The sequence below is a fragment of the Mobula hypostoma genome, chromosome 8 (assembly GCF_963921235.1).
Source record: "Mobula hypostoma chromosome 8, sMobHyp1.1, whole genome shotgun sequence".
In the NCBI taxonomy this organism is placed as follows: Eukaryota; Metazoa; Chordata; class Chondrichthyes; order Myliobatiformes; family Myliobatidae; genus Mobula; species Mobula hypostoma.
In genome coordinates, this window is record NC_086104.1 from 90,502,086 (window position 1) to 90,786,402 (window position 284,317).

Genomic DNA, 284,317 nt, shown 5'->3' on the forward strand with positions numbered 1-284,317 from the left:
GCCTAACATTAGCTTTTATCTTTTTACCACATTGTTATAAAGGGCAAGGTAATAGTGCACTTGGAAACTATCAATGGGATTTGACAAAGTTGATGTGGATTTCAGGAAAAGAAATTGAGTTTGACAAATTAGATTATTGAGAATTCACAGAAATAGACTGATAATTTTGAGGTGGGGGGGGGAATCAGCCATGGTCATACTAAATGGCAGATCTGGCTTGAGGAGCTAGATAAATCAACATCTAAATTATTTTCTATTGTGTCTTTATGGTTAAGAGAAGCAGTCACTTCATTCAGAAGCTGTTGAATCCTTTACTGTAGAGCATTGCTGAGGACAGGTCACTGGAGATGGACATATTTCTAGACACAACAAACATCCACGATTAGAGGGAAAGAGTGGAAATTTGGTTTGGAAATATACCATCAACCATGATTGCATTGGTGATAAGCAGGCAAGTAGAGCTAGGTGGTTTATTCTGCTCCTATTTTTTTTTCTGTTTATGGCAGCTGTAATAAACAATGAATTGTAAAACCCAAGTTCTTCAGGGAAGGAGCTCTAAATCTCCTATGGTCTGGTCTACACATGACACCAAGTCAGCATCCACAGTGGTGTCCTTTCAGTGATCTTGAAAGCCTCTTACTCATAAAACAAACTTTTGCTAACAAAAAAATAATGCCATCAAAAGAATAAAAATGATCCCAGTTGGTGCAGAATCTCAAGACCCAAGGAATGGGCTGTGTCAGTGCCACCTGCATCTCAAGAACAAAGACAGATAAGTTCAAGGTCTGATCCACTTGGATGGAAAAGACTGGTGGGAGGAGAGGGTGGTTTAAAGGTAATGAAACTACAAAGCCACATGTGTGTCTGTGGCTGTATAATACACTATGAATCAAGTGCTTTGGAAACAAACACTTTCAAATTTGTCAGCTAGATTGGATATTTTAATTTTTTTTTAGAAAAACAATTTTCAGGAAAAAACATTACAATTTGGCAGAAGTACTCAGCAAATTCAACTTCATTAGCTTTTAATTTAACAGAACACTCAGAGAGACTTGATGCACATCACGGGTAACACACAAACAGCAGTAAATTTCGTGCATTTCCATCAAAAGATCAAGGAAATGAAGTACAGACCCTACAATGAAAACATATTTAAGGAAATATATTTCTCAACACATATACTTCATATTTATATATTTTCAAATATGCTGAAAAGAAATTTGTTTCATTAAAGAAATCCTGAAATGCTAATCAAGAGGATAAAGACCCTTGCACATGCACAACTCCCCTTGTTAGGAGCATTGTGCCATCATAATCAGGGGAGAGAGGACAGTCCAGGCAGCAGCCACTCTAAAAGAGGTGCTCCAGATTTCAATGAGATACTAAAAACGAAGAAAAAATATACACTGTAAACAAAAGGGAATGTAAATGACATACAAAATAAACCCCAAAAGATCTGAACATGAAAAGCATGGCTACAATGATAACACAAGTAAACATTTCTGTCTTGAAGACAACCATGCTCTTGGCAATCAACATTTTATATTGATTGCAGATTAGAATTTCATCATGAAACAAACTCCTGTGAATTTCTAATAGCCTACATTTTAAAAGCATAGTAATTTGCTGCGTTGATCTGGACTCTGTGGCTGCTGAGGTTTGTGAGGAATAGTTCTACTGTGTGGGCACTTATGACAGTGGGACTCCACCAATATCAAGTCTAGGTTTCATTATTAAATGAACAGCTGTTTCTGTGGAAGCCAGCATCTTTCTTTCTCAGCCTTCAATTTCTCTCACAAGACCCAAGTTGAATATGTGCAATGATCATGAAGAGGAAAGGCTGCAAACATCTCTCTCTCACACACACACACACAAACACACACACACACACACACACACACACACAGACACACGCACTGCATCTAAAGCAAAGTGACTGGAGGTGGTGAACTTTTAAAAATGTACAAAAACAGAAAGGGGAAACAGTTATAATCAACTTTTGCAAGTGCATTCCATTAATCTTCAAATATGGTTAATCCCAAAGTATTACATCTTATGTACTGCAACATGGAATGTGACAATACACTAATAATGTACAGTGACTGAACAGGAATCAGAACTAGTCTTTACTTAATAAAAATAAGTTCCAAATTCTGTTGGATATTCCATGTCTACAGTGGCACTAGGTATTTTTCAAAAGCAAACGTAAGATTCCACTGCAGCCTAATTTTCTGGCAACAAACAATTAGACCAATCCAACTTTCTCTCATTCCATAAACAATGTCAACATGCCCTCTCCTTCCCTTTGGTTTCAAATATAGTTTGTCAGGAAAGTAATTTGTTGTTGTCTGCAATTTATTCCCTGAAGAACAAGGGTAAAAAAATACTTCCATGGCACTCCAAACTATGCTACAGATGTTTGACTACCAAACAGTAACAATTCATATAGCAAGATCTGGTTAACTAGGCTGGGATTTAGCACAATAAATAATGTATATTTAATCTGGCACCATAATACTATAATTGAGATTTAATTTATTTTGTATAATTATTTCATGACTCTAAACCAGTGATGGTCAATTTATTTTAAAAAGTTGTTACTATAGCTCAAAGGATTTGCATTATTGACAATTGTCAATAGTAGGTGGGGCTACATAATAAAATCTAATTACAAACTGCTTTTTGAATGAGTAACTGCACAGGCAGGTTACTTATTAAAAAAAAATGAACTGCATCTATAGTCAATTAAAACAAAACCAAACCTCAAATCATTATTCATTCAACCAGTATTAGACAGAAAATGAAATCATTCATTATTGCCAGAGACAAACCAGTATCAATCAATCAGCACTAACTACGAAACAACATCACCTAAACTCACTGTATCCAGCCAGTGGACACACACCATTATCTAATTAGCATCAGACACAAATGAGAATTATCTGATCAGAGTTAGACACAAACTGCAAACTGTTATCACCAAGCTCAGTACACCGAACTAATAATGTGCAAATTAATTTCTTGAACCAGAAGTAAATCATTGTTTGGATTTTCAATGCAATACTTTGCTACACGTATTTATCCTCTTGTTTTGCATTTACTGGCATCTGGATTACATTTATAGTTTTATGGGTGAAACACTGCCAGAGACAACAGCACAAAACATTTGGCGTGTGAAATAAGACATAAAACCCAGCACTGCCCCTTGTTCCCTGCTCAGGTCAGGTCCCACACTGTGCACCAACCCACAGCTCCAGTAGAAAACATCTTCAGGTTGCAAGTTTTCAGTTTCCTCCTCAGTTTAAAGCAATGTGACCGAGGGAAAAAGTTTATCAGTTGTGCTAGGAAACAGCAATACTCAAAGATGAACCTCCTGTCCTGCAGAAATAAATGAAGAGGGAGAATCATCTATGGATAACCTCCTTCCAGCTGAAGTATTTAAATGATGTTGGATCAAGGTGTTCAAAACTGGTACCACTTCTTATCTTTGCACTTTAACATCATCTGAAAAGAAAACATAAAAAACATAACTTCAGGAACAGACTTTTGAGACTCTCAATCATCTAAGGTTAAAGGTGAGGCAAACATGTTTTCTTCTGAACATGATTTTAAACCAGCTGTAGAACCATATAATTAACAGCTTCCCCTGTGTCCTTTTTTCAGCTCTTCCCCTTCTTCACTGCATTCTGCAGCACCTTTCAAATTATTCCTTGCAGTTCTCAAGGAGAACTGTGGGCGGAAGGCAGAATATAAAATTTATGACAAAAATTGATTCCTTCTCTCAAAAGTCATTTTTTTAATGATCCCAGATGAAACACAATAACACTATTTAATGCCTCATGATGGCTCATTCTTTGGTCTCTCAATAAGTTGGAACTAAATTGTTCTGGGAATGTTCCAAAATAAGATTCAACAAAAGCAAAACATGATTACAGATAGAGGCAGTGAATAGTAGGAATTTATTTGACCTCTTCTCATGAAAGAGGTGAACCAAAACAGTAAAACTCAGTAGTAAAAACAGGAAGGAAAAGATTTGGGGTTTGAAATTGCCTTTGGAATGACTAGAATTCAATACATTGAGATGGGATTGCAAGATATTAAGAGTCATTATTACATTGCAGTATTGTTTACGAATTGGCCACTGCATTGCCAGAAAATATCTGTGATTACAAGCAGAACTTCATTGACTGTAAGTGATTAAAATGCCGTGGATCTTGAAAGGTGCTGTGTAATTAAGCCCATTTTTTAAATGGATGAATTCAGGGACGGCACAGCATGGTAAGATCAAGGTCAGTTGTTTTTATTAATGAATTTATGATTAAAAGAGATTTTACATGGAGATTTAAGTATACGGTAAAGCTCACCCTGAGAAGAAAAACAAACCTATTCTGACAAGTGATGGAGTTTCACAACACAATTCACATCATGCAAGACGAAATAGGAAAACAAAATTAGTATTTTCCTTAAGTGATGAGATAGGTCTTATGTCACCGAGTATTTAATATTCAATCAATTCACTGAGAGGATGGGGGAGAAAAAAAGGCAGCATTTCCCAGTAAAAAATAAAAAGAAAGTATTTGCATTTAGATGCACTGACCATGAGCTCAGAATGCATACAGCATGAAGACAATAAAGTACTTAAGTGTAGTATCTGCAAGTTCCCTTTGCGAACTTTGGAAAACTATGAGTCAAAAGATAACAAGAGGAGACTCTTGCCACTAATACACAGACCTTACCTCATGAGCATGTTTAGAGAAGGTATCGGCACTGTATAACAAGGCTGCCGTTCGCTCTTCTAGCTCACTCAGCTTCTGGCCTCTTTCATCAAGTGCTATCCTGGCCCGAGCCAACTCTCCCGCAACACCAGATGCTGCTCCTTTGACCCCTTCAATTCCACCAGTCCCTGGAATGTGCTGAGCCAGGCTCCTTGAGGCTTTCCCTGCTGCAGATTCACCAACTGGTGCAGGAGGGGGAGGGAGAAAAAAAACATTTAAAAGATAAATTAGATGTAATCCTGAGGTCAAATTAAGTAAATTGGTTTTGAAAATGGCAATGTCATGTTCAGAAATTATATTTTAAAATAATACAAAACATATATCTAGTATAATAATTTAGCATAGAGAGCTATTTTTTTCTACCATCTATGTTGTGGCTGTGAGTATTGGGGAATGAAATGGTTTCCATATCCAATGTTTACTACTAATATCTTGAGGCTCCAATTCAACACATGTGATCTATGTCATGTGAATGCTATTCTGGTCTAAATTCAGATCTTAGAAAATCACTCACTCAACAAGGGCAGAATTTTCGGTTGACAGACCAGCCATCCTAAGGGATATACTGACGGAGGCAATATTTTTATTTATTTTTATATTTTGTTTTAGAAATGCAGTGCAGAACAAGCTTTCTGGCCCACCAACCCGTGCCATCTAGCAACCCACAAATTTAACCCTAGCTCATAGTTCCTTTAAGCAGTATTTTTGTCAATGTATTATATCAAATTTGGTCAAAAGGGAAAGAAAAAGCTGCCAAATCAGAAGCACTCATACATATTTTATCCCATCCTATTCTCTTCATACTTTTGTCTTATCTCTCATTATTTCCTTATACCTCCATGCTAACCATTGCTTCCTCTACCAGAGGTTAAAAAACTAACAGTGGATTTAAGGGAAAATACAGCAATGTATTTATATTTCCAAAAATAATTTCATGAAGTACCATATTAATGCATAAAGCAGGAGCTCATGGGATCGACACAGCTATAAAATTAACTAACTGAAAACATTGTTGAGATAAATGGATCAATTTCAGCTTGGGAAGCCCAAATAAATGGGGTGTCCCACAGATCAGTGTTGAATCCTCAATTATTTACTATTTTTATTAATGACCAAGATGAAACAACTTGGTTCCCTGTGGTCAGTTTTATTGACAGTGGGGAAAAAAGGGCTAACACCCAGAAAGGGGTGTAGAGTCAAACAGGGATGGTGTATAAAAGTAAGAAAGCCTTGCAATGATTAAATGTGCCTTTGGAGAACTGTAGTTGGGGAGTTACACATATGCAGTGGAGACAGTACCGAGAATGGCTGCAAGAAATGAAGAGCATCTTATGGGAATGAATTAAGGAGGCTAGGTCTACAGACATTGGAGTTGAGAATCACAAGTGATATATTGAAGGATGCAAGATTCTATAAATGTTTGCAAAATAGGTGATGCGAAGGTAACTCCCTTAGTGGAGGGATTCTAGGTTCACGACAATTTAGGATATGATATCCATTTAGGGTGACCACTTCTCTAGGTCATGAACTGTTGGAACTCTCCAAGCTAGGTCAAGTTGTAGATCAAGTTGTTAGGTATATTCAAGTCTTTGGGACTACAGAGAAGTCAAAAATTATGGGAATCAGGGAAGAAGGTGGAACACAGCCCAATCTAATCAGTCATCATTGAACACCAGAGCTGGCTTAAGTGGATATACTCCTGCTTCCATTTCATATAGCCTGACATTGGACCAACTCTCCTCCTTTCTTGTCACTGCAATCCTACATGCATTCAGATATACTGTATGTTTAAATTTAAAAGTAAATTTATTATTAAAGTACATATATGTCACCATATACAACCCCGAGATTCAATTTCTTGTGGCATGCTCAATAAATCCATAATAGAATAATAACCATAATAGAATCAACGAAAGACCCGCCAACTTGGGTGTTCAACCAGAGTGCAAAAGATAACAAACTGCAAATACAAAAAGAAAGAAATAGTAACAAATAAATAGCATTAAATATCAAGAATATGAGATGAGGAGCCCTTGAAAACAAGCCCAAAGGTTGTGGGAACATTTCAATAATGGGGCAAGTAAAGTTGAGTGAAGTTATCCCCTTTGGCCTGATGGTTGAGGGGTAATGACTGATCCTGAACCTGGTGGTGTGAATTTTGAGGCTCCTGTACCTTCTTCCTCCTGATGGCAGCAGTGAGAAGAGAGTGTGTCCTGGGTGGTGGGGGTCCTTGATGATGGATGCTACTTTCCTGCGACAATGCTTCATGTACATGTGCTTAATGGTGGGAATGGCTTTACCCGTGATGGACTGGGCCATATCCACTTCTTTATGTAGGATTTTCTTTTCAAGGGCATTAGTGTTTTCATACCAGGCTGTAATGCAGCCAGTCAATATACATCTACCACACATCTATAGAACGTCTGTCAAAATTTTAGATGTCATGCTGCATCTTTGCAAACTCCTAAGCAAGTAGAGGTGTTGTAATGCTTTCTTCATAATTGTGCTTACATGCTGAGCCCAGGATAGGTTCTCTGTAATGATAACCCTGAGGAATTTAAAGCTGCTGATCTTCTCCACCTGATTCTCTGATGAGGACTGGCTCATGGACCTCTGGTTTTCTCCTCCTGGAGTCACCTTGTTTCTGCTGACATTGAGAGTGAGAGGCTGCTGTTGTGGCATCACTCGGCCAGATTCGCAGTCTCCTTCATATATGCTGATTTGTCACCTTCTATTTGGCCTATCATCAAACTTGAATATGGCATTGGAGTTGTGCTTAGCCACAAAAGTATAAGGGCAAAGCAAGTAGAGCTTTGTGGTGTATCTGCGCTGGTGGAGATTGTGGAGGCAACGTTGTTGCTGAACTGAACTGACTGGGGTTTGCAAGTGAGAAAATAGAGGATCCACTTGCACAAGGCGGTATTGAGACCAGGTCTTCAAGCTTATTGATTAGTTTTGAGGGGATGATGGTATTGAATGCCGAACTGCAGTCGATAAAGAGCATCCTGATGTGTGCACCTTTGTTGTGGATGTTGCTCTGGTAGGCAAATGGGAGTGGATCCAAGTCGCTTCTCAGGAGCTGACATGTTGCATCATGAACCTCTCTAAATATTTCATCACTGTCAATGTGTTGCTGGACAATAGTATTTAATGCAATTAACATGTTCTTCTGAGGCAGCAGTATGTGAAGTCTGCTTGAAGTAGGTGGGAAGCTCAGACTGCTGAAGTGAAAGGTTAAAGATCTTAGTGAACACTCCAGCCAGTTGACCAGCACAAATCTTTAGTACTTGGCCTGGTACCCTATCTGGGCCAGATACTTTTTGTGGGTTCACCCTTCTGAAGGCTGCTCACATGCTGGTCTCAGAAACTGAAATCACAGGATCACTGGGGGCTATGAGAGTTCGTGATGGTTCCTCCATATTTTGATGGTTACAGCTCTTCTGGAAGCGAAGCCCTGTTGTTGTTTCTGTCACTTGATTTTACTTAATAAGAAGTGATAACATTTAAGCCCTGCCACAACTGTCGAGCATCCTGTCAAGTTCAAGTTTAACTCCGAATTGACACTTCGTCCGTGAGATGGCTTTCCAGAGATCCTGTACCTGAATGAGTTTTCCTGTTCTCACAATGTCTGCATTTTCTTTCCTCCACTTAATCTCAAAAGCAGAGCCTACAGTTACAAAAACTGAAGCCATATACTCAACCGACAGAAATTGCAAAGGTAGTTCATTTTAAACACAATGCTAAGGGCACTGATCTTTTTCTACTTTTGTTTCTTTCTGTATCTCTGCTTTAAAACTTATATATTAATCAATCTGGGTACAGGCAATTGACTTACTATTTTTCCCTGCTTGAAACAAAGGAAATCACCAGAGACTTTAGACAATTCAACTGACAGTACACACTCAAGGATGAATATTTATGTGCATTATTTATTTTGTCATCATGCCATTGTACTTACAAAGTTCTTCCCTGTCCAGTGACTGGGCACCACCACCAAACAACCCTTTAAAGAACCCCCTGTTGGGAGCCTCAGGTGTTTCCACAGGAGTAAAAAGCTCTCCCAGCATTTCCTGGAAGAAAACAAAAAACAATATATATTTGGAAATACTATTTTATGCTTTTACAAGAACCAGCAGTACAGATAAAATGTTACATTTTTCTTGTTCCTTTGTTGGTGAAATGAATCTAGCACTCAGACCCGTCATAATGGCAAACTGCTTGATTCTACCAACCTAAAATGAGACTTTTTCCTTAGGTAAACTTTGAGCACTATGAGTGGAATATGTATCACTAAAGTGTTTAAATGCAATTAATGCACAAAGTTCAAATTAAAACTTTGAACATTATTACAGCGACACAAGATTTGGACCAAGTCCCCTGAAAACAAATTAACTGCCAGGCAAGACTTCAACTGAAGAGTGAACACGACTAATGCAGTGTGAGAAATGAATTGTCCCCGTTACTGTTCTGTAAGGTCTGCACTGTTCCTGATCACCATTAATGCGGTGCAAGTCTGGATTGCCATCAAACTCTGATACTAAAGTATAAGATTTAGTATGTCCCCAGATACCATTAGAACAGTACATGGTTTTCACCTTTCATAAATATAATTAGTAACCAGATAGAAACGCTAAATGCCATTAGAAGTATTTGCTTGTAATATTTGAATAATAGCCTTTAATTTCAGGCATAATCAGATTTAAAAACTTTAAAACTAGTATCCTGCCTTGATCTGATCCATCTACTTCAGATTGCTGATCCTTCTCCTGAACAAGGCAATTGACTTGAACCTTTAGCTCCACTGATCTCTCCGTAGATGCTGCCTGACTTGCTGTGTATTTTCAACATTTTGGTTTTTAAAACTTTATTGCCTTTAGCAGTTGGGGTGTGTGCTATGGGAAAGATCTATGGTATTCAATGATGCTTGTATTGGATGAAGTTCAGGCATGGACTTCTAAGTCAAAGTTGCTATGAAGAACCCATGACATTAGATAACACCATGAGACTATATGACACAGGAGTAGAATTAAGCTGTTTGGCCCGATGAGTTGACTCTACTATTTGAGCACAGCTTATTTCTCTCTCAAACCCATTCTCCTGCCTTCTCTCCATAATCTTTGATGCCCTTACTAATCAACAACCTATCAAGCTCTGCTTTAAATATATCAATAACTTGCGCCTCCACAGCTGTTTGTGGCAATGAGTTGCACAGATTCACAACCCTCTGATTAAAGCAATTCTTCCTCATTTCTGTTCAAAAGGGACACAGGGACACCCCTCTATTCTGAAACTGTGCCTTCTGGTCCTAGACTTTCCTACTATTGGAAACATTCTCCCTTTGTCCACTTTATCCAAGCCTTTCAATATTCAGCAATGAGCTCTTCCCTCATTTTTCTAAACTCCAGTGAGTACAGACCCAGAGATTTCAAACATTCCTCATACATTAACTCTTTCATTCCTGGGATTAAAATTCTTGTAGGCCTCCTCTGGACTCTCTCCAACCCCAGTACATCCTTTCTTGGATATCATCATCATCAGGTGCCATGCCCAGTTTGAGCTTTGACTGCCATGGCCCACACACTCCTGTTTTGGGTCAAGTGGATCAATTCATTGGTATTCATTTCCAGTTCTCTGGCTGCTGTCTCCATCATCACTTGTCTTTGTCTTCCTCTTGCTTTCTTCCCTTCAATCTTTCTCATAATTACCGTGCATTCTAACTCTTCTTTCCTAATCATATGTCCAATGAAGTTATGTTGCCTTTTCATGATCTCATACATTATTCCTCTTTCTGTGTTTGCTCTGTTCATGACATCCTTGTTAGATATTCGTTTTGTCCATGATATTCTTTGTATCCTCCTCAAAAACCACATCTCTGCTGCTTCAATTCGTTTCCTCATGTTACTAGATATTGTCCAACATTCTGAGCCATATAACATAACTGGATAAATGTAACATTTCAGTACTCTGAGGCAGGTTGTCATGCCTAGTTTAATATTGGTCAGTATACTCTTCATTCTCGTAAAGGTGTCTTTTGCCATCCCTATTCTTCTTTTGATGTCCATGTCACACCTGCCATCTGATGTCACCCAGCTTCCTAAGTAGCAAAAGTTCTTAACCTGTTTTATGTCTTCCCTGTTTATTCTCAGCCTGCAGATAGGATTCTCCTTCTTTTTGGATATCACCATACATTCTACCTTTTTGCAATTGATAGATAGACCCATTTTTGTACTTTCTTCAACAACTGTATCAATTAAGTTTTGTAGTTCTTCCTCCGTACTTGCAATTAACACAGTATCATCTCCATATCTGAAATTATTGATGTTTTCACCACCAACTCTGATTTCCAAGATGTCTCTTATTTTTTGTAATATTGTTTTACTGTACACATTAAATAAATCAGGGGAGAAAACATACCCTTGTCTAATGCTTCTCTTGGTTTTCGTAAACTGACTCACTTCTCCATCTATTCTTACAGCGGCAGTTTGTTCCCAGTACAGATTTCTGATTAGGCAGAGGTCTTTTGAATCTAGATCTAGAGTTTCCTGTAATATTTCAAATAACTTATTGTGCTTCACTTTATCAAATGCTTTTGTGTAGTTGATAAAACAAACAAATCTTTTTGCACTTGAATAGCTCGTTCTATTGGATATGGGGGTCCAAAACTGCTCACAATACTCCAAATATAATCTGACCAATGGCTTTTAGAGCCTCAGCATTATATCCTTCTTTTTTTCCCCCCAGGCCTGATGAAGGGCCTCAGCCCAAAACATACTTTTTTCCATACATGCTGCCTGGCCTGCTGAGTTCCTCCAGGATTTTGTGTGCGTTGCTTAACATTGCATGTTTTCTTTACTACCGACTCTACCAGCAGGTTAACCTTTATAAACTCCTGCACTGGGAGTCCAAAAGTTTTTTGTAGCTCTCATTTCTGAATTTACACCCATTTAGAAAAGTCCACCTTTATTCCTTGTACCAAAGTGCAGGACAATATACATCTCTATGCTGCATTCCATCTATCACCTCTTTGCCCATTCTCCTCATCTGTGCAAGTCCTTCTGCACACTCTCTGTTTCCTCAACATTATCTGCCCCTCCTATCTTTGTATCATCTACAAACTTGGCCCCAAATCCATCAATTCTGTCATCCATATAATGTGAAAAGAGGAGGCCCAACACCATCCCCTGTGGAATACCATTAGTCACTGGCAGCCAACCAGTAAAGGCCCAGTTTATTGCCACTATTTGCCTTCTGCTGATCGGCCAATCTTCTATCCATGGTAGTATATTTCCTGTAATATCAGAGGCTCTATCTTGTTTAGCAGCATCACGTACGGCACCTTGTCAAAGGCCTTTTGAAAGTCCAAGTAAATAAGATCAATTGAATCTATTTTGTCTACCCCTGCCTATTACTTCCTCAAAGAATTCCAACAGATTTGGCAGACAAGATTTCTCCTTATGGAAGCCAGGCTGCCTTTGGCCCATTTTATCACGTGTTTCCAAGTACCCAAAAACCTTATCCTTATTACTTCAACATTTGACATCAGCCTAACTGACTTATAACTTCTGTGTTTTGCCTCTCTCTTCTTAAAGTGTGGAGGGACACTTCAATTTTCCATTCCTCTGGGAACATTCCAGAATCTAATGATTCTTGAAAGATCATTACTAATGCATAGATAATCTCTTCAACTACTTTTTCCAGAACAATGGGGTGTAATTCATCTGGTCCAGGTGACCTATCTACTTTCAGACCTTTCAGCTTTCCAAGCACCTTTTTACCAAGAGAGACTACACTCACTTCTGCTCTCTAAACTCTTTCAAATTTCTGGCATGTTGCTGGAATCACCCACCCACAATTAACAAAAGCAGTCCTAGGATTGAAAGCACAATTTAAGAAAATATAAATGGTGGAAAAGGCTCCCATGTAAATATCTGGTAAAAGAGGAGATTAATTGACACATCCAGCTTTTCAATATTCGGTTTTGTTGAATTTCTTCACTTGTTCTCATCTGCCCATCATCGTCTACCTCCGAAAACTAGTGATATTGGCGCTTCTTTTGGATTCCAGATATTTAATCACTCAATATCTTCAGCTGCTGAACTCTGGGATTGCACCTTAATGCTCATGCAACACACACTTTAAAAGCCAGCTCTCTGTAAAGCTTTTGGTATGTGCTTTGCTTGTTCAGAAATACTCCGAGTAAGCCCTTGAGGTGCTTACTAATGGAAATTGCACATTCTTGTTGATAGCTCAGCAAAACACAAGAAAATATTGAGATTATGTTTGGTCAGTGTGTCAGTTTTGAGCAGCATTCTAAAGCTTGATCATTCGATAGGTTTATTTCAGATTTTCCAGTCTGCACAGCTAACAAGTCAAAGTCAGAGCTAAAGGAAGACAAAGCTCCGGGAACACTGCATCATCAAAAATCACGAGTGGGCACCTCCACTGCTTGCTCATGCAGGTCCATTCTTCCACAGAATAGAAAATGGGAGATCTGTGAACAACTCACTTACATACAAGACAAAGTCTGCAGATGCTGGAAATCCAAAGTAATACACATATAATGCAGGAAGAACTCAGGCCAGGCAGTATCTATGAAAAACAGTTGACATTTCAGGCTGAGACCATTCTGCATGACTAAAGAAAGAGGGAAGATGCCAGAATAAAAAGCTGAGGGGACAGGAAAGAGGCTAGCTGGAAGGTGATAAGTGAAGGCAGGTGGGTGGGAATGGTCAAGGGCTGGAGAAGAAAGAGTCTGATAGGAGAGGAGAGTGTTATTAGAAAAGGCTGATTTCTGAATTATCTTTGCCTGCACTATAATGCAGAAGTGCATCCTTTTGCTTTGTATTCTTGAGAAAGCATGGTGCTGCATGGACAAATGGTGGAAGTCCCCGAGAAAATTAATTGATTTGTGAATGTTGCTGTGTGTGTGTGTGTGTGTGTGTGTGTGTGTGTTTTTGTGTATATATCATAGAAAAACAGACTGTTTAATATGTTTCTGATCCATGTGATATAATGTCATGCACATTAAGAGATAAGAGTGAAATGAGCATCCGAACACAAGAAATTGGTGGAGTCGGCCATTTGGTCCAACGAGCCTGCTCTGCCATTCAATAAGATCTGGCCATGGACTCAGCTCCATCTACCTACTCTTCCCCATGCCCTCAATTCCTCTGCTATGCAAAATTAATTGTCTTCAGTATATTTAATGAGGTAGCCCTTACTGCTTCAGTAGTTAGAGAATTCCACAGATACACTACTCTGTGAAAAGCAGTTTCTCATCATCGCCATCCTAAATCTTCTCTCCCAAATCTTGATGCATATTTCTCATCACACTTACCAGTTGAAACAACTTTTCTGCCTATATTTTATTTATCCTTTTCATAATTTTGTATGTTTCTATAAGATCTCCCTTCATTCATCTGAATTCCAGTGAGTATAGTCCCAGGTGACTTAATCTCACCTTCTAGGTTAACCCCATCACCCCACAATTCAACCTCGTGAACCTCCTCTGCATCGCCTCCGAAGTAATTATGTCCTTCAAGTAAGGAGATCAGAACTGCATGCACTACTCCTGAAGTGGCTTCAACAGTACCCTGTACAGGTGCAGGATAACCTCCCTGCTCTCAAATTCAATCCCTCTAGCAATGATGGCCAACATTCAATTTGCCTCCTCGATAATCTGCTGCACCTGCAAGCCAAACTTTTGCAATTCACGCACAAGCTCTCTGTGAACAGCATGCTGCAATCTTTCACCTTTTAAATAATAATCTGATCCTCTATTTTTCCTTCCAAAATGGATGACCTCGCATTTATCCACATTGAACTTCATCACCCAGACCCTTGCCTACTCACTTAATCTATCTATATCTCTCTGCATCCTCTGTGCAATTTGCTTTTCCACTCAATTTAGTGTCATTAGCAAACTTAGATACACTACACTCAGCCGCTCTTCCAAATCGTTAATGTATTTAGTGAGCACTTGCAGGCCCAGCACTAATCTCTCCACTCACCACTGACTGCCAACCAGAGAAACATGCACTCATCCCAACTCACTTCCTTCTATTGGTTAACCAGTCCTTTATCCACTCTATAATACATCACCCCAACTCCATGCATCTTTTTATCTTATGGATAAGTCTTTAATGTGCCACCTTAATGCAAAATTCATTGCCACAGTCATCTTCAGAAGCCACGTCACTGAGTATATTTAAAGCAGAAGTTGATAGGTTCTTGATCAGTAAGGATACCAAAGGTTACAGGGAGAAAGCAAGAGAATAGGCTTGAGAGGGATAATAAATCAGCCGTGATGGAATGGCAGAGCAGACTGAATGGCCTAATTCTGTTCCAAGTGAATGCCTTCTGGGAATCCAAGTATATTATACTCACCTCTTCCATTCTATCCACTGCACTCATTATATTCTTTAAGAAATCTAGTAAGTTTCTCAAACAGGATCTGCCCTTCATGAATCCATGCGGGGTCTACCTTAACAACTTATAAACAGATGTCTTGCTATTTTTCCCTTAATAACAGCTTCACGCATTTTCCTGACTACAGACATTAAGCTAACTGGCCTATAGTAACCTGCCTTTTGCCTACATTGTTTATTAAACAGTGGCATGACATTTGCTATCTTTGAAACTGCCAGAGAATTCTGTGATAATAACTTGCATCATTTTTCAATACCTTGGGATACATCCCATCAGGACCAGGGGACTTGTCTACCTTTAGGCCTGCTAGTTTGCTCATCACTATGTCCTTAGTGGCAGTAATTGTATCGAAGTCCTTACCTCTAATCATATATATAACATCTCCCTTTGGTATGTTAGATATGTCCTTCACTGTGAAGACCTACACCACATAGTTGTTCAAGGCTTTGGCCATTTCCACATTATCCAATATTAATCGCCCCTTCCCATCTCTCAAGGGACCTGCATTCACTTTAGCCACCCTTTTCTACTTATGTAATTATAAAAACTTTCACAGTCTTATATTTAGTGCTAGTTTACTTTCATAATCTATCATCTCTTTCCTTATTGCTTGATTATTGATTCTTTGTTGCTTTTTAAGGTTTTCCCAACCTTCCAGTTTCCTACTACCTTTGGCTACTTTGTATGCATCAGCTTTTACTTTGATGCATTCTTTCATTTCCTTAGTTCTCCAAGGCTGTCTCTCTCCACTCTTACTGCCTTTACTTTTAACTTCTGTTGAGCACTGTGAAAAATCCAGAAAGATGGCACCAGTGAACAACAGTGACATTCTGCAGACAGCTCAAAAAACTACTAGTTACTCCTCTTCTTCGAAATACACCTCTTCTTCTGAGCTGGGATTGACTGCAACCTGTAATTTCCCTTTTAAAGATGTATTTTTGAGCCGAATAAATGACCTGGCATTCTTTGATCTCTTGGGGGATTTGGTGTGTATGCCAGCAGAGAATGAAGCTACGTCCATTGCTGGGGGTGGAGGCTATGTTGATTCTTAATGGTGGAACACTAACTCATGGTCAGTTCTGTTACTCTGTGCTGATTAAAGCATTGAGCAAGATTAAAATCAACAAGGACAAGAGCCAAAAATGAATAGGTATTCAGCACTGCATGCCTGCATTTGACCGAACTCTTCTCACTGTTGCCAGTGGGCGGAAGGTATGGGAGTCTTGGACTTGTACTGGATGGGCTTCACTTACCACAGCGCTGAACACACTCCACATCTATCGACTCACTTCTGGCGACTCTGCAGATCATGCTCCTTGTGGTTTTGTTTATTTTTATTTACTATTTGCGCGATTTGATCAACGTGCTTCAGTACTGAACTCACTTTGCAGCTGTGGCCTGCAGCCACCAGCACAATGTTGAACAGAATCCACAGCTGTGACCTGCAACCACTGGACTCCTGGGCAGGCTGCAATGGCCTCAGTAGCTCTATGGCTGTGGACTTACTTTCAGGGACGCTGTGGTTAATATTATTTATTTACTTTGCATTGTTTGCACAATTTGTTCACTTCTCCCCCCACCCCAACACAGATTGGGTGTTTGAAGCTCTTTTGTGGGTTTTTATTCAAATGGGTGTTAGAGTAAGTTTTTGGAAGCATTGTCTATGCATTATCTATAACTTTGTAAGTAGTGATTGCCTTTTGTGTTTAGCATATAAGTATCGAGCTCACATTGGGACCTTTTCAGAATGGCAGGCAGTGACAAATGGGGTACCGCAAGGCTCAGTGCTGGGACCCCAGATGTTTACAATATATATTAATGACTTAAGACGAGGGAACTAAATGCAGCATCTCCAAGTTTGTGGATGACACGAAGCTGGGCGGCAGTGTTAGCTGTGAGGAGGATGCTAAGAGGATGTAGGGTGACTTGGACAGGTTAGGTGAGTGGGCAAATTCATGGCAGATGCAATTTAATGTGAATAAATGTGAGGTTATCCACTTTGGTGGCAAGAACAGGAAAACAGATTATTATCTGAATGGTGGTCGATTAGGAAAAGGGGAGGTGCAACAAGACCTGGGTGTCATTGTACACCAGTCATTGAAAGTGGGCATGCAGGTACAGCAGGTGGTGAAAAAGGCGAATGGTATGCTGGCATTCATAGTAAGAGGATTCCAGTACAGGAGCAGGGAGATACTACTGCAGTTGTACAAGGCCTTGGTGAGACCACACCTGGAGTATTGTGTGCAGTTTTGGTCCCCTAATCTGAGGAAAGACATTCTTGCCATAGAGGCAGTACAAAGAAGGTTCACCAGATTGATTCCTGGGATGGCAGGACTTTCATATGATGAAAGACTGGATGAACTAGGCTTGTACTCTCTGGAATTTAGAAGATTGAGGGGGGGATCTGATTGAAACGTATAAAATCCTAAAAGGATTGGACAGGCTAGATGCAGGAAGATTGTTCCAGAACGAGGGGTCACAGTTTAAGGATAAAGGGGAAGCCTTTTAGGACTGAGATTAGGGAAAACCTTCTTCACACAGAGAGTGGTGAATCTGTGGAATTCTCTGCCACAGGAAACAGTTGAGGCCAGTTCATTGGCTATATTTAAGAGGGAGTTAGATATGGCCCTTGTGACTGAAGGGATCAGGGGGTATGGAGAGAAGGCAGATACAGGGTTATGAGTTGGATGATCAGCCATGATCGTACTGAATGGCGGTGCAGGCTCGAAGGGACAAATGGCCTACTCCTGCACCTATTTTCTATGTTTCTATTGGGCTAGCAGACCTTTCCATCGAAAGTGTCTCCGTCTGTATGATGTCTGTTGTACCTTCTTGTGTCAAATAAAGAAGCTGCTTTGTATCTACCAGTGACTCTGTCTGTCCAGTGATTTCATCCACGCTACAACTTTTGGTGTCAGGAGTGGGATACTTCGTGACCCATCGTGTGGCCAGTGTCCCTAGCAGTCTAAGTTGGTGAGTATTTTTCTAAAATAACACTCATACTTGGATCTGTTCGGTCGGTGGTACACGGGAAAATGAGGTATCATGAACGCGGAGAGCTGAACTGGTAGATATAAAAGTAGTGTGTGCGTGTGCATGTGTGTTTATGTAAGTGAGGAATCTTTACAAGTTAACTTGGTTAACTTGGACCACCAATTGCGAAAGGTGGTAACCGACGGTACGATTCAAGACGCCAGAGTAGGGGCGTGTATACTCGTTCCGGAAGCTGCATTTTAGTGTACGTGTTTGCAGGTGTGATGGAAAGGAATACAGCAGGCATCATGAGTTCAGGTACCAAAAAGTGGCAGATAGTGGAATACATACTCTGTGGTTTTAAATATGTACTGTTTAACTGCTACCCGTCTTTTATATTTTGCGTAGTCTGGGCATTAGTGTGGGGATATCTCAGGGAGAGGTTTTACCCAGATAGATCTACCAGAATGGCACTTATTGAGGTCAGGCAACGTCAGGTTGAGAACCCTGATGATCCAAGCCAGCCTTTGACCTTGATTACAACTATTCATAAACCCTTCACCCCGGGGAGAAACAGAGCATCTTGTCTGAGTTTCCCTCACTTAAAGTCGCCTGTGGGAATTCAGAATTCTGGCGTAAGCTCGAGGAAATGGTTGAAATTCACCAAATGCACCCTAAAGATATACATGTGTTGGTAAAAGCGAAGTGCCCGAGGAATATGTGGGACAGGATGGCCCAAGGGGTGCGGGATGGTACATGGGCAACTACCAGGAGTGCCAGTAATGAAGAAAGATATCGCTCTTTTAAAGGGTAAGTGAGGCAGCGGCTGGGGGGAGGCGAGAGTAGCTGGGGAATGATAATGGCGGTGATTCAAAAAGCTGACGAGACAGCCATGGATTATGCAGAGCGTAAATATAGAGCATATGAGGAGTATTCAAGGTTGGATAATCCAGGGGGGGACATCCCAGCCTTCCTAAAAATGCTGAAGGAAGGCCTGAGCTCAGCCCACCAGGAGGTTTTAGATTTAGGCATAACGGTAGGGTCCAACTACGATAGTTTCATGGACCAGGGAGATAGACCAAAGAAAAGGCAAGAGAAATCGTAAAGTCGGTATAGTGCATGCAGATGCTGTGATGTCCTGGAGAGTTTGTTTTGCTTGCCAGCAGCCAGGGCACCTAGCAAAGGACTGCTGGACCAGGTATAAGGCAGTGAAGGAGTTGATGTACTACAGCTGTGGCCTATCAGGACATGGCTGGAGACAGTGTCCAAAAGGGAGGGGGAAAACCCAGGTGAAGGTCATGGCAGACACCCAGCCACTCAGCCCATCAGTAACCAGTCTGTCGATCAGATCAAAGAGCTAGTAATGGTGCCTCTTAGGGCAGAAAAAGATGTGGCAGCGGGCTCCACTGCCAGCGCTGGTGACCCACGGATGTACACAATAGCATTGTTAGGGGGAACGGCAATGCAGTATGTTAGTGGACACGGGCATCGGTATCAATAACAGACTTACCCTTACCAACAACTGGACAGGCCAGTTATATCAGGGGTGTAGGAGGGAAAACAGTAAAAGCAGAAAGAAGTGAGTCACAAATACTAGAAATCGGGGGAGTGCAGCTTCCAGTGTATTTCTGGGTATGTCCAAATAATGAGGGCACGATCCTTGGAATAGATATTCTAAGGGAAGCAGGAGCTGTTATACATTCAGGAAAAGGAGAAATAATATGGACAAGTCAGGGGCAGTGAACGCACACAACCAACAGAATACACAGCCTGGCTAGCATAGGCGCAGCTGCCCCGATCATTAGAGACTGGAGCCAGGTTGGTGTCTATGGGTTACCTTGTCAGCAGTTCCCAGCAGTGTGGGCTACACATAAGCAAGATTGTGGTCAAGTAAAGATAAACCCAGTTAAAATAGAGGAGGGTCTGTATAAACCCCCTAAGCAGGACCCTATACAAACTGACACACTGACCATTGTTCAGGGTATAGTGAAGGAACAAAAACACTAGGGGATACTCGGAGAGACTGCGGCCACTCCAGAACATAAAGTTTTCCCAGCCGAGGGGACCCTGGGAAAACATCCAGATGGACTTCACAGGGCCCCTGCCAAAAAGTAGGGGGAGGAGTTAGTCTAGTAATCATGGATCACTTCACCCAGTGGGTAGAGGCTTTCCCAACAAGGGACTGCACCGCCCGCACCACTGCATGGATCCTAGTTCAGGAAATCCTCCCAAGGTGGGGAACCCCAGTTCAGGTGGATTCAGATCAGGGAGCACATTTCACAAGGAAAATGATGAAGGAAATGTGCCGACTGCTAGGGATTTGACAACGATTCCACGTACCTTACCATCCCCAGAGTTCCGGGATGGTAGAAAGGATGAACTGAACAATCAAGAATGCGTTAGCCAAAGCTATAGCTGAGACAGGAAAGACATGGGTTGATGTATTACCAGGAATCCTGATGAGATTGCGCGCAACCCCAAACCACACGTTGGATCTCAGCCCCTACGAATTATTGATGGGGCAAGCAATGCGACTCCCTTATGGGGTAATTACGGGTTGTGGGGAGCCTGGGGCTTACAGGGATAGAATGACCCAATATGTGAAAGACCTTTGTAACCAACTTAAAATGTTGAAGGACCGAGTGAAATAACAGCAGCAAATTGCTGATCAGAGAGAGAGAGAGGGGATAGTCCTTACACAGCCCGGCGACCAAGTTATGGTGAGAGTGCTGCCGGAAAAGCCAGGTTAGCCCCCAAGTGGATAGGACCACAGACGGTACTCTTAACGAATGATGCGTGTGTCTGTGTGTAGACTCGGCGAGGCAGCCAGTGGAAACACTAGGCCCAGGTTAAAGCATACGACTCACCCTCTTGTTGCTCCCACAGACAGAGCGGGGAACCAAGTGTACCCAGTAACCAAGTAATTACAGAGAACCTAAGAGAGGAACACCAGCCGGTCATGCCAGACCTGACCACAGCAGATGAAAACATACCCGGAGAAAACGCAAAGGCAGAAAACACCGAGAGCATGGCAGAAGACACTGAGAGCATGTTGGAAAGCCATGAATAGCCTGCTAAAGTGTGACGATGATGGTGCTCTGTAAAGAAGGCTGGTTGTTGAAGGTAGATGATTAATTTTATAGCATAGAATAGAAAATTATTGGGAAATAGATGGGGAGAAATTTTTAAGTTAAAGCAGAGACTGCAAGTTCCACCACTTCGATGGCATTTCAGACTGCACACGGCAGCTGGAAACAGTCACCCCCAGTCTGAGGAGCTGGGCCCTTTTTAGCAGTTGGGCAGTGGTGGACAGTTCAGAAAGGGGTGCCACCGGGGAGAGGTCCTTGCAGACGTTTACATAGAGGCCACCCCAACCCCTTCCTATACATTGATGAGACAGCCTGTAGGTGTTCCTGGAAGGAGAGTTTCAGTGACCAGAGGATAAAGGGCTGAAGACAAAGGAATGTGATTAAGCTGCAGGCAGCCTGCAGGGAAACAGCCGACAGGCACGTGAAAGGAGCTGCATTTCTAAGGACTTGGAACAGCCTCTCTGCTTAACATTTGGTAGGTAGCAATTAGGGAATGCTAGGATAGATATCGAAGTACGTAAAACTGGGTGGGGGGGGGCGGATTTTGAGACAGGGCATTTTTGTTGCCCTATTTGAGCAGGTGCTCATAAGTTGGCCTATACTGGTACAAATTTAATTTTTGTCCAGGAGGGCCAAGAGGAGGGACTATTAGAGTGAGTTTTTGGGTAGATGATTTATTTACACTTAAATAACCCTGGCCACCAATCTTCTATTTGACAAAGTATTGTGGATTGAGTTCACAACAATGCATTTCCTAAAAGCAGTGAATACCAGACGGTGCTGATGCCGTAGTTTGACCAGATGCTGTAGTTTTGAAGACAGCCTTATTCATACTTTATAAATATTAATTGTCCTCTATGTTAGCACGTAAAATACCAAATAAATGTATTGTGGATTTGACTTACACTCCTAAAGGCTGTGAGTACCAACCTAGACATGCTGGTGTTGGAAGGAAAGGATAAAGTCAGAAGGTGTGATGTTTTGTATGTAGCTTCAAAAGGAAGCATTGTCTATGCATTAACTATAACTTTGTAAGTAGTGATTGCCTTTTGTGTTTAGCATATAAATATCGAGCCCACATTGGGCTAGCAGACCTTTCCACCAAAAGCGCCTCTGTCCGTTTGATGCTTGCTGTACCTTGTTGTGTCGAATAAAGAAGCTACTTTGTATCTACCAGCGACTCTGTCTTTCTGGTGATTTCATCCATGCTACAACAATGGGTTCTATTGTGCTTCTGTTTTGTGGCTGCCTACAAGATGGATCTCAAGGTTGTATACTGTATACATACTTTGATAATAAATGTACTTTGAAAGTCTTCCACTGTTTAACTGTCACACCACGCAGCCTACATCCCCAATCTATGCAAGCCAGCTTCTCCCTCATCCCATTGTAGACTTCCTTATTTAGGCATAATGCACTGGTTGAACTGTTACACCCCCATTTGTATGAGAAATTCAATCATACTGAGATCACTCTTTCCAAGAGGATCCTCAAATACAAAAGTGTTATCTTTTTCTAATGTAAAGATCACTTTCAGTGCTTAAGCATTGTAACAAACTTTAATGATTCTTACCTGTAAATTCTCACATGTTCCTTGACTGTAGGTGATACGTTGGATCTCAGTGGGGGAAACCAAATACAGAGCTTGCCCATTATTGGTGAAACAGAAAGTACGAGCTATTCGCATATCAGTCAGTGGCAAATAATTGACATCCAGCAGTGGCCTAAGACTCGGCAAGCTTCAAAAGAAAATCAGAATATATTGTTTCAGAACATAGGAATGCTATTTCCTGCATAAGATACACAATGCAATAAACATTTACCAGGAAAAGACACCCCACAATGAGCAGTTACGTTATACAATACACACATACCTGGATAGAACTGCTGAAGTTTTATATTAATGAACTAAAGTATTGTTAGTGAGCTGTTTTTTGAAAAACACAAAAGGAAGACAGTAGAGTTCTCCTGTCTACTCGATGCAAAATCAATGCACTGGGAAATAAAACACACCTTCCTTGAAAAGGACAAATACATTTGCAGGAAGTGTTGTCAACTGGAGTACAGTATTTGATTCTGGACCCTAATTCACTAAAGTGCAACTGTGAGGCTAATTAGCAGGTGAAAAGTAACTGTAATGCAAAAGAAATGATGATGCAAATCTGAAATAAAAACATCACTGAAATAGTCAGTAAGCCAGACAATACCTGTGGAGAGAGAAACAAAGTTAATGTTTTGAGTCAGTCTTTCATTGGGACAAGGGAAGTTAGAAACTGGTCAGCCAGTCTAAATCAGGATCACTTATGACCTTGGGACAAAGTTTTGGTTCACCAAGGGATTCCAGCTGGAGTTACATCTGTGGCACTATGTGAAATCTAATTACAGGATGGTGGTAGAACAAACTGATGGTTTGGAGATTCAATAGCCAAAGATGGCATTTCAGATGCTACCTCCATTGTGGCAAGGTTGAGGAGATAACTGAGCAAATGCACAACTCTCTGAGAAGGGTGGGTGAAAAGTCAAAGGTCATGGGCTACAATTGAGAATCAGGCCTTGCATGCAGGGTACAGGAAACCAGGACGGAGATTTTGAAAAAACAGGACCTCACTAACCATGATGACTGATACAATGCGGCATTAGTCTAAATTGGCTGTGTGGAGCAAGCGGGAGGCTTTTGAGTGCTGAGCACCATCTGGCTGTGGATCTGTACAAAAGACTGGGTTGCAAGTCCACAGGAGTTGGCCAATATCCTGGTAGTGTTGTTGCAGAGTGGAGGTGAGAACCTGAAAGCAGCTTCTGAAAGGAAAGGGGCAAAAGTGGATGTAGAAGATATGGATCTAATAAATTTGTAAGGCAAGGGAAACAAAGATTGAGTAAAGGAAACAAAATTTGAAATAAAAACAAACTGCTGAAAACACATAGATTGGGTGCATTTGAGGGGAAAGAAACATTAATAACCTGTTGAAATATTCTTGAAACCTTTTGTTGAAATATGACTAAGTTGACCAAGAGGCCCAAGAGGCTGCAGACGCTAGAATCTGTAGCGATAAACAATCTGTTGCAGGAAATCAGTGGGTCAAGCAGCATCTGTGGGGCAAAAGGTATTACTGTATTGACCTCCCTCCTTAGCCATCAATCATTGACTGGCCCTCATGCCCTCATCTCAATGCTTCCCCCCCTTTATACCGGCCAACTTCCCTCGTCACTTTCAGTCCAGCAGGGTTTCAGAACACTATCCCCCCGCCTCCCCACACAGATGCCACTCAATCTGCTGAGATCCCCCCAGCTGCTGATTGTTGCTTAAAGATGAAGACTGGCAGTTCAACATTCTTCTTGGTAAAGTTTTCACAGAAGACAGGGGGGGAAAGTGGGAATGGTTGCAGCATCATGGATAATGGAAACAATTGCACCTGAAAGGAGATGTTTTGTTGAAAAGATCAAACAAAGAAGTAGTATAGGTTGAAATGAGGAACGAGGAAAGAGGTAATAGTGCTCGGAGTGTTACAAGCCCACAAGTAGTCAGAGGGAGAAAAGAGAGCTAATATTTTGGTCAGTTATTTTTGTACTTCACACTAAGGCATAACATAACGAGGTATTTCAGCTATCCTAACAATAGCTGTGACAATAACAGTGGTAAGAGGATTAGAAAACGTAAAGTTCTTGAAATGGGACTTTTGAGAACAAGTCTACAAATGAAGAAGATGGCAATGGGAAAGCATTTTAGAGGCAGACATCACAATTTGGTTTGATCTAGCATAACTAAAAAACAGAACAAAAGTAACCAAGCAGCATGGGAGTTAGCATTGCTGCCTCACAGCTCCTGGGACTAGATTTTGTCTTGACCCTGAGTGCTGTCTATGTGAAGTCTGCACATTCTCCCTGTGACCACACGTTTTCGCTAGGGACTTCAATTTTAACCCACATAGCAAAGATATACAGGCATGTTAATTGACTATGTAAATAACCCTATATGTGGATAAGTTGCAGGAACAAATCAAGGAGGTGTATGGGCATACAAGTTGCTGACATTATCAAAGGGAAGAGACAAATGGGACTGATGGGATCGTTCTGCTTAAGGGCCAAATGCGACCTTCTGTGTTACAAGTATAACTATAAATTTTGGTATTGACAATTATACAGGGTTACTCATAAAAAGTAGACTGTGGATGTAAACCAGTTTGAGCAGTGGGAAGCATCTAAGGAAAAGATGGTGATCGTCCCCATTAAGATCACTTTAGAAAACTCAATTTATCTGGTCAAAATGGATACCAGGGCACAGAAGGTGAAAAAAAGAGATTACAACAAATACCAATATAAGTAGAAGTGAAAATAGAAAGGAAACTAGGAAGGCAAAAATACTGCATAAAAATGATATTCCATAAAATATGTGAAATAAAATAACAAAGCAAAGAAGTATTATAACATTGGAATGAGACCTACAGGCAAAGGAAACTCGGTGTGTCAAGTTACAAATTACTATTCTGTACAACTTTATGGAAAAATTGTTTGACACAAATATTGAGGAAGAATGACAAGTATTACACATGATAAACATGTAGAAAGGACACATTAATAGATCAATAATCATAACAGAAATTAAGTCCCAGGTAAAAACATATCCCAGGATCTTAAAGAAAGTAAGAATGAGAATAGTGTGGTCAAGTTTGAGCTCGAGCTCAAAATCAGGTTTAACTGTCACAATGATATATACCAAGGGAATAAATGCCACAAAACCTGGCTCTTTGCTGCAGCAGTACGTACAGTACATTACGCATAGGTTAACAGGTGCTGCCATTACTCTTGGCTACAATTGTGTGGCTAACACTCTGACTACCGGAGTCATGTCAAAGGATTGGAAGATTGCAAATGTTGAAAAAGAATGAATCAAAAGTCAGTTAACCCAGCAGAGGTGCCGGGAAAATTAATGGAAACAAGAATATCAGGACACCAGGAAATCAGCAAGAATTTGTTAAGGGAATGTCATCTCTGATTAACAAAAACATTTTTACCAAGGAAGACCAATGCTGGAGTTCTATCGATTTCAACAAGGTGTTTGAATACATCTGGAAAGGAAATGCTCAAGGGATACAAGAGAAAGTGAAAATGATAGTGCATTAAAAGTGGCTTACTCCAAAAACAAAAAGCAAACACCAAAGTTCATTGCGTTTAAAAATGAATCCTAATGATTACTTGAAGAATTTTAATCAATGAGGCAATAAACAGCAAGTGGGGAGAGGTTACATTAGCACAAGTAATTAATTTAATTGGCTGGCATGACACGATTTGCCAAATCACATCCTTCGATGTAATAGGAAGAGGAGAGCCATCCGCAGTACCACCGATGCGGCAGAGAGGGCCTGAAGATGGCTGTGGCTCAAAACAGAGGAGCCATGGAGTCATAAGTAGCTAGCCATCTGGACACAAGCTGGGGTCTGATCAGCCCCGGCTGGGTCACCTGGAGGAGGTTGTATGATGTTGAAAGACCCGAAACACCTGATGATTCCAGGAACATCACTGAAGATGTGTCCAGAAGCATCAGCAGATGTACGTACACAGAAGAATTTTAATCAATGAGGCAATAAACAGCAAGTGGGGAGAGGTTACATTAGCACAAGTAATTAATTTAATTGACTGGCATGACATGATTTGCCAAATCACATCCTTCGCTGTAATATGCATTGCTATGAAAATGTTCAATTTTCTGAACAACTATTTATGCATTTCATCTATTTTAACTAGGTTTTAGACAAAATTGGCAGGGACATGAGAACTGGAGAGATAGGGCTGAGGATGGGGTAGTTGGTTTACAAATAGAGGCAGTGTGTAGTGAGAGGACAGGCTGATCATAAGGCAAAATTGCAATTAGCAGAATGAGTTGCTATGTAAAAGGGGAACAAAAATCGAAAAGGGTGAGGAATACAGGACTGAAGTTGTTATATTTGAATGCACACAGTATACAGAATAAGAGGGTTGAACTTGTAGCAGTTAGAGATTGACATGTATGATGTTGTGGGCATCACTGAACTGTGGCTGAAAGATTATAGCTGTGAGGTTAACATTGAAGGTTACACATTGTATCGAAATAACAGGCAGGCAGAGGAGTGTGGTTGCTCTGCTGGTAATAACTGAAATCAAATCTTTAGAAAGAGATGATATAGGATCAGAAGGTGTGGAATTGTTGAGGGTGGAGTTAAGAAACTGCAAGCGTAAAAAGACTCTGATGGGAGTTATATACAGAACACCAAACAGTAGCAAAGATGTGGGCTACAAATTACAATGAGAGATAGAAATGTATGTCAATAGGGCAATGTTATGATAGTCATGTGGGATTTCAATATGCAGGTAGATTGGGAAAATCAAATTGGTGCTGGATCTCAGGCAGTGGAATTTGTAGAATGCCTATGATAAGGATTTTTAGAAGAGCTTGTGATTGAGCCCACTACAGGATCAGCTATTCTGGACTGGGTGATGAACTGGAATTGATTAGAGAGCTTAAGGTAAAGGAACCCCTTATGGGCAAGTGAGCGTAATATGATATAATTTACCCGGCAATTTGAGAGGGAGAAACGACAATTAAATATATCGGTACTACAGTGGAGTAGAGAGGATTACAGAGGCATGAGAGAGGAGCTAAGTTGATTGGAAGGAGACACCAGCAGGGATGACAGCAGAGCAGCAATGGTTGAAGTGGTGGTATTCTAAAGGCAATAGTATGCAACCATGGCTGACAGAGGAAGCCAAAGCCAACACGATATAATACAGCTAAAATTAGTGGGAAGTTAGAGGATTGAGAAGATTTTAAAAACTAATAGAAGTAACAAAAATTCATAGAGAGGAAAAAAATGGAATATGAAGGTAATATTAAAGAGGATACCAAAAGTTTCTTCAGATACATAAAGAGTAAAAGAGAGGCAAGAGTAGATATCAGACCACTGGAAAATGATGTTGGAGAGGTAGCAATTGGGAATAAGGCAGACAAAGTGAGTAAGTATTTTGCAACTGTCTTCACTGTGAAAAACAATGGCAATATGCTGAAAGTTCGAGTGTGTCAGGAGCAGAAGTGAGTGAAGTTGCCATTACTAGAGAGAAGGTGCTTGGGAAACTGAAAGGTCCGAAGGTAGATAAATCACATGGACCAGATGGTCTACATCCCAGGGTTTGGAAAGAGGTGGTTGAAAAGGTTATGGAGGCATTATTATTGATCTTTCAAGAATCACTGGATTCTGGAATGGTTCTGGAGGACTGGAAAACTACAAATGTTATTCCATTCTTCAAAAGGGGAGAGGTAGAAAAGAGGAAATTATAGACCAGTTAGTCTGACCTCAGTGGTTGGGAAGGTGTTGGAGTTGATTGTTAAGGATGTGGTTTCAGGGTACTTGGAAACAAATGATAAAATAGGCCGTAATCACCATAGTTTCCTCAAAGGTAAATCTTGCCTGACAAATCTGTTGGAATTCTTTGTGGAACTAGCAAGTAGGATAGACAAAGGAGAATTGGCCGATGTGCATTTGGATTTTTTAAGAAGGCATTTGACATAATTCTGTTAACAAGAGCCTATGGTATTACAGGAAAGATATTAGCATGGATAGAACATTGGTAGGAGGCAAAGAGTGGGAATAAAGGCCATCAAACTTTACAACTCCTTCCTTGGAGGGTCAGACACCCTGAGCCAATAGGCTGGTCGTGGACTTATTTCATAATTTACTGGCATAATTTACATATTACTATTTAACTATTTACGGTTCTATTACTATTTATTATTTATGGAGCAGCTGTAATGAAAACCAATTTCCCCCGGGGTTAATAAAGTATGACTATGACTATTTTCTGGTTGGCTGCCGGTTACAAGTAGTGTTCTACAGGGGTCAGTATTTGGACTGTTTCTTTTTACATTACATGTCACTGATTTGAATGATGGAATTGATGGCTTTGTGACCAAGTTTGCAGGTGATTCAAAAGTAGGTGGAGGGGCAAGTAATGTTGAAGAAACAGGGAGGCTACTGAAAGGCTTAGACAGATCAGGAGAACGGGCAAATAAGTGGCAGATGGAATAGTGTCTGGAAGATAAAATTCAAAAACCTGAGGTGCAAAGGGACTTGGGAGTCCTCATGCAGAATTCCCTAAAGGTCAATTTGCAGATTGAGTGGGTGGTGAGAAAGGAAAATGCAATGCGAGCATTTACTTCAAGAGGACTAGAATATTTATGGTCCATGTTGTTCACATTGTACATTACATACACAAGCATGACTTAGACCAAGGGGTTTGCACTTTGTAGTAGATCCAACCTGTTTTATACTTGCACTGTCATCTATCTATTATGACATACAGTATACCAGGCCCACTACTTTACTACAAATTACCAAAGAGATAACATATACACAAATGATTACCTTTATGTACAATATACTATTTAGACATAACCTGCCTTGTGCTATATTCACTTTACCTGATGACATATGAAGAACATCCTCAGTATCCGAAGCAGACACAAGACATAGAAATAAAAGTAGGTATAAGTCATACAGCCCATCGAGCCTGTTGAACCATTCGATAACATCCTGGGCTCAGGTCCACATTGCTGCTGACTGCCCATAACCACTTAAACTCTTTTGTTGCTCATAAATCATCCATCTAAGCTCTGAATTTCTTTAACACCTCAGCCTCCACAGGTTTCTTGGATAGGTAATTCTAAACATATACAAGATAAAAATATCCCTTCTGTTCTTCAAGTCAAAGAGACTACCACAGAAATTATGCCTCCAGTTCAAAGATACTCCTACAAGGTGAAGTATCATCTCAGCTTCTTCCTTTTCGAATTCCATGAGAATCAAATGTGTTTCAATTAAAGTACTATTCATTCTTCTCAACACCAATAACTATAGGCCCAAGGGGCTTAATTTTTTTTTCGAAAACAACACCTTCTTAATGGGATTCAACCTTACTTTCTATGTATTGTTTTCAGTACAAATATACAGTGGCATGCAAAAGTTTGGGCATCCCTGGTCAAAATTTCTGTTACTGTGAATATCTAAGCGAGTAAAAGATGAACTGATTTCCAAAAGGCATAAAGTTAAAGATGACATATTTCTTTAACATCTGAAGCAAGAAAACTTCTTTATTTCCATCTTTTACAGTTTCAAAATAACAAAAAAGGAAAAGGGCCCAAAGCAAAAGTTTGGGTACCCTGCATGGCAGTACTTAATAACACCCCCTCTGGGCAAGTATCACAGCTTGTAATTGCTTTTTGTAGCCAGCTAAGAGTCTTTCAGTTCTTGTTTGGGGGATTTTCACCTATTCTTCCTTGCAAAAGCCTTCTAGTTCTGTGAGATTCTTGGGCCATCTTGCATGCACTGCTGTTTTGAGGTCTATCCACAGATTCTCGATGACGTTTAGGTCAAGGGACTGTGAGGGCCATGGCAAAACCTTCAGCTCGCGCCTCTTGAGGTAGTCCATTGTGAATTTTGAGGTGTGTTTAGGTTCATTATCCTGTTGTAGAAGCCATCCTCTTTTCAACTTCGGCTTTTTTACAGACGGTGTGATGTTCGCTTCCAGAATTTGCTGGTATTTAATTGAATTCATTCTTCCCTCTACCAGTAAATGTTCCCCATGCCACTGGCTGCAACACAGGCCCAAAGCATGATCAATCCACCCCCTGTGTTTAACAGTTGGAGAGGGGTTCTTTTCAAGAAATTCTGCACCCTTTTTCCCCCAAACATACCTTTGCTCATTGCGGCCAAAAAGTTCTATTCAGAACATTCAAAGGAACATCCAAATAAGCCTGATGCATTTTAGAAACAAGTCCTGTGGACCGATGAAGTTAAAATAGAACTTTTGGGCTGCAATGAGCAAAGGTATGTTTGGAGAAAAAAGGGTGCAGAATTTCATGAAAAGAACCCCTCTCCAACTGTCAAGCACGGGGGTGGATTGATCATGCTTTGGGCCTGTGTTGCAGCCAGTGGCACGGGGAACATTTACTGGTAGAGGGAAGAATGAATTTAATTAAATACCAGCAAATTCTGGAAGCAAACATCATACCGTCTGTAAAAAAGCCGAAGATGAAAAGAGGATGGCTTCTACAACAGGATAATGAACCTAAACACACCTCAAAATTCACAATGGACTACCTCAAGAGGCGCAAGCTGAAGGTTTTGCCATGGCCCTCACAGTCCCCTGACCTAAACATCATCGAGAAATGTGGATAGACCTCAAAAGAGCAGTGCATGCAAGATGGCCCAAGAATCTCACAGAACTAGAAGCCTTTTGCAAGGAAGAATGGGCAAAAATCCCCCAAACAAGAATTGAAAGACTCTTAGCCAGCTACAAAAAGCGTTTACAAGCTATGATACTTGCCAAAGGGGGTGTTACTAAGTACTGAACATGCAGGGTGCCCAAACTTTTGCTTCGGGCCTTTTTCCTTTTTTTTTGTATTTTGAAACTGTAAAAGATGGAAATAAAAAGTTTTCTTGCTTAAAATATTAAAGAAATATGTCATCTTTAACTTTATGCCTTCTGGAAATCAGTTCATCTTTTACTCGCTTAGCTATTCACAGTAACAGAAATTTTGACCAGGGGTGCCCAAACTTTTGCATGCCACTGTACCTTCCCTTAAAAGGAGTAAACCAGATGTCTCATCATTGCTCTGCAATAAGAGTTAACGTTTCATTTTCCTTCCTAATTACTTGCTGTATTGGCCTGTTAAATTTGTGTTTCGTATGTGAGGACACCCAGATCTCGCTGTACTGGAATATCGTGTATTCTCACTCCTTTTAAACATTATGCAGTTTTACTATTCTTTACAAAGTGGTCACTTTACATTTAGATGCTGTCTGACCTCTAAGTATCTGCAGCATTTTGTGTGCTGCTCTGGATTTCCAGCATCTGCAGAGTCTTTTGTGTTAATCTATCATTACATTTTGCCAGGTTAATCTCTCATTATATTTTGCCAGGTTATTACACTGTCTACCAAATTTTCACCCACCTAACTTATCTTTACTGAGATAACCTTGCTGAGTCCGTCCCCACTTCACCACTTTCTTTCTCACCTGTTTTATATTACCATAAAATTTGATTCCTCATCCAAATCATTGATATTGATGTCAAATGGTTGAGACTTCAGCACTGATCTGCCCCACTACTTGTCTTTTTGAAAATATTCCACTATCCTGATCCAGGATTTTTGTTAGTAAGCCACTCTGATCATGCTGATAAATTACCAAAAATTATTGAGTAGTTACCTATTAAGATACAGAAGAACGCTAGTTAGCTCATTTGGTCCATGCCAATTATCATCAGTTTCATATACCTCTCTTCTCTCCTGCAGCCCTGCAAGTTATTCTATTGCACATGCCCAACAACCCGTTTGGTTCTTTCGACACTTAACTTTACTGAAGTTCAGTGGCAGTCTAAGCTACCACTCCTTTTGGATGTAGGAGGAAACTTGACCATCTGATGGTAACCAGATACCACAGGGAGAAAAGACACCATGCCAGGTCAGGATGAACCCAGTTGCCTGGAATTATTAGGCTGAAGCATTAAACGGTACCACTGTACCCAAGTCTTTATATAACTAATAAGTTTTTCTCCTTCACAAAAACACATTGATTCCCTTTGTCTCACAACTTTCAAAATTTCCTACTCCAGCATTTCCCAATGACTGAGGCCAAACTAACTAGCCTACAGTTTTATGCTTTTGGTCTCCTTCCATTTTTGAATAGTGAGGCTAGTAGTACTGCTCCATTGGTATCTTCCCGGAGGTTAGGAAATTTTGGAAGATCTCAACAGAAGTGTCCACAACTCTTCCAAACTAAATAGATAATTTTCAATCTACTATAAACACATTTCATGTCAATATAATTTCACTGGGCCACACCCACAATACTTTAGACACATCATGTGCAACAGATACATTAACCTATGGATATTGCTTACAATTTGATCTTCAGTACTGTATACATTATTTGTGCTATATATGTACATTATCTGAACCAGATTTTACTCCACAAATATGCATTACTTGTACTAGACCCACTATAATGTTTGCATATTTCATGAATTAGATTTGTTAAACCATAAATATATTCATTAAGTTCAATGTACTCTATAAAGATTGCCTGGATGAGATTCACTATAAAATATTCATTATTAGTACTAGTACAACAAAGAGCATGTAACTAGCAGCAGATATACTTTCCAAGATGGAAATCTTTACCAGATACACTGCAATATACAGTATTATTCACTTTACCACAGTGCACTATACTGCACATTCCTTGCATATTAGCTACTCTAACCTACACCAGATGCACATAACTTGTAATAGATGGCATGTCCATAACATGCATCAGGTCTTGATGGAAAATCCTGACCAGAGAATCAATTGGACATATTTGGTTTACAGTTTTTAAAAGGGCCTTTCTTTGCTGTTAACTAGACTTTGTCATGTGACCTCAATTGCTACTTCTTTCAAAAGACATGATCTTTAAAGTGGGATGCTCACAGCTTTGAATAAAGAAAGCAGTAGAGCAATTTTGATTAGGAAAGAAAGTTGTGGGCTCTATATAGAGCTCCCTTGTAACAGAGCTGCTACTCATTTAAAATAGAGACACGAGAGTCTGCAGTTGTGGGAACCAAAAGCAAACAAGGAAATGCTTGAGTAACTCAGCAGGTCCAGCATAATGTGTGGAGAGAAATGGATAATTGACATTTTGAGGAAGGGTTCCCTTGACAGGTACTGCTTGACCCAATGAGTTCTTCAAGCACTGTTTTTTGCTACTCAACTAATGCTATATCACCATATCAGAACAATCAATAATACAATTTTTTTTGTAATTGCAATGAAGAAGTTGACTATTTCACTCATCTATTCATTCTATATTTCACAGGTTTCATCTTTTTTTTTAGCATTGTGTATCTGTTTTGAAAAAGTTCCTGAAAATATTTGGAGATTAACTTCATAATTTACAATACAGGATGCAAAGTAAAGGGTGGCAATGAACATGGATTTATTCAGTGTCTTTATCATCAATGTAATCCAAGGTCCCTTTGTTCTGACACATCCCAGGACTCCTGTGGTTCTCCATCCCCACCAGTGTTGCACCTTCTGAAGGTCAGATCAGATCACCACTCTAACACTCTCAGGCCTTTCCAGCACAACAGTGAACCTAGATTCAAGCATAAGCAAATTAAGTCCAATATTCCATTTATAGATAATATTACATTTTATGTTGCCCTTTCTCGAAGTAACATGTTGCAGACCACTTTCTCCCATGTCAGCCCCTTGCTACAATCTAAGCACATATCTCTAAATGCAAAAGGCACACCAGTGGCTCACTTCATTCAGAGTTTGAGGAGATTTGGTGTGTCACAAAGACCTTTACAAATTTCCATAGATGTACAGTGAAGAGATTCGGACTGGTTGCATCACAGCCTGGTATGGAGGCTGCAATGTGCACGATCTGAGGAGGCGGTTGACAGTTGTTGACACAGCCAGTTCCATTACAGACTTCCAGTTTAAGAAGGCGCTGTTGAACCTCAGCGACTTCTGACCGGTTGGCTAATGAAACAAGGATAGGAAATAAAGTAAGGGTCTCGGCCCGAAACGTCAACTGTACCTCTTCCTATAGATGCTGCGTGGCCTGCTGCGTTCACCAGCAACTTTGATGTATGTTGCTTGAATTTCCAGCATCTGCAGAATTCCTGTTGTTATCTGCAGATTTCCTTGTGTTTGCGATAGGAAATAAATATTTTGTTAATCACACTTTTTCTGGCAAGTGATCGTCACAAGTAATAGTCAGTAGGTTTGCTTTGGACTTGAAGGCCATTTGATGTGGCAGAACTGAGGCAAGGTGTAGTGGCAGGCTGGTCTCCGAGAGCAAGGAAGCCCTGAGGTTCGATCATATTAAATGCCATGCTGAAGGCCGATTTGAAGCAGCAAGGTCAGGGCAACAGAATGTACTGATTTGACTGAACTCCATGCTTGGACGGAGACTTAAGCACTGTGCTGAAATTGAAAGGTTGGGTACAGGCTGAATTGAGGCATTGGGATCCTGATCTTAGAATGTATCGAAGCAATTGCACCCGGTGTTTGGACGTCAATTTAGGCACTGGGCCATTTTGAAAGAGGTCAGGATGTCAGGGCCCTAGGCAAGGGATGGGCTGGTTTAGATCAATGCTTCACGACTCAGCTCTGCGCTGAACTATGGAAATCTCTTTGCTGACTTCAGTTCAGGACGCATTTTCGTCGTGGCTATCGTCGGTACGAATTTTTTTTTCTCTGCATATTATGCGTTCGTTGGTCTTTAAAAAAAATTTTTTTTTGGGCATGATGTGTTTTTCTCTCTCTCTGCACATTGAGTGTTTCGATGGTCTTTTGTTTTATATGGATTCTTTTAGGTTTCTCTGCTTTCTGGCTGCCTGTTTCGAGACGAATCTCAAGGTTGCATAACGTATACATTGATAGTACTTTAAACTTTAAATTCTCACTACATTTTCAAGTGGTATCGCTGTGGACCCTCATCACCCGGGACATGCCCTCCTTTGGTTACCATCGTCAGGGAGGAGGCACAGAAACTGGAAGACCCACACTCAATATTTTAGAAACAGCTTTTTCCCCATCCACAATTAGATTTTCATGGACACTGGTCCATGAACACAACCTCGTTATTCCCTAATCTAATAATCTAATTTTTGCACAATTTACTTTTGTAATGTAGAGTAATTTAGTGTCTTTGCACTGTACTGATGTCCCAAAACAACAAATTATACATTGAAGTCAATAATGATAAAGCTGATTTTGATAGATCCTGCCAAGTACTTTGGTGCACATTCGGGGGAAAGAAGATTAAAAATCGAAAGAGCCAATCTTGCCATAAAAGAACAGGATCATTACACTTCCCTATTAACAGAATTCTGGCAGCACTGCTATGTAAATTAAATAATATGTACTTGGGCAAACAGCACTTTGCACTTTTGTTTTTATAAAAATTAAATTATACTGATTATTCACCACGCTTTTACATGAAGAGCACTTGCTTTTCAGTGATAACCTGTTCATTCGTTCATCAATTCAGTACAATTACTGTTTGTTTTTCAAAATTTGGAACTAATACAATTCAAAGATGTAAAATAAAGACAAATGAACAAAGATCTATTTTAACCATGTAAACTGTTGGATATTAAGGAAAACTTTAAGCATCTCAATCAAACAAGCAGCATGGTCACATGGCAACCACAAAGGCCACTGCATGATCTGCAGGGGAACACCAGGCTCTGAAGATTGGCAGATGGCAGTGAAGCTACCAGACTACCAGGAGATAAAACCTGCAGAAGGAAGGCTGAGAAGAGGGCCCCCACTGGTATTGATCTATACTCTGCTGGAAATGAGAAGTGTTTGGAAGAGAGGATGCTGATGGGAAATCACATTAAGTAAATTACTCAAGTATGTTACCACCATACATATAAGGGAGAATATATTGTAAATGCAAATGGGAGGTTTTTGACCATACACAGTAGGGTATCCAATGCATGTAAAGCACAGGGTCTGCAATTTTAAAAAAATCAACTTTAAAAAACACACACACAAAATGCCGGTGGAATGTGGCAGGCCAGGCAGCATCTATAGGAAGAGGTACAGTCGACGTTTCGGGCCGGGACCCTTTGTCAGGACCGAAACATCGACTGTACCTCTTCCTATAGATGCTGCCTGGCCTGCTGCATTCCACCAGCATTTTGTGTGTGTGTTGCTTGAATTTCCAGCATCTGCAGGATTTCCTCGTGTCTGCGACTTTAAAAAATGTTCTTTTACTATTGCTTCAATATTTAGGAGGCAAACACAGAAGTTCCTGGAAAAGTAGTTTAAGAGTAAAAAGGAAAACTATAAAACACTAAAACATTGGTTTGAGAATTTATAGTGTTGAGCCAACAGCAGCAGCTGAAACTGTGAATCATCACTGCACAATGGAACAAAAGACTCCCATCCATGCTGTAATTTCTAAGAATTTACCCTTTTGTAAAAACTGGAAGCGAGAATTTGAGAATAATTTATGTCTCCTGAGACACTGGGACCATTCGTTTGTGCTCTGAGGAAATACTGCCACATTTATAAAGTACAGCTAGTAATTTTAAAATTTGTTTGCAAGCACTTTTCACTAATTGAGGTGACCGACCGATTTATAGCCTACTCCTACAAATATAACCTTTTTTTTAACATTGTTATTTCAGTAATCTTTTTAGCTTAACAAAAACACACACTACCATTTAAAGAATGTCACCTCTCACAAAACAGGGCTCCTGCATGTGATTGTGACTTGAGGAAATGGAGCAGGGCTTGAAGTCACAGCCTGCAGAGGAATAAGAGTACTGCAAAAGGCCAGAGCTGAATCGCGCTCAAATTTACACTTTTTTTAAAACCTCTCATCTCAAAATAGTAATAGCTATCAATTCTTCCCAACAAAAGAATTATTTCAGTCTGAAACTGAATGAATGCACAGAAAGAGATGAGAAATTGCTGTATCCTGGTTTTCACTGAAACGTGGTTAAACAACAACATGCCTGACTCATCGTTTCAACTTGATGGGATGACTCTGCTCCGTGCAGAATGAAACTCCTTGCTGGGGAAATCCAAAGGAGCTGGAATCTGTGTGTACATTAAAAAAGGTTGGTGCACTAACTCACCTGTAGTTAGCATGGCAATTGAAAATCTTACAATACCGGCCACGTTACCTGCTCAGGGAGTTTACTGTTGTGTAAATCACCGCTGTCTGCATTCCCCGTGTGTGGGCACCAAGACCACACTGGGAGAGCATTACAGTATCATCAGCTCTCAACACAACCAGCATCCAAATGGTCTATTCATAATTGTAGGAGATTTCAATTTATGTTTATCTGCAGAACATTTTACCCAAATTCCACCAACATGCCACTATGGCGGGGAACAAACAGACTGAATCACGTTTATACAAACAGATGAGGTACTTAATAATCCATTCCATGCCCTCATCTTGGCCTCTCTGACCACATCTCCATATTGATAATCCCAGCATATCAACCACTGCTGAAAATGGAGAAACCAGTCAAGAACAGCTCTACAACAGATGCCATAGCATCTGTCATGCACATGGCCCTGACACACTTTGAGGACCATCACTGTATGGCCTAATAAGGCAATGTCTATGCTACAGGACTGTTTTGAATGGACTAACTGGCAGATGTTCAAGGAGGCTGCCACAAACAGAAAAGATACACACCTTGAGGAGTATGTTTCATCTGTCACTGGCTAGATCAGTAAGTGTGCAGATAGTGTTGGTACCTCAAGAATGGTCATCTCATGACCCAACCAGGAACTCTGGCTGAACGCAGAGGTGTACTCCCTACTAAAAGTATGGGGCACTGTCTTCAAGTCTGGAGACAGAACAACTCTCAAAGTAGCCAGAAGAAACCTCATCTTTGGCATCAAGAGGGCAAAGGCCACTCACACACAAAAAAATTCAGCAACACCTGCCTGTTAACGAACCCCAGCATTCGCGGCTAGGCATCAAGCACATTACTGACTAAGCAAGGAACAACAGTGTTGGCTGTACCAGTGATGCCTCCCTCTCTCACGTTCTAAACAACTTTTATGCGCACTTCGAGGCTGGCAACACAATGCCAGCCACAGAAAGCTACTTCCCTCCCAGATGAGCAGCCACTGTCTGCTACAGCAACAGATGTGAGAAAGACTCTGCAGAGAGTCAACCCTATAAGGCGGCAGGGCCAGACAACATCCCAGGCCGAGTACCCAGAGTATGCACACTAGCTCACTGACATCTTCAACACTTCATTCATCCAGGCATGCTTTAAATTAGCCACCAACATCCCCGTACCAAAGAACTCTACACCTTCAGAACTACACCACTACCACCTGGTGGCAGTGACACCAATCACCATGAAGTGCTCTGAATGTCTGGTAATGGCACACATCAATAACTCCACTCCTGCCATATAGGACACTCACCAATATGTTTATCGAAAGAACAGCTCTACAACAGATGCCATAGCACCTGTCATGCACATGGCCCTGACACACTTAGAAAACAAGGGCACTTATGTCAGAATGCTGTTTCTGGATTTTAGCTTGGCATTCAACAATGTTGTCACACAGACCTTGAACGAGCTTCTGCTCCTCGGTCTAAATACACCACCATGCACCTGGGTGTTGGAGTTCCTTATCAACAGACTTCAGATAGTTAGGATGCAGAACTACTCCTCCCTCCCCATCATCCTCAACATGGGTGCCCCCAGGGCTGTGCACTGATCCCATTGCTGCACACTCTGCTCGGACATGACTGCACATCCAAATCACATTGTCAGGTTCGTTGATGACATGACAGTCGTAGAGCTCATTACCAACATAAGGAGATGGCCTATAAAGAGGACGTGAAAGAGCTCAAGGCCTGGTTCCAGGCAAATAATCTCTTCCTCAATGTCAACAAGACAGGATGGTTATTGACTTCAGTAGAACTCACACCCCTCTTTACTTCAGTGGTACAGCAGTGGAAACTGCAAACAGTTTCAAATTCCAAGGAGTCCTCTCACATCCTCTCATAGTTCCAGAACATATCCTATGCAATCAGGACAATTCACCAATTTTTCTACTTTGATGAGGCTGCAAAGAGTTGGACTATGCACATCTACACTCACACCATTCTTCAGATGTGCAGTAGAGAGCATCCTAACATGCTGCAAGTCTGCATGGAATGGAAACTGCACTGGGGCAGATAAGAAGGCACTACAGTGGACAGTCAAAACTCTGCAACGCATCACTAGCACCAGCCTACCCACCATCAATGGCATATATACAGAAAGGTGTCGGAAAAGGGCAAGTTTCATTAAAATCATGGATTGCTTGCCCCACTCCAATCAGGGAGGAGGCTACACAGCATCCATGCCAGGACCACCAGACTCAAAAACAGTTATTTTCCTCAAGCAGTGAGGCTGATCAACTCCTCCACCTACTAAATCCACCCCTGCACCATTTCCTTTCAATCACCTTATGTACAGACTCTGCTGTGCCTAGTGTCCCTTTATGGATATACAATCAATCTATGTACATAAGCTATCTTATGTATTTATATTTATTGTTTTTATCTTTATCATGTGTTTTTTTTAATGCTGCATCAGACCCAGAGTAACATTTGTTTCTTCTTTACACTTGCGCACTGGAAATGACATGAAGCAATTTTTAAGTTGAATCTTGAAAAAGCCTTTGAACGAAGCTTTCGACAGCCTACATTACCACATCATTAAAAACATCTTAGTTTATGCATTGTGGATATCACAAAGCTCCCAGATACAATCAGTTTATTAGCCCATGAGCACAGCTTCAATTACCTGAATGTCATGATATGCCCATTGGCACAGAAACATGCAAGGCAGATGCTCCCATTCAGTCCCACAATATCACCTCGAAGAACAAACGATGTTTCAGTTATGTTGTGTTTATAAACACAGTTTTGGGATGGCAGTGAGATAACCTTTGCCTGCTTTTCTGAACATATCACTGCATATTGGGTTTCACATATCTCCTGAGAGGATGATGGGGAGACAGATACAGGTCTCAGTTTCCTACATTTATCTCTCTCATCTTTCTCTTCCTGAACATTTGGTTCTTTCCAAGGTTCATGTGCTGGATGAATGAGGCTTCCTGTGGTGTCCAAGAATGCCATTCGCAAAATTGCTCCTTTTAGTCTTAAGATAGTCCCTGTATAAGATAAAATGCACTGTCAAATTGTGTTGAGTCATAAGGTCTACAAAATACATAATAGAACTGTGATGAATAATTAGTGACTAGTTACCTCTCTTCCATTGAAGATACTTAGCAAGTTACAAGACACCATCAGACATAGTAAAATAATGCAGATGCTAGAAATATTAAAATACTGGAGACAGACAGGAAGACATGGAGGAAGGGAAGGTTAACATTTCAAAATGACATTAACCTGGTCTGACACAAGGTCACTGAACTTAAATGGCATTCTCTACCCCCTCCCCACCCCACCACACAGAAAACAAAAGTCAAAACTCCTTTAAAAACATTAGAAAAGGTAATATTATGTACTCATTGGTGGCAACTCTTGGTAAACTCATTATCATTTAAGAGGACACGATTTTGTCGTGCAACTTCTCAGAATGAAGAGAATCCATAATTCCTCAAATTTTGCCAAAATTAACCTGCAGTTATTTAGTTTTTGCTCATATTGCAAGGTGGTCAATTGGGCTGGGGGTAAATACTAAACATTCCACAATTGTTGGAAAGTTGGCTTAAAGTGATTACATGATTATCAAAAAAAGTGTTAAATCTGTAAATAATAACTTTTGTTATGCAAGGGTAAAACAGATAGTTGAATTAAATTTAGTGAAAACAATTAAGTTAATAAAATACCTCTTTCATCATGTTACTAATCAATGAAAAGTTTTAGTGTAAACACGAGGAAATCTGCAGATGCTGGAATTTCAAGCACCACACATAAAAATTGCTGGTGAATGCAGCAGGCCAGGCAGCATCTCTAGGAAGAGGTACAGTTGATGTTTTGGGCCGAGACCCTTCATCAGGACTAACTGAAAGAAGAGATAGTAAGAGATTTGAAAGTGGGAGGGAGAGGGGGAGATCCAAAATGATAGGAGAAGACAGGAGGGGGAGGGATGAAGCTAAAAGTTGATTGGCCAAAGGGATATGAGAGGATCATGGGACGGAAGGCCTAGGGAGAAAGAAAGGGGGAGGGGGATTCCTAGAGAATGGGCAAGGAGTATAGTGAGAGGGGCAGAGGGAGAAAAAGAGAGCGGAAAAAAATATAATAATAATAAATAAATAACCGATGGGGCACGAAGGGGAGGTGGAGCATTAACGGAAGTTAGAGAAGTCAATGTTCATGTCATCAGGTTGGAGACTACCCAGATGGAATATAAGGTGTTGTTCCCCCATCCTGAGTGTGGCTTCATCTTGACAGTAGAGGAGGCCGTGGATAGACATATCAAAATGGGAATGGGACGTGGAATTAAAATGTGTGGCCACTGGGAGATCCTGCTTTCTCTGGTGAACAGAGCGTAGGTGTTCAGCGAAACGGTCTCCCAGCCTGCATCGGGTCTCGTCAATATATAGAAGGCCACATCGGGAGCACTGGACGCAGTATATCACCCCGGCCGACTCACAGGTGAAGTGTCGCCTCACCTGGAAAGACTGTCTGGGGCCCTGAATGGTGGTGAGGGAGGAAGTGTAAGGGGCATGTGTAGCACTTGTTCCGCTTACAAGGTTAAGTACTGGGAGGGAGATCGGTGGGAAGGGATGGGGGGGACGAATGGACAAGGGAGTTGCGCAGGGAGTGATCCCTGTGGAAAGCAGAGAGAGTGGGGGAGGGAAAGATGTGCTTAGTGGTGGGATCCCGTTGGAGGTGGCGGAAGTTACGGAGAATTATATGTTGGACCCAGAGGCTGGTGGGGTGGTAGGTGAGGACAAGGGGAACCCTATTCCTAGTGGGGTGGTGGGAGAATGGGGTGAGAGCAGAGGTGCGTGAAATGGGAGAGATGCGTTTGAGAGCAGAGTTGATGAGGAAGGGAAGCCCCTTTCTTTAAAAAAGGAAGACATCTCCTTCGTCCTGGAATGAAAAACCTCATCCTGAGAGCAGATGTGGTGGAGACGGAGGAATTGCGAGAAGGGGATGGCATTTTTGCAAGAGACAGGGTGAGAAGAGGAATAGTTTTAGTGGTTGATTTGCTGATTTATTTAGTATATTCACATACTAGAAGGCAAATTATTTTATAATAGATACAGCACTCTGTATTAAGATGGAAAGATAAATATGGAAGCATTAAAGTGTTGCTTTTATGTCATTTATTGGAAAAATTATTAGAACAAATCGACTTACGTGGCTTTGTTATGCCCAGTGAATGGCAAGTCAAAGGATCCTGACAGATATGATGTATAGTGAAGCTTATAAAGAGCATAGCATATCTGAAAACTGCAGATTTTGGGGTGCTTGGGAAGATAATACTTGGACTCTTAGAATGATTGGGAAGGGAGTGTAGTACACTGTTGTGGCCAATTGCAGATGCTGTAAGGAAGACTGAATCAAGTTTTGTCATGACTAGCATAAAGACTGAATCAACTGTTCAGGTTTGGAGAATGACCCACTATGAATGAGACTGCCACACATCTGAATCAGCAAAACCTAAAGAACTTATCAGCATGAATACTGTACTCTGTAAGGACAGCCAATTTATAACTATATCATTACTTCCTATGTTCAAATGGTGAAGGTAATACCTCCCATAAACTGTTGGATTTAGGGGCCACACCTCAAACTCAAGTTCTATTTACATGGCATTTTTAGGTCAGTAAAAGGACATTTAGTTCTTACACTATTCTTCCCACCTTCCTTTATCTCATTCAATGAACTACTTGCATTTCTAGAACATCTCAAGGTTTTTCACAACAGCAGAATAGCATTTTTATTCTCTTCTCTATATTGCACATATACTTGGAATATGATTGTCCCAATGCCCTTACCACTTGGAGACACGATGACTGGCTGGGTAAGCCTTTGTTCTCCTCCAGGTGGGAGATTCAGCACTATGACCAGTACTGTGCCAAGTGTCGTCCCAACCCACAAACATGGTGAGGTGCACGTATCTGCCTTTCGGGTATAAGTCTCAGAGAAATGAAGAGCAGTGATGGCCTCTCGGGACTCCTTGTCAATGCTGGTAACACTGGAACTACGGGAACGGCTGAAAGAGTTGTCTCTCACATCTAATTTTGAAACAGGAGAAATGCAAAGCCATTAATGATACAGAAGAAGAATAATCAGGATATTATCAGCTTAAATTATCTGGGCATCATCTGTTCATACCTGTACTTTCATAATGCAATTTTACATGTCAACCTATTTTCATTCAGTTGATTTGTTGACACAATTTTAACATATCTATTTATCCATTGAGTATCCATCTAGTAGTCTGAGAAAATGGGATGGTAGTAAATACAGACCAATCGACCATAAACGTGGCCTTTATGTTTGAAAAGATAATTTAAGCAGAAATTCTGCTCATCTTTCATGTCCCCAGCACTTCTGCATTTGACAAACACAAGAAAATCTGCGGATGCTGGAAATCCAAAGCAATATACTTGAAATGCTGGAGGAACTCAGCAGGCCAGACAGCATCTGGAAAAGAGGGAACAGTCGATGAAGGGTCTCAGCCTGAAACGTCGACTGTTTCCTCTATTCCACAGATCCAATTCCGCATTTGATACCACTTGTCTTTTCTTGGTGAATTTTGAGACACTACAGTTATTTTATAAATATGCACTTCAGCAACTTCTGGTTGGAGGGACAAAAACTATTCATCATCTTCCTTGGGAATCTAGTTTTCAGGGTTAAACAAAGTCATTTTGGTGCCTGAAGTGACATCTGCCTATGATTCAGTAGAAAGGGGTTAGAGTTTGTGTCAATGTGGAGTATTTCTCTAGTTGTAAAGTAGATGTATTAAATAACTTGATTGAGATATCCCACAATCACTTAATGTCAGTTAACAATGATCAAGGCTGGTGTTTATTGATCATCTTAATGTCTCCAAACAGAACAGACAGGTGAGATGCCATGATATACAACAGACCAGGTACAGATGTCCTTCAGGTAAGGAAATTCGACATCAGTGAACCCAATGGGTTATTCTTACAATCCATTTCTAAAACTAGTTTCAGATTTTATTCAATTACCTCAATTTTAAGTAAGGGTACCATTCAAACTCAGGTCTTTGGAGTAATAGCCCATTGATCTAGTCAATTAACCATTATGCTCAACTAGAAAGCAACCCAGACTTACAGTATTTTAAGTAAGGATAAGTTGATATATAGGTGGAAAAGGAGTAAAATAAAGATGTTGCTTTAATTAAACGTTTATGAAAAGCCTCTTCCTGAAGCTACAGGATATATTCAGAGTGTGGAATGTATATACAGAGAACTCATACTCCAAATATTGTTTTGAATGGGTTCATATTTTCCAAATGCTGATTAAGTCCTTGGTCTCTATTCTTTGACCCAAATCCAAACTCTGTCATTGGCAAAGAGTGAGGAATGTAGGTAAGTCCTACGACTATGAACAAAAAATAAGCTCCTCTCCCTCCAAAACAGTAAGAAAGATCATACTTCAGTATATATATATATGATAGTTTTTATGGATAAAAGCCCTATAGACAAAAGAATAAAAAAGCTACTGTTGGACTAGTTCTTTTCCCCCCATGATTAAGTCACTATTGTCAAATTACAAGGGATGGGTTACATCTGAACTCAAGGAGGACCAATATCCTTACAGGCAAGTTTGCTGGAGACTTTGGGGAAGGTTAAATCCAGGTTGACAGGGAGGCGGGAACCAGAGTGATACGTCAGAGGATGGAGCAATTGGCGTAAAGGTAGATAGATGCAATGTGTAGAGAGATTGTGAGAGCAACTATGAGGAAGGATAGACAGTGCGTAATTATCGTCAGCTGGATGGGTTGAAATGTGTCTGTCTCAATGCAAGAAGTATCAGGAACAAAGGTGATTAACTAAAGAGCATGTATCAGTATACGGAACTATGATATTGTGGCTATTATGCAAGGACTTGGCTGTCACAAGGGCAGGAATAGCTACAGATTGTTCTGGGGTTTAGATGTTTCAAAAGGAACAGGGAGAGAAGTAAAAGAGGTGGGGAGAGGCATTGCTGATCAGGGATAGTATCACAGCTGCTGAAAGGGAGAAAATTGTGGAGGGACTGTCCACTGAGTCAGTGTGAGTAGAAGTCAGAAATAAAGAAGGGAGCAATCACTCTATTAGAAGCATTCTATCGACACTCCATTAGCAACAGAGACACCAAGGAGCAAATCGAGTTTGGAAATGTGCAAAAAATAACAGGGCTGTTGTCATGGGGTCTTCAACTTCCTTAGTATTAATTGGCACCCCTTTAGTGCAAAAGGTTTAGATGGGCAGAATTTGTTAGGTCTGTCCAGGAAGGTTTCCTGATACAACATGTAGACAGGCCAACTAGAGACAAGACTACACTGGATCTGGTCAGGTGACAAACCTCGGTGGATAAGGATCTTAGAGACAGTGACCACAACTCTGACCTTTATCATTTCCTAAGACAAAGATCAGATCAGATGGCATGGAGAAGTATTTAATTGGGGGAGGGCAACTTATGATTCTGTTAGGCCGGAACCTAGAGGTGTACATTAAGAACAGAGGTACTCAGGGAAATGCGCTTTGAAAATATGGAGGTTGTTTAGAGAGAAACTGCATGGGGTTCTGGATAGGTTTATCCTAGTGAGGCAGGGAAAGGATGGTAGGGTGATTGAACCATGGTCAACAGGAGATGTGGAACATCTAGTCAAGAAGAAGAAAGAAACTTAAGGCTTAGGAAGCAAAACTTTTGAGAGTTATAAGGTAGCCAGGAAGAAGCTCAAGGAGGGACTTAGGAGAAATAGAAGGGGCCATGAGCTGGTCTTGGCGACTAGGATTAAGAAAAACCCAAGGCTTCCTACAGGAGAATGGCTAGAACGAGGGCAACACCAATCAGGGATAAAAGAGGAAACATGTGCCTGAAGTTGGAGGTGGAAGAGGAGATCCTTAATGAATATTCACCAACAAGGGAGAACTTGATGAATGGGACATCAGTGAGAACAGGCTAATATCCTGGAACACATAAACTCTTATCAGGCTTCCAGCTGGGTATAGTTTATACATCATATACACCAAGAAAGCACTAGATCCTTTTTCATGCTGGAGCAGGCTAATGTTAAGAGGAGGTGCTGGAACTTTTGAAATACATTAGGATACTAAGTCTCCAGTGCCGGATGGGATACATATGGAACTATGGAACATGAGGAAAAAGATTGCTGTGCCTTTGGGGATGATCTAGCATCCTCGCTACCAACAGCAGTGGTACCAGAAGATCGGAGGCAGACAAACATTATTATTTTGCTCAAGAAATGTAATCGTGATAATCCTGGGAATTATAGACTAGTGAGTCTTACATCAGTGGTGGGAAAACTTCTGGAGACAAGATTTATGAACCTTTGGAGGAGCATAGTCTGATTATGGATACTCATCATGGATTTGTCTGGAGCAGGTCATGCCTCACAAGCCCAATTTAATTCTTCAAGGAAGTAACAAAACAGATTAATGAAGGTAGAGCAGTGGACATGGTGTACATGGATTTTAGTAAGGTGTAACCAACCTCATGGAAGGCTCATTCAGAATATCAGGAAGTATGGGATCCAGGGAAACTTGACTGTGTGGATTCAGAATCGGCAAACCAATAGAAGGCAGAGGGTGACAGTAGATGGAATGTGTTCTACCTGGAGGTCGGTGACCAGTGGTGTTTTGCAGGGATCTGGTCTGGGACCCCTACTCTCGGTGATGTTTATAAATGACTTGGAAGAGGAAGAGGAAGTGGAAGGGTAGGTTTGCAAATGACATGAAGGAAGGTAGTGTTGTGAATAGTGTAGAAGGTTGTCCTAGGTTATAATAGGACACTGATAAGATGCAGAGCTGGACCTAGAAGTGAAATATGGAGATCAATCTGGAAAAGTGTGAAGTGATACACTTTCAAGCAACACACATCAAAGTTGCTGGTGAACACAGCAGGCCAGGCAGCCTCTCTAGGAAGAGGTACAGTCGACGTTTCAGGCCGAGACCCTTCGTCAGGACTAACTGAAGGAAGAGTTGGTAAGAGGTTTGAAAGTGGGAGGGGGAGGGGGAGGATCCACTTCCCCCTCGTACCCCATCTGTTATTTATTTTTATACACACATTCTTTCTCTCACTCTCCTTTTTCTCCCTCTGACTGTACCCCTTGCCCATCCTCTGGGTTCCCCCCCCTCCTTGTCTTTCTTCCCGGACCTCCTGTCCCATTATCCTCTCGTATCCCCTTTGCCAATCACCTGTCCAGCTCTTGGCTCTATCCCTCCCCCTCCTGTCTTCTCCTATCATTTTGGATCTCCCCTCCCCCTCTCAAATCTCTTACCAACTCTTCCTTCAGTTAGTCCTGACGAAGGGTCTCGGCCTGAAACGTCGACTGTACCTCTTCCTAGAGATGCTGCCTGGCCTGCTGCGTTCACCAGCAACTTTGATGTGTGTTGCTTGAATTTCCAGCATCTGCAGAATTCCTGTTGTTTGCGTTTTTAAAGTGATACACTTTAAACGGTTTAACTTAAAGGCAGAGTACAAGGTTAGTGGCACGAGTTGTAGCAGTGTTGTGGCACAGAGGGATCTTGGGGGCCCACATCTTTAAATCCCTCAAAGTTGCTGCACAAGTTGATTGGGTGACTAACAAGGCATATGATGTGTTGTTGTTCATTAGTCAGGGGATTGTGTTCAAGGGCAGCGAAGTCATGTTGCAGCTTTATAAAACTCTGGTGAGACCACAATGGGAATACTGTGCTTAGTTCTTCCTGTAATCATCACCTCATTATAGGAAGGATGTGGAAACTTTAGAGAGGGTGCAGAGGAGATTCGCATGGATGCTTCCTGAACTAAAGAGCATGTCTTATGAGGATAGATTAGCGAGCTAAGGCTTTTCTCTTTGGAGTGGAGGATAAGAGATGACTTGATAAGAGGTGTATAGGATGATAAGAGGCATTGAGTGAATAGTTCGCAATTTTTTCCCGCAAAGTTGAAATTGCTAATGTGAGAGGGCATTATTTTAAGATGATCGGAGGAAGGTATGGGGGGGCGGTGGTAGATGTCAGAATTATGTTTTTTGTTAAACAGAGAGTGGTGGGTTTGTGACCACACTTGCTGGGGTGGTGGTAGAGCCACACCATGTCAATTGGCTATTGTTAAAGTGGTTTTATATAACTATGGTAAAGATAAACAATCCCTCCACAACTTTCTCAATCTGGCTGCACCTTTGAATATTGCTGCCCACACCATTCCCATAAAATGGGTAGAACTGCAATTGAGTCAATATCATTTGCACCTCAAGGAATTGCTTGTAACCACTTCTGTTCCAACACCCTTCCCCCAAGAATCCATCCTCCTATTTACACATCATCTCTCTGGAACACTACTTGAAAACAAAGCATCAGAGTCCCTGACTAATACCTGGTGCTATTTGTGTAAAGAACTTCTCTAGTCGAAAAAACTTTTCTCGGGCTTCCAGCTAGGTACAGGTATTGATTATAATTAACTTATCGATACCAAACTCTATCATCTTCTTCAGGGGTGAAATCTTTGAAGAAGATGGCAGAGTTTGGTATCGAAACGTTGGTCATAATCGATACCTGAACCCAGCTGGAAGCCCAAGAAGAGTTTATTTGTCATATACGCCAGGGAAGCACTACATCCTTTTTAAGCCTTTAGTACTGGGAAAATCAAAGACACTTCATTAATCCCCAAACCATGGCAAATGACCAATCCTTTTCCTCTCTCTGGCTGAAACAGACTGTGCAATGTTGGGTGTCAAAATAAATTAAATTGAATACAAATCCATACCTAAGCTTAGATAATGTTACTTTTACTTCTGTAACATCACTGAATTCCTGCTTGAACTGCTCATTTATCTTTAACCGTAGACTTAACAATCCCAATTATTCCTCTTAGGCTCGACATTTTAAATATTCAAATTTATCCAAAACTCTGCATTTGGTATGCAATTTGTATAATTGCCATTTACCAATCACCTTGGGTTTCTGGCTGAGCATAGTATCAGTTTTAAAGTTCTCACCCTCAGTTTCAAATCCCTGTATATTTGTAACAGCCCCCATACAATCTCCATTATACTCCTTTGATGCCAATGCCTTAAATATTTTTATTTTTAATAGCTCCAATTTTGCTAGCTGAGCCATCAGCTCCTAAGACCCATGAGCTTTTCAATTCTATGGATCAAAGGCTATGGACTGAGTGTGAATAGATGAGATTAATATAGTCAAATATAATGGTCGGCGTTGATATAGTGGGCCAAAGGGCTTGTTTCTGCGCTGTACAACTCTACAAGTCCAATCCCCTCCCTAAATCTATGCATTTTCCTACTACTTTTTCCTTCTTTAAGTGTTGCTTAAAATCTTGTTCAATGATTAAGCTTTGGTCATTGTCAACAATATCACCTTACGAGGCTCAGTATCAAATTTTACACACCTAAAGTGCATTGTGAAATCTTATGACATTCACGCTGATAAAGTTGTAAAATTGTTCTCCATTAAGATAAACCACTAATGTAGTGATGAGGCTTGCATTAAGCTTGTTTACATGTTTAAACAATGATCAACAAATAAATCACAACATGGAGCAGTCTAAGATGAAAGAAACAAAAATAATGGCATACTCAAAAATAGACCTCCTGAAAGACAACAGTATGATGTTGCTTGACCCAAGTACTAGAATTCCAGTTTTTTTGCTGTATAATTTATTGAAAAAGATGCTTTGTTTCAAGTATGAATATCACACATAACTCTCACCAAACACTACAAATGTATAATAAATAACATTACTACCTTCAGTATATGATCTCCCCAAATATGCATGGAATAGCTGGAAATATAACTAACATTTGATGAGAAACACAAGAGACTGCAGATGTTGGCATCTCCAGCAATAATCAGTCTGCTGGAGGAACAGTGGGTTGAGCAGCCTCTGTGGGAGGAAAGGAATTGTCGATGTTTTGGTTTGTAACTTGACGCAGGGCTGGAATCCAAAATATCAACAATTCCTTTCCTTCCACAGATGCTGCTCAACCTGCAGTTCCTCCAGCAGTTTGCTTGTTGCTATAACATTTGATGAGTTGATTTTTTTTCTTATTGAAGTTGTCAAAGCTTTTAATCAAAGCCTTTGGAACTTTTAAAATTAAACATGATCCAAAATTTGAAGATCAACAATACTTTAGAGCAAATTGTCTTCATGCTTTTGAACCACGCCTTTCTGTTATTTCAGTTTCCTGCTTCCTCAGGTTTCCATCGGCTTGCTCTGTATTTGACCTTTTGAGTTATTATCCATTGATTACTTAGTGGAAATCTGTCCATTACACATCAATGATGTCTCTCCAAATGATGAGGACACCGAGGTGGCACAGAAGGAAAGGCAAAGCTCATTTTTATCGCTTCTCGGCCTTTTGGCTAAGATCAAGTGCAAAGCTGATTTTCCAAATACATACTTATAAGCTTTAGATATCCACAGTGTTTTAAAAAAAATCTACTCTTTCACTTTAAAATAAATTAAGTCAAAACCAATACATGGGTAATTCTAAGTGTAAACACAAAAGACATTTAAAATTATTCTAAAAAAGTTGAAGGGTGTGTCATTGTTAAAGCAAAATGGAATACTACAGTAAAATTAAAGGCATTGTGGAATTCTCCAAGTTAATTGTTTTTAACATAAAACGGACCAAGTGAACACCGGGTTGGTAAGGACCTATTACAGAGATGGCTTATTACTTAGAATATTGGAATAGTGAATATAACTGAGAGGAGATAGTAGCCATTGCTTTAATTAGTAACATTGTATGGGGAATCCTGGCCTCAGCTATATCCTCGAATTTGACAGGAAATGACTGTTTCTGGATTACATGCATCAAGAAACAGTTTTAAGACAGCACTAATGAATTACATACTAACAACAGCAAAAAATCTGAACATTTAACATTAGCAACTTTCAGGTGAAATTGCAACTAGTGAATCCAGGACCTGAAGTACAATTTCAGATACAGTACAACCTTGAGACGTGTAGCATGACCAAGAGAAGCCCTAATGAATTGTAGCTTTCTCAAAATCATGGCATACTGAAATTGGATGGCAGTAGAAAGTGCGTATAGAACTCGCTCCAAGGGAGTGGGCGCATGTACAAAATTCATGTGATGAATTCATCATGTTGAAGCAAACAGTCGTATCATGATTGGCCAGCACCATTTGGGCATAGCAATAATAACTAACTAAATCCAGGTTTCCATCTTTTAAAAGTGAGATAGCTTCTGGCTGCAAACAGTGGTGGAAGCCTTTCCAGAGATTGGTCAGCATTGCAGAAGATGAACTCCTCACCTTCATGACTCAGCATTATTTTGATTCCGCTGCAGCTGTGAGGTGCTACCCCTTTGATGAAACATTAAAATTAAGCCCCATTTTCCCCTTTCAGATAGGCAAAAGAGCTAAAGAATAGCACCTCTTCCATTATTTATCCCTCAACTGTTGTTTATGGCACAGGTGACCTCATTGCCACTTTAAGTCTTTCCTGTGTGCAAAATAGATATCCTGTTACCATAAAACTGTAACAGGGTTTCAAAATTATCTCATGATTTTTGCTGCACAATTTTAAAAGATGTGGGAACTAATTAAGAGCTCGGCTATCAAAGTAGCAAGATGGGCGCAAGTCACCAAGATTTACCTTCTTTCTTGATGGACAATACTACATCCTTCTACAGTTCCCATGTGATCGCTTTGATCAAAGAAATGTAGAGTGCTGTCTCCTTGATGATATGCAAAATTCCATTCCAATCACTTCATTATTTACATCCGAGCAAGAACAGGCCAGCAAATCAACCACAATGCAACACACTGCATTCTCTCTTCCCTGATATGTTCCTCTTTGTAATTTCACTAGTTTTATTAGAAACCACACTAATACCACTTCATTCAGCAAGAAATGTGCAATGATAGGTGCAGCATAACCTAGAGCCACTTTGCTTACAAGATTGATCAGATCACAAGATTCATGGAACTCCTAATGCTCTAAAAATGTTAGTTCTTCATCACCCATAATTTCTCAGAATCTGCAGTTTGCTGATAAACAAAAAAGATTAATAGAAGCCAACAAAACTATTGGTGCAGCAGATGCTGTACACTCACAAACATTAGAAACTATTTATAGCAATCGGAAGCTGGCAATATGAAGCAGGAAATCATTGAGGTGGCGCTGACAACAGACCTCTAGCAACAGTAATAACACAAGCCTCTTTTGGAGAAAGAAGGATTCACAGTGTTATATTGTGAATATAAGCATTTTTCTGTTAATTAAATTGCAAGTGATGCAATCAAGTGACATAACTGGCAGTTGAGCAACAGATGCCAACAAAGTTCAAGAAGAGCAGCAACCCTTACAAAGGGAGGGGGGGAGAACAACAGGAAAAGAATTTCCACTTTCTAAGGTCACAAAAAAAATGTGACCTCAAGGCCTTTAATTCAATTGCAGCATTTTGCTTATGAAGCCACTTGGCTCTATTTCTTGGACAGGAGGAGCCAAGAAATTTATTTGTTGTTTAATTGGCAAATTGGCTGTTTAAATGCAGATGAAATTTTAGCTCCTTAATAGTTGAAGATTCAAAACTGTACAGCCCAAGTCTTAACACACAAGGAAATGATCCTGTTCTGATGCCATGGATGAAATGGAATGCTCTGACTTTCCACCCATTCTATTTATGACCATGAGCTGTAGGGGCTCTAATCAGGATAAGATGATTAACAGGTAAAAAGTGAGAATATTACCAGTGATGCTCAGGTTTCAATCCAATTGCGGCTAGTGGAAATAAAACCCAAAGGCCAGGTTCCATAAGGAAATTAAATGCAGTAGCCTAATTGGATTTCCTACTAGATTCAAGCCTGCAGGACAAAACCTTCTGCAATTTAATGGAAAATATCAAAGTTGCACCGTAAGCACAGCAGATGTTATGAGTGTAAACTACCAAGCTGGTGTAGTGAAAGATTTGAAGCTCCTCTAATATCTCGCTTGCAGCCATTATTGCAGGGATTTTCGTTCTTCATGCACTGAGAAACTCATCAAATGAATAGCCATGAAAGCTAAGAATGTCACTGAGGAGTCTTAACATTTATTTCTCATCCTAGTTGATCTTGTGGTAATGGGCTCCATCCTGACCTACTACAGTCTACTGTGATGAAAATGCTTTCACAATAGTGTCATCAGGAATGAGAGCTCTCATTCTTCTCAGTGAATGAAGCTCTGTAGATGTGAGGTTGTTGAAATCTTGACTACTTGCTGCAACGCCTTTTGAAGATAGTAAACCTGAGCTCTATACCTTGTTTACACCACACGCTGCATCCGTAAAGCGAACAGCATTATGAAGGACACTATACACCCCTCATACAAACTCTTCTCCCTCCTTCCATCTGGCAAAAGGCACCGAAGCATTCAGGCTCTCATGACCAGACTATGTAACAGTTTCTTTCCCCCAAGCCATCAGACTCCTCAATACCCAGAGCCTGGATTGACACCAACCTACTGCCCTCTACTGTGCCTATTGTCTTATTATTTATTGTAACGTCTGTACTGTTTTGTGCACTTTATGCAGTCCTGGGTAGGTCTGTAGTCTAGTGCAGTTTTTGTAGTTCAGTGTAGTTTTTGTATTGTTTCATGTAGCACCATGGTTCTGAAAAACATTGTCTTGTTTTTACTGTGTACTGTACCAACAGTTATGGTCGAAATGACAATAAAAAGTGACTTGACTTGACTTGTTGCTTGTAAACAGTAGCCACTCATTGGATACATCTCAGAAGCAAATTATCTAGTCACTGAACAACACTAACTTTATCATATTGGGTTTTGTTTTCTGCTTTTAAAAGCTCAGTCTCAAGCAGAGTTTGGTGCTTATGGACCAGAATTTGAACACCCTGCTATAACTGTGATAATGGGAAAAGGAGTGGGGGAGGAGTTGGCAGATACACTGTTTTCTTGCTGTTCCTGTTTTTTTCTGCAAACAAAAACAATTATACATAAAACATTTCCTCACCAGGTGGTGCAAGTCTTCACACTCACCTAAATCAGGCTTCAGGTCAGTTGGCAAGCTTAGTTTTCTTGACACCTTCGCTGAAAGAAAACCCACAGAAAAATTAGATTTACAGCACTTGATGCAAACCATCACTGAAGTGTGAACCAATACTATTGATTCCCTGCTTCAAGCCCACAAATACTAACTCAGGAATAATAATAGATGCTGGGTCTTTATGAAAAATTTGTAAATTTGGCTTGAAATACAAGTAATGTTGACAAAGGTCAGCACTTAGATGAAGAAGAGAACATTAAAATTAAGACTTTCACAGATCTGAAACAGATGCAGGTCAGTCAGTACAAGGACTACATGTGAAGGGAACTTGACAAGAGTGAGAAGTTGACTAGGGATGCATCTGTAAGTTTGGATACAGAGCATGGATAAAAGCATTAGCAAGGAGCTGAAACATTTAATGGTCTTCAGAGCTTCTGATATCGAAGTTACCAAAGATTTTTTTAGCTAATCACCAAATTCTTTGTAATGAAGTAGCACCTTATGAAAGAAGCTCTTACTTCAGTGATAATAGACTACAGAAGAGATGAAATTCATTACTTGGTTAATATTATCAGAACCATCAATAGTCTGACACAGACAATGCTTAAAGTATATTTCTAAATCTTCACAGGTATTAGCAAATCAATGAATTGAATAGAATATACATGTCAAACAGAAAAATAAAATCACAAGCTTTCCTGTCACTTAATTAAAAACTACTGAAATAATATTGAAAAGCAAGAACTCCTGCTGGCAAGTTATGTTTCAAAGTGACATACAAAAAAAAGCGGGGCAAATAATCTGCCAGCCATGTGATCCTACAAGTTTGTACTATAATTATGACTGACCATATATTTGCACTGTATTTTCCCCACTTTCCCACATCTCTTGATTTTCTTAAGCAACCAAAAACACTCTCTCTCTTTAATATATTTATTGTATATTGTATAATTTGGTTAAGAGAAAATCTTTCATGACTTCAATATCACAAGCACTTAACAATTAAATGTTTCAGCTCCTTTGCTAATGCTCTTATCCATGCTTCTGTTACACTTAGACTTAGGCTACGTCCACACTAGACCGGATAAATCTGTAACTGAAGCTTTTTCTCTTCGTTTTGACCCCCCGTCCACACTGAAATGGTGTTTTTTTCCCCTGAAAACGGAGCCTTTCTAAAATGCTCTCCAGAGTGTGTAAATCTGAAAACACCGGATGGGCGGTGTAGTGTGTACGGGGTAACCGGAGCTTTTTAAAAATGCTGTCATGACGTGCCAGAACAGATGGTGGTGGCAGTGCGGCATTTCATTGTTTTCTTGAACGCAACCTCCAACACCACCACAACAATGGCGGACGGCTTCATGTGTGTATTGTTTACTTTATGGTCTATGTTAATTTCAACCTCCCACACAACCTAACAATTTCAGAACAGACGGCAATGAGACTGAAGCCAGAAGAGTTAGAAATGTACTCACCAAATACTTTGACCCATAACTTACTCAATACTGAACAAATAAGTATACTCACTTTACAAGTGCTACACATGCCCTTACACTTCCTCCCTCACCACCATTCAGGGCCCCAAACAGTCCTTCCAGGTGAGGCAACACTTCACCTGTGAGTCGACTGGGGTGATATACTGCGTCCGGTGCTCCCGATGTGTCCTTTTATAAATTGGCGAGACCCGACGCAGACTGGGAGACCGCTTTGCTGAACATCTACGCTCTGTCCGCCAGAGAAGGCAGGATCTCCCAGTGGCCACACATTTTAATTCCACATCCCATTCCCATTCTGACATGTCTATCCACGGCCTCCTCTACTGTAAAGATGAAGCCACACTCAGGTTGGAGGAACAACACCTTATATTCCGTCTGGGTAGCCTCCAACCTGATGGCATGAACATCGACTTCTCTAACTTCCGCTGGGGCCCCGCCTCCCCCTCGTATCACCTGTCCAGCTCTTGGCTCTATCCCTCCCCCTCCTGTCTTCTCCTATCATTTTGCATCTCCCCCTCCCCCTCCAACTTTCAAATCCCTTACTCACTCTTCCTTCAGTTAGTCCTGACAAAGGCTCTTGGCCTGAAACGTCGACTGCACCTCTTCCTACAGATGCTGCTTGGCCTGCTGCGTTCACCAACAACTTTGATGTGTGTTGCTTGAATTTCCAGCATCTGCAGAATTCCTGTTGTTTGCGTTATACTCACTTTACCCCGTTTTCTGTTCTTGCTTGTATGAAGGTGGTTTACCTACTTATGTAAGTACTTCTCTGACAATAGATGTGTAACAGCCTAATGTACCATTGTATGGAAATACAAGATAACACTGATACAGGCATGTTTTATACATTTAACAAGGTGCTTTATTAATGTATTATGTGCAAAAATTCAATAGATGCAATTGTCACTACTTCCAAAATGTCATTTTTAAGTAGTATCTTATGTTTGGCATAGACGTGAAAATGTTAAGGCTAAAAAAGGAAAATTGTAAGTTTCACTATTGCTCAGGTAAAAATAAAATCAATTTTGCCTGGTAACCTGTTTTATTGCACACGTTAAATACAGCAAAATAATACAGAAAAACATGGCAAAAGTACAGGCAACAAATGAGGTAACAGCAAATTTCACTTTTGCCCAGTAACAAGCCTTATTACATTTAGTTGCAGCTGTTGTCCCTTTCATCAGTGAAGAGACTATGGTTGTTGGAGATGTTTCCAGGGTGACCCCTCTGTGGGGGTGGGGAAGATGTTGGTGGGGCCACCTTGGGGTCTGTGTGTCCATACGTGTAGCTATTGTAGTGGCTGTGAGGCTGGTATTGTGGCTGTGAAAAGTACGGGGGGTGGGGGAGCAATCATATTCCTCATCATTGCAAATCCCTCTGCAACAGAGTTAGTCAGTTTTTCAATGTTCATCATCAGCTGGGTCATACTGTCCGTGAACTCCCTGTCGGTTGCCTCCATACGCTCCAGTTTTTTTTTAGTTTTAAGTCCTCCTGTGTGAGAGCCAACAGCTGTCCGTTGTTTGGCAATTTCCTTTTAAGTTTTTCTAGTCTGTAACTGGACAAACGCACACCAAGTCCTTCACGGCGAGATTCGACACCAAACATGTCGCAGCCATCATCTGTTGCTTGGTCCAAACTGTTAGAGTTGGGCATACTCGTCGAAGTGGTTGAATTCTGTAGATGCGTCCTGCGCATGCCCAGTAGGAAGAGATTCGCCCAAATACCCGTTTTAATGCAGACAAAGGTATTTTCAAAAACGCCTGGTGTGGACGCCTATTGTTTTTATGCGAAACCGGTGTTTTCAAAATTATCCGGTCTAGTGTGGACGTAGCCTTAACTTACTTTTGTAGACTTCAGGAGAGGGAAACTAGAGGTCCATAAGCTGGTGCTTGTCGAAGGATCAGAGGTGGAGAGGGTGAGTAACTTTAAATTCCTGGGTGTCACTATCTCAGGAGGCCTGTCCTGGACCCATCATATAAATGTAATTGAAAAGAAAGCATGACAGTGCCTCTACTTCCTGAGGAGTCTGCAGAGATTCGGCATGTCATCAAAAACCTTGACGAACTTCTATAGATGTACAGAAGTGTATTTACAGGCTACATTATGGCCTGGGATGGGAACACCAATGCCTTTGAGTGGAAAATCCTACAAAAGGTAGTGGATTCGGCCTAGTAAATTACAGGTAAAGCCCACCCAACGATTGAGCACATCTGTATGAAATGCTGTCTGAGGAAAGCAACATCCATCATCAAGGATCCTTACCACTCAGCCATGCTGTTTTCTCACTCCTGCCATCAGGTAGAAGGTACAAGTGTCTCACGACTTGCACCACCATCTACCTCTCAATCATTAGACTCTTGAATGAAAGAGGATAACTACACTCATCTATTAGATGCTCCCACAACCAATGCTCTCACTTTAAGGACTCTATCTTGTTATTTCATGCTCCTGTTATTTATTGCTATTTATTTATATTTGCATTTGCACACTTTTCTGTCTTCTATGCTCTTGCTTTCATTGATCCTGTTTACAATCACTATTCTATAGATTTGCTGAGTATGCCAACAGGAAAAATAATCTCAGGGTTGTATGTGGTCTCATGTATGTACTCTGATAATTAATTTTACTTCAACCTACTGACTGTGCAATCAAAGTTTTCTGATATAGAAAATTGAGTGTATAAAATTTCTCCCCCACCCTATATAGGAGCCCTTATCCTGAAATTTTGATTCATTTCCCAGCTCTTCAATTACAGAAGTCTCTCAGGAGCTTCCCTGTCAGGTACTAACAATTATCAATGCTTCAAACCTCTTCTGAAGTTGAGATCTGTTGATCTCTACCCAGTATCTGTATAGATCTTCTGATCTCTACATGTATTCCTGAATTACAAATGGTTAATTTACAAATTTTCTCCATAGCACCACTGTCTCTTTGGGGGTACAAGTGTTGAATTTATGGATCTATTTTTCACTCTAATTAAGAACATACATATAAATACACATTGCATCAAGATCCACACACATAAGAGTTGCTGGTGAACGCAGCAGGCCAGGCAGCATCTCTAGGAAGAGGTACAGTCGACGTTTCAGGCCGAGACCCTTCGTCAGGACTAACTGAAGGAAGAGTGAGTAAGGGATTTGAAAGTTGGAGGGGGAGGGGGAGATCCAAAATGATAGGAGAAGACAGGAGGGGGAGGGATAGAGCCGAGAGCTGGACAGGTGATAGGCAAAAGGGATACGAGAGGATCATGGGACAGGAGGTCCGGGAAGAAAGACAAGGGGGGCGGGGACCCAGAGGATGGGCAAGGGGTATATTCAGAGGGACAGAGGGAGAAAAAGGAGAGTGAGAGAAAGAATGTGTGTATAAAAATAAGTAACAGATGGGGTATGAGGGGGAGGTGGGGCATTAGCGGAAGTTAGAGAAATCGATGTTCATGCCATCAGGTTGGAGGCTACCCAGACGGAATATAAGGTGTTGTTCCTCCAACCTGAGTGTGGTTCATCTTTACAGCAGAGGAGGCCGTGGATAGACACGTTAGAATGGGAATGGGATGTGGAATTAAAATGTGAGGCCACTGGGAGATCCTGCTTTCTCTGGCGGACAGAGCGTAGATGTTCAGCAAAGCAGTCTCCCAGTCTGCATCAAGATAATGCATTTTGTACAGTCTTTCAATTCGTGAAATTTCACTTGATGTTTCTGGGAATACTTTGCTTTCGTTAACCGAAGAATAGCAATACGTACAAACTATATTCATTAGCTTGGACCAATGGAGTTGAGAGCAGGTGGATGTTAATATATATCAATTTAATTACAAAGTAAAAGAGAAATTCATGCCCATGTGCAATAAATGATTTAAACTCCACCATTCTCCCAAAGTTTAGAATCACATTGAAACTTTCCAATTAGACTTACTTTTGTACTCAAGAATGTTACTCAAATTTCATGCTGAGCAAATACAATGTGCAGTTCTGAGCATGCTACCAATAATTTGTGTTCAAGATGATTCAAAGTAGTTCATGCAACCCAGGCACTTGTGGCTCATTATGGATTAGCAATAAAGTGGAGAGAAAATGATAACTTACAAAGCTATTAAAAGCATTACAAATGAAACACTGTGCAGCTCCTGTGACATTCTAGTTCATTCAAATTTGTTTTACAATCACAATTCAACGACTAAATTCTTTTCACTAACAATGGTGATGGTTCACAAGTTGATACTATATAAAGCAAGTCAATATGTGAATTGAAAAGTACAAATTCATGCATTTGAAAACTTAATTTTGCAGTAAGCAGTTAGTAACAGCTGACCATTGTGTGTTATTTGCAAACCAGTTATTCTTCAGTCTGCAGTGAACTTTAATGATTCATAACATAACTAAGATGACTAATAACATTAACAGAAACAAATGGTTCAAAATCCTTTAACAGAAGGCTCTCCATATCAGCAGCATATCAGCATGGGAAGGTGGGCACTATATATATGTGTGTGTGTGTGTGCCCGTCTGCCCCAGGTAGAGATCAACAAGAACCTCGACACCCTCCCCACAGTAGATGAAGTCAGGAAGGTAGTGAAGCAACTCTCCTGTGGCAAAGCGCCAGGACCCGATGCAATCCCTGCTGAGGTATACAAAGCAGGAGGCCCTGTCATGATACAAAAGCTCCCGCAACAGCTGAAAGATGCCAGCATAGTCCACATCTACAAGGGGAAAGGCAACCGCCAGTCTTGCGACAACCACCGAGGCATCTCCCCCTTGTCCATTGCGGGGAAGATTTTGGCCCGCGTCCTGCTCAACCGCCTTCTCCAACATCTTGAGCAAGGTCTGCTCCCAGAAAGCCAGTGCGGCTTCCGTGCTGAACGTGGGACCGCGGACATGATGCGTGCCAGCTCCAGGAAAAATGCCAGGAGCAACACAGCGACCTCTTCGTGACCTTTGTCGATCTAACCAAGGCTTTCGATACGGTCAGCAGAGAAGGCCTGTGGAAGATCATGGAGAAGTTTGGCTGCCCCAGCAAGTTCATCACAATCGTCCCACAGTTCCATGACGGTATAAGTTCTGTATGACGGCGACAAATTGAAGGCCTTCCCAGTGACAAATGGCGTCAAACAAGGCTGCGTCCTTGCCCCGACTCTGTTCAGTATGGTATTCTCTGCCATGCTGACAGATGCCTTCCGTAACAACGAAGAAGGAATCCACCTCAGGTACAGGACTGACGGCAGGTTGTTCAACCTTAGGCGCCTGCAGGTAGTTACAAAGGTGCAAGAAACTGACATCAGAGACTTCTTGTTTGCTGATGACTGCGCACTCAACACCAGTACAGAGCAGGAGATGCAGCGTGAAATGGACTGCTTCTCACAAGCCTGCGACAACTTCGGTCTCACTATCAGCACCAAAAAGACCGAAGTTATGTACCAGCCTGCCCCAGGAAAGCCATACCAGGAGCCGCGCATCATGGTGAAGGGCCAGAACCTCCAAGCAGTCGACAACTTCACCTACCTGGGCAGCATACTCTCTCGTGCAGTGAACATAGACGCTGAGGTCAACAACAGGATTGCCAAAGCCAGCGCCGCCTTTGGGAGACTCCGTGAGAATGTCTGGGAGCAGACAGGACTCAGCCTTACCACCAAGCTGAAGGTCTACTGTGCAGTGGTCCTTACCACCCTCCTTTACGCCAGCGAGACCCGGACTGTCTACAGCAGACACGCCAAACAGCTCAACCACTTTCACCTGAGCTGTCTCCGCAGACTCCTCCACATCAGGTGGCAGGACAAAGTCCCCGACACGGAAATCCTGGAATGAGCTGGGCTCTGCAGCGTCTACACCCTCCTGCTGAAAGCCCAAGCCAGGTGGGCTGGACATGTGGTCAGAATGCCAGACAGCTGATTGCCTAAGCAGCTGCTGTACGGAGAACTGTGTCAGGGCAAGCACTCAGTCGGGGGGCAGAAGAAACGTTAGATAGACTGCCTCAAAGCGTCCCTCAAAGGCCTGGGTGTCGACATCAACACGTGGGAGACGCTTGCCCTCGACCGTCCAGCTTGGCACAGCAAGATCACCACAGGAGCCCGTCAGCTGAAGTCAGGCGCATCATCGAGGCGCAACGAAAGTGTGCTGTGCGCAAGGCCCGAGTAGCATCCACTGCCACGACAGCACCCACCCACTTGTGTCCCACATGTGGGCGAGCCTTCAGGGCCCAGATTGGCTTCATCAGTCACCTCCGGACCCACAGCCACCAATCTCCCATTTGACTTTGAGCCATGGTCATCTTCGACTACGAAGGACGAACAACATACATACATACACACACACACACACACATATATATATATATATATATCACTGCCTATATATATATATATAGGCAGTGGGCTGAACCTCAGCAATGGCTTTGGTCTGCCCAAATGTTCAGATGAAAGAAATATTTGACCACTGAGGTCTATCAATCAGGAAATAATGAAGGAGTCAAAGGACACAGAAATGAAGTAAAGCTAGATATAATCACTTTATGTATGAAAACCAATGCTCAATTTTCAGATAAAGTAGCCAAGAAACAGCATTTAGGTAAAATGAAGGCTTGTTCAAGGATAGATTTGAGGCTGTCAGAGATAACCATGAGGGCATAGTGGAGAGAACAATGCTAGTGCTAATGACAGGATGAACAAGATTGAAAGCTAGCAAGTATTAAACCAACCAGCTAGCCAGTCAAGAAGTTGCAAGTTGGGTGGCTTGGTCGCTATACCAAAGGTTGCAGACAGGTTAAGGAAGACAAGCAGGGACAGATCACTTGTTGCAATCTAGGATACTATTGATTTTGACTGGAGTGGATTAGGTGCCAAAGTGGAGTCAAACTGATTGGAAACAAATAGTTCAAGGTAAAATACACAGATTGAAAAGCTCAACATTTAAGAACTGTGAAAAGGGAAGAAAAGTTGGAAAGGGGCCATTAGTTTTCAAGGAAAGTTCATATCTGAATAGCTGTAGTGATTGCTTGCTTCCACTTTTGTAACCCAAATGCAAGACCCATTCTCTAAGGACCTGAACATGTAACCAAGCCTGACATTTCCAATGGTCTATTAAGGATGTGCTCCATTGACAAAGGTACTTGCTATGAGACATCTTTCTTTCTTACGAGAATGAAATTGCTTAAAACGATTGGTTGTAAAGTACTCATGGTATTCCTAATTCCATAATTAATTTCAGTTAAATCCTAAAATGCATGAACCCTAAGGTTATAGTGTCGAACTCCTAATGTGTTCATGGTCTGCACTTTAGTCAATATGAGTAACAGGGTACTGCTATGTGATTCACAGTTTGATCAGGGTCGACAGTGTCATTTGTACTTTAAGTAGCCACAGTGTGATTTTTGTCAAATTAGGAACTTCCCATGTTTTTTTGCAGTAGAGAAAAACCAGGTAGCTATACTGTCGGACTTGAAATAAGACACTTACAGTGGTATGCAAAAGTTTGGTTAAAATTTCTGTCACTGTGAATAGCTAAGCCAGTAAAAGATGACCTGATATCTAAAAGGCATGAAGTTAAAGATGACACATTTCTTTAATATTTTAAGCAAGATGACTTTTTTATTTCCATCTTTTACAGTTTCAAAATAACAAAAATGGTAAAGAGCCCGAAGCAAAAGTTTGGGCACCCAGCATGGTCAGTACTTAGTAACACCCCCTTTGGCAAGTATCACAGCTTGTAAACACAAAATAATCTGCAGATGCTGGGATCAAAGCAATACTCACAACACGCTGGAGGAACTCAGCAGGTTGGGCAGCATCCATGGAAAAGATCGGTCGAAGTTTCGGGCCGGAACCCTTCATCAGGACTGTAGAGGGAAGGGGCAGAGGCCCTATAAAGAAGGTGGGGGGAGGGTGGGAAGGAGAAGGCTGGTAGGTTCCAGGTGAAAAACCAGTAAGGGGAAAGATAAAGGGGTGGGGGAGGGGAAGCAGGGAGGTGATAGGCAGGAAAGGTGAAGAAGGAATAGGGGAAAACACAATGGGTAGTAGAAGGAGGCGGAACCATGAGGGAGGTGATAGGCAGCTGGGGGAGGGGGCAGAGTGAAATAGGGATAGAGGAAGGGAGGGGGAGGGAATTACCGGAAGTTGGAGAATTCTATGTTCATACCAAGGGGCTGGAGACTACCCAGACGGTATATGAGGTGTTGTTCCTCCAGTCTGAGTTTAGCCTCATCATGGCAGTAGAAGAGGCCATGTATGGACATATCTGAATGGGAATGGGAAGCAGAATTGAAGTGGGTGGCTACCGGGAGATCCTGTCTGTTTTGGCGGACGGAGCGGAGGTACTTGACGAAGCGGTCCCCCAATCTGCTTCTCCACCTGTCCATTCCCCCGGGGGTTATAGCTTGTGATCCTACTAGTTGCAATTTCCCTAGCCAGCAGGTACTGGCGCAGCTCGTCACTCATAAACGAGGACCCTCTGTCACTGTGGATATAGCAATGGGTATCCGAACAGAGTGAAGAGCTTGCGCAGGGCTTTTATAACTGATGTGGTAGTGGTGTCTGGGCAGGGGATGGCCGGACCCCATGGACAACAGCATAACGGACAGCTTGTAAATGCTTTCTGTAGCCAGCTAAGAGTCTTTCAATTCTTGTTTGGGGGATTTTTGCCAATTCTTCCTTGCAAAGAGGCTTCTAGTTCTGTGAGATTCTTGGGCCATCTTGCATGCACTGCTCTTTTGAGGTCTATCCACAGATTTTCGATGATCAGGGGACTGAGGGCTATGGCAAAACCTTCAGCTTGCGCCTCTTGAGGTAGTCCATTGTGGATTTTGAGGTGTGTTTAGGATCATTAACCTGTTGTAGAAGCCATCCTCTTTTCATCTTCAGCTTTTTTACAGACGGTGTGATGTTTGCTTCCAGAATTTGCTGGTATTTAATTGAATTCATTCTTCCCTCTACCAGTGAAATGTTCCCCGTGCCACTGGCTGCAACACAAGCCCAAAGCATGATCAATCCACCCCCTTGCTTAACAGTTGGAGAGGGGTTCTTTTCATGAAATTCTGCACCCTTTTTTCTCCAAACATACCTTTGCTCATTGCAGCCCAAAAGTTCTATTTTAACTTCATCTGTCCACAGGACTTGTTTCCAAAATGCATCAGGCTTGTTTAGATGTTCCTTTGCAAACTTCTGATGCTGAATTTTGTGGTGAGGATGCAGGAAAGGTTTTCTTCTGATGACTCTTCCATGAAGGTCATATTTGTGCAGGTGTCACTGTACAGTAGAACAGTGCACCACCACTCCAGAGTCTGCTAAATCTTCCTGAAGGTCTTTTGCAGTCAAACGGGGGCTTTGATTTGCCTTTCAAGCAATACTACGAGCAGTTCTCTCGGAAAGTTTTCCTGGTCTTCCAGACCTCAACTTGAACCTCCACTGTTCCTGTTAACTGCCATTTCTTAATTACATTACGAACTGAGGAAATGGCTACCTGAAAATGCTTTGCTATCTTCTTACAGCCTTCTCCTGCTTTGTGGGCATCATTTATTTTAATTTTCAGAGTGCTAGGCAGCTGCTTAGAGGAGCCCATGGCTGCTGATTGTTGGGACAAGGTTTGAGGAGTCAGGGTATTTATAAAGCTTTGAAGTTTGCATCACCTGGCCTTTCCTAACGATGATTGTGAACAAGCTAAATATGGTCTGAGACCTTGGTAAAAGTTATCTGAGAGCTCAAATCTCTTGGGGTGCCCAAACTTTTGCATGGTGCTCCTTTCCTTTTTATCACTCTAAAATTGTACAAAACAAAAATAATATACTAATCTTGCTTAAAATGTTGAAAAGAATGTTTCATCTTTAACTTTATGACTTTTGGAGATCAGTTCATCTTCTACTCACTTGACTATTCACAGTAACAGAAATTTTGATTGGGGTGCCCAAACTTTTGCATGCCACTGTACTTATTAGAGGCAATGGTTTCATCCCATATTTACTTCAAAGTATTGTACTGTTGTTTTCCATGAAATTTGCTTGCATGTCCAAAAGAGTTTCCTGGAAACCAAGTGAGATGTTCAACTTATTAAGCCTCCATGGATGGAGAAATTGGATTTGTTTTTCATGTAATCAGCTTTCTGGTATGCTGCAGGATCTTGGCAAACCTACCCCCTTCATGCTTCTGCCAGTTCTCCTCCCTGAGTCTGTTATTTTATGATTCTTCCCCCTTCCTTTTCTCCTCTACTTGCAATTTGCCTGCTTTCTCCCAGTCAATTCCTCAATTTACTTCCTCCAGGGGGAAAAACTCTCCAGGACCCTGTGAAGAAGCAGCCCTTGCCCAGGTGCAATGTGTAAGGCCTGCTTCATTCCACATGATATCCTTATCCACCGTATGGAGAGACGTTAATAACTTCGAACATATTTTTCAGTCAGGATGGTTTGTTACTTGGAAGAGTACTAGCAGCTGCTGACATTCCCATGTTCCTGTTGTTTATGAAATTTTCTGCTGCAACCATTGTAAGCAGAGACATCTTGCAGTAACCTTGGTGAGTTGCTGTACTACATTCCGTAGATGATCCACACTAATGTCATGAATCAGCAATAGCAAAGGGAGTGAATGCTTTGGATTGAGGGCTGTGCATCGAGTAAGTGGCTACTTTGATCAGGATTGCAGTTTCTTGACATTTTTTGCTGTACTCATCCAGGAAATTGATATGCTATCATACTTTTGACATTCGCAATATTGATAATGCAAAGGAGTTTCCAAGTACAGTCACTGCAGAATATTGTTTCTGACCATTCTTGTACAGAAGTATTTATGTGGCTAAAGTTGTTAGGATGTTAATTGTGGGAGGTTTGATCACAACAAAATAGCCACCACTTGTGCGGATTGAATCACACTTGCCACTGATTTTAATGTGATCCACAACTTACTGTTCCGCAGCAAGGAACTTCATTATCTGCAGTTGCAAATGGAACTGAACAAAAAGATTCACTGATTACCCAGCTTCTGTGTTTACATTGGAAGAAAAGTTGTTGATAAAGAAGTTGAATATGGTTAACATTGAGCTGCTGCCCTGGATCCTTTAAAGGAATGTTCTGAAGCTAAGAATGACTGATAGACAAGATTCTCCTTGAATTGCATTGACTTCAAATTTGCAAAAGTTTCTTAATAATACAGTCAAATGCTCCCTTGAGTCACATCATCCCTCCTCTGGTATTCAGCTACTTTGTTCATATCTACTTAAAAAGTGTAAAGAGATCTGGATGAACAGCCCTAACAAAACTGATCATCAGTGTCAAAAAAAAAAGGAAAGTACTGGAGGAACTCAACAGATTAGCATCTATGGAGGAAAATGAATAGTTGATGTTTCAGGTCAAAAGTCTTCATCTGACTTAACCACCAGAATAAAAAGGTGATGGGCAAGAACTGGCAAGCAACAGATGGATTCAGGGCAAGGAGGGGTGATTGGTTGGGGGGGGAGTGGAGAGGGTGGTAATAACTAGGAGATGGTAGGTGCAGGTATCAAAGGGCTGCGGATGGTCAACATTGATATGAAAGGACTGGCATGGAACCAAATGAGGGAGATGCGGTGGACAGATAGTGGGGTGTGTGTGGGTGATAAAGGGAAATGGGTTGAAGAGGGAAAAGAAACTGGATGTTAGGGTCGGGGTTTGCCCATCATTGATATGACCACTTAAATGCACAATTGCTCAAGGCTTCACAGGTTCAGTCAAATGTTGACACTACTAAGCTACTCTTGGAGATGCAAGAAACTGCAGGTGCTGGAATCCGGATGAACAATCTGGAGGGGAGAAAGAACTCTCTCCATCTACCTCTTTTTTTTTTGCTTACCTGCCTCCATTTCCACCATTGCTCACCTCCACTCCTTGCCCCTTCCTAACTGGCACAACCTGCAGTGGTCATGTACCACTCCCTCATCCACAAATCACCTCCAACTCCTGTTTCATCACTCCCCTTCTCCACTTCATACTGGCCATTTTACCACTCTACGCCCTGATGCAGGGGTATGACTCAAAACGTTAAAAGAGTTAAAAATTCCCATTCTTGGTGATAATCAATGAAGTTAACCTACAAAAGTAAAACCTGCATTGCTCTCTTTGATGAGACAAAACCAAGCAACATGAACAAGAATCTGGGATGCTAGCCAAAAGGTATAATTTTATAAGTATGACTGCTTGATTGCGTAGCATGTGAGACAACTCTCCAAACGGATGCAAAAGTCCATAGAAGACTTTGAATGGTTGATTGAGTTGGAGCTCACATCCAATGCCAGTAACTTGTTTAATGTCACCTTGGTAAATTGTTCCTTAAGGTTGTCGCAGCTGGGGGGGGGGTGAAAGGGGATAAGCTCCCACTACCTATTAAAAGCCCCCACTAGCATGCATCTCAAATAGCCTCTGATAACCAAGTCTAACCTCTGACCTTCACATGTGGCTTAGTTACTAGGCCCAGTGGAACCACTTCTACTGACAGAAGAAGGAATAAAGGTGGGTTACTAGCCCCTTAAAACTTGTCACTTAGTGCAGAAGGGGGTTGACGGCTGTGGTTGGCAGCTCATCTAACTCTGATCTCAAAACTCCACTGCATGCAGCTATATCCACTCATGGGGAAGGATTCAGGTGTAAACCCCAAGGAAAATTTGGAGTCCCCAAGGCAGTCCTACATTGAGTTCAACGCTGACTCCTGCAACGTCACTGGTGCCAAACTGTATTGATCTCTGCTGCTTCTTTGGATTCATCAGCTGTGTGGAGAGGGGAAGCCTGTTTTACTTGGAGTATTGCCAACAGTTTTGGGCCCCATATCTCAGAAAGGTTGTGTTGCCATTGGAGAGAGTCCAAAGGAAGTTCACAAGGATGATTCCAGGAATGAAGGGGTTAACATATGATGTGTTTGGCAGCTTTGGGCCTGTATTGACTGGAATTTAAAAGAATGCAGGGGAATCTCATTGAAACCTACCGAATGTTGAAAGGACGTTTCCTATGGTGGGGGTCTCCAGAACTAGAAGGCACAGCCTCAAAATTGAGGGGATGACTCTTTAGAACAGAGTTAAGGAGGAGTTTTTTTTAAAGCCAGAGAGTAGTAAATCTGTGGAATGCTCTGCCACAGACTGTGGTGGAGGCCAAGACTATGAGCATATTTAAGGCATAAGTTAATTGTTTCCTGATTGGTCAGAACATCAAAGGACATGGTCAGAAGGCAGGTGTATGGGGTTGAGTTGGATCCAGGATCAGCCATGTTTGAATGGTGAGCAGGCTTGATGAGCTGAATGGCCAATTCTGCTCCTATGTCTTATGGTCTTAAAGCCTACTGCATGCAGGCTGCAGATTGCACTGGCGTGGTTTGCATATCAATTGATCATAGACAGCTAGAACGCAACATCCATGGTGACCCTGATCAATGGAGGGCTCGAAGGTTAATGTCATGTGGTTTATTCTGTTTTGTTCCTACTTTGTTTTGATGTGGCAGTTTGAAGGGTCACTTCACAGGGCAGTTAAGACCCAATCACACTGTTTGATCTAGGATGTATATATTTTGGCAATTTTGGGCAGGGGCAGCACACAACTCCTCCTATAGGGCATTTGTGAAAGAGATAAAGGATTTAAGACATCTAGTAGTTTTAAAGTGTAGCTGTTAATTTCCAGACTTTACAATTCAAATACACGAGCTGCTGTGATGGAACCTGAAGTTGCCTCTCAGGATCTTTCAGTCCACACCATTCCTATTCTGCAAACTTAACCAATTTTATTTCTTATGACTGTCATTAGATCAAAAAAAAATGCTAACAAATTTTGCCAACACAGAAACAAAGCCCAGGATTGAGAAAAAAATCAGAATTTTGCAAAATAAGATCAAGGTACTGAACAGAAAAGGTAAAGAAATAGAGCAAACTAATGAAGTAAATAACAACAGAATAAAAATTTCTAAAGATGAGTAAAAAGGAAAAGATTAGCTACAAGTTATATGGGTCCTTTACAGACTGAGACGTGAAATTACAATTATTGTGTGTTTGTCTTCAAGATACAGAAATCCTTCTATAATTTGTGAAAATTAAATGGGAAGCTCAAAAGAGCTCTGAAATAAGTGGGTATGGACATGGTGGATACACTTGACCATCATCTTTACAAATTGCAGAGATTAAATCACCTACAGTTTGGAAAATTCAAAATGCAAACTAGAGAGAAAGAGAGAAAAAAAAAGAAAAATAGCGGAAACTATAGACCTGCTGATCAGTCACAGAATTCAGTATTAACAAGGTGGTGAAAGGTTCCTTGGAAAATAGCAATAAAGTTGGGTAGTCAACATGGATATACTGCATGAAAGGAAATTATATTTAATAAATCCATTAGAACTTGAGGTTGTTATGAGAGAATAGTTCTCTACCTTGAAGAGGCTGACGTCTAGCTCTCTGAGACCCCTGCATATTTTCACACTGGACCACGACTCCAGCACCATAATGGTTTCATTAATCTAACTTCTCCAGAGATTTTCCTTCCACAGCCTCCAGCCTCATCTTGCTTCTCCCTCCTCCCTAAGATCCCCAAGCAGGACAGTCTTGTGATCCCATTGTTTTGGCTTCCTTCAGGTAAACAGAACCCATTTCTTCTTGTCTCTCTTCTTAATCTCATTCAGTCTCTTGACACTATATCTGACAGATCTGTTGCAGTCCACTATTTTGAGAGATTCCAATTTCATGGCCTCAACAGCAGATTTTCACCAACCCAATCCCTTCTGGACAAGATGGTGCTGAAATCATGACTTAAATTTAGTTGTTTTATTAGGTTCATGGGGATAGTTTTGGGGGCAGAGAGGGAAGTCAGGGGAGAGGTTAAGGTTTAGGAATAAGGATGTGATGGAGTTAGAGGTCAGGCTGGAGTCTAGGCTTCTGCTCCATGCTCGAAGGCCAGCTACGTGGACGTGTAATGAAGGACAAAGGATGGTGGCCCTTCCAGGTCAGCATGTCATGGGATAATAGGTCCATGCAGAGAAGAGGCACGAGGCCCAGAGTTCGGGGCCCTGTCATTGGCAGGTCCTGAGGTCAATACTGAAGAGAGAAGCCTGAAAGTCAAAGACTGAAGTTAGCAAGTATGGTACTCAAGGCCTGACGGCTGAAGCCCTGGGTCTGGGCAGCTGTGAGTGTACTGGGGAGATCAAAGGCCCAATTTTTGCATCTGTGACTCCACTGTAGGCTGGAGGCCAGGAGGCAGCCTATCCTGGGGTTAAAGGACTGTCTGTATTTGTGAGTGTGTAGGTGGGAGGAATGGAAAAAAGGTGTCTACTTTGCTGTTATTGTTGCTGTTGATTTTGTTGTTCAGCTGAACATTGTGGGCATGCTGTGTTGGCACCAGAATGTGAGGTGATACTTGCAGGCTGCCCTCTGCACTTCCGTAGGTTGTGTTGGTTGTTAACACAAATGACACATTTCACTGTATCCTTTGATGTACATGATAAATGAATATGAATCTATACTTCCATGGCCTGAGTGTCTCTCACTTCTTCCTCAAAGAGCTGAACAGTCCTCCTCTTTCATTTGATCAAACTCATTTCTCAATTAAAGATCCAGCTACTGAGCTCAAGCTATGCCTGCTTCTTTATGGAATGATGTGCATAAGTCCTTGCTTTGATGTCCTACTTCGGCCCCTAACCTCACCAGTTGTTCCAATACATTACTGACTATATCAATGCTGCTTCCAACTCCTATCGAGAAGTCAAAGATTTCATTGCCTTTCTTGTTAATTTCACTTTTCCCTTCCCCTTCTTGACTTTTCTTTCTCTATCCCAGAGGATAGGTTAGTGACCAATAACCATTAAAAGATAACAGAGCAACCTTGACAACATTGATTTCTGTAAGCATTCCATTTTACCAGTTTCTCAGTCTCCATCTTATCTTTTCTCACAATAACATTTTCCACACATAGACCTCTAAAATACCTTCCCTCTTCCTCAAGTATGGCATCCCCTTCATTTTGGAGACATGGCTCTCAGTACGCCTTTCCCTGTTTCCACACTACTTTTTCCACCACTTCTGCAACCTCTTGCCAACCCCCTCACTGAATGCTTAACTTCTACCACTTTCATGGAATGTCTTCCTCTGACATATCTTTCCCTCCTCTTTCTGAAGAGACCATTCCTCTCAAAACTCTCCACTGCACTCTTTCATCTTTACTAACACTCCTTCCCATCTTTGCAGTACTTTCCCAAGCAATCGCAGAATACTGAACACTGGCATCTCCCATCAAAAGGACCAAAAACTCCTTTCGGAGAAGCATGGTTCTTGGCTCCTCTGCATACAATTTACTGAATGTTAACATGGAGATACAGCTGTATAATCAAAATATTTACCTAAATTGATAGAAGAACCAAGTTCATGAGAGAAGGCTTCTTGCTGTAATTATCTAAAGCTCCTGGAAAACTTTGTATAGTCTGGTTTACATGCCCAAGGATGGATGTACTTATAGCATGAAGAATGCTGCAATAATTCACCAAATTGATTCCTTGCTCAACATGGTTTGTCATATGAAGGACAATTAAGCAGATTGAGTTTAGATAGAGTGAGGAATGAGAGGTGATCTCAATGAAAAATACATAATTCTTACAGGCTAGGTGCAGAGCTGATATTTTCCCTGGCTAGGGTGTCTATAGCCAGGGGTCATAGTTTTAAAATAACAGGCCAAGCCATTAAAGACAATGACAGCAATAAAATTTCTTCATTGAAAGTATTGAACTTCTGGAATCCTGTTACTTAAGGGTTATAGAGTTAGTGCAGGAGCATGTTACTGAGATACAAGGTCAGCCTTTTCGTTACTGAATTTGAAGGAGATGGACGTGAGAGCATGGAGGAACAGCTAGTGAAACTCCTGAAATGCCTGCTTCACTGCTGCTGCTACTGTGTGGTCCAGAATCTCTGGAGGAGAAGGTCCCGAGTCCTCGGCTTTGCCTGTTGCTCGGTGAGGCTGGTCGGAGGCTCGAAGTTTTCGGACGGACTCAGAGTTCGCTGCAGTCCGGTGCTTCCAATGGTGCCGCATTGGCGAGTTAGCGGCGCTTGGAGATTCATGGCGGGGAGAGTTCCTCCCTTCTGCCGCCTACATGGGATGATGAGTCTATTGGGACTTTGAGACTTTTTTTTTACCATGCCCATGGTCTGCTCTTTATCAAATTATGGTATCGCTTTGCACTGTTGTAACTATACGTTATAATTATGTGGTTTTGTCAGTTCAGTCTTGGTTTGTACTGTGTTTTCTTGTGAGATCATTCTGGAGGAATGTTGTATCATTTTTTAATGCAAGCATTTCTAAATGACAATAAACGGAAACTGAACTGAACTGAATGGCAGAGAAGTCATTGGGTGCCAAATGGGCACTCCTGTTTCTAGTTTTGCAATAATTCTGTGCATTCTAATAGTACCAGATAAAGATTATACCTGGCTTCATCCTTCTGCATGCAAAGTCAAAGAAGACCACGAGAATATATCACAATCACAAGTCTGAGCACTCTTACCACGTACCCCGGTGCAGCTTTTGACTAAACATACAGCTGGTGGGAAGTCTTGCAAAATGCAACAAAATTTACTAACACAAGCCCCACAACCCTGAAGCAATACATTTTCTGATTTCTGCCAGAGACCTTTTCATAATGCAAGTATGTTAGGTCTAGCCACCAGGCGGAATGTATCAAAGTGTTGAAATCACACTGTTGAAATGACTAATAACTGAATCAACAAAAAAAATTAAGTCATGATTAAAGAAGAAAGCTGAATATATACTAATTTATTTGCCTCTTTGTTTGCTAATGTCATTTCCACAAGTCTTTCAATGAATCGGTACAATTATTTTATATACATCCTTGAAAAAAGCATTATCATTGCTATTAACAGAATGATTTTGATACAATGAATTACACAAGCAAATTCAGGGAGAGGAAAAGTAATTACAAACGGGTTCTCTTTTGGTCAAGTGTTTCATTTCCGCTCAATACAATTCTGATATAATACAACAGTAATCAATTAATTGTTAATTCATTAACAATCATGCATTGCACTAACAAAAGAGAAACAGCCCAAAAGCATAAAGTGTGAATTTGTAAGTCACCAAGTAAGATATTTTGATTACTTATTTGTATTCGGTTAGTACTTCAGAGAGAAAGGCATTAGTTATAGATGGAATTGTTAAATCATACCTATGTCAGATACTATGATCTTGGACAATTTTCTGCTTTTGTTTTTCACTAGAAAGGTATAATAATTTATATGTAAATAAAATAAAGAGAGTTCAAATTTGGAAAAAAACTGAATTATATTGTGCCATAATACTGTACCCCTTTCTATAAAGTTAGATAATTTCTGTTCATCTTCAGAATTGCATGAAGAGGGAGAACCTACACAGGAATACATTTACACAGAATTAAAAATGAAATGGCATTAACATTTTGTCTTTGTTAAACAGTCTAGGTTTGAATATGTATGTTGAACAATTAACTTAATTCATGCAGCTGAGTCCAGGGCATTCCAGAGAAATACAAATTCATCTCCTCAGAAATATACTTGAGTAATTCAGAAATGGGTCTCTCCCCATTTTCTCCCTGCATTATGCACAATGATTGCCAACCAATGTAAATATTTAGAATTTCAATTATTAGTGCTAGCTTTGTTCAAAACAGTCACCTGACATCAAAATATTGCCAATTATTCCACAAACCAATTTCTACTAAATGGAAATGCAAGAATTTTTCCCCCATTAGAAAGATTTTCCTTTATGTTAGTACAGTGCAGGCATACACAGGACATTGTACATTAAAAACACATGGAAACCTAAAATAAAGACAGTGTTCAAAGCACAAAGGTTACAGTAGTGCACAAGGAAACTTTAAATCTTCATGGTGACTTAAGAGTCTGCAGACACCAGATAAAAGCTTGGCCCCAACAGTGAGGATTCAATATTAAAAAATGGGTCATCATGTCATCACCCAATATCAGCACATAGTTCTTTTCTTAGAATAGACTGTTGATCCAATGGCAATTTACAGATTGAGGTCCAGCGATACAACATAGGCTGGGTATTCTGTTAAGAACGGTTATAACCAATCAAGACACAAGATACCTGTCATATGAATCTGCTTACCTGTGAATGAAATGTAACCCTTATCAATTTGTCAAACACCACCAAATATTTTTGTTAACATAAATCTCCCAATAAATCTGCTTTTTTTTCTTCCAGAAAATGCATCAGATCCAAAGAATGAAGGCTGTTGAAGCTATTCAAATCCAGTGTTGCCTACTTGAGTTGCACATCTCTAAGGTCATCTAATATTCTCAACTTTCAAGTGTATCCAGGGAATGTACGATGAACTGCCAACAGAAATGCTGGATGCAAGTTCAATTTCAACTCAGAATTTTATTCAAGCAGACCTGAACACTCTTACCACAAATCCAAATAACTGCTGATTAAAAAGTAGAAAAAGACAATAAAAGGAAAATTGTCACAGCAAAGTTTCTATTTTACAGTCTTTTCAATAAGCCTTAATAAGGCAGTGATGGGACACATGAAAGCATTAGTCAAAACTGCTGAGTCATCCAGCAGAACAATATCATAACTGCTGAAGAGAGTCACACCACTATCCCAGCCAGAAAGGTTTATGTAATTTATGTAATCAGCACTGCAGCAAGAAAAAAGGGGGAATAATTTTTAAGCATAAATTGCAACTATCCTCCACTCACTGGATTTTCCTGCGTATAAGAATCACTGTACTTACACCGGGAGATATTTTTGCAGTAATGAGTTTTGTTTGCACCTGCAGTCCACATATTCTTTTTAAACAAATTCTTACTTTGTTATTTGTTGACAAAATAGACTTTGTTTGCTTTGCTCTTTTGGGCAAGATAAAATCCTGTAGCAAGACTCACCCACTTTACAGCAACAGTAGTGTAAATAATCTTATCATCATTACCTATGCTTTTCTGACTTTCAAAATTGTCAGGCCACAAAATTAAAGTTGCTCGAAATGCTATGGATGTGCACTTGCAAGGACTTTTCTTGCATATTTTTAGCACAACCTATGCTCGCTATCTGATTGGTAAAGAAACAGTTCAAGTATTCATAGATTGTGATGCCAATCCTTTGTAAGATGCCAATTTGATGGCAGAAATGATCTAGCTAGCCTCATTTATTAACTACGCACAAAGGTCTGGCTTTTAGCAGCAGAGAAATGTGCCTATTCTCTTACACTATCTGCATTAAAGATAGGGATCCTCAAATACTTGCAGCTTATTGGTAACAAGAAGAACAAGACTTGGTGTAGATTAACTTGTCTCTGATTGCTGGATGACAAAGGAATTGAAAAGACTGGTGTGGCTGAAGTTGAAGTTTTGCCTTTTGCAAGATGCAGCTAGAAATAGGAATGATGCAAAGACTTATCAATCAATGCTTTAAGAAAACTGGATTTTCTAGAAGCTATTAACCTCCATCAATGCAAGGAAGAACATTGCTTGAGGGGTTTCTTCCTTCTCCAAGGTCTTCACAGTGATGCATCACAGAACAAGCTCAAAACTATTGTACCACCTGCAAAGTCAGCAACAGTTACTATATTCATGGCATTCATTCTTTCTAAGCTGTTCTACAGACATCAACATTTTTCAACTTGTAACACACTGAAGTCTTAGGGAAGTAATCAAGGATCACAACAAGATGGACTTCCTCCAATGCTACAGATCAATAGGCAGAACCAAGTATGGGAATCTGAGTTCTATATAGCTCCCAATGACATAAGGAGACACCTGCTAAATATTTTGATGATCACAATTTGAATATTTTCAAGATCTTAGATAAAGGAACATCGATATAACCAAAGCCAGAAAATTACTGGCATTGCAAAAGCAAGTTTGATGTTGAATGGTCTTTGATAAATGAATTGACTGGTATTGCCAAGGTCTTGACACTACCTACAAGGTACTTTAGGAGTGTGATGGCTTACCTTCCATTTACCTGATAAGCACAATTCTAACGATTCTCAAGCAGCTCAACATCAACCATGCCAAAGAAAGCTGTTTGACTAACACACTGGACAAGGCCTCCAGAACCATAATGAAAAAAACCGGGGCAACCACTCATCCTGTGAATAGCTAAGTCTTTATGTAAGCTCCTCCAACCTGTATTACTGTTTTGTTAGTGGTTACAGCCAAGAAAACCAGACCTTAATCAGGGTGCACTGTCTTAAATTGGTGCTAGCCACACACAAAAAGTATTCCATTGATATGTTCAAGGTCAGTAATATTATAATTGTTAACAGCACATCTCTGAAATTGGATCAATTAGGCTGCAGCACACATTCTCTGCCTGTTCTGATCCCTTCTCGTTTTCCAGCACTATTCAATTTAACCAAAAGCTTTATCAAGTGTAGATCAAACAAAAATGATAAAATAACTTGAATCTGAAGCAGCATTTAAACAATTTTGTTGCAAAGAATTTTGCATGATAATGGCATATTAATGAATTTGTGAAGCAGGAAGTGCATATGCCAAATTTATTGCATCTCTGAGTGATGCACTGCCTCAAATCCCCCACTTGCACAAATTTGTTATTGGCATTGTTAATAAGCAAAAACACCTACAATACAATATGCTCTGTAAATGTTTATTTTAATCACACACAGAAATGTTCACATTTCAAATCATTTTGTTATCAACTTTCAGCATTATTTGATGACACTGGCCTACAGCATTAACAATAGTGATATGATAATGCGGCTCAGCCAATGGGCTGTTGCAGCACCTCACCAGTATTTGGTCAGGTTTTGTAAGGATGTTTAAACTATCACTGGTGTCTTGATCATACAGGGCACAAATTTGAATCACAGAACCCAGTATTTCAGAAATGCACTGCTATAAAATGGTCAGACAGCTTTCGCTTTCCTTTAATGAAAAACTATCATAAATTCAATAACTTAATATGAATTAGAAAACCGATTTACCACCACATATTAATTATGCATATTTTCACACTGGAAAATGTTAAGTTACAAGATCTATAGCTCATTCTTTTACTGGACTTTATAACAGACGTTAGATTGTTATAATCATGCTCTTCACATGCACAACATATAATAAGTACCCATCTTAAATTAATCAACAATTCACCCCCACCACCCCTCCCATAACAAAATCATAAGATAGACTTACCTGATGTGGGAGACTTGCAGCGGTCATCCATAGCTGTGGAACTCTCGTTGATATCACAGAGACCTAGTAAAGACAATCAGCTTATTACTGGTGACAGTAATAACAGATAGCTTATAGCTATAAATATATAAATAACTAATATGAGTGCTTTTAATGTACAGAAAACATTCCAAATTGTTTAAAAGAGATGTATATCTCCACACAACAGAAGCCTATGTTACCATGGGAAGTATTTCAGAATCCAACAGGTTTATTATCACTGTCTTATAAGACGGGAAATTTATTTTGCAGCAGCAGTGCAATGCAAAGACAAAATAACTATAAACTACAAAATAAATAAATAGTACAAAAGAAAGGAATAATGAAGTAATGTTCATGGTTTTGTGGATCATTCAGAAATCTGATGACAGGCTTAAAGAACTCTATTTTAGTACAATGAGAATGGGGCATCTGTGGGTCCGCACACCAACACATATTAAACACATTGATTTGAGGGGGGATGAAGTGCAGAGAATATTGAAGCATGCCTATTAGATCTCTTAAATATGCCACCCAAATCTCTTGCAGCAAATGACTTGTGAATGCTGAAGTAAAACATTTTAGTTTTCCAGGTCCTGTCTGACTCACTGACAGCACTACTGGTTCTCATTTCTATCTGAAGCACAAATATATTTTCTGAGATGGCCCAAAGGAAGGTCTCCTAGACATCAGCTCCCCCATTCAATCCTAATCTTCCAAAGCACTGACTCGAACAAGTCCATCTCTGTAATATTTCCTTCACTCTCTCTGTGTGGTTAAGTTTTCCACTGCAAACACTTTCTCGAGAATGTTAATTCTTCTGAAATTTACACAGGTGACATATAAAATTTTATAGCGTGCATGCACGTCACTCATGAAGGCGCATTATGGGATTATTGGGGTGACAGTCTGGGCTATATGACCCGTGAAACTCTGAAACCTAAATTATCATTGAAAGGATATTTTGTTTCTAAAAGTCAAACATTCATTTTACTGTTCAACTTAATTGTATGTTATTAATTAAACAGAGTGAGACCACAAAATGTAGCAGTACAAAGGGATTTTGGGGTCCTCGTATAGAAAGATTAAAAAAGCAAGAAGCTTAGCAAATAATTAAGGCGGGTAACAAAACATTGGATTAACTGCAACAGTTATGCAACAAAGCAGATAAGTTTTGATGCAATTTTAAAGGCCATAGATAAGCCCACAACTGGAGGAGGAATGTGCTTTTATAAGGAGGGCCACTGGGTTGATTGTTGGGATAAAGATTTGACGGATGAAATGTTGAGTCTACTACACTCAACTAGGTAAAGAAGAATGAGAGGTGATCTTATTGAAACAACTCTATGGAATGGATGTGGAGTGGATGCTTCCCTAGAAGGGCTATCTTGAAGTAAAGGGGTATAGTTTTTGATTAAGGTATATGCCATTTCAGCCAGAGATGAGAGATTTTTTTTGTCTCAAAGAACTGAATCTTTGTAATTTTCTATCCCAAACAGCTGTCGAGGCAGATTCATTGCAATGATTGACAGCCATTTAAATTGCAAGGGAGACAAAGGGTATGGGGAGAGAATGGGAAACTAGTGTTATGCCCATGTTTGGATCAGCCATGAGCTTACTAAATGGCAAAGCACATTTTGAGTAGCCAACTGGACTACTACTCTTGTTTTGTACATTCTAATAATATGGCGATAGCACCAAACGCAAGAGATTATTTTTACCTGAAGTTATTTTCCAACATTTTCAATTACTACACTTGGCTCGGACTAGAAGGGCCGAGATGGCCTGTTTCCATGCTGTAATTGTTATATGGTTATATGGCTCAAAAATAGGATACTTAGATTCAAGAGTATGGCAGATATTGCTGGTATCTTATTACTGAGATGGTAGCAATAGGAGGTTAAGTATCACAACGAGTTTCTTGAAAACTGTTCTTTCCAGGTGTAAAACGAATATTGCCGATAAATCCTTTGATATTTGTTTCCATTAACAACAGAATTAAACATTCAACGGTTTCCAGAACAAGTGGCCAAACTAAGGTCCACTATATGACATGTCAGTCCATGGCCGCCTCTACTGCCGCAATGAAGTCACGTTCAAGTTGGAGGAGAAATACCTTGTATTCCATCTGGATAGCCTCCAACCCAATGGAATGAACATTGATTTCTTGAACTTCCAGTAATTGCCCCTTCTCCTTCACCATTCCCATTTCCCCCTCTCACCTGATCTCCTTACTTGCCCATCACCTCCCTCTGGTGCTTCCTCTTCCCTTTCTTCCACGGTCTTCAGACCTGTCCCATCAGATTCCACTTTCTCCACCCCTTTACCTCTTTCACCTATCAACCTCTTAGCTCTTCACTTCACCCCTCCCCCTCTCCTGGTTTCACCCATCACTTACCACCTTGTACTTCTTCCTCCCCACCCCCAACTTCTTGCTCTAACTTCTCAACTTTTTCTAGTCCTGATAAAGGGTCTTGGCCCAAAATGTAGACTGTTTATTCTTTTCCTAGATGCTGCCTGGCCTACTGAGTTCCTCAAGCATTTTGTGTGTGTTGCTTGGATTTCCAACATCTGCAGATTTTCTCGTCTTTGTTCAATATTTGACAAGCTTCAATGATATCCGCCTCAATTCTTCTATATTCCAGCGAGTACAGACCCAGAGCCATCAGAAATCTAAGACTTTTGCACAGTACTGTATATTATGTCTTTCAGTTACCAAATAACATTTACTACTATTCAGCTAATATAAAGCTAAGTACACTCAGACCTCACTTAATGCTGAGGATGCATTCCTCAGAGGTGGAGCTCTATGCGGGGTCATTATAACATTACATAAATGTACACGTGCGCCTGTACATCAGTGGAGCAGTAACACATTGCAGCAGCAGAGGGAAACGGGTGGTGGTTATATCTTAGAGGAGTCTTAACTGTGGGTCCTCCTCTTAACTTTGACTTCTTCAAATAGGCGTTGAGATTTGACGGCTTTTTCTTAAGTTTCCTCTCATGAAGCAGTTCCTGGTAGCAGGATATCATGTCAAGAACACCTCCCTTTGCCTTACTGCTTCGCTCCCAGTCAGGTCACTCTCAATGAACTGTTTCCTGATTTGTGTGATCGTGGTGATGCTAGTGCTGAGGAATTTTGCAGTGAGGTTTTTGCTGGTGTTTCTTCTTCTCCATTTGTGCATCAGGTTCACCCAGGATGCATTACTCAGCCGTTTCTCTAAGCTCTTCATTACTAAGGCACCCACCATGAAAATGTAGTAACTCTTTAACATTGCCATTCTCATTATGCCGTATCATTTGCAGTTTCACATCCATGCTAATGCTTTTCCTAGACATCTTAGATATACTACCCTCACTGGAAGTTGCAGGCCATTTTCTAGACATTATGGGTGAAATAAAATGGAATAAATTGGCAAGGCAGCAAGAACATTTACACATGCAGGGGAGGCAAAGCATGAACTAATACATGATTGGCTGTGAGTGGCTCAGAGAGTATGTAAAGCTGATTGAATGTATACTGTAATGGTGACCACTTTTGAGAAGTTTTGAGTGTTGTTTAGAATGAGTTTTTGTCATTAAAAAAATTTCAATAAAGGATTGAATAACTACATTACAATGAATCAGCACTATGTGGGGTCTGAGTGTACTCTTAATTCTGTTTCCCAACCACCTTCCTATCTGAACTAATATACAGAGCTGTGCAAAAGTCTAAGGCACCCTAGATATATGTGCCTACTTTTGCACAGCACTGCACATACATTATCAGACTATGTATATTATATACCTTGAGATTTGTTGTCTTCTAGGCAGCCACAAAACAAAGAAACCCAATAGAAACCATTTAAAAAAAACTGTCAAAAACTAAATGTGCAAAAAAAAGAACAAATCGTGCTAACAATAAAAAGTAAACAAAACACACTGAGAACTCCTACAACCACCACAGAGGAGGTGCTAGAATCTGAGATTGTTTCACAGCCACAAGTCTCACCTGCCATGCAGAGTGACCCCCTTGTCAGGAAAGACATTATCCCACAAGAGTAAGAAATCTTTCACAGCGATTAAATCTTTAGGCCTGAATGGGACAATTTAAAATTTAATATGCTATGGATGTCTGTATAGTAGTTGCATTAAACAGTATACTGTGCACAGTGCCTTGAAAAAGAATTCAGCCCCCACAACTATTTTCATGTTTTAGGGACTCAGTTTCTAAATTTAAAATTTATTGAGTACATTTTTTGAGCTAATCAATAAAACACTGTGCATCATGTTGAAGAAAAATTCCAAATCCTGTCAACAAATTATTAAAAATTAGAAACCAAAATTGTGAGGCTGAAGAAGTATTCATCCCCTTTGTACTTACTACACTAACTTTCCTCAGGTGAAATACTGTATATTACCTTGTTAACTCACCCAATTTGTTGATGTAAAAAATTGGAGGATCACCTGTTTTCAATGAATTCAATAAGAATAAATACACCTTCTCTCTGTAAGGTACATAAGTATAGTAGATTTTCATCAGGCCAAAGTAAAATGAAGACAAGAGCATTCAAGACAAGTCAGGGAAATGATAATAGAGAAGCACAAATCAGGGTAAGGGTATAAGACCATCTCAAAGTCACTAAATAAATCTCAGAGCTCACTGCAGTCCATTGTGAAAGATTGGAAAAAATATGAAACTACTGTGTAAGTTAGGCCGCCCCTCTAAACTTAATCGCCAGGGTAGAATAGTACTTCTTTGGAGAAGACAGTCTACTGTGATGCCAACAATCACTCTGAGTGCACTACAGAAGTTGGTGCCTGAAACTGGAGATGAAGTTCATGGCTCCACAATCTCTAGGGCCTTGTACGAAAAGGGCATTTATGGGAGAGTGGCAAGAAAAAAGCGGTGGCTAAAAGGCATATCCTTGCATGTAAAGACTTTGCAAAGTGTCATTTAGAAGATACTGAAAAGATGTGGAAGGTCTTGTGGTCTGGTGAGACTGAAGTGGAACTTTTTGGCCTCAACACTAAGCAGTATGTGTAGCATACTAAATCTAATACCGCGCATCAGTCAGGAAACACCATCTCTACTGTAAAGTATGGTGGAGGTAGCATCATGCTATAGTGATGCTTTTCAGTAGCAGGGATTGTAAATCTGGTTAGGATATATGGGAAGATGAATGCTGCTAAATACAGAGAGATTCTGGATAAGGTGCATATGGCTGGGCGATCTGGAAGACCATGTAAGGAATCTGGAGCAGCAGCTGGATGACCTTCGACTCATGAGGGAGAATGAGGCAGTCATAGATGAGAGCTACAGGGAGGTAGTCACACCTAGGCTGTCGGAAGCAGGTCATTGGGTGACAGTCAGAGGGTGGAAAGCGAAGGTGAGCAGACAGGTAGTGCAGAGCACCCGTGTAGCCATTCCCCTGAATAATAAGTTTACCGTCCTGGATACTGTTGGCGGGGACGACCGACCAGGTGTGAGCCACGGTGGCAGGGCCTCCGGCACTGTCTGACCCAGTGGTGCAGAAAGGTGGGACGGAGAAGAGGAGAGCTGTCGTCATTGGAGACTCTATAGTCAGGGAAGCAGACAGGAGATTTTGTGGACATGAGAAGGACATCCGCATGGTTTGTTGCCTCCCGGGTGCCAGGGTCCGGGATGTCTCTGACTGGGTGCACAACATCCTGGTACGAGAGGGAAAGCAACCAGAAGTCGTGATACATGTAGGGACCAATGACATAGGCAGGAAGAGGGATGAGGTCCTGAAGTGTGTTTCGGGAACTAGGCAGAAGGCTGAAGAACAGGACCTCAAGGGTGGCGTTCTCAGGATTGCTGCCAGTGCTACGTGACAGTGATGGTAAGAATTGGAGGAGATGGCAGTTGAATGCGTGGCTGAGGAGTTGGTGCAGGGAGCTGGGTTTTAGATTTTTGGATCATTGGGATCTCTTCTGGGGAAGGTGGGACCTGTACAGATTGGATGGGTTGCACCTGAACTCAAAGGGGAGCAATATCCTTGCAGGTAGGTTTGCTAGCATGGTTCCGGAGGGTTTAAACTAATTTGCAAGGGGGATGGGACCCAGAGCGATAGAGCAGTGAAAGAAGTGCATGGTGTAAAGCCAGATCTAACATAGGGAGGCTTTGAGGAAAGAGAAGCAGAATAAACGATGTAAAGACAGTAAGGTAGAGGGGCTGAAGTGTGTGTACCTCAATGCAAGAAGCATCAGGAACAAAGGTGATGAACTGAGAGCTTGGATACATACATGGAATTATGATGTAGTGGCCATTACAGAGACTTGGCTGGCACCAGGGCAGGAATGGATTCTCAATATTCCTGGATTTCAGTGCTTTAAAAGGAATAGAGAGGGCGGAAAAAGGGGAGGAGGGGTGGCATTACTGGTCAAGGATACTATTACAGCTACAGAAAGGGTGGGTAATGTAGCAGGATCCTCTTTTGAGTCAGTATGGGTGGAAGTCAGGAACAGGAAGGGCGCAGTTACTCTATTGGGGGTATTCTATAGGCCCCCTGGTAGCAGCAGAGATACAGAGGAGCAGATTGGGAGGCAGATTTTGTGAAGGTGCAAAAATAACAGGGTTGTTATCATGGGTGACTTTAACTTCCCTAATATTGATTGGCAGCTGATTAGTTCCAAGAGTTTAGATGGGGCAGAGTTTGTTAAGTGTGTCCAGGACGGATTCCTGTCACAGTATGTGGACAGGCCGACTAGGGGGAATGCCATACCAGATCTAGTGCTAGGTAATGCAGATTCAAAGATTCAAGATTCAAAAAACTTTATTGTCATCAGCTCTGCAGGGCAGAATGAGTCAGCGTTTCTCAGGGGCAGTGCAATCATAATATAACAAATGCTAAGTAATAAACATAACAATAAACAGTAGAACACAATAGCCACATGTCAGTTAAAATGAGTTATAAGTGTCCAGTGCAAGTTAAAAGTGTCCAAAGCAGAGTCAGGTGGAGCAGCTATTTAGCAGTCTGACTGCCTGTAGGAGGAAGCTGTTTAATAGCCTTGTGGTTTTAGTTTTGATGCTCCTGTAACGTTTGCCTGATGGCAAAAGAACAAACAGTTCATGGAGAGGGTGTGAGGGGTCTTTAATGATGTACCGTGTCTTCTGGAGGCATTGACTCTGAAAGAGGTCTTGGACAGAAGGTAGGGAGACCCCAATAACCTTCTCTGCTCCCCTAACCACCCTCTGCAAGGCTTTTTTTTATCGACAGCACTGCAGCTGGAGTACCAGGTTGTGATGCAAAAGGTCAGCACACTCTCAACCACGCCTCTGTAGAATGTAGTTAAAGATGTTAGTCGGGGAGTGATGCTTGTTTAAGCTTCCTCAGAAAGTGCAATCTCTGCTGGGCCCGTTTCACAATCCCAGTGGTGTTCCTGGACCAGGTGAGATTGTCCGAGATCTGCACCCCAAGGAACTTGATGTTTTCCACTCTCTCCACTGTGGAGCCGCTGATGCTGAGGGGTGTGTGCTCAGGCTGAGACCATCTGAAATCGACGATCATCTCCTTGGTTTTGGTGACATTAAGCATCAAGTTGTTATCCCTGCACCAGCTCTCTAGGTGCTTGACCTCCTCCCTGTACATAGTTTCATCATTTTTGCTGATGAGCCCCACCACTGTGGTATCATCTGCAAATTTAATGATCAAGTTCTCCTTGAATCTGGCTGCACAGTCATGTGTTAGCAGTGTAAACAGCCATGGGTTAAGCACACAGCCTTGTGGGGATCCATTGCTCAGCGTGATGGAGTCAGAGATGTTCCTGCCAACACGGACTGACTGTGGTCTCTCTGTAAAGAAATCCAGAATCTAGCGAAACATGGCAGTGCTAAGGCCAAGCAGCGACAGTTTGATGGTATTGAACGCTGAACTGAAATCAATGTACAGGATTCTGGCATAAGTGTCTTTGTTGTCCAAGTGAGAGAGAACTGTGTGCAGTGTGGTGGATATTGTGTCCTCCGTAGAGCGATTTGGACGATAAGCAAACTGTAGAGGATCCAGTGATGAGGGGAGGCTGGCTGTGATATGAGGCTTGACAAGCCGTTCAAAACATCTCATCACTATGGAGGTCAGGGCAACGGGACGGTAACCATTCAGACAGCCTACAACTGATTTCTTTGCTACAGGGATGATTGTGGAGATTTTGAAGCATCTGGGGACAATAGCTTGACTAAGGGAGATGTTGAAAATGTCTGACAGGACATGGGCTAATACATCAGCACATTCCTTGTGCACACATCCAGGGATGTTGTCGGGACCTCCCGCTTTTCGTGGGTTGACCCTGGCAAGGGTCCTCCGTGTTTGCTCTGGATCAGTGATTGGAGCCAGCTGGTCAGATGGTAAAAAGGGACTGGCTTTCCCCCTTGCTGTAGTGTTTGATGCTTCGAAGCGGGCAAAGAAATTGTTAAGCCTGTCTGGTAGAGAGATGTCGCTGTCATCAGTTTTCTGCCTGATCTTGTAGCCTGTCAGAGCTTTAATTCCCTGCCACATCCGTCTGGTGACACCTGTGTCACAGAAGTATCCATGTATTTTGCCCGCATAGGCCCTTTTCGCTTTCCTGATCCCTAGCGAATGCGCAGACCTGGCTGAGCGAAGCACACTCCTGTCTCCCGATCTGTAGGCTGTATCACAGGCCTTCAATAGTAAATGCACCTCTGTTGTCACCCATGGCTTTTTATAACCACGTGCGGTGAAGGTTTTCATCACAGTGACATCCTCTGTGCATTTGGCTATGTAGCTGATTACTGCCTCCGCATACTCCTCAATGTCTGTATGGTCGTCATAGGAGGCTGCTGTTTTGAATATGTCCCAGTCTGCCTGCAAAAAACAGTCTTGTAGTGCTGAGGCTGCTCCTTTTAGCCAGACCCATATCTCTCTTTTCTCTGCTCTCACACGTTTAAGCAGTGGTTTACATGCTGGTGTTAGCATAACAGATATGTGGTCAGAGTGGCCAAGATGGGGGTGGGAGGCTGCTTTGTATGCCTGTGGTATGTTGGTATAAACCAAGTCCAGTGTGTTGTCTCCCCTGGTTTTGAAATCCACATATTGCCGGAATTTGGGGAACACAGTCTTTAAGCTGGTGTGGTTAAAGTCCCCAGCAATCACCACAAAGCTGTCAGGATGTGTAGTCAGTAGCTCACTGATGACTTCGTGTAGCCCTTCCAGTGCTTCGTTAGCATTAGCCTTAGCATTGGCACTGGGAGCTACGTAAACAGCTGCCACAAACATGATGGTGAATTCCCTCGGCAGATAGAACGGCCGGCATTTCACAACGAGAAATTCAGCCAGTGGTGAGCAGCGTTTAGCAGCTACTGTAGTGTTCACACACCAGTCTTTGTTTATATAAACACACAGACCTCCTCCTCGGCTCTTACCGGAGCTAGCTGCCTCTCTGTCCGCACGAAACGATGTCACTCCCTCTAGCTGTATCGCCACGTTCCGTATGTTGACATGGAGCCAGGATTCCGTTAAGACATACACACAGCAGTCATTAAATTCCTTGCGTGTTTCTCTCAGCAGACGCAGCTCATCCAGCTTGTTGTCAATGGAGCGGACATTTGAGAGCAGGAGGGACGGTACCGCTGGCCTGGTGGGGTTAACTTTTAGCCGAGCATGGATGCCGGCCCTCTTACCCCTCCTCTGTCTTCTCTCACAGCGCTTTCGCTTCCTCCTCCCTCGGGAAGCAGCCGGCTTGGTAGCGGATAGTAGTCCATAGCGGCGTAAACTGTCCATGTCATACCAGAACTCGTCAGTTTTTCTGACATAGTATGCCCTGATGTTAACGAGCATATTCCGACTGTATGTTATGCGTACAGGACAAACAGAACAAATACTAGATACACTTATCACTTCCTGAGGGGCCGCTGCGTCCATGCATGCCGCCATCTTACCGGGTCAGGTCACAGATCGCTCAGTGGGTGAGCATCTGGGGGACAGTGACCACTGCTCCCTGGCCTTTAGCATTACCATGGAAAAGGATAGAATCAGAGAGGACAGGAAAATTTTTAATTGGGGAAGGGCAAATTATGAGGCTATAAGGCTAGAACTTGCGGGTGTGAATTGGGATGATGTTTTTGCAGGGAAATGTACTATGGACATGTGGTCAATGTTTAGAGATCTCTTGCAGGATGTTAGGGATAAATTTGTCCTGGTGAGGAAGATAAAGAATGGTAGGGTGAAGGAACCATGGGTGACAAGTGAGGTGGAAAATCTAGTCAGGTGGAAGAAGGCAGCATACATGAGGTTTAGGAAGCAAGGATCAGATGGGTCTATTGAGGAATATAGGGAAGCAAGAAAGGAGCTTAAGAAGGGGCTGAGGAGAGTAAGAAGGGGGCATGAGGAGATGTATCTATTCGGCGCCTTCCGAATTGCCCAGCAGAAACTCCAGCCACTGGTGTTCGGTTGTCATCCCAGCTAGTATCCCTATCCAACCAACATTGGCCAGCTCCTTTCTTATACCTCTGGTATTCCCTTTACTCCAGTGATACATTGGACTCCAGCTTCTCTCTCTCAAAATACAGAGTCAATTCTATATTATTATGATCATTGTTTCCTAAGGGTTCCTTTAAGCTCTTTCGTCAAATCCAGTTCATTACATAACACCCAATCCAGAATAGCTGATCCCCTAGTGGGCTCAACCACAAACTGCTCTAAAAAGACATCTTTTAGGCATTCTACAAATTCGCTCTCTTGGGATCCAGCTGATTTCCTCGATCTAACCTGCATATTGAAATCCCCCATCTCTATCACAACAGTACCTTTTTTTACATGCCTTTTCTATCTCCCGCTGTAATGTGCATCCCACAATCTGGTTACTATTCAGAGGCTGTATACAACTCCAATCAAGATCTATTTACCTTGCAGTTTCTTATTGCTGCCCACACAGATTCTTCAGATCCTATGCCACCTCTTTCTGAGGATTTGATTTCATTTTGTTTTAACCAACAGAGCTGCCCCATCCCCTTTGCCTACCTGCCTATCCTTTCAATACAAAGTGTATCGTTGGCTGTTAAGCTAGTAACGATGACTTTTCAGTCACGACTCAATGATGTCCACAACATCATACCTGCCAATGTCTAACAACGCTACAAGATTATCTACTTTATGCTGTATACTGCATGCTTTTGAATATAACAACTTTAGTCCTGTATTCATCACCCTTTTAATTTTGCCCCCATGTTATATTTTAACTCATCCCACTGACTGCAATTTTTCCCTACCATCTGCCTATCCTTTGCACTAATTAAACCCAGCTTAAGCTGCTAAAAATATGGATTGTGTCTGGAAATGCTGGCAGTCATGCAGGAAATAAATCTGACCAGGGAAATGGTGAGAAGTCTCACAACATGAGAAGGCATGGGATCCAAGTTTTTCAGATGCTGTACTGAAGGCCTCAAGGTGAAGGAGTTGCAATGTAGGAAAGATGCACTGAATTCATTCACATAGGGTCAGAATACTGGTAACCCATACTCAAATCTAAATGAGACAAGATAGCCATGAAGCTAGCCAAAATCCAAAGATTGTGAAATCTTTGGATCTTTCCCAACAAGAATTAGATGCAGCCTTTGAATATTTTTAAAGCACAGGTAGATAGATCATTGACAGTGAGCAGTTAGTGTGGGTAAACTGGAATGTAGAGCCAAGGTTACAATTAGATCAGATGTGTTTTTAGGAAATGGGTCAAGGGATCATGGGTCACTCCTGCTCCTACCCCGAATGTTCACACGTAGCAATTCAAGAATTCAATTAGCTTATGAATGATCACATTAACATAAAGGGGCTCACAGGAGCATCCATATCTGGGATCTTTCTGGCTGCTGACCCTGTTAATACCTCATTGAACAAGGTAATGGCATTGTGTTCAAAATGGAAGCATCCATGGTTTTAGTAGATTGTCATGACAAGCTAGTGATAAGCAAATGCATTTTCAAATTCAGAATCAGGTTTATTATCACCAGCATGTGTCATGAAATGTAACTTAGCAGAAGCTCAATGCAGTACATAAATATAGGAGAAGAAAAAAATAAATAGTAAATCAATTACAGTATACGCATACTGAATAGATTAAAAATCATGCAAAAACAGGAATAATATATTAGATTATGAGGACACGCAGTCCTCTTTTATTGTCATTTAGTAATGCATGCATTAAGAAATGATACAATATTCCTCCGGTGTGATAACACAGAAACACAGGACAGACCAAGACTGAAAAACTAACAAAAACCATATAATTATAATATATAGTTACAACAGTGCAAACAATACCATAGCTTGATGAAGAACAGGCTATGGGCACAGTAAAGAAAGTTCCAAGTCTCTTGAAAGTCCCACATCTCACGCAGATGGGAGAAGGAAGAAAACTCTCCCTGCCACGCCCGACTACAGTCCAATTCTGAGTCGTCTGAAAACTTCGAGCCTCCGACCAGCCCTCTGACACCGAGTACTGAGCACCATCTCTGCCAACCGCTTCGACCCCAGCCCCGGTCGCCAGCAGCAGGCAAACCTGGGGATTTTGGGGCCTTCCCTCTGGAGGTTCTTGATCACACAGTAGCAGCGGCAGCGAACTGGGTATTTCAGAAGTTTCTCCAGATGTTCCTGTGCTTCTCACGTCTGTCTCTATCAAATCAGAATTGTGCATGGCATCCTATTTACAAACATGATATCATTTCACCGGAGAGCTGCGCGTGCTGCGTCATGCTGCCATCTTCTCCTCCCATCTTCTTATATTAAAAAAGTGAGGTAGTGTTACTGAGTTCAACGTCCATTTAGGAATCAGATGGCAGAGGGGAAGAAGCTGTTCCTGAATCGCTGAGTGTGTGCCTTCAGGCTTCTGTACCTCCTACCTGATGGTAAGTGAGAAAAGGGCATGCTCTGGGTGCTGGGGGTCCTTAATAATGGAGGCTGTCTTTTTGAGGCACCACTCCTTGAACATGTCCTGGGTAGTTTGTAGGCTGGTACCCAAGATGGAGCTGACTAAATTTACGACCCTCTGCAGCTTCTTTTGGTCCTGTGCGGTAGGCTCCCCATACAGCCCGTGATGCAGCCCGTCAGAATGCTTTCCACAGTACACCTGTAGAAGTTTTTGAGTGATTTTGTTGACATACCAAATCTCTTTAAATTCCTGATAAAGTACAGTTGTTGTCTTGCCTTCTTTATAGCTGCATCGACATGTTGGAACCAGGTCCTCAGAGATCTTGACACCCAGGAACTTGAAACTGCTCACTCTCTCCACTTCTGATCCCTCTATGAGGATTGGTATGTGTTCCTTCGTCTTACCCTTCCTGAAGTCCACAATCAGCTCTTTCGTCTTACTGACGTCGAGTGCAAGGTTGTTGCTGAGACACCACTCTACTAGTTGGTATATCTCACTCCTGTATGCCCCCTCATCTCCATCTAAGATTCCACCAACATCAGCAAATTTATAGATGGCATTTGAGCTATGCCTAGCCACACCATCATGGGCATAGAGAGAGTAGAGCAGTGGGCTAAGCACACACCCGAGGTGTACCGGTGTTGATCGTCAGTGAGGAGGAGATATTATCACCAATCTGCAGATTGTGGTCTTCCAGTTAGGAAGTCGAAGATCCAATTGCAGAGGGAGGTACAGAGGCCCGGGTTTTGTAACTTATCAATTAGGATTGTGGGAATGATGGTGTTAAATGCTGAGCTATATTCGATGAACAACATCCTGACATAGGTGTTCATATTGTCCAAGTAGTCTAAGGCCATGCGAAGAGCCACTGAGATTGTGTCTGCTGTTGACCTATTGTGGCAATAGGTAAATTGCAATGGGTCCAGGTGCTTGCTGAGGCAGGAGTTCAGTCTACTCATGACCAACCTCATTTCATCACTGTAGATGTGAGTGCTACTGGGCGATAGTCATTAAGGTGCGTGGCCAAGTGGTTAAGGCATTGGACTAGTGATCTGAAGGTCGTGAGTTCGAGCCTCAGCTGAGGCAGTGTGTTGTGTCCTTGAGCAAGGCACTTAACCACACATTACTCCTGCATGTTTATAGCCCAGCAGCGGCAGTTGGTGCAGTATGGACAAGACAAGGCACTGGTATAATTGCTGCCTTTTTAAAGTAAGTGGGAACTTCCGCCTGTAGCAGTGAGAAGTTGAAAATGTCCTTGAATACTTCCGCCAGTTGGTTGGCACAAGTTTTCAGAGCCTTACCAGGTATTCCGTCAGGGCCTTCCGCCTTGCGAGGGTTCACCCTCTTTAAAGACAGCCTAACATCGTCTTCTGAGACAGAGATCACGGGGTCATCAGGGATCTTTACAGCTGTAATTATATTATCCCTTTCAAAGTGGGTACAGAAGGTGTTAAGTTCATCTGTTAGTGAAGCATCAGTCCATTCATGCTATTTGGTTTCACCTTGTAGGTAGTAACATCTTGCCAACCCTGCAAGAGTTGTCATACATCCGATGTCGCCTCCAACCTCATTCATAATTGTCTCTTCGCTCTTGAAATAGCCCTCTGCAAGTCATACCTGGTTTTCTGGTGCTGACCTGGGTCACCAGACTTGAATGCCACAGATCTAGCCTTCAGCAGACGACGTTCCTCCTGGTTCATCCACAGCTTTTGGCTTGGGAATGTATAGCAAGTCTTTGTAGGCACACACTCATCCACACAAGTTTTAATGAAGTCTGTAACAACTGCAGCATGCTCATCCAGGTTCGAAGATGAATCGGTCTAGATCGCCGATTCAAAGTAGCCCTGTAAGTGCCTAACCTATCAATTGTACATTAATCTCAACCAGTGCTCAATTCACAAAACTCATGTCACTCATCAACCAACAATCTCTATCACGTTCACTGACACTCGCACAACTTCAATAAATCTAGCAGGTTGCTTTCACTGTTAGCTAATCAACCATGACTGTCACACAACTTTCAATGTCACATTTCTCTTTCTCCTGCAGGACCACATGGCACTAAAACTGGAAATGTCAGGAATTAACTGGAGAAGGATTGGTCTATTGGGATGTTCTAAAATCCATGAAAAATGTGTGCAAGTTATTGCCAGGAAGGGGCTGAATCAATTAAAGAGAATGATTTCCTCACACCTAACCTTTCTCAACAATCTGAGCTGCTTTACTAGCTCCAATAAATGTTAGCATTCACTTCTTCTTTCATCACACTCATACCCATTCATCCCTCTACTATCCTCACATCTTGTGCGTTTATTTTGTGAGAATCCTGAGCAATGCTATCTGGCTTGGCAGAGGATGAACAAAAAGACATTCACAAGGAAGGAGTGCACCAAATTTTACAGATGCAGTCATTAGCTTGTATACAAAAGTTGCAGGGAATTTGGAGTAAAGGATCCAGGCTAGATATGCACCTGATAAGTCACCAAACACTTGGTCTGCAGCAAGATCAGGGACAGGGATAGCGTAGGCATGGGGCTTGAGTGAGAACCTCCAATGGGCATGCTATAGAAGAAAGGCACGATGAATTACTTGGTACACTGCAAATCCTACCAAATGTTCTTAGTTCATTGTCAGGAAAATGGGACAATCTGGCAAAAAATGAGCTTCAGTAAGTTACAGCAGTATGGAAGTGGTGGCCAATTCAATCAATTCAATGGCAAACCCAAACAATGCAGTTTAGAAGCCAAAGTCATAATTGTAGCAGCCATTCAATGCCCGAGTATCACAGTAAAACCATAAGATATAGTTGAGTTCAGACTACTGACAAGCAATATCAATGTGTTGTTATGAAAATTCAAACTTCTGCTATCCATGGAGTGGATTTTTAAAATGTAAAGGGAATTGAAAGTGATAGCAGTACAGAAATTCCAAAAGTATATGTTGCTGGAATGTGGTGGAAGGACTGCTCTGCTAGTGGCTCTGTAGAACAGAAACACATTGACCTCTCTTAAGAACATACATGCCCTCCCACACCTATCACATAGGTGGTGTCCTTCCTATCATCTGTCAGACACCTAGTCCAGACTGCCATCAGCCATCCCAAGGTAGTGCAGCAAATAGCAAAGTCACGTATGCCCAGAGCTTACGAGGCCAGCTTCAAAACTTGTCTTAAATCTTCCACAAAAGTCATCAACAACTTTCCACCAGACACAGTGCAACCATTATGATAGTACAGTCGAATGAGTTAAAACACAGAAAGAAAAGGCACTCTGGGTGCACGAGAGTGATTAGTTTACCTTTATATGCAAAATGGAATAATGTAATTTGTAAATATGTCTAGAATATTTGTTTGTGGTAAGCTTTCATTTTGCACTGTGGCCACGTGGATGGGGAGAAGATCAATGAGGTGTAGAAGGAAGAATGCGATGCCGTCAGTTATCTGAGGAACAAGCATTAATGATCTGCCTTTGTGGTGGAGGTTGTAGGGTTGGGGTGGTAGAGTGGTGAGTGGTAAACTCAGAATTGACACGAATAATTAAGGTTGGAAGCAGTCAGATCAACCTTTATTACTTCATTAATCTGTCAGCCTCTCAAGATCTTTCATGTAAGCTGCTGTAGGTTTCTGTGAAGAGATCAGTGAAGCACAGGCTACAGATTCTTCATGAGGTTGTATGACAAATGCTCATTTAACAAATTGGGTAAATATAGTATCTTTTTGAGAAACCTCCTTAAGATTCTGTGGGCATACTGTTCATGTTGCATTCAAGTCAAGTGCCTATTGGTGTACCTTAGCCACATACCAACAACCTTCAACAACTACCATCTTTTGCAATTTGAAACAAACTCTAGAAATTACCAAATACATGTGGAATCAAAACAAGAGGCAGAAGAAATCAACCAGAACTAAACTACAAAAGTCCTTTTAAATAACATCACTGTGATGGGTCTTTCAGTTGTAATATGCACATAACATGGTTTGAAGGATGGTGATGACTACAGTGGTGAGTTCCAAAATACAAGGTGTGCTAGTGGTGTAACAGCATTGCATATTGATTGATTTCATGACATCTGATCTGGATATTTCTGTCAGACATTCATTGTATTTGCACACCAATCTCACCAGTGACACTAAGTGCAAATTACGCAACTAACATGCATGGATGCTTTTTCTGGAGCTTTAAGGATACCCATTGCATCCCAAAAATGAGCAGTAATAATTCCAGTTTCTCATAGCTACTCTTCATTATTGGCTAGTTATGGGATGGACTTCCTCTGAAATATAACCTTTTCTTTACATTATGAACAGGGGACAAGATGAAACCAGTCAAAAAAAATTGGACATACAGGTCTTCATAAAAGAGGATCAGTTCAGGTAGATCATAAAGGTGAAAGTTCTCAAATCATTTAAGGAACTTATTAATGGAAAGGGGAACTGTTGTGTCTTTCTGAATGGATGACTCAAAAACTGATCAAATAGCTATACTTCTGATCATGAAAAAAGCATGATATTTATTCTTCTCCATTTCCACTCTGGGGATCTGCTCTGGTTCAACCTCCATAGAATTAAAGCAATGTCACAAGCTATAAGGCCTTTCCCCTCATTGTCAGATGCAAGATTTTCCGCAGTGCACAGTTGCCACAATGCATCCTATTAGTATTTTAAGATGCTAACTTCAGCAATAGTCTAATGATTTTGATACTCTGCTGTGCTGGACACAGTAATGATGTTTTACTGATTATAACTCATTTGATTATTGTTCTAACTGTGAGTTATTACAGATTAATGAAGTGATATCCCCATTTGGTAAATGATAATGATCAACAACCACAAACAAAACATTCGGAGGGAACATTCTGATTGCTAGCTGGCAGACCCATAGAGAGCTAACCGGCTACCTGTAGTGCACAAATGGCTGCTATGGGGGTGGGACTAGGGATGGCAGGGATCAACCATGAGGCAGAGTCCAGGTGCAATGCAGTCCATCAATGCAAACCATGTTTCTCCTCTCAAGTGAAATTTACTCTAGCAAAACTTCAGCTCTCATCTCACAAAACTGGTCACTACAAATGCCCTCATATGCAATGGGGATTGGAAAAAAAGACTTTTGAGTTCCTCCAGGCATCATGTAACCAACGATATGAATATATAGTCTTAACAACACATTCTGTGTGTTGTTATAAAAAAGGGGGTATGCAGGTTGCACTGATCTCAATGGCTTATGATATCTATAGTAACATCAGAAACAAAAGCAAGACAAATTTGTATCATCATAACTTACTTAGATATGAAGAACGAAGTCTTTTCACAGACTCAGAATATAAACTAGAAAGACCACACATGCAAGAAGTCACCGTCAGCATGCCTTAGGATGCAATGGAAAAAGAAAGAGCACAACACCAAAATAGTCTTTTAGCTGTAATAACCTGCAGAACAAAACTTAGAACATAGCAAAAGATAATGCAATCTTTACAAAGATGGGAAAATAAAATCAGACATCACTAGCTGTTTTTCACAACCTTTTTGTGACCTCAATACTATATTCATGATGTGTAAGCAAATTATATGTTACTGAAAAAGAGCAAATGACAGAAATACACTAACATGCTGACAATTGGAGGATTGCAAAGCAATTAAGATTAAAAAAGCTTTCTAGCTATATTAACAGGTCAATTTTTTAGCCATCCAATTATCAGATGCTCAAAGTTGCAGCATAATTTAAGTGTGATATCACAGAAGGTGAAAGCAACTATAAAATGAAATTAAGAACAACATGCTACAAATTTTGTAATGTTATGATTTGGTCATTTAATGGCTGCCTCAAAAGTCTTCCATGTTAGCAGTGACCAGGAATTCTTTAAAGGGAGAAGGAAATTGGATTTGGAAGTTAGAAACCAATACATCTTAAAAGATGTTAAGTAAACAGAAGGATCTTATGTCAGTTAAGAGATTACAGAACCCATTGCTCTGGTACTTCATGTTATTAGAAAAACAAATGCCCAGAGTGCATCTCAACTCCCCTTTCCCACGCCAGACTTCCCCTGCAAGGATTTTAACAGCTTTCTTCATGAAGTGAAGTGAGGCAAAGGACTATGGAGCTTTGTGCACATGGTGACAATGCTCACATCACTGCTCATCTAAAATTTATAAGTGGTGTTATCATAACATGCAGCAATACCTCAGTAACAGCATGTAGCTCTTAATGGGAATAATAGCTGGTACATGTACGAAGCACTTACCTACAAGGCTCTTAATTGACTAATTGCGTGCAAAGACCAGAGTCAAAAATGCTTTCACAGGAACAGTATTAGCAATTAGTTGTTCTTTTCTGAACAGGTGGCACATAGATACTTTTATTAATAGCATTGGACAAATGCATAATGATAATCGAGTAACTACACAAACCTATATGGGTTACTATATTAATAACGAAAGATTCAAAGGATAGAACAAAATCACATAGATTAGCACCAATCATAATAAAAGCTTGTTTGATAGGTGAAACAGAAGCAAACTGCCTGATTGGTTTATTTTTGTCCCTTTTGTCCCCTAAAGACCAAAGTAAAAGGAAATTATAATTGAGATTCCTATAAAAGTTCAAGCTATTTTAACATTTCATGCAATGTTATCCCCAGAAATTTAATGCTGCTATATAGACTTCAACAACATTTATTCTACTTCTACAATTTAACAAGGCAGTGATAAAGAATTGTAAAATTCTGAAATGGCCAGTTCTGAATATGAGATTTCTACATTACAAGTTACTGCCTCATTTAATTCTGACTTTCAAAACTACCTACAGAATTAAACTAATCCTTTCCTATTGAACAGTTAATGGATTATGAACAGAACAAATGAGTTTAGTATTACATTAAGTGTTAAGAAATATGTGCTTAAACATGGATTTCCTTTTCGTTAATCAGTGTACTGCCATTGTAACAGGAAACAAATATAAATAACAACAATATCATATTTTGACTGGGAAAACACTTTCATCCATCTCTGAATGAATCCATCATTTTCTTAAACCATTCCAAGTCTTCTGTGGACCCTTAATCCAACATCCGCACTTACAACCAAGTATACTTTATACTTCATTTACCCCTCATATTTTCCATCTTATTTCTTATGTCAGGCTCCTCCAATCTTTCAAATACCAAAGGCTAAAATTAGCTTTTTAGGTCTTCTCTGCAATGTGTATCTGGGTGACTCAAATTGAATCTGGGTATTTAAGTTCTAACCGCATACAATATATTGCAGAGTTTTGGTTTCACACAAGCCCAACTGGATATTCAATAATCAAGTGAAGCTTTTCATTATGCTAGTTGTTCCTCTACAGTGAAGTATTCATTTATAGTAAGTTTCATTTCACTTTCTGTTGCAACTTCAGTTATATCTGGCCTTGAGCTTATGGTAAGTAATGGTCGAACAACAATTGGTGCCATTATTCTGTGAAACAGACAGTAGCACTGGGATTTCCCCATATATGTAGTTTAATGCACAAATCTTTAAGTTGCTGCCAACAATTTACATTTTTAATAGGATCCATTTCTTGCAGATCTATCCCTACACCTAATTTTTTTTCCCTTTTAGTTTGCAATATCTTTCTATCTATATTGAATTTTACTTGCCACTCATTTAGCCATTACATTTTCTCTGCCTTTTTTATTAGGCCATTTCCACCACTTTCTACAATTCTTTGTGCTTAACTTATAAAAAAAAAACGAAATTAATTTATTTATTGAGTTATATTAGGTATTTATTTACAGCTCCAGGGACCATTCAGCCCATAAAGTTTATTGATTGCAGATACTGTATCAGAACCTTAGAAAATGCCACACTAAAGGTTGGGCATTTTATTTAGCTCTGGCACACTTGCATAATTATAAACACCCAGCCCTTGATCTCTTGCAGTTAAATTCCTTGTCCATTGATTTTAATTTATGAGTCTTTCCATGTGCTGTGTACAGGCCAGCTTGTTTCATCCCATTTCTAAGAACTGATAATAAAGGAGTGATTCACTGAATGCTTACTGATGATTATGTTCCTTTCAGAAGAATACCTTTCTCCCACAGCAGTAGCAAGTACAACACTTCATGCTGCCATGGAATAGATGGCCATGAACTGTACTGCCACCCACCTAATGATTTCACACAACAGACTGCATGTTCTGCATACTGTGCATATATCCACAGAGCACATTGTTTATTTCATCTCTTGCAGGAATCAAGGAAGTGAAAACATCAGTGCCTACCTCCTGAGGCCTGCCGGGTTTTGCGGGGGGACTTTGGTTGCCTCTGATAAGGATCATTCGAACCATAGAGTTCAATTGTGCCCAGGTTTAAAAGTACAGTCTTCTGAATGTAATCAACCATTGCAATACCATTACAGTTCCCAAACACCAAACTAAAAGGAAAATAAATGGCATTATTAAACAACATATTTCATCTGCTAATAAATACTCAACAACAAATCTGCATCCCACTCTGAAAACTGAGCAGTGTGTTACATGATTATGTATTTATATACCATACAGTAGGGCTAGAAAGGGCAACAAAATAAATTCTATTGCCTGAAAGAGAAAGTGATATTTCGTGGTGACAGCTGAGGACCAGGCACGATGAACATGGAATTAACTCGATTTGGAACAAATTGTTTTCTCACCTATTACCTGCACAAAACTGAGTATGTGAAACAAAAGGTTGACATGTGATTTAGATAAGCAGAAAATTTAATCGTCATTGTAATGTGTCACATCTTAATACCTTGAATTTGGGGCAATATGTTGTAGGAAATCAGAGCTTTACTCACAGTAGATGCTGGTACTCACAGTCCATATGATGAATTGACTGCTAGGCTGGTTATCTGCTGTGGAGGCTCGCCGTTTACCCAAACCAACTGAATGACTACTTCAGCCTGGTAGCCTGCCCCTTGTTTTAATGGAGTACTTCTAATTCTGGAGAAGGAAACATGTGCATTTGATTTAAACGAAACCTTTCAAGACTGAATGAGAAGCAAAGATTTATTAATATTTCCAATATTCAGTATTTTCCAGTAATTTGTAATTTTGTTTATATATGGAAAGGCACTATCTCCAAATACACAACTAAAATGAGCAGGCTTAACTTGATTCAATTATTCTTGTTTTCCTTTACGAGAGGTGATATTTCTCATTTACCTAAGGTTTTATATGCATAGATCAGCCTGTTATTTTGCAAAAGGAGTTTCTGGTATCTGCAAAAGGACTAGTGTGAAAAATCAAATTTGGTCACAAGAGCCTCCATTCCAAATCTAAGAAAACTTGTGATGCAAGAAGCCATGATCGACGAAGAGCTATTTTAACAAATACCACTAACTTCAAGGTTACAGCTCCACGCACGCATCCAAGTTCTTTTTAGGATGAGCAACAAATTCTTAAATTCAATTGAGTGAAAAATCTTTTTATCTCTCCTTTATCTTATCAATTACTTGTACGTCTATATTTTGACTTTCAGCTAAGGAAAACAGGTATTCTCTATTTTCTCTTTCTAGGTCCAACATAATTTTATACATCTCGAGTTAAGTCCCTCATCATCTTCTTTAAACACTTTATTGACCTGTCTTACCTTTAATGATTTGTAGAAACAATTCAATCCTTTCCTCTGCACCTCTTTGCACTCTCTCATTTATTGCACATTCTCTCACTTCATTGTACCTCCCAAAATGCATTACCTCACTTCTCTGCAATTAATTTCATTTGTCACTTTTCATCCCAAGTGACTTATACTTTTCTGTGGTCTAGCATTTTCCTCAACATTAATTACACAGCCAAATGTGCTTCCTGTAAATGTCTTCATCAAGCCCTCTTAAGTCTGAATCATTCTATATTATGAAAGCAAGGAGCTGAGACCCATGCCCCATGAGCACCCTCACTGGAAACAGCTTTCCAGTCACAAAAACACAATTAACCTCTACCTATGGCTTGAAGCCATCAGGACTATTTTGGATCCTAGTTTGCCATTCTCCTGGGAGCTCTTACTTTATTGACCTTATTGCCATACAGGACACTGTCAGATGCTTTGCTACAATCTGTAGAGACAACAACAAATGCACTCTCCTCAGTGAGTCCCCTTGTTACCAACTTTTAAAAAATTCCAACTTGACCCACATGACCTTCACTTAATAGTGAAGGTCACTTAATAGTGAATAGAGGGCTTTGTGGCTAAGTTTGCTGACGATACGAAGATAGGTGGAGGGGCCGGTAGTGCTGAGGAAACGGAGAGTCTGCAGGGAGACTTGGATAGATTGGAAGAATGGACAGAGAAGTGGCAAATGAAGTACAATGTTGGAAAGTGTATGGTTATGCACTTTGGCAGAAAAAATAAACGGGCAGACTATTATTTAAATGGGGAAAGAATTCAAAGTTCTGAGATGCAACGGGACTTGGGAGTCCTGGTACAGGATTCCCTTAAAGTTAACCTCCAGGTTGAGTCGGTAGTGAAGAAGGCAAATGCAATGTTGGCATTCATTTCTAGAGGAATAGAGTATAGGAGCAGGGATGTGATGTTGAGACTCTATAAGGCGCTGGTGAGACCTCACTTGGAGTACTGTGGGCAGTTTTGGTCTCCTTATTTAAGAAAGGATGTGCTGACATTGGAGAGGGTACAGAGAAGATTCACTAGAATGATTCCAGGAATGAGAGGGTTAACATATGAGGAACGTTTGTCCGCTCTTGGATTGTATTCCTTGGAGTTTAGAAGAATGAGGGGAGACCTCATAGAAACATTTCGAATGTTAAAAGGCATGGACAGAGTGGATGTGGCAAAGTTGTTTCCCATGATGGGGGAGTCTAGTACAAGAGGGCATGACTTCAGTATTGAAGGGCGCCCTTTCAGAACAGAAATGCGAAAAAATTTTTTTAGTCAGAGGGTAGTGAATCTATGGAATTTGTTGCCACGGGCAGCAGTGGAGGCCAAGTCATTGGGTGTCTTTAAGGCAGAGGTTGATAAGTATCTGAGTAGCCAGGGCATCAAAGGTTATGGTGAGAAGGCGGGGCAGTGGGACTAAATAGGATAAAATGGATCAGCTCATGATAAAATGGCGGAGCAGACTCAATGGGCCGAATGGCCTACTTCTGCTCCTTTGTCTTATGGTCTTATGGTCTAAATTTGACTGTACTAAATCAACTATACCTTTCTAAATGGAAGTTTATAGTGCCCCCACCCACTGAAATGATGCCAAATTTAAACTAACTAGCCTATAATTTGTTGCAATAGCATGAAATTACTTGGTTTATGCCTTCCTCCCTTTTTAAACAACTCACAATGGTAGCAGCCTTCCAATCCTCAGGCATTTCTCCTTTCACCAGCAAAGATTAGAAAATGATTGTTAACGGCTTTGCAAATTCCTCTCTAGGTTACATTAATAAGCTGGTTTCATCCTGGTATAATGACTTACTGCTTTCAAATATGCTGAATGCTTCAATACTTTCTCTTTTACCGCATTTACCCATCTAATATTTTACACTGTTCTGTTATGTTAGCTTTTCCCATATCTTTTGTAAGGCAATCCACGAGGTATTAAGGGCATTACACACATCCTATAACCCCTCTCCCCCCCCCCACACACATTTTCTGGTCCCTTACATTTCCTTTACATATTTTTGCAATTTGTTTTTGAGTTGACTTGCTAGGATGTTTTCCTGATTTTCTATTTCATTTCACTCCTACACTATTTCAGGCTCTCAGCAGTATTAAGCTCTGGGTAGCCGGACAAAAGCTTTCTTTCTATCCCTCGGGTTTTCATGCACAACAGTCTCTGGAGATAGAGAGAATGGTGCCAAAAGCAAAAAATATTCAGCGAGCAGTAGAAAATGCCTTGTTAATGAGAGAAGTCTGAGAAGAATAGCCAAACTGGTTCAAGTAGTTGTAACTATGAGTTACAACAGCGGGTGCAGAAGAGCATCTCTGAATGCACAACATGTCAAACCTTGAAGTGGGTGGGCTACGGAAGACCACGAACAGAAGGTGGCTAATAAAGTGGCCACTGAGTTTATATCATCCAGGGAGCAGTCCCACACAATTTTGGGGGAAACCTTTAATGCTGAACCTCTTGATTCTCCTTAAAAGCTCCCACTGCTCAGACAGATTTATCAAATATCTATTTCAAGACTACTTTTTCACTTAGTAAAACTGGTCTTCCACTAAGTTAGAATCTACAATTCTTTACCATTGTCTTTCCCATAACTCTATGAAGTCTAAATGACCTATGATCACTATCTACTACCCCACCATTGTTTCTTCCATTGATCCACCTTAATTTTCTGAAACTACATCCAGATTGCATCCCTTTTAATGGACCTACAACCTGTGGAATCTGCATACAAACTGAGGAATTCTGCTCCCTCTATGCCTTATATGTTGACTATATTCTAAGTGAGGAACTGAACTTCCAACTATTACTGTCCCAATGCTTTCACATGTGCCAAAGACTTGCCCTCAAATACTGTTGATCTTTCTTTTTAAGACAGTTTGGTCATCCATAGCATACTTTCAATTGCACTGCTCTGCTTTTGTTGTTTACTTCAACCTGGACTCCTTTGATGATTTCCTTCACACAGGAGATTGCTTCTTTAACCAATGCTGTCAGACCTTATTCTTGTCCTCTGATACGAATTGTTAAGACATTTTTTCTGGCACTGGTTTAACAACATTTAAGTAGAAGATAAAATATCATTTTTCCAAGTGTCTCCTTGCCCTTACACAACTGCCTTCCTCACTATAGTTCTTGCAATTTGGTATGTATAATTAAATACAGCCAGATTCCTTTACTGCCTATTTCTAACCTTTGCGCTGTTTTCCAAAATCTATCATTAGTTTAAAAGTACTGCAACTCTGTTTTCCTCCCTTATGAATGTACGCTTAGCTTTCTGCCCAACTGCCAAAATCAGCTAAAACCTGCACAAAAGCACCATCAAACCTACCCATGAGAACATGAGACCCAAGCCCCGTTGAGATACCACTCACTCTGGCCTATACACTCACCAGAAACTGTACTGACACTCCAAGAGTATGACGCCCTCTCTCCTGTGCCATCACTCCAGCCAAATGTTATCCACCTACATTCTGTATTTTATGGCATATGGCACCATAAGCGATCTGGAGATTACCGTCTACTTAATCTCTTTTCCATCTATTTAAAATCAACCTGCAAGTCTTCTATTGTCATTATACCTATGATATTTGTACTGTTAAGGCAAGGGCCTATGGCTGATCATTCCTCTCCAAATACTTTACTGTCTCAGTGTTACCTTGATTCTGGCACCAGGAAGGCAACATCCTTGATTTACTGCCAAGACTAGAAAAATCTCATCCGCTTCCTTATAACAAACACTATTTTCTTTTCATCTCTAACTCTCAGTAAACAGCAGTAAGGCAGTCAAAATGACAGAAATCTGATGGAACTGAAAGGCCAGATTTACCAGTGCTACAACCTTCTGATTGCAGTTGGCTGTAGTCTCCACTGGTCAAGATAGAATTCTGAACCACAAAAATGAGCAGAAAATGCTCAATTATCCATATACAGGTGGAAGGTTGTAGTCGTCAATGATATGACAAATATCTATTACATGATTTTCTAACTAACCCCCCAAACAAGACAAATATGAGATATTTTACATTTAACCTAAAACAGAGACATTTAATTTATATTTCTAAACTCACTGAGTCTATGCCAACTTAGGGAGCAAACATGCTCCTAATTACTTCCTGGTAAGCTATTCTTCCTTGCACTCTTATCAAGTCTGTGCTTTTGTGATTTTGGCACGTTGGCCTTCATAAATCAAAATATTAAGTGCAGGAATTGGGATGTTATCTTGAAGATCTATAAGATGTTGGTGATGCCTAATTTGCATTCCAGTCAATATGGCGCCTGCGTGCAATGTTTCTTCGGTCAACATCCTCACGATAGATCATGAAACCACATATTTAACTTCTCTTATGTCTTTCATCTTGGATGTGATTCTGAAACTGTTGGAGCCTGTGATTTGCTGTTTGGAGATTGTTTGGGTATTCCAGTACTCTGCAGTGTCTAAGAGGATTCCAAGAGTCAGAAGTGGTGAGCGCAAGAAGGTTGCGGGACAGGGCGCAAGCCAATGCTCGACTGCATTTCAGCAATTAAAGCTTCCATTGTTTGCTGATTAAAATGATGAGGGAGATTGAAATATCGAGGCAAATGTAGAAGTGTGGAGATCTTTTGGGTGCTTCAGTGCAATGCAGTCTCTGAGAGGACAGGGCGCAAGCTGATGTTTGGCTCCATTTCACCGATTAAAGCAATGAGGGAGATTGAAGCATCAAGGTGGGTGTGGAAAGTGAGTGCCGGTTGCTTGTCTCTTGATCGCTGAGAATTGCTCTGCCACGTTACCAGAGAGGAGAAAAACCTGCCATTGTACCTGAAGTGTGTTACCTAGGTTTTCTGTGTTTTGGATATGGACATTGACTATAAACTCCCCCCGCCCCTTCAGTCTTATAGTTTTTATAAAATATTCTGTGTCCACCCGCCTCCCCCCCCACTCCCCGATGGTTCTTGTTTTTTCTTTGAGGGGGATTTGGGAGTTGACGTGCCTGCTCCATTTTTGTTCACTTTTGTGCAAGGAGGGGGAATTTGGGGGTTGATGATCATGTTGCCTTTCTTTTCTTTCTTTGTTTCATGGCTACCCAGAAGAAGATTTCTGAGTTGTATGCTTTGAGAATAAATGAATCTTTGAGAATTATGTGCAATTCTGGTTACCTACTTACAGGAAAGACATAAATACGATTGAAAGAGTGCAAAGAAAATTTACAAGGATGATGCTAGGACTTCAGGAACAATGTTATAGGTAAAGGTTGAATAGGTTAGGATTTTATTCCTTAGAGCATAGGAAAACAAGGAGAGATTTGATACACATAACTATGAAGGATTTAGATAGGGTAAATGCTAGCAGGCTTTTTCCACTGAGGTTGGGTGAGACCGAGAACTGGAGATCATGGGTTAAGGGTGAAAGATGAATTGTTTAAGTTGAATATGAGGGGGATCTTCTTCACTCAGAGGCTGGTGAGAGTATGGAACGAGCTGCCAGCACAAGTGGTGGATGTGTGTTTGACTTCAACATTTAAGAGAAATCTGGATAGGTACCTGGATATTAGGGGTATGGAGGCTACGGGTCAGGTGCAAGTCAATGAGAGAAGGCAGATAATAGTTTGGCACAGCCTGAATGGGTTGAAGGATTTGCTTCTGTGCTGTTGTGTTCTATGATTCTAAGACTCTTCTCCCTCCAACTCCAGAATCAGATTTAATATCATTGACATAAATTGTGAAATTTGCAGTTTTGTGTTCCCAAACCATTGAGTGTGTGTTTTCAGTTCCTGTACTTATGAGAAGAGGGTATGTCACAGATGGTGAATGACCTTCATGATCGATGCTGCCTTCCTGAAGCTTCGCCTTTTGAACATGTCCTTGATGGTGGAGAGGCTTGTGCCTGTGATGGAGCTGGCTGAATGTACAACCCTCTGAAGCCATTTACGAACCTGTGCATTGGAGCCTCTGTACATACAGTGATGTAACCAGTCAGAATGCCCTCCATGGTACATTTGTAGAAATTGGCTAGAATCTTAAGTGACATGCCAAACCTCCTCAAAGTCCTATTGAAATATTGCACTGGCGTGAATTGACTGTGAGTGCATCAAAATGCTGGGCCCAAGATCAATCCTCTGAGATGATGATGCCCAGGAACTTGAAATTGCTCTCTGGCTAAGTCATCATTAAGAATTGATGTGTTTTCTTCTGACTTTCCCTTCCTGGTTTATAATCAAATCTTTGGTTCTGTTGACATTTAATGCAAGGTTGTCATTGCAACACCACTTGACTAGCAGATCTATTTAATTCCAGTATGCCTCCTTGTCGCCATCTGAGATTCGGCCCACAACATTGCTGTCTTTGGCAAGTTCACTTGAGCTGTGCCTAACCACATAGTAATGACTATCAAGGGAGTAGAGTAGTGGCTAAGCATACATTCTTGAGGCACACCTGTGTTGATTGCTAGTGAGGAAAAAATGTTGCCACCAATCCATACTGACTGTTTTCTCCTGATTAGTTAAATAGGGAGGTACAGAGGCCCAGGTTTTTAAGCTTGTTGATTAGTACTGATACCACCAGAACCTGATCATTATGATGAATTTGTCCGACTAATCTGGAAAGTAGCACAGAACATACGTAGAGGCTGCAGAACCAAATATATTCAGGGATTGACCCGTGATATCAAGCAAAGTTATGATGAGTATGTCAACTTATACGACCAAGACCCGTTTGGTCAAGACACAATTGAAATGGGGGAGTCAGTTCTGTCCCTACTGAGCCAAGAGACAACAGTGTTGGCAGGAACTGATAGAAAACACAGACGTGACCAAGAACAGTAAGAAGGCATAGGCAATAGTTCAGAAACTCAACTCAGACAATAGACCACCGGGGAACTTCCGGTAGCGCTCATGGAGTGAAGTCGCGTTCTTGACTCGCTCCATTACCTCTGAGTTTTTCTTCGTATGATCAGCTATATGTTAATTAACCATTAAGGCATCAACTTTTACAATATTTTGAAATAAATTGGGCTCTTCGATAATTGGATGCGTTTAAGGTCTCTATGTCTAAAAATGGAAAAAATGGGAAGGACGGCAAACCTCCGGTTAGACCGAAAGATTTCCCTCCGACTGAACCACCGGTGACTTTGAAAGCTATATCGGAGCTAATTCGGGAGGAAATTTCAACTAGTTTCCAGAAAATTGCCGATTCAATTGAGAAGATACAAATATCTATTACGGAACATTGGTCGGCTATATCCGATCTTCAAAAATCCACGCAACAAAGTGAGCTCAAGATGGAGAAAATCGAAGAAACAATTAATGTAATGAAGAAGAAACTCGACTTTCTGACCTTTAAAAACTCTGACTTAGAATCTAGAATGCGACGGCAGAATCTTCGAATGATTGGGGTGCGTGAAGCTGTTGAATCCGATAACCCTATGAAGTATTTTTCTCAACTTTTAAAAGATGCATTTCCTACTGTATTTCCTGACCAACCACCGTTGTTGGATCGTGTTCACAGAGTTCCATCATACTCGCCTAGGTCAGATAAACCTAGACATGTCATTTTACGTTTTCATTACTTTCAAGACAAGGAGAAACTGTTTCGTTTTGTTCGATCTGAAGGTTACATTGATTTTCTGGATCTTAAGTTCCGATTCGTGGAGGATTTCAGTAAACCAATCCAGGATCAACGGGTTCGGTACAGATCTGTGATGTCGGAACTCTACAAGATGGATTTAAAACTAGCGCTGCTTTACCCAGCACGTCTAAGGATTCGCACGTTGGATGGAGCCCTCCGTTTTTTTGAATCTCCATCGGATGCCCAGAGTTATCTGGATCAATTTTCACCTTCAACATCTTAATCGTAATTTTTTAACTATCTCCATTGATCGGAGGTTGGGAATTTGTCGGTCTTAATTTTTTTTTGCCCTATATGGGCAGAAAAGTTTATTTTTGATTATTTAATATGGTTGCTAAACTTTCTTTTTAACTGCGTCATTTCTTTTTTTTTCCCAGGGGATTCTGGGTGGTTATTTCCTCATCGTCATTTTACGTATTTCCTTTGTGGCCTTAAATTTTGTAGTTTTTTTAAAATTTATTTTGTTTTGTAGGTTTTTATAACTAGTTTATGTTAATAATCTTATTTTTTTGTTTTGTTTATTCATGGGTCTGGGGTTTATTGCATTTTTTAAATATTTTCTGGCTTTTATTCTGTTATATTATGTGTTTATTTTAATTGAGTTATCTTTTTTCCTATTCTTTTACTGTTTTATAATCAGCTGATCTTTTTTATATTTACACTTTTTTTAGGGAGCGTATACTGGAAGTCATGGGGGTAGTTTTAGTGCTTGCTTCTTTCGGGCTGGTCTGCGTTAGATTTAGCCTTGAGCCATGGGGTGGGGGGTGGGGGGTGGGGGGTGGTGGGAGGGGCTTCATGTTTTAGTTTCTTTCTTCCTGGGCTATGTACATTATTGAAGTATTGGTTGCGTTCTTCTTCCCAGTATCTCTTGTATGTTCTGTTCCCTTTCCGGGTTTGTGGGTCTAGCCTATCGTCAATCCTCTTTGTTGCGGGTTAACTTTAGGGTTTATGGAGTCTATTATTAATTTTGTCTCCTAGAATACTAATGGTCTTAATCATCCTATTAAAAGGAAAAAAGTTTTTAAAGTGTTCCGGAGACTTAAAGCACAAATTTTATTTTTACAAGAGACCCATGTGCGGAGGGGGGACAGACTACGTTTTTTAAATTCTGCAAGGGACAACAGTTTCATTCGAACTCCAATGCTAAGATTCGAGGCGTCTCTATTTTTATAGACTCCTCAGTTACTTTTATACAACATGATATTACTTCTGATCCGAATGGTAGATTTCTATTGGTTAGTGGTCTATTATTTAATAAAAAGGTAGTTTTGGTTAATGTCTATGCTCCTAATATGGATTGTCCGGAATTTTATAAATCATTATTTAATCAGTTCCCGAATTTGAATGCTCCTCTACGGACCTTACCTAATAAATCTGCAACTTTGATTAATTCATTCCTTTCTGATTCTGGGTCGACGGACATCTGGCGTTTTTTGCATCCTCAGGAAAAAGATTTTTCCTTTTTTTCACATGTTCACCATTCCTATTCAAGAATTGATTATTTCTTTATTGATTCTCGTCTTATTTCTTCAGTGATTAAATGTGATTATGACTCTATAACCATTTCGGATCATGCTCCACTTAAGCTTTCTATTAAAATTCTGGCCAATATACAAAATAATAGACAATGGCGTTTTAATTCGCTGTTGCTTCAGGACTCGGACTTTGTTAACTTTATGAATGAACAGATTGATCTTTTTTTTACAATTAACTATACGGAGGATATTTCTGTGAACATTCTTTGGGATACTTTTAAAGCTTATATTCATGGTCAGATTATCTCGTACTCTGCTGCTTTGAGGAAGAAGCTGAAGCAGGAGGAGTTGGTAATTGTGGACAAGATTAAGGAAATTGATAAGAAATATGTTATAGCTCCTTCTGAGGAGTTATATAAACAAAGAACTGAACTTCAAATGGAACACAGTTTATTACTTTCGTCCTCGATTGTAAACCAATTAAAGAAAACAAGAAGTGAATTTTATGTACACAGTGACAAAATTGGCAAACTGTTGGCTAATCAACTGAAGTCTAATTATGCTAAATCTCAAATTAATCAGATTTATAACCAAAATGACCGACTGATACTTGATCATGTGGGGATTAATCAAACCTTCTGTGATTTTTATTCTTCTTTATATCAATCAGAGTCTCCTCGAGATTCTAAATATATGAATGATTTTTTAGATAATCTAGACTTCCCTGAGATTTCGCAGGATATGTCTTCTATGTTAGATACGTCCATTACCACGGATGAGATTAAGAATGTTATTTTCTCTATGAATTTGGGGAAAGCTCCTGGCCCTGATGGGTTTACCGTAGAATTTTATAAATGTTTCGCTCCTTCATTAATCCCTTGGTTCTGTAGGGTTTTTGAGGCTTCATTAAAACTTGGTAAACTTCCTGAATCTTTCAATAGAGCGTCAATTTCTCTAATATTAAAGAAGGATAAAGATCCTGCTCAATGTGCATCTTATAGACCAATATCTTTATTAAATGCTGATTCTAAAGTTTTTTCTAAGTTATTAGCAAATAGATTAGAAAAAGTACTTCCTTCTATTATTTCGGAAGACCAAACGGGTTTTATTAAAGGTCGTTACTCTTTTTATAATATTCGCACACTGTTAGATATTGTTTATACTCCCTCACAAAATGTTCCTGAGTGTGTTATCTCTTTAGATGCTGAGAAAGCTTTTGATAGAGTAGAATGGCCTTATTTATTTAAGGTGCTTGAAATGTGTAATTTTAGTTCGAAATTTATATCCTGGATTAAACTGTTATATCATTCTCCTGTGGCCTAGGTCCGTACTAACTCTTTAAGTTCACCTTTTTTCTCTCTTCTTCGAGGTACTCGACAAGGTTGTCCTCTTAGTCCTTTATTATTTGATATTGCATTAGAACCTCTTGCAATTGCCATTCGAGAATCTCCAAATATTACTGGGATAACTCGGGGCTTAAAGTCCCATAAAATATCACTCTATGCTGATGACTTACTTTTATATATTTCTAACCCCCAAAAATCCATCCCAGCTGTTTTAGAGTTATTAGCACAATTTAGTCTCTTTTCTGGTTATAAATTAAATCTTAGTAAGAGTGAACTTTTCCCGATTAATAAACAACTTCCTTTATATCATAACTTTCCATTTAAATTGATTAATAATTATTTTTCATATCTTGGGATTAAAATTACTTGTAAATACAAAGATTTATTTAAGATTAACTTTTTACCATTAATAGATTATTCAACTTTCATCTAAATGGTTTCCTTTATATTTAACTTTCATTGGTCGTATTAATGCAGTTAAGATGTTTTTTTTGCCAAAATTTTTATATATATTTCAAGCATTACCAGTCTTTGTTCCAAAATCTCTTTTTGACAAAGTCGACTCTAAAATTTCTTCATTTATTTGGCAAAATAAAAACCCGAGACTGGGTAAAATACATTTACAGAAAGCTAAGAGAGATGGAGGTTTAGCATTACCTAATTTTAGATTTTATTTTTGGGCAATTAATATTCGACACATGAAATTCTGGTTACTTGACCAGGATATACTATCCATTCCTAAATGGGTAGCATTGGAATTACAATCTGTTCAGGGTTATACACTTGGCTCTATTTTAGGTTCCTCTCTTCCTTTTGATTTGAAACGCCTTAAACAGGTGTCTAACCCGATAGTTAAATATACCTTACGTATTTGGTTTCAATTTAGAAAGTTTTTTGATCTTAATCAATTTGGGTTAGCGATTCCTATTTTAGGTAACATATTTTTTCCTCCCTCTTTTACGGATCATGCTTTTCAAATTTGGAAGACTGACGGTATTTCACGGTTTTTGGATTTATTTTTAGATGGTTCCCTTATGTCTTTTGAACAATTATCTAATAAATATAACTTATCAAGAATACATTTTTTTAGATATCTACAAGTTAGAAATTTCCCAAGTACTATACTTTCTTCCTTTCCAATGCTTCCTCCTACATACATTTTAGATACTATAATTAACCTTAATCCATGTCAGAAAGGTGCATCGGCTATGATTTATAATATTATTATGAAACTTAGGAAAGCTCCATTTGATAAGATTAGGGTAGATTGGGAACAGGAATTGGGGTTTATCATTTCTGTGGATGACTGAGGGCAGATTTTACAATTAGTCAACACTTCCTCTATCTGTGCTAAACATTCCCTAATTCAATTTAAAGTTGTTCATAGAGCACATATGTCCAAAGATAAATTAGCGCGCTTTTATTCTTATATTAATCCTTTTTGTGATAGATGTCCGGGGCAGATAGCCTCTTTAACTCATATGTTTTGGTCTTGCCCTACTCTGGAAACTTTTTGGAGAAACATTTTTAATATTATTTCTAAGGTATTAAATATAGATATCTCTCCTCACCCTATTACTGCTATCTTTGGACTACCTAAAATTTCCAGTAATCTTTCCCCTTCAGCCCGTAGAATGATTGCATTTCTTACATTAATGGCGAAAAGATGTATCTTACGACATTGGAAGGAGCTCAATGCTCCATCTACCTTTTTTTGGTTTTCTCAGACAATATTATGCTTGAATTTGGAGAAAATTAGAAGCAATCTTTATAACTCCTCATTTAAATTTGAACAGACATGGAGATCTTTTATTCAATATTTTCATTTAATGTAATATATACCCTTCTTGTTTTTTTTACTGTTTTTAATGGAGGTCGGGATTGAGGACGTGATTTTAAGTTTTTTAACTCTGTTTGGTTCCAAGTTAGCTCATTGCTTTGCTTTGCTTTTAGTTAGTTGCACGGTGGGTTTTTTTGGGGGTTTTTTTTTCCTTTCTCTATTGATATATATATAAAAATTAGTATACTATTATGTTACCTTGGTATGTTATGTTTAAAGTACATTGTTTGTAGTTTTTTTTTGTATTAATATCTTCTGTAATTTTATTATATTCTAACAGTGTATTAGTGCCTATATGGCTTATCTTTTTGTATACTTATTCAATAAAAAGATTTAAAAAGAAAAGAAAGACAATAGACCACCACAGAGAATTGCTGCCGTCACCCAATCAGGTTACCCACCAACTGATACTTAATGGTCAACCAAATAACAAGGAATGGAGGCAAAAGAAAAAGCAAAATCAGGAGATGGAGTCAGCTCTCACAAACGGGAATAACAACTTCCCACCTCTCACCCTAGAAGGATTAAAGGATGAAGTATCACAGCTAAAATCCAACAAAGCCACTGGCATAGATGGGATTCTTAATGAATTCCTTAAACATCTTGGACCTAAAGCACTCCACTGGCTTCTGTTCCTTTTTAACTGTTGCCTAAGATCATTAAAGATACCTAAAAAGTGGAGAAGAGCCAAAGTTGTTGCTCTCCTAAAACCCAATAAAGACCCCAACATTCCTAAAAACTACAGACTGATTTCCTTGCTCTGCACCCTCTATAAACTCTATGAGAGACTCATACTGAAAAGGATATCCCCCTTAGTCGAAGATCTTCCAACACCAGACCAAGCTGGGTTCAGGTCAGGCCGCTCTTGCTGCGGTCAAGTCCTGAACTTAACCCAGTGTATTGAGGATGGCTTTGAAATTCGACAAATTACAGGGGCAGTATTCGTTGACTTAACAGCAGCATATGACACTGTAAATCACAGAGGCCTTCTATTGAAGTTATCTAAAATGTTAAAGAACGAAACCACAGTCAAAATAATAAGAACCTCCTAGAAAATTGTAGATTTTATGAAGAAATGAATGGAATTAAGAGTAGAAGGCGTCCACAAAAGAACAGACTACCACAGGGATCAGTCCTGGCACCTCTACTATTTAATGTCTACACAAACGACCAACCAACCTTCCCTAACACATGCAGGTTTATCTATGCAGATGACCTATGCATAGCAACACAAGCTAACTCCTTCCAAGAAGTTGAAGTACGACTTACAGCAGTCCTCGAAGCAATGAAGCAGTATTATGAAAAATGATCTCTGACCCAAATCCATCAAAAACTCAAGTGTGTGCATTCCACCTGAGGAATCGGGAAGCAGCTTGGAAACTCAAGATCTTCTGGTGTGGGAAGGAGCTCGAACACCATCCGACTTCAATTTACCTGGGTGTGACATTTGCCCTCATTTGCCACCCACATCCAAAAACTCCTGAGGGAAAATTGGCTCTTGCAATTCTCTCTTGAAAAAATTAGCAGGCACGAAATGGGGAGCTAATGCTCACACACTTAGATCAACTGCCCTAGCACTCTGCTATGCACCTGCAGAATACTGTGCACCTGTGTGGGGCAGACCAGCCCACGCAAAGAAAATCGACCCATTGCTTAACGAAGCCTGCCGAATAATCATGGGCACACTGAGCCCCACACTCACTAACATAATTTACAGACTTGCAGGCATTGCTCCCCCAGAGATCCGAAGACACACTACAACAAAAATTGAAAAAGGTAAACAGAACTCGGATCCATGGCACCCACTATATCATCATGTGCCAGTTTCCAACGGCCTAAAATTGAGGAAAAGCTTTGCTACAGCGGAGGAACTACCGCACAGAACATCCCCTTAAACATACAGGATTGACCTTTGGCAACAAACAGAAGCTAGAACCCCACCAAACAATACAGTGAAAGACCCCACAGAAATGATACCAGATGGGACACTGCTTGACAGACGGAAGTGGTGCACTCTCAATAGAGCGAGAGCGTGAGTTTGTAGGACAGGAGACAATATGGTGAAGTGGGGTTTAAAGACCAGTGAATCCTGTGAGTGTGGCGAAAGGGTGAAGAACATTGAATACGTTCTGTGCAACTGCCCACTCTCACCTGATTTAGCTGACACTGACCTACTCAACATCAACCAAACAACACTAGAGTGGCTGGCTCTCTGGTGTGACAAGCTATGATGAGTACTGATAATGTTGAATACTGAGCTGTAATTGGTAAACAGTGACCCAACATAGGTATTGCTGCTGTCCAGATAGTCCAAGGCCCATGGAGAGCCAGGAAAATCGCATCCAATATAGACTTCTTGTGGTACTGGGAAAATTGCAGCTGGTTCAAGTACTAGCTCATGCAGGAGGTATTCTAGCAATGACTAAATTCTCAAAGCAATTTATCACAGTAGATCGAGTGCTACTGGTGATATTCATTGAGACTGCTCACCTTACTCTTCTTGGACACTAATATGATTGATGATCTTTTGAAGCAGGTTGGAACTCCCAACTGGAGAAGGAAGAGACTGAAGATGTCCTTGAACTTTTGTGCCAGTTGGTCTACGCAAGATTTCAGTACCTTGTCAGGGACACTCTTGTAGTCTTATGCCTCTTTTCTTACTATCACTCTACTACACCAAGGAATTGGCTCATTATTATTGTCACATATATCAGGATATAGTGAAAAGTTTGCCTTGCATACTGTTTATACAGATTAGACCATTACAGACTGCAAAAACCAAAGAAAGGCAGAATAAAGTGTAACAGCTACAGAGAAAGGGCAGTGCAGATAAACAATAAGGTACAGGATCATAGTGAGGTAGATTGTAGGGTAAAGAGTCTAATTTATTGTATCAGGGAACTATTTAACAGTTTTATAACTGCAGGGTAGAAGCTGTTCTTGAGTCTGATGGTATGTGCATGCCAGGTTTCTCTACCTTCCGTCTGAATGAAGAGGGGAGATGACAGAACGTCTGGGGTGGGTGGGGTCTTTGAATAAACTGGTTGTTTTACTGAGGCAGTGATAAGTAGAGACAAAGACCACAGAGAGTGTAAGGGAATTTTTGGGGTTGACACACAGAGCAAATAGCTTCAGCAACTGACTTCAGCCACCAAATTTCAAATGTGAATATAGACTGTAGATTAAATTTAAAATGCAGCTCTGAACAATGGGTTTCTAAGAACCATGAACCACAGTTAATGGGAAGACAAGGCAATGCTGATTTAAATTCATTATTTGGGTGTCTGTAGTGTAGGTGCAAAGAGGGAAGTGTGAAGATTTGTGGATGCAATGTAAATATGGAATTGTCCTTTTATCTTTAGTATATAAAATGTCATATAGTCTTGGGTCAAGCAGGCCTTCTTTCTCCGAAAGGGGTCTCAATATGATGCCTGCTCAGTCTCATTTTGTCAAATAAAGAGATAGCCTCATGCCTATCAGTATTTCTCTCCAGTGACTTGGTTCATGTGACAACAGATAGGAGGCTGGTTTCCATGAAGTACTGAGGTGTGTCTACAACTCACTGCAATTTCTTGTGGTCACATGCAGAATAGTTGCCATTCCAATTCAATATGCATCCAGATAGGATGCATTTCATGGGGCAGCAATAAAAATTGGTAAGGGTCAATTGAGGGGACATCCAAATTTCTTTAGCCTCCTGAGGAAGTAGAGGTGCTGGTGAGTTTTCTTGGGCAGGTGGTTAAACAAGGACAGATTTTTGATGATGTTTACTTCAAGAACTTGAAGAATGCCACTGATGTATGCATATGTACTACCCTCCCTCCTGAAGTCAAGATCAGCTTTTTTTGTTTTGCTGACACGGAGGAAAAGGTTATCATGACACCATGTTATTATCTCCTTCCTGTATTCTGATCAATATTTGAGATACGACCCACTACTGTGGTATCATCTGTAAAGCTGTAGATGGAGTTAGGGCATAACCCAGCCAAAAAGTCATCAGTGTTCAAGAAGTGTAGGTAGTTCAGGATGCAATCTTGGAGCACCACTGTTGAGAATAATTACAACGAAGGTGTTGCTGCCTATCCTTACTGATAGTCATCTGTTGGTCAGTAAGTCAAGGATACAGCTGCAGAGGGAGGTGTTGGCTCCCAGGGTCTGGAGTTTGTTCATGAGTTTGCTCGGAATTATAATATTGAAGGTGGAGCTGAAGTTAATAAGCATCAGTCTAATGTAGTTGTCTTTACTGTCCAGATGCTCCAGAGGTGAGCAAATATCCAGGGAGATGGTGGCTGTCATAGACATTTTTCCAGTGGTAGGTGACTTATAGTGGGGCTGGAGTTAAAGTGTGCCATGACCAGCACCCCAAAGCATTTTATGATTATAGATTTCAAAGTCACTGTGCGGTGGTTGATTAGGCACATAACTTTGTTTTTTGTAGGTAATGGAATGATAATGGCATTTTATAAGCAGGTGGAAACCACAGCCTGAAACAGGGAGAGGTTAAAAATATCTGCAAATCATCCCTGCAGGTGATCAGCAAAAGATCTGTGGATATGGCCAAGGATACTATCTGGCCCTGAAGCTTTCTGCAGCTTCACTCTCCAGAAGACATCTTATGTCTGCAATGGTGACGGTGGCCCAGGTGCACTGTAGGCTGGTTGGAGTGGGTGGTGACATATCCTTTCCCTTCTGTTCAAAAAAACAAATACATAAAATGCATTTAACTCACTGGGAAGGGATGTGCTGTTGTCAGTGATGCTGCCTGACTTCATTTTGTAGCCTCTTATAGCATGCAAGTCTTGCCACAACTAGTCTGGGACTTGATTTCAGATTGGTACTGTCTCTTAGCATCTCTACCAGCTTTATGGAGGTCTTATCTAAACTTCTTATAAAGGTCAGAGTCATCCAATTTGAATGCTGCAGACCTAGACTTTAGTAGGGGGTAGATCTTCCAGTTCATCCATGATTCCTGGTTTGGGGACATCTGAATTATTCTCTTTGGTATATAGTCCTCAACACGTTTAGCGATTAAGTCCACGATGGTTGTGACATACTCATCCAGGCTGGCAGTTAATTAATTGAATATAGAGCAAGTCTACAGACTTAAAGCAGTTACACAGAAGCTCATCTGTTTCCTCAGACCAGCAATATATGACTTCCTGTATCGGATCCTTCCTTTTCAGCTTCTGTTTGTCTGCAAGGAGAAGCAGCACAGCTTGGTGGTCTGATTTACCAAAGTGTGGACAGGGGCTGGCTTGGGAGGCACCTTTGATAGTTGTACAGTTTGATGCTGTTTGGGGCCCTGGTGGAAACAGGAGATGTGCTGGCAGTATTTGGGGTAACACACTCTTGAAGTTGACCTGGTTGAAGTCTAAAGGGCCTCTGGAGTTGTTGACCACAGAGTATAGTTTGTTGAGTGCAGGCTTCATGTCCATCTGAGGTAGCATGTAAACTGCCGTCAGGGGATTTTTTACAGTACTCAATTAAATAACCAGAACATCTTTAATATGTGGAAGGAAACCAAAATATCCAACAGAAACCAGAGGATAAATGACCTACTCCACATGGACAACACCCATGGACATGATTGAACCTGGACTGCTGGAGCTGAGGAAGCAACCCTAACCACTGTGCCACCATAGGGACCAATTTATAATGAATACTATTTCTATTCTTTTAATCCATTATCAGAAGAAATAACATTTATTCAATAGCACTCTCTTCCTATCAGCTGTGGTAATATTTTGGCAAGTGAGAAAAGGGAATGAAGGTTCAAGATCAATTATACAGCCCCGTGCAAAACATTCCACTGCAGAACCTATGCATGCTGCACTGCTGGGGGTGTTTCCCTTGAAATAAGATGCTGGATTGAGGACCCACCTGGCCTTTCAAGAGATGAGAAAGATCTGTAGAAATTACTAAGAGAATCTCAACGTTTTTCCCTGATACTCCTCAAAAGTACTTTTAACACATAACGCAGCATTTGTTGAGAAGGAAAGCATAACTGATTCTAAAAGTGGCTTACAAATTAGCTATTCCTTTTCTCACATTACAAAAGTACTTCACAGACTGTATTAACTGATATTAAGGAAGTCTTGTAGGTCCATATATATACAGTACTTTTTACAAAAATGATACTGAAGAATAAAGTTGACTAACGTTTGAACAATACTCACTTCAGACAGGGCACATTATCGCGGAGGCCATCTGATGAGGTGCTGCTTGTGGAAGGGTGAGACTGAGAGTTTGTAGTCTGGGAATTTGACCCCGGGCATGAAATTCCCACTGATGGTGTTTGATCAGTCTCCGGTGACTCAAGATCATTAATTTCATAATGTAATCGAATTTCAAGCATCTACAGTAGAAAACACAGGAAAAAAGGTAGGGGCCTTGTTTCAGCAGTCATCTATTCATTTAAGATTTGGCATCTGACTTTGGTTTAAGCAAACTTCGTTAAGTGAATGTTTGTTCACATTATCAGACTAAAATAAAGAGGGTGAAATAGGAGCTTTTAAATGGGTTCATGAAGGACAATGCCACAGCATCAACCCTGGTGGTCACAATTTCAGAGCCTAGATTCAACAAACTTGAATGTCTAAAATCTTAAATTTGTAAGAGCTGATCAATGCCTGATAGAAAATTAGCACAGTTTTCAGTCCCATAAAATCTCTGAGGTAACTATATTTCAATGTTCTCTACTCTTTTTGACAGCCTGTTATTATTTCAGTATAATTTTCAATGTCCTTTGGCAAGTTTGCAGATGACACAAAGGTTGGTGGTGGTGTAGATAGTGTAGAGGATTGTCGAAGATTGCAGGGAGACATTGATAAGATGCAGAAGTGGGCTGAGAAGTGGCAGATGGAGTTCAACCCGGAGAAGTGTGAGGTGCTACACTTTGGAAGGACAAACTCGAAGGCAGAGTACAAAGTAAATGGCAGGATACTTGGTAGTGTGGAGGAGCAGAGGGATCTGGGGGTACATGTCCACAGATCCCTGAAAGATGCCTCACAGGTAGATAGGGTAGTTAAGAAAGCTTATGGGGTGCTAGTTTCCATAAGTCGAGGGATAGAGTATAAGAGTGGCGATGTAATGATGCAGCTCTATAAAACTCTGGTTAGGCCACACTTGGAGTACTGTGTCCAGTTCTGGTCGCCTCACTATAGGAAGAATGTGGAAGCATTGGAAAGGGTACAGAGGAGATTTACCAGGATGCTACCTGGTTTAGAAAGTATGCATTATGATCAGAGATTAAGGGAGCTAGGGCTTTACTCTTTGGAGAGAAGGAGGATGAGAGGAGACATGATAGAGGTGTACAAGATAATAAGAGGAATAGATAGAGTGGATAGCCAGCGTTTCCTCCCCAGGGCACCACTGCTCAATACAAGAGGACATGGCTTTAAAGTAAGGGGTGGAAAGTTCAGGGGGATATTAGAGGAAGGTTTTTTACTCAGAGAGTGGTTGATGCGTGGAATGCACTGCCTGAGTCAGTGGTGGAGGCAGATACACTAGTGAAATTTAAGAGACTACTAGACAGGTATATGGAGGAATTTAATGTGGGGGGTTATATGGGAGGCAGGGTTTGAGGGTTGGCATAATATTGTGGGCCGAAGGGCCTGTAATGTGCTGTACTATTCTATATTCTATGAAATTTCCAACATTATAGTTTCGATGGAGTAAATAAGCAGACGTTTTCCTGACAGGAAGGTCAGTAACTGGAGGACACATTGGCATGAAACAGGCAACAAAACAGGGAAGATATGAGGAGATCTTTCATTAGGCGGAGATGATCTAGAATGTACTATCTCAATGGGCAAGGGGAGTACTGAATGTACGATATGAATTCTCAAAGAATAGTTGGTTAAGTACTTGCCAGGGAAATAATATAGATGGGGAGAGTGGGACTAATTGTAGAGTTCTTTCAAAAAGCTGATCAAAAAGGCTGTACTATATAATTTAATGATACATTTCAAAACTTCACTATCAAGAGTATGGCTAATTATATTCGCATGCTCATTATAAATATTAACTAATATCATTGCATATGTGCAAATATAATAACTAATATCACACCTGGATAATATCTGTTGTCACTTCTTGTTTGCTGAATTTGTAAACAATTACATGAGCTGATACTCCCGCCACACACAACATTCTGCTTTCAGGACACCATGAGATTATCTGAATGGCATACGGATCTTCATCCACTATATCTGTGTATGGTTTGTCCTCCTTATTTCGAGATTTTTCAAATACTTTGGATGTCTTCATCTTGTACAAAACTTGTAACGTTACTAGCAAATAAGAAAAATGTGGAGAATATGGAGATTGAATCAAAGCTAGATTAAGTTTGTCCCAAATTAAAAATAAACTGATTAAATATTGACCATTTTATCTTTGACAGACTGTAATATAAGTAGGTAATATCACTGCTTTCTAGTTACATTATACCAAAGAACCAAACAGCAGCCCAAAGGAGGTCAAATATATTTGCCATGCCTCACTCTTGGATATGACCATGTTTGATGTCTTCTAATCCAAAAAAATTTGCAATATCCTGTGAGATAAGTTTCCTCCATAGCAGGAACTAACTGAAGCAAAAGATGATAAAGTGACAAATTAACCAATAACTTACATAAATTGAACCAATTCATGCACACTGCCAGAAAAAAAGGGAATTCTTCAGTAATCAAATTAAATGCCTTTCCATAAACTAGTTATATAAAAAAAGAATTTGTTCTTTCAGAAACGAACATCCGATAGCCACTACCCTGTTGTATAGTGATCATCCAACATCCTACGTCGTTTACCAAAGAGCTCAAAACTACACTTACTTGTCTAAACTTGGTTGAAAGTTAACAAATTTGAAGCTTATAAGCTAAGAATATTTAAACCAAAGCCTGTAAGTCCAAGGGAACCTTAACTAATAGTCTCATGCTTCTTTACAAACAAGAGAAAATCTGCAGATGCTGGAAATCCAAGCAACACACACAAATACTCAGCATGCCAGGCAGCCTCTATGGAAAAAAGTACATTTTGCTGCCTGGCTTACTCAGTTTCCCCAGCATTTTATGTGTGCTTTTCATGTTCCTTTTTGGTTTACATGATGAAAACAGTGCCCAACATATGATTACGTTGAAAGAGAAGTAATGAAAGAAGTAGATTTAATTGTTCTTTTCCTTGAGTTTTAAATTGGATAGGATGCATAAGTGAAGAATGATACAGCACAGGAAGTAGCCCTTCAGCCCGCCATGTCTGTGCTGACCAAAACAGAATTTCACAACATGGAGACAATCTGTTGCCTGTATGCACTTAACACATTATAAGTATGTAATTTAAAGTACTGGGCAGTTATCGAGGTCCAATCATCCTGTCAAAGCCCAATTTAGAGGTGGACCAATACCTCCAAGTTAAAGTTTTGATGACGATATTGAGAAACACAATAAACAATTCAATGATGAAGTATAATCACACCACTGTTCATTATTGAATTTGTTATTTCTTACAAGATATATGGCCAGTTGGCCTATGAAGTTGTGCTGGCTCTTTCAGCATACCATTGACCCATCCCCTCTCCATTTACTTCCCCATAGCTGCTACTACAGCTGTACTCAGAGGGGACACAAGGATAGAACTCAAAAATAGGAAGGGTACAATCACTCTGATGGGATTGTAATACAAAACACACAATAGCCACTAGGACATTGAGGAACAGATATGCAGGCAGATTAAGGAAAGTTTTAAAAACAATAGGGTTGTTGTAATGGGAGTCTTCCAAAAAAATCTATTCAACCCTCTTGGAATTGTTCATGTTTTATTGTTTTACAACATTGAATCATAGTGTATTTAATTTGGCTTTTTTGACCTTAGTCAACAGAAAGGCTCTTGTGGCAAAGTGAAAATAAATTTCTACAAATTGATCTAAATTTGTTACAATTATTAAACACAAAATAATTCATTGCATAACTTTCCCACCCTCTTCAAGTCGGTATTTAGTATATGCACCTTTCGCAACAGCTTTACACATCTGGACACTGCAATTTTTCCCCATTCTTCTTTACAAAACTCCTCAAGCTCTGTCAGATTGCATGGGGATTGTGAGTGAACAACCCTTTTCAAGTCCAGCCACAAATTCTCTATTGGATTGAGATCCGGACTTTGACTTGGCCACTCCAGGACATTAACTTGGTTGTTTTTAAAACCATTCCGGTGTAGCTTTGGCTTTATGCTTGGGATCATTGTCTTGCTGGAAAACAAATCTTATCCCAAGTCTCAGTTCTCTTGCAGACTGCATCAGGTTTTCCACTAGGATTTCCCTGTATTTTGCTACATTCATTTTATCATCTACATTCACAAGCCTTCCAGAGCCCGCTGCAGAGAAGCATTCCCACAGCACGATGCAGCCACCACCATGCTTCACAGTTGGGATGGTGTGCTTTTGATGATGTGCGAAGTTTGGCTTACGACAAACATAGCATTTAGTCTGATGGCCAAAAAGCTCAATTGTAGCTTCATCAGACCATAGAACCTTCTTCCAGCTGACTCAGAGTCTCCCACATGCCTTCTGGCAAACTCTAGCTGAGATTTCATGAGGGTTCACCCCCACCCCCACCCCCAAGAGTGGCTTTCTCTTTGCCGCTTTCCCATAAAGCTGCGACTGGTGAAGCACCTGGGCAACAGTTGTTGTATGCACAGTCTCTCCTATCTCAGACACTGAAGTTTATAATTCCTCCAGAACTGTCATAGGTCTCTCTGTGGCCTCCCTCACTTTTCCTCTTCTTTCATGGTTTTTGGGGACAGCCTGCTCTAGGCAAATTTATAGCTGTGCCATATTCTTTCCATTCCTTCATGATTGACTTAACCATTATCCTAGGGATATTCAGTGACTCGGACATTTTCTTGTTTCCATTTCCTGACTTGTGCTTTTCAATAGCCTTTTTGTAAAGTTGCTTGGTGTGTTCTTTTGTCTTCATGGTGCAGCTTTTGCCAGGATATTGACTCACCAGCAGTTGGACCTTCCAGATACTGGTCTATTTTTACTACAATCAATTGAAACATCTTGACTGCACACAGGTGATCGCTATTTAAGTAATTATGTGACTTTCTAAAATCAATTGGCTGCACCAGTGATGATCTTGTGTGTCATATTAAAGGTGTGTGTGGGGAGGGGGGGTGACTATTAATGCAATCAGTTACTTTGTGTTTAATTTAGATCAATTTGTAGAGAGTGGTTTTTACTTTGACACAAAAGTGTCTTTTTCTGTTGATCAGTGTCAAAAGAAGTCAAATTAAATCCACTGTGATCCAATGTTGTAAAAAAAACATGAAAACTTCTGGGTGAGGGAGGAAGAGGAGTGAATACTTTTAATAGGCACTGTAAACTGGGACCATCTTAAATTTTGATGGGACAGAATATGTTAAGTGCATCTTGGAGGATTTCTTAAATCAGTACGTAGATAGTCCAGCAAGAGGAGGTGCTGTACTGAATCTGCTGTTGGGTAATGAGCCTGGCCAGGAGTCCGACCTTTCAGTGGGTGACAAATTAGGGAACAGTGACCACAACTCATTAAGTTTTAAGATAGTTATAGATAAGTATAGACCTTGTGGGAGTGTATTAAACCGAAGTAGAGAGAGGGCTTAGAGTGAGAAGGGGGAGGAGGAGGCTGGCTGAGATGGCTTAACTGGAAGCTGGCTGTGTTTTGCTTGATGCATGAATGTGGTTTGGAACCTGTTGAGGGAAAGAGAGTGGGGAAGGAACGGAAATTGCTGGGAGGGGGTCGTGTGGGTCCGGTAATGGCAGACAAGATAAGAGGTGGGGTTGAGGGAAAGAAAGTGGAGAAGGAGAGGGATAGAGACTTGGGACCAGAGGTAGGCAGCTGGGGAGAGGTGGATTATTGTGAAGGGAGAAATAAAGGGAATGAGGAGGTAGTGAGGGGGTCGGATGAATAAAAACAGAGACAAAGGGAATAAAAGAATAAGAAATGATAGTGGAGAAAGCTCTGAAAGTGAGGAAGATGAACAAGTTCAGAGAGGAGGTGTTGTCATAATTAGGTTTAATGAGAAGGCTCAGGGACATATGAAGAAAATTAACCCATTTGTGCTAACAACAACTCTGACAAATAAGGTAGGGGAAATAGTATTTGCAAAAGTCCTTAATGATGGCAACTTATTGGTAAGATGTGCGAATGAGGAACAACTTGAGAAAGCTCTCAAGCTAAAAGAGATAGGAAAATGCAAGGTGGAATACACTGGGAGGGTGGGAGCACAAAACAGTGGTTGTAAAGGAGTGATCACGGGGATACCAATGAGTATAAATATGGAGGAGATAAAGAGGAATATCAAAGGAGGGAAAGTAACGAATGTTCAAAGACTGAAAACAACAAAGGAGGGAGTGAAATAGGAAAGTGAATCAGTATTGATTGAATTTGAAGAAGAAAGAGTGCCAAGGAAGGTGTTCCTGGGTTTCATGAGTTAACCAGTAAGGGTGTATGTGCCAAAGCCACTGAGGTGCTATAATTGTCAAAGGTTTGGACACGTGGCTAAAAACTGTAAAAGGCAAAGGAGATGTGCTAGATGTGGGGGTGATCATGAATATGGAAAGTGCGGAACAGGAGTTCAACCAAAATGCTGCAATTGTGGAGGAGCTCATAATGTTGCATATACTGGGTGTGAGGTTGTCAGACAGGAGACTAAAATTCAAGAAATAAGAGTGAAAAGAAAGATCACTTATGCAGAAGCTGTAAGAATGTCAAGAGAACAGAATAATGCTCCTAATGAACAGGGAGCAATAGAGATACGAGAGATGCAACAAAGAACAAATGACATTCATTGCAGGAGTGATTAATAGTATGGCTGAGGTAAAGTCAAAAAGTGACAAAATTCAGCTGGTGGTAAAAGCAGCAGTAAACCATTTAGGGTTAGTAGGACTGACATGGGAGGAAGTGAGGGAGAACCTCAGTAATCAGTCAAGCCAGGAAATGTCATGTGTTGGTTAATACTAATTATGGTGATTCTTTTACACTGGAATGCAAGGAGCTTACTGGCCAATAGCCAGGAATTCAAGCACTTTATTAAAGAAATGGTTGTGAAACTGGATGTAGTGTGTATTCAGGAAACTTGGTTAAAACCAACTTTAGACTTTGTGGTATATGGGTATACAATGATAAGGAAAGATAGAAATCTAGGGGGAGGAGGGGGTTGTGCTATGTTAATCAAGCAAGGTACACCATATAGGGTACTGGAAAAAGGAGATGATCAGGAATACATAGTGGTGGAAGTGTGGGAGCGAGGGGAGGGAGTGGTTATAATTAACTACTACAATCCATGTAAAAGGTTGGATTTGGACACCCTATTAAAGATACAAGGACAAAACAGACATAAAGTCGTGTGGCGTGCAGATTTCAATGCTCACAGCACAATATGGGGGGATCAGATTACAGATCCAAATGGAAAGGTAATTGAAGATTTGATGGAAGAAAGGGATTTGGTGTGTATGAATGATGGTAGCGGCACAAGGATAGATATAACAACAGGAACTGAGTCAGTGTTAGATATTACATTAGCGTCTAATACCTTGGCTGGCATTAGTAACTGGGGAGTTTGGACTGCTTCAACAGTAGGCAGTGATCACTACCCAGTTTTGTGTTCAGTGGGTGAAAGAGTTGAAGTAAGACCAGGTGGCGGAACCCCAAAGTGGGTGTTTGAAAAAGCTGATTGGGGTAAGTTCCAGAAGTTGAGTGAAGAAGGGTTGACAAAGATTGATATTTCTGGAAATGTAGATGAATTAAATAGTCAGGTGACTTCAGCAATTATCATGGCAGCAGAAGGATCTATACCTAGGAGTAAAAATAGGATGAATAGAAAACTGGTACCATGGTGGACAGAGGAATGTTGTCAGACTGTAAAAAACAGAAATAGAGCATTCAGGCTAATTAAAAGAACCCATAATATGCAGCATTTGGTTCAATATAAGAAAGCACAGGCAGTGGTGAGAAGAACTATACGTCAAGCTAAAAGGGCAAGTTGGAGGAGTTTTTGCGACAAGGTAGGAAGAACAACACTTGTGGGAGAGATATGGGGAATGATTAAGAGGATGGGAGGAGATAGAAGGGAATGGGAATATCCAGTAATGATATCTGAGGAGGAAACTGCAGTCTCCAGTAGGGATAAGGCTGAGGTCATGGCCAAGTCATTTGTACTGATACACAGTTCAGAAATTTGTCTGAAGAAGGGAGAAGAAGAAGGGAAAGAATAATGAGCCAACACCCAGGTGTGTTAAGCAGGAGGGAAGGAACAGATGATATAATTGATGATCCATTTACATTAGCAGAAATGGTGAGAGCAATAAAGAGATCGAGACCAACCTCCCCAGGGAAAGATCTGATATGCTCTGTGATGCTAAAAAATCAAGGAGAAGGAGCGCTCTTGAAGTTGCTGCATTTTTATAACAGAGTGTGGGAGGAGGGAAGATTACCAAGTGCATGGAAAGAAGCAGTAGTAATTCCAATAAGGAAGCCTGGCAAGGATCTGTCAAAACCCACTAGCTACAGACCAATTGCATTAACATCAAGTACATGTAAGATAATGGAAAGGATGATAACAGAAAGGTTATCATATGAATTTGAGAAAAGGGGAATGCTGGCAAGTTATCAGAGTGGTTTTAGAAAGGGAAGGAATTCCATGGACTCAGTGATTATGTTAGAGACTGAAATAAGGAAGGCCCAGGCAAATAGAGAGTCAGTAGTGGCAGTGTTCTTTGACATTGAAAAAGCCTATGATATGATGTGGAAGGAAGGATTATTAATTAAACTGCACAAGATGGGGGTTGGTGGGAGTGTTTTTAATTGGATTAAAGATTTTTTGTTTGGTAGAAAAATTCAAGTTCAGATTGGATCAGAATTATCAAAACAGTACATAGTGGAAAATGGCACACCTCATGGTAGTGTGATTAGCCCGTTACTTTTCATCATTATGATCAATGATGTCTTCACAAAGGTACCAGTGGATATAGGTAGGTCACTGTTTGTGGATGATGGGGCCTTGTGGAAAAGAGGCAGGAACATGGACCATATAATCAGGAAACTACAAGAAGCAATTGACGAAGTGGTGGAGTGGGGTTATGATTGGGGATGTAGATTTTCAGTAGACAAAACTCAAACTGTATTTTTTACCAGGAAAAGGGTTGAGGTAGGGAAGTTGTTAAGGATGTATGGGGTTGAATTAGAAAGGGTTGCATCATTTAAATTTCTGGAAGTTATATTTGATTCACGATTAACATGGGCAGACCATATCAGGAAAGTTGAGGAGAAATGTAAAAAAGTAATAAATGTGATGAGATGTTTGACTGGTAGGGAATGGGGAGCAAGTTGTTCAGCTTTGAAGAGAATGTATGTGACTTTAGTAAGATCTGTACTGGATTATGGAAATATAGTATATGGATCAGCAGCTAGGTCTCTTGTAAGGAAACTGGATGTGATTCAGGCTCAGGCCTTGAGAGTGTGCAGTGGGGCTTTTAAAATGTCACCAGTGTCAGCCCTACAGGTAGAAATGGGAATAATGCCTTTGGAACTAAGAAGGATGCAACTGATGGCAAAGTACTGGACTAACTTGCAGGGGCACAATGATTCTCACCCTACTAAAGGAGTGTTGCAGGAGTGCTGGGAAAATGGGAGGTTTCAGAGGGATACCTTTAGTCGGGTAGGGAATGATATTGCGAAAGAATGTGGAGTATTTGATCTGAGGATAAGTCCTTCAGTAGTTTATCCGGTTGTAGCTCCATGGAAGCTTGTATGGCCTGACATAGACTGGCATTTGTTAGAGGTAAAAAGGAAAGAAAGATATAAAACAGATTTGGTAAATGCATTTAACTGTCATGTGATGGAAAAGTATAGTGATTAAACTCACATTTATACGGATGGTGCGAAGGAACCTGAAACAGGAGTGACAGGGTTTGGGGTGGTAATACCAGCAAAATAAATTGGAATCAGCAGAAGAACATCTAATAAGTTAGGGGTGTTTACAGTGGAGATGCTGGCAGTGTTGGTTGCGTTGCAATGGGTGCAGAAAGCCAGACAAGCCAAAGCATTGATATGTTCAGATTCATCCTCAGTTCTAGCAAGTTTAAGGTCTTTTCACACAAACAGTCGGCAGATGTACTTTATGAAGTCCTTCAGTTAGTTACAAAGAATTGCAAATCAGGGATGTCAGGTAAAATTTCTATGGGTTCCAGCACATGTAGGGGTGAAGGGGAATGAGAGGGTGGATGAGTTGGCAAAGAGGGCGTTAAAGAAAGAAAATGTGGAAATGCATATTAGTATCAGTAAAGCAGAGGTTAAGTGTGTAATCTGGGAAAAAGTCAACCGAATGTGGCAAGAAAGAAGGGACAGGGAGGGGAAAAGGAGGCATTTATATCAAATACAAAAGAGTGTTGCAGTTACTAGGGTAGGTAATGGAAACAGAAGAGAGGAAATTGTGTGGACTAGGTTAAGGCTGGGGCATTGTGCATTAAACAAAACATTGAAAATGATAGGGAAACACCAGACAGGATTGTGTGAGGAATGTCAGGAAGAGGAGTCAGTAGAACATGTAGTTTTGTGTTGCAGGAAGTATGGGATACAGAGAGAGATGATGAGAAATAAATTAAGGGAGTTGGGGATGCAGGAATTCACATTAAAAGGGTTGCTGGGCATGGGTGAGAGAGCACAAGTCCGGGTATTTTTTAGCGTTTTTAAGGGGTACAGGGGTTTTTTATAGAATATGACGAATAAACAGGGATAGGATACTAGGATGGTCAAAGATGGGAGGGTGAAGTGTAGGTTTGTATATATATATATATATGTGTGTGTGTGTGTGTGTGTGCACGCGCGCAATTGGGTGAAGGGATTTAGAATGTATGTCTAGTGCACATTCTGGAGCAGAGGGTGGCGGTAATGCACCATTAAGCTGGATGCCAACCGCCGTTAAAACAAGATACAAACAGACAGAAACCGAAGTAGAGGAAATTATGAGAGCATTAGGTGTGAAGTAGGGAGAGTAAATTGGGAACAGCTGTTTTTGGGAAGGTCTGCATCCAACATGTGGAGGGTGTTTAAAGACCAACTGGATAGAATACAGGACAGGTATGATCCAGTGAGAAAGAAGGACAAGGATGGCAAGGTAAGAGAACCCCAGATCTTGAGGGTGGTGATGAATTTAGCAGGAAGCAAAAGGAAAAGTACGTAAAGCTTAGGAAATGAGAATCAAACAGAGCCCTTGAGGATTATAAAGAAGCCAGAAAAGAACTCAGAAGGTAATTAGAAAAACCAAGGGGGAGGGGAATCCATGAAAAGTCCTTGGCAAGTAGGATTAAAGAGAATTCCAAGGCAATCTTTACATACATCCAAAACAACAGGGAGAGGGTGGGACCACTCTGGCACAGTGGTGAATGCAAAGGATGTGGGTGAGGTTCTTAATGAGTACTTTCAATCAGTATTTATCCAGAAGGATGTGGAGGATAGAGGTCAGTGCCAAGAGTAGTAATATGCTAGGGCATTTTGAAGTAAAGGAGGAGGTTGTGTTGGGCTTCTTAAAGACATTCATGTGCATAAGTTCCCAGGGCTTGATGGATTGTATCCCAGGTTACTGAGAGAGGCAAGAGAAGAGATTGCTGGGGCCTTGACTAATATCCTTAAGTCCTCTCTACCCAAAGGCAAGATCCCAGAGGACAGATGATTAGTTAATGTTGTTTTATTATTCAAGACGGGAACCAGGGATAATTCTGGAAACTATAGACCAGTGATTCTCAGGGAAGTTACTGGACAGAATTTTTAGGGATAAGATTTATGAGCATTTGGAAACCCTTGGCCTAATAAGGACAGCCAACATGGCTTTGTGCGGGTCAAGTTGTATCTTACTAATTTGAGTTTTTTTGACGAGGTGACGAGGGTAATTGATACAGGTAGAGCTGTGGATACTGTCTACATGGATTTCAGTAAGGCATCTGACAAGGTTCCTCATGGGAGGCTCATCCAGAAGATTAGGATACATGGGATAAATGGTAAATTGCATGCTCAGATTTAGAACTGGTTTCCCCATAGAAGACAGGATGCCGGTCGAGGGGCTCTATTCTAATTGGAGGTCTGTGATTACTGGTGTTCAGCAGAGATCTGTTTGTGATGTATATAAATGACCTGGATGCAAATGTAAATGGGTGGGTTAATAAGTTTGCAGATGATGGTGTTGTGGCAGTGTAGAAGACTGACAAAGTATATAGCAGGATATAGATCAGTTGCAGATATGGGCAAGGAAGTGACAGATGCCGTTTAACCCGGCCAAAGGTGAAGTGTTGAACCTTGGTAGGTCAAATGTAAAGAGGTAGTACACTATTAAGGGCAAGACCCTTAACAGTGTTGATGAGCACAGGGATCTTGGTGTCCAAGTTCATAGTTCCCTGGAAGTGGCAACACAGATTGGTAGGGTGTTAATTAGGCATATTGCAAGCTTGTATTTATTAGTCAAGGAATTGAGTTCAAAAGTCAGGAAGCTATGTTACAGCTTTATCCAACTCTGTTAGGCCACATCTGGAGTACTGCATACAGTTCTGGTTGCCCATTACAGAAAAGATGTCAAGACTTTGGAGAGGGTGCAGAATAGGCTAACCAGGATGCTGCATGGATTAGAGGGCATGTGCTGTAACAGGAGGTTGGACAAATTTGGGTTGTTTTCTCAGGAGCAGCGGAGGCAGAGTGGAGATCTAGAAACACAGAAAACCTACAGCACAATACAGGCTCTTTGGCCCACAATGCTGTGCTGAACATGTAGTTACTTTAGAAATTACCTCAGGTTACCCATAGCCCTATATTTTTCTAAGCTGCATGTACCTATACAGGAGTCTCTTAAAAGACCCTATTGTATCCGCCTCAATCACCATCGCCGGCAGCCCATTCCATGCACTCACTACCCTCTGCATAAAAAAAACTTACTACCGACATCTCCTCTCTACCTGCTTCCAAGCACCTTAAAACTGTGTCCTCTCGTGTTAGCCATTTCAGCCCTGACAGAGGTTGATAAGATTATGAGGCATAGATACAGTAGACAAACCATATGTTTCCCAGGATTGAAATGTCTAATACCAGAGGGCATGCATTTAAGCTGAGGGGGCAACTTTAAAGGAGAGGTAAGGGACAAGTTTTTTATAAATATACAGGGTGGTGGGTGCCTGGAACATGGGTAGAGGCAGATACATTAGGGACTTTTCAGAGATGCTTAGATAGGCACATGAATGTGAGGGGAAAATGGAGGGAAATGGACATTGTATAAGCATAAGGGATTAGTTTAGTTGGCCATTTGATTACTAATTTATTTGGTTCAGCACAATAGTGTGGGCCGAAAGGCCTGTTTCTATACTGTACTCTTCTCTGTTTAGCTTTTAATTTAGAGGATACAGCTCTTCCGGTCCTTTGAGCTGCACCATCAGCAACCCTAAATGAATCATGGGACTATTTACAATGACCAATTAACATACTACCAGTACAACTCTAGACTATGGGAGGAAACGGGAGCACCCAAATGAAACCCACACATTTCATGGGGAGGACATATAAACACCTTACAGAGAACACACGGGCCTCAATGGAATGGAAGGAAAGGTCTCAGCCCAAAACGCCAACTGTTTACTCTTTTCTATGGATGCTGCATGGCCTGTTGAGTTCCTCCAGCATTTTGTGTGCATTCCTTACAGAGAATGCTGGGATTGAACTCTGAAGTCTGATGCCCTGAGCTGCATTAGTGTTGCACTAACTGCTACGCTGCCATGGCACCATATGTTGGAGGAATTCCTGGAGGAATATAGTAAGCTGTGTTCTATGTTCTCTAACAACGCACACAAAATACTGGAGGAGCTCCAGAAGGCCAGGCAGCATATATGGAAATGAATAAACAGTCGATGTTTTGGGCCGATAACCTTCATCAGGACTGGAAAGGGAGAAGAGGCCATAATAGGGTGGTGCAGGAAGGGAAGGAGTACAAGCTGGTAGGTGATATGTGAAACCAGGTGAGGGGAGGGTGAATAGGGTGGGAGGGGTAGAAGAAGTGAAAAGCTGGGAGGTGATAGATGGAAGAAGTAAAAGGCTGAACAAGAAGGAATCTGACAGGGGAGGACAGTGGACCAGGGAAAGAAAGGGAAGTGGAGCGTGCACCATAAAAAGGTGATGGACAGATGAGAAGAAAAGGGTCCTCTGCTATCAGAATTTTTCTCTTGAACTTAATTCCCTGACTAAGGGCAACACACCATGTCTTCTTAACATCCCTAGCGACTTGCATGGCAACTTTAAAGGGATCAGTGTGGATGTGGACCCAAAGATTCCTCTGTTCCTCCACACTGTTAAGAATCCTACAATTAACCCTGTATTCTGCCTTTAAATTCGATCCTCCAAAGTGAATCACTGCACGTTTTTCTGGGCTGTACTCCATCTGCCACTTCTCAGACCAGCTCTACATTCATCAATGCCCCATTGTCACCTATTCCTCCAGGAGTCTTCCTGCAATTTGTGGGTGTTGCTCTGGATTTCCAGCCAATGCAGAATCTCTACGTTTATGATTACTTCCCTATAACCCATTCTCTTACATACCCATCAACTCCATTTTGATTCTCCTATCTCATCGACACCAGTTCTAATTTACAGTCACCAGTTAACCTGATTTTCTTTGGGATGTGATACAAAACTGAAACACTGAGGAGAAACCCAGCGAGTCACAGGCAGAATGCTCAAATTCACATAGGCAGCACCAGAGGTCAGGATTGAACCTGCTGCACTACTTTGCCTCATTAATAACTTAGCTTATTTTAAGCCTTGAGAACATTAGAAATCTCAATTATCATGAAAACTATTAAAATAAATTTGACTGCAACCCAAGAGCCTCTTGCATAATTCAACTGCTTGCTGGAAAATTCCTAACCTATCGGTAATAATGAATTTGATTCAGAAGGTAACCCTAACTTGCCCAAATGAAGCAATGCAATGGCATTAACTTTGTAACTTTAACTTTGTAAAGCAACATCATCCTCAAACCATGATGTTCATAATTGGACAAAAATTGCAGTAGTGACTCTTGCCGAGCAGCATTATATGCATGAGAATGAAAGTTCCTCAACTTACTGGCTGAAGCATCCCAGAACTTCAGTGATCCATCTGCATGCCTAAATGACGAAGGGGCAGTGGGAAAAGACGTAAGATTTAGTATTATTTGCAATTTCAAGATTTTCGACCAAACAGAAGGCAGAAAGGCATACTTCCCTTGTATATTAAAATTCACCGTAAAATCCTGTCAGTTTTTTAAATTGTAGACACCTACCTCTCTAGGTTTCTGCACAAATGTGAAAAAATATAATTTTGAATCCAAAACAAAATAACCTCATTAAAAACGAGTCTTCAGGAAGTAGAGAGTTTAACATCAAAGTGGCCGTGTTATCTGTTCTAACACACAGAGAACTGGAGAAACTCAGGTCAGACAGCACCTATGGAGAGTAGTGGATAGTTGAAAACCCATTGCCCTTCTCTGTCCATAAGACAAAGGAGCAGAAATTGGTTATTCGGCCAGAGTCTGCTCCGCCATTTTATCATGAGCTGATCCATTCTCCCATTTAGTCCCACTCCCCCGCCTTCTCACCATAATCTTTGATGCCCTGGCTACTCAGATACCTATCAATCTCTGCCTTAAATACACTCAATGACTTGGCCTCCACTGCCACCAGTGGCAAAAAATTCCATAGATTCACCACCCTCTGGCTAAAAAAATTTCTTTGCATCTCTGTGCTGAATGGGCGCCCTTCAACCCTTAAGTCATGCCCTCTCGCACTAGACTCGCCCATCATGGGAAACAACTTTGCCACATCCACTCTGTCCATACCTTTCAACATACAAAATGTTGCAAGACTGACCCCAGTTTTAATGCCTGCCAAATTTTAACCATACCCTCTGGCCTCCCTGAAGCAGAACAGTCTATCCTTAGCAGAGGCCTCATCTTTGTACTTGTATGTGCAGCTCAATGAATTCTCTGCCTGCCATGATGCTAATCCCCTTTTCTATCACCTCTGTACCTACCATTTTCGAATCCCTCGCCGATGACCCTTTCTCACGCTTCAAACACTACTCCTCCTCCTCTTAGGACACCGCCTTTTGGCCTTTTGCCACTGGCATCAAGCCACTGTTCCCATACCTTATCACTTCTGAATAGCTCCTCTCCACAGCCTCCCCTGGGCACCTTTCATGCTATCTGTTCTGTTCCGGTGTTTTCTTGTTTTAATTTGTTCTTAAAATATGAACGTGACTGACATGTACTTCTCTTTTTCAGTTACTCTGACATGACAGTGGGTCCAATGCAAGGTCTGACAGTGCTCCCACAATACTCAATGTCAAGGATTTTAGGTTGTTGTCATCAATATATAATTCGTTATGACATGTTATGTACATAGCAACAAAGACAAAATGCTGGAGGAACTCACAGCAGGTTAGGCAGCATCTATGGAAATTAATATGTTATGTACATATATATTACAAATGGAGGTGATTAAACCAAAACTGAACGTGCCAGGGAATCAATGCTAGAGATTGCCGTTGAGTACAAAAAGAGCCAAAACAGGAATAATAATCAAAGACTTAACTCTTCAATGGTATAGACAAAGGCTAGCATTTGTTAATTTGCTCAAAAATCATTGCCCTAATCTAAGGGTTATCATAATCGGTTGGAAATAATTTTGGGACAAGGAGGAAGCTATGACAGACCTTGTCCCTTATTTGAGATTAAATTATGCTTCTCCCTCGGCATCAAATACACTCAATTATCACAAATATTTTAACCAGGTACTTTGCTTGTCAAGTTAGTGCTGAATTTATCAAACAAAATATGCCATACACTTCCTTTGAATTTTTAAACCCACTTCCATCAATCACCATACTTTCAATCCATAAACTTGGTAACAAATGGGATTCCCAAAGTCTAAAATGCAGAAAGGGGGAAGAGAAGAAAAGGGAGAACAGGATGTTACAGATTGATATTTCTTCACCAGAACTGGAAAAATGCATGAACTTGTTAAATCTTTCCTCATAGTACAAGTAAAGAAACAAAAAATTAGGAGTAGAAATTCTGTCCTTCCAGGTGAAGCAGTGATTCACTTTTACTTCCAATTTACTACATTTGGTGTTTATGGTGTGCTTGTTTACATTAAGGAAATCAGATGTAGGGTGGGTGACGTTTTTTTGCAGAACATGTCTATTCAGTCAATGATGGTAGCCTTGAGCTTCCAATCACCTTCATTTTAATTCTTTATCTCGCTAATACCATGATTTCTGACTCTGCCTCCTGCATTATTCCAATGATGCCAAATGTTAATGCAAGAGGGGCAACACCTCATCTTCTTTCAGGACATGATGCAAGCTTTGGGTGTCAATAATTAATTCAACCCTTTATAGCTAACTCACCCCCCTCCCACAGGTATTGCTGATTACTTCAGGTTTTAATCCAACTTCTCTTTTTGCCGTAATTCAATGATTACCATGCGAACTTTGGCCTGCACCCCAAAATACGTATTCACTATTTCTGCTTATTTGACTATGCGTTTTTCAGTTCTTACAAAGGCACATGGAATTCAGATTAATTTATCTATCACATATATTGAAACAAATAGTGAAATGTGTCGCTTGTGTTATCAACCAACACCTGAGGATGTGCTGGGGGAAGCCTGAAAGCATCACCATAGATTCTGGCTTCAACATAAGATGCCTATAATGATTACAGAACACCATGACAACAGCAACAAAACAAGGCCCATCTCTTAAATCTCACTGCATCCATGGCATTTGTCTTTCCGAAACTGAGCTGTTTTCTCTCAGGAATAACAACTGTTACCTCTCAGGTGTATAAAATGGATCTACACCATAGTATGTTCTTCTAGATCTTCTTGATTTACTGGTCAATAAATTTGTCCATGATTAACAGTGACACTGCTTGTCTTATCACTTCTCGAACTTTAGTTGTTATTTTGAGACATGCATTCAAACACTGAGATTGACATTTTACCTGTGATTAGGAGTATAAATGCCATCAGTTCCAAACAAAATTTGGAAGATCTACCCTTATTTTGAACCTACAAAGTCTGCTAACAGATAAACATTCATGCATCAATGGACTGTTACATTTATCTTGCTCATTTTTCATTATACAGTCTAAAAATGGTCTGCTTCTTTGTAATTTCTGGGAAATACTGGTTGAAACTCTCTGAACCAGCAACTCCAGTCATCTGACACATTTTGAATCTGGAAGCCATTAGTTTGCAAAGAAGACACCAGGACAGACAGTCATATTAGCATTGTGTGTCAGCAAAATTAGTTACAGAATTTAAAAAAATGTTTTTAGAGAATTTATCTGGGGGTAATAACCAAGCACAAAATGTGCAAAGAACTAGTTTGCGAAGGACAATCATCCACAGACTGGAGGCTTGTGGTGGGAGGCAAATTAAAGAACAGGCAGAGTGAACTGGCGAGCCTGGCAAGTGGGCAGACATTTATGTTGGGGATGCTCAGATGATTTTGTGGTCCGGCACTCTGTCAGGTCCCAAAGATATTAGACTAAAATACTTCAACCTGAACTATGAACAGTAAATATTCTTGACTACACAATAAACTCACTACCATTGAGCTAGCACGCTTTCTTTCACCCATTAGTAACAAGGCTACCTTTGTACTATATGTCTCTACAAGATTAATGGTGCTAGAAGAGGCATATAAATAATTCCTTGAATAGATTTGCATCAACTTCTATTTCTTAAATCTATCTATAAAGACCACCCACAAGTGCAAGTTTTTTTTTGAAAACAAATAAACATCATATGAAACAAAACTTAAGCTTCAAACTGAGTAAAGACTGATTCGAGACTGAATTTTGTTTACTTACCCTGTAATAATTATCTCTGGGTAGCTCTGAGTGCCCAAACCCCAATTACCTCCATTAATCGGCCACTCCTAGAAGATATAATGAAAATAAACATAGGCAGCATAATAATTTCTTGTTGGAAAAAGTCTCTTCTCACGTAGCATACGAACCAAAAACTTATGCAATCATCTAGCCCTGTTCTATTGGATAAGAAAGCTGTACTTCTAAGCAGGATCTTCAAGGTTCATACCTCTACTTCACTTTTATCTTGAAGTAGGAAACAATGAGTACTGCAGAAAGCATGGGAGGAACAACACAGTCCTCAAGTTCTCAATCATATTGAATGTAGCTTAGACTAGAACAGAACAGTGGACAGCTGTAGCTCTAAGTCATTCAGCTATTTGGTAATGTGGTACATGGTAGATTTATTCAGAAACATATGGTGTTGAAAGCAGAAAGAAAACATGTGCCAGTGATAGAGCCTGTCACTATATTAATGCATTAAAATAAGATACTGGCTCCTCTTTAAAGTTTCTTGGTGTGTATCAGTAACAATTTAAATACTATGCAAAACCACTAAAATAAAGACCAGTAAATCCATACTTTTATATTGAAATATGAAGAACTCTGAATTAGGCTGGAGCAATACTAGAAATTCAGAGATTGTCTCTTTACAAAACTGGCAGGAGCACAGAATACTTAAACATTACTTTTGCAATGGTGTGACATATAGCATACTCTAAATAGCAAGCATATTGTATGCTACATTATGCAAACTTCTGCAAAAGTGATTGAAAACACCAGTCCCTGGCTGAACAAACTTTTTGAATTGTAAAAAAAATTAAAACCTTTTTACTATATCCTTGCCGCTTCTGCTTTGCCCCTACAGAATAAAGTGCAGGAATTAGGTCAACAGGGCAGTCAGCAAAATATTCGCAGCAGGTGACAGGCGATTCATGTATATCCAAAGGGTAAGGGTTCTCAAATATAGGGTAACTGGAAGACAAAAATATCAACAGGCACTTAACCAATTTTAAAGGACAGTGTGGCAAGTTTTTCATTAAAAAGAAATGCTAAAATTACTTCGCTCCAATAATGTAGCAATAATGTAAATTTTAATAAAACTTTTCAGATGGGTTCATTTCAAATAACGAACCGTACAAAATGTGATCACTGCCAACACCTAGTTATGACAGAAGGGTGCTACTGCTTGAGATTTGTCCACAGACTGAGTTTTTCCATTTCCTTCCACTAACTAATAGTTAACAACATACTTTCTCCAACAATGTTTAACACTTTTAATGATGCCTACAAGGAGCATCAACACTTATCAAATAGACTGGTAGTCAGTTTAAAATATGCAGATCTAAACTGAAGAAAAGGCAGAAAAGTTAATCCATACTGTTGTATGAAATGTGATGTGAAACAAATTATGCCAAGGCAGAAATTTTTTTTTGTTATCTGCACATAAAAGGGTTTTCTAAATTTAGACCTACCCCGGTTCTAGACACCCCAGAGAAAATATCTTCTATCATTTCAGCACGGTATCTTGAAATTTCAATCAAATTCCCATTAACTTTTTTGTTCACCATGATTGTCCTTGGCAATTTTTTTTCTACGGAAGTGGTTTGGCATTGCCTTCTTCTGGAAAGTGTCTTTACAAGGCAGGTGACCCTAGCCATTATCAATACTCTTCAGAGATTGTCTGCCCGGCGTCAGTGATTGCACAACCAGGACTTGTGATATGCACCAGCTTATCAGATGACCACTTGCTCCAATGGCTTCACGTGACTCTGATTCGGGGGGTGGGGGGGCTAAGCAGGTGCTACACCTTGCCCAAGGGTGACCTGTAGGCTAGTGGAGGGAAGGAACACCTTACACCTCCTTTGGTAGAAAAACATCTCCACCCCACCACCTGGCATAAACTATAAGTTCCTTAAAACCTTAGTTTGTGTATCAATTTTTTTTGTAATTTACCATTGTTACTATTGAAATAAAACTTACAATATCTTCAGTACAGCCTCTATAAAGGTTGTGAAAGGTATGATTAAACCTGGCCATTGTCTAACGATATCCATAATTTGTAACCCATTGTACTCCTATCTTTTTTGAAAAGTGGTTTTCTATCCCATCATCTGTGTCAGGAGAATAATCACAGCTCAAAAACAGCTGTACATGTGACATCACAAGCTGTATTTCATCAATTTAGGCAGCCCCAAGTTATAAAAATATTTTTATTTCAATTAAACTGCTATATAAAGAGTTGAATTGCAATACTTTGGACCAGAGATATTACAACGAAAATCATCAAGTTGAATCTTACCCATTTTGTCCTAAATCTACTACTACCAAGTCTTTTTCCAGAAGAACGACAACTGCGTATGGATCCTGAAAATCTGCAGTAAAATTGAAAAACACATCAAATTAATCAGAAAATTACAATCTGATTGAAACAGTTTCCAGAATTTGGGCTTTAATCAATGTGTGAGTCCCTTTAATTATTATTAAATAGGCAAAATAGAATCTGGACATCAGCAGCAGGTAAATGTCGGTGTAACAACATTAGATAATCAGATTAGCCAGTCCTGATGAAGGTTCTCACATCGAAACATCACTTATTCCTCTCCACAGATGTTGCCTGACTTGTCAAGTTTTTCCAGCATTTTGTCTGTATTGCTCTGGAATTCCAGCTTCTGCAGAATTATGTTTACCATTAGGTAAGCATAGTCATAGTCATACTTTATTGATCCCGGGGGAAATTGGTTTCCGTTACAGTTGCACCATAAATAATAAATAGTAATAGAACCATAAATAGTTAAATAGTAAATTATGTAAATTATGCAATAAGTCCAGGACCAGCCTATCGGCTCAGGGTGTCTGACCCTCCAAGGGAGGAGTTGTAAAGTTTGATGGCCACAGGCAGGAATGACTTCCCATGACGCTCTGTGCTGCATCTCGGTGAATTGAGTCTCTGGCTGAATATACTCCTGTGCTCACCCAGTACATTATGTAGTGGATGGGAAATATTGACCAAGATGGCATGTAACTTAGACAGCATCCTCTTTTCAGACACCACCGTCAGAGAGTCCAGTTCCATCCCCACAACATCACTGGCCTTACGAATGAGTTTGTTGATTCTGTTGATGTCTGCTACCCTCAGCCTGCTGCTCCAGCACACAACAGCAAACATGATAGCACTGACTACCACAGACTCGTAGAACATCCTCAGCATCGTCTGGCAGATGATAAAGGACGTCAGTCTCCTCAGGAATTAGCGACGGCTCTGACCCTTCTTGTAGACAGCCTCAGTGTTCTTTGACCAGTCCAGTTTATTGTCAATTCGTATCCCCAGGTATTTGTAATCCTCCACCATGTCCACACTGACCCTCTGGATGGAAACAGGGGTCACCGGTACCTTAGCTCTCCTCAGGTCTACCACCAGCTCCCAAGTCTTTTTCACATTAAGCTGCAGATAATTCTGCTCACACCATGTGACAAAGTTTCCTACTGTAGCCCTGTACTCAGTCTCATCTCCCTTGCTGATGCATCCAACTACGGCAGTCATCTGAAAACTTCTGAAGATGACAAGACTCTGTCCAGTAGTTGAAGTCCGAGGTGTAAATGGTGAAGAGAAAGGGAGACAAGACAGTCCCCTGCGGAACCCCAGTGCTGCTGATCATTCTGTCGGACACAGTGTTGCAAGCACATGTACTGTGGTCTGCCAGTCAGGTAATCAAGAATCCATGACACCAGAGAAGCATCTGCCTGCATCGCTGTCAGCTTCTCCCCCAGCAGAGCAGGGCGGATGGTGTTGAATGCACTGGAGAAGTCAAAAAACATGACCCTCACAGTGCTCGCTGGCTTGTCCAGGTGGGCCTAGACACGGTTCAGCAGGTAGATGATGGCATCCTCAACTCCTAGTCGAGGCTGGTAGGCGAACTGGAGGGGATCTAAGTGTGGCCTGACCATAGGCCGGAGCAACTCCAGAACAAGTCTCTCCAAGGGTCTTCATGATATGGGAGGTCAATGCCACCAGTCTGTAGTCATTGAGGCCGCTGGGGCGCGGCGTCTTCGGCACAGGGACGAGGCAGGACGTCTTCCACAGTACAGGAACCCTCCGGAGCCTCAGGCTCAGGTTAAATACATGGCAAAGTACTCCACATAGCTGAGGGGCACAGGCTTTGAGCACCCTGGTACTGCCATCATCTGGTCCTGCAGCCTTGCTTGGGTTGAGACATTTCAGCTGTCTTCTCACCTGTTCAGCTGTGAAGCCCACCGTGGTGGTTTCATGTGGGGAAGGGGTATAGTCATGAGAGCAGGGTGGGGGACTGTGAGGAGGGGAGAGTGGAATGTGTGTTGGTTGGGGGCCGACAACAGATGGCTCATGTGGGGGATGGGCAGGGGCCACAATGTCAAATCTGTTAAAGAACAGGTTAAGTTCATTGGCCCTGTCCACACTGCCTTCAGCTCCTCTGTTGCTAGTTTGCCGGAACCCAGTGATGGTCCTCATCCCCTTCCAGACCTCTCTCATGTTGTTCTGCTGGAGTTTCCACTCAAGCTTCCTCCTGTACCTGTCTTTAGCCTCCCTGATCCTGGCTTTCAGGTCCCTCTGTATTGCCCTCAGCTCCTCCCTATTTCCATCTCTAAACGCCCTCTTTTTAGCGTTCAGGATGTCCTTTGTCACCCATGGCTTGTTCTGTGAATAACAAAGGACAGTTCTTGTCGGAACATTGCAGTCCACACAGAAGTTGACGTAATCAGTGATGCACTCTGTGAGCCCGTCAATATCCTCTCCATGTGGCTGACAGAGTGCCTGCCAGTCTGTCACCTCAAAACAACCCTGGAGTGCCTCATAAGCCTCCTCCGACCATTTTCTCACTGTCCTCGAAATTGCAGGTTTACTCTTCACCAGAGGCACGTAGCAGGGTTTTAGATGCACCAGGTTGTGATCTGACCTTCCCAGTGGGGGGAGGGGAGAGGAGCTATATGCATCCCTAACGTTAGCGTACATCAAATCCAGAGTCCTCTCCCCTCTGGTTGCACAGCTCACATACTGCGTGAAGTTGGGCAGTGTTCTAGCCATGGTAACATGGTTGAAGTCACCCAAGATGGTAATGAGGGCATTCGGGTGCTGGGTTTGTAATCTGGCTATGACGGTGTAAATGATGTTACACGCCGACGTCAGGTTGGCAGAGGGAGGGATGTATACAACAACCACAACTGCATGCGAGATTTCCTTGGCAAATAATATGGCCGGAGTCCAACAGCAAAAAGTTCAATATCTGGGCTACAAACATGTTCCTTGATCGTAATATGCCCAGGATTGCACCATCTGTTGTTTACCAGAACCGCAAGCCCCCCTCCTTTACGCTTACCGCTCTCAGTGCAATTCCGGTCAGCTCGAACAGTCTGGAAGCCCTCTATGGAAATGCTTGGATCGGGTATGTCCTCGTGCAGCCACGTCTCAGTAAAGCACATGACACTGCTCTCCCGAAATGTTCTCTGACTCCTGACAAGCGCCGTCAGTTCGTCCATTTTATTCCCCAGCAATCTCACATTTCCCATGATGAGGGAGGGGAGACACGGCTTATAACTTCTCTTCTCCATAAGCCTCTGTTGTCTCGAACAGGTCCTCTACCCTCGCCTTTTTGATCCCCCTCTGCATACTCTGTGTGTTTTCCTCCAGACTTCAGCCGATATGTCCGCTGCTCTGTTTGCTAAGCCGGCGGGCATGAGCGCAATCACTTGTTCCCTGGAATAAACAATGCGGCCATCCTGCTGCCATGCCAACGAGACGTGTCCGAATGTAACTAATTCCAGTGCTAAAAAAACAAGTAGAACTCTCTCCACTAGCATGTTAGAGAGGGTGCAGCTTCAACGTGTTACCGTGAGAAAAAATACAACAAACAACTAAGTTAAAAAGTTTAGAAGTAAGGAACTACGGAGCAACTGTAACAGGCTGCATGAACGGCGCACTGTCATGTAAAGGGGTTTGAGAATTAATGCAGCTCCCTGAAGTAAGGCATAACCCAGAGGTAGGATTGAGGTTCACAGCAAGGATTGTACCTCTTCCATTTCTATTTCTAAGATCATCCATATGTTTTCCTTGGCTCAAAGCAACAATGTGATTCATATAGTTTTATTTTAGCAGTGGCAAAATCCTTCAATAACTATCAATCCTGCTTTTGGTTAGATTTCATGGACAGCAGACATTTGACTTTTACTCTAACAAAATGAACATGCAACTACAATCCTGATTCGCTAATATGGTGCTGCAGTTATTTAATAGCTTCCTTTCTTTACATTTGTAAAATCACTGCTCATTTCATAAAGAAAGGGATTTCCAATTCTTACACAGCTCCAGCTGTTTTAAGTAAAACACTATATTAAAAGATGACTGATTTGATATTGTAGCCTTTATACAAGTTCAAGATGAAGTTTCCCTACCTGGTTGTATCTTTTGACACTTCATTGCACCAAGACCACTATGGTGGCAGAGTGGCTCTCAATGCCACAGGCCGTCCTTTTGCTTATTGAATACTATCCCTTCCTCTGAACATTTCACTTTGTTCTACAAATCTCTTATATAAAACCCTCATTTTCTATCATCACACAAATATTATGACATTTGCCATGCTGCCAGTTTATTTTCTTGAATGATTGCAAGCAGTTAAGATTGAAGCTATCTAGTTGTCTCTCTCATTTCCTTCCCTTGCTATAATTCACTGGGTTTAATTTCTTCTCCTGATTCCACTCCACCAAAGCTCCAAATACACATCTTTCTTTAGTTTCTCTTCCATCATCCTGTAAGTCTTCAACAGGCCCACTGCAGTCATGAGACACATCCTATATTCCTTCAATGTTTACATGACAATACCGAAGGAGTGCTGCAGTCAGAAGTGCAATTTTTCTAATAAGATGTTAAACTGATGGACTATCTGCTCTCTCAAGTCAACAAAAAGATCATAAAGCACTTTCATGTGGGGAATTTTAACATGAAAGTGGATTGGGAAAATCAGATCGGCACTGGATCTCAAGAGAGAGAATTTGTAGAATGTCTGCGAGATGGCTTTTTAGAACAGCTTGTTGTTGAGCCCACTAGGGGATCAGCTGTACTGGATTGGGTATTGTGTAATGAACTGGAGGTGATTAGAAAGATTGAGGTGAAGGAACCCTTAGGAGACAGTGATCATAACATGATTGAGTTCACTGTGAAATTTGAAAAAGAGAAGCCGAAATCTGATGTGTCCGTATTTCAGTGGAGTAAAGGAAACTATGGTGGCATCAGAGAGGAACTGGCCAAAGCTGACTGGAAAGGGACACTGGCGGGAAGGACGGCAGAGCAGCAGTGGCTAGAATTTATCCGAGAAGTGAGGAAGGTGCAAGTCAGGTATACTCCAAAAAAGAAGAAATTTTCGAATGGAAAAAGGATGCAACCGTGGCTGACAAGAGAAATCAAAGCCAAAGTTAAAGGAAAGGAGAGGGCATACAAGGAAGCAAAAATTAGTGGGAAGACAGAGCATTGGGAAGTTTTTAAAAGCTTACAAAAGGAAACTAAGAAGGTCATTAAGAGGGAAAAAATTAACTATGAAAGGAAGCTAGCAAATAATATCAAAGAGGATACTAAAAGCTTTTTCAAGTATATAAAGAGTAAAAGACAGGTGAGAGTGGGTATAGGACCGATAGAAAATGATGCTGCAGAAATTGTAATGGGAGATAAGGAGATGGTGGAGGAACTGAACGAGTATTTTGCATCAGTCTTCACTGAGGAAGACATCAGCAGTATACCGGACACCCAACGGTGGCAGGGAAGAGAAGTGTGCGCAGACACAATTACAACAGAGAAAGTACTCAGGAAACTGAATAGTCTAAAGGTAGATAAATCTCCTGGACCAGATGAAATGCACCCTCGTGTTCTGAAGGAAGTAGCTGTGGAGATTGCGGAGGCATTGGCGATGATCTTTCAAAAGTCAATAGGTTCTGGCATGGTTCCGGAGGACTGGAAGATTGCAAATGTCACTCCGCTATTTAAGAAGGGGGCAAGGAAGCAAAAAGGAAATTATAGACCTGTTAGCTTGACACCAGTGGTTGGGAAGTTGTCGGAGTCGATTGTCAAAGATGAGGTTACAGAGCACCTGGAAGCATATGACAAGACAGGGAGAACTCAGCATGGTTTCCTTAAAGGAAAATCCTGCCTGATAAGCCTATTACAATTTTTTGAGGAAATTACAAGTAGGTTAGCCAAGGGAGATGCAGTGGATGTTATATATTTGGATTTTCAGAAGGCCTTTGACAAGGTGCCACACATGAGGCTACTTAACAAGATAAGAGCCCATGGAATTACGGGAAAGTTACATACATGGATAGAGCATTGGCTGATTGGCAGGAAACAGAGAGTGGGAATAAAGGGATCCTATTCTGGTTGGCTGCCAGTTACCAGTGGTGTTCCCGAGGGGTCCGTCTTGGGGCCTCTTCTTTTTACGTTGTACATCAACGACTTGGATTATGGAATAGATGGCTTTGTGGCTAAGTTTGCTGATGACATGAAGACAGGTGGAGGGGGTGGTAGTGCTGAAGAAACGGAGAGTTTGCAGAGAGACTTGGATAGATTGGAAGAATGAGCAAAGAAGTAGCAAATGAAATATAATGTTGGAAAGTATATGGTTATGCACTTTGGCAGAGGAAATAAACGGGCAGACTATTTTTTGAAAGGGGAAAGAATTCAAAGTTCTGAGATGCAACGGGACTTGGGAGTCCTCGTACAGGATACCCTTAAAGTTAACCTCCAGGTTGAGTCGGTGGTGAAGAAGGCGAATGCAATGTTGGCATTCATTTCTAGAGGAATAGAGTATAGGAGCAGGGATGTGATGTTGAGGCTCTATAAGGAGCTGGTGAGACCTCACTTGGAGTACTGTGGGCAGTTTTAGTCTCCTTATTTAAGAAAGGATGTGCTGACGTTGGAGAGGTTACAGAGAAGATTCACTAGAATGATTCCGGGAATGAGAGGATTAACATATGAGGAACGTTTGTCCGCTCTTGGACTGTATTCCTTGGAGTTTGGAAGAATGAGGGGAGACCTCATAGAAACATTTCGAATGTTGAAAGGCAGGGACAGAGTGGATGTAGCAAAGTTGTTTCCCATGATGGGGGAGTCTAGTACAAGAGGGCATGACTTAAGGATTGAAGGGCGCCCATTCAGAACAGAGATGCGAAGAATTTTTTTAGCCAGAGGGTAGTGAATCTATGGAATTTGTTGCCATGGGCGGCACTGGAGGCCAAGTCATTGGGTGTATTTAAGGCAGAGATTGATAGGTATCTGAGTAGCCAGGGAATCAAAGGGTATGGTGAGAAGGCGGGGGAGTGGGACTAAATGGGAGAATGGATCAGCTCATGATAAAATGGTGGAGAAGACTCGATGGGCCGAATGGCCGACTTCTGCTCCTTTGTCTTACGGTCTTATGGTCTTAAGTGGTTATCAGTAGCATCCTGGCCAATTTTTATCCTTGAGTCAGTACCACCAAAAAATTATCTGAACATTATTAAACTACTGCTCATGTAACCAAGCTGTATATAAATTAGCTGTTTTCCCATATTACAATATTGACTTCATTGCAAAATTACTGCTCTGGCAAAATGTATTTTGGGACCTCAAACAGTTATGAATGACATAATGTAAATGCAAGTCTGTCCGTTTTTAATGACCAATTTCCCTTCCCTGCAATCATGCCAGCTAGTGATGTTAATAGCTTCCCCTGCCTGTTCAGGTTGAAATTCCAAGTTTAATTGTCATTCAACCACAGAAATGTACACAGCTAAACGAAGCATCCTTCCTCTGGGACAAAGGTGCAAAACACAGTACATATAGTCATAAAATAATATTCGCACAGGTCCCTGAGTGGTATGGCCTAAAGATTAATGGTGCAAGGTATGTTCTCCTGGAGCCATGTTTCTGCAAGAACAAGCACACAGCAGTTCCTCATCTCATGCTGAGTCAGCTGCAGACAAGCAAAGATCAGGTATATCAGTTCTATACACTGCAGCTTCAAATCTGCCTTTGGTGCCTTTCTCTTCAAGCAGGAACTTCTTGGATCATCCTTCCATTCATTGCAAACTGAAGGCCCACCTGTAATCCTGTCTTTTAACTTCTTGACATTCATACTTCATGCTCATTTTTCATAAAACTCTGATTATATCCTCCAATCTGTTTTTCCTGCTACAGTACTAAACATCAAAAGGATCTTATCAAAATCCAGCGATACTGGAAGGGTCTGTGACATCAGTATCCAATCCCTCTCTGCCTTTGTTGACTTGCCTACAGCCTCTGATATGTTACCACAATCTTGGGATGTTGCTCTAATGAATCAAATAATTGCCATTTATGTTTTTGCAGTTATCTCTGTTGTCCCCACAAAGATACATCTTCAGATTACTCCTATTTCTCTTACTTTTGCTCCCCCTAGTTGACACTATTTGTAAACATCTGGACTCTGGATTTGAAATGACGGTAGGCAGCTCAATCTCACTACCGCCCACTCTTCTCTCTAAAAATCATGACTGCCCACCTGAAATTCAGTAGCCAATGAAACCCCTTGACAAGCAACTGTGAGGCTGAATTGGATTGTTCTCAAATTTAATGTTGCATTTGACCCCAGAGCAAACTTTTGATCAAACTTTATGAATGATTCACACTCAGTAGTCCTATTTAAGGGCTTCATTTTAACACAAACATTACATAATTGACTGCTGAAGCTGAAAGTAATTTAAAATTCTAGGTGCTTTTAAAAAAATATATAACAGTTCTGAACAAAGGTACTGCTGGTGATTGCAATTTTGATATCAGATGAAAATTGAAACAGTGCATGTAATACAATGGGGTGATGACCAATACTGCCAAGGTGAGAGGTCATTCTCTTAAGGTCCTCCTTGGTCATAGTAACATCACAATATGGTACAGAATCTATCCAGCCATCAAAAGGAAAACTGGTTTGAGCAAAAATAGGCAGTTAATTTCACCAGTGTCAATTTACACCAAATGGCCTCTCAAATTCATCACTGGTCAATATTTCCACCTTAATTCAGTGACTATACGGCTACAGGTAATTTAATAATACTTTTTCATGTTCTCTTTTACTTACATTAAAACATAAGTGGAGATTGAAATGAAATGCATACCCAGCTGAAGTAAGCAAGTTTACTTTTGGGATGAGTAATGTCAGGCACACCTAGCTGGTCTAATAGAGATATTAGTCATGGCTTGAATGTAGATCTCTTGTGACTGAGTCAGAGTCAGGGGTTCAAATCACATTCCAGAGGATTGAAGAATAATGATCATGATCAAGAAGGTGCTGTTTTTCAGATAAAATGTAAAAACACAGACTTTGTTTATTGTCTCTGCTCACCTCACTGCATTGATTGCACTGTAGAGGACATAGAGTTGATTCACCAAGACACATTGTTTCAGTTATGAAAGCAATTATTTTCCTTTGAGCAGAGACAAGTGGGGGTGGGATCCTTACAGAGCTATACAAAACTTATGAGGGACTTTTGATGAAAGTAGACTGTAGGAATCTTCTGCCCCCACAACAGAGACCAGAAAGCGTAGGCTAAGGGTAGGATGTTTACAACAGATTTGGAAAAGAACTTCATAAAAAGATAGGTCTGAGAAAGAATTGGATACTAGAACACATTGCCTTGTCTTCATCATAAGGCAACAAACAAGCATTCACAATATTTAAGAAGAATGTAGATAAACAATTGAATTGCCAAAGCATAGAAGACCATGTACTGTAAAGCAGTATTACAGATAAGTACTTGATGTTCAATATGGAAATAATGGACTACTCGGCTTGCTTCTGCGCTGCATGACTCTATTAATGCAAAACTGCACTATTAAGGGATTCTCTATTTTGACCTGGCCAATATTTCTCTCTCAACTATGAAGTATCAAAATCAGCTACTTATGTTTCTCTGTGCTGCTGCAGCTACCATGGACAAAAATTTAAACACAATACCCCAAGATGTAGTGACTATACTTCAACAGTACTTGCTGCTATAGAGTATTCTGGGTTATCCTGATGTTATGAAAGGAATAAGAGAACTACATATTCTTTTACTTTTCTTCATGAACAGCTTACATCCAGAATTTGCCTCAAATGAAAGTCAGTTGCCACTTGTAAACATCTAATGCAATTTTTCCAATGAAGAGCAAATGTACTTGTGAATAATATTTATGTGAACTTCAGTGACTGCAGAACACAACTGTCATATTTGATGCAAATCAGGTTACAAGACAAAACATACCACTCGGATATGGCGTTTCACAAAGGGTAAGAAAGTCAACGATTGGGTAGTCCATTTCAAGTACAGCAGTACTTTTTCCGTGCATTACTGTCAAACATGGTCTTCTACCTACAGTGTCATAGGACAGTCCTCCAGAAAAAATGATGAAAGGGTCTCTGGAAACAAAAAAATCATAAATGTTAGTTGAAATCATGTAAATGTTTGGAATCTGATTATGTCCAAGTAGGGATACACAGCTAAATCCCAAATTAATATTTCATTTCTACAAACACCATGCTGGAAGACCATCTTTTATACAAAGCAACACATAGATCATAATTGGAATACAACAATGTATTATTCTACAGAGATAATTTTTAAATTTTAATTGGCAAAAATGAAAAATTCTTTCACTAAATAATGTTTTGGAATATACTCATTGTCTTTAATGAGTGGTTGGAAGAAACTGCATGCTTGCCACTTTTTAGGTAGAGTAGTTTAGCTGTTACTCATATGTACACAAAATAATCTATCTTCAGAGAACAAATAGTGGATTCTTAATATAAACAAACAATGTGCAACACATTATGTACTGTTGTGAGCCTTGTCAGACAGATTACAAGTCAGTGAAATTTACTGCTCCAGTGCAGCCACCTAGCATCACTTGCCAACACCAGAAGATCTGACGACTGGATGAGAGTACTGATAATGGAAGATATTTCAGCAATCAGCTTTATCACTTACAAGTATCTCAGAAAAGGGGAATATTTAAATAATAGTTGAGAGAGGAACTTATTCTGTTTAATACTCTTATTTTGAACTCAAATTGCTTAATTAGTTTGATGCAGTCTCAAGTATACATGGGCCAACTGAAATAATATCGATCTGTTTTGTACACTAATGAATACATTAAAATTTTTTTCTTCAGAGACAAGGGATATCTAAATTTCAAGAAACTGAGGTGGGGATGGAAGTGGTGCAGGTGGTCAGCATGAGGAAGTAGAAGGCAGCGGGAAAAAATTGTGCCAGAATGGAAAAGAAAGAGGTATCGAGAGGAAGTGGCAAGAATAGTGTGGATAAGAAAAAGTGGGAACGTGCTATATCTTTTTAGAATTAAAGGGAGAATGCTCACTTCTAATGCTATTAACTATTTTTTTTTGAGTTCCTCTCCATGTTTTGTGGTGCATCGGGCAGCAACCCTGCTGTTTCTTTAGCATTTGTCTGTTTTTTTCCAAGGCTGAATTGCTAGCATGATGCTCAACCCAGCACGGATGGAAAGCTTGCAAGGAGCCAGCCATATTCAAAGCCTGGACCACTCACCTTGAGTCCAGTGCAGATGCCACTACACCACCAGCTGTCTAATTAACTAATATAATGAAATACAATATGCTCTAACTCTTTGTGCTGAACAATAATCTGCAACACTGGAACAAACAAGTTTAAACTTCCAGGCCATTGATTTTATAGTTCTTTATAGTAAGGGAAATAGCTATCCAATCTTTTTCACTGTTTTTCTTCTTAGCTGCCTTCCATGTCTTGTATAAAATAGTAAACAGCACTAATGATTGTGCAGTTCACACAGCTCCAACACCCTAGAATGCAAAGAACTCATAGCGATAACATGTTGCAGCTCAGCGTACTTAGGGCTAACATGAAATTAGTCAACACATGCCTATACAAAAACTAATACAAAAATAACTGGAAGTGCTGTCAGCAGATGCCATGTCCCTAGCATGACACCAAAAATTGGTCTTGTCTGTTAATTGGAACCATGCAGCTTAATTTCCAAGCTCTGCTTTGGAAAAACGTCTGCTGAAGCATCTTTAGATTTCCCTTAGCTGGTATTGGTCAGCATGACTACATGCCTTGATTGGGAGTTTACCCAAGGCAGTATTTGTGGTAAGGTGGACAGAATATTGCCATGTAATTTATGCATTCAGGGAGTTTAAAAAAAACTGTAACCAATCAAGATAAAAACACATTTGTATATCATCTTTAATTTAAAACATCTTTTGGTCACCTAGCCGTAGGATGTCATTAAGTTAGAAAGGGAACAGAAAAGATTCATAAGGATGTTACTGGTCTGCAGGGCATTAATTATATGGAGAGAAAATATAGTTTTATCCCTTCCTGGAGTGTAGGAGTTTAGTGGTGACCTTGTAGAGGTATATACAATCATGAGGGACATAGATCAAGTGAATGGTCATGATCTTTTCCCCAGGTTAGGGAAGTCTAAAACTAGAATACATCAGTTTAAGGTGAGAGGAGATGTACTTAAATAGGGCCTGAGGGAACATTTTTTCACATAAAGGATGATGGATGTGGAATGAGCCGCCAGAGGAAGTGATACAATTACTGCATTTGACAGACAGGCACATAGATAGGAAAGGTCTGGGCCAAAGGCAGGCAGATAGGTCTAGCTCAGGTAGGTAACTACCTGAGATATTGTAGAACCCCTGTAACTTTGCTGAAAAGGCATCTTTTCAAGGAATACTCTTTTTTAAAAAAAAGTATTAGCGACAAAGATTGGTTTGCCTTTTTCATCTATTCTGAACTATTCTTTTATTCATTTTATCCACTTTCCCCATAAATTACCTAAATTCACATTTCAGTACTTTTTTTTCTAATTATAGCTGGAAAGAATTTTATTTCTAAATTCTTTAGTTATGCTTTTTGGAACGTGACCACAGTTAGGCTTTGGATTCATAAAACCCACCCACCCCTATCCCTCGTACTCCATCCGTTCTTTATTTATATACATCTTTCCCTCCCCCCCCCCCCGCTTTCCGTAGGGATCGCTCCCTACGCAACTCGCTTGTCTATTTGTCCCCCCCATCCCTCCCCACCGATCTCCCTCCTGGCACTTATCCTTGTAAGTGGAACAAGTGTTACACATGCCCTTACACTTCCTCCCTCACTACCATTAAGGGCCCCAGGCAGTCCTTCCAGGTGAGGCGACACTTCACCTGTGAGTCGGCCGGGGTGATATACTGTGTCCAGTGCTCCCGATGCGGCCTTCTGTATATTGGCGAGACACAACACAGGCTGGGAGACCGCTTTGCTGAACACCTACGCTCTGTCCACCAGAGAAAGCAGGATCTCCCGGTGGCCACACATATTAATTCCACGTCCCAGTCCCATTCGGATATGTCTATCCACGGCCTCCTCTACTGTAAAGATGAAGCCACACTCAGGTTGGAGGAACAACACCTTATATTCCGGCTGGGTAGCCTCCAGCCTGATGGTATGAACACTGACTTCTCAAACTTCCGCTAATGCCCCACCTCTCCCTCTACCTCATCCGTTCTTTATTTATATACACACATTCTTTTTCTCTCTCTTTTTCTCCCTCTATCCCCCTCACTATACCGCTTGCCCATCCTCTGGGCTTTTTCCCACCCTCCCCCTTTCTCCCTAGGCCTCCTGTCCCATGATCCTCTCATATCCCTTTTGCCAATCAACTGTCCAGCTCTTGGCTCCATCCCTCCCCCTCCTGTCTTCTCCTATCATTTTGGATCTCCCCCTCCCCCTCCAACTTTCAAATCTCTTACTAGCTCTTCTTTCAGTTAGTCCTAACGAAGGGACTCGGCCCGAAACGTTGACTGTACCTCTTCCTAGAGATGTTGCCTGGCCTGCTGCGTTCACCAGCAACTTTTATGTGTGTCACCCCATCTCAGTTTCTTTTCCCTCCATCTGCCCATCGCCCATTATTCAACCCACTGTCCCGTTTCCCCACTGACATCTTCCCATCGTACTGCCTTTATTTGACTGCTCTTCACCTTCTATCAGGTCTTTTGTCACCTTCATTTATTACCTCCCAACCTCTGTTGCTACTTCCACCCATCTGTCTCACCCCACCACCGAACTCCATTTGTGAACCAATTTCTCCTCACCAATCACATACCAGTCCTTGCCCCACTCGTCCTGCTCACCTCTTTACACTGCCCATCTCCCCTCTACTCTCAGTCCAGGTGAAAGGTTTCAACCCAAAGTGTCGACTATCCATTTCCATTAACAAGTGCTGCCTGACTCATTAAGTTCCTCCATTTTTTGTTTCCTATTCGCTACAATAATTTCCCCTACACTGCTCATAAAGTCACTGCTGGTCTGTCACAAGATTGTCTCTTCCATACCTACAGTCTATGGAATTCAGCTCAGAATTTGGAACTTCACACGTCTATTCAAAGTTGTCTCAAAATGCTCTTGAAGTAATGACACAATTTCTTATAATTCAGCATCTGACAATTGTTTTGACACACACTAATAATCATCCTGACTTGCTTGATTCTGAATTTTTGTCAACGAACCATTCCAGCAGGTGGATGTACTTAGCTATGGGTCAGTGCAGTACAGATTCAGCAGACTAATACTTGGGATGACAAGAAATCAACTAGGTTGGACTGTACTTATTGAAATTTGGAAGAAAGGGAAGTTCCCATTGAGACATACCAATAACTGAACTAACTGAATACCTGCTGTGAGGCAGATAACTTCAGATGGAGAGTATAAAACCAGGCTGCCTATGCTTACCTTACCCAAATAGATTCAATCTAGCCCAGAAATCTTTAAGAGCTAGTAAAACCCTAATCTCAAATGTAAAAGTTATGTGGAAGTTTTAGGTTTTAAATGCTTTTGAAGAACCACTGCTCTACTCTCTATATATCCATAATTATGCAGTTAGGCACAGCCTCAAATACAATTTATAAATTCGCCAATAACACAACTTTATTGGCAGAATCTCAGAGATGTGTCCTGAAGTGAGTTGGTTGAGTGGTGTCACATCGCAACAACAGTTCAACATCAGTAAGACCAAGGAACTGATTGTGGACTTCAGAAAGGGGAAAATCCAGAAAGCATACACCAGTCCTCATTTGAGGGATTAGCAGTGGAAAGGGTGAGCATCTTCCAAGTTTCCGGTGTCAACATATCTGAAGATCTATCTTGGGCCCAAAATATTGATGAAATTATGAAGAAGGCATGCCATCTACTATATTTCATTGGGAGTTTGAGAAGATTTGGTATGTCATGAAAGACTCTAGGAAGTTTCTGCAAATGTATCATGGAGAGTATTTGACAGGTTGCATTACCATTTGGCATGGTGGTGCCGATGCACAGGATCTGCAAAAGCTGCGGAGGGTCATAAACTTAGCCAGCTCCATTAGGACACTAGCATTCTGAACATCGAGGGCATCTTCAATAGATAATGCCTCAAGAAGGTGGCGTCGATCATTATTGACTCTCACCATTCAGGACATACTCTCTTCTCACTAATACCATCAGAGAAGTGACACAGGAGCTTGAAAACACATCTCAATGCTTTAGGAACAGCTTCTTCCCTTCTGCCATCAGTTTTCTGAATAGACCATGGAACCACGAACAATAGTTCACTTTTTGCTCTTGCTTTTGCACTATTACTTATCTTTTACATTTCTTTTTGTAACTTACAGCAACTTTTTATGTCCTGCACTGTACTGCTGCCATTTCACGACATACGTCAGTGATAATAAACCTGATTCTGATTCTAAACACCCACCCTTGCTTCTTTCCAGAAATCTCGACAATCACAATTGAAATCAACAGGGTCTTGGATCACGTATCACAATTTTGATAACTAATATATGTAAACCTGAAACGATCAGTTTTAGTACATTATTGCTTGCAAATCTTATAAATTTCCATTATCTGTCTGGCTGAGAAGTTAATAGTTTTCCCCATGTCAGATGGTAGAGTTTCCATCCCATTTTTGACACACTCTAAGCACCAACCATTTTCAACACCACAGTTTACTGTCAAACCATGTTTTTTTTTAAACATGCCTACATTCCTTAAAATATTTAAGTATGTTTTCCTACAGAATGTGTAGCAACATGGATTTGTAAAACTACAGTTCAGTTTCTTGGGAATGAACCTGACCCCAATTTAAGAGAATTCTCTTGATTCTGAAATTGTATCACTAAGTAATATGAAATGAATACTTGAAACAGATTAACAACAGAACTTATAATACACCAATATAAAATCAAAACATTAACAGATCCTGGAAATCTGAAAACAAAATGAAAACAAAACCATGGTGATACACTCAAAGTTAATGAAGTACATTTTAAAAACTTCATGCAGATTTCATATTTCAGGTTAATAATTTTCATCAGTTCTGATTAAAGGATAATTTGCAAAATTGCCAATCTTTCACTCTCTTAGTTTGTGCCTGCCTGATGAATATTTCGAGCTTTCATTAAGTTTCTCACAACCATTTGTTCTCAACCCCACTCCCATTTGTCACCATTTATAACGCAATCTTTGGCTGATGAATGGTTACTGATAAAAGGAGACAGCTTTACAGAGCAGGCGCCAAAGGAGCAGGCGACGCAGTAGAGGCAGACAGAGTTGGAAGGCTTTGGCTCAACGGAGTTTCAGAGATAATGGGTCGAGGCGAGATAGGTTATCTGTGTAGAATACAGACAGGAGGTATGTGTGTGAGGCCGGTGTTCTATGTTCGGTGTCAGATGTGGGAAATTCAGGAGACTCCCAGCCTCCTGGACAGCCACATCTGCGCCAGGTGCGTCAGGCTGCAGCTCCTTCGGGACCGTATGAGGGAACTGGAGATACAGCTTGATGACCTTCGCCTGGTCAGGGAGAGTGAGGAGGTGATACAGATAAGTTGGTAACAGTCATGAGAGGGAAGGCCAGGAGACAGAAGCTAGCGAGCACCCCTGTCACTGTACCCCTTGACAACAAGTACTCCTGCTTGAGTACTGCTGGGGGGGATGGCCTACCTGGGGGAAGCAACAGTGGCCATGCCTCTGGCACAGATTCTGGCCCTGTGGCTCAGAAAGGTAGGGAGAGGAAGAGGATGGCAGCAGTGATAGGGGACTCTGTAGTTAGGGGGTCAGACAGGCAATTCTGTGGAAGCAGGAAAGAAGCACGGATGGTAGTTTGCCTCCCAGGTGCCGGGGTCCGGGATGTTTCTGATCTCGTCCACGATGTCCTGAAGTGGGAAGGAGAACCACCAGAGGTCGTGGTACATATTGGTACCAAAGACATAGGCAGGAAAAGGGAGGAGGTCCTGAAAGCAGGCTACAGGGAGTTAAGAGGGAAGTTGAGAAGCAGGACCACAAAGGTTGTCATCTCAGGATTACTGCCAGTGCCACGCGACATTGAGTATAGGAATAGAGTGGATGGAGGATAAATGTGTGGCTGAGGGATTAGAGCAGGGGGCAGGGATTCAGACTTCTGGATCATTAGGATTTCTTTTGGGGCAGGAGTGACCTGTACAAAAAGGATGGGTTACACTTGAATCCCAGGGGGACCAATATCCTGGTGGGGAGGTTTGCTAAGGTTACTGGGGAGAGTTTAAACTAGGATTGCTGGGAGGTGGGAATCAAACTAAAGAGACGGAGGAAGAGGCAGTTGGCTCACAAATAGAGAAAGCTTGGAGACAGTGCAAGTGGGATGACAAGTGGGTGATAGAGAAGGGACGCGCTCAGCCCGATGGTTTGAAATATGTCTATTTTAATGCAAGGAGTATTATGAACAAAGCGGATGAACTTAAGTGCGTGGATCAGACTTGGAGCTATGATGTTGTGGCCATTACAGAGACTTGGATGGCTCAGGGGCAGGAATGGTCACTTCGAGTGCCAGGCTTTAGATGTTTCAGAAAGGTCAGGGACAGAGGCAAAAGAGGTGTTGATCAGAGATACTGTCACGGATGCTGAAAAGGAGGAAGATATGGAGGGATTGTCTACGAAGTCTCTGTGAGTGAAAGTTAGGAACTGGAAAGGGTCAATAATTCTACTGAGTGTTTTTTTTTTAAATTTAGACCATCCAATAGTAACAGGAACATAGAAGAGCAGACAGGGAGACAGGTTCTGAAAAGGTGTAATAATAACAGGGTTGTCGTGGTGGGAGACTTTAATTTCCCAAATATCAATTGGCATGTTCCTACAGCGAGGGGTTTAGATGGGGTGGAGTTTGTTAGGAATGTTCAAGGTTTCTTGACACAATATGTATATAAGCCTACAAGAGGAGAGGCTGTACTTGATCTGGTATTGGGAAATGAACCTGGTCAGGTGTCAGATCTCTCAGTGGGACAGCATTTTGGAGATGATCTCCTTTACCATAGCATTGGAGAGGGACAGGAACAGACAAGTTAGGAAAGCCTTTAACTGGAGTAAGGGGAAATATGAGGCCATCAGGCAGGAACTTGGAAGCATAAATTGGGTACAGATGTTCTTAGGGAAATGTACGGAAGAAATGTGGCAAATGTTCAGGGGATATTTGTGTGGAGTTCTGCATAGGTATATTCAATGAGACAGAGGTACTTAATGAGTATTTTGCTTCAGTATTCACTACGGAAAAAGGATCTTGGCGATTGTAGGGATGACTTACAGCGGAGTGAAAAGATATTAAGAAAGAGGGTGTGCTGGAGCAATTGGAAAGCATCATGTTGGATAAGTCACCGGGACCGGACGAGATGTACCCCAGGATACTGTGGGAGGTGAGGGAGGAGATTGTTGGGCCTCTGACGATAACCTTTGCATCATCAATGGGGACAGGAGAGGTTCCGGAGGATTGGAGGGTTGCAGATGTTGTTCCTTTATTCAAGAAAGGGAGTAGAGATAGCCCAGGAAATTATAGACCCCAGTGAGTCTTACTTCAGTGTTTGGTAAGTTGATGGAGAAGATCCTGAGAGGCAGGATGTATGAACATTTGGAGAGGCATAATATGATTAGGAATAGTCAGCATGGTTTTGTCAAAGGCAGGTCGTGCCTTACGAGTGTGATTGAATTTTTTGAGGATGTGACTAAACACATTGATGAAGGTAGAGCAGTAGATGTAGTATATATGGATTTCAGCAAGGCATCTGAAAAGGTATCCCATGCAAGGCTTATTGAGAAAGTAAGGAGGCATGGGATCCAAGGGGACATTTCTTTGTGGATCCAGAACTGGCTTGCCCACAGAAGGCAAAGAGTGGTTGTAAATGGGTCATATTCTGCATGGAGGTTGGTGACCAGTGGTGTGCCTCAGGGATCTCTTCAGGGACCCTACTCTTCATGATTTTTATAAATGACTTGGATGAAGAAGTGGAGGGATGGGTTAGTAAGTTTGCTGATGACACAAAGGTTGGAGGTGTTGTGAATAGTGTGGAGGGCTATCAGAGGTTACAGCGGGATATTGATTGGATGCAAATCTGGGCTGAGAAGTGGCAGATGGAGTTCAACCCAGTTAAGTGTGAGGTGGTTCATTTTGGCAGGTCAAATATGATGACAGAATATAGTGTTAATGGTATATTCTTGGAAGTGTGGAGGATCAGAGGTATCTTGGGGTCCGAGTCCACAGGACACTCAAAGCTGCTGCGCAGGTTGACTCTGTGGTTAAGAAAGCATACAGTGCATTGGCCTTCATCAATCGTGGGATTGAGTTTAGGAGCTGAGAGGTAATGTTGCAGCTATGGCATTTGATTGTATACTAATCTAGCAAAAAGTTCTCTTACCCCACCTCTAATTAGTTTCTGGTTGATTTGGCTTTATAGCAAGGAAACATTCAGGCCTTACATGCAAACTTGTTTCTTGTGGTTATCAAAGGATGGCAAAGAAAATGGGTAATAAGTAGTCAATGTTATTTTAACCCAGTTCTGATGAAAAGAGAGAATCTGAAACATTAATTGCTTTTCTTTCCATAGATGCTGCTCAACCTGCTACCCGTTTTGTTTTTACCACTTCATTTTCATTGTAGATTTTTGATTTTCAGTTATGATTCATCAGTGTACTTGCACAAATCCTTTTTATAATATTTTGTGCTAAACTCTATTAACTTTTTTCATCACCCTTCAACGAGTATTTCCAAGGACTGGAAGGAGGAAGATTTGGAGACTTTGCTATTATTAAAGAGGAGACTGACAAGGCTCAAAAATTGGCAGGGAAAAGAAATAAGAAAACTTTCTTGTCACCAAGGACAACTCAGCATACAAAGCACTCACAGAGCAATATTATCACATACCCAGATTTACAAGTTTTATATTCCACTTTCAGGATGGGTTTGCAGGGTTCTGGCTTCTTTCCATCTTTTGGCTGCTTTGCTGAAAGCAAAGTTTTGATATAATGGAGAGTTGATTAGTTCAGTTTGCTCCCTAAAATTAATACGCACAACAAAAACACAATAAAAGCAAAATAAAATGCCACATAACAATACAGTTAATACAAAATAATTACTTGGTAAACATTTCTTGTTGTTCCTCTCCATGCTTTGTGGCACATTAGGCAACCTTGCCTATTCCTTAGCATTTGTCTGTTTTTTTCTGAGACTGAGTTATAACTCAATGCTCAACCCCGCACGGATGGAAAATTGCAAGAAGCTGGCCAGATTCAAACCTGGGACCACCTGCCTACAAGTCTGGTGTGGATGCCACTACTCCAGCCCCTGCTGAAAACATAATTGTTGAACAGAAATTCTCTTCCTCATGTTGACTCTACATGGATGGGAAGGGTAATGGGGGATTATGGTCCAGATGCAGGCCAGAATCAAAATCAGGTTTAATATTACTGACATATGTCATGAAATTTATTCTTGAGTGGTGGCACTACAGTACAATACATAAAGAATTATAAATTACAAATAATATATAAATATTAAAATGTATTTACACATATATTTTAAATTCAGCAGAACAAAAAGAAAATAAAAATATTGAGGTAGTGTTCATGGGTTGCTTCATTGTCTGTTCAGAAAGTTGATGAGGAGGGGAAGAAGCTGTTCCTGTTTGGGTTGGTGGGATGAGGAAGAATAATAGTTTGCCATGGACTGGAGGGGCCATGGAGCTTGGAGCCCACACTCACTGATTCCTCAAAGTTGCCGTCCAAGTTGATAGGGTGGTTAAGAAGGTGTACGGCATCTTTGCCTTCAATAGTTGGGGGATTGAGTACAAGAACTGCAAGGTAATTTTGCAGATCTGTAAAACTCTGGATAGATTACATTTGTTCAGTTCAGGTCACTTCATACTGGAAGGATATGGGAACCTTGGAGGGTGCAGAAGAGATTTACCAGAATGCACCCAATGAGGAAAACCATAAATGCACAAGCAATGCAATTATAGACACAGTAAATTGGAAATTATTGGAAGACTAAGCATGAAAAAGTAACAATTAATCGATATTGTACCAGCTAAGATTATTGAATCAATATTCAAGTTGTGACACCTATTCATAGGCAATGAGGACTGGAGGCCATAAGGAAAATTTTCTTTAAGCAAACTCAAGGAAGAATCCTCCAAACGAATTAAACTAGTACACAATACGGCATTCAGGGTGCACTTACCGTGTGGTGTAATAATTTGTGCAGGTTTAATGGGGGATTTTACATTCCAAACAGTAAGGCTGCCATCTGAATGGCTACAAACAAATTGTTTTCCTTCATGATGCCAAGCCACGGAATGGATAGCCTGCACAAAAGAAATTTTGCATTAGTACTATTTATTACAATAGAATTAACAAAGAACCGGCCGGCTGGTGGCGCAATGACATCAGCGCCAGACTCTGGAACGGAGGTTCCCGGGTTCGAACCCAGTCAGAGCCGCTCCCGAGTACGCTTTCCATCTGTGCCGGATTGAGTGTTGAGATCGCAACTCAACCTTGTAAAATAAAGGGAAAAATGCTGCGAAGTATCTGCGTGGGGAGTGGCGCGCCACACAGTCTCTCTCACTCTGCGCCTTGTAAAGGCATGAAAAAGACATCATCCCGCCAACTTTGCACACGCACGGACGCACGCACGTAGACGCACACGCAAAAAAAAATTAACCAAGAAGAAATCTGAGAATCTCAAGTAACTCTGAAAATTTAACAACAGTAGTTAAGTAACGAATAATTCTGAATATCAATAACGTATTATATTCATATAACATGAATAATCTATAAATATTTTATATCCATTAATATATTAATAATAATATAGTAATAATAATAATAATAGAATGCAAGCAACACACAAAATGCTGGAGGAACTCAGCAGGCCAGGCAGCATCTATGGAAAAGAGCAGGACTGCTGGTGGATCTCGCCTGAAACATCGATTGTACTCTTTTCCATTGATGCTGTCTGGCCTGCTGAGCTCCTCCAGCATTTTGCTTGGATTTCCAACATCTGTAGATTTTCTCTTTGTGATAATAATAAAATGCTTGGATTGCTGCCCCAACGTCACCTTCCACGGCAAAGTGCCAATTTTTGTCAGTTTACACTGTTGACTTCAGATGTTTTGATATGCTAAACCATAATATAAAAGGCAAAATATTATGTACAAAGTGTGTGATAGAATATAGAACCATAGAAATATATGCCTCCGATCAACCCACTGCATCCATACTGGCCAAAATGGGGGTACATTTTTTGGCATTCTATTTTTGGCTCTCTGTCTCCGGTCTTCATGGGCTCACTCAAGCAATTTCTTAAAAGCAGAGTGCAGGATTTGGTCCACATTTGGTCAACATTTACAGTGGACCTCTCTGCCTTAATTTTAAATCCAAATGAGTCATTTTACCCAACAACCTGCACTTGGAGGAAGAGTGACTCAAAGTAAACACCTTTTTAATAGGGATATTAAATGGGACTTTTACCAAGGTGAAATGTTACAAAATTGCCAAGCGCTACAAATGGGAAAACCCTTTCACAGCACCAACAGCCAAAGGAAAACATGCACAAATAACACTGAAAAAGCTTATAGGTAGTAGTTAGGTGCGAGGACCTACTGATTTTTAATGTAAACACTGGACTCTGGCAATTTATATCCAAAATCCATTTGATCACTGTATATGGACATGACTATCTGCAAGTCCATGAACACTTCTGCAAGTGCCAAGCTTGGACCAGATCCATTTCATTACCGATTAAAATATTTTAATTAACATAACTCATTAAGGGACTTGATTTTAGGAATCCTACATGGTTATGACATTTTTCATCTTCTTTCAACCTTCCTTGAAATTTTCAACAATGCTAAAACAAAGCCAATGTGAAATCTGAAGATAAGCTTGCAATTATGGATGTCTTGTGTTCAATCAGTTTGAATTTTAAGAACACAAATTCAAAGTTTCTTGCTGTCACAATAAGACTTGTGCTTTCAGGCCCAAGAAAGTGTGGCAACAAGATATCTACACACTTGTCTGAATGGAAGATGCTTGTGAACTGGTAATTTAGATAGACCATTTGGACAAGTCATCAAATAAGGAGAGATTGTTTCTTAAGCCTGATTAACTTTTTTGTGGAAGTGACAAAACAAACTGATGAAGGTAGAGTGGTGGATGCAACGTACATGAATTTTAGTAAGGCATTTGACAAGGTTCCACAATCAGAGAGGCATGGGAACCAGGGAAATTTGGCTGGATGGATTCGGAATTGGCTTGCTGTTGGAAGACAGAGAGTTGTAGCAGATGGAATGTGTTCTGCTCTTTGTGATTTTCATAACTTAAGCTAAAAAAGTGAAGGATAGATTAGTAACTTTGCAGATAACTTTCAAAGTTTGGTGGTACTGTGCACAGTGTGTAGAATGTGTGTTGGTTACAATGGGACATTGACAGTATATAGAACTGGGCTGAGAAGTGGCAGATGGAGTTCAACCAGGAAACGTGATACACTTTGGAAGGTCAAACTTGAAGGCAGGGTACAAATTAATGGCAGAGTTCATAGCAGTATGTAGGAACAGAAGGATCTGGGAGTCCACGTCCATAGATCCCTCAAAGTTGCCCTGCAGGCTGATAAAGTAATGAAGAAGGCATATAGTGTGTCTTCATTCATCGAGGGATTGAGTTCAGGAGCTGCTATCAAACTCTGACTAGACCACAACTGGAGTAATGTGTTCAGTTCTGGTCGCCTCAGTTTATGAAGGATGTGGAAGTTTTAGAGGACGCAGTGGAATTTACCAGGATGCTGCCTGGATTAGAGAGCATGTCTTAGGAGGAAAGGAAAGGTTGAGTAAGTTCAGGTTTTTATCTTTGGAGTAAAACAGGATGAGTGGTGACTTGATAGAGGTGTACAAGATGATAAGAGGCATAGATAGAATGGATAGCTAGGTCCTTTCCCCAGGACAGTAATGGCTAATATGAGAATATATTTTTAAGGTGACTGGAGGAAAGTATATGGTGTATGTTAAGGGTAGTTTTTATTTAAAACAAAGAGAGGTAAGAGCATGCAATGCACTGTGGGTGTGGTGGTAGAAGCAAACACATTATGTACATTTAAGAGACTCTTTAAGTATCATGTGGATGAAAGAAAAATGGACAGCTATGTGTGAGGGAAGGGTTAGGGATCTTTGAGTTGATCAAAGGATCGGCACAACATCTTGGGCCAAAGGGCCTGTATTGTGCTGTGCTGTTCTATATTCAACGTCAAGTATAACTTCGCGACTTACTTGTGAAAGTAATACAAACTCCTTAAAATACTGAACAAAACTGTAAGGAACATTACAATGCTGTTCATCAGTTCTTCAAATCCAGCTACAAGTATACATTTACCTCATCATAGCTGTATCTGTACTCTCCTTTTTTTGATTTGAGGTCCCATAATACCAACGTTCCAGATTCAAAACCAATTAAAAGCTGCAGAAACAAAAAAAGTCATAAGATAACTCAAGAACAACTAAAGCTTACCTCCAGTCACCATTGGCAAGACCATAATCACAGATACAAAATTTGAACACTGACCCCCAGAAACAAAAGTGGGTAGAATGTTACATTTGTTCTTGGTTCTCCTACCTAAATTGTCATCTCTTACTTTGCTGCAACAGCAAATTGCAAAATTATAGGTGGCTAGGTACCAAGTGAAGACAGGTTCAGCTTTTTTAGCCAGGCTTGAAACTAATGAATAACCTCTTGGATGGTGGAATGGAGCTGTCAGGATAATATTGTTGTATTAAACTTGCAAATACTAGCCTTTTCACTTAACTTGTGAATTACAAGCACACAAATAATTTGGAAATGAGGAAAACTGAACTGCTGTAAACAATGAAACAAATGTAACCTCATGGCTTTAATGATAAGCATGTTGAACATGGATAATAAAACCAAGGGAAAATAAAATTAAATTCAGCAGTATGACAAGAAAAAGCAAGCATGATCTGGAATGGATAAGGGATCAAGTTAATGTAAACGTTTAATGCAAGAGGGAAGTAGAAACAAGAAGCACTCAGCTAAATAAAGTTAGATGTTAAGTACATCAAAGGCCTGATTATAGATGAGCCAAGAGTAACTTGTTAGCTTGGACAGTGTTCATAATTCAGCAGTTAAACAAACCCTGGGTGACTAGTAGCCACAATTTAAAAGGATGGTGATAACAAGCAAAACAAAACAGCCAACATTAGACTTAAAATTCAGTATGCTGGATTATTATACCTCGGGGGAAAAACAAAATCAGATGGTGACTATATAAATAACACTGAAAACAATTCACTCAGTTGTAAATAACTGCAAGAAGCAATCAGAATTATGGTTATTATTACTGTCTTACATGTGTGAAATTCGTTGTTTTGTGGCAGTGCAGAGAGAAAATTATTACAAATTACAAGATAAACAGTGCTAAAAAGGATTAATGAGGTAGTGTTCATGCACCATTCAGTAATCTAATGACGAAGGTGAAGATGATATTCCTGAATCATTGAGTATGGTTGTTCAGGCTCCTGTACCTCCCTGCTAATGGCAGTAATGAGAAGAGGGCATATCCCAGATGCTGAGGGTCCTTAAGGAATGATGCCACCTTCTTGAGGCACTGCCTCTTGTAATTCAGTTCATTAGAGCTTCTATACTAGGATGTGGTGCAACTTACATAGAAACAGAAGCTAATGAACAGGACTGAGGAAAAAACTTCCAGATTTAGCTATCAGGGAGCAAGGAAGGCAGAGAGTAGGCAGGTGGGCATTTGAACTAGTAAATGAGAAACGCTGAGGAAACTAAGCACAGCAAGAAAGCCTCCAATGATGCTTTTGCCGAAGAGAAAAGCCAGAAAATGGGAGTATAGCCATACACAACTAAATATAAGAAAATCCCTACTCTCAAAAATAGTCAAACACAGTTTATTTAATTATGGCTGAGGCATTTACAAGTTATCTCAGGACATCATGCCGAATAAAAGGATCCTCTCTGCAACTTTCACAGATACCAGTCTTCAGCGAAATTCCATTCTCACATGGCATCAAGAAACAGCTGAGAGTCTTCTTACTCACAAGGCCAATTGACCAGATAATATCCTGGCTGTAGTGTCAAGGATGTGCTCAAAACTGCTGCACCTGTTCCAGGACAGTTACAGTACTGGCAATTACCTGAATGAGGTAAAATTGCTTAAGTATCCCCTCCTTATAAAATGCAGGATAAATACGAGTGGGCTAATTATCATTCAATTAGTCTTTTCTCAATCAAAGCAATGGAAGGTGCCCTTGACAATACTATCATTAATGGTCAGTTGTATTCCAACAGGACCATTGGTTCCAGACTTACTGAAGTTAATAAATGGACCAAAGAAATGAATCTCAGCTGCAAGGTGAGAGTGACATCAAGTGACTTGACTGTGTGTGATATCAACAAGTTAATGGGAATTCAAGTCAAAAGTCTCTAATGACTTGAGTCATAACTGAGAGAAAGGAAGATAGCTGTGGTTATTATGAGTCAATCTCAGCCACAAAATATCACAAAGGAGTTCTTTATGTCAGCACCCAAGCCCCAACTATCTGCAGCTTTTTCATTATTGATATTTTGTACATGCAAAATCAGAAGTGAGGAGGTTTGCTGAATAAATGCAAGTAATGAAACCCTGATAGCATTAAGATATAGATGACAAGTAGTCATAGAAATGACAGCCACTGAGCATCTTCATCTCTACCCCACCTACCCTTGACATTTGATAGCACTGTGATTATGTGGTCTCCCACATCAATACTGTGGGTGTTACCAGTGACAAGAGACAGAGACAGCTGGATCAACTACATAAACACTGCTGCTACAGGAAAAAATCAGGAGCCCAGCTGGCAGTGACTGACACCTTGACCAAGCCATATCACCATCAACACAAGAGGGATTGAATGCACTCCATTTCCTGGGATGCTTATCGCCACAGCAACTCTAAAGGCACATATCACTCAAGCTAATGCAACCACCATTACTGGCATCTCATTCCACATCTTAAATGTTTACTCCTTCCACCAAAAAACATATCATGCCTGCAACATGAATCATTAAAAAAAAACAAAGTTACTTGACATGCCTATTCTGACAGAACTTCCTAAACCTATTACCTCTACCAGCAAGAAGAATAAGGCCAGCAGTGGTACAGAGTACTCCAACAGCTGTAGGTTCTCGAGCAAGTCAAAATAATCCTACTAGATAAACATATTGCAGTCCTTTCAACATGCCTGGTGTCATTGTGTGAATGAAATCACTGGACAGAGTTACTAGCAGATAAAAAGCAGGTTCTTTATTTGGCAAAACAAGGTAGAGCAGGCACCATATGGAGACGGTTTCGGTGGAAAGGTCTGCTGGCCCAATGTGGGGCTCGATATTTATTTGCTAAACACAAAAGACAATTCCATATTTACAAAGTATAGACAATGCTTTCTTTTGAAGCTACATACAGACTTCACACCTTCTGATTCACATCCATCCCACAAACACCAGCAGCATCTGGACTGGGATCCACAGCTTTTAGGAATGCATTGTCCAAAACTGAATCCACAATACATTATCAAGGAACCGAAGACTGGTAGCCAAAGTCATTTGCTAAATGTAAATGATCTAAACCCAAAAATCACTCTAACAGTCTCTCCTCTTGGCCCTGGACAAAAAAATAAATTTATACCAGGAAAGGCCAACCTAGGAGGATCTACTCAAATAGGGCAGCAAAAAAAGCCCTGCCTTGAAATTTACTCCCCACCCCCAATTTTGTTTGCCGATATCTACCCTAGCATTCTTTAATCGCTACCTACCAAATGTTAAGCAGAGAGGTTGCTCCAGAAAGTTGAACAAGTCTTCAGAAATGCAGCTTCTTTCCTGTGCCTGTTGGCTCTTTCCCTGCAGGCCGATTGCAGCTTAATCACATTCCTTGTCTTCACCCCTTCATTTTCTGGTCGCTGAAACTCTTTCTTTACAGGAGCACCCACAGGCCCTCTCATCGATGTACAGGAAGGGGTTTGAGTAGTCTCTATGTCAGTGTCTGCAAGGACCTCTCCCCAGTGGCACCCCCTTCTGAACTGTCTAGTTGATCACCAGCCCGACTGCAGAAAGGGCCCAGCTCCTCATTCAGACTGGGGTGACTGCCTTCAGATGCTGTGTGCAGTCTGAAATACCACTGAAGTTGTGGAACTTACTGTCTCTGCTTTAACTTAAAAATCCCTTCCCATCTATCTTCCAATATCTTTTCTATTCTATGCTATTAAACTAATCATCTACCTTCAGAAACCAGCCTTCATTACAGAGTATCATCATCATCACACTTTAGCATGCTTTTCACTGTTTTCCGTCATGCTCTCTGTCTTCTGCCTTTGTGTTTCCTTTGGACATGTTTTCATCAGCTGTGGTCAGATCTGGTATGGCCAGCTGGTGTTCCTCTCTTAGGTTTTTTGTAATTACACGGCTACTGGGTACACTTGAACCCCTGCTCTGTCTGTGGGAGCAACAAGAGGGTGAGTCATAAGCTTTAACCTGAGTTCAGTGTTTCCACTGGCTGCCTCATCGAGTCTGCACACAGACACAAGTATTATTCGTTAAGAGTACTATCTGTGGTCCTATCCACCTGGGGGCAAACTCTGGCCTTTCCGGCAGCACCCTCACCATGACTTGTTCGCCAGGCTGTGGAAGGACTATCTCCTTTCCCTCTGGCTCTCTCTGATCAGCGATTCGCTGCTGTTGTTTTGCTCGGTCCTTCAACACTTTAAGTTGGTTACAAAGGTCTTTCACGTACTGTGTCATTCTATCCCTGTATGCCCTGGGCTCCTCACTATAAGGGAGTCGCATTGTTCACCCCATCAATAATTTGTAGGGGCTGAGACCCAACATGCGGTTCGGGGTTGCATGCAATCTCATCAGGATTCCTGGTAATACATCAACCCACGTCTTTTCCATCTCAGCTACAGTTTTGCCCAAGGTGTTCTTGATTGTTCGGTTGATCCTTTCTACCATTCCTGAACTCTGGGGGTGGTAGGGTACTTGGAACTGTTGTCAAATCCCTAACAGTCAGCACATTTCCTTCATCATTTCTCCTGTGAAATGTGCTCCCTGATCTGAATCCACCTGAACTGTGGTTCCCCACCTTGGGAGGAATTCCTGAACTAAAATCCGTTCAGCGGTGCTAGCAGTGCAATCCCTTGCTGAGAAAATCTCTACCCACCCAGTGAAGTGATCCATAATTACTTGACAGTAGCTTTCCCCCTGCTTTGGGGTAGGGGCCCTGGGAAGTCCAGCTGGATATTTTCCCAGGGTCCCCTTGGCTGTTGTTGATCTGTCAGCTGTAGCTTTCTGCCCTTACCAGGATTATGCTGAGCATAAATGATGCAACGGCAGCAGAATTTCTCAACATCCCTGCCCATCCCTGACCACCACCAGTCCCTCTGAGGGCAGGCATTACTGCGAATAAAGTGGCAGAGGAACAAAAGGCAATTGAAATTGCGAGTGTACAGGAAGAAACGATGGAAGCCAGTTCAGTAAAATTATATGAAGAGGTGGAGGCAGAAGAGAAGGAGAAATGGCGAAGAAAGGAAGCACCAGATGAGAGCCGGACACATGGGGAGGAAGGAGTTGTGGCACCACCATGTATTAGGCAGATACTGCTGAAGTTATATCATGCATATTCGCTGCCCCTGACTTGTCCATATTATTTCTCCCTTTCCTGAATATATAACGGCCTCTGCTTCCCTTAGGATATCTATTCCAAGGATAGTGCCCTCATTATTTGGACATATCCAGAAATACACTGGAAGCTGAACACCCCCACCCCCTGCCAATTTCCAGTATTTGCAACTTGCTTCTTTCTGCCTTCACTGTTTTCCCTCCTACACCCCTAATATTGTTAATATTTAATATTTGTAATCCAGGGAGTGTGAAGCGTGATGATTGTACGTTCTAGTACCAATCGTTTGGCGACAATAAAGTATAATATAAATGGCCCGTCCGGTTGTTGGCAACGGTGGGTGTGTTATCGATACCGACACAGGTGTCCACTAACATATTGCATTGCCATCCCCCTAATAATGCTGTTATGTACATCTGCGGGTCAGCACTGGCAGTGGGGCCTGCCACCACATCTTCTTCTGACCTAGGAGCTGTCTTTACCAGCTCTATGATTTGACTGGCAGTCAGATTGGTCAGACTGGGCACCAGTGGGTGAGACATTGCATGTCTGCTGTAACGTTCACCTGTTTTTCTTTCCTCTTTTTTGGACACTGCCCCCAACCATGTCCCAATAGGCCGCACCTGTAGCATATCAACTCCTTTACCCTCCCACATCTATTCCAGCAGTTCCTTGCTTTATGCCCTGGTCACTGGCAACCAAAACAAACTCCCTGGTACATCACAGCAGCTGCATCCACTATAGCCACTTTACGATTTCTCTTGCACTTTCTTCGGTTTAGCTCACTGGCCCACGAAACTATCGCAGAGTAGGGTAACCCCACTGTAATGCCTTAAATCTAAAACTTCCTGGTGGGTTGAGCTCAGTCCTTCCTTCATCATTTTCAGGAAGACTTGGTCGTCCCTCCCTGGATTATCCAACCGGAAATACTCCTCATACGCTTGATATTTACATTCTGCATAATACATGGCTGTCTCAGCAGCTCTCCGAGTCCCTGCCATTATCACTCCCCAGTTACTCTTGCCTCCCTCCAGTCGCTGCCTCACTCCTCCTTTAAAGAGCAATATCTTTCTTCACTATTGGCACTCCCGGTAGTTGCCCATGTACCATTCCGCACCCCCTGGCCCATACTGTAAAACATATTCCTTGGGCACTTTGCTTTTACCAACATGTGTATATCTTTAGGATGCATCTGGTGAATTTCAACCATTTCCTCAAGCTTATGCCAGAATTCCGAATTTCCACATGCCACTTTAAGTGAGGACAACTCAGACAAAATGCTCTGTTTCTCCCCGGGGGTGAAGAGCTTATGAGTGGCCGTAATCAAGGTTAAGAGCTGGCTTGGATCATCAGGGTTCTCAACCTGACGTTGCTTGATCTCAATAGGTGCCATCCCATCAGATATATCTGGGTAAAACATCTCTCTGAAATATCTCCACATTAATTCCCACACTATGCAAAATATAATAGACAGGTGCCAGTTAAACAGCACATACTTAAAACCTCAGAGTATGTACTCTGCAATCTGCCACTTTTGAGCATTTGAACTCATGATGCCTGCTGTATTCATTTTCAACACACTCGCAAAACATATATGCTTGAAATGCAGCTCTCTGAATGAGTATACACGCCCTCACTATGGCGTCCCGAACTGTCGGTAACCACCCTTTGTAACTGGTGGCTCTGTCCCCTCAAACTAACATGCAAAGTTTCCTGTCTTACATTAACACACACACACTTTTATATCTACCAGTTCAGCTCCTCGCGTTCGTAATACCCCGTTTTCTCATGTACCACCGACCTGAAAAGATCCAAGTGTGAGTGCTATTTTTTAAAAAAATACTCACCCACTTAGACTGTTAAGATCGCTGGCCACACTATAGGTCACAAAGGCATCCCACTCCTGACACCAAATGTTGTTGCGTGAATGAAACTGCCAGAGAGAGTTACTAGTAGATACAAAGCAGCTTCTTTATTTGACAAAACAAGGTAGAACAGGTATCATATGGAGATGTTTTCAGTGGAAAGGTCTGCTGGTCCAATGTGGGGCTCAATATTTATTTGCTAAGCACAAAGGACAATTCCATATTTACAAAGTATAGACAATGCTTTCCTTTGAAGCTACATACAAACTTCACACCTTCTGATTCACATCCATCCCACAAACACCAGCAGCATCTGAACTGGGATCCACAGCTTTTAGGAATGCATTGTCCCAAACTGAATCCACAATACATTATCAAGGAACCGAAGACTGGTAGCCAAAGTCATTTGCTAAATGTAAATGACCTAAACCCAAAAATCACTCTAACACCTGGGTCTAAATTCTGGTTATACCACACTCAACTGCATTCAACTAAAGAACAAATGCTCATAACATATCCTTTAATCACCTTCCCAGAAGAAACTAAGGATGGGCAACAGTGTTGGCCTTGCAAGTAACGTTCACATTTTATGCATATTTAAAATTCTTTTGACTATTTTTGTCAATAAATTCTTCATAGTAACAACCTTTATTGTCTAGCAAATACTCTTCTTCTTACTCACATCACCCTGTATAAACCTTACGAAAATATCCAAGGACAAAAGCAAAAGCAAATGCAGAGGAGTCAAATGGCCAACATTTTGATTTGGAAATCTTTGCTTTTGCTATCTAACATTCCTAGTGAACATAAATGAACTGTATAATGTGAACCAGTGTAAACATTTCCTGCTTGGTTCTTTTAAATGGACATCCTTGCAAAACAAAAAGCATGGATAAAGACTGTCTACTCCTAAATGCATAACACAGCTCCAACACACCAATTAGATGGCATGTACAATATTTAACTTGCACTAATTGATCTTCTTACTACCTACAGTATCATGCATTTCAAGATTCAAGTTTATTTGTCACATGTACATTGCAGCAAACAGTGAAATGTGTCATTTGCATTAACTTCCATCAGACCCAAAGGTGTTCTGGGACAGCCTGCAAGTGTCACCACACATTCCAGCACCAACAATGCTTGGCATAATAACAAATAACACAACAGGCAACATAACAGCAGAACAAGTCCCATTCCCCTTTCCCATCCATGCAAATACACAGTTCTTTAACACCAGGATAGGTCTCCAGCGAAAATGACTCAGACCTGCAGAAACCTGGTTCAACTTGGCACCAATTCGCGAATACAGGGTGTCATCAGAACTCATCCCTCCTACCTGTACGGAGCTCTGACTCTGGAACCTGCCAACAACTTGCTGACCTGATGGAATCCACACCTATTCTCTGCCAATCTGACATCTGACCACATCCACATTGCTGGTCTTCAAACGCAGAGCAGAGAATTAAGCCTCCAAGCTAACCTCCAATTTCCTCACAACTCTATACTTAAATCCTAATCTAACCCCTAACTCCCCTCTCTGTCTCCAAACCATCCTTATGATTCTAAAAAAAAAACAAATTAAACAATTAAACAAATTAAAAACAACTAAATCTGAGCTGCGTCTCAATGGACATTGCACCTTGGCACCATCTTGGAAAAGATGATGCATTTTCATGTCCTTAAAAACCAATTAAAAAATGAGCATTATAGGATATAGCACAGCAGAGTTCTAGGAACAGCATCACTAGCTTAATTCTGAACACAATCAGTAGGCACTTTGTTTCAAGGCACTTCCTTATTTAAAAGCTATTTGCTCTAGATTGAAAGTTCTATTTGTCCAGCTTACACAAATTTGAGAGAGCTGGTTGTAAAAGTGCAGAAGAAAACAAACTGCAGATAAAAATAATACTGAAAACAAGTTGTAAAGAATCTTTGAAAGTGAATTTGTAGATCGTAGGATCAGTTGAGTAGTGAATCAAGAAGCCTGATGATTGAAGGGTAATAACTATTCCTGAACCTGATGGTGTGGGACCTTAGGTTTCTGTACCTCCTGCCTGATAGTAGTAATGAGGAGTGGGCATGGTCTGATGTGGGGGTCTTTGATGATGGATACTGCTTTCATGAGCAGCATGCCATCTAAATGTACTTAATGGTGACAAATTTAGTCTTTTGTGTGAGAGAACGTGTTTTACTCATTTTGCTTGACTATAATTCAGTTCACTAATTAGAGATAGGTAATAAAAGATGACCCTCAAATCCTGAAAACAAAATAAATAAAAAACAGTACTTCATTTGTTGTCAAGTGCTTTGGAACACTGAGTCATGAAAGATATTGCAGGAGAGTAGGACTTTTTCTTACATCGAATGCTATCCATCACTTGTTTAATTTGCTCCTGTCAATACAGCTTGTTGCTTCCATCAATACAATCAACATAATTTACTCTCTTCCTTAATTTAGCGCCAACTGCAAATGTAGATGTATGAATCACCAATCCTTTAACTAAGTTAGCTGATGAAATGCTGAGGCACTGGTACAGATTGCCAGGGAATACTTGTTTTCAAAGAACCAGTCAAAGCTTAGCTTTCACAGCCACTTTGTTTCCAACCTCCCAATTTTGCCATCACATGTGGGAGTACTCTCTGTAGTGCAGACATTGACCGTCATCAATCTATTACTTACCATAGTTAAACATTTTGTTCTTTTCATTCTGAAAAACAATTGCTGTTCAAAAATTAGAAACTCCTATGTTCTCTTTTAAACAAAGTAAGAATCAGCTTCACCCTAAGCGTGCTGTATAATCTGAAATAATATTCCATTACTTTGCAGAAATATTTAATCTTGAAAATTAATTTCGCAAAAGGAAAATAAGATTAGAGAATCTGACTTAATTACTGATTACCTCAGCATTCTGCTGTATTTCATTTACTCAGTTATCTACTGTTAATGTAACCTACAAGTTCTATAATTGTGATGCCCAAAAAGGGATCCAAGCAATTTAATAGCATTTTCTCATTCATTAAACATATATGCATCACTGAATAAGAGATACCATACAAGAGAAATTAGATTTATAGGACAAGCAAGATCTGCCGAGTCTAAACATCAGTTTAGTTTTGCCCCACACAGATACATCTATACACCATGCCTTTAATGACAGTGAGGTATTATGCCCCTACTCACCAAGGATCTGAGAGTTTCTTATCTGCCCTGAAAATTTGACCTGCTATGATTAAATATATGTGAATCTATAACTGAGCATTTGACTGCTTTTGCATCCTATTCAGTTTTGTATTACACAGTGTCATTATGTTTCTTCCAGTACATTATATTTTACTTATTTTTGTTATTAATCTGAGATGCCATCTTCCCTCTCAGTTTAACAGCTCATTTGAACATGACATGAATTATACTTTCTCAAGGCTAGAACTGATGAAACTGTCACGTGCAATATTGTTATTAAATGAAAAACCCTACAAGACTGTTATACTGGGAAGGTAGTGCAATAACTAACTGCTCCATTATTGGGGCAGTCCTACTAAAATAAAGCTGGCAAACAGAGTGACAAGTGCTAAGCCTAAGCAGTGATGACTGCCAAAGGTGCAAGGTATTTCATATTGACAGTTACAGTTGATAATAACAACTGAAAATAACTTCAAAGCACTTGCCAAGCTGCTGTTTAATAATGACGATTATATATAATTAGAGAAAACAAATATTAATGGGAATGATGAAGGGATTTAATTGGACTTCTCTTGTATATTGCATCTTGCTAAGGTTATTCAGTGTAACTTTTCCAGCTTCAAAAGATAGGAAAGATCAAAGAAAGAAATTGGTTTCCTGACCTGTATGTAAGATGATGCCACTTTGGGCTAGAAATTAGGACATGTGTTAAATAAAAATCTGGAAAACCAAATTCAAAACATACTTATGAACATGTACACAAAGAAAAGTTTAGATCAAAGATTGAAGAGAAATTAGGAAAAATTGCTTTTCATAATAATACTTAGGCCAGGTATTACAGACCAGGAGTTAGCCTGTAAATCAAGTCAGCAACAAGAGTTCTATAGACTACAGTTTGATTTTACGCATACAACTTGCATGCAAGTTATTCGCTACTTATTGCATTTTCGGCAGGAGTTATCCTGTTATTTTTGGGTGAAATGCTGTTTGTTGTTTCATTTTAACAAACTGCATATGTCCTACCCTACCTCTAAATCATTGGCTGGTATTCAATAAAGACTGTGCTTTTAAAAAAAATTGCTGTTGGAACACGGATGAGTTGGCACTGTATACTAGAAGAGAACGCAACAGTTGAAAAAGGAAAGGCCATAAAAAGTGAAACTTACATTGGATTACTCCACAGCTATTACAAACATGACAGATCAAGTGGGGTGTTGCATTGTAATGACTATAGTTAAGGATGTTGGGAAGAGCAGAAACAAACATTTGTTTCTGCTCTTCTGTGGTGATGCAAATCACTGCCAATGTGTAATTAATGTGTGCTATATTTTACTGTGAAAGAAATGGAAATAGGTTCCATGAGATGAACAATCTATTAAGTTACATAACATGATAAAAATGCTCTCCGTAGCCTAGATTCACATGACTGGGAATGCCAACCTAAGCACATTCACAAATTTCTGTAGAGGTAGTAAAATGATTTTCCAGTGTAGGTACAGCGAGTACAATCAACCCCTCATTATGGGGAGGAATTGTACCCCTAGAAAATGGTCCAAATTGTGATTTCCCCAATGCGAAGAAGCTTCATCAAACTCATGTATTTATTTACCATCTTCCTCCCACACAGTTTAGTTGGAGCAAACTTTATTCCATATCTCAAAATTTTGAATAGTGATTGTGAATTTTTAAAGGCAAATTTCTGATAACCAAATGGCCATAACACGGGATCATTTTTAATCAGTAGTCAGCCATTTTGTTCCTTCATTAGATTCTACATATTTTATATCTTCTGTAGCTTAACTGTACGCAGATCTGGTTGGTCAGCAACCAGATTCAACGTAACTAGGGTTAGGTTAGATCAAAACCACAAGTCTTACTGCCTGGACAAAATTATCCAAGACCAGCCCTAGGAAACAATTCCCGATGGCCAAACTTTTTAATTCCAATCCCCACTCCAATTCTGCCCCACTTCTACTGCCACTCTCGGGGTAGGGGAGCAAAACCTCATTCTGTCTGGGTAGCCTCCAACCTGATGGCATGAACATCGATTCCTCTAACTTCTGATAATATTTACCCACCACCCCACCCTCTTCTTCCATTCATTCCCCACTCTGGCTCCCCTTTTACCCCTTCTCTTCTCCCTAATTGCCTATCACCGTCCCCTGATGCCCCTCCTGTTTCCCTTTCTCCTATGTTCCACTCTTCTCTTCTATCAGACTCCTTCTTCTTCAGCCCTTTACTTTTTCCACCTATACCTCTCAGCTCCTCATTTTATACCCCCTCTCCCATCCATCTGGCTTCATCTATCACATTCCAGATTGTACTCCTTCCCCTCCTCCACCACCTTATTTTTCTCCCTTCCTTTTCAGTCCTGATGAAGGGTCTTAGCCTGAAACGTCAACTTTTCATTCCTTTCCATAGACACTGCCTGACCTGCTGAGTTCCTCCAGTATTCTGAAGGTGTTGCTCTGAATTTCCAGTATCTGTAGATTCTCTTGTATTCAGTATCTACACATTTACTTTGAAAGAACATGTTTTATCAAACAGTCAGCAGAGAAATATTGTGCAATGTGCAAACATTAACAGCACAGTTGCCCAATATTTATATTTGAGTAATCTATCACTTGAATCATTTTATGAAAGAATTTAATACGTAGCTTTACTTCAAATTCCATTATCAAAATGCTTTTGCCTTCCTCTCTGTAAAACAGCAAGGCAATACATTTTATGCATCAAGTTGCCCTGAAACAAAAATATAGTTTGGAATTCAATATATAAACAAAGAATAACTAGCACAGCAATTGTTAAGGTCATATACAGTACTTTTCACAGAAGTCTACCTAGTTGGAAGTAAAACTAAACTTCAGAGTCCTAGCACAATGCAGCACAGAAACAGACCCATTGGCCTACCTAGTCCGTGCTGAACCATTAATCGTCTAGTCCCATTTATCTGCACCTGGACCATAGCCATCCATACCCCTCCCATCCATATATCAATCCAAATTTCCCTTAAATGTTGGAATCGAGCCTGCATCCACCACTAGTGCTGGCAGCTTGTTCCACACTCACCACCCACTAAGTGAAGATCCCCTTAAAACATTTCACTTGTCGCCTTTAATCTATGACCTCTAGTTGCAGGCTCAGCCAATCTAAGAGGAAAAACACTGCTTGCATTTAACTCCATCTGCACCCCTCACAATTTTGTATACCTCTATCAAATCTTCCTTCAATCTTCTATGTTCTAGGGGAATAAGGTCCTAACTTATTCAACCTTTCCCTATAATTCTGGTCCTCAAGCCCCTGCAACATCCTTGTAAATTTTCGCTGTGCTCTTTCAAGTTTATTTACATTTTTCCTGTAGGTAGGTGTCTAAAAGTGCACAATACTCCAAAATTAGGCCTTACCAATGTCTTATACAATTTCAACAAAACATCCCAACTCCTGTACTCAATACATTGATTTATGAAGGCCAATGTGCCAAAAGCTTCTTTTACGACTATCCTACCCGTGACACCACTTTCAAGAAATTAGGGATCTGTATTCTCAGATCCCTCTGTTCTACCCTCACTGTCTTACCAATCACCATGGGTCTCGACCCAAAATGTCAACTATACTTTTTCCATAGATGCTGTCTGGCCTGCAGAGTTCCTTCAGCATTTGTGTGTGTTGCTCTTCCATACAGTACCTACCCTGGTTGGTCCTCCAAAGTGTAATACCTCACACTTGCCTGCATTAAATTCCATCTGCCATTTTCCAGACCATATTTCCAGCTAGTCCCGATCCCCACACCCCCAATCTTGGTGTTATCTGCAAATTTGCTGATCCAGTTTACCACATTAGCATCTAGACTATTGATATATAGATGATAAACATCAACAGCTCTGAACTCTGCGCACACCACTAGTCATAGACCTCCACACATCACCACCACTGTGGCTTCTCCTGCGAAGCTAATGTCAAATCCAATTTACAACCTCCCATGTCCCTTGTCAAAGGCCTTGCTAAGTCCATGTAGGCAACATCCACTGCCTTGTCTTCATCGACTTTCCTGGTAATTTCCTTGAAAAACTCTAAGATTGGTAACACACAATGTATCACACAAAAAGCCATGTTGACTCTCCCAAATTAGTCCCTGTTTATTCAAATACTTATATATTCTGTCCCTTAGAATACCTTCTAATAACTTCCAATAAGGATGTCAGGCTGACCGGCCTATAAATCCCTGGTTTATTCTTACTGAGCCTTTCTTAAACAACAGAACAACATTATCTATAAATCCCTGGCTTATTCTTACCGAGCCTTTCCTGAACAACAGAACAACATTACCTATTCTCCTGTTCCTAACCCATGGCCACCCATGTGGTAGTGGTGGTTAGGATAATAATCAATCACCTTGTCCATGATGGTGTTGAGTTTTTCTGATAATTAGAGCTGTACTTGACTGGGTAAATGGAGGATACTCTATTGTATGGAGACATAAAAGTCTGCAGATGATGAATCTGGAGCAACAAACAAAATGCAGGAGGAACTCAGCAGATCAGGCAGCATCTCTCAAGGGAAATGGACATTGTTTCAGGTCGAAACCCTTCGTATGGGCATCAGTTAACTGTGCATTTCCCTTGACCAATTCTGCATGACCCACTGAGCTTCTCTAGCAATTTGCTTGATATTCTGTTATATTTCTGATTTCTGCCTAGCAGATATAATCGAAAGACTTCAAGACAGCATGGTGAATCACTCACTGAAGAATATGCTGACCTGCTCCTACTTCTGTGAACGGACCATGACTGAAAAGAGGAAAACAGCACAGTGACTTAGGTAGAAACCAAACTGAATTTCGGTCAGCATGTCGACGGTAAGTTTTATTTGCTAGCACTATTGATAATAACTCTATTAATTGAAATAGGCAGATGAAGGGAATCCACACAACCCACAGCAGAATTCTGACTGCTAGTCAAATGTTAATCCATGGTGCAACAGGATTTCTGATCTTTTGATTTTTCTATTATTTCAAACAACCTACTGGGAAAAAAAATCAGATGAAGTCTGAGTATCAGAATAAAAGCTATTTTACATAGATGGAATCTGAAAATGGCCATTAAACAGAAGATTTTACTTAAAAAAATATTTAATTTTACTTCAAGATGACACTATGCTCTCTTATCCACCAAAGAAAAATTTAATGTGACTCTCAAAATTTCTCTGTTAAAAATTCTTCGAGTAAAAGGATTATAATTTGGTGTGCCCACTTGATATATTTTAGAAATTTAAAAAAATCACTCATCTATTGCGTGAGCAAAAGAAAATAAATGAAAAGGTGGATATCTGGAGCAGTCCAAAGCCAAACTCTAGGATGTCCTTCATGCAGCAAAATTGAGGGTTTTTTTTAAACCACATACTTGCCCTGCAACTTCATCTTCTAATATTTTAAAACCCCCAATCTGTTTCTCCCCACTTATGCCAAGGACATGAAACATGCTATCCATCTACAAGTTAAAATCACAAACACAGAAAGCTTACATTTATTGACCACTCCTCTCCATGCAAATAAGCCTATTTTCAATCTGAGGTCCTCAGAGTAAAAGAAAATAGCTGTTTGATGCTATGACAATAAGTTGTTTATTAGTCAATCAGTACTCAATTGATTTGAAGGTATCACAAAGAGTCTTCTGTTTTTCAGTGGCAGAATTATATATTGTGACACTGGGGTAAAAAGCTACCATCAACTGATTTTAAACCATGAATATGTTTTCCTATAAGAATTGAGCAACTTTGAAAAGATAGGTAACACTTTTTCCCCAGTATACCCTCTCCACAAAAATGGTGGCTATTACTTCAACTAACTTTCATTTTGTCAGACAATGTGATAAAAGGATACAGAGCCTCTACTGATCAACTTTGATCGACTGGATCTATGATTTATGTCAGTTACCAAATGGCATCACACAATTTTTATGGATTAAGGAGCAAACCTCAAGTACACACTGAATGATGAATGGCCAAGAACAACTCACTGCATGCAAGGGTTAACAATGTGATCAATGAAACAAAGCAAGTTTCGTGCAGATGTTTTCAGAAAGATCAAGATCACATTAAGATAGTTTTAGTTTGGCAACACTAATTTGATTTACGACAATTTCAACTAGCGAAAAGCCAAAATAAGATTAGACTTTTGTCAGCTCAAGTAGGTTACTTCCAGGGAATATGATGACTTTATAATTTTTGAAATCACATGGCAAAATGAATCTGTTGTATTAAAGGACAAGGTGGTATTCGATTATTTCATTGCAAACTCCACAATGAAATAGCTTGGGAGGTTAAATAGTCTTAGAATGAGTCATATAAAGTTGCTGACATTTATTCTACAGATAGGAAGATGGCAAGCTTTCATGTCCTACAAATGGAGAGAATCAACATTGTGCAAGATTAATCTAAGGGAAATAACAACAGAACTTCTGTCATATTGTGTAGTTACAACCTATGGATATTTCACAATGCTTCACCACAAATTAACTATGTTGAGTAGTCCCTGCAATAACAAAGGCAAACAACAGCCAATTTGCATGCAGCAAGGTCCCAACATGTAGCATTCATACAAAGGACCAAGAAATCAATTTTCGATGCTGATACAAGTACAAAACGTAGCCAGAAAAATTAGGATAGTTCCATGCTTTTCTTCCAGTACGGCCACATGAAAAGATAGACTGGACACTGGACAATCATTTAACCCTACATTCAAAAAGTGGGGCCTCCACAGTTGAGCACTGAGGTGGGTTTTATTCATTTTAATATGCAATTTGCAGCTTCTTCCAACTAATTTCGATAAGAATTTACGCCTTCCACACGTCCATAAGATTTATAAGCTCACAATCAATCATTTATACATTCAATTGTATAGGTATATTCAGCCCATTTTACAGGTGGCACAAAAACACTTGCAGGAACTAAGGCTCCTGTATCGCTAACTTCAAAGACAATAACTGGTGCATTAGATGCTTCCAACATAGTTTCCTCACAAGTCTACTGGCTACAGATGGCTCTGGATGCTTAAAAGCATCTCTCAGAAGCTGCCCAAAATTTTGCAAATGTTTCACTTTAGTTCAAGGTCTAGACTTACCAGTTACATACACATCTGCACGATCTGAGAACCTGGTAGCCTTAGCATTTCTGAAGGCAGCACAGGTATGGAAACACAACTGGAAAAATACGCAGTGAAGAGGCAAGTGATATCCATATCTAACATTGCAAATAAAAGGCACCTAACTGTCTCCTATATGCCACAAGCACACTGGCACATCAAATTTCTTGTCCTAAAGGTAGATATTCTTCAGTTTAGTCATTGTATTCATACTTTTCATTGCTGGAAAGAACCTGAAATTGATGCCCAATAGGAATCCCTTCTTAATTGGTACTTACTATATTTTTCCTAGCATTGTACTCTACATTTCACTAATTGTCTTTTGTGCATCACAATTTTATACTGCTCACCACCAGCATCCATGATTTCAGCTGAACAGGTCTGATTCCTGGAATTCTTTCCTTCGAACTTTCTTAAATTATTTTTGCCTCTGATATAATGAAAGCTTCCCTCTTTATATACAGCACAATGTGAAATGTGATTAATATTCCTATGAAACACCTTGGAAAATGTTAAAAAAAACTATTTCAAAAACCTAATACAAGTGTCTGTTTCAGACGAAGGTATCCTTAGGTCTTTTATACTTAGAATTATATTTAGAATTAGGAAAAAGCACAGAAGGCTTTATTGCCTCTAGTTTAACTGTTCTTTCACTGTTTTCTTGTTTCAGGAAGATTGAGCAGATTCTGAAAAGCTGATTTTCCAGAAAATACTTAAAGCTGATAACCAATTCTTTGAAATTTTAAAGCAGTTATACAAAATTTTATGTGTATGTGTTAACATAAACTGATACTTTTGCAATACTATTGCTAAAATCGTGCATCGCAAACTCTTATCACTGAATCAGATAGAAACAAAAACTGGGCCAGAAAATTCTATTTGTCAACACAATTTTATACAGCAACACAATCCATATAAAAGTAAAAATAAGTGCAAACACAGATATAGAACAAATGAAAGTATAACATTACAAAGAGGTTTCACTAGCTTTAGTCCTGGACGAAGGAGACGTTTTAACGTTTTACATTTAGAATTTAGAAGAGAGTTAATTTTAATGAAACATTTAAATTTTGGGGGTCTTGACACTGTACATGTAATTTTTCCTGGGGTGTGGGAGAAGTATTTCTACTATCCGAAGATTATCAATCTCCAGAGAGCACTAGTCGTGATATTTCAACATAAGGAAATGAACGAGCACCAGACAAGGAAGTGGTGGTGAGGCTAATCACCAGATCAGCCATTATCTTACTAAATGTTGCAGCAAGCTTGTGCAGCAATAGCATGCTTATTTTTGTTTCCTCATTTTATACATTTTTCTGAAAGTAAACTTTTAGTATTTCACTAAAAACTATAAATATCCAAAACTAAACCTTGCAGTGAACAAAGGTGATTGGATCATTTGATTGGATCAATGACAAAAGAAGTTAATGAAATAGTTCGGAACGAAAGTAATTAACACGCATAAAAAGGTACAGTTTAGATGGAATGTAGCCAAGAACAGGAGAAAACTGGTATAATGAATGTAGGATACTAGGTGAACATATGAATGATATAACACATTCAAAATCCAACCCCAACAAAAGTATTGCATATTTCTTTGCCACTGAGGCAATAATTAACCAGTTACCCTTTGAGCAAATCATATACCTTGCCTTCATCCATTGGGTTGTCACTGATGTGAACAATGAGTCCCGGGTGGGTTTTTGATGATCTGCAATTAAAACGCTTTTTGTGAAAAGGGGGAAAATGTAGTTGCATAATACTTTCAAACAGTACAGGAAAATGATTATTAGATAATAACATAGTTAAACACTATTTACAGCAACAACTGCACACAGCTTCTGAAGGTTGAAAGGAACAAAGCTATTAAATTATTCAGCTTCCAGTATTGTCCTCCTGAACAAAATGACTTTGATGCACTTACTAATCATCTCTGCCCTGCTCATCCCATAATTTTGATCGAAGTATTTTTGATATGAATATCACCATAGCTATGGACCATATAGTTGGCCCAATATGCAAACTTATATTTCACAATTATTTACAGTTAAATATTTTGTTAATTTATTCAAAAATATTCAAAGCAATGCTGGAGTCTGGGTCAAAGGCTAGTGTGACGTTATTACAACTCAGGTGTGGAGTTTGGAGTTTGGAGTTTGGAGTTCGGAGTTCAGAGTTCAGTCCCAGCGTCCTCTGCAAGGAGCCTCTCCATGTCCTTCCCGTGGAATATGTGGGTTTTCTCTGGGTGCTTCATTTTCTTCCCACAGTCCAAAAATGTAGTAGGTAGTTACTGGTTATTGTAAATTGTAACATGATTAGGTTAAGGTTAAATAGGGGTTGTCGGGGGTTGCTGGGTGACGCTGCTCAAAGGGCCTACTCCATGCCATACCCTAAACAAATAAATAAATGAATAAATGAATAATAAAAACTGAATGCAGGTCAAAAAGCAGCTGCTGGACAGCAGACCAAGAAACCAGCTGAACAATTATTTCAGTCAGCTGATCAACACAAGATAGCGGTAGACTACCCATACAGATTTTATATCAACTGCCTGTAAAGATCTTTATCAAACAAAAAACTTCTAATTTCAGAGAACTGGATTAATATAACATCTTTAATATGGCAAGGTAGAATGGCAATATAGACATAATTCAGATGAAAAACTGGGCTTCAAAAAGATCAAAGAAACCAACTCCTGGAGAAACTCAGCAAGTCAGGCAGCATCAATAGAGGGAAATGGACCATTGTCATTTTGGATCAAGACTCTTCATCTGAACTAAGATGTCTCAACCCAAGTGATTAACTGTCCATTTCCCTCTGTAGACCCTGCCCTACTGCTGAGTTCCGCCGCATATTGACACTCCCCCCCCACCCCACCCTCCAGCATCTGCTGTCCCATTTCTCTAGGCTTTAAAGATGCTATTAAAGGGATGAGAGACACATATTTAAAAGAGAGAATTCCAATTCCAAAGCATTAAGTCTGGACTGTTGGAACATTCAAGAATCAAGCCAAAGTATAAAACTATACAAGGGTTTTAGAACCGGAGGTCATTCTGGAACTGAGGCGGAACAAGTCTTTGAAGAAATTTCAGGAAGAATGAAAATTTTATAAATGTGTGATATCAGAAGGACTGGAGTTAGGGTAATACAGAAAGGTAGTGGTAACAAGTCTGCAAGACTAGAATGAGTGCATGAAAACCAAATGTTTTCTAGACAAATTGGAGTTAATAGAAAGTAGCAAATGAGCTGCCAGTTAGAAGTCCAAGCAAGCTTGTAGTGCTAACAGCAGAACTAAGGGGTTTACCCACAGCTGGAATAAAGTAAGAATGGAGCACATTTCTGCAACGGAAAAAACAAGATGGAGATGCATTCATCAAGATTGAGCCAGGACAAAGTATTATAATGTTATAGAAATGGGAATAGTCAACCTAACAACAAATAATTGTCTTAGTCACTTTTCTTGTGATTGTAAGACCATGTTGGATATTGGTGGCATGGAAGTCCAATTCATTAGTTTATTGGCAAACTATAGGGGAGCAGTGTGGCCTTGGTTGCAGCGAGGACTAGGCCTCAAGCCACTGTCACATGTTTGCAATGTCCCGGGGGTGGCATCAGAGTTGGGTGCTCCAGTGGAGTGTAGGAGGCACCATGGAGCGGCGTCATACTGGAGTCTGTGCTGACACGCAGTGTTCACTTGGCAGGAGGCTGGCTTTATTGTGTTCCAACTGCAGACTGCTGCAACATTCATGACTCAGGGACTTGGACCTTTTTTTTGTGTATATTACTGCTATGTTGTACGTGCTTGCAGTTTTATATGTGCTATGTGCCTTGTGCTGTATATGTCTGTTGGTACTGTGCTTTACACAGCTCCAGAGTAACACTGTTTTGTACTAATGAGTATTCATGTATTGTTGAATGACAATTAAACTTGAAATTGGTGAAGCAGATGTGGTCAAAGACAAAATTTAGGTTCCACTTGGCTTCAAACAATTTCTAGTAAAGTCAATGCTTCCCATACATTTTTTTTCATCCAAGATTGTTTAATGTCATTATCAGTACACAAGTGTAAAGGAAAAGTGTGAAAAATCTGAAGTCAGAGAAATGATGGCGAAGTGAAACAACGTGTCATCAGCTGGTGCAGAGCCTGCTATATTTTAAAATTATACTGTTGAGGGGAGTTGTTACCCATCCTCACAATGATGCTCCAATCTTGTATAATCCAGTCCTCTAGATAATATGGCAGGGATTATACTGGTTCTTCTGATTAGTTTCTGAACCTGCCAATGACATTTTATGCTCTTCAGATCTCCCACTGCTTTTAGCAATTCCCTCAGTTAGGAAGTACATGCTTCTATCCTTTAGGTTGACAGACATTTAATTGCCATAGCTTGAACCATTTACTCAAGCACCATTTCTTCATGGTTTAGTACTTCTATCTACATTGCTTAAACAATGTTCATCTTAGCACCATCAGCAACCTTGGCCATCTGTGTTTCTATACTATCATTAATAAACAGTGAATATTTGATGACTCAATACAGATTCTCGCAGGACCTTGGTTATGGCCTGCCAATTTGATTACCTCCCATTTACCCTATTATTTGTCTCTACTGCCTAGTCAATTTTGCAGACAAGTCAATAATTTGCTTTCAAATTCCAAAAGTTTAATTTTACTTGACAGCATTCAGGGTCTTTATCAAGTGCTTTCTTGGTCCACGAAAATACCACCGAAAATAGTTCCGTCTGCTACATCAGTCAACCAAAAAATTTAAATCAGTTTTGTTAGACATAACCCTTCTTTTACAAACAAATGCTTGTCAAAGTGTTCAAGCACTTTACCCTTAATTATGAACTATTTCCTAAAGATTTTATGCCAAATGGATTATACTGATTTTCTTCCATCATCCTTAGACAACAGAATGGCATACAAGTTTCCAACTGAAAGAGTAGTTTCCAATTCAAGTTGAGATATTGTCCTATTTACAAATACAGTGTGGTACAGGTACAATGGAAAAAACTTGAACTCCTGTCTGTAGAGGAATGGGCAACAAAAGCAGAAGATTAAGAAAAAGAAAAAAATAAGAGCATGAAAGTTAGAAAATTAATGAGGATAAAGAAAAATTTAAGTGAATGACAAAGAAACAGCCAAATGTGCTCAAAAATGAACACAGGAAAGTCTGAATTACCTGTAATATATATTTATTGAATCAATTCATAGTAAACATGACTAAACAAGCTGTATAAATATCCAGCGAAGCTGGTTTTAAATTTACTTCCATCTTGCAGCCAGAATCTTGCTAACTTCTCAAAGTTGCTTTGAGAGAAGGGAAATAGAGATGAAGTGTTAAAGATAGTTGAAATGCTGATCAGATGTGATTGAATTAAACAACTGAACAGGAATGGAAGGGTTGAAATTGTCCATTTTTGATCCCATGTCTTAAGCAGTTATGTGAACAGCCTCACAAACAGAACACTTTCCTGTGATAAATATCACTAGTACCTCTTGAAGATATTAAACTAACAAATCCACTTGCAGTGGTAAAATAAAACACAGCTGGAAATACAGTCCCTGACTATACATGTACGTGCTAATTCACTACACACTTTTGCCTCCCTCCATAGCTTAATTAGGGTGTATAAAAACTGGCCTTGGCCTTCCTGAAATAACCTCCTGAAGATTTTTGAAGTGTAGCTAACTAGAAGAAAAATCGAAACATGACAGCTAAATGAAACAATAATTTCACATGACAGGGGACCTTACCCATCCTGCCTTGCTTCAAATATTTTGGATGAGGCATCTTTTCAATCTAACAGTACTCAGAGGCTTGCATATAAAAGAAATTCACTGTTACTTGAACTAAAATAGGCTTTAAACTTTCAAATATGATAAGGAAAACTAACTGACAAAATATTTCATGATTGATACAGCAAGCTAAATTATCTGAACTGGGGTTGCGAACATAAATGGAACTTCAAGTTGTAGACAAAGATAAAGACACACATGCCTTGCTCAAGATATATAACATTTCCTGCTTGGAAATATGTTAAGAATGAAGCACTTACAATTCAATGGCTTTATTCCACATAATGACATAGCCTGAGAGTGTGAAGGACTCCACATTAACGATATGTACATTCCCTCTTTCTGTGCCGACGTATAACCATTTACTCTGGAAGGGCAGATGGCAAAATGTTATCCTGTAGAGAAGAGGAACATTGAATGAAAATCTCATTGAAATATTGTACAATATTCATACATGTAGCAATAGATATACACTAATGCCTGAAAACATTCTAAACAGAAACATGACTTTTTTTTAGGGTTGGTATTCTGGTAGTTGCAGTAGAGGAATAATACTCCACAATTTGGAAGTGTAAATTACATGAATGATCATGAAAATTTAAATAACATGTTGAGTGACCTTGAAAAGTACTGCTTTTAGAAGCCTACTTGCAAGCCAAACAGCTGGCATTAATAACTCAAAATAATTAGAGATTACTTCCATAAGATATTAAGAGTAAAGTCAATAGCGATAAACTGCGCACTTTATATTGTTAGTGGTGCATTACACTTTGATCAAATCCTCTGTAGAGTAAAATTACATAGGGCTAAAATCCCAGCCATTATGAGTGTATATTTTCTGATTATTTTACCCAATACTATAAGAAGAGTCTTTGCTGCATAGGACATAACCATTAGCAAATTTCAGTTTCTTTATGGTCTTTATCACAACCATGACCTTGTGTCACTGCAAGCATTCAGTGTACACAAGTCTCCAAATACAACACCATCATAATAATTTTGGAGAACAATATAAAGAAAATAAGTCTTCAGATAGAGAAATCACCATAGATTTCAGCAGTCAGAAGCAAACTGAATCCAGAGCAACAGCTTATTGAGGCATCTCTGATATTTAGCTAGCCAATCAGCTGTTATACATAAATCAATTATTCTTCCTAAAACATCTAGAAAATGGCAGGTGCATTTGCCATGTTAAAACAGCATAAAGGTCATGGAATCACAGAACAATACAGCACAGATACAGGACTTTCAACCTAAATTGTCCATGCTGACAATGGTGCTCACCTAGCTTGTCCCAATTTCCTACGTCTGGCTGTATCCCTCCAAGACCAAGTGCTTCTTAAATGATACTACTGTAATCACCTTAACTGCTTCTTCTTGTAGCTTATTTCACATAATCACGCTGTGCATGAAAAAAGTTGCTTGAGTCCCTTCTAAATCTTTCATCTCTCACCCTCCATCTATGCCCTCCCCCCTCTAGTTTTGGCTTGTTCACATCCATGCCTCTAGTCCTCTTTAACACTTTGTTAGGTTGCCCCTCATTCTCCTACGTTCCAAGAGGTTGACCTACCCTGGTCAACCTCTCCCCATATTTCAGGCCTTCTGGAGTCAGAGTCATAGAGCACTTCAGCAGAGAAACAGATCTTTCAGCTCATCTGATCTGTGCCAAACTGCTAGTCTGCCTAGTCCTATCGATCTGGACCACAGGCCTCCACACTACTCCTGTCCATGTACTTACCTAAACTTCTCTTAATCAAACCCATATCCACCACTTCTGCTAGCAGCTCATTCCACTCTCGCACCACTCTTTGAATAAAGTTTTCCTTCAGATTCCTCTTAAATATTTCACCTTTCACCCTTAACCCTCTAGATCTTGTCTCGCCCAACCTCAATGGAAAAAGAATGCTTGCATTAAATCAGGTTTGCTCGCTATAATTCTACATAGGAAATTCATTGGTAATGTTTCATTGAGATATCCAGGTACACACATATATATTAATAACACAAACATTGATCCTGCCTTTTTGGTACAGTCTAATTCAGCATGAGGGAAGTCTAATATTCAGAAGGCTATACAACATGACACTCATTTGATATATTTGAGTTGCATTTCCCATTAGGTGAATGGGTGGATTCATAATAATGATATTGGCTCGCTTAAAATAAAACTGTTCTATCTTCTAGTTAGTGAAATGCAGTGAAAGTTGAGTTCTTTATGAAGAAATCTGCTATTCAAATAAATGTAAAATCACACAGCAGAAATATCAGACACATTATTACTGAGTGATTGCACCTGTTTCAAGCTGTGGGCCATATCATAGAAGCTTTCATAAGAATGTTGAGTGTATTAAGGGGGACACGGACTTTTGGGCAATTTTAAGCTGCTATAATAATAGTCAATTGCACTGGTCAGAAAAGATTGATGCCTCTGTTTATATTAATGGTGAAGCACTGAACTCCAATTATTTCAAACATGGCAGGTGATACCTCTGGCTCCCATAATCTTCACATTCTTTTCATCTATTGTTCTGGAATACTGTATCTGCGGTGCAATATGAAGAAACTGAAATGAAACTTTCAAGAATGTTAACCAATGAATGTTAATTCATTCATACAAATATACAGATAAGGAGTAGGTCCTTTGGCTTCTTGAGTGTGCTCTGCCATTTAATGAGATCAACTTCACACTCCCATCCATCTTCAGTAAGCTTTCATGCCATTGTTTATCAAAACTCTTCTCCCACTTTTTAAAACATATTTAAAATTTATATTCTTCTCAAAGAATGCTAGAAACAGTCTCAAAGTCATATAACCTACGAAAAATATTGTCCTATCTTTTTCTTAAATAGATGACTACTTATTTTTGAACAGTGGCTCCAATTTTAAATTCTTCCACAGAAGAAAACATCCACTCTGTTAAGACCCCTCACGATCATATTTCAATCAAGCTCCTTTACCAAACTTCACCAAATACAAGCCTAGCAAGGCTAACTTTTTCTCATAAGATAATCCACCCATTCCAGGAAACGGTTGAGTAAATGATCTCTGAACTGCTTACAATTCATTAACTTCCTTCCCAAAATAAAACCAATAACAAACACCATTACTCTTGATGATGTGTCACCACTGCCCTATATTCAAGATTGTTTAATTTCATGAAAAGTACACAAGTGTAAAGGAGAACAAAACAGTTGTTTCTCTGAATCCGATGCATCACAAAGAAAACAAAAGATAAGGAACATAATAATATAAAAAACAATAAACACATAAACACGAGGAAATCTGCAGAAGCTGGAATTTCAAGCAACACACATAAAAGTTGCTGGTGAACGCAGCAAGCCAGGCAGCATCTCTAGGAAGAGGTACAGTCGACGTTTCGGGCTGAGACCCTTCCTCAGGACTAACTGAAAGAAGAGCTAGTAAGAGATTTGAAAGTGGGAGGGGGAGGGGGAGATCCAAAATGATAGGAGAAGACAGAGGGGGAGGGATGCAGCCAAGAGCTAGACAAGTGATTGGCAAAGGGGATATGAGAGGATCATGGGACAGGAGGCCCAGGGAGAAAGAAAGGGGGGGGGACCAGAGGATGGGCAAGGGGAGGGGGGCAGAGGGAGAAAGAGAGAGAGAAAAAGAATGTGTGTATATAAATAAATAACGGATGGGGTACGAGGGGGAGGTGGGGCATAAGCAGAAGTTTGAGAAGTCAATGTTCACGCCATCAGGTTGGAGGCTACCCAGACAGAATATAAGGTGTTGTTCCTCCAACCTGAGTGTGGCTTCATCTTTACAGTAGAGGAGGCCGTGGATAGACATATCAGAATGGGAATGGGACGTGGAACTAAAATGTGTGGCCACTGGGAGATCCTGCTTTCTCTGGAGGACAGAGCATAGGTGTTCAGCGAAACGATCTCCCAGTCTGCGTTGGGTCACGCCAATATATAGAAGGCCACATCGGGAGCACCAGACGCAGTATATCACCCCAGTTGACTCACAGGTGAAGTGTCGCCTCACCTGGAAGGACTGTCTGGGGCCCTGAATGGTGGTGAGGGGAGGAAGTGTAAGGGCATGTGTAACACTTGCTCTGCTTACAAGGATAAGTGCCAGGAGGGAGATCAGTGGGGAGGGATGGGGGGACGAATGGACAAGGGAGTCGCGTAGGGAGCAATCCCTGCGGAAAGCGGGGGGGGGGGGAGGGAAAGATGTGCTTAGTGGTGGGATCCCGTTGGAGGTGGCAGAAGTTACGAAGAACTATACGTTGGACCCGGAGGCTGGTGGGATGGTAGGTGAGGACAAGGGGAACCCTATTCCTAGTGGGGTGGCGGGAGGATGGAGTGAGAGAGATGTGCGTGAAATGGAGAAGATGCGTTTGAGAGCAGAGTTGATGGTGGAGGAAGCGAAGCCCCTTTCTTTAAAAAAGGAGGACATTTCCCTCGTCCTGGAATGAAAAGCCTCATTCTGAGAGCAGATGCGGTGGAGACGGAAGAATTGTGAGAAGGGGATGGCACTTTTGCAAGAGACAGGCTGAGAAGAGGAATAGTCCAGATAGCTGTGAGAGTCAGTAGGCTTATAGTAGACATCAGTAGATAAGCTGTCTCCAGAGATACATTCAGAAAGTTCTAGAAAGGGGAGGGAGGTGTCGGAAATGGACCAGGTAAACTTGAGGGCAGGGTGAAAGTTCAAAGCAAAGTTAATGAAGTCAACGAGCTCAGCATGCATGCAGGAAGCAGTACCAATGCAGTCGTCGATGTAGCGAAGGAAAAGTGGGGGACAGATACCAGAATAGGTTTGGAACATTGATTGTTCCACAAAGCCAACAAAAAAGCAGGCATAGCTAGGCCCCATACGGGTGCCCATGGTTACACCTTTAGTTTGGAGGAAATGGGAGGAGCCAAAGGAGAGATTATTAAGAGTAAGGACTAATTCCGCTAGACTGAGCAGAGTGGTGGTAGAGGGGAAATGGTTAGGTCTGGAAGCGGAGAGCTTTGAGACCTTCCTGGTGGGGGATGGAAGTATATAGGGACTGGACATCCAAACACATAAGATAGTATATACAGATTGACTGTATGTCCATAACGTAACATAATGAAGCCTGACGTCCCCACTTTCACATTCAATTCCTCCAGCAAAAAGGTTATATTCTGTTTATCCTTCATAACTACTTTCTTTAATCTGCATTCTTTAAATTATGCCTTTAACATTTCCACAACAATCCCCATACAGGAGAGAGATGGAAAAGAAAGGCAAGCAGTAAGCCACAATGAAAGGAACCACTGACAGGCTTAGAAAAGCTGCATAGGAAATGATATTGCACAATTGTTCAGACAGCTGAGAGCAATAAACTTGAAACCAATAGTGGAAATGCTGATCCTCACCTCTGGATATTATCACTGGAAGGATAAGGTGCAAAATGTGAAAAGAGTCGTGAGCCTCCAACATAGCCCTGGGATAGAAAGATCAATGCTTGCACAGTAGATGCCAAGGAAAAGTAAGCATGCAAAGCTACCAAGTGCATATTCACTGAAGGCTGATATCGAAGTAAGTGAAAGGAAAGATTGAAGCAGTTTGTAAGTTATGTAAATAATTTATTAAAAGCTATTTCTTTCATTTTTTGAACAGCATAAAACTTTTGAGGTTATTAGATTTTAGGCAAGCCAATCTTAGAAATTTACTCCCCAATCACTGTTACTTCACATATAGTTTTCAGTGACTCCTTTCACAATTGTTCAGCAAATACAGCAACAAAAAGTAGGGAGGACATAACTGAATGTAGTGACACCATACAACAATTACACAATCTCGTGGGGGGGAAAGAAAGAAAATTTTAAAACAGTAATTACTACCTTCATGCTGAGAAAATGCAATGCTGCTGGGTACTGCAATGAACTGGACTTACTTTCAACATTTTCTTCTTAAGGCCACTTTGCAATTAATTTCCAAGTTTACAGGCATTTTGTGCAATTAAATGCTGTTTTTTTCAATAAAAGATTTTGTGAATACTAGTAATAAGAAAGGAGTGTAGATTAAAATTTTAAGAGAGAAAAGTGGCAGTGGTATTAATGAGTATCAGATTGAATTCTACGTAACAATTCAGACAGGACATGATGTTCATGGAGAAGGTCTAGAGGAGCTTTATTATATTGGTACTGTGTATAAAGGATTTAATTTATTTGAATAGACTCCAGTAGCTGGTATTGTTCTTCATATGACAAAACGCATTTAAAATACACAAGATGTTGGATAAGAAGTAAATGGTACTCCAGTGTTTTGAGGTGTACGCAGAGGGTAGAGGGGAGAGTGGTGATCAATGGTTAGTGAACGCAGATTTTTAAACAAATGGCAGAATATGCAGTGAGATTTTATTTTAAATACAAGTTTTGATTGGAAATGGCTGCCTGAAAGGGTGGATAAGTTTATTAACTTTCAAAAGAGGAACAAAAAAACATGGAAGGAAACAAGAAAAAAAATTGTGTTAAGAGAAAAGTGGGAGTGGGATTAACATTGTTCTCATTGCTCAGGCAATAGAAAAATGTGTAAGAATTTTTGTGTAGGAGTAAAAATCACTTAAAGCAGCAGATTAAAGAGACACTGTTTACCACCATACACAGAGAAAGTGTACAGTACTGAGGCCATACATTCCTAAAAACATAAAATCTATATCCTATATTTCTGCAAATAAAGTAACCCCTTTGGTCTTTTAACAGAGCTGGGGCTAAAATCTACACAGTGAATATAACAAGCACAATGCTGGTTTCATTTTGTGGGAACCAAAATGCTTGGAAACAAGGGATAAAAACAAGGCGGTCTAAAAATGGGCTTGGACTGTATGTGCATAAACATGTGTATCATTTTAAGTTTGAGAGCCACAGACAGAAGTCAAACATAGAACTTTTGATAAAGTGGTGAAAGAAAAGACTTGTCTGAAATAAAGCAAGCTCTGGGAACAATATTCCTGCTTACAGGAAAGAAAATGGATGGTTTCTAAACTTAACCAAATAACCTACTAGAGCACAGAGGAATGATGAAACTGAAGTGGCAGAGTTAATGATTAAAATTTATTTGGCAGTGAGCCCAGCTACAGGACCAAAAAATATTTGGACTCTTGTGCCAAAGGCTTACATTCCACGACTAGCTGTGCTTTAACCAAGCAATTTGTAAAGTTAAAACTTCCAATGAGTAAAATTGCCCAGCTATATCCTGATAGCAAAAAGAAAGGACAGATTGGAGTTGGCAAAACATCACCCATTAATTAGCAAATTGATGGAAGGTGGTGTCTGTAGTGCTATCAGGCAGAACTTATTTCCCAATATCCTGCTCATTAATGCTCAGGAACACTCCACTGCAAACCACATCAAAGCTCTGTCCACTAATGGAATACAGAGCTCAATTTCAGAAAGTAGGTAATAGTGATTAGACTTGATAATGAGGCCTTCAACTAGGAAGCACCTTGAATATAATCTGAAAGCTATAGAGCACAAAAGCATAGAACCAGGCCCTTTCAACCTACCTCATCCAAGTCACCTACGACGTCTACCTTCACTGATCTCATTTCCCTAAACAAACCCCATATCCTTCTATAGCCCTCTTAGCCAACCACCTCCCAAAAAGCCATTTAAATGTTGCAATTGTACCTATCTCCCACAAAGGATCTTGCAGCTCATACTGGGCATTCACCACCCACTGGCAAATGATTTGGAGACGCATTGATTGGAGGTCTATTAAGGTCTAAAATTAAAACTGACCTGAAAACAGCCCACCAATCACAATCAATCTAGACCTACGAGTCTTCAGACTATTGTTTTTAAGACTGAGTCAAATCCATAACTGGGTCCTGTCTGGCTCAAGCCCAGCAGGGTAGTTCTAATTTAGATAAATTCAGTTCCTGGCTCTCAGTCCCGGCCTAGTATATTAACTGTTCACAGTACTTTAAAAAATGTGCAGGATTTCCGCTTCAACTATTAGGCAATAAGCAACAGGCTGCCACCACTCAAAATTCCTCAGACCTGAATTCTTCAGTCCTATGTCTCAGGGTCACTGAATCTTCACTAAGTTCAGGAACAATTATTACTCCTCAACCATCAGGCTCTTGAACTAATGGGGATAACTTCACTTACCCCATCACTAAACTGTTCCCACAACACATGGACTTTCTTTCAAGGATTCTTCATCTCATGTTCTTGATATTTATTGCTTATTTATGATTATTTATTTCTTTTTATACTTGCACGATTTGTTGTCTTTTGGACACTGGTTGTTTGTCCGCCCTTTTGAGTGCAGTCTTTATGCCCACAAGAAAATGAATCTCAAGTTTGGAAATGGTGATGTATATGTAATTTGAATAAATTTACTTTAAAATTTGAACTTTAAAAAATAGGAATTTCTTATTCATTCCATCTTGGTTTCTTAACTTTACAAACCTCAAAAAACCCAGTCTTTCCATAGAATTAAAAATATCCTTCCTTGAACGACAATTTAAAATTTCCTCCAAATCCTTTCTGGACTATCACATTCTTCCAAATGCTAAAGTGTCCTATACAAAACATGCTTGGTGAAGAGGAGAGAAAGAACTGCTTTATTTCTCTTCAGGCAGTTCATCGGTAATTCAACTCTGATCGTTAAGAAGTGGCTGATAAGGTCAATGTGGAACTGTAGGTTCTATCACCAGGGTTTCACAGGAATGCCGGGTATATGGGTAGTTTGAGAAATTGTGCACTCCTATCAATTATACTCTGCTCCCAGAAAATGGGGAAAACTCTTAATGATCCTTCTCCATTCTGAAAAGTAATGGTCAAGGATTCCCTCAAAAGTCAATTGAGGTAGTACACTTTCCCAAGCACACATTGAATCTTTTCCTCTGTGCACTTGGTGATCTCTTGTGAAATGAGTGCCCATTTGAGAAGCCTGGTATTTAGTATTCAAGCAAAATGGCCTCTGCATTCAAGCAAACTTAAAGTACTTAGGGTGTTAATGCTGGGGAGATGAGTCCAGGGGGGAAGCTGACGACATTTGTTGATTTTGTCGATCAATTTAGATAATCCTGTAGAATTAGGGGTTTCTCTCCAAACTTTTGAACTACCTAGGTGTTGGTAGTCCCTTCTTTAGAATATACATTTGGGCACAGATTACTGTACCTCAACAGACCATGCTAGCTGTAACAACCTGATCTACAAATGTTCTTTGTCCAATGGCCAGACATGATACAGATGGTGAATTTCTTCATCAATATCTGCCTTTCAGTAGTAAGTCATTTCCCAGACACAAGACAGTATCTAGGTTTTCCAGAATTGTTGTAAACCTTCTGTGTCAGAGGGTAGTGTACAGCAGCAGCTAGTAGATAAAGGATCTCTGTTTTGCTATTGTTAAGCTAAGGTATTTCAATGAACCTAGATCATATAGTACATTCACTTGGAGTTTGGCCTCTGAATGTGTGGGTCTATTGCTGCAGCCAATAACAAAGGTAGGGATAATCTTGTTTCTGGAATGGAGGTGACACAGGTCGAAAAGCTTGTTGTAAGTGAAATGCGCCATTCTGGCAAGGAAGATCAAGAGAAATGTTGAGAGAATAGCTCAGCCAGATAACGAAGACTAAACTGGCACTAGGTCTGTTATGAAATGATTAAGATTTGTTTGCACATCATGAAACAGTAGGATAGAGATGAATTTCTATGGACAGTTAAATTTGAGCAGGATGTTACACAGGTTGGTACAAAAAGCATAGGAATTCCAACCCTCGCTGTTAACTGTCTTTAGATTCACAAATGTCAGTGTTTATTGCAAACCAGCATGCTTCACTCTTTCCATTTGTGTTCAGTACCTTCTATAACACTAGTAATTCTATGCCACATCATTTTACAAAGGAATGACACTAATTTTCTTGGCAGCTATTACACCTTTGACTGAATGACAGGCATCTATTATTGAAGGCATTACTTTCGCCAGTTGAAAATGTTGATTTGCAAGTGACAATACAAGAGGCACTCATTTGCTGGTGAGATGTCATTTCACATCACTTCCATTGAAAACATATACTGAAATGATTTTAACCTTTGGAGATTGGTTTCAAGATGGCACTGCTTCTGAGAATCACACACTCAAGTTTGGGTCATTCCTCTTCCCTGCTTAGGATAAATCATAATCTTATTGCAGATTCAAGACCAATTTTTTTTTGTCTTTGCCAACTTTTTCTTTCATGATTTTCTTCATATTACTCAACATATGATTCATGTGATGTATGCTTCCCAAAACTTTTACTTGTTCCAAAATAAGATTCAACTGCAATGTTTGACTGCTGTATAAACAAATTGGATTCTTGTTTAACTTGCTTATTTGAGCTTTAACTAAATTCAGTTGAAAAACACGCACACATGAAAATCAAAATGCAAAACTCAATGTTTAGCTGTAATGGATTGGAAACTTACAATGTTTGGTTTGGGACTTAGTGAAATTCAGTTCTGCCGGGCTTTCCAAGCGAAGTATATGTTCATTCCTATGGACAAATTGCCTAGATAGCAACTACGGTCTATCATCATTGTTCACCTTACTTATTCCTAATAAATGGTTGCATGAGTTGCACATGATACTTCACCAGCAGATGGAAAGTGGGATTTTCAACATGGTTTTCTTTTAATCAATAGCAAGAACTTTCCTAGTACTCTGGTAGAATGTGGTTAGAATGGAGGCATGGACCCTTGCTCACCTCAGTCTACTCAGGAAGTGGAAGTACTGCTGTGCTTTCTTGACTAAAGCGATTGTGTTGAGGGACCAGGTGAGATTGTCTGTGATGTGCACTCCAAGAAGCTTGGTGCTTCTGATTCTCTCCATGGAGAAAGTGTGGATGTGCAGTAGGGAGTGGGCAGCCTCCACCTTCCTGAAGTCCACAATCATCTCTTTAATCTCATCTACATTGAGACTCAAGTTACTGTGTTTGCACTAGTCCACAACCCATTCTACCTCCTCTCTGTATACTGACCTATTGTGGCTGATGAGGCCAATCACTTGTGTAATCAGAAAACTTAATGATGTGTTTAGCAGTGGGCTGGGCATGTAACCTTGGGGGCTTGCTGCCAACATGGACTGTCTGAGGTCTCTCCTTCACGACTATTTATCAATAAATTTCTCAAGAATCTTTAAAGACTCTGCTTCAACTACTCTTTGAGGAAAAGAGTTCCAAAGACACAATCTTCAGAGGGACTGAAATGACTCATCTGTACTAAATGGGTGGCCACTTATTTTTAAACAGCAGTCTCTAGTTCCAGATTGTTCCCCAAGCGGCAAAATTCATACATTAGCTTTTTCTAAATCAAGCACGCAGACCTAGATATCTCCATTTCTCAAGACTTCTGCATTCTCTTACCATTTAGAAAATATGCTTTTTTCCCCCACTTGTCCTGCCAAAGTGGACAATTTCAAATCTTCAAACATCACTCTACAATTGCCATATCTTAGCCCTTTCATGAGATCTCTAAGTACTTTACAGCCTGTAATACATTTTGGTACATTGATACTATTGCAATCTAGGAAGCAATTTGCATGGTGTGAATTCCCAAAGCTAGTAAACTGGTAAGATCCAGATAATAAGTTTTAGTAATGAAATCTTAAATACATACTGGTCAGGATAAATACTGTGTATCAGTACTGTTCTTTGAAATGTCATCAGTTTTTTGTTTGAAGTCACTTGACAAGTGGCTCAATTTAACATCAAAGGTGATGCAAACCCTGCAGCCCTCCAGAGTTCTGAATTGTACCATTAAAAGATAAATTATTGATAGTTCTGTTGCTTAGCATCACCATTAATAAGGAATCAACAGATTCTAAAACAATAAAGAGTCTTGCAAACATTCAACAATTCACTTCAACTTCTAACATGAGATCAGCAATGATTGGAAGCAATACAACCATATTTTGCCACTTAATTTTGTTATTTATCAGGTTAGAAAGCACATTTTAAAAATTGTACCTTTTGGAACCTGGCTGGACAATCAGCGCAATATAAAAGGAATACAACACTCGCGGAGATTATCTGGACTATTCGGACTATTCCTCTTCTCACCCTGTCTCTTGCAAAAATGCCATCCCCTTCTTGCAATTCCTCCGTCTCCGCCACATCTGCTCTCAGGATGAGGCTTTTCATTCCAGGATGAGGGAGATGTTCTCCTTTTTTAAAGAAAGGGGCTTCCCTTCCTCCACCATCAACCCTGCTCTCAAACGCATCTCCCCCATTTCACGCACGTCTGCTCTCACTCCATCCTCCCGTCACCCCATTAGGAATAGGGTTCCCCTGGTCTTCACCTACCACCCCACCAGCCTCCGGGTCCAACATATTATTCTCCATAACTTCCACCACCTCCAACAGGATCCCACCACTAAGCACATCTTTCCCTCCCCACCTCTCTGCTTTCCGCAGGGATCGCTCCCTACGCGACTCCCTTCTCCATTCATACCCCCCGCCCCATCCCTCCCCACTGATCTCCCTCTTGGCACTTATCCTTGTAAGCAGAACAAGTGCTACACATGCCCTTACACTTCCTCACTCACCACCATTCAGGGCCCCAGACAGTCCTTCCAGGCGAGGCGACACTGATATACTGCGTCCGGTGCTCCCGATGTGGCCTTCTATATATTGGCGAGACCCGACACAGACTGGGAGATCGTTTTGCTGAACACCTACGCTCTGTCCGCCAGAGAAAGCAGGATCTCCCAGTGGCCACACATTTTAATTCCATATCCCATTCCCATTCTGATATGTCTATCCACGGCCTCCTCTACTGTAAAGATGAAGCCACACTCAGGTTGGAGGAACAACACCTTATATTCCGTCTGGGTAGCCTCCAACCTGATGGCATGACATTGACTTCTCTAACTTCCGCTAGTGCCCCACCTCCCCCTCGTACCCCATCCGTTATTTATTTATATACACACATTCTTTCTCTCTCTCTCTTTTTCTCCCTCTGTCCCTCTGACTATACCCCTTGCCCATCCTCTGGGTTTTCCCCCCCCCCTTTTCCTTCCCCCTGGGCCTCCTGTCCCATGATCCTCTCATATCCCTTTTGCCAATCACCTGTCCAGCTCTTGGCTCTATCCTTCCCCCTCCGGTCTTCGCCTATCATTTTGGATCTCCCCATCCCCCCTCCCACTTTCAAATCTCTTACTAGCTCTTCCTTCAGTTAGTCCCGACGAAGGGTCTCGGCCCGAAATGTCAACTGTACCTCTTCCTAGAGATGCTGCCTGGCCTGCTGTGTTCACCAGCAACTTTGTTGTGTGTTACTCCTGGAGATTTAATATTTTGGTAAAATATCAATTTAAACCTATGTTTTGGTTATTTAAGAAAAACAGGCATTGTGCTCACTCCATAATAAGTCTTTCAATTTAAAACACCTGGACAAATTAAGAAGTCATTTGTTATTACCAGATCCAATCATGTTCTACCATGCTTCCCTAAGAGATACATAATACACTTCAAAGCTCGCACAGCAAAGGCTCTGGGACATGGGATATTATGAAATGCTCTTTTTATCTATTCCTCTAAACTTAATTTACCCAAGAAAACTAAATGATTCAAGTGGAAAAGCAGGTTATGCAGTTTTTGTAGTTCAGGTAATAAAGAAATTTCAGGATGAGTAACTGATTACCAAATAAACCTAAGTGGGAGCAACCTTTTTTTCTGAGAAAAGCAGGAGGAAGTAGTCTCAATACTCTGGGGGGGGGGAGGAGAGAGAACAGGGTGAGGGAGTGGGTTGTATTGACCTCACCATGCACCCATTGAGAGAGAGCTGCAGCAACCGCCCCACCACATGCCCCTGGGACTGAAGGAAGGAAGAAACCACCACACCTTTGCCATTATCCTAGCAGGAGCAGGAGTATTGCATACTCAAAGACTATTGTGGCAAGCAAGTACCAGAGTTAAAATGTGAACAAGGCCTGTCATTACTTTCTACAGAGCTCGAGATTGCTCGGGCTACTAAGCATTCGGCAATGAGCAAATAAAAAGATGTTAGGTTTTAACAGAGTGGTAATTTTGGGAGTGGGACATAGAGTGGGGAACTGAGGCTTCAGTGTGAGAGGTAGGCTAAGTTGAGATTTCTGTCAAGTTTCCGTTTCTTTCTTTATTAGTAACTAGCTATAGTGAGAATGGATCCTAGGGACATGGTGTGCTCCTCTTGAAAGATGTGGGAGATTTTGGCAGACCTCCAGCCTCCCTGATTGCCTCATTTGTGTGTATCTGGGTGTAACCCCTTAGAGACAGCATTATGGAGCTGGATGATCTAAAAATCATTTGGGAGAATGATAAAATCATAGCTAGGGAGGCAGTTGCATCCAAGGAGGCAGGTAGTGAGATGATCATCAGGAGAGTGAAAGCTAATAGTCAGACAGTGTAGAGTACCCTCTGGTTGTTCCCCTCAATAACAAGTACACTGCTTGGAATATTTTTAAGGAAGATGACCTACCAGGTCTCTGGCACTGATTACGGCACTGTGGCTCAGAGGTAAGGGGGAAGAAGAGCATAGCAGTGACAAGGTAAGTTAGGGGTGCAGACAGAAGCATTGGTGGACAAGTTATGGATTCAAACGAAATACAAAACAAGTTAGAATATTAACAATGGTGCTACAGTACTATACAACTGTGTTTTAGTTTCTAACAGTTATTGATAGAAAAATTCATCCAGTGTATGCATGAATAAAATCAGCACAGACACCTAGTGTAGATAATGGACTGCCTACATAAAATGCTAACAAAGATTGCATCCTCCAAATCTTCATTTTAATTGTAATATTCAATATGATTGTTGATACCTTCAATTTCTTCGTGATTCCTAACTTGAAATTATCCCCTCTGGCTCAAGAGCCTGATGGCTGAGAGGCAGTAACAGTTCTTGAAGCTGGTGGTGTGAATCCTTTGGCTCCTATACATCCTTCCTCATGGCAGCAGTGAGAAGAGAGCACGGCCTGGGGTGGGGTTTGGATTTCTTGATGATGGATACTGCTTTCCTGTGTCAGCACTCCATGTTGACATGCTCAATCATACGGAGGGCTTTACCCATGATGGACTGGACAGTATCCACTACTTTTAGGAGGATTTTCCATGCAAGGGCATTGGTGTTTCCATACCAGGCAATTATGCAACCAGTCAATATACTCTCCACAGCACACCTATAGAAGTTTGTAAAAGTTTTAGATGTCATTTGTCATTTCAAAGACTTAGAAGTCTTTGCTAACTTCTAAGGAAGGAGAGACACTGTCGTGCTTTCTTCATAATTGCATTTACGAGCCGGGCCCAGGACAGATTCTCTGAAATGATAACCTGAAGAATTTAAAGTTGCTGACCTTCTCCACATCTGATCCCCCAAAGAGGACTGGCTCATTTGCCTCCAGTTTCTTCCTTCTGAAGTCAACAATCAGCTTTGATTTTGCTGACATCAAGTGAGAGGTGGTTGTTGTGGCACCATTTAGCCAGATTTTCAATCTCCCTTCTATATGCTGATTTATCACCACATTTGATGTGGCCAACAACAGTGCTGTCATTAGCAAACTTGAAAATGCCATTGGAGCTGTGCTTAGCCACACAGTCATAAGTGTAAAGTAGAGCAGGGGACTAAGCACACAGCCTTGCGGTGCACCAGTGCTGATAGAGATTGTGGAGGAAATGTTGTTGCCAGTCTGAACTGACTGAGGTTTGCAAGTGAGGAAATCCAGGATCCAATTGCACAAGGGAGTATTAAGGCCACGGTCTTGAAGCTTATTGATTAGTTTTGAGGGGATAATAGTATTGAATGCCGAGCTGTAGTTGATTAAAAAAAAAAATCCTGTTTTATGCATCTTGGCTGTCCAGATGTTCCAGCATTGAGTGAAAAGCTAATAAAATGGGCATATGCTGTGGCCCTGTTTTGGAGTGGATCCAAGTCAATTCTCAGGCAGGAGTTGGTATGTTTCATCACAGTGGATGTAGGTGCTACTGGACATAGTCATTGAGGCAGGTCACCACACTCTTCTTGGGCATCGGTATAATTGAAGCCTGCTTGAAGCAGGTGGTTAAAGATCTCAGTGAACACTCCAGCCAGCTGATCAGAATAAGTTTTTATTACTTGGCCAAGTACCCCACACAGGCCGGATGCTTTCTGTGGGTTAACCCTCCTGAAAGATGCTCTTGAGACTGAAATCACAGGGTCATTGGGGACTGTGGAAGTTCGTGAAGGTTCCTCCTTGCTTTCACAGTCAAAGAGAGCATTGAGCTCATCCAGAAGCAAAGCTTTTTGAACATAAACACGCACAACTGAAGCTATTTAAAAACTGTTCAGATTCTTGGTGGTGGCTGACAGAGTAACAGCAATCTGCCGTTGCTCCAACTCTAACTATCTATTTCCAACCTGTCTTGAAACTTCTTTTTTAAGTGTGATATTCTTTCATTATGGCTACAAGGAGTGCCAGAGGAACTAAAAGGGATGATCTCCCTGCTTCTTTGGATCCTATTATGGATTTGCTGCAAAGTCATACACGAGAAGCCTCTGAGAAGTTTCAACAATTCAGCTCTGAATTTAAACAAATAGATGGTAAATTGGACTCTATTCAACAAACTCTTAATGAACACGATAAACACATAAAAATAATGCAATTTTGTCATCTCTGGAAATGGAAGAAGATGAATTGCAAAAGCTTTGTGAAAAGCAATCGAAATCCAACGAAAAGTTAAGACAGAAGATTATCAACCTAGAAAATAGAAGTAAAAGAAACAACCTATGGGTTCTGAGTCTCGAAGAATTAATCGAAGGTAATCATCCTATGGAATTTTTTGTAAACTTTTTGCAAGAATTATTTCTGGAAATTTTGATGTCTTTGCCTATGATTGACTTCACAGATCTCCCGTGTTTAGTCCTCCTAAGGGAGATAGACCAAGATCAGTAATGATCTGTTTTTATGAATTTAAAACAAAGGAATTAAGCGGGTCGAAACTCCTGAAGACAGGTGGCAGATCAACTGATGATCCCACTGGTGATAGCACAGGACAGTTAACATCTTAGTCCACGTGTATTCTGTAACTCGCAGATCTCGTCGAAGAGGCATGATTGACTATGATGGTTGTAAGATTAGAATTGTCGAAGATTACTCACCTGAGGTTATGCAGGAAGTTCAAAGAAGTTACGTCCGAGTTTTTTGAACAAGGGTTTCAAGCCTTCCATTCACTACCCAGCCCGACTCAGAATCACATTTAAAGATGGATCTTTCCAATGGTTTCATTGGACTGTTGAAGCACAAAGGTTTTTAAAATCCGAAGGCTAGCTGTTTCGTTTGTCTTTACATGAAGACACAAGATTAAATGAGAAACTTTTAATTCACGGGTCCCGTCGAAGGGGCATGATTGGTTATAGGTTGGAATATTAAGATTCTCGAAGATTATTCGCTTGAGGTTATGCAGGAACATGCTAAGTTCAAACAAGCTTTGTTGGAACTTTTTTGACAAGGGTTTCAAGCCGTCCCTTAGCTACCCAGTTTGACTGAGAATCTCATTAAAGATAGATCCTTTGAATGGTTTCGTTTGAATGCTGAAGCACAAAGATTTTTAAAATTTGAAGGCTAACTGCTTAGTCTGTTTTTTTCATGAAGATAAAAGATAAATGTTTAATGTCTTTCTGTATGAATAATTGCATCTTTTACTTTTGGTAAACCTTTGTAACTAATTTCCTTTTGTATTTTTTTAATACTGTATTTTTGATATAAGAGAATTCAATTTCTTGTTTGGATATTGTTTTGTCTAGGTTGGAATATAAGTAACCTTGAAACGAATTGGAGTGATCACCAGATTTTTTGGCGGGTTGTCTGTAGTTGTAGATGCCAGCTTCCTATTGGTCTGCCTTCTTTCTTTGGGAGGTGGGTTGGGGTATGTTTTTTTTTCTCAGAAGCTGTTTTCAAATTTTTAGCCAACTTGTTGCTTGGTTACCATTTCTCAAGGTTTATGGGTTGGTTTTAAATTACATTTTAACCCTTCCTTTAAATAATATTAAAAATGGACGAAACTATTAAGTTACTCAGTTTTAACATGAAAGGGTTAAATCACCCTGTTAAATGTAATAAGATTTTTGCTTATATTAGGAAATTCTAAGGTCCCTATTATTTTCTTACAAGAAACTCATATACGCAAATGTGATAGTTTATGTCGTTTTAGCCGTCGGAATAGACTTTGTTTTCATTCTTCTTTTCAGGTCAAATCTAGAGGAGTTTCGATTCTTATAGGTAATACACTTTCCTTTGTCCAACATAAAGTAGTGTCTGATATCAATGGACATTTTGTTATATTTCAGGAAAATTACATAATAAATTAATAGTATTTGCCAATGTGTATGCCCCAAATGTAGATGATCCAGGATTCTTAGAGCGTTTATTTTTTCGTTTTCACCAGATCTAAGTCTTTATTCTCCAGTGATGGCAGGAGATTTTAATTGTTGGCTAGACCCAGTTTTAGACTGATCATCTTCTAAATCTGCGTCTCTTAATAAATCAGCTTTGTTTATTCAATCTTTCTTATTGAAGTGCGGTATTGTTGATGTTTGGTGTCTTTTTACATCCTTTAGATACGGAGTACTCGTTTTTTCCCCCATGTTCATCATACACATTCCAGGATTGATTTTTTTTTATTGATAGTCAAATAATTTCATCACTTTGTTCCTGTGAATACAAAGAGATTACCGTCTCAGATCATACTCCTGTATTTCTATCTTTAAATCTCCCTGGTCTTCCTCAATCAGATTTTGGCGTTTTAAGACAACTTTGTTATCTGATAAGGAACTTTTAAAATTTCTAGAGAGGCATACTATTTTGTTTTTTGAAGAGAATAAAAAGGAAGAGACTTCTAATCTTATTGTATGGGATACTTTCAAGGCCTATTTTAGAGGACAAATTATTTCTTTTACTGTGAGCGTTAAGAATAAAGCTAATAAAGAAAGAACTGAATTAGCCAATCAATTGAAACAATTAGATCAAAAATATGCTATAGCTCCAGATCCTGCTTTATATAAAAGACGTGTTGAAGTTAAAACTAAATATGATCTTCTGTTAACATAGCCAATTGAAACTCAACTTCTTAAAGATAAAACTCTATTTTACATTCACGGAGATAAATCAGGCAAAGTATTGGCCAACCAATTAAAAACTTCTGTAGTTAAACGACAAATTAAAGAAATTTGTAAAACTCGTGGTGATAGGACAACTGATCACTCTGAAATAAATGATACCTTTAGAGAATTCTATTCTAAACTTTATAGTTCCGATTCCCCTAAAGATAGTACTGTAATGAATAATTTTCTATATCAAATATCCCTGTACTTTCTGCAACCAGATGGATCAACCCGTTTCTTATGAGGAAATTGCCAAGCTATAGGTTCATTACACTTGGGGAAGTCTCCGGGTCCAGATGGATTTTCTGGAGAATTTTATAAGGCTTTTTCCTCATTAATTATAGTGCAGTTACAGTTAGTCTCTTTGGATTGTTTCAAGTTGGGTAGCTTGCCTCAATCTTTCTATGAAGCTTCTATTTCACTTATCCTAAAAAAGAACAAGGAACCAACTGAATGCTCTTCCTATAGACCAATTTCATTACTCAATGTTGACACTAAAATCCTTTCTAAAGTTTTGGTTCATAGGATTGAAAATATTTTACCTTCTATTATTTCTGATGATCAGACTGGATTTATTAAAAACCGACATTCCCATTTTAATATACGCCGTGTATTAAATGTTATCTACTCTCCTTCTCAGGAGATATCGGAATGTGTGATATCCTTAGATGCTGAGAAGGCCTTTGATCAGGTTGAATGGAATTATTTATTTAAAACCTTAGAAAAATTTAATTTTGGACCAGATTTTATTCAATGGATTAAATTACTTTATCTATCTCCTTCTGCTCGGGTTCTTACTAATTTTCAGAATACGAAATCATTTAAACTTCACCGCGGAACTAGAGAAGGTTATCCGTTGAGTTCTTTGCTCTTTGATTTAGCTTTAGAACCCTTAGCCATTGCTTTTCAAGAATCTAATGATATCTGTGGTATTTTAAGGAGAGGTATTATTCACAAAATCTCACTTTACGCCGATGATATATTGCTTTTTATCTCTAATGTTGCGATCTCGCTACCTTGTGTACTTTCTTTACTTTCCCATTTTATCTAGTTTTCAGGATTTAAATTGAACCTACATAAGAGTGAATTATTTCCTTTAAATAATTTGGTATCAACTTATACTAATCTCCCTTTTAAAATTGTAAGGAATCAATTTACTTATTTGGGTGTTACAGTCACTAAGAATTACAAACACTTGTTTAAAGAAAACTTCCTTACTTTATTGAACCATGTAAAAAGAATATCATTAAATTGGTCACCTCTTTCAATATCGTTGATTGGACAAATTAATTCTATTAAAATGAAAATTCTACCTAAATTTATATATCTTTTTCAGGCTTTACCCATTTTTATTCCCAAATCCTTTTTTGACTCTCTTGATTCTATTTTATCCTCTTATCAGTCAGTCAGTCAGTGGGTGCCGTCCCGAGTCCGGGACTGACGGCTATGTAAAATCCTCTTATATATGGAAAAATAAACGTCCTCCATTAAATAAAGTTCATCTTCAAAAATCTAAAAAGTCTGGAGGTTTAATCTTACATAATTTTAGGTTTTATTACTGGGCAGTTAATATATATTACATTTTGGCTATATTTCGGGAGGAGAAGATGGCGGTGTGACGCAGCATGCACGGCCTCTCCGCTGATGAATATCTGTAATCTGTCAAGTAGGAGGCCGTGCACAATTCTGATTTGATCGAGGCAGACGTGAGAGCACGGAGGAGCATCTGGTCAAACTTCTGAAATGCCTGCTTCGCTGCCGCTGATACTGTGTAATCCGAAATCTCTGGAGGGGAAGGCCCCGAATCGTCGGCTTTGCCTGTTGCTTGGTGGCTGGGGCCGGGCTCAAAGCTCTCGGCAGAGATGGTGCTCAGTGTCAGAGGCTCGAAGTTTTCGGACGGACTCAGAGTCGGACTGTAGTCGGGTGCTTCCAGGATGCTGCATCGGCAAGTTTGCGGCACTGGAAGCTCATGGCAGGGAGAGTTTTCTTCCTTCTACCATCTGCGTGAGATGATGGGCTATTGGGACTTTGAGACTATTTTTTACTCTGCCCATGGTCTGCTCTTATCAAATTACGGTATTGCTTTGCACTGTTGTAACTATATGTTATAACTATGTGGTTTTTGTCAGTTTTAGTCTTGGTCTGTCTTGTGTTTCTGTGATATCATACTGGAGGAATATTGTATCATTTTTTAATGCATGCATTTCTAAATGACAATAAATGAGGACTGAATGTCCTCATAATCTAATCTAATATTATATTAATCGTGTAGACTGTCTAGTATGGTTTCTTTAGAAGCTAACTCTGTTAATAAATTTTCTATTATTTCTCTTCTTGGATCCTCACTCCCTTTATTTGTAAGTAAACTAACTGATAATTTAATAGTTAAACATACTCTTAGGATCTGGATACAACTTAGAAAACACTTCAGTTTATTGAGATTTTCCCTTTCAAGTCCCATTTATTCTAACTTCTTTTTTTAAACCCTCCATGACCGATTTAGTTTTTAAAGAATGGGACAGGTTGGGTATTAAGTGTTTTTGGGATCTGTTTGTTGGAGGAAATCATTTTTCATTTGAGCAATTGTCAGCTAAATATAGCTTACCCAAAACTCACTTCTTTAGATATTTACAAATCAGAGACTAAGATCTCAATTATGCACATTTCCTATAAGCTCAGATAAGAACTTACTAGACGTAATTTTCAATTTGACACCTTTTCATAATGGTTCAATATCTAATATTTATGGCATGTTACTGGAGGCGAGGAATGTTCCTTTAGACAAAATTAAGAATCTCTGGGAACAAGATTTACAGACGTTAATATCTGAGGAAACTTGGAATGAAATTTTTAAACTGGTTAATATTTCGTTACGTGCTCGTCATTCCCTCATACAATTTAAGGTGGTACATAGAGCTCATATGACTAAGGATAAGCTATCTCATTTTTATTCGGATATATCTCCCTACTGTGACAGATGTAATAATGGAGAAACTTCATTAATTCATATGTTTTGGACTTGTCCGAGTCTTGAAAAATATTGGAAGGAAGTTTTTCAAACTTTTTCTTTACTTCTCAAGGTCAATTTTAAGCCTAATCCTCTGACGGCCCTATTTGGTATTGTTGCAAGACAAAATCTCAAGCTGAAGGCATATTTACATATTTTGGCCTTTAGCTCTCTTATAGCTAGGAGGGCACTTTTGTTTAAATGGAAAGATGTTTTTCCTCCTACTCATTCTCAGTGGTTATGCGACATTATGTCATGCTTAGATTTAGAAAAGATTCATTGTTCAATTTCTGAATCTCGTCAAGACTTTCAAACGTTGTGGGGACCTTTTCTGAATTATTTTCAAAACCTTCAAGTCGTTGTTTAAATTCAGATGTTGGCTATTATTATTTTTTATTATATGAGAAGGTATAGCTTCAGTCTTGGTAGGGGTTAGATTTTTTTCCTAATAAATTAGCATATTTTAATATAACTATTGATTAACTTACATGAATACAGGATAATGAGATTATGAATAGATATAATGTAATTGGTAGTTTTTAAAAATCTTTTTTGACCTTTTATATACACTTTCTTGTACTCTGTATTCTTCTATGTAGAAACTAATAAAAATATTGGAAAGGAAAAACTGTTCAATTGAAGCACAGTGTAGCATCTAACAGCCACACAAGTGCGCGTGACTAATGCTAGTTAGAACCTGTTCGGTAACAATCTCCTGCCTCAATTAAATGGTATAGTGTCCCAAATAAACTAAGTGTATCCTAGAAATTTTTTCAATTAATTTTTGTTAAGAATTGTCCTGAATAAATAAATAATATAGGAAGACTTGACAGATTCCCCTTTTTAGAGTGGCTAGCTTTCTCAAACGGAAATACAACAGGACAACATTAACAATCACTTTTCAGAAGCAAATTTAAACCTTCCTTATTCCCTCCATCAGTCTCCTATTTTAGTTCAAGTTTAATCCACTTTTCCCAAGAGCTCTTAAAATTCCTTCAATGGAAGAAAACCAGTGGCAAAGGAAATGGTAGCAGAATATCTGAGAATTAAAGAGAAATTCAAGGAATAGTACAGGTGGACCACCTCGAATCCAGCAATTAGTAATCCAGTTCCACCGCTGGTTCGGACATAATTTTTGCCCGCCTAATTTCAAATGTCCCACGTTGCCACGCCAACCCGTTGCCACCGTCATTAGCAGAATCAGTAGATGGAACAGTCTTTAAAAGAAGCAAGTCATTCCTCTGGGTCATTCTGCATTTATTTTTATAACCTGTGCTTATCAATGAAGTCATATCCTCATTAAATACAGGAAGTGCTTCTTGTGGTGTGAAGTGCAAACACCATACGCTATCTATACAAGATAAGGTAGAAGCTCCGAAAGTTGCGTGTCTGTGAAAAGCATATGCAACTTGTATAATATTGGCACTTCCACAGATAATGATATAAAGAAACAAAAAGAAAAGTTGCTCCAGCTCTTTGCTGACAGTGAATCAAAAAAAAGGTGCATAAGAAAAACAATAAAAGATGGAACATGTTCACAATGAGATAAAGTTCTCATAAAATGGTTAAACTCCACATCAAAGAAGGTGTAGAACTGGCAGGAGAGATGGTGAAGGAACAAGTGAAATTATTTCATGAAGAATTAGGACTGGATTATGAGCGTGATTACAGTGAAGGGTGGCTTCAACATTTCAAGCAACAATATGGAATAATATTTCGTAGAGTGTGTTGAAAAATCATCCACAGACAAGAAAGCAGCTGCTGAGTTTGTTGATGAGTTTACGAAGTTAGTTTCTGATGAAAATTTAAGCCTTGAGCAGATACACAAAGTTTACAGAACCACTTTATTTTGGTGTTATACTCCGAGACGAACACTAACTGCAGAGGATGCAGTATCACTAACAGTTCATAAAGCACCAAAAGATTGTGTCACTGTGTTGGGCTACTCCAACACTGCAGGAACCCACAGGTGTAAGTTGTTAGTCATTGGCAAAAGTTTACATCCCAGAGCTTTCAGAAGGTATGAAGCAGTCTCCAGAAATTTACCATGCCAACAAAAAAGAATGGATTATAACTGCACCATGCATCCAAAAGCAGAACTGTTATTAAAGGATGCTTATGGTACCACTTGCCACCTAATTGTACGTCATTAATTCCACCCTTCCAATGGAATATTCTGCTCTTTGAAGGCTAAATATCACTCGCTGTTTATGAAGTGGCTGTACTGTGCTTCAATATATTTCACGCGTTATATTTGTCATTTCTTTCCTCTTTATTATCCAAGGATTATCATCAAGTGGGTTAGAGGTGTTTACTTATTTTATCTTGCCTAACCACCTGTGATTTAGCAAAATCACTAATCCAGCACTGCACATGTCCCAATCATTCTGGATTTGTGGTGGTCAACCTGTATCAGGCAACAAATGGTACTCAAGGCACCTAATGACTAAAGGAATTTGCTCTACGCCAAAATCCTCAAACTTCATGTCTGTGTTGTTCTGCTGAACATGGTGGGTATACTATGTTGGTGCTGGAATGTGTGATAACACTTGCAGGCTTCTTCTAGCACATCATTAGGTGTATTCATTGTTAACACAAACAATTCATTTCAAACTATGTGGTTTTGATGTACATATGATAAATAAATTTGAATTTTGAGGTTACAGCCTTGTGTGCATATGCTGTAACTTCACAACTACATAATCACGGCCAAAATGTTTTTTTTTGAAGGAAGACTTGACACTTGCAGAACAAGTAGCTAAGTGCAACAGGAGCTTACTTTGAGACTGAACAACCTTTAGCTCCAGGGAAAACTATCCTGGTTGGTCAGTGTCAATAATAGACCTCAAAAGCAGGGTCAAGTAACAGCAAAGATGTAGTTGGACAAGGGAAAGTCCTTGTCCAACTCCTTAAGTCAAAACATTCAATTAGAGGATGTTCTTATCTAACGTAACTACAGTCTTGTTAGATGCCATGTTCTGCTTTCCTCCCCCACAACCGATAGATTTTTATTATTCTTGTTGAGGAAAAAGATACCTTAGGGCTTCTTGACACATCCATGAGTTTAACCACTTTAACCACAACTTCATCAGTGGTGAGTATGAAAATGATGGGTGGGCGATAGATATATACAAACTGTAATTTGAACTAATTCCAGATACTACTTTTGCATGTGAATACCATTCTTTGGAACAGAAGAGATTAATTTTGGGTGCTAAAATGGCAAATTCCTCTTATGTAAAATCAAAGAAATAGCAAAATTGAAGAACTGATGAGCTTTGTGGAACAGAGAGACCTGCAGCACAACTCACTAAAAGCAGCCACACAAGTGGAGAAAGTTGGCTCTGTTATAAAAGCCACTGTCAAGCTCAGAATCAGAATCAGGTTTATTATCACCGGCATGTGTTGTGAAATTTGTTAACTTAGCAGCAGCAGTTCAATGCAATACATAATATAGAAGAAAAAAAAAATAAGTAAATCAATTAGAGCATACATATATGGAATAGATTAAAAATTGTGCAAAAAGCAGAGGAAGTAGTGTTCATGGGTTCAATGTCCATTTAGGAATTGGATGGCAGAGGGGAAGAAGTTGTTCTTGAATCGCTGGGCGTGTGCCTTCAGGCTTCTGTACCTCCTACCTGATGGTAAGAGTGAGAAACGGAAATGCCCTGGGTGCTGAAGGTCCTTAATAATGAACTCTGCCTTTCTGAGACACCGCTCCTTGAAGATGTCCAGGGTAATTTGTAGGCTAGTACCCAAGATGGAGCCGACGAAATTTACGACCCTCTGCAACCTCCTTCAGTCCTGTGCAGTGCCCCCCCCCACCATATCAGACAGTGATGCAGCCTGTCAGAATGCTCTCCACAGTACATCTATAGAAGTTTTTGAGTATATTTGTTGACATACCAAATCTCCTCAAACTCATAATGAAGTATAGACGCTGTCTTGCCTTCTTTATAACTGCATTGACATGTTAGGACCAGGTTAGTCCTCAGAAATCTTGACACCCAGGAACTTGAAACTACTCACTCTCTCCACTTTTGATCCCTCTATGAGGATTGGCATGTGTTCCTTTGTCTTACCCTTCCTGATGTCCACAATCAGCTCTTTTGTCTTACTGAAGTTGAGTGCAAGGTCGTTGCTGCGTCAGCACTCCACTAGTTGGCATATCTTGCTTCTGTACGCCCTCTTGTCACCATCCGAGATTCTACCAACAATGGTTCTATCATCAGCAAATTTATAGATGGTATTTGAGCTATGCCTAGCCACACAGTCATAGGTCTAGGGAGAGTAGAGCAGTGGGCTAAGCACACACCCCTGAGATGCACCAGTGTTGATCATCAGCAAGGGGGAGATATTATCACCAATCTGCACAGATTGTGATCTTTCAGTTAGGAAGTTGAGGATCTAATTGCAGAGGGAGGTACAGAGGCCCAGGTTCTGTAGCTTCTCAATCAGGATTGTGGGAATGATGGTGTTAAATGTTGAGTTTAGTCGATGAACAGCATCCTGACATAGGTGTTTGTACTGTCCAGGTGGTCTAAGGCCGTGCGAAGAGCCATTGAAATTGCATCTGCCATTGTCATATTGTGGCGATAGGCAAATTGCAATGGGTCCAGGTCCTTGCTGAGGCAGGAGTTCAGTCAAGTCATGACCAACCTCTCAAAGCATTTCATCACTGTAGACGTGAGTACTACCGGGTGATAGTCATTAAGACAGCTCACCTCATTCTTCTAAGGCACTGGATAATTGTTGCCTTTTTGAAGCAAGTGGGAACTTCTGCATGTAGCAGTGAGGGGTTGAAAAAGTCCTTGAATACTCCCACCAGTTGGTTGGCACAAGTTTTCAGAGCCTTACCAGGTACTCCATCGGGACCTTCCGCCTTGAGAGGGTTCAGCCGATTAAAAGGCAGCCTAACATCAGCCAATGAGACAGAGATCACAGGATCACCGGGTGCTGCAAGGGTCTTCACAGCTGTAGTTATATTCTCCCTTTCAAAGGAGGCATAGAAGGCGCTGAGTTCACCTGGTAGTGAAGCCTCGCTGCCATTCATGCTATTGGGTTTCACTTTGTAGGAAGTAATGTCTTGCAAACCTTGCCAGAGTTGTCGTACATCTAACGTCGCCTCCAAACTCATTCGAAAGGGAGCTGAGAGGGTGCAGGAGAGATTCACAAGGATACTGCCTGGACTAGAGAGCCAAGTTATTGGGAGAGGTTGGTCATACTGGATCTTTAAGCCCTGGAGTGCAAGGCGGCCTCACAGTAGTTTATAAGAGTCATGAGGTGTAAGGATAAAGTGGAGAGTCATAATTTTTTCACCAGGTTTAGGAGCCCAAATGAGAGAGAGGGCACAAACACAAGACAGGGGAGATGTAAAAGACAATCAAGAAGTAACTACTTTACACAGGGTACTGAGTACTTGTAAAGAACTGCCAGAGGAAGTAGTCAAGCCATGTACAATTGCAAAGAGGCATTTGGAAACATACATAGATGAAAGAGCCTTGGAGTCATGGACTGAATGTAGGAGGCATTTCTATTCCAGATACAGAGAATCAAAATAATATGCAGCCAATTGCTTATCTGACTGCACACTTTTGTTGAATATACTCATTTAAAAGTACTGAAACCCATCTGATTCAACCACAACCTCAAGTCCACATGCTTAATAATTCAATGTAATTGAGTTGCAGACAACCAATCTTCCAGAATATGCCTGTTGTAGTCCCACAGGAGAGATGGAGAGCTTTGCATTGTTATTCTTTGTCCCTCAGCCCCATTGAGAATAGACATCACCTGCACCCAAGGGAGCCAGCTGCTTTCAGAGCTACTCACTGCAACCCCCACAACACGCAAATGCAGTCTGGTTTGTCTTTCCATCCTATTTGTGCCTCTGCTCCCTTTGAGATAAATCTGCATGACTCCTGTTATGGTTATATCAAGCAAGAAACACAAACATGCATGTAACAGTGGATCCTGGTTAACTGGGCCATTGGTTAATTGAAACAGCCACTTACTTGGGACAGCTCTTAAACAACAAAAACTAATTGAGAAAATTGCCACGATTCCCTTTGTTTTTTTTGGGACACTATGCCACTTTTTCTAACAGTTTCTAACCATCAATCACGTACACGTGGTCATTAGACGCTACACCAAGCTTACAGCATAGTTTTTAAGATAGTGTCAGTTGTGGGTGTGTGTTGTGTTCAAAAAGCAATTATTTCTGTTGCTGATAGTTAGTGAGAAATAAGCAAAAAGACAATTCCGAATCGTTATTCAGGCTCGGAGAAATGACTGGAAGTAAAAATGAAATGATTTCACTACTTCAATAAGTTAGGAACTATGAAGAATTTGCAGGCATCGGTAATCATCTTGAGTGTTACAATGAATATGAAGATTTGGAGGATGCAATCAACAACATTGTGTGAATGCAGTTCATTATCTACACCAGGGGTCTGTGCTAATTTCATTCATTTACAGTCAATCAAAAGAACCCAGCAGCATACACTGGATGAATTTCTCCATTGATAACTATCAGGAACTAACACATAGTTTTATAGTACTGTAGTAGTATTGTTACTGGTCTAATGTTACCTTTATTATTTTTCTGAACTTTGTCTTCTGATCACTGGCCCTTTGACCAATAGAAACAGGTTCATCATGGAATACATTACAAAATGCCAATTTCTAAACATTGTAGTAAATGCTTATATTGTCTTTCAATATCTACCCAATATACTCAGTGAACACCAGGAGACCACTGAAGATTTAATTACTCTACCTTTCTTTGTTAAATTTAAGAGAATGGAGTATGGCAGGCCTTTTCTGACGCAGATTCCAGAGATGTAAAGTATCATCTGCCAAGGCACTCACAAGGGCTCCCTGCAGGACAGTAAAAACATATTACATCTTCCAACAAATGCAATATACAAAAAAAGCTTCAAGTCCATCAACACTGATCTTTCTTGATTGACATAAACCTTTCAGGAAAAGGCAAAATAACCCACAAAAATGTTGGCCTGTTTAGAGAATGCCACAGGAAAATTCACTTGCAAAGTAGTAGAATCAAAGACCAATTGCCTAGACTTCCTCATTCACAAATCAGAAATTTGGTCCTGGAACTGGAAATGTCCATCTTCGAGTGAAGATAATAATCTTAATTTTTTAAAAAACGATTGTAGTAACACTGCTTTCACAAGTCTTGATTGTATGTCCCAGAAGGCTGCTGGCATCTAACAAAACAGCCTATATATAATTCTGTTATATCTTTTCCCCACAGAGTAAAATTCTACACAAGGAAAAAAGTCTTAAACATTCACAACTGATATCTGAAGCAGACTGTGGAATCATCTTGAAAAGGAAAGTAACCAGGCAAATTTGATATTTTTTTGTCACCATTCTCACGTGTTGAATGACAGTACCTCACAGGAGCAAATGTCAGAAACTTGCATTTTTTTTCTGATTCAGTTTGCAGGATATGTATCTGACCATGTGAATGAACAAAACAATTTTGGGTATCAGCTGTGGCTCCAATGGTAGAATCAGGAAGCTTTGTATTGATAACCCACTTTGTAAATCCATGCATATATTCTGTCATAATGAGAGAGTGCTGCACTATCAGAGACGCCATCTTTCAGATCTGCATAAAATCAAGGCATCATCTCCTCTCTCAGCTGGATGTAAAAGATCCCTTGGCATTATTCTGAGACAAAGCAGGGGAATTCTCCATAGAGTTAGTCTAATACTTTTTCCTGCATCAAGAGGTGTTTTGGGGATCATGCTATATTGCTGCCATGTATCTGACATTACAAGTATTATACTTCTTCCAAAAATTTTATTAACTGTGAATTGGATTGAAGCTTTAAGGTAAATTCAGTTAACTGTTTTTCTTCTGTTGATGCTAAAATAAGGCCACTAATTTCAGTGAATTCTCTACTACATTTTGCAGAAAATAAGCTGATAAAACATGGAAAGTGAACCTCTGCTCCCAAGAAGGCAGACTGTGTAATGATTAAGCTGACTTGGTTTTTGGCAAGCACTCGGGAAGTATCCAGTATTGAAGCTGTTCAACTCTGCTCTGTGCATTCTCAAAAATTATTCTGGGACAATTCAATGAGATTGCTTGCATTTGACATTATGACCCTTATACTTTCAGCTTGGTATCTTATATGTGAATAATCAGCTTGTTAAATACATACATTTCCTTACTTGATAAAAGGTTGATCTGTCTCTTTAGTTCAGGTTGACTGAGAATAAGTAGCCATTAATATTGATCAACAGCTCAACATTTGTGTCTGTGGAAATGCCTTTGCAATTGCCCCAGCAAAATTCTTAGGATGTCAACTAAAAATATAGGAAAATTGCATTGCTTTACTGCCCTGGCATATTTAAAGCTTCATCTTCGACTCGATGCTACCATTCTTGGCTTTGAGTCAAAGGAATGCAGGTTTAAGACTTATTCTGAGCACAGCATAAAATATACTGGAACACTATAGTGCTGAATTGAGTGGAAGCACCACCTTCAGAAGATTAAAGTGAGGAATAATCTACCCTTGCAGTTGAATGCAAAAATACTCACAAAATTACTTAGAAGAGACAGACTCTTCAATATTTTTATCCCTCAACCAACAAACAGTTCATTTGTTTGAAAATCCTGTGGTGAGGAGGTTGTCACCCAACAGATTCAAGTCATTTATGCACCTGGGTCCAAACTTCCGAAGGTGACAGAATACAACTCACAGCCCACAGTAATTTGAAATTTAGTCACTTTAGTTACGTAGGAAATTCAATGAACAATTTACCATTGCAAGCCTGGCTTTCTATTCCTAAAATACCCATAGCTGTACGCTGTCTCTGGATTTTATACACTAGGAATTGTGAGATGACCGGAAATCTTCCTGAAGCAAAATATTTCAGATGGCATCTACAAATGTTCTTTGAGCCTCGCTCAGTTAATCATTGCAATTTCACTCCAATAAAGGCTGGTTACATAATGGGATGATCATGCCAAGGAGCCTGTGAGCTCTTTGAGTGATTATTGCAATTTTTAAGGAGATAACGTTTGTACTCAGAGTGATTAACAAGGAGGGCAGTAATCATCCAAGAGGCAAGTCACAGACAGGAGGAATATAAATTAAGGACAGACAAGGGATAGAAGAGAGAAACAAAATTGGCAGAGAAATAGGGGATCAAAAACGTAACATCTAAAATACACTGTTGTAGTGTATACAATGTGGATCTACTAACATACAATCCTCAAACCATCAGAAAAACAGCTAGCACATTGTAAAAATAATTACTTTCATTCATACCTGCAATTACTGTTTGATATATTAACATTAATTGGCAAAAAACAATTTGGTTCTTTTTGGATAGGTTTATTATTCTTTTAACTGAACTATTCAAATTCGATATCCTTTTTCAAGGTTGCAAAATAAATTCAAATTAAAATTTAATCCTGTGCAATGCATCTCAAAAAATATGCACGTTTAAGTGAAACACACATTTTTCATGCTACTTCAACTACAATGAAGGTAAGTAAAAAAAACTAACCTCATTAATCAAGAACTGCAGTTGGATCACTCCTGCAGAACTGTCATGCTGGCAGTAACACTCCACCCCTGGCCTTCCAAAGCTGTAGGTTCATATTGTTAAGACAAATTCGTGCTTTGCAATAATGCTAACACCAGATATATTTATCAAGTCATTGGATAAAACAGAAGCACTCTTCTCACTAATCATCCAAATTTAGGAACAGCTACATAGGTGCATACAATTAAGCTTACAAGCATTGCATGGCTCCATAAGGCACATTTAAGAAACTCTTAGATAAGCACATGGATGATAGAAAAATGGAGGACTATGTAGGGGGAGGGATAAATTGATTTTGAAGGTTAAAAGGTTGGCACATCATTGGCCGAAAGACTTGTACTGTGCTGTAATGTTCTACATTCAAGCACCAACTTCATAAGCATTAATTCTGATGTGAATGGGATGAAAGTGAGCATTACCACAATTTTATTTGAGCTTTTTAATCTCCATATACCCTAAAGTTCTATTGTTTCATTCAAATTTGGACTATAATTTTCTTTCTTTTATATCCTATTGAGCACTGAATATTTTCTTCTTTTAAAAAATATCTCAAGATTTCCACACTCTAATGAAGTGGTCCAGAATACCGCAGCTGGAAGCAGCTTAAGTTAATAGATTTCTTTTTTGTTAAAAAGCATGTTTTTTATAGTGAGCCTTGAATCTAGAGTTCAATTTTTGACATTTACCACAGACTTACCACTGTGCAATGAATGGTTTACCATTGGGTGTACATTTTTAATAAGAATTCAGAATCCTGTATTTGATACAAGGTTTTATCTTTAAGGGTATTTGGCAGAAGTAATCTGTAAAATTGCCAAAGCTAAAATAAAAAGTCTGCTTAAGCAGCTAGTAATTGTTTTTCCCCAAAAATTCTACAAGTGATCTCTTACATAAGGTTAGCTTAGCTCAATAGGTAGTGTACATGCACTAATCATAAATTTAAGGTTCACTGCAGTCCTTGAGCAAACAGCCTCATGCTAGCATTTCAATGTTGTATTGAGGGTGTACTGCATTGTTCGAGATGACAGCTTTTGGATGAGAAAATAAACAGAGGCATTGTCTGCCTGTTTCAGTGGATGCAGCAGTCCTTTCACAAGCTGTCCCTCCTAAAGTGTTTTGGAGTCAATTAACTACTTTCTTTTAAAGTGCAGCAGCCATCACAAAATGAAGACATGGCAGCCAATTGGCAAAACTTCCAAAAATATCACTGTGATAATGAACAGATAATCAGATTTTTTTTTATATAGTTGAGGGATAAATTCTGGGAAGAATGCCAGGGATAACCTCCACCACACTGTAAAGTAACAGATATTTCACAGGAAAAAAGGGGCTTCAGTTTCCTCCATCTGCCCACCCACCACTCACCTCATGGAAGCAGCCTCAATGTGCATAGCCTCGTCAAGATCTTCCAGGCTGATCCAGTGGTGAATTTTATACAGCTGAAGGTGTGTGTGTTGGGGGAGGGAGGGGAGGGAGGGGAGTGACGGCATCATGCAACTTCTTCCTTCCTTTCCCCCACAGGTAATTACCAACAAAAGCATGGTACCTTCCGCATACATTTTTAAAGTGGGTAGTGGCTTCACACATACTCCCAGTTTTCTCAGAATATGTTTAAAAAGGAAGGATCAACTTTTAAGTTTTTTTTAAGTAAATAATTATATGCACACACAACTCTCAAATCGCAGGTTGAACCAGAGACAGCCCTTCATATTTCTCACACAACCACAGTCCAAAGACACTGAAAAGTACTTTTGAGCTGGATTGTTGAAAGGTTGCGGTCACATACTGATACACTGGCCAAGCTATGCAACAAGTGACTGGTTTCATTGGCAAGGTGGAAACTGTTGGTAAATGTTTTGGACAATCCAGTATGTGCTGTCATCTAAAACCTGGCACCTCTTTGTACTGCCCAGCTGGGAATTTAAATTTATCCAAAAAAACCAAACACACATTAATTCATGCCAACATAATCACTCATTTTTCAAGATACATATTCTTTCCATGACAAGGCATTTTCTATTATCATTGCTACAACCTTAAACTATCAGGACGCCTGACAGACAGTGATTAAACTTGCCTTCACAACTATCTGGAGATATCAAATAAATAATCTTCTCTGGAAGCCTATTCTAATTTAAGAGGAGAATGCTTCTTCTCTGAACTCTAGCCCAAAAGGATATTTTTATTAACATCAGTAATGACATCTTCCAATTACATAGCACATTTAACAGGAAATGCATTAAAGCACTTCACAGGAGTTACTTTTATCCAACTACATTCTTTTGGTTTTCCCAGACGATACTATGTTTAAATCTGGAGAAAATTAGAAGTAATCTTTATGATTCTTCAGTTAAATTTGAACAGACTTGGAGATCTTTTATTCAACATTTTCATTTAATGTAACTTTTTTTTTCTTTCTCTGGCCATATTTACATTCCCTTCTTGCTTTTTAACTGTTTTTAATGGAGGTCGGGTTTGAGGACGTGATTGTTTTAAGTTGTTTAACTCTACTTGATACCTAGTTAGCCCATTGCTTTGCTTTTTAGTTTAGTTGCACGGTGGGTTTTTTCTGGGGGGTTTTTTTGGGTTTTTTTTCCTTATTGACATGTTTGAAAATTAGTATACTATTATATTACCTGGTTATTTTATATCTAAACTGCACTGTTTGTACTAACTTTTTTTTGTGCATTAATATCTCTTGTAAAGTTATATTGCAACTGTGCATCAGTGCCTATTTGGTTTATCTTTTGGGTACTAATTCAATAAAAAGATTTAAAAAGGAGTTACTTTTGTGATGTACAAGTAACCATGTATTAAAAATTTAATCCAGAAGCACTATAGATGTACATAATACATCTATAGTGCTATAATGTACTTAGATGAACTACTGTACACAACGGACTCATGGTAAACAATACAAAGCCTCCTGGAATCATCTGGCCCAGTGGGATCGCATGGCCCAATGCAGAGAGGGAGCAGTCCAAATTCAATTTCATATCTACACTTAACTGAAGCAGTAACTTTGTCCCCAAAGCTGGGTCGATCACCAAAGTTCCATGCCACACATAGACCTCCCAAATCGAAAAAGCACCCCTACTCTCAGTAACAATTTTACAGTTGGCTGAGGCATGCTTCAGGATTACTGGCTGTTAAGACCTTGAATATCTTGTGACTGAGTGATTGTGAATATTTGGCACAAATTTCTTAAAAAACATTAAGAAGAAAAATTAAACATAGAAAGCATTTTAAAATCAACACATTCACATACATTTAACATTAAGAATTGCAACCGCATTTTTAAAATAAAGCAAATTAATTTACGCATGTCCTTTCCGAGCCATTCCGTTCCATTGAAAGGAATTACTGAACTTTTGCCAAGTCAAAATGGGATTGATATCGAGAGAAAATTTCCAATATATTTGCTACATTATCTGCAGGAAGTTGGCATTCTGCCACTGGACTCTGCAGGGAGTTCAACATTGAAGTTTAATCTTAACAACAGGAGGGAGGACACAAGTCAGTGACCCACAGAAGTGTCCCAGATTGTTCATCTACTTCTCTGCAAAATAACTTAGTACCACCATTACAGGTCTTATATCATGTTTCAATTTTTTCTTTGTTTATTTTTGGTTCATTTCTGCAATTTTTGGTCTTTTTCAAAAATCATTCATGTCACCCATGTCCCCACCTCCAATCCCCACTACTGCCCACTCACATTCAGGGTACAAACACATGTGCCAATAATATGGGCATCATATCTACACTTTTGAAACAATAATGCATGGCCGATTTTATCGAAATACATTGTCACAGAAGTCTGAAAAGAATAAAAAGCTAACACACTACATAGGTGCTCAGTGATGGTTTACTGAACATCACTTCAAGAAAAAAATTAAAAAGCAAAGCCCTGAGTGTGTCAGGCTTGAATTTTTAATTCCTTTTACATTTGAGTTTGCTTTCAACCTTTTTATTAATGTTGACTAAATCTATTTCAGATATTAAAAATTTCCTGAATAAGATGCATCAACTAAGTCTTAGCTTTGCCTTGTTTAAAGGGACAGTGAATCTTACCATACGAACGCTTAAATTTGTGTGTTTACAGACTTGATGTGAAACTACTTAGCAATTTGCCAAAAAAGTAAACATTGCATTCAAAATGATTCCATTAATGCGGATGCTTAAGGAATTTTACTTTACCAAGACTACAGAGTGCCTGCCTGAATAGTGGAAACCACTCACAAAAGTTTACTGGGCTACACAAGCTTTGGAATGAAAATCTTTAAACTGAATCCTACACATAGCCATGCACACCTCCTGGTTTCAGTCCCATTAATGCTTACCGTTTTACTCTTTCATTTGTCCCTGCACTGATACACTATCCCACTGACAATATTCCATGTGCATTTGGAAATTAAATACAATAACATGAAAGCAAAATGTGAATTCTCTATGATTACCATTAATTGTGATTTATGGATACAAACATTTTAACATTTTCCCCAGTGGGCCTTCACTTTTCCAATTTTTCTGAAAAAAACGAACTTAAAACCAAGAAATATAGAAGGGATTTGGGAAGATGGCTAAGGCATGTCTGAAATAGGAAGAACTGAATAGCCTTAATGCTGGGTGGAAGAACCGGTGGCTCTAGAAAAGCAAAATTGCAGGAGCATGGAAGAGAAAGCAAGAATGGTAACAATGGTATGTGAAGGGAAGACTACCTATGAGGAAGATGTAAATAGTTTACAGAAAATTACTGATAGTCGAGAGAGCGGACAAAAAACTGGCAGATAAAGTGCAATGTGTGAAATTGCAAAGTTGTTCTCTTTTGGATGAAGAACGATAAACAGATTGTTTAAAAGGAAAAAGACCAGAAAACTGCAGCAAAAAGGGATTTGGGGATCCTTGTACGTGAACTACAAATACTGGCTTACAGGTGCACGAGGACAAATGAATACTGGTGTTCATTTCAAGAGGTTTAATGTATAAGAGCAGGTATGTCTTACTACAACTGTACAAATGCATTAAGCAGAGCCCATGTAGAGTGATCTGTAGAGTGATCTGTATAGTTATCTAAGAAAATAAATTAACATTTGAGATAATTCTAAGAATGTTCACTGATAGATACAAAGGGATTGCTTTATAAGGAAAAGTTGGAGATTGGGGTGGTGCTCACTGGTGTTTAGGAAAACGGAGGGCAAAAACAACCCAAACATATAATGTGTTCAGATTCACTGGGTACTATATTAAAAATGATATACTGTAAACTTAGATCAAGCAGCTCAGCACGTTTCCTTCACTCTGGAACATTGCTTAATAGATGGATTCACTTTTACTTAATTAATTTCAAAAGTTCAAAAAATTTTGTCAATATTAACTTCCCCAAGATAATGTGGGAATTTGAGCTTTATTCTCTGGATTAATAGTGTAATTATACGAATCCATGTAATCGCACTCTCAAATTACATCAGAAATAGGAAGTGACCACACATGTTCAGAATTAAATAATCAAATCTGAAAGTATTTTGGTGGTTTGAATAAACCTAAATACATTTCTATTTGGAAGTAAAAGAATCATTGACGAATACAGACATCCCTGGAATCCAGCAACTTGAATGATATCATAGGATGGTGAATGATCAAAAGCTGAAGCTGCATTATTGCTAAGGAATGACACAGCAGTTACAGAGTGCAGATAGGAGATACAAGAGACTGCAGATGTTGCAACCTGGAGCAACATGCAAGGCACTGGGAGCATCTATGGAAGGAAACAGACAGTTGATATTTTGGGTGGAGACCCTTCATCTGGAGGAGAGCTAGCCACTAGACAGAAATCAAAGACTATAGCAGAACATTATTAATAGAAACTCTTTAAATTTTCACCCAATCCTCATACATTAAGTTGTGTTTGAGATTGTCAATCACAATCTCAAGACAACTTCCAATAAATATACTTAATGTGCCAATAACTAAAATATTCTTGCTTCCCTTGTCGTCCTTATAATAATCATTGACGTATGACTTAGTGCTACCAGTTTCTCATGAAAACTACTTTCACTACTTACCCTCTCAGTAACTTCAATTATTTTGAAGTCATATGACTACTCATTCTTTAATCTTGTAAATAAAGTCACTTTTAAATTTCTTTGGTATGACACATGAGAACCTTCAAGGAAATATTTCTGGAACACTAATGCTCTTCCACAATGGGATGTCATACTTCTCACTAAGACCTAACAAACTTAGCACTACTGACATTCTGCACTTAGTGGCCATTTTATTAGGTACACCTGCATACCTGCTCATTAATGCAGATATCTCATTATGTGGCAACAACTCAATGCATAAACGCTTACAGATATAGTGATGAGGTTCAGTTGTTATTCATACCAAACATTAGAATGGAGAAGAAACGCAATGTCAGTAACTTTGACCGTGAAATGATTGTTGGTGTCAGGCAGAGTAGTTTGAGCATCTTAGAAACTGCTGATCTCCTAGCATTTTCACACACAACAGTCCCTAGAGTTTACAGAGAATGGTGCAAAAAAATTCAAAAAACCATTGTGAGCAGTTCTACAGGCAAAAATGCCTTGTTAATGAGAGGTCAAAGGAGAGTGGCCAAACTGGTTTTAGCTGGCGGGAAGGTGACAGGAATTCAAATAACCATGAACAACAATGGTGTGCAGAAGAGCATCTGTGAATGCGGACCGCATCTAATCTTGAAGTGGATGGACTACTGCAGCAGAAGACCACACTGGGTTCCACTCCTGTACCTAATATAGTGGCTACTGAGTGTATGTCGTGCAGTGACTGCAGATTTCCATTTGCTTATATGTACACAAACTTCCACTCTTGTATTCACACCAGAGATCATCCTATTCAGTTAAAACTCCATTCACTTTCTGTTGACTATCTTTCATCCTTCATCTCACCCCACCTCATCTCTTTTCTCTTCTATAATTCCCATTTTCCACAATATTATTCTACAGTAAGTATACTTAAATATTGCTTGTTGTTTGCTCTACCATTTATTCCCACCCAAAGCAATTAACTTCGGCCTAGTGCAATTCTGACATTGCGAGATTAGACCTTAAAATTCATCTCAGATTTTTAAAAAAATATATTAAACACTGTTCTCAATGGTCAGATTTACAAACATAGCTTAATTTGATCACTAGCTCCCAGAACTCACACCACTGTGTATTATGGTTATTAGAACAATCACATAAAAATACAGCTCTTCAGCTGGAGAAGTTTTAAGAGCTGAAAGCACTTCCAGATTTAGTTATGCTGACACCATAAGTACACTTACATGATTAATCTGATGCTTATACATAATCTCAAAGAATTAATTCTGCCTGCTTTTTGATGCAAACTAGACCTTACTTCATAGATTCCCTTCCAATATTAATTTGGGTTCATTAATATTCAAAATATCACACACTAACCTGGTCTTCTCTTCCTTGAATTCTTTTTGAAGGTCTTTCCACCTGTATATCAAATTCTACTGTCAAGATCTCTGAGGATCTAACCTGGTCCCAACCTATCGATGTAGTTATAAGAAGGCAAGACAGCGGCAATACTTCATTAGGAGTTTGAAGAGACTTGGTATGTCAACAAATCCACACAAAAACTTCTACAGATGTACCGCAATAAATACACACAAAAACTTCTACAGATGTACCGTGGAGAGCATTCTGACAGGCTGCATCACTGTCTGGTATGGGGGTGGGGGTTGCTATTGCACAGTACTGAAAGAAGCTGCAGAAGGTTGTAAATCTAGTCAGCTCCATCTTGGGTACTAGCCTACAAAGTACCCAGGACATCTTCAAGGAGTAGAGTCTTAGAAAGACAGTGTCCATTATTAAGGACCTCCAGCACCCAGGGCATGTCCTTTTCTCACTGTTACCATCAGGTAGGAAGTGCAGAAGCCTGAAGGCACACACTCAGCGATTCAGGAACAGCTTCTTCCCCTCTGCCATCCGATTCCTAAATGGACATTGAACCCTTGGACACTACCTCACTTTCTTAATCTACAGTATTTCTGTTTTTTGCACATTTTTTAATCTATTCAATATACATGAACTGTAATTGATTTGCTTATTTATTATTTTTTTAAATTTTATTTATTTTTTCTCTTCTATACTATGTATTACATTGAACTGCTGCTGCGAAGTTACAAATTTCACGTCACATGCCAGTGATAATAATTTTGATTCTGATTCTGGAAAGTGAATTTTCTACATTTTTCTACAATACTACATCATAACAGTTCTAACTCAAGCAAATAGTTCCAAATACATCTGGTATTAACATTTTCCAAAAAATTTGCAATTTGGGCAGCATTGACTACTGCTGATATATTCTGCACCTCATGTTGTGCAATATATTACGTTCAATGCTGCACTGTTGGAGATACTATCTGCTGCGATGGCAAACAGGCAGTTTCAAAAGATCTAATCTCTCAATTTTGAAGCATTCTCTTTGATGCCTTTACCACTTTTTACAATGCAAGCAATTAAAAAAAAACAAGAGAATCTAATCTAATTATTTTGTTACTTTTTATGACAGGCATTTTCCAGTGTCCTGCATGATGAAAGTAACTTAAGACCATTAGATTTAGGAGAAGTAGGCCATTCGGCCCATCGAGTCTGCTCTGCCAACCAATCATGGGTTGATCCACTTCATCCAGTTATCCCCACTCCCCTGCTTTCATTCCATACCCTTTGATGCCCCAACTTGCATTCCAAAAAGCACTCAGCTGCGAAGTTTTATGAATATGCTAAGGTTAAGAGTGCTGCTATACAGTTGCATGCAAATATTTTGTGCTAAAATGACCTGGCAGGGCATGAGCTGCTGAAGGAAATTGAAGGTTTTGTTTTAAGTAAAGCAGGAATAAATCTGAGGACAGGCATAAAAATTATTATATTCCTCTTCATCTTCAACCCCAGATCATTTCTAACTCTCAATGTATCAGCTTCTACAGGACAAATTACTGATGAGAAGAGCCACTGACCCATTATAAATCATCCATCCAGAAATACTTGCTGCATCAGAAACTAATTACAGAAGTCTTCTTCTAATTTATACAATCTTTAATTTCTATTTTCCACGTGTTCTTTCTAATCTATGCCATTTAACTCATTTTCAATTGTTTGACTCCCAAAAAAAACATGGCAGTTATTTACAAGCACCATTTGATTTCGTGGGTAACCACTAATTTGTCACAAAGAGAAATTAAAGAAATTATTTTCCATAAGAACAAAGAATAATTTCCACAGTGAGTGAGACTGCAATCAAAGGATAATTTCTAAAGAGTAGCAAAGATTGCAAGTGCATGTAGTTATTTTATATAGGTATGCAGACAATGTACTTAATGTCATAATTTCCCAAGAAATAAACCATTTATTAATTCTGAGAATTTCAAAATATCCTTCATGCATACTTGTTTTTGAAGCTTAAATTCATCTGGTTCACAGTTTTCTAGATGGCTACTTATACTCCTCTCACTGACACATTATCTTTTTTTTTGCAAAACAGTAGAAGTAAATACAATCCTCACTACAGAGAGTATTGAGGAGAAAAGACTGCAAGAAAAGAAATAGAAATAAGTAGACCATTCAGCCCTTCTTGCTCGTTGTCATTAACATGGTTGCTCTTTTACCTCAGCACTACTTTCTTGCATTTGTGCTGCATCCTTTAATTCCCTGAATATCTAAAATATCTATAAATGGTTGGCTTGACAATACTCAGTGAATAACACTCAACAGGTCTCTTATGTAGAGAATTTCAAAGATTCGCTATCCTCTGAGTGAAGAGGTTTTCTCAAACCTTAGTTCCAAATTCTGTACCATATTTTGTGACTGATTCCTGGTTCTAGACGTCATGGCCGAGGAAGATATGAAGCCTGCATTTACACTCTCAAATCCCACAAGAAATTATTTCTTATTCTTCAAAACTTTGAAGTATAGGCTTGCTCTGCTCAAACTTTCCTCAAAGAACAAATACTCATCTGAGGAATCAGTCTGATGAACCATCACTACACTCTTCTGTCAAACGTACAATCTTCATTAGATTTGGAGACAAGTCCTGTACACTGTATTCCAGTTGTGTCTCATCATACCTAATATAAATGCAGAAAGATTCTCGATTCAGATTCTTTTGCAACAAATACAGATGAACTTGTATTTTTCCATCTGCCATGTCTTTGCCCATTCAATACATCTGTCTATATTCCCCAAAGCCTCCCCTGGCAACGCCCTTCAGCCCACAGAGCCACCAAGTTTTACACCAATGGAAGATTTCATTTTACAGCCAGATGATTGATCTAGATAATGAACAGCTAGAAATCCACCACCAGTCACTGTAGCAGTTCAATAGTCATAACCTCTCAATGAAAAACATGTTTTTTTTTACATAATTCAAATCTCAGTGCTCAACTGCACTTTACAGAATTAGCATGCACTCTAATTTTATCAAATGATTTTGAAGGTATTCAGAAAATCTAAATACACTGCATCAACTGGGCAGTAAAGCTACCTCATAGCTTGGGTTCTGGCACTGACAAGATTGCACTTTCTTCCTCTTGCACACTCCAGGAGGCACAAGTTTTTTCTCATATCCCAAAGGTGGGCAGGTTGCTAAGTTAGCAGGTCACTGTAAATTGTCTCATGTGGAATAGTGTCAGTTGAAGAATGTGGAAGGAGTTGATGGGAATGTGAAGAAAAAAATTTGGGCTAAATGTAATCAGGTGCTTGATGGTCGACACAGACCTGGTGAGCTGAATGGTTTGTTTCAGTGCTGTTTGAGTACAATTTTAATTCCTTTGCCTCAGTTACAACCTAAAACAATTTCCAGCAGATTTCCCTTTCATAAACGCAAAGGGATTCTGCTCTGACTTATTTTATACAATTACCCTGTTACCGCTTTCTTAATAAATAGACTCCAACATTTTCCCTATTACTGCTATGAGGCTACCTGGTCTATAGTGCCCTGATTTCTCTTTGCGTTGCTTTTTTTTTTAAATAATAGGGTTACGTGTTCTAACTTCTAATCAGTGGCAACCATTCTGAAATTTACAGAATGTTACTCCATCAGCTGCCAACAGAGCTCTCCAAATTTACAGAACGTTAAATGATGGTAACTAGTGCATCAACCATCTCCACAGCAACTCATCAAATCCTGAGCATTTATTGGCTTTCTGCAATATTTCTCTCCAAATTATTTCTACATTCTTTCAGCTCCTCCTCCACTCTCAGTTTTATGTCATCCACTATTTCAAAGTTTACTGTGTCTCCATTTATGGAGGCAGACGAGAGGGAGACAGTATGTGTAAGACAGGGAGAAAGAGCAGGAGAGGAAAAGACAGATAAACGACAATGGATCATGAGATACAAAGTCATCACTATGATGCTCATGCAACTCTTAGGCCAGCATTAAACCATTAAAAACAGAAACACACTCTGCCATCTGCAACTAGATGGGGTAGGTGTGGGGAAACAGTGGAAGAAAACTGGACGAAGGAGATAATAAAAATTAGGATAAAAAAAAGTAATTTATAAATGTAAAATATGCATTCTGGCTATATTTACATACAAAGTCAGATGCCTCTTAATATTTAGATTTATTATTATTTTTTCAACTACAACCTTTGAATTAGCACCTGAAATATCAAATATCAAATTTGCAGTGGTATAACTTTGCATTAATTTGTCCCAAAAAGTCATCATCTTTCAGATCTATTGGAAATTAATAGTTTATCTCAATATTAAAGAGAATTTTCCCATTTTGAATCAATATTAGAATAGTTTAATTTAAAGTGAGATCCAAGCCAGAAGATTGAAATAGACAAAATGTGAACATTGGACATAAGCTGGACTTTAAGATTAATTTTTTACCCTTAATTGACCATATTATTCAACTTTCATCTAAATGGTTTCCATTATATTTAACTTTGATTGGTCGTATTAATGCAGTTAAGATATTTTCTCTGCCAAAATTTTTATATATATTTCAGGCATTACCGATTTTTGTTCCAAAATCTTTTTTTGATAAAGTTGACTCAAAAATTTCTTCATTTATTTGGCAAAATAAAAAGCCGAGACTGGGTAAAATACATTTACAGAAAGCTAAGAGAGATGGAGGTTTAGCATTACCTAACTTTAGATTCTATTATTGGGCAATTAATATTCGACATATGAAATTTTGGTTACTTGACCAGGATATACTATCCATTCCTAAATGGGTAGCAATGGAATTACAGTCTGTTCAGGGCTTTACATTTGGCTCTATTTTAGGTTCCTCTCTTCCTTTTGATTTGAAACGCCTCAAACAGGTCTCTAACCCGATAGTTAAATATACCTTACGTATTTGGTTTCAATTCAGAAAATTTTTTGATCTTAACCAATTTGGGCTAGCGATTCCTATTTTAGGTAACATATTTTTTCCTCCCTCTTTCACAGATCGTGCTTTTCAAATTTGGAAGACTAAGGGTATTTCACGATTTTTGGATTTATTTTTAGATGGTTCCCTTATGTCTTTTGAACAATTATCTAATAAATATAATTTATCAAGAATACATTTTTTTAGATATCTACAAGTTAGAAATTTCCTAAGCACTATACTTTCTTCCTTTCCAATTCTTCCTCCTACATATATTTTAGATACTATAATTAACCTTAATCCATGTCAGAAAGGTGCATCGGCTATGATTTATAATATTATTATGAAACTTAGCAAAGCTCCATTTGATAAGATTAGGGTAGATTGGGAACAGGAATTGGGTTCTATCATTTCCGTGGATGACTGGGGGGCAGATTTTACAATTAGTCAATACTTCCTCTATCTGTGCTAAACATTCTCTAATTCAATTTAAAGTTGTTCACTGAGCACTTGTGTCCAAAGATAAATTAGCTCGTTTTTATTCTCATATTAATCCTTTTTGTGATAGATGTCCGGGGCAGATAGCCTCTTTAACTCATATGTTTTGGTCTTGTCCTACTCTGGAAACTTTTTGGAGAGACATTTTTAATATTATCTCAAAGGTATTGAATATAGATATCTCTCCTCCCCCTATTACTGCTATCTTTGGATTACCTAAAATTTCCAGTAATCTTTCTCCTTCAGCCCGTAGAATGATTGCATTTCTTACTTTAATGGCGAAAAGATGTATCTTACAACATTGGAAAGAGCTTAATGCTCCAACTACTTTTTTTTGGTTTTCTCAGACGATATTATGCTTGAACTTGGAGAAAATTAGAAGCAATCTCTATGATTCCTCACTTAAATTTGAACAGACCTGGAGATCTTTTATTCAATATTTTCATTTAATGTTTTTTTTTCTCTTTTTTGCTCCATATTTATATTCCCTTCTTGTTTTTTTTTACTGTTTTTAATGGAGGTCGGGTTTGAGGACGTGATTTTAAGTTCTTTAACTCTACTTGGTTCCAAGTTAGCCCATTGCTTTGCTTTTAGTTTAGTTGCACGGTGGGTTTTTTTGGGTTTTTTTTTTCCTTTTCTCCATTGATATATATATATATATATATATATATATATATAAATTAGTATACTATTATGTTACCTTATGTTATGTTTAAATTACATTGTTTGTATCATTTTTTATCTGTATTAATATCTCCTGTAATTTTATTATATTCTAACAGTGTATTAGTGCCTATATGGCTTACCTTTTTGTATACTTATTCAATAAAAAGATTTAAAAAGGAAAGGACATAAGCTGGACAAGTGACTCCTTGGATCTGTGGCAAATTTAGAATGAATTTGGGATTTGTTGGGAAAAAAAGAGACTTCAATTAATCTGCATTCTAAAAACATCCCAAGTCCAAATGCTTCTAGATATTAGCTTTTTGACATCTGTAATTCATGCTCACAAAGGCTGTCCCCACATTAGACCAGAGGTAACTGCAAGCACTAATTTGGTACAAAATGCCAGATGTGCTAAACCTAAGTGAGAAATGGCACACCTGCCAGAGAGAAGGGAAGGATAGACAGGGAGCAGTTTTTTTTAAATGGACCAGCCGAGTAATTCAGGTCAATGAATTTAACCTGAATTAGGTCAATGTAAGAATTCAACTCAAGGACTGGCAACCTAGATCAGATCCAATATGAAGTGCTTCAGTTTTGGTGAATATTTCATGGTAAGAAACTAGAACTGATCTAGAACATGGTATGGAGCAAATAATTGGAGTCAAATAGTTGTGTAGGAGCATGGACAAAACTTCAGACATACACTGCATGTGTAACAATGTACCCCAAAGTTAAATAGAGAAAGGCTGTATTACACAAATATTACAGATGTACTAACTATATTGGAGCTAAGCATTGGAATGCAAGGCAAACAGAAGAAACTGAATAACTGTTGTTTCATACAAGTAAGGATGGCTAACATACTAACAGTGATAGTTTCCTAAGCACAAAATGACATTTTAAGGATGATGGCTCTGGGGAGGAGGACATCAGAACAAAATTTCTTGCCACTATTTCTTGTCAGGAGTCAAATAGCATGAATTGGGAGATAGTGATATGGAGTTTCCAAATTAGGGATGAATTTCAGACCTTAACAGGGCACATACTGGATTTAGGACAGGTTTAAAATGTTTAGAAGTGTAACTAAACATCAGCTTTCTGCCATCAGGATACTTGAATTAAATTCAATCATGGGCAATAAAACATCATAGCCCCTTAAATAACAACTGCCATTAATTTAGCAGCTTGTGTTAGGAACAAAACAGATGGTGTCATCAGTTTAAAGGCGGAGACCAACACTGTGATATAATTATAAGCCAATAAGTATTAATTTAATAAAACATGTCAATGCACATCACAGGAACTTCAAAGGCTGACAGATTTAAACAGAAGAAATAAGGAAGGCTGAAAGTTTAGACTACAAGTAGTTTTAAAGAACATTTTAAAAGGAGAGGAACGTCAAAAATTTGAGACCCGATAACTGAGCAGTGCAGGAGTTACAAGACAGAATTTGAATACCACAGGGATTTAAGGTTTGTATGGTTGAGAGTTAAAGGAGGAATTTGAATATGATGGAAATGTTAAAAACTGAAAGCATTGTTTACCAAGTGAAATTAGAGGCCTTAGTAAAAGTGCTTCCAAATCTGTTTGGTGCTCATTATGTTTTTCACCTCATGTATTGTTCGACCCCCCCCCCCACCACCACCCATTCCCATTTAACTTTTCAAGCAACACTAGGTACAGATCTCTTATTTTAATAAAAGGAAATGCACAGTCAAGATACTCAGACATCAGTTAGGTTGTCAAACTACAAAGGGCCTGGCCATAATATAGCTCCAATATTGCAAAGTACCCAACACATTCATAAAAGCATCTACTGTATACATCATTACAAGCCACCAAAAGGCCATCTCCATGCTGAACACAAATGCATTGATGGGAATACATTGAAATTAGTCTCCAAAACAATATCAAAGGAGGAAAATAATAAATAACAAAGGAAAAGGTACAATATTATTTTTCTAATAAAAAAAAGCAAAGTATGCTGCAATGAAAACAGTTAAAAAATCTAAAAAACTACAGTTCATATGTTCACAGAGGGGAGCAGCTGTACTAAGTCAGATGGATAGATAGATAATGAACCACAAAACATGTGACAAGCCAGAAATGAACTACCATGGCTTGTACACACACAATAAGTAACAAGCAAAAGACACAGGAACCCACTGATTAAAGCCTGATAATTAGAATTCATAATACATGCAACATCAATAGACTGCAGTCTAATTACTGCACAATTTACATTCAATCTTAGCATGGTATTGGCAGATACAAGAATAGGCCAAACACTAAAACATTACCTTCACTGACTGATGATGATAAAAGAGGATTTCTCCTGCACATCTTCATTGCTGTAGCAGGAGAAATGTAGTACGGTATACTATCAGTCCATGCACCACAGTTTTGAAAAGGTAATGACTGACAAGCCTCTCCAATTGCATAGAACAAAGTGCCAAAGGCTCCACAGAGAATGGAATTTATTACTGTCGCGCCAATCACAGTCAAAGGATACAGTCTTAATGATCCGGATTGGGTTCCAATTGCCAGGATTTTTTGCACCGGATCGAAAGCCATGGCTGAAGGCTGATACGGAAATCCATGACGAACAGTCTAACACAAGTAGCAACAGAAAGACCAGGTGTAAAAGGAAGGACTGGGGATTAACAAACTGCAGAAACATTACAATTTAGGATGCAAAGTGGGAAGGGAAGGAATGGGGTAATGCAAGTGATCATTCGGCAACAGATATGACTGTTGTGAGGCACAGGTATACAGGTAAGGGCTAAGATACAAAGATTGATGAGAGGGAGAGAGGGAGTCAAAAGGAGGTAAATTTAGGCATTGACAGGAAATGGGAAGTAGGATCGAGGAGCCAACCAAGCACAGATGACAGCTGAGTGAAAGCAGAAGATGTGATGTGGGAGAGGCAAATGATGATTGGAGCAGAGGAAAGAAGCTGGGGATAGCAGAAGTTGGGGGAGGGAATGGTGATTGGGAATGGCAGAAGTTTGGGGAGGGGGCGACTTACCATGAGAGGCAAAGAGACAAGACTGGAAATTACCAAGATCAAGAAAGAGGTTTTGTGGATGGGAGGGAATGAAGAGACTAGGATCGAAAAGGTTGAAGGGGCGGGTCTACCTCGAGTAAAATACGGACTGACAGATGGGGATTAACCGTGGAGGAGATGACGGCCAAGAGATACAGTGTGACAATCGGAAACGGGGAGGCAGATTATCACTGTCCTGCCTCGGGCCACTGAATGCCGCATTACCAGGGACCTGACTATGCCTTCCTAACCCACCCCCCTCATCGTCCCTGCTGTGGTGACCCTGAGCCCGGGAGCGGAGGGAGAGGACGGACGGAGGGAGGGGAGGAAGGGAGGAGGAAGGGAGGGGAGGGGGGGAGGAAGGGAGGGGGGAGGAAGGGAGGGGGGAGGAAGGGAGGGGGGAGGAAGGGGGGAGGGAGGAAGGGGGGAGGGAGGACGGGGGGAGGGAGGAATGGAGGAGGGAGGAAGGGGGGAGTGAGGAAGGGGGGAGGGAGGAAGGGGGGAGGGAGGAAGGGGGGAGGGAGAGGGGGGAGGGAGAGGGGGGAGGAAGGGGCGAGGAAGGGGGGAGGAAGAGGGGAGGGAGAGGGGGGAGGAAGGGGGGAGGGAGAGGGGGGAGGAAGGGGGGAGGGAGAGGGGGAGGAAGGGGGGAGGGGAGGGGGGAGGAAGGGGGGAGGGAGAGGGGGGAGGAAGGGGGGAGGGAGAGGGGGGAGGAAAGGGGAGAGAGAGGGGGGAGGAAGGGGGGAGGGAGAGGGGGGAGGAAGGGGGAGGAAGGGGGGAGGGAGAGGGGGGAGGAAGGGGGGAGGAAGGAGGGAGAGGGGGAGGAAGGAGGGAGAGGGGGGAGGAAGGAGGGAGAGGGGGGAGGAAGGAGGGAGAGGGGGAGGAAGGAGGGAGAGGGGGAGGAAGGAGGGAGAGGGGGGAGGAAGGGGAGGAAGGGGGGAGGAAGGGGAGGAAGGGAGGGGAGGGAGGGGAGGAAGAGGGGAGGGAGGGGAGGAAGAGGGGAGGGAGGGGAGGAAGAGGGGAGGGAGGGGAGGAAGGGGGGAGGGAGGGGAGGAAGGGGGGAGGGAGGGGAGGAAGGGAGGGGAGGAAGGGGGGAGGGAGGGAGGGGAGGAAGGGGGGAGGGGAGGAAGGGGGGAGGGAGGGAAGGAAGGAGGGAGGGAGGGGAGGAAGGGGGGAGGGAGGGGAGGGAGGGGAGGAAGGGGGGAGGGAGGGAGGGGAGGAAGGGGGGAGGGAGGGGAGGAAGGGGGGAGGGAGGGAGGGGAGGAAGGGGGGAGGGAGGGAGGGGAGGAAGGGGGGAGGGAGGGAGGGGAGGAAGGGGGGAGGGAGGGAGGGGAGGAAGGGGGGAGGGAGGGAGGGGAGGAAGGGGGGAGGGAGGGAGGGGAGGAAGGGGGGAGGGAGGGAGGGGAGGAAGGGGGGAGGGAGGGAGGGGAGGAAGGGGGGAGGGAGGGAGGGGAGGAAGGGGGAGGGAGGGAGGGGAGGAAGGGGGGAGGGAGGGGAGGAAGGGGGGAGGGAGGGGAGGAAGGGGGGAGGGAGGGAGGGGAGGAAGGGGGGAGGGAGGGAAGGGAGGAAGGGGGGAGGGAGGGAGGGGAGGAAGGGGGGAGGGAGGGAGGGGAGGAAGGGGGGAGGGAGGGAGGGGAGGAAGGGGGGAGGGAGGGAGGGGAGGAAGGGGGGAGGGAGGGGAGGAAGGGGGGAGGGAGGGAGGGGAGGAAGGGGGGAGGGAGGGAGGGGAGGAAGGGGGGAGGGAGGGAGGGGAGGAAGGGGGGAGGGAGGGAGGGGAGGAAGGGGGGAGGGAGGGAGGGGAGGAAGGGGGGAGGGAGGGAGGGGAGGAAGGGGGGAGGGAGGGAGGGGAGGAAGGAGGGAGGGAGGGGAGGAAGGGGGGAGGGAGGGAGGGGAGGAAGGGGGAGGGAGGGAGGGGAGGAAGGGGGGGAGGGAGGGGAGGAAGGGGGAGGGAGGGAGGGGAGGGGGGGGGAGGGAGGAAGGGGAGGGAGGGAGGGGAGGAAGGGGGGAGGGAGGGAGGGGAGGAAGGGGGGAGGGAGGGAGGGGAGGAAGGGGGGAGGGAGGGAGGGGAGGAAGGGGGGAGGGAGGGAGGGGAGGGAGGGGAGGAAGGGAGGGGAGGGGAGGGAGGGGAGGGAGGGGAGGAAGGGGGGAGGGGAGGGAGGGGAGGAAGGGGGGAGGGGAGGGAGGGGAGGAAGGGGGGAGGGGAGGGAGGGGAGGAAGGGGGGAGGGGAGGGAGGGGAGGAAGGGGAGGAAGGGGGAGGGAGGGAGGGGAGGAAGGGGGGAGGGAGGAGGAGAGGAGGGAGGGAGGAGGAGAGGAGGGAGGGGAGGAAGGAGGGAGGGAGGGGAGGAAGGAAGGAGGGAGGGAGGGGAGGAAGGAGGGAGGGAGGGGAGGAAGGAAGGAGGGAGGGAGGGGAGGAAGGAAGGAGGGAGGGAGGGGAGGAAGGAAGGAGGGAGGGAGGGAGGAAGGAAGGAGGGAGGGAGGGGAGGAAGGAAGGAGGGAGGGAGGGGAGGAAGGAAGGAGGGAGGGAGGGGAGGAAGGAAGGAGGGAGGGAGGGGAGGAAGGAGGGAGGGAGGGGAGGAAGGAGGGAGGGAGGGGAGGAAGGAGGGAGGGAGGGGAGGAAGGAGGGAGGGAGGGGAGGAAGGAGGGAGGGAGGGGAGGAAGGAGGGAGGGAGGGGAAGGCGGGTTACGATGGGAGAACCAGAGCCGCACTCACTTTGCAGAGCTGGAAGTGCTCAGAGCAGAGGCTCTCGACGATGTCACTGTCGGGGGCCCGCTGACCGGGTTGCGATGACGAGGAGGAGGACGACGAGGCGACCGCCGCCGCCGTCAGGCCGTCCAGCACCTTCCTGATGTTGAACTTCTTCATGATGCCGCTGCCCCGCGTCACATGTCAGAGCGGCCGGCAGCAGCGCTCAGGCCGCGGGGCTGAGGGGCGGGGCGGGGCGCTGCGCTGCGGCGCGCTGCTCTTAGCCCTCCTGGGCTCCGGCCGCTCGCCTTCTGCCGAGGCTCCTTGCGCTCGGCCCTGGCCCGTTGGTTCTTCGGCCCGACCTGGCCTGTCCGCCTCCCTCAGTCACTCGCTCGCCCGCCCTGCCGCTGGACACGGAAACGCAGCCACAAACCGGACCGCAGCTCCGCACTTGCGCACAGTCCGCGCCGCCGCCGCCGCGCGCGCGCGCGCGCACACACCCGGATGTCAAGAAGCCGGTGCACCTGAGGCGATCGAGCGCAGCGCAGAGGGTGGGCGAGCGTAGCACCACTGCTGACACAACCAGGGCGTGGAGCAGTCCGATTAATTCGATGCCAGTGCTGATCTTGCAATAGTAGCACTGAAATGACAGCGTTGATGGTGGCACTGATAGTAAATAGCAGCGTAATAGCGTCACTGTGAGAGCAGCAGTATTAATGGTGACAGTAATGGTAAATAGCAGGTAATAGTGCAACAGCATCACTAGCACAACAGCACAATGGATACAGTAGTGGTAAATTACGTTCGCATTGCAATAATAGCACGAGGATAGGATGCTAATAGTGGAACTAGTAGTTAAAACGGAGCTAGTACTGTAGTTACAGGGGTAAATAGCAATATCAAAGAAGAGCGGTAGCAAAATGTTAGTCGTGCAATAGCAGAATCAATAATAGTGAATAACAGTGGTAATAGTGCAAAATAGCACTTCAGTTGCAGTAGTGGCAATAGTAGTGAATAGCAGCCGTGACAGTGCAACAGCACTAGCAAAACAACTTTAGTAGCGGCACCAGAAGAGAGCATTGGTGAGTGGAGGCAATAATTGCAAATATCTGCAGAGATAGTGCAATTGCAGCACAAGTAGCAACATTAATAGGACAATGGCATTTAGAGAACAGAATTAAAAGTGCACTAGAAATAGTAATATAATAATAGTGAAAAGCAGTATAATAGATAAATAGCAACAGTGGAATAGCTGTGTTAGTGGTAACACTAGTAACAAATAACAACATTAATACAATAACAGTATTACTAGTCACGATTGCTATTACGTACTAAACATCAGTGTTAGTTGTGCAGTAGTAGCAACAGAATAGCAATATTAAAAGTACAGCAGGATAAATAGAAGTGTAATAACATAATAGCAATGGCTGGAATGGCAGCATGAGACTAGCAAAACCATTTACTACTAATGTCAATAGTGCAGTTGCTGCAATAGTATAGCAGCCTTAGTCATGGATATTGTTATTGTTGACAGTGTTAATAGTGAAATTGAAGTATAGAAATAGCAGCAACAATACTGTAATGGCAGGACTGGAATTTCAGCCTTAATAGTGCAACATTAAGTAGCAATATTAATTGTTCAAAATGTCATTAAAGAAGTGATATGAGAATAGTAAATAGCATTAATTGTGCATTAGTATCATTTAAAGAAGTGATATTGATGGGAATAGTAGCAAATAGTATTAATTGTGCAGTAGTAAAATTATAACATCAAACATGGGAATAATTTTTTTTTCTTTTTGTAGGATCTGAATGTGACCGGCCAGGTCCACATTCATTGTTCATCCTTAATCAATCCCGAGAAACTGGTGGCAAGTCCCCTTCATGAGTTAGAGTCCTTTTAGGAAAAGCCATTGGGCAAGGAGTTCCAGCAATTGACCCAGTGGTGATGAAAGGACTGTGATGCATTCCCAAGTCAAGATGATGTGTGATTTGGAGGAGAATCTGCAGGTGGTCCTAAGTTTCTGCTTCATAGCAATGTTAGTAGTAAAATAATAATACCATGGTACTAGCATTTACAGTTAATTGGTAATACTACAATAGTAGCAAATAGAAACATTAATAGCACAATAATAACACTGGAATAGCATTATTAATCACTGTAGCAGCATTAATAGTAGCTGCTAGACCATGACCAGTAGTAATAATAACTGTAGAATTGGTAATACAATATAACCATTATTGGGAGCAGCTGGATTAAAATTAATGATGTTGTTTGTAGGAGCAATGAAGCAATCTATAAAGCAATACTGTAGTTAGTATAGGATAAGTAAATAACAGCAGAATTAATAGGGGTATTATTTGATGTTTAGTGTACAGGATCAGCTGACTGAACCCTCAGGAACATCCTTGAATGCAAAAGTTATCACCAAGCATCAATAAAAAAATAACATTAATTAGAGTAGTAAGATGAAGACAGAGCATAATTAATAATGACAAAAATACCAAGTTCACTACCAGAAAGTAGTATGAACAGACTGATAACATTAATAGAAGTAGCAGAATTAATCATGTTGGGTTTACAGGACTAACTTTAATTGCAATGCTGATAGGAACAAATGTAGTACAGTACAAGTACACGCAGCAATTCTTCGATAGATGAACCAATCAAAGTAAAACCTTGACCAGTTTGGCTGCTGCCGAGGCTACCTTTGTTTCTCTGAAATTACTATTCCTCCATGATCCTACCTTTTTCCATTGATGCTGAAGTCAGTATTAATGAGCTGCTGGACTAATCATCACTAATCACTTAGTCATAATCATTAGCATTCATTTCAAGAGGAGTAGAATATAAAAGCAAGGATATAATGCTGAGGCTTTATAAGACATTGGTCAGAATAAACTTGGAGTATTCTGAGCAGTTTTGGCCCCTTATCTGAGAAACGATGTGCTGCCATTGGAGAGGAAGTTCACAAGAATTACTCCAGGAATGAAAGGGTTTATGTACGAGGAGTGTTTGATGGCTCTGGGCTGACATTGAAACCTGTTAAATATTGAAAGGTGCAGATGGAGTGGATTTAGAGGGGATTTTTCCTATAGTGGGGAGTCTAGGACCAGAGGACAGAGCCTCAGAACAGAGGGACATTACTTTAGAACAGAAGTGAGGTGGAATTTCTTTAGCCAGAGGATGGTGAATCTGTGGAATTGATAATTACGGATGGCTGTGGAGGCCAAGTCATTGGGTATTCTTAAAGCAGAAGTTGATGGGTTCTTCATTAGTAAGTGTGCCAAAGGATTCTGTGAGAAGACAAGAGAATGGGGTTGAGAGGAATAATAAATCAGCCATGATAGAATGGAGAAGCAGGCTCCATGGACTGAATGGACTAATTCTGTTTCTATGTCTTATGATCATATAATAGTATCAGCAATTATTAATTAAGCCACTGATACTAATGTCATCTTTCCAGGCGCAGATCCATGGTCTTGCGAGACTAACGGATGCCACCACCACTAATGTCATCATTAATGAGGTTAGCTGGATTTAGAGTTAAATAGCATTAACACAAATAAGAGGATTAACAGTAAAATTAAAATAAAATTCTGCAGAGACTGGGAATCTGGGGGGAGAAAAACAGAACAAGCCTGGAATACTAGGCTAGCTAAGCAATGGCTGTGGAAAAGAGAAAGAAATTTCAGGTTGATGACTTGTAATTGGAACTGGGAAAAGATTGAGGAAGACAGATGAGAGTAGGAGTCCTGGAATTGGAAGACTAGTGGCTATGTTCATTCACCACTCTTGCTCACCTTATATAAATGTATTGGTCAGCAAGATTAATTGTAAAACATTGTTAATACGAAGAGAGGAATTAATAATAATAATAGTATTAATAGGATAATTAACACTAAGAACAGGAAAATAAGACTAATGATAAAACCGACATGAGGAAATTCAGCATATATAATAGTTGTAACATAATTAGCTACAGGAAAAAATGCTATCAGTTTCAGTTGGATCAAGTATTATCAGCTTTAACAGGAACAACATGTTTATTTGTAACAGAAGCATTAAGAAGAACAGCACAATTGATAACAATGACAGGGTTAATAACAAAACCATTAAGAATATCAGCAGAAATTAAATGTTATTAACAATTAGGGTCAGCAGGATAGAATAGTGGCAATAAAGGAGTTGTATGTCTAATAGTAATATGAGAATTAATAGAAGTGGCAGAACTCAGTAATATCAGTGTTGTATGAATTGTAAAACAAATATCAATAACAAAATAACGTGCAAAAGAACTATTAGAAATTGCTTTTGGGAGAACAGAGGGCTAGAAGCAATATCAACATGATTAGTAACAGAATCAACAGCAATTATAATACTAAAAGCACTATGGGCTAATAGTAATCGAGCAGAATGTAAAGGCAGCTTTCACAAAACCGGCTTGGCTAACAGTAACACTGCTATTAATGATACCATCGGTTCTAATATCAGCAGGAGTCAGCAATAATGGAATTAATATGAATAATAATAATTTACAATATTAATGGAAACAGCCTTTATGGTAGTAGTGGGGAAATTAAAAGAACAGGATGATTAACAACACGCATGCACACAAAACGCTGGAGGAACTCAACAGGCCAGGCAGCATCTAAGGAAAAGAGTACAGTCGACGTTTTGGGCCGAGACTCTTCGGCAGGACTGGAGGAAAAAAAAGCTGAGGAGTAGATGAAAAGGTGGGGGGAAGGGAAGAGAGAAACACAAGGTGATAGGTGAAAACTGAAGGGGGAGGGATGAGATAAAGAGCTGGGCAGTTGATTGGTGAAAGAGATACAGGGCTAGAGGGAGTCTGGTACAAGAGGACAGAAGGGCAGGGAAGAAAGAAGGGGCAAGGAGCACAAAGGGAGGCAATGGGCAGGCAGGGAGATAAGGTCATAGAGGGAAAAGGGGATGGGGAATAGTGAAGGGGGAAGGGTGGTATTACTGGAAATCAATGTTCATACCATCAGGTTGGAGGCTACCCAGACGGAATATAAGGTGTTGTTCCAACCTAAGTGTGGCCTCATCACGACAGTGGAGGAGGACATGGATAGACATATTGGATTGGGAATGGGAAGTGTAATTAAAATGGGTGGCCACTGGGAGATCCCGCTTTTTCTGGTGACAGAGCCTGGGTGCTCGGAGAAGTGGTCTCCCAATCACTGATTAGCAATAACATCATTAACAGGAAAAACATTACTCATGGTAGTTTGAACATTAATAGGAACAAAAGCACCAATATTGTAGTATCATTCAAAGGAACAGAATTAACAGTTGTGGGAGATTACTAGGAACTGTTGGGCAAATGTAGTTTTAGCAGTAGTAGGTGCTGCAGAAGAGTTATGGCAGTTTTAAATGGAACACAACAATTGGTACTTGCAGCATACTGTTATACATTTCAATATTATCTGCAATAACTCTACAAATTGTTATGGGAGGATTAATATCATATTTTAGAACATAGAACAGTACAACATAGGAACAGGCCTTTTGTCCCACAACATTGTTCCAACCAATTAAATTAGTAATCAGATGGCTAATTAAACTGACGTCTTCTGTGTACACAATGTCCACATCCTTCCATTTTCATCACGTTCATGTGCCTATCTAGTTGTCTCTTACGAGTCTCTAATGTTTCTGCCCCAGGCAGTACATTCCAGGCACCCACCATTCTCTGTGGAAAAAAAAAGTGCTCCTTGCATCACCTTTGAAACTATGTCCTCTCAATTTAAACGCATGCCCTCTGGTATTAGGCATTTGAATCCTGGGAAAAAATACTGCCTGTCTACTCTATCTATTCCCCTCATTATCTTATAAACTTCTCTAAGATCTTCCCTCAGCCTCTACCACTTTAGCGAAAACAACACTAGTTTGTCCAGCCTCTCACACACTCTCTCATTCAGGCAGCATCCTGGTAAACCTCTTCTGCACTTTCTCCAAAGCCTCGACATCCTTCCTATAATGGGGCAACCAGAACAGTGTACAATATTCCAGATGCAGGTTAAAACTAGAGTTTTATAAAGCTGCAACATAACTCCCTAACTTTTAAACTCAATTCCTTGACTTATAAAGGCAAGCATGCCATATGCTTTGTTAACATCCTAGCAACCTAGCCATTTTCAGTGAGCTATGAATTTTGACCTGAAGATCCCTCTACTCCTTAAGCTGTTAAGGATCTTTCCTTAATGGTGTACTGTTTCTTTAAATTTGACTTACCAAGGGGCAACACTTCACATTTGGCCAAGTTAAACTCCATCTTCCATTTCTCTGTCCACATCTGCAACTGGTCTATATCAATTTTAATTCTTTGCCAGTCACCTACTCTATCCACAACACCAGCAATCTTTGTACCATCTGCCAACTTACTAACCCACCCATCTACATTTTCATCCACATCATTTTAAAGCATTAATAAGGGCAATAGACCCAAGGGCAATCCAAGTGCAAAAATTACTATATGTACTAAAAGTTACCAATCAGAATCAGTTTTCATATCATAGGCATATGTCGTGAAGTTTGTTGCTTTGTGGTAGCAGTACATTGCGATACATAACAAAAATTGTGAATTGCAATAAGAATATATATATATTTAAAAAGTTAAATTAAAGAAGTAGTGTTAAAAAAAAAAGGCATGAGGTAATATTCATGGGTTCAATGCCGATTCAGAAATTGGATGGCAGAGGGGAAGAAGCTGTTGCTGAATTGTTGAGTGAGTGCATTCAGGGTTCTGTACCTCCTTCCTGATCGTAGCAATGAGAAGAGGGCATGTCCTGGGTGAAGGGGGTACTTTAATGATAGATGCTATCAATTTGACGCATCACTCCATGAAGATTTCCTGGATGAATGGGAGGCTCGTGCCCATGATGGGGCTGACTGAGTTTGCAGCTTTCTGCAACTTACTTTGATCCTGTGCAGTACATCTCACCCCATACCACTCAGTGATGCAGTTAGAATGCTCTCCAAGGTGTATCTGTAGAGGTCTGCGAGTGTCTTTGGTGACATACCAAATCTCCTCAAATTCCTAATGAAATATAGCCGCTGCTGTGTCTCCTTTATAACATCTTCGATACATTGAGATAACCAATATTAAGGGAATAAGCATCCCTTGCAATCCCCATTGGCAGGAACAGAAAAAGTTCTTCGATCAGCATTAGATGGATTAATTGGATTAAAATGGGTGTTTACGGCATTGTCATGAGTCATAGTTATGGCAGCATTAACAGCAACATTAGATTTTAAAGCTACTGCTGTGTTCATGCTATCAACACAAATAGAACCAATTGGATTAATACTATTACTGAAATTGATTGGTATTGATTGTCTCATAGTAACAGCAACTGGTGGAATAATAGCAGCAGCAACGATGAGAAGCAATGCACATGTCTCTAACATCAACATTTTTAGGAAAAATTACTATATCAATTATCATTCTATAATTATCTGTTATAATTCAGTGATACAGTTGAATCAGTGCAGGAGGCCTCACACATTAGCAAAAGCAAATAAAAATAAGGCAGGGACAAGGGGAGCGGCCATTGTGTGAATGGGCTGATATTAGAGTGGGGAGGTTTTGGCTCATCAGGCTCAGGCGAGTGAACGCTTGGGCAAGGTACGTACCTGATAAGTTTCTTCTTCTGCATTCTTCATTCTTTGTCTGTTAGTGCATAACTAGAGCAGCAAGAATGGCTCCAGGGGCTGTGCTCTGTTCTTTGTGTGAGATATTGGAAATCTGGGAGACCGATAACCATATCTGCACCGGGTGCACTGAGCCTGCTGCTCCTCAGAGAATGTGTTAAGGAACTGGAGCTGCAGCTCGATGACCTTCGGCTTATTCAGAAAACTGAGGATATGATAGATAGGAGCTACAGGGAGTTAGTCACCCCCTAAGTTACAGGAGGCAGGAAAATGGGTGATGGTCAGGAGAGGGAAGGGAAATGGGCAGCCAGTGCAGAGGACCCTTGTGGCCGTTCCCCTCAATAATAAGTATACCACTTTGGGTACTGTTGAGGGGGCTGACCTACTGGGGTGGGGGTGGGAGGTGCCCAGCAACCGCATCTCTGGCACTGAGTCTGGCGCTGTGCTCGGGTGGGGCGGGGGGAGAGAAGAGGACTGCAATTGTGATAGGGGATTCTATAGTTAGAAGAGTAGACATGCGATTCTGTGAATGCAGTAGAATCACCCAGATAGTACGTTGCCTCCCAGGTACCAGGGTCAGGGGCATCTTGGATTGGGTCCGTGACATTCTAAAGTGGAGGGTGAGCAGCCAGAAGTCTTGGTACGTATTGGCACCAATGACATGGGTAGGAAAACTGAGGAGGTCCTGAAGAGAGATTTTATGGAGCTTGGAAGAAAGCTGAAAATGAGGACCTCCAGGGTAGCAATCTATGCCGCGCACCAGAGAGGGTAAGAACAGGATGATTTGGCAGATTAACGTTTGGCTGAGAAACTGGTGCAGGGGGTGGAGTTTTAAACTGCTGGATCATTCAGATCTCTTCTGAGGAAAGTGTGGCCTGTACGAAAGGGATGGATTACACCTGAACCCGAGGGGGAATAGTATCCTTGAGGGCAGGTTCACTCGAGCTGTTGGGGGAGTACTTAAACTAATTTGGCAGGGGAATGGGAACCAGAGTGATATAGCTGAAGTAAGGGCTATTGATTTACAAGCAGAGGCAGTGTGTAGTGAAACTTTCAGGAAGGATAGGCAGATGATAGGGCAAAATTGCAGTCAGTGAGATGGGCTACAGTGTATGGGGGGGGGGGGACTGAAGAAGGCTGTGGGATACAGGATTGAAGGTTTTATATTTGAATGTATGCAGTATACAGAATACAGTAGATGATTTTGTAGTGCAGTTAGAGCCTGGCCAGTATGACATTATGGGCATCACTGAGTCACAGATGAAATAAGATTATAGTTGGGAGCTTAACATCCAAGGGTACAGGTTGTATTGAAAAGACAGGCAGGTAGGCAGAGGTGGTGGTGTGTATCTGTTGGGGGAGAAAAAAATGACATCAAATCCTTTGGAAGAGATGACGTAGGATCGGAAGGTCTAGAATCCTTGTGAGTAGTTTTAAGAAACTGCAAATGTAAAAAGACACTGGGCCTCCGAACGGTAGCCAGGATGTAGGCTACAAATTACAATGGGAGATAAAAAAGGCTCATCAACAGGGCGGTTATGATAGTCATGGGGGATTTGAATATGTAGCTAGATTGGGATAATCAGGTTGGTGCTGGATCCCAAGAGAGAGAATTTATAGAATGCCTACAAGATTGCTTTTTAGAGCATCTTGTGGTTGAGCCCACTAGGGGATCAGCTATTCTTGATTGGGTGTTGTGTATTGAACCAATTTGATTAGAGAGCTAAGGTAACAGAACCATTTGGAGGCCATGATCAGAATATGATAGAATTCACCCTGTAATTCGAGAAGAAGAAGCTAAAGTCAGATGTGTCAGTACCTGAGTGGAGTAAAGGGAATTATAGAGGCAGGAGAGAAGAGCTGGTCAATGTTGACTGGAAGGGGACACCATGGTTGACAGCAGAGCAACAATGGCTGGAGTTTCTGGGAGCAACTTGGAAGGTGTAGGATAGATACATCCCAAAGAAGCAGTATTCAAAAGGCAGGATGATGCAACTATGCCTAACAAAAGAAATGAAAGCCAATACAATAGCAAAAGAGAGAACATATAATAGATCAAAAATTAGTGGGAAGTTAGAGGATTGGGAAACTTATAAAAACCAACAGAAGGCAGCTAAAAAGCCATAATGGGGGGAAAGGTAAAATATGAAGGGAAACTAGCCAACAATATCAACGTTTTTTCAGAAAAATAAAGAGTAAAAGAGAGGCAAGAGTAGATATTGGACCACTGGAAAATGATGCTGGAAAGGTAGTAATGGGGGACAAGGAAGTGGCAGATGAACTGAATACATAGGTTGCATCATTCTTCACTGTGGAAGACACTGGCAATATGCCAGTAGTTTGAGAGTGTCGGGGGTAGGAATGAGTGCAGTTGCTATTAGAATAAAGGTGCTTGGGGAGCTGAAAGGTCTGAATGTAGATAAGTCACCTGGACCATATGGACTGCACCCTAGGGTTCTGAAAGAAGTAACTGAAGAGGTTGCAAAGGCATTAATAAAAATCTTTCAAGAATCACTTGATTCGGGAATGGTTCTGAAAGACTGGAAAATTGCAAGTGTCACTCTACTGTTCAGGAAGGGAGAGAGGCAGAAGGAAGGAAATTAAAGGCTAGTTAGCCTGACCTCAGTGGTTGGGAAGATGTTGGAGTCAATTGTTAGGGATGAGGCTTCAGGGTATTTGGAGGCCTATGGTAAAACAGGCCATAGTCAGCATGGTTTCCTTAAGGGAAAATCTTGACTGACAAATCTGTTGTAATTCATTGAGGAAATAACAAGCAGGAGAGACAAAGGATAATCGATTGATATTGTGTACTTGGATTGTCAGAAGGTCTTTGACAAGGTGCAGCAAATGAGGTTGCTTAACAAGATAATTGCGGAAAGATACTAGTGTGGATAGAGCATTGGCTGAGGGCAGGAAGCAAAGAGAGAGAATAAAGGGAGCCTTTTCTGATTGGCTGCCTGTGACTGATGGTGTTAGGATTACTTCTTTTTATGATTTGGATGATGGTATAATGGATTTGTGGCCAAGTTTTTGGATGATATGAAGACAGGTAGAGGCATAGGTAGTGTTGAGGAAGCCGGAAAGCTGTAGAAGGATTTGGACAGATTGGGAGAATGTGCAAAGGAGTGGCAAATGGAGTATTGTGTTGGGAAGTGTATGGTCATGCACTTTGGTAGAAAGAATAAAAGCATTGACTATTTTCTAAATGGGGAGAAAATTCAAAAACTTGAGATGGAAAGGGACTTGGGAGTCCTTGTTCAGGATTTCCTAAAGGTTAACTTGCCAGTTGAGTTGGTGAGGAAGGCAAATGCAATATTAGTATTCATTTGGAGAGGACTAGAATATAAAAGCGAGGATGTAATGCTGAGGTTTTATAAGGCATTGGTAAGTCCTCACTTGGAGTATTGTGAAGAGTTTTAAGCTCCTTATTTAAGAAAGGATTTGCTGACATTGGAAAGGATTCAGAGGAGGTTCATGAGAGTGATTCCAGGAATGAAAGGCTTATTGTCTGAGGAGCAATTGATTGCCCTGGGCCTTTACTTGCTGGAATTCAGAAGAACTAGGGGTATCTCATTGAATTCTATAAATGGTTGTAAGGCCTCAATAGAGTGGATGTGGAGAGGATGTTTCCTGTATTGAGGGAGTCTAGGACCCAGAGGACACAGCCTCAGAATAAAGGGGCATCACTTTAGAATGGAGATGAGGAGGAATTTCTTTAGCCAGAGGGTGGTGAATCTGTGTAATTCTTTGCCACAGGTATGTGTGGAGGCCAGGTCGTTGGGTGTATTTAAGGCAGAGGTTGATAGATTTTTGATTAGTCAGGGCTTGAAGGGTTATGGGGAGAAGGCAAGAGAATGGGGTTAAGAGGGAAATGGATCAGGCATGATGAAATGGCGGAGCAGACTCGATTGGGCTGAATGGCCTAATTCTGTTCATATGTTTTATGGTCTAATTAGAACAACAAAACCAACAGTATTGCTGTACCAGCAGTTTTTTGGGGATCAGCAGGGTGGATCGGGACACCAATAAAAATGGAAACAATGGAACAAATGCTGTGGGTGGTTTATTAGGTGGAAGTGAATTGACACCTATCCTTTTTAACATCTGCCCTACACAATAGACCAACCAGTCCACCCGAATACACGCAGCTTTATTTGTGTCTATGTCCTAACAATGTAATAGTAGCCCAGCTCAAGCACACACTGGCATCTGTACCCACCAGGCCATCTGTCAGCTCTGGCAAAATCTAATTCAAATTAGTGTCATTCTCTGGCATTTGTGCAACTGTAAAGCAAGCAGTAAGCTAAAAATGGACTAAAATGGCATCTACTGTGAAAATCCAGTGTGACCCTAGAAAGTAGCCAGTCATAATAAGAGGGAGATCCAGCATGTGAACGACATAATTTTACTAGTTCAAAATGGAGAATGCAATCAACGACCTTCAGGTCCTCCGAAATGCTTCTTTGCCTCTCCAGAACTGAATGTGATTTTATAAGAATATAGGGAATATGATCAGTAGCAGGAGCAGGCCAGACAGGCTTTGCCTTAGAATAACATGGCAAATCTGAACTTGGCCTCAGCTCCATTCGGCTGCGACTTCACTTGATTCCTCTGCATACCAGAACTCTTTGATACTTGGCCTTGCTCATATTCAGTAAGTCAGAGTCCACTGCTCTTTGAGGTAGAGAATTCAAACTATTTACCACCTTATGAGAGAAGAAATTCCTCCTCACCTCCATCTTAAATGGGTGATAATTTGCTCTGAAACTGTGCCCCCAATTCTTGATTTCCACAAGAGAAAATAACATAGCATATACCTTGTCAAACTCTCTACATAATCTTATAGGTTGGTATAGAAATGGCCCAGTCATATTGAAGATGATACTTGGTGCTGAACGGTATGTGCTGAGGTGTTATGGGCTGTCTCAAACCAAATAACACTGACACCTTGACATTCCCTACTGTAACAGTGCCACCTTGACATTCCTTACTGTAACAGACGAAGAACTGTGCCAGCTGTTCTGTGAAGATGAGACATACAGAGGAAAGCAGGCGCTGGCTTTGTCACATCACAGCAGCTGAAAAGGAGCTTCTCGTAACAACAGAGAGAGTGAGCATTTGTGACCACCTGTCACAACCTGAATACCTTGAATCCAGTTTGAATGGGGACACGAAGGTGACTAAACACCTTTCTGTAGGGTAGGGTAGATGAACAATCTAAAATGCCCCAAGTCACCTCCATAACCAGGTTTGTTACTCCTAACAAAATGAATCTAATAGAAGAGGTGGTGATGTTCGCACTAATAGACAGAACCAGGTTAATAGCAAGAGCGGCATTAACCAGGAAAGCAAAATTAATCTGAGTAGGAGCATTAATAAGGGATATCAATGATAGTATTAAGTTGATCAGCAAGGTTTGTAGGCTTCTTTGTTTTTATTCAGTTTACTTTTATTTATATTTGGCTTGCCTTAGATTAAAAAAAACTTGTACTAATTCTAATAGCGGTACAAGGCAGTTGTGGTAATAGTCATTCTAGGGTTAATACCTGTAGTAACACCAGTGTTGATAGAGAAGAACCTTCATAATAGTGGTAGCACTAGCATTAGAGTAGTTTGACTAATAATGGTAACTCTAATGGGAAAAACAGGAATAAGCAAAAGAGTTATAAGAGTTGATAGCATCATTATTAGTACGGTTAATTGAAATAATGCCAACATCAATAAAAACAACAGGATCAAAAATACAAGCAGCAGGAAAGGGCAAGTAAGATTAATAATAAGCCAGCAAATGTATGTACCAATACCATCAATAGGAACAGTTGGGCTAATTATGATACTTGTATGAAGAAGATCAAGAAGATTAATAATGATCCCAGCATAAATACTAACTGGAGCACTTGATATAAGCATGAATAGAAATGTTAATGCACAATGCTAGAATAAATAAGAACAATGGTTATTATAAAAAGCAATTGAATTAATGCTAATATTTACATTAACATCAACAGTAGAAATAACACTAAAATATCAATAGGTGCAGAACACAATAATGCTACCATTATTAGACAGTTGGGGAACAATAGCAGAATGTGGAGAAGTAAGAAATAGGAATACCACTTCCAGTGTCCTAACTGATGGGATGTGTATCTCCCATTCCTAGTTGCTCTTGAGGTGATGATGAGCCATAGGATTTGAATTCAACATACACATCACTACTCATCTATAGAAGTTTGTCAAAGTTTTAGATGTCATGCGGAACCTTTGGAAACTCCTGAGGAAGTAGGAGCTCTGCTGTGCTTTCTTCATAATTGCACTTCTATGCTAGGTTGAGGAATTTAGAATTGCTGACACTCTCCACCTCTGATCCTCTCTGTGGAATACTAATCCCAGTATTAATGCAAGTTTTAGTCATCTTTTCCCGAAATGAAGCTGAGTTTCAAAAGTGGAGGATAATGGATGGTTGAGACAAGTACTGTATGTTATATGCAAGTGATTGAAGATATATTTCCAAGTCAAAGTTCCTTGCATAAGAGGTGATGTGGGGTCACCCACACACTGAATCTAAGAAAGACAAGCTGGAATATTTTGATGAGGAGAGGAACCGAGGACTGCAAAAGGGAAAAGGGATTTGGTTGTGTATTTACACGTACCACTGAAATCCCGTGTACAGATAGAAAAAGTAATTAAAAATCTGAGTGGAATGTAATCCAACAGCACAGGGATTTTGGAATTCAAAACTGAGACAGTTATGCATTAGCTGTACAGAGGCTAATTCGGATTCTGAGCTATTGCACTTTCAGTTTTAGACAATATAACCTTGAATTTTCTCCACAATCTCATTTTTCATTTTAAAGCAGCATTGTGGGTTGCGACGATATTAGTGGAAACTCATGAAGATGGAAGACTTCATCTGCAAGGTTCACAGAAGAACATAGTGAATGCTACATCAAAATCTCTTGATTCTCAGCATGGAGCAGCTCAATCACTGAGCCATTAACCCTTCGTTTATTAATAATCTGTCTATTCCTACCTTAAAATATTCAAAGACTCTATTTCAGCTGCCCTTTGAGGAAGAGTTCTAAAAACATATAACCCATTGTGGTATAATATTGTATTGAGCAAAAGTCTTAGGCGCGCGTATACACACACACACACACACACACACACACTATACATATATAAGGCTAGGGTGCTGAGACTTTTGCACAGTACTGTAGTAACTTTACGTATTGCTCCGTAATGCTGCTGCTGCTGCAAAAAAACAAATTTCTTGACATAGGTGTGTGATGATAAACCTGATTCTGATCTGGGTCTCTATTGTGGACTGAGGGCGGGAAGGGCAGGGAGAGGGGAATCACGGTTGGGAAAAGGGGAATTAAGAGGGAGAGGGAGCGGGAAACACCGGAGAGACATTCTGAAATGATCAATAAACCAATTGTTTGGAATCAAATGACATTCACTGGTGTCTGCAGTGCCACCCCCACCCCTGGCACTCCTTGGCTGCCACCTGTCCCACACCCCTCCCACAGTACTCCACCCTCACCATTCCCAACAACCTTTGCTCCTGCCAGATCTACAAACTCACTCTCTGCTCCACGTTGACGAATGCAGTGCTGTGCAATAGCCTCCAGCACCCTAGCTGTATACGTATTTGTGCCTAAGACTTTTGCACAGTGCTGCTGTAAATATTAAAATCAGAAGTTGGCTACCTCGGTCAATGTTGGTACTACTTTTTATGTTGAGCATTTCAGGTTTCCTTGCCTGTATTTAAACCAATGATATGAGATCTAATGGTGTCCAGAGTCAATGTTCTGAAGACCCAGAACCACTTCCGCTAGCCCTTTTATCTCATTGGGTGGGTGTTTGTCATGTCAGTGGGATAGGATGTATGTAGGAATTGTGATGAGTGAATTTGCTGGAGGAAATACGTCGCAAGTGTAAATATATCAGAGTGTTGCTTCACGTGACCGATCACGGGTGTCACTGGGGTTGACTGGGGTCGGCATATCTTGGCCATTGGTGAAACGTGGGACCGTGCATCTCATTCTCTGTATTATCAGAAGGAGCCTGAAGGTCCTTAAAGTTGTCGTGCAAGACAAGGAGACCTTCAATAAAGCACCATATTGAGGGTGATCTTTGTGATTCATTTTCCACAACTCATCAGCCATAAGAATGTTAAGAGGTAGGAGTGACAAGATGTCTTCAGTCTGCTCCAACAATCTGTTCCTTGTTCTCAGCTCTCCTTTTCCTCCTGTTCCTCATAACTTTTAAATCCCTGAAGCAGCTGTATATTTCAGCCTTGAATCTAGCAATGATTCAGTGTAAGAAATAGAAACACAGTAGGCCATTCAGCCCCTCACACCTGCTACACCTCTCAGTAATAGCATGGCTGATCTTTTACCTCAGTGCTATTCTTCCTGTAATAACTCCATGTAGTAACCCATTTCCCTTACTATCCAAGAGCCTCCACAACCCTCTGGATCCATGATCCTCTGAGACAAGAAGCACTTCCTCATCTCCAATGTTAAATGGATGATCACTTACTTTGAAACCACACTCCCTATTTTAATGGGACTATTTCCTCTGAGCGTCACCTATCACGGCCCACAGAATGTTAAATATTTCAATAAAATTGGCTCAAGTTCTTTTAAACACCATTCTGCACAGGCACAAGGTACCCATATTTTCATCATGACTGCCACTTCATCCCAAGAATCAACTTAGTGAACCTTTTCAAAATGTATCTCAACATAAAAGATGATCAAAACTGCTAGATTCTCCCTCTGTGCTCTCACTATTGCATGATAGACTTATAAAGTCATAGAGTCCATAGCACCACAGCACAGAAGCAGGCTCTTTGGCCCATCTAGACCATGCTGAATTACTACTGTATTTGCTTACTTTACTTCACTTTACTTTATTGTCGCCAAACAATTGATACTAGAGCGCACAATCATCACAGCGATATTTGAGTCTGTGCTTCGTGCTCCCTGGAGTACAAATTGATAATAAATATTAAAAATTTAAATTGTAAATCATAAATAGAAAATAGAAAAGCGAAAGTAAGGTAGTGCAAAAAAACGGAGAAGCAGGTCCGGATATTTGGAGGGTACGGACCAGATCCCGGTTAGGATCCGTTCAGCAGTCTTATCACAGATGGAAAGAAGCTGTTCCCGAATCTGGCGGTACGCGTCTTCAAGCTCCTGTTAGTCCCATCAACCTACACCTGGACCATAGCCCCCATACTCTTCTCATCCACGTACTTATCCCAACTTCTCTGAAGCAAACATTTCACTGTTTCTCTGTTCTATTGCCTTTTCCAATGAAGATCGACAATCCATTTGTTGTAATGATTACTTGCTGAACCCGTGAGATGATTTTCTCTGCTTCATGTACAATAATATCCAGATTCATCCCACCAAAGAGGACAATCTAACATTTTCCCACTTTATGTTCCACCTTTGCCCACTCCTCATAGTTCCTCAGCTTCCTTCGCAGAGTACCATCAACAAATTTGGCTGGATAAACCTGGTCCTTTCAGTCAAGTCATGGGAAGACAAGCAGGGTGGTAGTTTCACAGTGAATGGCAGGGCCCTGGTGAGTGTTGTAGAATGGAGGGATCTTGGAGTACAAGCACATAGTTCTCTGAAAGTAGTGTTGCAGGTAGACAGGTTGGTGAAAAATAACTTTTGGTACGCCGGTCTTAACCATGGTATTGAGCATTCAAACTGGGATATTGTAGTTGTACAAGACATTGGTGAGTCTGCATCTGGAGCATAGTGTTCAGTTTTGTGCACCCTGCTGAAGAAAAGGTGCCATTAAACTGGAAGGAGGGCAGAAAAAAATGGACATGCCAGGACTCAAGAAACTGAGCTGTGGAGAGAGGTTGATTATACGAGGAGCGCAGGAGAATGAAGGGTGAACTTACAATAGTGTATAAATTCATGAGGGATATGAATAACATGAAGGCACACAGTCTTTTCTCCAGGGTTGGGGAATCAAGGATTAGAGGACACAGGTATCAGGTGGCAGGCTATATATTTTATAGGAAAATGAGGGGCAACTTTTTCACCCAAATGGTAGTGTGTATACAGAAGTGAGTTGACCAGAGGAAGTGGTTGTACTGTAGATTAACAACATTTAAAAGACTCTTGGCCAGGTTCATAGATGCAAAAGTTTAGAGGAATATGGGCTGAATGCAGACAGATGGGCATCTTGGTTGACATGGGCTGGTTGGGCCGAAGGAGGTGTTTCAGAGCTCTGTGACTCTGTAAATCTCCCTGATTCTAAATTATTAATGTTGTAAATAGTTGAGACCCTGGCACTTGACCCTGTGACAACCCATCTGTTATAGCTTGCCAACATGAAAATGATCCATTTGTCCCAACTCTCAGTTTGGCTATGGTGAATAAAGCATTGCTAACGTTTTACCCAGAACACCATCTACCTTGTGCAGTAACCTTTAACTAGGTACCTCACTGAGTGTTTCTGGAAATCTAAATATGCTGCATCTATTGACTCCCCTTTAGCCAACTTGCATATTAGTGCTATTTCATTAGTTCAAAGTAAATTTATTATCATATTACATGTATGTCACCATATACAGTACAATCCTGAGATTCGTTTACCCTGATGTAGTAATGGATTCCAGCATTTTCCCAGTGAAAGATATCACTAATCAGCCAATAGTTTCTTATGTATCCCCTCCCTCTTCGAACGTTTGGTGGTGCTGGTGGTGGTTGAGGTTTCTGGTCTCCAATCTTCAAGGACCTTTCCAGAATCTAAGGAATTTTGCAATAGCAGAACCTGTCACTTCACCGTCAGGTTCCTTTGACAACCTCAGGAAGCGGTGCATCAAGAAGGCAGCACCCGTCATTAAGGGCTCTCACCGTTCAGTACATGACCACTTCTCGCTACTGCCATTGGGGAGGAGGTACATGAGCCTGAAGACCCACACGCAAAGATTCAGAAGTAACTTCTTCCCTGCCATCATCAGATTTTGGAACTGTCCCTGAACCCCTGATCATTGTGTCATTATTCCTCATTTTGCATTATTTATTTGATTTGCAATTCATGGTAATTCATGTCTTTGTATTGTGCTGATGCTCTGTAATAATACATTTCACCTCATATAAGATGACGATAATAAACCTGATTCTGATTCCGACAGCTGTGAGTGTCTCATTGGTGGGAATAGAGGAAGAACAGGATCACCACCCTAGCCTTATTTAAATAGCCGAACTAGACCTGTTTAGCAAACAGTGAAGAGAATCTATTAGCTCCATTATGCAGATATTAACCCCGTTCTGCAGATGTTAGCTTTGCATTCCAAATGATAACCCCGTACTAGCCCTGCGCTGCTGCAGCTGACCATGCGTTGGTTCTAATCGAGTTACTTTCACATCTGCTGCAGCTGCAGCCCCTGAAGCACAGCTGTGAGCTCTGTGTCACAGCCATGTCAATCTATGGTGCAGATTATGACTATGTTGCAATCTTCTCTCCTGGTGCAGAATTAAGAGGACTGTTATGAGTATGAAGAAAATGGGTAGTGATGCCTCTGTACTTAAAGTCCCAAAGGACCTTTTTGGATGTGACATTGAATTTTCTTCCTTCAATCCCTTTAGTAGATGAGATTTTTATTTGCAACTGGCAGTTACTGCCACTAGGTGTCAGACTGGAGCTAACTCTCTTTACTTTTCTATTCCTTACTGTAAAGTTTATTACTGTTTTTAATCAATATCTATACATAGTATAAATACTAATAACTTTGGCCCTAATTATTTTTGTAATTAGTTCTTGAAATCTGGGCTGATTAAGTTTTTGCCTAACGTCATTTACTTTGGCAAGGTGGTAAAATGTCTGAGTGGCTTGCTGGACCAATCCCGATCTGTTGATGGTCGACTACTTGGTGCTGAACTGCCGTCACATTTGGGTGAAACAAGGTAAGGATGGCACAGTTTTCTTCCCTAATGGACATTATTGAGTTGGTTAAATTGTTTTAAGACAATCCAACCGGTTAATGGCCACTAGATTTCTTATATTCCACCCTGCCCTAAAATTCACTGGGTCCATTTCTGACACTCCCCTCTCCTTTCTAAATCTCTCTCTCTCCATCTCTGGAGAAAAACTGTGGATCAACATCTTTCATAAACCTATCAATTCCCATGGCTATCTTGTCGATACCTCTTCCCTCCCTGTCTCCTGTAAAAATGTTATTCCCTTTTCTCAGTTCCTTCGCCTCCACGTTACCTGTTCCCGGGATGAGGCTTTGCTTTCCAGGACATCAGCGATGTCCTCCTTCCTCCACCATTGATGCTGTTCTCACCCACATCTCCTCCATTGTTCAAGCATCTGCATTCACCACATTTTCCACCCACCTTAACAGCGATAGAGTTCGTCTTGTCCTCACCTACCATCCCCTGAGCCTCTGTATCCGACACATCATTCTCTGCAAATTCTGCCATCTGCAAGGGATCCTATCACTGAATGTATCTTTACCTCCCCCCACCTATGAATATGATACCATGATATCATGAATATCAATTCTTCCTTCCAATTAAAAAAAATCCCTTCCCCCTCCACTCTTTTTTTTATTCCCCAGTCTGGCCTCTTACTGCTTCTCACCTGCTTATCACCTCCCCTGGTGCCCCTCCTCCTTCTCTTTCTCCTGTAGTCCACTCTCCCCTCCCATCAGATTCCTTCCTCTCCAGCCCTTTACCTTTCCCACCCACCTGGCTTTACCCATCACCTTCACCTTCCAGTTAACCTCCTCCTCCTCCTCCCATCCTTTTATTCTGGCATCTTCCCCTATCCTTTCCTGTTCCAGAAGAAGGTTTTGGCCTGAAACGTTGACTGGTTACTCTTTTCCATAGATGCTGCCTGACCTGCTGAGATTCTCCAGCATTTTGTGTGTGTTGCTTTTTCTACTAATTAAACAATAATTTGTAAATTTTGTGGTTTATTATTGTGGGACTTAAACTTTTGATTACAAGTTCATTTCTCTGGATTTCTTGCTCAGTAATGTAACCATTGTTCTATTATACAAGGCCTTTTTTTTGCCTTATTCCCCTTTGGAATAGTGACGAAAGCAATAATCCTGGAGACACAGATGTTATTTTGCTGTTTCTTGTGAAGAATCCGCCCTTCTGCTGCTATAGGTTTCCTGCAATTATTACAGGTTGCAGTCTTTTATTGAATCTGATTTTTTGGTGGAGACCCTGGCATTAGTCAAGCAACTAAAGAGCTGTTAAGCAGTAAGAATGTCACAAAGCTTGCTCGTCTTGCTGTAGAATGTGTAGGTACTGAGGGATTAATTAAATTCATATCAATTTGCTCTCAGAGCACAGGTTATCACTGCAGTGCAATCTTAGGAGAAGGGAGATGGACTTCAACAGGAGTGAACTAATGAAGGGAAGTGACAGGTAGGAGACAATAGTGTCTGCACTGGTAGAATTATAATAGGCTTTAGGGATTTGGTGAAGGAACAGAGTTGATGGTTGCTGTTTTACATTCTGTTAAAGTGCTTCAGTAGCAGGTCTGTACGAAGTGACATGATTCAGAAAGTGTGTACAGATAAAATTATTTGACATAAGTGGCCATTGTGCGAAGCCTATCATTGGCGGCAACTGAGCTCAACAGAGGAGGCTTCTCGCAGGTCAGAGTCAGTGATTTAAAACGAGAGCTTCGTGTGCGTTAATCCATTGTGCGGGGCCTATCAGCAGCAGCAACTGAGCTCGATGAACTAAATAAAAGTACAGAAGGGATAAACGGAGTGGCCATTGTTGGGAGTGGGCCAGTGGCGAGAGTAGAAGCGACAGGCTTTTGCTCATTCAGGCTTCAGCAAGGTAATTGGGTAAGTGGACTTCGTTTTTGGTTTTTCTTTGCATTTTTTTTTGAGGAGTAGCAAGCATGTCGGTAGGGTTAGTATTTTGCTCTGGGTGTCGGATGTGGGAATCCTGGGAATCTTCCAGTCCCCCAGATGGCCACATCTGCGCCAGATGCAGCTCCTGAGGGACCATGTTAGGGACCTGGAGCTGCGGCTTGATGACCTACAGCTTAATGGGGAGAGTGAACAGGAGATAGAGAGGAGCTACAGGGAGTTAGTCACTCCGAGGCTGCAGGGGTTAGGTAAGTGGGTGACGGTCAGGGAAGGGATAGGAAGAGCTCAGATAGTGGAGAGCACCCCCGTGGCCATCCCCTTCTGTAATCGTTATCTCGATTTGGATGCGGTTGAGGGAGATGACCTGACAGAGGATGACCACGGCGATCGGGTCTCTGGCACTGAGCCTGGTTCCGTGGTGAAAAAGGGAGAGAGGAAGATGAGGAATCCGGTTGTCATAGGGGATTCTATAGTGAGGGGAACAGGCAGGAGGTTCTGAGAGCCTGATAGAGATACCCGCATGGTGTGTTGCCTCCCAGGTACCAGGGTATGGGATGTCTTGGATCGGGTGCAGAGTATTACAAAGGGAGAGGGTGAACAGCCAGAAGTCTTGGTACACATTGGTACCAATGACATAGGTAGAAAAAGGGAGGAGGTCCTGAATAGAGAATTCAGGGGGTTAGGTAGGAAGCTGAAAACCAGGACCTCTAGGGTAGTAATCTCAGGATTGCTGCCCGTGCCACATTAAGGTGTGGCTGAGAGACTGGTGAAGGGGGCAGGGATTCAGATTCCTGGATCACTGGGGCCTCTTCTGGGGGAGATGCGACCTGTATAAAAAGGACGAGTTACACCTGAACCCAAAGGGGTCCAATGTCCTAGTGGGCACATTTAATAGAGCTGTTAGGGAGTGTTTAAACTAATTTGGCAGGGGGATGGGAACCGGAGTGATAGGGCTGAGGGAGGAGAAAACAGAAATAAATCAAAGATAGCGTGCAACATAGATTATAGAAAGAACAGGCTGAGATGAGGCTTAATCAAAGCCAGTGGCACGAGTTACAGGGCAATAGAGGTGTGGTGCAGTTAAATTAGAAAGCAACAAATACGGACTGAGAGTGTTGTATTTGAATGCACGCAGCATAAGGAATAAAATGGATGATCTTGAAATTCAGCTACAGATTGGCAAATATGACGTTGTGGCCATCTCTGAAACTTGGCTAAAGGATGGCTGCCATTGGGAGCTGAACGTCCAAGGATATACTGTATATCGGAAAGATAGGTTAGTAGGCAGAGGGGGTGGTGTGGCTCTGTGTATAAGAAATAATATTAAATCATTAGAAAGGGATGGCATCGGATTAGAAGGTGTAGAGTCTCTATGGGTTGAGTTAAGGAATGACAAGGGTAAAAGGACCCTAATGACAGTTGTATACAGGCCTCTAAACAGCAGCCGGGATGTGGATTACAAATTACAGCAGGAGATAGAAAAGGCATGTCAGAAAGGCAATGTCATGATAATCATTGGGAATTTTAACATGAAAGTGGATTGGGAAAACTAGGTCAAAAGAGAGAATTTGTAGAAAGTCTAAGGGATGGCTTTTTAGAACGTCGGGGTAGTGGAGGTATAAATTGTCCATCCTTGACTAAGCTGTTCCATTGTGAACACGATCTGTTATGAGTCAACATGATGCTTTCAGATCAGGTCATGTATAGCACATACCTCCGCTGCACTGCTCAGGTGTGTTTCTGGGGTACAGGGGCTAGCGACCCTTGTGCCTGTCCTATGTACCTGCTATCGTTGAGCAGCTGTGAACCATCTGATTGGCCTATCAGAGTTCCCTTTGGGAACTAGTTGACTTGATCAGCATTTCTGATCTGGCTATTGTTCACGATTGCACTTAATAAAAAAAATAGCTTGTAGTTGAGCCCACTAGGGGATTGGCTGTGCTGGATTGGGTGTTGTGGAATGATCGTGATAAAAGAGCTTAAGCTTAATGAACCCTTAGGGAAGAGTGATCACAATATGATCAAGTTCACTTTGAAATTTGAGAGGGAAAAAAATTAAATCCAATGTGTCGGTATTTCAGTGGAATAAAGGAAATTACAATGGCATGAGAGGGGAACTGGCCGTAGTTCACTGGAAAGGGACAGGTACAGGAAAGACGGCAGAGCAGCAATGGCTGGAGTTTCTGCGAAAAATGAGGGAAGAGCAAGACAGATATATTCCAAATAAGAAGAAATTTTCAAAGGGAAGAAGGACACTACTGTGGCTGACAAGTAAAGTCAGAGCCAAAGTAAAAGCAAAAGAGAGGGCATACAAGGAAGCCAGAACTAGTGGCAAGATAGAGGATCGGGGAGCTTTTAAAAACTTGCAGAAGGAAACTAAGAAGGTCTTTCAGAAGGAAAAGATGAATTATGAGAGGAAACCGGTGACTAATACCAAAGAAGATACTAAAAGTTTTTTTAAGTATATAAAGGGTAAAAGAGAGTTGAGAGTAGATATAGGACCAATAGAAAATGACGCTGGAGATATTGTAATGAGAGACGCTGAGATAGCAGAGAAACTGAATGCGAATTTTGCATTGGTCTTCACAGTGGAAGACGCCTGCAGTATACCGGACATTCACGAGTGTCAGGGAAGTGAAGTTTGTGCGGTGAAAATTACAGCTGAGAAGGTGCTCAGGAAACTCAATGGTCTGAGGGTGGATAAATCTCCTGGACCTGATGGAATGCACCCTTGGGTTCTGAAGGAAGTAGCTGGAGAGATTGTGGAGGCATTAATAATGATCCTTCAAGAATCGATAGATTCTGGCATTGTACTGGATGACTGGAAAATTGCAAATGTTACTCTGCTATTTAAGAACGGTGGGAGGCAGCAGAAGGGAAACTATAGACCTATCAGTGGTTGGGAAGTTGTTGGAATCGACTGTTAGGGATGAGATTACAGAGTACCTGGAGGCACATGACAAGATAGGCCAAAGCCAGCATGGTTTCCTGAAAGGAAAATCCCGCCTGACAAACCTACCACAATTCTTTGAGGAAATTACAAGCAGGGTGGACAAAGGAGATGCAGTAGACGTGATGTACTTGGATTTTCAGAAGGCCTTTGACAATGTGCCACACTAGAGGCTGCTTAGCAAGATAAGAGCCCAGGGAATTACAGGGAAGTTACTAGCGTGGGTGGAGCATTGGCTGGTTGGCAGAAAACAGGGAGTGGGAATAAAAGGATCCTATTCTGGCTGGCTGCCGGTTACCAGTGGATTTCCACAGGGGTCAGTGTTGGGACCGCTGCTTTTTACGATGTATGTCAATCATTTGGACTACTGTATTAATGAATTTGTTGCTAAATTTGCCGATGATACATAGATAGGTGGAGGAGCAGGTAATGTTGAGGAAACAGAGAGCCTGCAGAGAGACTTGGATAGTTTAGGAAAATTGGCAAAGAAGTGGCAAATGAAATACAATGTTGGAAAGTGTATGGTCATGCACTTTGGTGGAAGAAATAAACAGGCAAACTATTATTTAGATGGCGAGAGAATTCAAAATGCAGAGATGCAAAGGGACTTGGGAGTCCTTGTGCAAAATACCTTCAAGGTTAACCTCCAAGTTGAGTCGATTGTGAAGAAGGCAAATGCAATGTTGGCATTCATTTCTAGAGGTATAGAATATAAGAGCAGGGATGTGATGTTGAGGCTCTATAAGGCACTCGTGAGACCACACTTGGAGTATTGTGTGCAGTTTTGGTTCCTTATTTTAGAAAGGATATACTGACTTTGGAGAGGGTTCAGAGAAGATTCACCAGAATGATTCCAGGAATGAAAGGGTTACCATATGAGGAATGTCTGGCAGTTCTTGGACTGTATTCCATGGAGTTCAGGAGAATGAGTGGGAAATCTCATTGAAACATTCCGAATGTTAAAAGGCCTGAACAGATTAGATAATGCAAAGTTATTTCCCATGGTAGGGGAGTCTAGGACAAGAGGGCACGACTTCACGACTGAAGGATATCCTTTTAGAACTAAGATGTGGAGAAATTACTTTAGTCAGAGGGTGGTAAATCTGTGGAATTTGTTGCCATGAGCGGCTGTGGAGGCCAAGTCTTGGGTGTATCTAAGGCAGAGATGGATAGGATCTTGAATAGCCAGGGCATCAAAGGGTATGGGGTGAAGGCAGGGGAGTGGGGATGGCTGGAAGAATTGGATCAGCCCATGGCGAAGCAGACTCGATGGGCCGAATAGCCTACTTCTGCTACTATATCTTATGGTCTTATGGTTTTATGAAAGGAAATGAATGTACTCACTTGTCAATCTCATCCAATATGAATATGTCTAACCTCCAGGATGCAGGGTTTCAGACGGATGTGGGGGGGAGGTAGGGTTAATTGGATCAACATACAGATTTTCCATCAAGGAATCCTTTTGCCTTTCTGTTGATAGGCTGATTACACATCCCTTCGCTCAGCTGTTGTAATTCAAGATTAAGTAAATAAAGTGCCTCAAATTTCAGTAATATAATAATACCCTTGCATTATAAAATTGACGTTTGATTTTTATCTTCCATAGTGAAAAATAATATTGTCTTTTTCAAGGAATGTTTCAGACCACTCTAGGAATTTAAGCCTTGAGGCACATACAGTGATGCTGTTCCTCATTGCAACTTTTCAAGTGTCGTGAGGGAACTTGGACCATGTTGTCCTGAGATCAGCCATCGTTGGGCAACTTTAGGACAAGATGGACTTGATCTTGGACTGTGGACAGGGATACCATTAGTGACCTTTCACTCCTTTATCCTTACCCTTCCACCAATCCTTATGACCTTCATTGCTGCTTCCTCAACTCTGCAATCCACTTAGCTCCAGGATCCACATGTCACCCCATCATCTGCCCATCCCTCACCCTCATGGATCCCCACCTTTGGGGTCATGACCTCTTCTCACTGCTACCACCGGGCAGCAGGCAGTGAGAGGTCATGTCCTCTTTTCACTGGTAGAACCGAGCAGAAAGTACAGTCCCACACCTCTAGGTTCCTGAACAGATATTTTTCTATAACCATCAGGTTCTTGAACCCAGTTGCACAAACTCAACGCTATCTCAGCAATGGAACACTCTTCCTTGCACTGCCATGGACTTGCTTCTGATTGTGTCTTTGTTTTTTAATGCACTAAGGTCTTGTTTTTGCACAGACTTTTTCATATTTACGTATTTTACAAGTAATTTATATTCTCTGTGCCCGTAATGCAGCTGCATGTTCTGGATTTTATATCTCATGTCTCACTGTAATTGTGCAAGTGACAATAAGCTCCACTTGACTTGATGACCCCCAGGTACCAAACTCATGGTCTTGTCTCCTTGACCCTTTCCATTCCACCCACTTATATCTGGTCACATCCAGATTCCCTGTGATCATCCATTAGTGTGTCAGTGTGCTGGTATTCAACCCCTGATGATCCACTGGGTGTCCTGTTGTCATGGTTCCACATCACTCAGAACATCCGCCAATGTGTCCCCCCATACTATTCACCCCACCCACTCACACCTCGTCCTGTCTCCAACACCCGATAGGGCCCGTGACCATGAACCAATCCTGATTGTTCCTTGGATACACCTGAGGCTTATGGTGGAAAAACAATGATCAAAAAGCATTGTAACACCCATCCAGCAAACCTTTCCAGATCTACAGAACTTCTTAACAAAATACACATGGCATTTATAAAAGCCAACTTTAGAAAAATGGATTATGGACTAAAGCTGTGTATTGTCCTCTTCTGGGGATATTACTGAGGGCAGCTAGAAGTGTTTAGCAACTCACAGTCCTGTTTGGGAAATATACTGTACATAGCATTGTGAGGCTGATTCCGTTCATTCTGGCCTGCTTTGAGAGAGTGCGTGGGCAGCTTCATTCAACAAGTAAATCCAGTAATTAGTTTGGTTTAACCTTGTGAGCCAAAGGGCAGGTTCCTGTGCTGTACTCTCTCATGTTCTGTGTTGACACTGTAAGTCTGAAATAAAACAGAAAATGCTGTAACTGAGCCGCAGGGCAGGCACCAACAGTAGCAACAGAAACAGAGTTACTGCTCTGGGTTAATAACCTTTCATCAGAATAGTTAGTGGTGATGTTGTAGCTCAGCAGTTCTCAACCTGGAGCCCTGGGGTCCCTCAGGGGTCAGTGAATAGATCCCAGGGGGTCCGTGAACTTGGATGGGAAAAAATATACATCTTTATTTTCACTAACCTCAAACTGAGATTGAGTATTTCCTGCAATTATGAATGTAGGCAACGAACCACAGTAGTAGTATTAGCAGTTCCTGTGACTTTGTCGCCAATAGAAATCACAGATATTTTCATATCACATTACAGTTGTTACAATACGTCACTCTGAGGAGGGGTCCATAGGCTTCTCCAGACTGCCAGTTGGGTCCATGGCGTACACCTCTGCTGTAGGTAGTGTAAAAATCTCATGGCCCCAGTGCTGGAGCCTCGTCCTGATCTCTGTATTCTCCCTGCGATTGTCTGGGTTACGCCTGGTTGTCCTGGTTTTCTCTCACATCCCAATAACATGGTTTATTGGCTGCTGTAAATTATCCAATTACCCTGTGTGTTGGTGAGCGATGGGGGAATCAGTGGGGTGTGAATAGGCAAGTGAAAGAGAAATCAGTAGAGGAAGGGGTTTGGTGGGAATGATCTGAGAGTCAATGTGCATACAAAGTGTAGAATTTTCATTAAGAAATATGGAAAGTATGGATTGGAAACATTTCTTTATGGATGCTGTCTGATCTGCTGAATATTTCCAGCCTTATTTGATATTAGTTTTGGCTCATGATTTCTTGGGTCTTCCTACATAGGAGGATATTGCTTCGACATGCTAGTCCTGGGCTAACTTTATTAGCTTCCCCTGTCTGAAACAAGACAGTGCAAGTTAGACTAGGTGCTGAGCTGTGTGCAGGATGTAGGACAGCCTTTGTAGTTTAATGTTGCTGCAAATAAAGAAAATGAAGGAAGCAAGCAAAATAAACTTCCACAGGGACATTCCATTTGATTTATTCTGCCATAACTCTCCCCAAACGTTAGTGCTTTTGAGAAGCAGTGCGGCAGGCAACTCAGTAAGTGGAACCTCCTTTACTATTGTGAACCAAACAGCATGACTTGCACCGAAACATCATGATCCTCATCACTCATGATGTCTTGATCCCTTATGTATGAAAATTTCTGCACAAGGTCATTGACCAAAAGATGCAATACAACTCTAAATAATTATATGTGTTGACAGTGTATCCATGGAGTTTTTGTAAAACGGTAATGAGGCAGGCATGCTCACATGACTCATAGAACTGGCTAGAACTAGAAGGCAGAGTGAATGTACTACACGTACACTGCAATATCTAGACTTGTGATGCAATTACTTTCACTGAACAGTGGTGACTCTTTCTGGCGGCAAATGAACTATAAGACCACAGGGATGCCTATTATGAACCAGCAGTGAATGTAAGGCAAGTCCCTCAGTAGAACTTGCATCTTTAAATTACCTAGTTCAGAAATCTTGCAGTGTTGTAAACTTGTTGTGACATTGGAGGGAGCGATTTGGAGAAGAGTCGATGTGGAACAATTTCGATTCCCTTCCACCTCACCCGATTTGGTGAGATTGAGAATGGCTTTGGGCTGTGCAGCCCAGACGTGTCACTGTGTCCAACAGCGAGGCACTACCCAGTGCCCGGACAATTAAACGCCGTTCCAGATAGATTGGAAAGGCCGAATGGCAGGACCGGAGGAGAGGGTTAGGCTAATTTTGCTCGGTCTCCTGCAAGGTTCATTCCTCTCTCCAGCAAGGTTCATTCCTCTCTCCAGCAGCTGTGGTCTGCCAGTTTTGCAGTGTTTTTGCCCCACTAGAATGTTGAACTGAGATCGAGGCTTGGGCCTACTCCCTCCGGCTGCTCCGGGGAGTGGATCTAAGTACTCAGTCTGGTTTGGAATGCTGTTGTTTGCTCTTATTGTTTGCATGGTGTGTGTGTGTGTGTGTGTGTGTGTGTGCGCGCGCGTGTGCGCATTCTTTTCCTCTTTCTCAGCACAGTGCTATGATCTTTTAAATGGGTTCTTCGGGTTTCTTGCTTCGCGGCTGCCTGTAAACAAACAAATCTCAAGGTGTATAATCGATACAGTCTTTGATAATAAATGTACTTTCATTCCTTGATATTTGGCATGTGCTTTTTTTCTGCACCTTTACTGTCACCTAATATATTGCCTGCTTTTCATTGAGTTTGGATGACAGCAAGCAGCTGAAGTTTGTACCAGGCAGGGTTTAGAGGATTTTATTGAAATATATAACTGTATCCTTACAGCTTGATCCTTTTAATTGACTGACTTATTAAGGATCTGTATAGCACTGGCAAGGCCAGAATGCTTTACTCATCTCTAACCATATTTGAACTAAGGGGTTTGCTCCATTGTTTAAACTATATTGGTGAACAAGAGTCACACGTAAGCCAGACAAGGTAAGGATGGCAGATTTCTTATCCTGAAGTGCATTGATGAGCCACTTATTAAGATTTTACAACAACATGGTAGTTTTTTTAACTTCCTCACAAATGAATGACCTGGTATTTTTGATTTCCAAGTTATTCACTGAAATTAAATTGAAACTGAAAGTAAATGATTTGGATGAAACTCCAACTTTCCCAAGAGTCTGTTATCCGACAGAGATGAATTTCCCATTCTCCCATTCCAGAATATTGAGTCATACTGCAGGGAAACAGGCCCTCCAGTCCAATGTGTCTGCTGACCAAGATATCTAGCCCCATTTTCATATGCTTGGCCCATAACCATCTAAGCCTTTTCTATCTTTGTACTTGTTTAAATGTCTTTTAAGCATTGTAATTGTACTTACCCCTACAAGTTGCTCCGGCAGCTCATTCCATATACTCTCTACCCTCTGTGTGCATAAATTTCCCTTCAGGCCCCTTTTAAATCTTTATCTTCTTGCTAAACCTATGTCCTTTTAGTTTAAGACTCCCCTATACTGGTTAAAAGCCTGTGATCATCCACCTTATCTATGTCCCTCATACCTTATGAACTTTGAGAAGATCACCCCTCAGACTCTTGCACTCCAGTGAAAGATACCCGACCTATTTGGCTACTTTTGGAGTGGCACATTAAACACGCTTTTTATACACATATCCCTGAACTGCATAATAATGATTGGATGGAGCCAACAATACTGTTGGCTAGTCTTCCTGTGCATACTTCTGCTCTTCTGCAGTTCCATTTAGATAAATAGTAGCAGGTAAGGTAGTTTCCCAGTGCAAGGTTACTAGTCCATTCTTGGCCTCCAGGGAGAAGTGGACCAATGACAGATGACACATGAAGATCACAGGTCGGCCATCTTATCCAGATTGTAACACATAACTGAGCTCTAACTCTCAAACCTGCCCTTGATGCAGGTCAGTCTCAGCTTTTCTTCCCTCATAATTTTATATGGTGCATGGCCTTGAATGGTAGAAGGGCTTAGCTCTCTCCTGCACTTTTCAGTTGAACAAAGCCACTGAGTAAGATGATGCAGTGTAACAGAAAGTGGAGCATGTGAAAGAGAAATGAAAAATAGAAGGAAGATGAATTTTTTTTATGTGGTCATAGAATCTGTAATAGAGCCAGCAAGGTCAAACTCAAAACCCCGTTCACTACCAGTCCCACACCTCCCCATTCACCATCAGTCCATTTCCTCATTCACTACCAGTCCTTCAACTCTCCATTTATTTCCAATCCCATAACTCCAATTTACCCCGGTCTCACTACACACCATTCACCCTAATCCTACTCTTCCCCATTCATCCTAGTCCCACACCTTCTTATTCACTGTCAATCCTACATCTCCTCATTCATTGCCAGTTTTCCAGCACTGCATTCATAGTCCTAGATCATCATTTCAGCATTAACCCATGCAATATACTCCTGCAATGTCAGGAACTTCTGCAGCACTGACCCACTCCCATGGACATCTCTCCTCTGGCTCGTCCACAAATGCCATCAGTACAAAGTCTCCCAAGGTTTACAGGCTCTGGAGTCATCACTGCCCAGGATGTTTTTTAAGACAACTCCCACCACATTTTGTATTTAGTAGATGTTGATTGTGTTGCTGTAGCCCCACAAAGCATATCTGCTGATGCACGTTGCCAAGGAACAGTGAAGCCAATAAGTGGAGCAATGTTATAATTTGGCAGCACAAGGACAGGTTAATGATTGCCTGCACCTATATTTGGGCATTGGTCAAATTCTTCTCTGTATTTCCAAAATAGAATAAAATGTAGGGTTTAAATTGGACAAACTGGAAAGAAGGCGAGAGAATGGAAAGCATGGATGTCACACCTAGTGACTCACGCACTGCCGGCTCATTAAAATAATTGTAGCATTCAGCCAACCTTACCCATGCTGTTATCTTTTTTAATGTCCCAGCTGAGGCCCAATTAGAGGAGGGGCTGTTGCAGGTTGAATTTAACCTAGATTGCGTAAAATGAGTCTCTTGAATAGCAGCATTTTATTTTCAGGAACAAGTGGGGGTGAGTGTAAAAGGCAATGGAATAACGAGAGGAGAGAGACAGACAGAGAGAGAGAGAGAGAGAGAGAGAGAGAGATTGATTGATTGATTTTGGATGCTGTACTAAAAGCCTTATAGGAGGAGAAGAGATGTGATCCGTTCCAGAGAGGAGTGGGAAGTGTATGTGGTGATCTCCCTCCTGCACCTTGCTCACTCTGGAGGTCAATGCTGAGGACATGAGTGCGGTGCTGGAAAGGGTTCACAACTGCACCACAGGCCTCACATACTGCTGTGTGTGATACTCCTCCCCGTTACTGCTAACACTTGCACCCTCAGGCACTGCTCCAAGCATCTCAGCCGCAGCTCACAACACGCTGCACTGCTGCCTAATCAACAGTGACAGCCACATCACCCGAAGATAATGAGTGACTGTCAGTGACACACTTCCCTCTCACAGGGTCCAGCAGTGACAGTGGGCGCAGCAGTCCAACAGAGGAAACGTCACACTACATCACTCTTGCTGCGCGCTGAGGACTGGACATGACCCAGCCGGTGACAAATAATGGGGATAGTGTTGTCTATTTAATATTTCGGTAATATTGTAAATATATTGTGGCGAGCATTTAGTCCATGAAAATCTCGTTTAACTCAACTGCCATTTTTATTGTGATAACCACAAAAACAGATCGGGTGTGAGGAGCCGGGGAGAGAGCTGCTCAGCCTCATACAAATGGGGGAGGTGATTATCACACATCCCGGTCTCTCTCTCTCTCTCTCTCTCACACACACACACACACACACACACACACACACACACACACACACGAATAACTGTATAACCCAAGCTAAAATGTAGCAATAAATGAACTTGAACATCCCACCATAATGGCACAAACATATTTTAAAACGAGAACAATAAATAGCACTGGCCGCCAGGAATGCTGGGGCAACCTGTCCACCCCCGGAGTTCCACTGCCCCCACCTGAAGGGTCAGCTGCCCCCTGCAACCCCAGAGTCCACAACAAAGTCCGAGAGTCCCGACGGTGGTTGACACCTCTGCCTGTGGTGCTGTGGGGTGTCTACTGGAGCCCCCCCCAGGAGGGGCACTGTTTGGTGAGGGAAGAGTCAGGGTACCCAGAGTGTCAATCCCTTCCTTCAGCCTCGCTGGGTTTGTGGTGGCCAAGGGCAGCACGACTGCCTTCCGCCGCTCAGGCAACCACACACGATATACCACATCGGAGATGCGGTCACGCACTTCTCCTGGCCCTTCCAGTGGCTTCCCAGCTTGGGGGTTAGTCCCTTCTTCCAGGAGGGACAATAACTACATTCTCGGTCCCCTCCAGTAAAATCCTGTCCCCAGCAGTGGGCATCATAAACTCATTTTTGGCGGACGCTAGCTGCACTTCGGTCTGCCCGGCTGTATCGTGAACCCCGCAAGTGTCCCCTGAGGTGCTGCAGGTACTCCAACGCAGCCTCCCCAAGAATCTCTGGCTCGGGGTGGGGGGGGGGGGCAAACACCAGATCCACCGGCGTGCGCAGCTCCTGCCCGAACATGAGCACAGCTGGGGTACCCCTGGTGCCCTCCCGAACTGCTGTCTGCTATGCCCTCAATACTAGGGGTAGCTGGCAATCTGAATCACGTTGGTGCTGGCTAACGAGGATTGCAAGCTGCGTAGCCAGGCTGCAGTTAAAGCGTTTCATCAGCCCATCACTTTGTGGGTGAGAGGGGGTGGTCTGCCTGCAGACCTCACCAAACGTGTGCCTCAGAGTTGTGCCCGTGGTCACTGTGAAGTTCCTCAGAGGTGCAAAAAACAGAAGAACTCCACAAGTCTTTCAGCGGTGGTGGTGGTGCAGTGGTCCGGGACTGCGTCCACCTCTGGCCACTTCATGAAGTAATCCGTGGCCAAGAGTATGTAGCGGCTCCCGGAGTCAATGCGGGGAATGGGGCTAAGGGTGCCCACCCCAAGAGCTCCATTGAGACCCCCACCAGGTACTGCTGCATTAACACCCTAGATTGGCAGTCTGGCCCCTTCTGGGACGTGCAAGCATCACAGCAGTGTACCAACAGCTTCACACCCTGCCTGCACCCAAGCTAATAGAGGCATACAGTATGAGCAGCTTGCCGGTGTCTTTGAAACCCTGAAATGGCCAGCCCGTGTGCTGACCGCAGCACTGTGGCGCGGACCCCCAGAGGGGCCAACAGCAGCAGGAGATGTCTGTCACTGTCGGAACCTGTCGCACACCTCCATCTTGCTCCACTTTGATCTCTGGATCCAGGGTGCGGAACTCCCCTTGCCCCGGCCGCTGTCCCACACTCAGCCATTCCCTCACCTGCTAGCTGCTCCGCTCCTTGAGTTGGTGACAGTGGCGACATTCAGCGGCCTCACAGGGAGGGCACGGGAGGGTGTCACTGTTGCCATAGTGCCTTCTGGGATGATGCTGTACCTCAAAGTCGTAGTCCTGGAGAGCTTCCAACCTCCACAGCAGCTGCCCCTCGGGAACACGGAACCTCAACAGCCAGCTCAGCGATGCCTGGTCCATGCGAAGCAGGAACCATTGGCCGAAGAGATAACGGAGGAGCTCCTGGCAGCTGATGCAATATTTCTGTTCCGTGTGGCTCATGGAGCGGCTGAAGTACGCCACCACGTGTTCTCCTTGGTCCCCCTCCTGTGACAGCACTGCGCTGAGACCCCCGTTGAGTCAACGCCACAGACATTGGGGTGAAGGGATGTGCTGGATTGGGGCCTGGGTGAGCGCAGCTCGGAGCTGGTCGAAGGCAGCAATGCAGGTGCGAGTTCAGGCAAAGGGCCTCCCCTTCTCGGTGAGCTAGTGCAGGGAACTGGCGATGGTGGCGAAACTGGCGGGAGTATGATGCCAGCCCCAGGAAGTTTCGAAGCTCAGAGACATCGTGGGGGTGGGAGGGGCCGCCTCCTTCTCAGGGTACATTGTCACTCCTTCCCCACTTACCACATGCCCCAGGAACTTCATCTGGCAGTGCAATAGGCAGCATTTTGCGGGGCTGAGGCGCAGGTTTGCCTGGCGGACGGCAACGAAGATCTCTTCGGTGTGCACCAGGAGATTGTCCAAATAGATGACACAGCAACTCCGCGGAATGTGAGCCAGCACCCTCTCCATCAGTCTCTCGAACGTGGCCAGGGTGTTACCCAGGCCAAATGGCAGCACCTGGAAGTGCCACAGCCCTTGACGCTGAAGACCTTGAAAGCAGTCTTACCCTCCTACTGTATTTCATTGGTTTTCACAAACTATGGTATGTTTGAATTTGGAAAAAATTAGAAGTGTGGTTTAAGACCCTTCCATTAGATTTGAAAAAACTTGGAGGCCATTCATTCAGCATTTTCATTTGATGTAATTTGGCCATTTCCAAACTTGTTTTATTTCTCTGTACTGCTGGTTGAGAGGAATGCAGTCGTCGACACTAAGGTTTTCTTCTTCCCATTTTCAAGTTGTTAGTATTGCCCAAGTCTTTTAGTTTAGTTGACTAATTCTGTTTAGTTTAGTTTTTTTTTGGGATGGGGTTTGTTTTTTTTTTCTATTTTTTTTCTTTTTCATGATTTTTCTTCAGTTTTTTTTTGCTTTGTATTATTCATTGTTATCCTACACGATTGGGAGCTTTGTCAATTTATACTATTTGGTTTTACAATTACTCATTTTAAGTGTAACAATGTATCTCCTACTTGTATTTTTGCTTTGTTATGTTTTCATTCTATGAAATTAATAAAAAGATTGAAAAAGAAAGAAAGCAGTCTTGGGCCAGACCTCCAGGGCCAGTTGACCTGCTAGTAGCCACTGTGGAAATCGAGAGAGGTGAACCAGATCAAATCCACGATACAGTCCAGGGCACTGTCAATTCGGGTCAGTGTGTAGGAGTCCTTTTGGCTCATGGCATTGAGATGACGATACTCTACGCTGAACTGCCAAATGCTATCTTTGTTCCTGGCCAAGCTCTCTGATAGTTCTGATCCAAACCCTCGCTGCTCTGCTGCCTCAGCTCTCGCACAGCCCGGACGGTCACGCTGGAGGGCACCGCAGTAGTGCTGCCAATGTCACGCTGCACCGATGCAGTTGCTGATGACGGGCACGGTGAACTGTGCTGGGGTGGTCACAGTTGTTTCTGCTATGCCCGCCTGTTCCACCACCTGGCACTGCCCTGCCAGAGAGCCACCGCTTCAGTGCCGAGGGAGAGTGTTGCTCCTGGCACATCCACACAGGCACCCCAGTGGGACAGCAGGTCCAGGCCAGTGATGCAGGAGTCCTGGATGTCGCCCAGCCACACCTCATGCTTCACCGTGTTTTTCCCCACTGTGATGCGCAGCCAACTCTAACCTTTCATTGCTGTACGGTCACCAGTAACTGTAGCCAACTGGACCGCCGTCATTGTCCACCAGGCGGGGATGGTTGGTCCGAGTTAGGGAGGACACTTGGGTGGATGATGGTGATGGTTGACCCCATGTTCACTGATGCACACCATCTGATGTCCTCCAGCATGCAGTCCACGTATAAGCCTTGCGCTTTGCCTAAACCGCCCACCCGGGAAGGTGACAAAAGAGGGAGTGCTGGGGTGAACTGTCAACCACGCCTCCTCCACCAGAGTGCCATAATATTGTTTGATAAAGCATTCTTTATTGTTGACATATTTCAATACAGGCTTCTGTAAAAGTATATGAATGGCATATGTCATTATGCCACCACATCATATATGAACACCTCACTAAAGTAAAACTAAATGTTCACGAGTTATCCCCAGCTCCCATGTTTTTCTTTCAATTAATTTTTATGTTTTGAAGTTATAAAACATAACGGTGGCGATGAGTAAATTTTGAAATGAAGCTGAGATGACTACCAACCTGTGGTGCAGCGAGACATTTGAGCTTAAAAAAAAAGCACTTTTTTTTCTCTTTGGCATCAGAGAAAGATTGTTGAATTAAAAAAGGCAGAAAACAGACGGAATTCATGGGTTCATAAGCAGTGAATACTGAGTGATGATAATAATACATTTTAAAAAAGAGCAGAAAGTCTGGCTACATCAGAAATATAGACACATTTGATTGCAATGCAGATAACTGGATTATGTACACAATGAATTGAGCAGTATTTTGAAGGCAATGAAAAGCAAGTGCCAGTGTTACTGAGTGCAAGAGGTGGGAAAGCATACAGTTTGCTTTTAAGTTTAACTGCTCCAACCAAACCAGCTGAAATGAGCTTTGCTGATATCGTGAAATTAATGCAGGAACTTTTAGAACTAAAACCATTGATAAATGCATAACACTTTAGGTTTCATAAGGAGAATAAAAAAGAAGAGGAGATCATCTCAGCGTATGTCACTGAATTACAAACATTGAGCATTGTCAGTTCAGTGATAATAATAATAATAATAATAATAATAACTTCATTTATATAGCACCTTTCATACATTCCTACAGGCCCAAAGTGCTCGACATAGATTGTAAAGATAAATCAATACAGTATAGTCATAAAAATACAAGAGAAGATTAAAAATCGTAAGACAAACATATAGAATAAAATGTAATTGAATATTCCAAATTATATAAATGTAATCCTACAGTTGGCCAAATTTTAAAAAACTAGGTTTTTAGAAGTGTTTTCAAAACATTGTTTAGAAGTACTGCTCCACAGTACTAACCTGGTATATCTCAATTGGTGGAGTATTTCAGATCTCTGGTGTGTAACAAGTAGCATCATCAGTTCTTATATGCTGGGCTCTAGAAACACTAAGCAATCCAGTATTCATGGACCTAAAATTACAACTTGGGATTTAAGGGGATAGCTACTCCAAAATATACAATTAAGAGAATGTAAAAATTGATCCTAAAGGACACATGCAGCCAATGTAATGATGCCAAAACTGGTGAAATATGCTCAGATTTTTTTTTGGGTTAACATTTTTGCTCCTGCATTTTCGGTGAGCTGCAGCCAATTTATATCTATCCTAGGCAGTACTGAAAAGAGTGCATTACATTTAATCTGCTAAAAACAAAAGCATGTATCATTTTTTTCTGAGATTTTGATGCACTAAAGGTCGTTTAATTTGTGGAATGCTACTGAATTCTCTGTAAAGATTTTTTTATGTAGTAATCTGTTTTCATTTATTCTTGATGTCTGTTAAGTGAATGTTTACCTTGCTTCATGGTGTTTGGCAAATAATGACTTTCTGCTTTCTTGACACTCATCTCTGACATTCAGTTTTCTCTTCACTCCTGGTTATTTCAAATTTCAGTTGTCTCTTCTACAGCCATGCCTCAGAAAAAGCAATTATTCACCGACTTTTGTCACCTTTTCTGCCAACACATTTCATTCTTGCTCTCTACCCTGTCACAAACCTTTGTTTCCTTTAACTTTCCACACGATTGCTTCACTTGTTTTACTGCTACACCAAACATTTCTGCAGAGTTGGGAGACGGCATTGTCGCAGACCTGTCTTTGCTGTTTCCATAACTGAAAATCTGTTTCGTTTTCAACTCTTCAGGTCTACCTTGTCTTTACTGACCATGATGCCAATCCAAGGTAACCCCATCTTCCTGTACATGACTTGGGTCCCTCCATTCTCTGCCTGCTTATGTGCCTGTCTAAATGCTTCTTTAACATTGATAACGTATATTTCCTCCACGACCCCTGGCAGTACATTCTAGGCACCTACATCTCTATGTGAAAAAAAAAGTGCTTTGTAAATCTCCTTAATTAATACGAATCCAAATTAGTTAAGAAAAAGAAAAATGGCAGCAGTTATAAAACAAGTTGACTAGAGCATCCATAATGCTGAGATGCACGTGGGTAATATGTTCAGTGAGAAGGTCATATTGATGGTAAAGAATGCACAGTCAGCGAGGTTTTTGGGTGACCACCAAGAAGAGTGTTGGAACATAACATTCAGAAATAGTTGACATGCTGGACGGAAAAGGGGTCTGCGAATAAGAAATGAAGTATGTTTTGTGACGGATTATCTAGACCAAGAAGATAGTGAGTCCATTTGGGTTGAAGTAAAATACAAAACGGAAAAAAGAGTGATAGAGTGACAGTGATAGAGGATACCATTGTAAGGTTATCAGATAGGTGCTTCTGTGGTCACAGCCATGATTCCAGTTTGGCTCCCTAGTGCTAGAGCCAAGGATGCCACAGAAAGAGCCTGTGATGGTGGCACATGTTGTACTAACAATCAAATTTGGCACCAGAAGTGTGGTGACATTTGTGGGCTGCCCAGCTTATTTCATTTGGTTGTATGTTTCACCGTATGTTTCGATGCAAATGTGACAAATAAAGGCAATCTTTAAATTTTTAAAGAAAAATAAGGTCCTTCAAGGAGAAGTTAAGGAGCTGGATAGATAAGTTAGAAAACAGAATCAGAATCAAGTTTAATATCACTGGCATATGTCGTGAAATATGTTGTTTTGTGGTAGCAGTACATTGCAATACATAATAAAAACTATAAATGACAATAAGAATGACAATTATATATATATATATAATTTAAATAAGTAGTGCAAAACAACAAAAATGGAAGAAAAAGTGAAGTAGTGTACATGGGGTTATTATCCATTCAGAAACCTGATGGCGGTGGGAAGAAGCTGTTCCCAAAACATTGTATGTGTGTCTTCAGGCTCCTATACCTCTTCCTTGATGGTAGCAATGAGAAAGGATTATGTTCTTGGTGATGGAGGTCCTTAATTACAGACATCACCCTTTTGAGGTACCGCCTTTTGAAGATGTCTCGATGTTGGGAAGAATAGAGTCCAAGATGGATCTTGCCGGGTTTGCAAACTTCTTCAGATTTTTTCAGTTCTGTGTAATGGCTTCTTCATATCAGATGGTGATGCAACCAGTTAGAATACTCTCCGCAGTACAACTGTAGAAATTTGCAAGTGTCTCCTCAAACTCCACATGATATATGGTTGCTGTTGTGCCTTCTTTGTAATTGTATCAATATGTTGGGCTCGGGCTAGGTTTTCAGGAGGTGTTAACTCTCAAGAATGTGAAGCTGCTCACCGTTTCCACTGCTGATTCCTCGATGGGTACTGGCATGTGTTCCCTAGATTTCAACTTTATGAAGTTCACAATCAATTCCTTGGTCTTACTGATGTTGAGTGCAAGGTTGTTGTTGTGACACCATTCATCCTGCTGATCTATCTCACTTATGCACACCTCCTCGTCACCATCTGAAATTCTGTCAACAATAGTTATAGCATCAGCAAGTTTATAGGCGGCGTTTGAGCTGTACCTAGCACACATCCGTGGGTGTAGAGAGCCTACAGTACTGGGCTAAGCACGCATACTTCTGGTGCACTAGTATTGATTGTCATTGAGGAGGAGATGTTATTTCCGATCTGCACTGACTGTGGTCTCCTGTTGAGGAAGTCAAGGATCCAGTTGCAGGGGAAGGTACCGAAGCCCAGGTTTCGGAGCTTGTTGATTAGTACTGAGGATATAATGGTATTGAACTCTGATTTGTAATCAATAAACTGCATCCTGATGTAGGTATTTCTATTGTTCAGGTGATCTAAGGCTGAATGGACAGCCAGTCAGATTGCATCTGCTGTAGCGATAGGCAAATTGCAGTGGGCCTGGGTCCTTGATTAGTCAGGAGATGATTCTGGTCATGACCAACTTCTCAAAGCACTTCACCACAGTAGATTTGGGTGTAATTGGGTGATAGTTGTTGAGGTAAGACTTTAAAAAAATAATCTCAGAAACATTTTTAGTTCCATGTGCCTGTGAGTATTCATATATCCAAAAATACAAGAAAATAGTAGCAGGAGTAGGCCACCTGGCCCTCACATCAGCCGTGCCATTCAAAAATATTATGGCTGACCTATACTGGCTGCAATTCACTTGGTGACAGGCTACAACCCTGAATTGCTTGATCTTTCAAACATTTCTAAATCTCTGACTGGCCTCCATCACCCTTGAGGGCAGGGAATTCCAGGGATTCACTATCCAGGGATACACACTGATTACAGTTCTTTGCGGGAATGGGACCCGCTCTTGGGGTTTCACGACTGACTGTTATTCAGCACGCCAAGGGCTTGGCCTAAGAGCTCAGTTCGCCTTCGGAGGGCCAAGATGTCGTGGCTCTGGAGACAGGCGGATCGAAAGTCAATGTCTGGGCAGATCGGTGTGTCATGGGAGATGGAAGATCTAAGGCTATATGCCAGAGACCCAAGATCTTTGGGCACAGAGCTCGGAAAAAGTGAAGCAACAGACTTTTAACATCATAAACCAGCGAGTTGTTTGTTATGTTCCCCTCTCACAGTGAAATGGAGACACCCCTTTCACCCTTATCAGGGAGAGAGAGAGCCTGTGGTATGTCGAATGAACAAGCAGTCTTTGGAGTACTGCAAGTCTGTGTCTTTGCTGTTGCTTTGATCATGCTTGAGTGCCAATGCTCTTTCTTTCCTCGGTGAGGGAGCGGGGGGGGGGGATTGTTGCTTGCCACCGCTTACATTCAGGAGGGATGGGAGGTGGGGGGAACTTTGGGATTCTAACATTTAGTGGTCATTCATTCTTTTGGGGGCACTCCTCTTTTTTGTGTATGGTTGCAAAGAAACAGCATTTCAGGATGAATATTGTATACATTTCTCTGACATTAAATGTACCTTTGAAATCTCTGAGATAAGTAATTTTTATACAGTTTTCAATGATGTACCTGTCATCTTTTAACTATGTCCCTTTGTTTCAGACTCTGCCGATAGTAGAAACATCTTCACATCTACCCTGTCAAGCCACCTTACAATGTCATATGTTTGAATAAGGCCATGCCTCCATTTTCTAAGCTCTAAGGAATACAAACCCAAACTGCCTAGCCTCTCTTTTTTTTTAAATCTTTTTATTGAATAAGTATACAAAAAGGTAAACCATATAGACACTGTTAGAATATAATAAAATTACAGAAGATATTAATACAAAAAAAAATACTACAATGTAATTTAAACATAACATACCAAGGTAACATAATAGTATACTAATTTTATATATATATCAATAGAGAAAAGAAAACCCCCCCCAAAAAAAACCCACCGTGCAACTAACTAAAAGCAAAGCAGCCTCTCTTAATGGCATAAACCTCTCATCCCAGAAATTAGCCTAGTGAATCTCTGTTGACTGCCTTCAATTAAATGCTCCTGCAGTGGATTCTGCTTAATTGGGACACATTGGGACCAGTACACTTTGGCCCAATTAAGCGGCTGCCCCAATTAGCTGAAGTTTCATGGAAATAGTAAAAAAGTATTTTAAAAAACTACCATTTAAATGACTAACTAATTATGTATTTAGATTAAATACAGAACAAATTAGAACACTATCAACACTACTACAGTATTATTGGTATTGGTTCCTAATAGTTATCAATGGAGGAATTCATTCAGTGTATGCTGAAGTGTACTTTTGATTGACTGTAAATGAACAAACTCAGTGCAGACACCTAGTACAGATAATGGACTACCTTCATACAATGCTTTTGACAATTGCCTCTTACAGATCTTAATTTTTATTGTAGCATTTAAGGTGGCTGTCGATACCTTCAAATTATTCATAATTCATAACTTGTTGAAGTAGTGAAATAGTTTTATTTTCACTCCTAACCGTTTCTGGCATCGTCAAGCCTGAATGCTTGAAACCACAATCAGCAAAACAGTTCTGAATTGTCTTACTGCTTATTTGTTGCCAACTATCAGTGACAAAAATAACTGCTTTTTGAACACAAACACATGCGATTGACACTATTTAAACACCGTTCGCTCCAAGCACTGTGCAGTGTCTAACGGCCATGCAAGTACATGCCACTAACACTAGTTAGAAACAGTTCAACAATATCTCCTATCACGATTTAGTGGCATAGTGTCCCAAATAAACAAAGGGAAACCCAGCTATTTTCTCAATTAGTTTTTGTTCTTTAAGAGTTGTCTCAAATAAGCGGGTTCCCCAAGTAACCAATGGCCCAATTAACTGGAATCTACTGTATATTGTTCTTCAAATAAGGGGGCCAAAACTGTGCACAACTTTCCAGGTGAAGCCTCAATAACAACCTGTACAACAGTAACAAAACTTCCCTCAACCCCCTTTTGCAATAAAGGCTAACATGCTTTTTGCTTTCTTAACTACTTACTTGACCTGCCTGCTAATTTGTTTGTGATTCATAAAAAAGAACACTTATATCCCTCCCAAGTTCATTTATTTTCAATCTCTCTCCATGGGATAATAATCTATCTTTTGAATCCTCTTAATAAATCGCATGACCTCACACTCACATATGGGAACACTAGCATCTACAGACCAACCTCCAAGTTACACAACATCCTGGCTTGGAAATATATTGCTGGGTCTAAATCCTGCATCTCCCTACCCAGCACCACTGTGGAAGTACCTTCTCAAACTCTGCAGCAATTCAAGAAGGTGGCTTATCATCATCTTCCAAGGAAAATTAGTGAAGAACAATGGGTGAGTGGGCAGGTGGAAAAGGGGCTGATTTGGTTCTTCTTCTGCTGTTGTTGCTTGTGTGGTTCTGCTGAACATTGTGTGCATGTTATGTTGCCACCAACAGGTGTGGCGACTCTTGCGGGCTGCCCCTAGCTCATCCTTAGGTTTGGTTGGTTGTTAATGCAAAACGACGTATTTCACTGTCTGTTTCAATTAACGTGATAAATAAGTGAATTTGAATGTCAATCCTGTCCATGTCTACAATATCCACATCTGACAAAATAACTATATATTTAAAATACAAATATACCCAAAGTTAAACCAGGCTGAGGATCTTTGCTAGCATACATCACACATACCACAAAACACTGACACAACGCTCCTGTCATTTACGATTATGTTGATCATTTCCCTTTACAGATTGAAAACACAAACAATGTCATTTTCTTGTCCCATTACCACCACACCAGGATTTGAAGGAGCTCAAAGTGGGAAATGGAATCTACCTTTGGAGCTTGCCTTACACATGACATAAACCCACAGGTGAATTCTATTTGCAAAAGGGTGAATATAATTCTGTAATCTGTGAGGAATTTTTGTTGCTACAGTGTTCCAGGTCAAAATAGGAAGGCACAAGAGAGGGAGGAAAGGAAGGGGTGAGCATGAAACTCACTTTCTGGCTCTGAAAGCCTCTCTAAAATCTGTAAATCTCAAGTCAGAAAGCAGGTGGGACTCCACGTGCCTCTCCCCTCACTTATCACTACTTATCTTGGCAAGCACTGTCACATTTAAAAAGCTTGAATATTATAGCAGTTCATGTGGGTGATCATTGGATTCAGTTCCACTTCCTTCTTCACCGACACCCTATGGTGCAGTGGTTATGGTCTGTGGGGTACACCATAACAAATCATCAAAGTTATTTTATCAACACTTCCTCAACTCCTACACCAAAAGAGGAACAACAATATCATAGGTGTGTGTATTATCACAGAAGCATCCACCATCCTCACTTTAGGATAGATAGTATATTAACATTAACTAGTAAATGTCAGGGATTCTTTCTTGAATGACATTGTGGGAGTCCTCGTGCAGGGCCAACAATAGTTCAATAACAGCACCACGGTCTCAAGTGGGCAGTAGGCATTGTCTTCCAAGTGTCCAACACTGACAATGAAGTGATAAAAGAGATGAAGCAGCAATAATGTGTAATTTTGATATTGCTTGCTTGTTACGCCAAAGATAGACATTCAACCACATTACAGTGGGTGGTGAGAAACACCAAACAGAAGCATAGCTGTCAGTTCAAGCTACTGGTTTACTGCTGGAGGGGTTTGCAGAAGGACCAGCAACTGTTGGTGTAAAGATGCAATCAGCATCACCTTTTCAATTAATTCCACCATACTGGATCTGCAACTGTTTTAGGG

The 284,317-nt window shown here is 40.8% G+C and overlaps 1 protein-coding gene across 4 annotated transcripts; it reads right to left on the bottom strand.

Moving 5' to 3' along the window:
- Positions 1–926: 926 nt before the first annotated feature.
- LOC134350717 (syntaxin-binding protein 5) lies at positions 927–239,828 on the bottom strand. Of its 4 annotated transcripts, XM_063056321.1 has the most exons (29): positions 239,407–239,828; positions 236,165–236,262; positions 220,072–220,153; positions 217,301–217,401; positions 188,680–188,814; positions 184,264–184,327; positions 165,116–165,199; positions 161,934–162,057; positions 160,620–160,698; positions 150,642–150,796; positions 140,665–140,737; positions 139,190–139,337; positions 138,363–138,430; positions 134,570–134,610; positions 121,509–121,729; positions 119,615–119,793; positions 100,376–100,501; positions 99,800–99,951; positions 96,827–96,910; positions 78,651–78,713; positions 74,795–74,854; positions 74,657–74,704; positions 55,018–55,068; positions 43,803–44,042; positions 40,631–41,000; positions 22,839–23,004; positions 8,734–8,845; positions 4,737–4,957; positions 927–3,504 (listed from the first exon to the last, which is right to left on the bottom strand). In XM_063056321.1, the coding sequence occupies exons 1-29, from the start codon at positions 239,557–239,559 to the stop codon at positions 3,463–3,465; spliced, it is 3,540 nt and encodes a 1,179-aa protein (XP_062912391.1). In that variant the 5' UTR covers positions 239,560–239,828; the 3' UTR covers positions 927–3,462. The 4 variants fall into 4 exon arrangements, with proteins under 4 accessions (XP_062912391.1, XP_062912392.1, XP_062912393.1 ...); XM_063056322.1 differs by lacking the exon at positions 96,827–96,910 and having other exon boundaries at positions 239,407–239,827; XM_063056323.1 differs by lacking the exons at positions 74,657–74,704; positions 74,795–74,854.
- Between the last annotated feature and the right edge of the window lie 44,489 nt (positions 239,829–284,317).

What these genes read in the sequence shown, in the direction of transcription:
- LOC134350717 (XM_063056321.1), bottom strand. Translation starts at nt 239,559, where the DNA reads ATGAAGAAGTTCAACATCAGGAAGGTGCTGGACGGCCTGACGGCGGCG. An exon ending in GATCATAGTATCTGACATAG is followed by an intron (nt 55,069 to 74,656) that starts GTATGATTTAAC and finishes GTTTTCTTTCAG; the next exon opens with CGAAGGTGTCAAGAAAACTA. An exon ending in TCTCTAAACATGCTCATGAG is followed by an intron (nt 3,505 to 4,736) that starts GTAAGGTCTGTG and finishes TTTTCTTTTCAG; the next exon opens with ATGATGTTAAAGTGCAAAGA.